The 288,358-nt window shown below is 40.7% G+C and overlaps 2 protein-coding genes and 1 long non-coding RNA gene across 11 annotated transcripts; 2 read left to right on the top strand and 1 right to left on the bottom strand.

The window, feature by feature from the left end:
- Window positions 1-2,965: 2,965 nt before the first annotated feature.
- PCDH8 (protocadherin 8) lies at window positions 2,966-7,662 on the bottom strand. Of its 2 annotated transcripts, none has more exons than XM_054057043.1 (3): window positions 4,816-7,662; window positions 4,467-4,674; window positions 2,966-4,001 (listed from the first exon to the last, which is right to left on the bottom strand). In XM_054057043.1, exons 1-3 carry the CDS (start codon window positions 7,645-7,647, stop codon window positions 3,628-3,630), a joined length of 3,414 nt encoding a protein of 1,137 aa, XP_053913018.1. In that variant the 5' UTR covers window positions 7,648-7,662; the 3' UTR covers window positions 2,966-3,627. The 2 variants fall into 2 exon arrangements, with proteins under 2 accessions (XP_053913018.1, XP_053913017.1); XM_054057042.1 differs by having other exon boundaries at window positions 4,467-4,677.
- A 1,573-nt stretch (window positions 7,663-9,235) lies between these two features.
- OLFM4 (olfactomedin 4) lies at window positions 9,236-122,058 on the top strand. 7 transcript variants are annotated; one of them, XM_054056300.1, is made up of 7 exons: window positions 9,236-9,341; window positions 10,617-10,895; window positions 79,400-79,491; window positions 103,876-104,028; window positions 110,099-110,311; window positions 111,261-111,414; window positions 119,414-122,058. In XM_054056300.1, exons 2-7 carry the CDS (start codon window positions 10,742-10,744, stop codon window positions 120,205-120,207), a joined length of 1,560 nt encoding a protein of 519 aa, XP_053912275.1. In that variant the 5' UTR covers window positions 9,236-9,341; window positions 10,617-10,741; the 3' UTR covers window positions 120,208-122,058. The 7 variants fall into 7 exon arrangements, with proteins under 7 accessions (XP_053912275.1, XP_053912278.1, XP_053912274.1 ...); XM_054056301.1 differs by lacking the exons at window positions 9,236-9,341; window positions 10,617-10,895; window positions 79,400-79,491 and adding exons at window positions 97,353-97,463; window positions 99,696-99,734; window positions 100,167-100,244 and having other exon boundaries at window positions 119,414-122,053; XM_054056298.1 differs by lacking the exons at window positions 9,236-9,341; window positions 10,617-10,895; window positions 79,400-79,491 and adding exons at window positions 97,367-97,461; window positions 99,655-99,734; window positions 100,167-100,244 and having other exon boundaries at window positions 119,414-122,054.
- A 41,446-nt stretch (window positions 122,059-163,504) lies between these two features.
- Window positions 163,505-220,292, top strand: LOC128851013 (uncharacterized). Of its 2 annotated transcripts, XR_008448302.1 has the most exons (5): window positions 163,505-163,538; window positions 194,374-194,523; window positions 194,807-195,023; window positions 196,651-196,780; window positions 218,616-220,292. It is a non-coding gene; the product is annotated as an uncharacterized LOC128851013 (long non-coding RNA). The 2 variants fall into 2 exon arrangements; XR_008448301.1 differs by lacking the exons at window positions 163,505-163,538; window positions 194,374-194,523 and adding an exon at window positions 194,103-194,327.
- The last annotated feature ends 68,066 nt before the right edge of the window (window positions 220,293-288,358 follow it).

Genomic DNA, 288,358 nt, shown 5'->3' on the forward strand with positions numbered 1-288,358 from the left:
GTAAACTAGCTGGCAGTGTTTGAAAGAACGTGCAGTGAGATTTGTTTCACTAGGTGTTGGATGTCCACAGCGCAAACACCTACAACCATTACGAGGTGCATGTAGGGAGGGATGGGGAATTTCTGAGTACAGTACACCTGACCTATTTTAGCTGACTAGTTCAGGATGAGATGATTCGTGCCTTAGAAGTGCCTATTTCTTTCCACTGACTTTGAAGGGAGCCAAGAGTATTTTGCTCCATTGTAGGTGACTACCAGAGACTTCTGCAGGCACAGGTTCAAGCTCAGTGTTAGGGCTTTTGTGATCTTCAGCCGGTTTCATTCGGCCATGGAATTAATGCTGGCCCAGTGAAACAGTGCTGGCTCCAGTCCTGTGTCCCTGCTGCCCCTCCTCAGCTCTGCCCCCTCGAGCCAGGAAAAGGCTGGCAGGAAAGGGCAGCTGTCTGCAATGGAGAGGTTGTTTGCCACAGAGTCTTGTGCGCCACACATGACACGTGGCTTATACAACACCATCCTTGGAAAATTCATGGAATTTAATTGATAGATCTGCATTGATTTCTGAAGTATGTTTAAAAAAAATCTCAGTTATGTTAATAAAAGAACAAAATAAAAAAACTGGGACATACACAGAGAAATAGCATCAATGAGGAAAACATGTGATTTAAGGGGCCCTGCCCAGGAGCTAAGCCCTGGGCTCCCCTCTCCACTCATCTGCACTTCAGATGATGTGTGCTTTTATCTGATGGAGCTTGGGGATTTATCTCACCTAATTTTAAGTGTCTAAAAGTTAGTCTGGGCTGCTGCTCTTTGTCCTCACAGGAAAAGGAAAGATCAAGAGATTCACTGTGATGCACCTGAGCTGTCCCTATTGTCTGTCTCCAAGACAAGACTCAGAAGACATCCATAACTTTCCACTAACGAGAGAGTCCCTGCAAAGAGGCTGGCTCAGATTTAAACGCTGAACTTCTTATTCTGGTAGATGAATTCCACATTTTGCTAGCAGCACATAGGACCCCAGAACAGACAGGTCCCTGACCCCATTGAGACTGTAGCTGCTTGCTGCTGAAATCTGCTTTAGGAATGGGAACAGGGGACTCCCTCCTACCCCCAGCCTGCCCCATTTCAAGACTGCCTCACATTGGGGTAGTCCAAACTCCTGGTTAGGCAGCAAGGAGCATCGACCCACCCATGAAAGTACACAGGCTCTGTTGTGGCAACGGTGTGAATTCAGCACCTCAACAAAAGACATTGAATTGCCATTCAGCTCTGGTTACCTCCTCCAACCCTCACCAAGGAGAACCTAGGGACCTGCTGCAGAGGTCTTGCAGTACGTAACCCAGACATTCAAACTAGATGAAGAAGAACCAGTTTATCAGACTGCCCTGCTTGTTTTTGACAGAGATGCTCTCTCTCCCTGCATTCAGAGTTATGACTAATTACTTCACATGCAGGCTTGCTGCTCTGCATCACTGATGATGCTCAGCCAGAAGGAAAGCTCCCAGTCTTCCTTCTCAGCATTGACTCTTCAGCCCCAGCCTCAGCACTAAATTTAGCCAAGATAACTCTCTTTAGTTCATTAGATGTGTCATGATTTTTACTCCTAGGTTTAGATGGAGCACCAGAGAAGCTCACCTGTTTTCCTGAGCATAAAAGCTGTATCACAGACATTGCTTCCCTGTGGAGTCTTACATCAGCCTGATTTCAATTCCGTTCGAGTATGTGCACTATAGCACAGCCTCAAAAGCTCGGTGCCCACCACAAATCTTCATGCATGTTTTTATGAAGCCCCTGTTAAAACTCAGCCTGTGTCTGCATGGAATCTTGGTCAGGCTCTGTCATTCTTGTCACATGGTCCTGAGAAAGCTGGAAGATGGGGGAGAAGGGGAATTTCTGTCAGTTAAGGGACATAGAGATGTGGTACTGTTTGTTACTTATATTTTGAAACACAAAGTCTGATAAGGCTTTGTTTTGTTTATATCTAAGAAAGCTTTATATTTTCTTTGTGAGTCATCTTCTATATATATACATGTGTACCATGCTAATTAGACATATAATTGAAGAATTCATGATAAAACCAAAAAGATTTGTCATATGCAAATTTCTGGATTCCTGATTTGTATAAAATGCAAAATTATACAATCCAAGTGAGTTGCAGCCCTTCCTTTTGGAAAAGTTTAATCCAATATTAAAACTCCATTATAAGTATCATCTCTGTTATAAACAGTTTTTTGAACCCAGGAAGAAATGGTCATGCTTAATTTGTTTCATTGCGTGATATTCTATACCCGACTTCAGCAGAAGGATTTGAGATCTGATTTTAAATTGAAACCTGAAGGAGAGGGAATTTCAGAGCTCTCTACGTTTTTTTTTCAGGCCTTTGTCATTTCTAGGAGGAGGTAAAATATGAAGCACAAACAATCTTAATCACCATCTATTCAGTCTCTGTTTTATGCACAAATATAAACCTATCCTTTTTGTGTAGAAATACACGTACAAAAATGCAAATCACTGTCCTTTAGTAAGGCTAGGAATAAATAAGGGACATACCTATACAGCTTGACTCAAATCAATGCCTCAAGCAGATCAGAAAGCAAAGTACTCAAGTGGCTGCTAATGCAAAGGTGTTTGCACAGCATGAACACTTCGGTAGATGGACATTGTTTCTTTTGCTTCACTAAAATCACATTGGTTCCCACCAGTGAAGGATAGGGCTGGAAGAGCTCAGATCAGGCACCGCAAAGCGAAGGCCAGCTCTGTTACACAGACCTCCCACCCTGAAATCCATCATTTAAATCTTTAGAGCTGAGCCTCTAGTGAGGTGTTGCTGGAGATGAAGGATGGGCAAGACTAAAAGTAGCATCATTTGTGCTCCTACCCACTGCTTTTCTCTGCACAAAATACTTTTGTCGACCTGTAAAGACATTTGTGTTCTGAAGTATGAAATCCATAAACAGATCCCTCCGACACATCACAAAACCTTTATTAGTGTATATAAGTGACACAGATTACAGGAATCAAAGGCAATTAAATAACATTTAACTTTAAGTTGACCACAGACTCAAGAAATACAAGTCACATTTGGCAAGGCAAACTTCTCAGTACACTGGGTTGCTTAGGTTATTATAATACCGTGAAAGAGGAATTTCCCTTACAAGGTTCTACATATTCAGGATATTATTATTATTAATTATTATTATTGTGTCTTTAAGACAGCTCCTTTGGCAAGAATTCCCATTTTTTAAGCTTTTATTATATAAAAATATAACCAATTTTCATTATGTACAAACATTACATTACACAATGTACAAGTTAAAAACACTACAAAAAATGGCAGGCTATGAGTGAACTGAAAGCAAAAAAACCCCAAAAAACAATGTAGAAATCGTGAAAAAAAATTTAAATACTGCACATTTCATAAAAATTACATTAACTACAATTTTTTTTTTGTTTGCAAATATCAAACAGTACTGACGTGATAGGAAATCTTTCCCAACAACTTCATTTTTAAGGCACATCTTGCATATTTACATGTATAACACCAGATCTGGTCAATAACTTAAAGGCTCTCGGGAGTGACCTAGTCGTGTGCGCACAGGGACGTTTGTACTTGGGCGGGGAATGTGTTGGGCTACACTTTCTCAGCTGTATCAGTCTGGGGGCCGAGGAATCTAGTCGAGGGAGCTGGGTAAAGGGGCACTCCAATCTCTTGAAGGTCAGGGAGCCGTGCAGGGCGTGGCGGGGAGAGGAGCGTGATCGTCCGGTCAAAGTCCCTGTGCAGCACTTTCTCATAGACACTCTGAAGCCCCACCGTTTTGGGCAGCTGGGCTTGATAAAAGTTATCCCTGCGAAGGGGATCCCTGGGCAAGGACGTGCTCTTGCAGAAGGTGGAGAGAGGTGCCGAAGGATGGGGAGAGGGGTGAGGGTTGGCTCGGCCACAGGAAGGGCTCCAGCAGCGGTCTGAGTGGCCCAAGATCTTGCACTCGGCTGTGCATGCCCACAGACCTGAAGAGAGAGAGGAGAAACCTGTTACTGCAGTAATAAATCCACATCATTCAAAATCCTCAGAGTTATCAGTCATGGGACGATTCAAGACAATGGAGGTGGGAGTGGGGAGGTGATGCTCTATGCCACAACAAAAAAACCTGCTTGGGGAGGTTATGTAGTTTTGCTAAGGACTCTCCTTACAATCCTAACTTTAAGTGAAGCATTTAAGGGAGGAGAAATCCCCCCAATCCTACAGTACTTCCAGCATCTGCTAATTTGTGTGGGGTGTTGAGTGCAGAGAGAGACCAGCATCTTGCAGTCTGCTGTGAAAAGACGGGAAGTTTGATTCATGCAGCATCAGGCTCCCTGCCCCATCTGCCCCGCCTAATCACTGGGCCCCAGGGATGGGTCCCTCTGTCCACCTCCCTGTCTGCCTGTCTGTCTGTCTGGAGGGGTGAGCCCAGAACAGGGGCTGAACCCTACCGTTCTGCATGTGTGTGATGAGATCTTTCTTCAGGGCATCTCCACTGATATCCGAGTCACTGTCGTTGAAATCGCTGTCACCTTTGCCGCTGTCTTTGCCGCTGAACTTCTCTGCTTCTCGGCCAGAGATGGTGTTGAATGAGTGCCCTTTCCAAATGGTCACGGGGGGAGCAGACTCTTTGCCGTAGCTCGGAGTGGCAGCAAAACCCTGCTGGGGTGAGGAGATCAAAAGAAAGATGAGAGAGGGGAGTACTGAAGGGTAAATCAACATCAGAATCGCATCTCTGCAATTCACATCCTCTGACACCTCTTTTGCCTGCCAACCCCCTTCCCCATGATAGAGCCTTACCTCCCCGCTCGGTCCTCTGAGCTTCTTCTGACCCTCGTAGAGGCAAGTGCTGTCGCTGCTGCTCTCAGTGGTGGAGATCTCTTCCGCAGTCGGAGAAGGGTCAGGGCTGGTGAAAGAGGTTTTGCTGGGAAAGGTTCGTACCTCAAACACATTCCCCCTCTGGCTGCCCTCCTCTTGCTGGCCCTTCTCCAGGTGGGAGATATCTATCTGCTCCTTCAAAGAAGTATTGGTTTTGATGTCATTCCCTTTCTTGCGCCTATTGCAGGTGGTGGCGATGGTGATTATAGCCACCAGAAGGAGGGTGCAGCTGCCTGCCAGAACGATGATCACAATCAGAGGGATGTCCCACTGCAAAGCCTTTCCTTCCCAGGAGCTGGGCTTGGCTGTCTCCTGGATACTGGAAGGTGCAGTGGCGGTCACCAGAAAGTTGACTGTGGCAGTGGTGGCCAGGGGGGGTCTGCCATTGTCTGTTACAGTGAGGATGACCTTGAACAGCTGTCCCAGCTCTTCAGAGAGGTCACCCCTTAGCACAATGTCCCCACTACTTGGGTTGATGGTGAAGAGGTCCTGCTGGGGCTCTTCCAGGAAGGCAAAGGTGAGCTCTGCATTGGCGCCATCATCTGCATCTCGAGCTTTGATCTGGGCCACCAAGGAGTCACAGGAGGTCTTGCTGGACACACTGATTTCCACTGTCCCATTGGTGAGCACTGGGTGGATGATGACGGGAGGGTTGTCATTCTGGTCCACCATCCTCACTTTGACAAGGGTGCTGCTGGAGAGTTGTGGGGAGCCTCCATCAGTGGCCTGGATCCTCAGGTCCAGCTGCTTGAGGATCTCATAGTTGAACGTCCTGAGGGCATAGATGGCCCCGGTGGCTGGGTCCACTGAAACATAGGTGGAGATGGGGGCGCCCATGACCTGTGTCTCCAGAAGCCGGTAGGTGACCTTCCCATTGTGGCCAAGATCAGGATCACGGGCCACCACGGTGGTGATGTAGGCACCTGGGGGGTTGTTCTCTGGAACGGCCACCTCGTAGAGGGGTTTGGTGAAGAGTGGTGCATTGTCATTCTCATCGCTCACACGCACTGTATACTGGCGGACAGTCTTGAAGGGTGGTGAGCCAAGGTCCTCAGCCACCACTGTGAGGTTGTATTCAGGGATGCGTTCGCGGTCCAGTGCTGCTGTGGTGACAATCATGTAACTGTCCTCGTAGGCACGCTGCAGGGCAAAGTGGTCGTGGCCACGGAGGCTGCAGCGCACCTGGCCATTGGCACCCGAGTCACGGTCTGAGGCACTGACAAGGGCCACGAAGCTCTCACTGGCCGCTGCCTCGCTGATGTAGGCCACGCTGGTGGCACTGGCAGCACCACGGAGGGCACTGATGCTGATGCGCGGTGCATTGTCATTGACATCAGTGAGACGCACGATGACAGTGCAGGTGGCGGTGCGGGGACTGGCGCCACGGTCCTGGGCACGCACGTCCAGCTCGTAGGTGCGGGTGCGCTCGTAGTCCACAGCGGCCTCCAGTGTGAGGCGGCCTGAGCGTGGGTCGAGGCGAAAGAGTCGCCGTGCCTCAGGGGGCACCTGGCTGCCGAAGGCATAGACTACCTCTCCATTGGGGCCCTCATCGGGGTCAGCGGCATCCAGGTCTAGCAGCAGGGAGCCGGGTGGTGCGTCCTCGGGCAGCTCCACCGTGACCGAGCCCTGGGCGAAGGCAGGACTGTTGTCATTTGCATCGAGGACACGGACGTGCACAGTGGCTGTGCCTGAGCGTGCCGGGCTGCCACCGTCCTTGGCCACCAGCTCCAGCGTGTAGGAGGGCTGGCGTTCACGGTCCAGCTCCTGGAGAAGCACCAGGTCGGCGCAGCGTGCTCCGTCTGCCCTGGTCTGTGCCTCCACACCAAAGTGGCTGTTGAGGGACACCTGGAAGCTCTGGATGGAGTTCGAGCCCACATCCTCGTCCACGGCCACTTCCAGAGGGAGGCGGGTGCCGGGTGCGGCGCTCTCCGACACCTCCAGCGTCATTTGGGCTCGTGGGAAGCGTGGTGCGTTGTCGTTGATGTCGCGTACCTCCAGCTCCACGTGCACCAGGCGGTAGCGCTCCCGCCAGCAGCTCACCACGTCGAAGGCCAGCACGCACTGGGGAGCCTGCCCGCACAGCTGCTCCCGGTCCAGCCCCGCTTCGCCGATGCTCAGCTGCCCGTCCTCCTCCCGCACTCGCACCAGCGAGCTGTTGCTGAACTGCCGCATCAGACGGAAGCTCATCTCCCCCGGCGCCTTCACCGGCATCTCGTCGGCCAGCGTGCCGATCACCGTGCCCGGCGCTCCCTCCTCGTCGGTGCGGTACCTCACCGTCTTGCCCTGGGACAAGGACAGCAGGCAGGCGAAGGCCAGCAGCTGTGAGGGGGTCATGGCACCGGGCGCGGGGCTCAGCCCGACGGGGCGGTGATGAGCGGTGCCCGGGATGCGCGGTACCCGGGACGCAGGGGGCGATGCGCGGTAGCCGGGATGCAGGAGGTGATGCGCGGTGCTCTGGGCGCAGGAGCGATGCTCAGTACCCGGGATGCAGGGGGTGATGCGCGGTGCCCGGGATGCAGGGGGTGATGCGCGGTACCCGGGATGCAGGGGGCGATGCGCGGTGCCCGGGATGCAGGGGGCGATGCGCGGTGCCCGGGATGCAGGGGGCGATGCGCGGTGCTCTGGGCGCAGGGGGCGATGATGCCCAGTTCCCGGGATGCGGGGGGGGGGGGAGCGATGCGCGGTACTCGGGACACAGCTCCGCGCCCCCTCCACCGCCGTCTGCGCCCCTCCGCGCCTCCACACGGCTTTCATAGACGGCGCTATGCAAATGAGAGCGCGGCGGAGCCAATGGGAGTCGGCGGGGCGCGGGCGGCCCCCGGCGCTCCCTTAGCCGGGCGGCTCCGGCAGCCGGCGGAGCGGGGGCGCGGGGCGCTCGCCTTTGTTTTCTTTAACTCTCCGGCGTTTGGGTTTTTTCCTTTTCCCCCGTCTTTATTCCTCCCCTCCCCTTTACTTATTTCTTTTTCCCCTTCTTTCCTCCCCCCCATCTCCCGTATTTTCTCTCTCCGGAGCTGGCGCAGGGGGAGCACGGAGTAAAACGCGCGGCGGGGTTTGTTAATTGCGCCACAGGTCGGGCAGGTGCCATGCCGTGGCATGTCGTGTCGTGGCATGTCGCGGCGCGGGTGGGTGCGCGGATTAGCGGGATGCAGGATGCAGGGTGCGCGGAGCAGGGGGAAAGAGGGGGGCTGGCGGCATTCAGCCGAGCGCCCGGAGTGGTGTGTTACTCGCGTGAGAGCCTGTGATCAGCGCCGTAAGTCGCCTTTCAGGAGGTGTCCCCTCATGCTTTAGTATGCATGTCACCGCCCGGGTTTCTTAAGCCTGGGGCACTAGCAGGCGAGGAGGAAAAAAAAAGAAAGAAAGAAAGAAAAAAAAGTTCCAAATAGGATTTAGCATAAGCTTGAGGAGATTTGGAAAGGTTTCAAAGATCAGGCTGTATCAAAGGCTTATGAAGCCCTCGTTAGCTGTAGAAATATAATAGCATGGCAGGCTATCCCATTCGAGGAACCAATGTCTGTATTATTTCACTATGACAGGCTAAAGGGAGAGAAAGTTGAACAGTTTCCACAGAGGAGTTGGACTAAGTTGAATATAATGAGCAAACGCCACATGTATCCATTATGTCCCTCTATTCATTCCCAATCACTGCCATAACTCTTTGACTAAACGATGATGAGCGCTGAATTACACACAATGCCCCGCTCATATTAAAATACATTTAAGACCTATCCCTCCTGGTGCCCTGTTACGCCTATTCACAGGATTTTCTTTTTGTCCTAATAGGGCCTCTCTGGGAAGCAACACCAGTCTCGTTCCAGAAGAACAAAATAACAGCATGAGGCTGAAACCTGGCACGAACCGGGGGGAACGAAACCATCTGCCCCGCAAGGCACCGAGGCCCCGCGCCGAGCCCTGCGCAGCCCCCGGCCCGCAGTGCCGCGGGGAGCGGAGACCCAGCGGGGAGGGAAGCTGCGGGCCGAGGGGCATCCACTGTCCGGGAAACTGCATGCCCTTCCTTCCTTTCTTCACTCTTCCTTTCCTCTTTCTCTTCTTCCTTCTCCTTCTTCCTTTCCTTTTTCCCCCCTTCCCTTCCCTTCCCTTCCCTTCCCTTCCCTTCCCTTCCCTTCCCTTCCCTTCCCTTCCCTTCCCTTCCCTTCCCTTCCCTTCCCTTCCCTTCCCTTCCCTTCCCTTCCCTTCCCTTCCCTTCCCTTCCCTTCCCTTCCCTTCCCTTCCCTTCCCTTCCCTTCCCTTCCCTTCCCTTCCCTTCCCTTCCCTTCCCTTCCCTTCCCTTCCCTTCCCTTCCCTTCCCTTCCCTTCCCTTCCCTTCCCTTCCCTTCCCTTCCCTTCCCTCCTCTCCTTCCTCCCCCCCATTCCGTGTGTCATTGGGTGCAGGCGCTGCGCACCCGAAGCGATGCGGCACCCCGGGAGGCTCCATCCCCGGCTCCGTGCGGGTACCCGGCTGGTTGCGCGGGTCGCTGCGCGGGTCGCTGCGCGGGTCGCTGCGCGGGTCGGCACGCGAGCGGGGGGGGGGGGGGGGGGGGGGGGGGGGGGGGGGGGGGGGGGGGGGGGGGGAGGGGGGGTGTCAGCGGGCTGCCCGCAGCGCCGGCTTATGGAAATGGGATTTAAATCGCGCCTGATCGCGGGAAGGGAGGCACGCTCAGCAGCCAACAAAAGCTTCCCCCGAACGCCTGGTTTCCATACGAAAAGCCTGCGCGCATCTCTTTTCTCCTGCGCGCATCTCCTTCTCCTGCGCGCCGGGGCCCCGCAGCCGCTGTCTGCCGAGGCGGGCAACAACGGGATCGGGACGGGGTCCCAACCGGGCCGGGGAGTCGGGGCCTGGGGTCCAGGGTCTGACTGCGCGCCTGGGAGCAGGCAGCGGGCAGCGGGGAGGCCCCTCGTGTGTAACAGGATTATCTTTGCCATTTCAAGTTCCATACAGCATGTAATTTATTTTTAATTAGGATTAGATTGAGCAGGGAAGGAGACCAGACCTTTCTCCCCCCCCCAAATCTCCCCCCTGCAAAGGAACAGCTATTCCATGAGTAGCTCTTACTCTTTATAAAAAATCAATCAATCGATAAACCAGGAACTGTTTTCACCTCCCACACACTTTGCAAGAGGAAAGGGTGCAAAGGGCTTTATTTTCAATGTGTGCTTAAGAATCTGCATCAGGAGAGGCTTGGAAATCTTTCCCCTTTCCCACCCACCCAGTCCTCATCTCATGCACTTTCGATCCAAACCCATTCGTAAGAGGGTCCCGGTGGGGTCTTGCTCCTCTTGCCTTTTTTTTTTAGAGGGCAAAATGAACTTTCTTCCTTGCCTGGGTTATTATTCTTTTCTTCTTTTTTCCCCCACAGTCGTGACTTTGATTTAAAAAAAAACCCTCAACATATTAGTTGCTCCGCTGGAGCAGAGCCTTCTCCTCGATAGTTTGGATAGAGTCCATTACAGAAATGTTCTGAAAGGCTAGTGAAGAATCCCATCTTACAGCTCAAAAATAAACATACGGATCAGCTGCATTAAAAGCACTTCTTTGAAATATTGTGGTTAAACAGCCCAGATTGGTTGATTGCTCCATGCGAGGACATATGTTCTTGCAAACTGTGCGTATTGCTACTAATGGGGATTCTCACACTACAGCCTTTGCTTTGAATGTGAGGCACTGGTGGTTTCTCGTGAGCTGTTGCAAGGTTGTTTTAATAATTTACCAGCTTTCTTGCACTTAGTGTTGTTGCAGAGACTCAGCCTGCTAAGAAGGAGGTGTTTCACGGTGTCCGGAGGTCTGATCTCTGCTGCCAAGCTCCTTTGCGTACCTCTTAGACATGGATATCAAAGCTGCTCTTAGAGGTGGATGTCAGGAAAAGGAAAAAGCAAGTCTCCTCCACTCATCCCTATGAACCTGAATTCCTGGGTAATGTGCTACTCCTGCGGAGTGAAAGCATTTCTAGACCACCAGCCTCATGCCACCAGCAACCAGGTCAATGATGGCCAGCAAATCACTCCAGGTAGTTTCTTTTTAGCTTTAAATTTACGTCTCACCTGAATCTGATCCAGGTTTTAAAAATAAAACTTGTGTGTCCTCTTCCCTTCTCCAAGATAGTTATTGGTTTACCAAGGGCTACAAAAAAACAGGATCTCCCCCTCTTTCCTATCCTCCTACGGCTCGGGCCCTTTTCACCATCACCTTCATTCAGCACAATGAGGTTGCCTGCCTCCTAAAGCATCAGTGTCCCAGGTGTGATTGGGTAAGACTTTGCTCCTTTCAGCAGGTGGCTGGGATTCTCTCCAGGGATCTCTGCTGGTGGAGCTAAGCTGGGAGGTGTTACATTTTGGGGCTGTAAGAGAAACTGACTCCCATAAAGATCCAGCGCACTACCTCAGGACCACATAGACCTTGAGGGAGGATGTACAGCTTAATGCATGCACAAGGCAATGGAGTGGTTGTGTTATACACACTTCCCCTTTCCCAGGAGATCTTAGGGGTACCAATCCATGGCTATTGGAAGTCCCCCTCTCCCATTGCCCCAGTTCCCCTAAACATATTCCGTGTGGTTACTACTTGCCCTCAGGGCAGTGGGGTGGGATCTCTTTGTAGCAGAAGCCCTAGGGCAGTGCTGGGGCTTTGCTGAGCTTCACAGGGAGAAGCCAGGCTATCTGGGAATGGTCTCCAGCTGGTCCTGCTCACCCACATACGCAGAGGGTCCGGCTGACTTCTCTCCAGTGGTACAGTTGGGATGCAATATGTTCCCCCACCCCCTGTCTCTGAGCCTCCAGAGGGGTGGCACGAACTCCCTCCCTGGAAACCTGTCTCTGCACTCAGCCCGTGCCTCTTTCTTCTTGGGCATCCTGGTGGGCTCGGCTGCCTTGGAGTGATATACAAAAACAAAGGAATTCCTTCTGCTTCGTGGCCTAAACAATCCCCCCCTGTTTAATCATTTCTGTGGCAACCAAGGAAATGTGGGTTAACCTGTCAAGCTCCACAAGGCTGGGCTGACCAAAACCCTGGAAAACAAAAGAGTGGAACGAAGCGGCAAAGGGTTTTGTTGCTCTATGACTGTTTGTGTTAGAGGGTAGCATGCAGCATTGTGCTTCTGTCTCTGGCCTTGCAGGCTATAGAAGACAGAATCTGCAATCTTTCCTGTGAGCTGCGGGATGGTACCAGGGTTATAAATCATCCCAATCATTTGTTTATTATATTTGCTCCAAATGCCTCCCTCTCTCGATCTCCCCTCTGTGAAATGTGAGTTAGAAGAAAGAGTTTGTTTTGCAGAAGAAAGATATTGCATGCCCATACCCCCTACCCGGCAAGCAGTTTTGATTCCACAGGGAATTTATTTTTTAATTGGATTAATTTCTAGCCTCTCCCGGAGTAGCAGCTGGGGTCTTTGATTCAAGAGGTTAAAACAAAGGGGCGTGAAACAAAAGACCAGTTCTTCGCATTCCCCACACAGCGTGGGCCTCGTGCATGCTGCCTGGAGGTGTCCCTGGAGCAGTGCATTCCTAAAGGCCCCCCCATGTGGTCCTCAGCTGTGGTCTACTGTGGGCTTTTTGGGGTGCTCCCTTGTGTGGCTTGCCTGCAAAGTGGCTAGGTATGAGTTTTTCCCTCCTACCCCACAACACAACTTGTGGTTCTACATAACCTTGCCTCCCAGTGTCCATCCCTTCTTCTGTCCTCCCTTTTCCAGCTCTCTTTACCCTCTACCTTTTCTTCCCCAGAACAGATAGATAAGGCTTTTCATCTGTTAAACTGCTAGGCAGGTACCTGGGTTCAGTTCTCTGCTCTGTGATCTGAAGCAAGCTAATGATGCTCAGCCCCATTAAGATCTGCGGTATTTAGGTACTCAACTGCCACTGAATGTCGTGGGAGTTGTACATATTTTAGCCTGGATGCGGGCTTGAGGCTCTCTCATACTTGGCCCCTCACATCCACAGAACACTTCTGTACCTCATAAGAATGTTATGAAGAAAAACACACTGGAGGCTGTGGGTGTATCAGACAGGTAACAGCCCGAATCCTTTTCTTCACCCACCAGCAGAACTGATAGGAGATCAGAAATGCCCTTAGAAGGAACAACCTTTGTTGTGCAGGTCCTTTATGGCTATTTTGCTTCAGTGCCTTGGTTTTAGGGGTGCAGGTAACAGAGTAGTTATTCACACCTGGGTGATGTAGACCTCTAGAAGAAATGCCTACCCTCTCCATAGCTTGGGGCTTGGTCAGACCGCTGGGATGTTAAAGAGGGGAGCTACATGGCTTCTTGGCTGTTGTGAATTGGTGCTCCCCCTCCATGGCTGCTGCTGTACACCTGGCTGGGATGTCTTTCATACCACTTTGAAGGTGTCTGGGCTGGTCTATTTGGCTTTCCTCCAGCAGTTCCTTGTTTCCTCCTGGGTCTCGTTCACACTCTCCTCCTTGAAGGACTGTTTGGGATTTTAGGCCCTTACGAATGATGAATGGGTGGAAAAAATCCGCCTCTCAGCTACTAGGAAGATGTACAGTCCTCTGCGAATACTTACGTGTGGCGATTGTGATGGGCTCCACTGATTTCTCTGAGAGGCAGCTCCCTTGCTATTTGGCATGCAAGGTCCCTTTCTCAGTGTCCTTCTGCTGGTCCTGGGAACTCAATGCCACCCACCCAGTGCTATCCACCCAGTGCCACACTGAATAAGCACAGCTGTATCACTCCTTGGGGTCTGCCTCCTTCCTAGCATTTATGTACGTCCCAGTAAGATCATATTCATACATAAGCACAAGGATATCTGCATACATGCCAATATATCGTTACTATGCCAATAGAAATATCCTCCCCATTTCTCTGCTGTCTATATTTTCAGTCTTACCCTGCATATGTGACTTCTTGTTCCCCCCACGATATATCCACAGGACAGGAGGGAACAGACATTGGGAAGCAATACTTGTTGAGGTTCTGGAAATGGAGACGTTGCAATAGCATAATGCCATGCCTGAACTAATTAGCCCAGTGTCACAGCAGGGTTAATGAGCTCGGGCAGAGTGCCACAGCTTCTGATTCCTGGGCTTGGGGTGCTTTGCAGGTTTGTGTCCTGGTCTCCTCCTGGTTGTTTCCCGGAGGATTACAGTGAAGAGTGGCATGGGGGAAAAATGTGATGGAGAGGCAGGGATTCAGCCTTGTGCTGTGAGTCCCTTTCTCCATCTCGCCTCTCCTTCTCCCCCTTCTTTCCCCCCTCATCCTCCATCTTAATCGCGCCTCAGCTTGCAAAGTCAGAGCCCCCCAGCTGTGAAGGACTAAGTCTCTTCTTCTCCCAATCTCCTGAGCGGCAGCAGGCTGCGAGCAAGAGTGTGCCTTGTGTCACTTCTGTTGAAGAGGCTGTGAGAGCAGGGGAAGAGCCCAGACACAGGCGGCTGCCACGCTTGGCCACCTGCCAGGGCAGGAGTGCTGCTTACTGCTGGGGAGCAGGCAAGCATCCTCCCTCAGCCAGCCGCCTCCAGGGGCCAGAAATCTGCCCAGCCCAAGGTTTTATTTTGGCATGTTGAAGAGCCCCCCCCCCCAGGACTGAAGGCAGGTGGTAAATTCGATCAGGCCACTTTCCTTCATCCTGAGTTTGGGATCATCTCCCTTTTCTATCTGCAGGTGGGGCTCAGAGTTAAACCTCCCTCTCGGTCTCCACCTTTAATGGGTTTCTTATAAGGACCGATTTTAGCTTTGATAATTACCAGCACATTGCTGCCTGACGTGCAGCCAGCTCTGGGCAGAGCAAGAGAAGGAAATGGCACATGACAGTATAAAGGAGGATGGAGAGCAAACACATCCCTTTAGAAGAAATTTAGCATTTCAGATATTCATACAGAGTCAACGAGAAGTAAACTTCAGAAACTTAGGAACCCGTGGAAATCTGGTTCGTAGATCATTTAGGTACTCTCAGGTATTTTACCCAGGATTTTTTGCTTTAAGTTTTTCTACTGCTGCATTTTGCTGCATTTTGTGAGTTTAGGGTGTTGCTCAGGATTAGATCAGACTGCTTTATGAGGCCACAGGAAGACTTTTCTCTTTAGTTTTTTTTTGTTCAAATATGCCATTCTTTGACCTCCACAGGACTTTGACCTCCAGAGCTACAAAGCATTCCTGTACTCACTGCCCATCTTTCATGCATGGCGTTTGCTCATTCTCCACATACGCTTTGCTGAAGGGGTCTAGCTGAGGAGGCACAATGCTGCCTCTGGGTGACATGACCCTAGACCAGAGCTGGTGGTAGAGTGGAGAGGAGCAGAGCTGTTTCCAGTGGTTGAAGGACTTACCTGCACTGTAGCCCAGAGAGCCTGTCTTTAGGAGATAGCCAGTCAGTCCTTAAATGTCACCCGTCCTTCCTGCACCTATAAATGTGCACCACAGCAGGATGAGGAGGCAATCTGGAAACCATTTCAGTCTCTAGGGCTGCATCTGTAACACAGAATAAAATGTGTCATATTCTGGCTCTGCTTAGTTTACTTCTGCAGATGTAGCCTGTGATGATACGGCCCTTTTCCGGTTTGGGGAGGAATTACCTGTTTGCCTTTTCAAGTTTAACCACCTGGTACATTCACTTATTTAATTCCCTTTAAAAAGAGGTGCACAATTTCAGATGCCACCCAGGGTCTGTGGTTTTTACATCTGGGAATACAGACACCAGCACATCTTTCACACATGATCCCCAGGAAAAAAAGAATCATCTGGCCCTGAAGTCTGCAAAATTCTGTTCTGAAAAATTAAATAAATTGTTGCCTTTTAAGTGCTGTAATAAATGCGTGGAATGATCTTGCAAAAGAAAAAAAAAAGGCAAAACAAAAAAAAAAAAAGCTTGAGGCTTAGAGAATAGGTGCTAAAGAAATGCAACAAATTATACCAAAAAAGAGGCATAAAATCTATGTTATCCCAAAAAATAAGCAACTTTCTGTTTGTTGCTGTACTAAACATCAAATTTTTGTTTCTGCCTAAAAAATTTGCATCGCTGCTGTGACTAGATCTGAAGGCTTTGTTTTGTGGGAGAGGTATGCAGTGGTGGGTGAGAAGTAGAAAATGATGCTATTGGGCACGGTTTTTAAGTGAAGGGTCACAAATAGGTGAAGTCTCACAGAAGTTAAAAGATAAGCAAGTATTCAGAGATGCTCCTGGAGCATCCCAAACACCTAAAAGTGGAGAGGTTTGAGTTTGCCTCAGTAGCATTATGTATGTATATGTCTATGTGATATATTATAATGAATATGATAATTGTAGGAGATAATTTATAGTATATGAGTATTATATATGAGTGCCTTCTCAGTAGGCTAAAACAATGCCATGAGAGTCTAAAGAAATGTGAAATCTAATTACTGTAGCTGTGTAAGTGAAGTAATGAGGAACTTGAGAGTGTGACTGATAAGCAATTAGATAATAGACTAATGAGCAAGCTGGCTACAGTCCATCAAAAGAGTAAGGAGGCTTGTGCAAGACAACCGTGGCATTGCAAAGAGGAAGAAATACTGCATCCAAATGCAGCTTTCCAAGACACATAACGTGACATGAACACCTGATGCTCACTGCTGACTGGAGAATGTGTGGTCAGCTCAGGGATAAAGTCATTAACCCTCCCAAAAACCTGTGGCAGACCTACAGGAGATAAGGACAGCAAAAAGTGCAAACTATAAGAAACTGCAAATACGTATAGTGGAGCTACAGGTTGTGTGGATGGCAATGAGTCTGGTCCTGGCAGGGCTGGGCTGGGAAGGGGTAGAGGAGGGGCAGACAAAGGGAGAAGGGGCAGAGGTAGTGAATGGTTCCATTGGGGTAAGGCACACAGGGCTCTCTGTGTCCTATAAGGAGTCCTGTAATAACAATACTTACATTGTATAGACGACTGTCTTCAGGAGCTTTTTCTTCAGCAAGTATTAACTGTTTAACTTTCTAAGAGAAAATTTCAGCTGAAGCAGTTCAGTTATCTCTAGAAAGGGGGCTAGGATAAAATTATCCCATGCTATTTTTTTATGGTTGGTGTGCCTATGGGATAAATATCCAGGATCTCCTCTTATTCTTTTCTGTTTTTTTTTTTTTTAAATTTTTTAACCATGGAGTTTTTATGATTTCATTTGAGGACTTGAAATTTTGCAAGAAGATGCCCTGCTAAAGCAGACAAGTAACTTGTGCTATTTTTGTGAGCATTCAACCAAACTGGGCTGTATATTTTAAACACTGTAGCCTGCATCCATTAAGCAGAGCAGAGATGGAGCGGTAGAGATTAAGCATTAGAGAGTAAACCCCCAGGTACTGCCTGCAGTTGAGTACACCATGACCTTAGCTGGGACTGGCTTTCATTTTAAGTACAAGCGAGGCAGATCCAGAAGCCTGAAAGCAGTCTGCACCTCTCTGTGGTCTCAGGCAGGTGAAGAATGAAACAGCTGAGTTTGAGTGAAGCAGGGATGAAGGTCTGGGGAGAGAAAAGTCAGAAGACTCTGTTCTGCTCATAGCACCATTTTTCCTAGTCTGCCACAAACTTGGGTTGTTATTCCAGGTATCTGTGAGACAGAGCCAACTATCCCTCTTCTATCAGGGAACAGTCATGAAAACTCACTTGCAAAATATCCCTTACCCTCTTGGTTTCAAGAAAAGTTAGCTATGATACCTCAGTGCTGGTCTTGCCTCTGTGTCTCCTCAAATGGCACATGGTCTGTGTGAGAAACCTAAGGCTTGCAGCCCTGGGGATGACTGCCGGAGGGCTGGAGGTGGAGTTATGCTTTTCCAGCATCTGTTCCTTAAAGTCTAGGGAGACACACATAGAGCATTGTGGAGTTTGCACTGTCAGGCCCTCCAAAGTGAGGAGAAAGCAGTCCTTGAGTGTTTCAGCTTAGGTGTGCACAGTTAGTCGATATTAATCTATTAACCTGCATCTCTTTGTGCCTGAGCTCACCAGCTGTAATATGGAGTTAATGATACAGTCTCTTTCCACAGGTTCATTATGGAAATGAGATAATTAACATCTCTGAATTACTCCACTTTAAGAGTGGGGAAGGCCAAAGAAAAGTCTATGAGAAAATTATTGCTTCTATCTCGAGCAGGACTTGAGTAATGTGAGGAAACTGCAGCATGGAGCAAGGAGCCAGGCACGCCACTGAAGGGTACGAAGGCTCTTAGGTCTGTGGAGCAGAGCAGGACGCCAGTGGGGAAATAACACTTCACTGTACAAATAAGGATTGTATCACAGTGTGTCTGGGGCTGCAAAGACTACCTTAGGCCCCATATTTCCTAGTCTGAGTGCCTGACTTTGCAGTCTTACTAACGTACTTCCAGTGCAACTCTCTTGGGTGTCACAGCCGTTGAAATATATAGGTCTGTCCTGTACATCCTGTAATCATGCAAACTGCCTGTGGCGTGATGGGGATTTTGATCAGCGATTGCTCATTAAGCCACAAACTTTGGCTGCCCAGGTGATGACTTCTTAATTCACTGTCTTCGAGGTACAGACTGACCTTCTCAGCTTCATTTTCCCTGCAGCCATAAACCTTCTCTACTCTTCTCAACGAGGAAGGAACCACTGCATGGGGCTCCTTCATTTTGCTGCCTAAGGAACACAGTGTTTGAGAATAAATAGCACTGAAGCATTATAGAAGGACTGTAGCTTTTTGAGGAGGAAAATGAACTTCTAAGGCAGTCAAAGGCTGAATACTCAGGTGAGCCTTGAGCCTGTGAGGAACTCATTTTGGGCAGCAAAAAATGATGCTCAGGCACAATCTGTTTAAGGTGTACCACGTCATTTTGAAGATCTAGGTTACGCTGCCATGCCATGGCTTCTCTCTGTGTTCTTCGGTGAGGCAATTCCTTGTCTTACAGTTGAAATAATACTCCACAGAGGGCAGTATATGGTTAGATCCCTTAGAAATGCTGCAGTGAAAAAAAAAAAATTAAAACTACTGATTTTATTTTTCTAAAACACTTCCAGATACCCAAAGTCTCAGTGAGGTCTCTGTTGATGGGAATTTCATAGAATAATAGAATCATAGAATCACTAGGTTGGGAAGGACCAACTCTTTTGGAGAGGATGTGGAATGGGGGCTGTGGGGTTTCTAACTGTGGGAGAAGCTGAAGGTCTGTCCGTGTGTGACATGAGGGCTGTCAGTGGCATGGCAGATAGGAGCGTTACAGGTGGAGGCAGCTGGGACTGTCTGTGTAGGGAGAGCATATCGGGGAGACAGTGGGATGACAGAGCTTCGGGTGAGTGAGCAAAGGTGGGCGAGGGGGATGGGACTGGGTGGTGAAGGGAGTTGGTGGGAGGATTTGAAAGGGAAAGAGTTAGGGGGAAATTTTGCTAGACCATAGAGGGGGAAACTGGGGTTGTGAGATGGGGTTTAGATGTGGAGTTGGAGAGTGTTAGGGGGTTGGAGGAAGGTAGAAGAGCTAAAGACTTGTGGGGGAGAGGTGATGAGGGGGACATGGTGGGAATCCTGGAGTCCCAGAGGCTTTGGGGCCAGCAGCTGGAGTTGAGGAGGCTGTGAGATGTGATCTGGGAGTAGCTGGGGAATTTTAACTCTGAGATGGTTTGATCGATCTGAGTCAACAGGGATTGGGTACGGGTACTCTGTGGGAAGCTGAGGGTTCTGGAGCAGGAAGGGCTGAAGGAAAGCAGCTAGGCTTTTAGGGGACAGCAAGGGTATATGTAGGACTAAGTTTCTGGAGGAGGAGGGATTTTGGGATGGCCATCAATAGGTACCATATTGTCCTGGGGTGCAGGCAAGGTCATGAGCTGAGACTGCTCCCAGAAGGCTATTGCATGCCTTTGTGCTGACAAAAATATAGCAATACCGAGCATGCTGGGAGCTTCATCTTAGCATGCACCATGCAGCTGGACTCTCATGTTTGCTATATCACCTGCACAAACCAATTACCATTAAGTGGGGAACAGACCTATCTGGATGTGTCCATGCCTTGAGTGAGTCACCAGGCGATCCTATTAATATAACAAATTCTCACCTTTTCTCTCTGCTCCCCCTTCTGTAGCTTATCCCACTTTCTTTTCACCTCTGAGGCAGTGCACTTCTGTCTCTCCAGTTGTTCTGTGATGTGTCTAGCTTGGTCTCAGAGAGAAATTCTGGAAAAAGCAATAGATACCCTTAGAAACAAACATGTACCGCAGTACACAGCATTTAATGGAGAGCTCTCTTATGCTACATGATGTGGTGTTTGGGGGCATGCTGTCAGGACATGGGGAATGGTTTAGGACAACTCTCAAAAGCATTTAGAGCTGCACATATGCAAGCTCAAACCGTGCATAGCACATTGAAGCACAATGTCCGACTAAATGACGGTAACATAAGCTGTCTTCCTAGCCTGTCCATTTCAATTTACGATATTCCACCTGAAATCCCTCTTTAATCATAAGCAGATAGGAAATTACTTATTACTGAGTGCCATAGGTGCACACGGTGCTTTACAAACATATGAGGAGACAGATTGTTGCCCTGAAGAACTTACAACTGGATTTAGACAAATACAATAAGAAAGAAAAAAAACTATGGGGGTTGAAACTTTGAGCAGACAAATAAACGCCTGTATACAATTGCATCAGTCACAGTATGTGGAAATATTCCTTTTTTTTTTGATTCAAGTGTTCAGCTGTGTCACATCTACTGCTGAAGCTGACAGACTGTTAGTTCCTTGGTTAGAAAATGCTTATTTTTTAATGCTTGTTGTGTCATGAATTATTAAACCAATTTAAATGTAAAAATCAACTGAAAGGACAGACTTATGTTTAAGGATAACCTGCAGCATCTAAAATGGAGACGCTGACCAAACTGGTAGAAGCAAGGTCAGATTTTGTTTAGTTCAGATAATTTATGCCCAAACTGTAATGTTGATGTAATTTATGTTGCATTTAGTGATTTGTTTCCTATGAAATTTGGTGGTGCAACAATGTGATAAGAGTAATAGTTTAAGACAGGATTTTTATAGATGATGCTTGTGGCTATTATAATATACTCAGGGCTTTCACTTGTCTTTCTTGTGAAAGGAAGAAAAGGAAGAAGAAGGAGGAAGGAAGAAAAAAGCACAAGGCAATAGACATGCAAGATTCCATCCTTTACATCAGGGATAACATTTTGCTCACTATTTTTTTTTTGGTGGGTTTTTCCTGAAAAAAAAAAAGCAAATATACTTTGGGAATTATAGATTGGCTAACATAGCCTTAATATCCAGACAAGTCCTGAGGTAGTCCTCCTGTTCACTGCTCTGTGCCTTTTTTTCAGGCTTTTTATTTATCCATCAGCGAGAAAACCCAGCTCTTGTGCTACAAATCAGCTGGAAAAGATCCTGCTCGTGTGCTGTGAAAAAGTGCTGCTGAAGTGTGCCCTGTAAAGCAAAGGGAATGGTCCTTAAAGGCAGTACATAGATTTACAAAGTATGACAGCAGAAATAAGACACGTTGGCTATCTTTTACGGGCAGTCATTAAGAAAAGCCCTTATTTATCAAAACTGAGACAATGGTCATATAATGAGTTTCTCGGATTCAAGGTGAATCAAAGGCAAATTGAGTCCAGGAGGACAGGGATGCTCAGCCAGTACCACTATGGCCACATGACATACCCAGCGGCAGGCACGGGGCTGTGAGTACAGCTGCCCACAGACTCTGCCAAGGAGCCAGATGATGCTGGAAGAATATCTTTCACAGCTCTGGATCTAGCTATTCTCGGCTTGTTCTCTGGCTGCAGGAGCTGGAGCTCATTGCTGGGCAGATAAACAGAGAGACTAATAAAAGAGATGAAGAGCTGTTGATCGTTTGAGCAAATCGGAGATGAACTATTAAGCAGAGGAGTGTGGCAATACCTATGAAAAATCACCTGGTGGTTGACATTCCATCCTGGATGAAAGTGCGCATGTAACTCTTGGAATAAAACTCTCCCCAGAAGCAGTCCCTCTCCTCAAATGACTAAATCCTATGCATAATTACAAAAGTGTAAAAAACCCTACCTCTTTCAGACACTGATTTTTTTCTAATTCCCATAATTGGCAAGAGGGTACACATGGGGGAAAAAAGGGGAGAAAGCTTTGATTTTTTTCCAAGCTGAAAACGTGCAAGCCCTGTGTGGGTTAGGTCCTTTAGATATTTAAAAAGATTGAAGCAACTTCAAAGGAGACGTTCTGTTCTATCAGGTTCAGTATATTTTAATATTAGTGAGTCTCTTTTTTTTTTTTTTTTTTGAGAAAAGAGATCCGTTCTCTTGAGGAAATAAAACATTCTCAAAAACATTCTCAAAGATTTTATCCAGAATTGTTTTTCATTGTTTTTAAAGAGACAACACCGTATTTCAAGCATACTGAAGCTGGTAAATGTCCCAATTTCTGCTTATCAGTGTTGGCTGCTCCGTGCTATCAGTTTGATATCAGTTGCTGGTTATGTAAATCAAAATTTTCTATTAAGAGACTGCTGTTCTTTGGAAATGAGAAGGGAGAAGCATTTGGCAATAACGTTTTTATTTACCCGTTACGGATGCCAGCACGTTGTGGATGAACAGGGTGTGGAGAGTGCCAGCCGTTCAGTTCAGAGACACGAGGGACTTCTTCTGAGGAGGATTTACTGAATTCCCTTCATGTGGCCCAGAATATGATGGATTACCAGAAGACAGAGCTATTCTTTTGCCAATGCAGGTGTCTATTTGAGGCCCTGCCTGGTGGAGTAAGTGCATTTCTCATGAGGAGCGCACTTGAAATACAAATTAGGAATGCATGTTGGACAAAACGGAAGGACAAGATTTAATAGAAGGAGGATGAAAAATCTTTGGAGCGGGGTCATTGTGACAACTTGAAGCAGAGGTGTAGGAAGTAGGAAGTTTTGAGATGCTGATGGGGATGGGGGCAGGCAAGGTGCTGCAGCTTTTCAGGGCAATGGTAATGCAAGGTATGGGCTCCATGGCCCCACAGCTTGTGGTCCTCATGGGACTGCCACTCCAGGTCCACTTGCAAGAGCTGGTGCAGATGGCAAAGGTTTTCTCCAAACCCTGAGAGAACTGGTAACAGCAGGGACATGGGACTCCTTAGAGTAGTACCCTGGGTGGTGTCTGCTATGGTGAATTTTCTGCTGCAGATCATTTGGTCTGTTTTGGCAAGGAGGGGGAAAGCTAGAAGCCATGTCTCCATCTCCTGTTGTCAGCCCTCCTGCCTTTGGCAGCAAAACCTCTGTGTGGGGTTTGTAGCCAGCTGGTTTAAGATTCGGGCAAGGGGTTTGCCTCTACCTTCTTTTTTTCTCTTTTCATTGTAATCCAGATAATGAAAGCAATAAGCAGCTGATCTGCCCCTTGTGAACCTCGAGGAGATCCAGCTGACAGCTTCTGAATATTCTAGTTATTTTAGATTAACTTGCTGGCCTGTGTGCCTTTTGGGGTCTCCAGCCAGAAATGAAGCAGTGAGATTGTGCAGTGCTTGAACAGGTTTCTTTTTTTCCGTTTCACCTGGTTCAGACTTCACATATTCAAGCTGGGATGCTTTAGTCTAGGAGAAAGTCAGGAGGAAGTCAGGAGAAAGTCTCCTTGCCAGGCCCTCACAGCTTGTGGAGCTAGGGACTAGGATCATGGGTCAGAGGGCTGCTCCAAAGGGTTTCTTCTGTGCTCCTGGGTACAGCTGTTCAGGGAACATGAGATGGTGGAAGGGGTGACTGCTCTGTCTCTGGGTGTCCTCCCTCAAATCGTGGGAGGGCAAGCTGGCTTAGGGGGGTTGCCTGCCAGTATCAACACAGCCAGGACAGAGCATCCTGTCTTGTTAGATCCTGTCATTACCAGCAGTGGTTAAACACGAGTTTTAGTGTGTAATGTAGTCTTGTCTGTTCTCAGTTATCCAGAATCTTGTAGCTGAAAAAATATCTTGTTGTCTATTAATATCCCTGTTGTCTATTAATTACTCTGAAAATTCCCTCTATATTTAGTGCCCACCTTGTCATTCAGATCATTGGCAGAGAGACTTTATTTTTTGCCATTGGCGTGATTTTAGGCTACTATGGTCCTGAATGAAGTCTTGATAGGGCAAAATAAAAAAGAAAAAAAAATAGCAGTTTCCTAGCTACTGCATTGCTCATGTGCATCTTATGATCTCTGCATGAAAAGTCTTAATGGTGCACAGCGATGAGCAGAGTACATATGCTCGACAAAACAGACGTTAGACATGTTTCCTTAAATAGATCTTCTGCTATTTCAGCTCAGTATTTGCTTTCTGCTTGCCCTGGGTGCCTGGTCTGTAATTCCCCTGCTAAAGAACTTGCTGGGGATGTTACAACCTGGCCCAGAACCGTGACCAGGGACTTTAGCTTCCCTCACGAACAGCTGAAAAGGAAGGCCTCCAAGAAGTAGACTATCTTTAAGTGACTGCAGATAGCCTCAAGCCATCATTTTAGTTTAAAGGGATTTGAAAGGCTTCATTCACACACTGGATCAATACAGCAACTGAAAGCTAACATTTCACATAGCAAAAATGTCTCTTTTTGGTGCTTACTTCTTAGCAGAGACATCCAGGTAGTACCAAATTTACTCTATTCTTTCCTGAATACCATATTTTCCCACAGGAAGGTGCATAGGCAATTCTAGTGACGCAGACACCCTGCACAAAAATTTATGGCTCATTCTGTTCTAGAAATGGTCTGATATATAAAATATGTAAAATGATTTAAAAAATCAGATAAATAACAGAGCGCGTGCTCTCATTATTCATCCTCATGTTTAATTTAACAACATCCTTCATTTTTGTAATGAATGTGATGTTGCTACAGAATTTCCAGCCCTGGGCACTGCAGTGCACCAAAACCAGAAGTTCCCAAATCCATGTGCTCTGCTGCCAGGCTTTCACTTGCCCAGCCAGAGCTTTCAAATGGCTCTGGGCTTGGCTTCTCAGAGGGACATCAATGGCATGGTGGGCTGACCAGACCTATGAGTTAGGAATGGGTGGCAGAAGACTGAAATCCCTCCAACCTGCAGCCCCAAGGTGCCCAACTCCTGGCTGTAGTGAGGAGCATCCATCACCTCACAGCAAAGTCTTTTGAAATGTTAATTTAAATTTTTCTTAAAGGATGGAACAAGAGTCACTCTTTTGCTGCAAGAGACATCTGGAACACAATGAAGAGTCTGTCTGTTGCACGGTAGCCTCCTAATTATGGCTGTTATCCAAGCAGTTGGAGACCCAGGCTTGTTTTCTGCTCTGCTGGAGAGGGTTTGAATCTACTGATCACAGAAGACGCAACTACCAGGTTATGGGCTTATGAGGTGGGGAGAGACACTGTGCAGGAAAAAATACCTTATACGTGATTCCAGGGAGAAGGGACGGAAGAAGGAACAGAAATGTAAGAGGCAAGATAATTGTGTGAACCTCTATAAAAACCTCTTCAGGCTGTTTTACAGAAGAAGTGTACCTTTGGCATCTTATTTTCCAGGTCCTTTTAAAAGTAAGAGGCCTCAGGGTGCATTTCGTGAGGACTTGAATCACATCAGTGTTAGGTGTGCTCTGAGAATATCCTGGAGAGGGCTGCATGGTCAACCTAGTTTTTCGTATATTTTTCTCTGCATCCTGACAGTCTTGAGGGTGAGCACTCTGCCCAGAGCAGATCTAGGCTTGCCAGAAGCTTTGGAATGGGGATAGATGGGGATAGATTGGAATGGGGATAGATCGCATTGCAGATACCCAAGCCCCTAAGAAAATTACTACAACATTGACAGAGTTCTCTGGTCCTTGTGTAAATACTGCCAGTACAAGGAGAGAGACTCATTGAACACAGTTCTCTTGCAACGTAATGTGAGTCCTGGTATCTCTCTTTAAAAAATGCAGCTGAGGGTAAGCCAGGTTATTGCATGAATAAAACCAACTCAAAACAATAAAACTGCAGACAGTGGAGGCTGGCACCTTGAAATCCTCTGTTGTCCTACCAAGCTGGTAACACGCCAAAATATGGATGGATGAGTACACCAAGAGACTAAACCAGCAAAGTACTCATAGTGGGAAGTGAGCTACCCCAGCAAGCAAACAGCAGTTTCGTGACTAGTCTAGATATACAAGCTTCTTACCAATATGTAACTTTTTTTTCAGCTTGAGTAGCTGGAATGGAAATATTTGTTTTCTAATGTGGCTGTATTCAGTTAAGATTTTCTGTTAACATAACGATGGACAACATGCCTCTGTGAGCATCAATGGAACACAATTGTGACTCTCCTCTCTATTACTGGACAGCCTTTGTAGTACCATGTGAGAGACAGTTTGCTCAGAGTAGATCTGGAGCATTAATTGTTTTTTGATGGTCTTGTCTTGCTAAGATGTAAGGCTGAATATGCAAGCAGTTAAGCAGTTGCTATATTGGAATATTGTTCCCAGTCCTGATGGTGAGGATTTTAGGGATGACCCAAATATCTCAAGATTTCTTTTTCAATTACAATGGAAGACTTCAGGAAATGTAGATTGATGTTTTGGGGCTGGGGAAGGGGGGTGTTGATCTTTTTCTTGTCTTTTTTGGGCTATGAGAAGGTAAGTTCAGGGCTGCTTGGCGAGAACTGAACTCCTGTATTCCAGTGACCTGGTAAGGATTTAGTGTACCAGTTGGCCATTGCCAGTAAAATAGAAAGATTTGCAGAGAGAACAAGATCTTAGTAGTGGGTAATGGAGCTGGAAGTCCTGATAGCAGGCTGCATTAACCTCATTTATTTCTGGAAGATTCATCAGGAGAGAAGCCTAAATGAGCAAACCTGGGAAAATGTTTTAAAATAAATCATTGAAAAGATAACTTCTGACTTACCGTTTCAGGCTTACTGTTTCACGGAACAGAACATAAAAATTAATTTCCAAAAAAGTGTGTTCACAAAGCAGGGCTATGTGCGTATGTTATGATTCCAACTTTTTTTTTTTTCCCCAGCCTTTGAATTAATTAGCTACCATGTTGAATTCTAAGTGCAATAATTAAGCAAATTAATGCTGCAGTGAAGTTATTAGTGAGGAAAAATATGCTAATACGCTTTTGATAAAGAACTCCCATTTTCTGTCTTACCAAGAAACTAGAAAAGCTCTTTTATTTCAGGCCAGAGCCTTATCTGTAGTTCTTAGAGAGAAGGTTCTCAGTGGTATGCTAGTAAGCAGGTGTTAATATCTGCATTTTAGACATATGCAAAACCTTGCATAAATGTTGTGGTGACAATGAAGTTATTAGCCTGGTTTCTAGCAGCATCAATAATGAGGAAAGGAAGGTGTTAGGTGACCTGTGCTTCCATTATGGGAGAGGATAATACCTATTAAAGGATTGCTATTTTTATGATGATATTTTAAATATTCAATTCATATAAAGCAGTGAAGGCAATTATTGCCGTAACATAATAAAAAATACATTTCTCTATTCGGTGTGTCTGGTGCCATTATGTTTTCAGATTGTAAAGAAATATTCTACATTGAAACACGATGGTAATTATTTAGTAGCTTGGAAATATGTGCATGTAGCAATAATAATAACTAATAACTGGCTTCTGCAAACTTTGCCTAAGCATTTGGTGTTAAAGATATGTAAAACATGATGGAAAAATAACAATAAAAGACTGTTCCTTGAACTGCTAAGAGTATCCATCTGTGAAGGAAATCAGCCATGTGATAACTTGGAGATTTCTTGTATGGATCCTGCTGTCTCTGGTTCTGCCTAACAACCACTTCTTTTAATCCCTGACAACCCAAAGGACACTGCACTTTCCCGAAATACCTTCTTGTTTATAAGCAGCAGCTATGACTTTTAGGTATTGCTTCTCTGTGAAATCATTTCAGCCTCTTCTTATTCACTCTTTACCTATTGCTTGCTATACTTTATGCTTGTGGCTATTTACATCAGTTTGGTCAGATTTCCAAATGCTGAAGGGTTTCTAACTGGTTCAAAAAGGCCCTTGAGTCAAGCCAGGCAGCTGTGTTCATTAGTTTCTTGCTTTTGTGTTTCATTCTTTTTTGTAATTTTATTTTTATGTTCAGCAGTATACGTGCCTTGGAGATTTTCTTATCTATTCCATGAATAGATGTATTTTTGCTGCCTCTCAGGATTTCATTTCCTTCCTTTAAACCTTAAGGATATTTTCCTGCTCATTTGCTGACATGTCCTTTGTTTTTCTAATGTGGTGTTAGCTGGTCCCTTTTTGGTACTCGGCTAACCCCTTGGACATATTTTAGTTGTTTTGCAGTCAGTAGAAGTGATTCAGGTAACATATCTACTGTTTTTTAACTCGATGCCAAGAATAATCTCTCCTCTTTATATGTTTATTTCCAGGAAACACTGATTTTGGAGCATTAAAGCGGTGAGAAATAATTTCTCTAAATTTTCTCCCCACGGGCAGTTTGACTGGTTTACTGGACAGTAGCTGATGTTCTCTGTTAAAAAAAAAAATGTTTGGAGTTTGCTGCTGCTTTGATCTGTAACTGTGGCATCTACTTCTTCCCTTTTTCTTGATCCGAGGCTGACAGTTCATCCATATATTTATAGCCTTATGGGCTAGGATCTGTATCAGATGGTCTCTGCCGTTTGGATCTCACTGCCTGACATTTTTCCATCACTGAGGGTGCTAGATTCCTTTACTAACAGCACTACTCACCCATGTCTTCAGCCTCACCTGCCCTCATGATGCATGCTGACTCAGGCATTGTGGATCTCCACTCTTCCTTCTTGCCATTTCTGCAGTGCCTTCTTCTTCAGGTCTTCATCCAAGACAAAACTTTTTGCCGATGTTTTGCTTTTGGATTGTATTCATTCACGTTTTGGTATTGCCAAGATTCATCCCTGACGTAGAGCTAACTCCAGTGACGGATATGTGTGTTTACTTGTTAGGAGGCACATTGCTGTTTGGCTCCCAACAGTACAGCCAAGAGGTTCCTATGCTAAAAGGAGAGACTCCTTCTGCAGGCTGGAGCTATGGACTGAATAGCCCTGTGTATTGGGCCCTCAAGAACTTAAAACGAACGTATTGAGGGCTGAAATCTGATCTCAGGGAGTTGACAGAGGTTGAACTCATTCGTGCTGTCCTATATTTGGGTGTCTAAACATCAATTGTGGGTCTAAAAGCCTCACAAGCAGGGATGACTGATACATCTTCTGTATTGAAAAAGAGGACAGTATGGATAATTTTAATAAATTATCTTTCAGTGGAGTTTTTTAGAGTACAATGAGGTTGATGAAACCTGAGTAGGAGGACAGGGAAGGGTGTAAAAAAGCCGAGGGAATCTCTGGTGACTGATAAACTGGTAAATTGAAAAAGGCCAGAATTTGTCTTCCTTATGGTTTGAGTCTGAAAGCATTATTTATGCCCTTATATAGTATTGTGCATGTGACTGGAAGGAGAAGACAGTGAAAATAGGGTCTGGTGGAGGTAATCAATGCTTACAGCTTCTGCAATTGCAGCAAATTCTGCAGTTTCTAAAAGCCATCTAGAAGTCACTTTGCAGGGAGATTCACTTCAAGAAGAGCACTCAGCTACAGCATTTGGTGTTAGTTTCACTATAGTCATACCCTGATTGAATTTAGACTGTTGCTATTTGTTTGTGTTCCTGAGTACCTAGGAGTCTTTGGCACCGATCTGGATGTTGCTGTGCTTCCACTGCAGGAGTCACCTCTGCATTAAGGTTCACACTGTATGGAGCTGAAGTTTGCACATATCACCCCCTTCCTCCTGAAGACTGTTCTCTTGGTTAAACATGAGAGCTCTGATATCAAAGACTGAGGGTCTTTCAATTCAAAGGCCGGGAGGTTTTGCTATAAAGTAAATATCACCAGTGCTTAAAGAGGGTCTAAATGACTTAGGAGGAAATAAGCCAAGAATGACTGCAGCCCTTTGTATATTAGTTTGCTTTTCTGTATGATTTCCTTTGATCCAAAATGTGTTGCTGCTTCATTTATTGTGAAGGTTCTCACATGATTTCCTTAGTCAACAGCAGAACTCCATCAGGAATTCATTAGACAGTGTTTGTACAGATGTAAAGCTCTGCCTAAGTGATCCTATTATTATTTATATTGGGCCTGATCCTGCAAATCCTTAGTTGCATAAATATTTCCCAAGAAGGCAGTCAACTAATGTGACGGAGAGGACTGTAGCAGTGAATATAAATCTGCAATGCCAAGGCAGCAGTAAAATCTTTTCCTTGGTACATATGAGTTTTGTTATTCATTTTAATTTTTGTTTCTCCCTAATTTTTATTTCTTATAATGAACTGCACCTCTATATTATGCGCTATGCACTTTTGAATAAAATACTTTAAGATAAGTAAGGAACACCTTACTTTTCATATTCCAGGAATTGACTATTATAAACCTTCATCTCTGCTTCATTTTACGTTGTTAGCAATAATTCCTTTCTGTAGCCTCAAAAGATACAGTATCACGGCCATCTATATATACAGATGCCATCTATCTGGATTCTGTAAAGCTTTTCATGTGATCCCTCACAACTTAGTTCTCTTTACATTGGAGATACATGGATTTGATGGCTGGACTGTTTGGTGGATGAGGAATTGACTGGATGATCATATCCAGAGGGTAGTGGTCAGCAGCTCAACATCCAGATGGAGATCAGTGATGAGTGGAGTACCTCTGGGGTTCCTATTGGTACCAGTGCTGTTTAATATCTTCATCAATGCCACAGACAGTGAGATTGAGCGTACTGTCAGCAAATTTGCAAATAACACAAAGCTGAGTGGAGTGGTTGACACATCTGAGGGATGAGATGCCATCCAGAGGGACCCAGACAAGATGGAGAAGTAGGCCTGTGTGAACCTCATGAAGTTCAACAGGGCCAAGTGCAAGGTCTTGTACTTAGGACAAGGGCAACCCTCTGTATCCATACAGGCTGGGGAATGAAGGGATTGAGAGTAGCCTGCAGAGAAATACTTGGGGGTACTGGTGGATGAAAAGACAGTTATGAGCCAGCATCGTATCCTTGGCTGCATCAAAAGAGGCGTGACCAGCAGGCCAAGCAAGATGATACTGCCCCTCTACTCCTTTCTGGTGAGACCTCCACCTGGAGTACTGCATGTAGCTCTGGAGTCCTCAGCACAAGAAAGACATGGACTTGCAGAGTGTCCAGAGGGGTGCCATGAACATGATCGGGGGATGGAACACCAATCCTAGGAATAAAGACTGAGACAGTTAGGTTTGTTCAGCCTGGAGAAGAAAAGGCTCTGGGGAGACCTAGTTGTGGTCTTTCAATATGGTGTCTCTCCGCATGGCAGGAGGATTGGAACTAGGTGATCTTTAAGGCCCCTTCCAACCCAAAACATTCTAGGAATATTTAAAGGAGGCCTACAAGAAAGATGAGGACAAACTTTTTAGTAGGGTCTGTAATGATAGGACAAGGGCTAATGGTTTGAACTAAAGTAGTAGATCTAGACTAGATAATAGGATATAAGGATTTATTACATAAGGATATAAGTAATTTTTACAATGAGGGTGGTGAAACATTGGAACAGGTTGCCTAGAGGCGTGGTAGATGCCCCATCCCTGGAAACATTCAAGGTCAGGTTGGATGGGGCTCTGAGCAACCTGATCTCATTGAAGATGTCTCTGCTCTTTGCATGGTGGGGTGGACTAGATGACCTTTAAAGATCCCTTGCTACTCAAACTATTCTATGATTCCATGGTCAGTGACAGTCCAACACAAAAGTCAACCTTATGTGATGCTGTGGCATTTTGGGTCATTTCAGCAGAATATAGCATTTCTGAGGTCATGGTACCCAACTGTTTGTCTGACAATGCAATGACAGCGAAAATGTACTACAAATTGAGTATGAAAAAAAAAAAAAAGCAATTTTTTTATCTTCATAGAGCATAGATGTAGACACTTTGAGGTGGTGGAGTCAGAACAAATCCTTTCAGTTGAAATGGAGTTGATGGCTCTTCATCTCCATCACAGGTGAAACAGTCTAGTTGCAGTGAAGGTTCAAGTTGGTGATTGTTTTCAACATTAAGCTCTGACATTTTGTTTGGATAAGGTGACCCCACAAGTCTTGTCCAGCCTAAGCCTATGATTCTGGGGGGATTTAATGCTAAATCAAGGTTGGTAACAACATTACAGGTTTCTATGGCTTAAAAAATTATTGTCACTGTTGCATATGCATGGGTGCACATGAGTTAAAATCGAAACACTCTTCCTACTGCAACTAGTGAATGTTTTGGCTCTGATTACACGAGGCACCATGACACTCAGAGTGGATAAAGCTTGCTTCAGGGTATGTACCAAATCCTTGTTGGCTGCAAAGTCTTTCCAGTGAGGAGAGTATGGTATGACCAATGAAGATTATTTCTGTTCTTGAGAACATACAGTTCATCTTACAATATTCAGTTGGAGGCAGATGGCATAACAGATTCACAATGCTACTGTCTCACAGCAATGTTGAGCTGAAAGCTTTGTCAAGCACTAGAGAATTACCACTTCAGAGGAGGAAAGCTAATGTGCAATAATTATGATGAAGGCGACTCACTAGGGCTAGAGAAGGACCTGGCTTCCATATGTCTTCATAAACCCAATTGAAAATGGTCCTCTCAGTTCTGAGTTCCCGTAAAACTGTAGTCCTCACATGAATGTAATGAAAAAAAAATCATCTATCAGTCTGCAGACACTGAGTAGCACAGAGAAGAGGTGAAACATTACGTCTTAGAAATGCACATCTTGCTGAGAAGCCCCTGGGAAGCTTGGTCCGTACATCAATGCTGAGTACAGTTGGCATCTGAGACCATAACAGTGATTTCCCATCCCAAATACCACACATCTTTTGCCCGTCTGGAGCACAGTATGGTTAAACTTATGGTGGCTGAAGGACCTGTGAATGAATTTAGGTACACTTACTGAAGGTTCCTCCTCTGACAGCTATTTGCCTCCCACTATCAGGATCCTTCAAGCAAGTGACTGATGTCACTCTGGCAATGACAAACTGCTGCAGTGATGAAGCTGCACATTGCATGTGGACTGTGCCTGGCTGTGCCCTCTTTAATCTGATTATTTCATACAGCATGAGTTCTTGCAGACTGGTGCTTTTGTTTTAGCACAGGCTGGTCTGCATTGGGCCTACTGCATTTGTCTTGTTGCCTGTCTCCAGTACAGTCCAGAGCATCTTAGGAGGAATATCTGTTTGTGTTCCAACTGGCTGAGACATAGACTTCAATTTTGTGTGCTCCTTTGCATCTAGGCAATAAATCTTGTAATAGCTTAACTTTTTATATGAATGCTGCCTCAGGCAAGGACTGTGTGGCCTAGAAAGCAGGAGGTTTAATATTTTATAAAATTTCCAAATGCTGTTTTGCTGCTAACTCTCCTTGAGTGAAAGGAAGCCACAGTGGTTTGATAGACCTCCAGACACTGAGCTGCATCAGGGAGCAGAAATAACCATGGACCTTCTCAGTTAACCGCCATTACACAGAAGTCAAGCACTGGGGAAAAATGGTTTGAGTGGAAGCATTTGAAGAAATCATTATCCAGTTGGTTAATACGCAAAATTTTAAAAAAAAATCTCTCATTTTAGGCATCAGCTGTGGTTGAGGAAGAATCCAGTGGTGTGGAATCTGAATGCATTTAATCCCTTCAGGTTTATTTCAGTTTAAACAGTTGTTGTTCTCACCATATTTTCAACCAGAGCCATGTGACAGTGGGATAAAATGAACAGAATAATTTCTTGGAATTTGGCATTTCTGGGCAGTATTACTTATCAGTGGAGAAAGAAAGGAGATGTGATAATTTGAATTGATTTTTCTCATGAATTTGCAAGCTGGGGAAAAGATAAATGACAGCTCTTGAACATGCTTCGCTTATTCACCCATAACAACTGAATGAGCTAAACTTTGGAAGTGAGCTGGTGGGGGCTGGAAGTGGGACTAAGGTCTTTTTCAAAGGCTGTGGTAGGGCACCTGTGGGAAGACATTTCACCCTTTGCATGGCTGAGCAGTTCAAAGTGCTAGGGCTCCGAACTCTTTTTTTTCCCCCCCAGTTCCTTTCAACCTTGTGTTCCCATTTTGTATTTTCATACTAGTGCAGCTGCTCAGCTTGTTTCAGTGTGGCCTTCGCTTTTTGCATGTGTTTCCTGCCCTTCATTCCTGCACAGGTCTCTCACTCCTGGCTGTTCTGCTTCCCTCTGACATTCACCTCTTGTAACAGAGACCTGAGAATACCTATAGGGCATCCTTCACAGGGTTTGCTGCCTATGTGCAGAGGGTAGTGGCCAGGGGATTGCAAACAGTGCTGGAGAGAAATCTCAGACTATTAACAATGCAAAAAATAGTCAACCTGGACCCTGTCTAGTCTCTCTCTCTTCCCTGCCCCCTCCTTCTCCCTCCCTGCTTCTTTCTTGGGGACTTTGTCTTCTTTCTGGAGCTGTGCTTGGCATGTTGATGCAGGTCCAGTGTGTGAAAAAACAGGCTGGGTCTGGGTCTGCATTTAAGAGGGATTTCTTTAGAGCCATCTGCCATCTCGAAAATTAAAGCAGGGAAAGGTCAGTGGGATAAACCGATTTGCTAAACAAAATGGTTAACAACTCATGAATAAAAAAAAAGAATATCCTGAGGGGAGGGGTAAACTTTATAACCAGAAATGAACCCACCCCAACAAACACAGCCTGCCCGTGCTGAGCTCCACCCACCCCTTTCCAGCTAATTTCCACCCTTTTGGGGAAGGCGCTGCTCCCCCTCCTTCCTTCCGAAGCACCCCTCTCTTTCCTTGATGAGCCCCCCATGGCCTTATGTAATGTCTTGAGAGAGGAGGACTTGCAGTCTGTGCCGGGGATGTGGCTGTGAGCTTCTCAATGATTATCCAGTGGCAATGCACAGGGGTCTCTGTGCCTCCTCTTAGCAACTCCTGCAGCAGCAGCAGTAGCAACCAAGGCACTTTTGTCCCTTGCTTTCTCTAAGTGATGCCTCCTCCTCCCTTTTGCTGGGTTTCTTGCAGGTCACACACAGGAGTCAGTGAGCTCGCCCCTGTGCAGACAAGAGAGAAAACAGCCCTGCACAGGCACAAACCCCAGCGAAAGCCAACTCCTCCCCCTCCCCCATGTCAGCTCTAAAGAATAATCAGGATTATAGAGGAAGCTGACTGTTGGAATATGGCACTGGCCACAGCCACCACACTGCTTATCTGGGCTAACCCTGACAGGGGAGCAAGATACCCAAGATGGAGAAGAGGCAAGGAAAGCTCACCACTTACCTATCTCCTGCTTTTGTTCCTCTCCCCCAAATAAGTTCTCTGTATTCCCTGACTGAGATCTTAGCACAAAACCAAACAGTAGATGGTTTTGATGTTTGCTTTCTCCTCTACAGGGCCTGCCCTGAGCAGCAGTTCTAAGGGGTCCCCTAATGGAAGAAATACTTAAGAAGGCTGCAGTCTGTGACCTGCTGGAGGCTATGGGGCTCCTCTTGGATATGGCTGAAGAGAGCCCCTAAAAACCTGAATAAAATTCTTGTGCAGAGCACTGTGAGACTGTTCAAAAGGAAGCACAGCAGCCTTTGAGGGTGAGTGCCACATTGCCTGTCTACTGACAGCCTTGCGCTGGCTCCTCACTCTGTCCTACCCGGTGAACTGTCAGGGCTATGCTACAGCCCACGTCATCTTCCCCTTTAGGACTGCAGGAATGATGGGAACCGCTCCTAAGCATAAGAAAAGCAGCTTAAACCATCTCATGTCTCAGGGTTGCAAGCTTACATTTTTACTGGAGATGAGGGTGCAGAGAAGCTGTGTTTGGCTTTCTTCCATTGTGTTGTTTTCTCACCCACAAGTTTCTGATCTGGGAAGATCTCCCTCGTGCTCTAGTACTTGACAGGGAAACTCTGACATCATTTCGTTTGGTCAGTGATGCTTTCCATAAAGTGCAAGAGATGTAGGAAATCAGGCAGGGAAGGGAAGAGACCAGTGTGGCTGAGTTGAGACCTGCTGGTCGAGCTGTATAGGGACACTACCCAGTTGCAGGGATGGGGTCAGGAAAGCCAAGGTGCATCTGGAGCCGAACTTGGCAAAGGAAGTGATGACTAACAAGAAAGGCTTCTACGGGTATGTCAATTAGAAAAGGAGGGTTAAGGAAAGCATCCCGCAACTGATGGATGAAAATGGTGACCTTGTATCAACAGATGAGGAGAAGGCTGAGGTACTCAACAAATTTTTGCCTCAGTCGTCACTGACTACTGCTCTCCTTACCCTTCCTGGGTCAACGGACAACAAAAAGGGGACCGGGGGGGGCATAGATCCTCCCACTGTAGGGGAGAATCGGGTTTGTGATCACCTGAGGAACCTGTATATGTATAAGTCTAAGGGACCTGAGAAGATGCATCCCAGAGTCCTGAGGGAATTGGCTGATATGGTTTCCAAGCCACTCTCCATGATATCTAAAAAATCATGGCAATCGGGAGAAGCCCTTGGTGACTGGAAGAAGGGTTATATTGTGCCCATTTTTAAAAAGGGTAGAAAAGATGACCCTGGGAACTACCGACCTGTCAGCCTCACCTCTGTGCCTGGGAAGATCATGGAACAGATCCTCCTAGAAGCTGTGCTAAAGCACATGGAGGACCGAGAGGTGCTTTGAGACAGCCAGCATGGCTTCACCAGGGGCAAGTCCTGCCTGACCTAACTAATGGCTTTCTATGATGGGGTAACCGCAGCAGTGGACACGGGAAAACCAACGGATGTGATCTATCTGGACTTCTGTAGGACTGGGGGGAATGGCTATATATTGGAGGGAGGAAGATTTAAACTAGGCGGAATTAGGAGGAAATTCTTTGCAATGAAGGTGGTGAGGCACTGGCACAGGTTGCCCAGGGAAGTTGTAGATGCCCCATCCCTGGAAGTGTTGTAGGCCAGGTTGGATGGGGCCTTAGGCAACCTGATCTAGTGGGAGGTGTCTCTGCCCATGGCAGGGGTTTGGAATTAGATGATCTTTAAGGTCCCTTCCAACTGAAACCATTCTATGATTCTATGATTTTGTCCACTTGGAGACAAAAAAACTGTAAAGGTTTTCAGGCGAGAGCTCTGGAGTCATCTTCTTGCTTAGACACAACAGACCATGCTGAGAGCTTCTGGTAAGCAACTTTAAGGACTTATTGCTCCCCAAAACCTTGTGAGGACAAAGCTATGTGCCTACCAAGGCTGTGGAGACATGGTCTGAGAGCCCGAGGGCAAGGAAATGAGAAGCTAAGGGATCAGAAGATGAAGACAATGGGATTATGGTGTGTAATCAGGCCTGGATCCCATCCGAATCACACAGTTATGTCATGGGTAAAAACCTCTGGCCCTGCTCCTATGATCCAGCTGTGTGCTTGTGGCTCGCCAAAGAGCAGTTTGAGGTGGAGAGTGCTGCTTTGCCTGAGCTGCTGAAGGAAATCCATATAGGCCTATTATGTAAGCCCTTTCAAAAGCTACTTTTTTGTTGGTATTTTGGGAAAAGTAAGAGCACGTTAACGTAATTTCTCTTTTATTTAACTAAAGTCCACTGACATCAAATGAAAGACATCCATCCAGCCAGTTCTTTTATAATGGCTTTTAGTGCGTGCTCTTTTTCCTTTCTCCGTTTTATTTAGTTTTAGAATGGTTAAAAAGAACAATATTAGGGGAGAATGGAAGTACTTGGCTGAAGAGAAATAATTAATATTGTTGTAGCTATTGCTGTAGCAGAGTTCAACTATTCTGCTGGTCTTGCAAGTAAAAGCACTGAACTGCCGGAGCAGCTAAGGAGGGTCCATGCAGCTGGCTTTGTCATCAAACTCAAGTGGACAGAAAGGCATTTTCTGTACTTATGTTTAATTTTCCGGCTTAAATGAAGTTGGCCTACATTGCTGATATACACCTATATCAAACTCACACTTGACTTTATGAATTGTTTATGGAATTCACACTATGAATTTTGCATAAAATAGTTGCAGAAGAATTGTGCCTGGGCTACATTCGCTTTTCCATGAGTAAGGTGGTGAGTACTTAATGTTTAATTGATTAACAAGTAAGATTGTCCAATATATTTCCTTTCTAAAATGCGTAATGCAAAACCAAGAATTTTTAACAGCTATGGTCAAAACACTGTCAAGAGAAAAATCTCAGGAAGCTTGAACTGCAGAAACATTTATAAGGAGCAAACTTCAAAACAGGTAGTGGAATTAACAAAGCTATCTCTGGATTAATTATTACTCTTATTATTTCTTGTTTTTCTTTAATTCTTCTTACAAAAGAGTATATAGCTGGTGACTGCTGTTTGTATGTCCAGGTGATTTTTCATTTGGTGTAGGGAAGTAGAATATGCATTTAATATCTTGCTTACTTGCTTTGATCTTTGATGGTCATTAATGCAATTTTAATTTTTGGCCTTCCTTGCTTATCTTTAGAGTTTTAACCCTGAAATATTGTTCTTCTCCAGGGAAATGATTGTTCACAACTTGGTCTGTTTAGAGTTAGAAAGAGTCAGAGAGCCCTACAGGGTTGTAGCAAAGCACTCGAGATAAGTGTTTCCCCCCCCATGTATTACTTATTTATTAAAGCTGGTGGAGCATAACTAAAAGGGAGAAAAAAAGACCAAAGAAATACAGAATACAATGGCCTTCAGATTTTAATGGGAGATATGGCTGGAAGCAATTTCTAAATTATTAAATAAATCGATTTTATTCTTGCAGTCACCCTCCAAGGTGTATTTGTCAGCCTTATTATATTCATCTTCAGTGGTATTCAAAACCACTTACAGAGAAACATGTTTTTCCTGGCCACAGTTCTTCAGCTCTCCTAATTAAACATGAAATTTACATTATAGGTTCATCATTCTTTCTGTTTCTTTCTTTTTTTCAGCCTTCATTATTTTTTTCCTCAGTGACTTTCCCCTATGTTCGGTTTGGAGCCCAAAGACAAGGAGACGTCAGACTGACAAACCTGCAAGTAGTTCTGTTCTCATTTAAAATGCAAGACCTGTTGGCTACAAAAGAGTTTTAAGATAATGTGTGCATTTTGGTCCTGATTTTTCTGTTCACAGATAATGACAGGGCACAAAGTGTTAAACAGTGTGTTTGTTTCAGCAGAGTTGTAGATAAAAGGTTATTGCATGAAGAAAAATACTTAAAAAAAATGTTGGTTCAATATTTAAGTGATTCTGTGCTCTCTCACTTTCTCTCTGCACAGACATACAATACACAAAATCCATTTGCTCAGCTTTTCCCATGAGTAATACAACCGCAGTGGTTTGGAGCAAAAATCTGAAGAAGCAATTGAAAAAATTCCGGTATTGAAAGTTATTATTAAATGCCCATCGATAAACCAAATGTGTTGGCATGCTGAGAGTGGGAGAGGAAAGTAGTAAAGTATTTATTTCCTAAGAACAACTTTACAGTCTCCTGCAATTAAAAATGGATAAAGGCAGTGCATTCCTTCTCCCCCTCACCATAACTGTCAATAGTGCCTGTGCCTGTACTCAGCGCGCTGAAGTGTGGAAGGAAATAGGGAGCAATTTTTGCTGCTGCCTTTATAGAGGAGCGGGAAGATGCTCTGCTGAGGATGAATGCTTCAGAGCAGTGGCATAGGGTTTAGTTATTGTGGCCATTCCCTCAACTAGCATCTCCACTTGAACACAAGTTGGGAGAGGTCTCTAAATTATGAGTGTGTGGGGCTCAGAGGTGAGGTACTTCACGTCATGTGCCTGGGGGTTGTGGTTTTAAACAGGGTCTCTTTGTATGTTCAAAAACATCACTAGCATTCTGCTGCTTCTTTGTGGATTTACCACAGTGAAACAGAGCACAATGGTACTTAAAATAGATGACTACCTCTCTAGAAAAATATATGCCCGCTGTGTAGTGTTCTTCCAGCTGACTTTTTGCTCATTGTTTTTGCCAAGATATGTAATTTTTATTATTACACATTGTACCCATAAATAATATGCAACTTGAGAAAGAATGAAAAACATTCCTCAGCTCAATTAAAAAGCAGGTTATCTCAAGGCTAGAGCCGTTGCCAAGTACCTAATGGCTGTTTCACTTTACTGCCACAATGACTTTATTGCCAGAGCCAGGCTCATTACTTTGGGCTAGCTTGCATCTGAAGGCTTTGCTCTGAGCGATGCAGAAGCCAGATAGCTGCTTCGTCTAAGGAACTGCTCTGGGAGACACCATGCCTCTCACACACCTCTCTGCTTCTTCTTTGCTGCAGGGGACAGTAATTTACCATTAACCTATGGGCAGTAAATTACAGCACGCCTTGCTGCACTGAGTAAGGTGTTTGGGAAAAGAGCCCATTCCCCACTTCTCTTTATGCTCTCCCTGCTGTTTCCCTGTCCTTATTGCCCCTGGCTCTCTGAGTTGACAGATGGGCCCATGCCCACCATTTTTCATCTCATTGCATGCACAGTGTGATGAGCCTGGGAGTTCCTCTTCTCTTCTATGGTCCATTGGCTTAAGTCACAGTTGGATCCTCTGTCCTAGGGGCACTCGGTGGGGTGGCAAGAGGAACAGACCTACACCACTCGACGACATACCATTTAAAACTTACTTAGCAAGGTGGGTTAGTGGGTGAGTAGTGATTTTTTATTCCAAGATTTCCATTCTGTCGCGCATAGATGCACAAAACAGGTGCATAAGAGCCTCAGCCCCATCTTAGTTTAGACCAGCACCCTGGATGCCATGGGTGGATGCTTACTCTGGTAGAGGGACATGTTGGGTCCTTGATGGCAGCTTGGCCCCTACACAGGTTCCTTCTTGGAAAATAGCTGCTTCACCATGTCAGCTGTCCTTGTATGTATGTGCTCCTGTCCCCAAGAGACTGCTGTTTTAACTATTTATTACTTTCTAAATTAGACTGTTGGCATAAGCTGCCCATGACTTTGCTAATTACATTGCCCCAGGCCAATGTCTTTGACTTACTCCTTACTAAGGCCAATTAGCAGTTGCCAGAGTGGTTTCTGTCACCCGCTGGCCTGTCGCCCCAAATGTGAGTTCAGCAACAGTTACATAACCAAGTTGCCTAATGCTTTGTTTTCTGGCTTGTTCTGAATTAATACAGTCAGTTTAGAGTCAGGCAGATGCAGTCAAGGTCTTATCTGGTGCTTCTGGATAGGCTGTAGCCTACCTAGTGGCCCATGGCCTTCTTAATAGAGATGGTTTGAGTTGGAAGGGACCTTAAAGACCATCTAGTTCAAGATCTCACCCATATTACTGAAAGACAAGCCCAGAACTCAACTTCGTCCAGTTTTATCATATCAGCCTTCTCATGACTTCTTTTGAAATATGCTTTGAAGCTAGCTTGAAAGCAGACACAGGATGAACTCCATATTCCCTGGGCATGGGAATGTAACCACTTGTCTGTAATTCATAAGGTCACAATGCATATATTGCTCTTGGTGGTAGTAGCAGAGAAGGTGCTGGTTCTCCATGTAAGTCTGTACAGGAGTAAGGAGATGCATGAAGATAAGGCACTGGCATGGAGCAGGAGAGGGAAAATGTGTTTGCACCCTCTTCTTGCAGTCCTTTAATAATACCATGTCCCTGTTCAGAGCTGTAATGACTGGTGACATGGACAGGGAACACATTAATCAGCCTCACTTTTCAGTGGGGCGCTCCACCAGAAAGCCACAGCAGCTCTGTGAGGTTGCTGCAGAGACCTTGTGTAACTCAAACTCAGTGAAGAGACTCTCTAGTCTAGTTGGTAGATTGAATGGTGCTGTTTTTTTAACCTTGTTCTGTTGTTAAGCTCATTTAAATTATGCCTTTGCAAAGGCCTTTGTGGGCCAATTAGTCAAACATTGCTGTTGATTTTAATCATGGAAATTATACAAGGCTGAAGCTTTTCTCCTTTAGCTGCACTCCACTGCAGAGTGTGATTGGACTGCTTATGTTTATGATATCAATGCCAGAGGTAGATAAAAGCTAGCCCATCTGGGTACTGCTAGCGGCGCAACAATAGCGACAACAACTTTGTCTAGTGTTTGCATGACCCTCACTGTAACACTACAGACTCAGGATTTACTTCCATTCTTATTTACCAGCCAGTCGGGGTGAGAAAGGAGGCGTGGTCAAGACCGGGGAAGGAGGCAGCTGGCAAGGATGCCCCTTTTGCCCTAAATATAGGGAAAAAAGATAAAGGTGGGAATAAGGAAGGGAGTTGCTCTAGAGTAATATGGCTTTTACCTGAGAGGGTGGCAGTGGCAAAATGGAGACAGTTTATTGAACTTATCAGGTGGCTGGTAGCTAGGCGTGATTTCAACAAATGATTCGACAGAACCTATCCAAAGAGCTCTGTTGCACTCATGCCTCTGGACTGCAGTTTTTGCTTACTAGCAGACAATTAGGTCTAACGATATATAGCCTAGTCTCACCAGACCTTTCCCAGCTGGAGAAACAAAGTGACTACTTGAGATATATAATATATTCATTCCTTTGGGACTGCAGTGCTGGTAACTAGTCCCCAGAGGTTCACTTCACCTTATTGTTTCACGCAGCTGTTTGTGCAGGCCCCTTTAAAATATTTGCATATGCCTTTGAAGGTAATTTACAGTGAGCACTATAGTGTTTGCTAAATATTCTTGCTGCTAAATTCTTTGCAGAGAATCATTTGAAAATTATGATATCCTTATCCACTTTCAAAGGCAAAATTTGAGACATTTTTAATGATAGTCGCTGTCTATGCATTTTATGTATTTTGGCTGAGATTTTCAAAGCATATAGGTAATGAGGACATCCAATTCCCATTAATTTTAAGGGCACCTTAAAAGGCTTTATAAATCTCAGCCTTTATGCTCTAGCCAAGAAGAAGGAAAGATTGATTTCCATACTGAGAAAGATTTTAGCAAAGTACTGATAACGCTCTATAATAATTTCCATGATAGCTCACAGAAAAATTAACCTCATTATCTGCACTACGTATGAATTTCTCTTCTTAGTGGCTTACCTTGCATATCAAGGTAGTTGAAGGTTATGATTGATGGTGTGGTCAATGTTACATTAAGACTGAGACTGCTAAGTATTTATCTCTCCTTCTGCTCTTCTCCTAGTCTCGTGAAGTTGCTTAGATTGCTTTGCATGGCAGAGTTACTCGGGTTGGACTAAATTTTGTCTAGAGAACAGCTTCCTATTACTAAGGCTTCCAGACATCTTTTGTAGGAGCTGGGGTATTTTTGGCCTGATTTTTTCAGTTCAGATTGGTTGAGCTTTGTTCACTTTTGACCACTTTTTTCTCGTTTCTTCTAGATTTTTCTTTGCTCCCCTTTCAATTGAATGGAATTTGTGCTTTCTTCTGTAAGAAAGACGGGAGACTGTATATATTCCTGTGAATTACAAGCTTATATGTATAAGCTAATATATTTCAGCCCTTGTGTTTCTCACAAGCTGTTTTCCAGTTTTGAGTTTGAGCTGCATTGGTTGTACAAGAGTGGTAAAATGATGTCTTTGCTAAAGCCAGTCATGTGGGAGAGAGACACAGTACTCTTGATTCACTTGGATGTCTTTGTGTACAATGTGCAAATTTGTTTTTAATTCAGAAATTGCATGCTATAAGTTGCAACTGATATACATACCTATATCTGTAGAAACAGTGCAGCTCTCACAGCTGGTGTGTCTCAGTACCCGTGGCTTCACCCCAAGAATTCCGAGTGCTTCTTTCTTTATATATAGAGTCTCATGTGGGCAAAATGAGGCCCATGCAGTGCCATCTAGATTGAATGACACTTTTTGCAGGCACTGTATATTATGGTAGGTGAGGCACTTGACATGCAATGACTGTCAAATGGTGGGTCCTAATAGTTCTTCCTGGCTTCTGGGTCTGGTCACACAGCATGGCTGTGTCCTGTCTGCTGGCATGGAGACCGAGTGTGGAGCAGCCCCTTCTGTGTCTTGATTTCTGTGTAATGCTTGCCTCCCCCTTGCCTTCTGCACCTGCCTAGAAAAAGAGAAAAGAGCTACCACGGACAGTATATGTAATGTACTTAACACCTATACCTCTCAGTTGGGTAGTATTCAGGTGACCCACCTTTAGTACCAGGTTTGTGCTGAGTATCTGAGCTCCTGTTATTGCCATATATATATATAATAGTTCTACAGAATACACTGACCAGATCGTGATAAGGTATGATATCAGATGATAAGGGGAACCACAGCACATAGCCGTGGCACACGCACTTAGCTCATACTTGTATCATAGATAGCTCATGGCAGGGAAAACTAAACCCAGCCCTAGAGACTATATAGTGCTTATCACCGTGTACGTGTATTGAACGACTATCCTTACAGTTCAGGAGACAAGCTGTATAAACTCAGAAATTTTATATGGAGAAGGTTTATGGGATATGTGATGGTGTACTGCGAGCAAACATGTACTCAGAGCAGAGCCATGCATCCAGCTCTTTCTGCAAAAGTTTGCATGGGAATGAAAATGTGAATGATGTGGTTTGGGTCAATTCCTTATTATGTGGCTTACTGAAAAATGTATTGGTTTCTTACAGGCAAAGCTATTCCCATGAATGCACAACATTAAATTCATCCTTGCTATATGCCCAGCGAGTTAGTGAGTTACACTTGGGATGAGTTTGGTCCAGAATCTTTATAGGTATCAGAATTACATAAAGCTATAATTATTAAATGCTTCGTTTTTTTAGAGCTGTGATATATAATTGTCATGTAGGTTGCTGTGGTTTATGCCTTTAGTTATATTGCCAAGGTACTTAATGTTTAATAAAATCCTTTCATAACCCTTTGTCATTAATATGTAACTTGAAAAGAGCTGGGACAACAGTCATGGAATCTAAATGAAGCAGTAAGTTAGGCACTTGTAGTCTCCCTCATTATCTGTCTTTCAAAATAGGCTAGAGCTGAAACAAAGAGACTTCCTGGAAAGTATTATTAAGACATATAAGACTAGTGCTAATGGAAGGACCCCTGCACAAGAATTTTATTTGGGGTAGTTTTGTTGGTATTATTTATTTTTCTGAAAAAAACCTGAAAACATTTCTTGATAGAACAAAATGCTCATGTAAGAGTTTTTTTTTTTTTTTTTTTTTTTATTTTGTAAAGCTACTCCATATGCTTAATAAAGTTCCTTTATTGAGCAATTATGGCATTTTGTTCATTATGCATTGCACCTTGTCACATTCGATGAAGGAAGCAGCAAACTCTTTCTGTCCTTGAAAACCAAAAATGTAAATAGTGGCATTACTCCCGAGGGAAGAGCTGTGTTAATAGTGGAGCACTGCGTAAGAAATCCTGGATATTCTATGTCTTCATTGTTTAGTTAGCATGGGTTGGTTACTGTGGGATTTAAACCATATGTCGCTTGAATTCCAGAATCGGTTCTTTCAGTCAGCTATGCTCTATCATTCGCTATTGATCACAGATAATATGCTTTGCAAATTAGGGGTGGTTACAGTGCCTTTGTCCATAATAGATGTTGTCATTCATGTAGAATAGCCTGAAAGTGAAGAACATTTTAAATGGGGTTAAAGCTTCTATAGTCATCATTAATGAATTTCCTAATGCCGTCTGGATTCCATAATCGTGTGAAGATCAATAGCTATTACAGTATAATGTAAACAAACAGAGAATCCATTAGGAACAGAGGGGTTGTGCACAGGCATTTTACTTCTTGCCTGCAATGGCATATTAGTTATTATCAGGGCAAAACTGAATAATAAAGTGTATAAAATATAGTCTGAATGAGATGGTGATTAGCAAAAGCGAGGCAGTGCTGAAAGAAGACAGTTTTAGTATGTTTTGTAAGTGAAATGAATTTCAACAATGACAGAATCCCATTTAGCTATTGCTGTGGTACACAAGAATACTTATGAGCTGAATGTTTGAAAACAGTGAAATAACAAGATGGTTTTGTTGTCTCGCACAAACACTTACGCTATGAGAGTGCATAGATGCTCCACTGGGGTGGGAGCTGCATTGCCACAGGCACAGGAGAAATACAGAAAAAATAGCAGTTCTTGTCTCTGAAGGGCACAGTCTGAAATATAAGTCATAAGAATAAGAAACAAAGAAAGAGGTGAAGAGATGACAGACAGAGAGGCTGGTGTTGAGCTTCTCTCAGCATATTTTAGCATAGTCTGGCTAGCTGTGAATCTTTCATCCAGCTGGCGATAGCAGCCTCCCCTTAAGTCCATCACTGAGCTGTAGCATTGTAAGCATTTGATGTTGCGGAATGACTGAATGTTGAACCCAGATGCCAATGCAAGAAAATCTGCTACACTGGATTGTGATTAAGTACATTTCTTTTGCACAATCCTGATACTGCATAGTATGTGCAATTTTATTAATGCTTTATTAGCTTGATTGAAATGACAAATTCAGACATACTTATTGTCCTTATTTGCAAGGAGCTGCGTATTTCTTATGACTGTTGCATGCCATTTAGTGCAGCTCTCCTTAGCAGATAACAGGGGAGCTTTGACCTGGCAACTTCACAGTGCTTTACAGGCCTGCATCTCTAGAGTCCTGTTGATGCTCTTGTACAGCACTTGTATTGAGGCTGTGACAGTTTATTTGCACAGATGGAGTATAGCTGCCTAAGACTGAAACGTGTTTCACTCTCTACCTGCTAGCTTTCAGTGGGGAATGCCACCTGGAATATCTACTGTGTTGCAGAAACTGCTCCAGCAGTAGTCACCATTCCATATCACTGTTTAAATAGTCTGCTTCACTAGAAAGAAAGCCCAAACCTCATCTGGTAAAAGATCATCTGTTTTTATCTCTCCCTGGTGCAATGGACAACCTGCCTAATTCCTTGTTTGCTTTACTTACATTACAAGAAAAATGAGAGTTACTTGAGCACGAGGCGTAACAGCCCTGTTATTGTTTTGTCATTAGCTGACTTTTTAACAGGGACAGTGGTATGACACCAGAGGATCCACATGAGAGAGACTTGCCCGCAGTAAAGTTTCTTAAGCATCCATCACAGTGCAAACTCCAATGTGAATTTGTGATTTGGACATTCATAAACCCACATGCCCTTTTAGATTAACTGGAATCTGATGAGAGTAGACCTCACTCAGCAGTCTTTTCTTCCATGGTGTATCTAAGAGGCCACCTTTTTTCATATTTCTGGGAACTTTGAGACTCTGTGTCATATGAAACAGCTTGGAGAGAAGATGTATGGAGTTAACAAACAGTGATTGCATCTCCATAAGAACCTAAGGAAGAGAAAAGGGACATAAGACTTCCATCTCAAGGAATTTTCAACTCCATATCACACCACAACCAAAATACAACACAGCATGTCACTCACATGCATGTGAGGCTGCATTCCCCAGAAAAACAGGGGCTACTTACCCCGGCCTAATTTTCTCTTAAACTTCTCTCTAGTGGTGTTCCTCATGGTACTCCAGCAAAGGAGTGTTCAGCCCAGATGGGCAGCTGACACTCCAGATGCCACGACTGCCTCTGTGCTGATTTGGACAGGGCGCTGAGGCACAAGACATGCAAGTCCAGAACTCCTACTCTTGCTCCTGGCAGTGGCACTGTGTGACAGGCAGCAAAAGAAAGTGGAACAAATTCAAGTATTGCCTGGGCGTGGAGAAAGTCATGGGGGTTGCTTGAGAGCTTTCAAAGGCACATTAAGCAACTGGGAACTGAGTATGTAAACACCTTAGTACAGCATAGGTGGATTTGAAGCAGGTAAGCCCTTAAAAACAACATCCAAATTACCATGCATATCTGAATAACTTAGTGTCTAAGAAGCCACAGGACGTGTGGATTTTATGCAGGAAGTTTTCATGGTTACTTGGACTTGGGCCGTTTTACGCAATCAAGGGATGCTCTCACCTTGGCTGTACTGAGCCTTCATCGGGGAGGTGCTTCTCATTTACCAGCACCCGTAGGCTCAGAGGAGCTCAGTCAGTTAGGAACATTTACTGGGGAGTTTTCTCTATTCTGTCCTGAAGCTGTGATACCCTACACTGTACCAGTCGTGTCACAGCTTCCATTTCTACAGCAAGGCACAGAAGAGCATTTGGTTTAATCTTTTCTGAGCTGACAGTTTGCTATTTGTGGCATTTTCTCGGATTACATACTCAGTGTAGCTGACAGTAGCTTGTGATTTTCAGCAAGGAGAATGCAAGGGAATGACACGCATCCCTGGCAGTGTGGTAACACATCCACAGTAGGCTATTCCCAGTGCCCAAAACATCAAGCTTGTGTGAGCAAATGGCCTGGAGAGGCTGCCTCCTTGGGTGCCTCCAGCCAGGCTCAAATGTGCCTGGATTCACTATCCAGCTTCTCAAAATATTACTTCATTTTTGTCTGAGTGCAGATTTACAGGACGAAACCCAAAGAACTCATCATATTTCAAGCCTGAATTTTCTTTTTCTGTGCATCAGAAATAGCCAAACTTAAATTACCCTGGTTTAAAATCCAACAGAGAGGAAAAAAGGGCCAATGCCTTTTGCTATATTCTGCTGGTTTTGATTTCTGAGATCTTTCTGAAGCCTTCAAATTTTGTGCAGCTATCGCATGTCTCAGAAAATTTTCCTGTCAGTCTGAATTGTCTTGCATTTTCTCTAAGCTCTTAAGGCTAATTGCTGCATAGTGGTAGACTTAGCCCTCAGCTACCCATGTCTTCGGGCTGTGGACTGATCACACATGGGTGCAGATCCACCGTGGTTGACTCTGAATATAAGTGGTTTGTCCTAGCTGAGCTTATTCTTTCAGACAAAGCACTGGGAGAGCAAGGCTATAGTTTCCTGGCCCAGCAGGGCTAGGAAAATATTTTAGCCATTTTTGCACAGCCCAGGATATGCGTATACCCTGAAGGCTTTTTAGACAGGCCCATGGGCTGTGAGTGTCCATGACCCAGTAATGCCAGGAATGTGTGTTTGGCTCTGCATGGAGCTAAACACCTTACAAAATGGGTCAGTCCACCTCTGCTATTAAATAAGGCAGACTCCAAAGACTGAACGCTGGCTCTGAGGCGAAGTAGCACAGCCTGGCTTGCGTCCAGGTACCTCTTTTCTCCAAAACAAAGCAGCCTCATGCAAACTGCCTGTTTAGGAAGGAATACAGGTCTGTGCTAATCTCTTCAGAGTGCCCAGGCATTTTGTGGGAGGCAGTTAGTTGTTGCGCGGCAAAACCTTACCAAGTAGTATGCTGAGAATTAACCAGTATGGATAATTACAGATCAAGACTCAAATCCTCACACTGGTCTTGGTTTATTTTCATGTACAGTCTGCTGGAACCAGGTTGGCTCCTGCAAAGCCCCTGGGTTTGTTTGTACTCTTACAGATGTGAGCTCACACCTGGCATGGCTTTGCAATGAAGTGGATGGCCTGAATTTTGAGTGGACCTGGTCTCATTCTGCTTCCACTGAGAGCTGAAAGCAAGACTTGTGAGCTTATTAGCTCACTGCTTTGACTGAATAAATCCTGCTGAGCTCCAGAGTTTATTAGTTTTGGCTCAGGCCTTGGCAAAGCTGTTATCAAAGCTTCATTTTGGCCATGAGTAAACTTGGTGCTACATCCAATACCTGGAGTCAAAGTGCCACAGGAAGTACATACCGTATCTCCCAGTGCACCAATTTGCTGAGATGTTGAAGCCCACCTCAGTTAATAAACTATCCAGAAATCCTGCACCTTGAGGAAGGATGTAGGGACATGCCCCAGGAATTTTGCCTGAGTCAGGCTGAAAGTGTTGGGGCTCACTAGCTCTGGGTCTGTGCCAGGTCCTGTTTTCCCAGGGAATGACACGAGGTGCCTCCATGTTTTCTTCCTCAGTAGCTATATTTTCTGTTTTTTTCCATGGCCTCAGGTATTTTAAATTCTGATTACTCTCAAGAGAAAATTAACTAGGTCTCTTTATCTGATAGTATATGACAGTCACATTACTCTCATTCGGGATCTGAAAATCCTCGGTATCCTGCACAGATGTGGACAGGACTGTAGCTTTTGAGAGAGAAGTTTCTCAGAAAGTGCAGTTGGGTACACTTATTTTCAGTAAGCTTCATGTTGAATGCGCTTCAGGTTGATGTCAGAACACCTTGGAACTCCAAGATACAATATGTTACTGTACAACATAACTTTACATTTCATATCTGGTTTTTGGGATTTTCTTTTTAAACCATGTTTTACAGTGTTTCTAGTTATGATCTTTAAAAGTAAATTAGAGTGAGGTCTGAGAAGGGAAAGCTACGGGTATCGATTTGTATCTGTAGTGCGGGTTTGGCTTTGCCTGGAACGGCAGCACATGGAACCAGGACTACATGAATATGTACTGAAGTGAAAACATGCAAACTGTTCACATGCTGCTCTGACCTTGGATTTGCTTGGGAATCCAAACCTCTTTTGTTTAAAATAGACTATGCTGCTTTTAGGGAAGCTTCTAATTGAAATAAATTTCTGCATCACGACTGATATACAATAAAAAAAGACAAAATTCTTCAAAAGAGATTTTGAAAGAAAAAAGGAAATAAAAGGGTGTCCCTTAATTTCTGGGATATGAAGATATAAGTTCTTTCAGAAGTGAGAGAGTGAATGAGGGAAGTTGTAACCACTGTGCTGCTGGGTGTAATTAGTTTCCAAATAATATCGCTTTTGATAATTAGATCTACATGAAACCTCCAGTGAAAGACTTCACAAGCATTTCTCGTATGTCAGCCTGGATATATAAAAGTTGGAGTGATAGATCTACTGGATAGATCTAGGCTAGTAGATGCTTTGGGAAACACCTTCATCTTTCTTTCAAGCTGGCAGATGGTTTAAGTCCAGGCTGGACTGCCTGCTGTTGTTTTCAATGAAGGAGTGTTACCTTCTTGGATTCATGAAAGGCTCTCAATCAAAGTTAAAATGGCAGGCCAGTGCGGTGAATCAATAAAATCTCTACTTTCAGCTGGAGTGTCGGATAGTAATTCTTCTCGTGTCACTGCCTGGTTAAACAGTCATACTCCTGCTAAAAGCCCTGTAAGACATAATAGATTCATGTGGCGTTAGTCTATTGTACTGCGTTTACCCAGAAAAAGGGAGAGGGGTTACTGTTTCACTAAAACAAACCAGACACTGATGCATTGTGTATCAAAATGTATTCACCCATTTCGCTCTGCCTCATTAGAGCAGGGGAAGCTTGTTTTCTATACCGCTTGTGGAGCAGTGTTAAGACATCTGACATATTCATTGCAAATCCTAGTTTAATGATGACTTAGACATCAAATCCCAAATGATTTTACAGGCTGCCTTTCTGGTTTCCCATTACAGCACATATCCATGTGCTTTCTGTTTATTAAACTACAATAAAGATATACAAACTGGATGCGTTAGGACATTTTCCAAGAAGCTTTAGAATAAATCAGTTGGCCCTGTGGAGCAATTATCCAACTGTATCATTTCTAATTGCAGCAATTTAACTTAGTGCATCTGATTTGATGTACCAAATTTCCTTGCATGTAAAAAATGGTTATAGGACAAAGAGGTTTTCATTCAAAATTAATCTGAAAGTCCTTAGGTGTTAAATATCAAGGCTCAAAGCATGCAAGAAGGAATGGTTGCTTTGTGCCCTGCAGCTGGAAGCTGATGGCCCAAACCAGACTTATTTGTATGCAGACCTGTTCCCTAGCCCTTGGAGATTCCCTGGTTGCATGGGTCAGCCATGGATACCCTTCTCCTACTCACTCCTTGAGACTGATCTTGTATGAGAGGGCTAGATTAGCAAAACGTATGCAAGAGATCTGAGTTAAAACTCTGTTTGGAGTCCTCCTCTCATGAACTACATCACAGTCTTCTGAGACAGTCAGACGTTACATTCCAGGTTTAACCCAGAGAGCCAAAGACAAAACAGTGTCCTAGAGGGGGAAGGTTTGTGTTCTGAACTGTATTTACCTTCCTTGTAGAAAAGACCCATTTAAGCAGTGAGAGTTTTATTTCCTGGTACTCGCACATCTGCCTTATCTGTCTGCCTACCTGCCTATCTGCCTACCTACTACCTACTTATTTTCATGCCTATTACTTGTGGGAATCTGATTATTTTGAAGAAAATCCTTAAGTGAGTCTTTTCATGCTTTATTTTAGAAAAAGTCAGATTAGCCTTCCTAGTATACTTAGCAGCGCAGCTTGCTAACATTGTAATTCAGAGGTGATTTTTATATTTAATGAGACCCACATACCACATTATCTCACCATCTGTGTAGATCCGGAAATGGCTGTAGAAAGTTCCCATTAGTCATATTAACATCCATCATGTCTTCAGCTCACTGTGAGAATACAACCATGGAAGTGTTTCTTTCACCATGGAGGTTATTTTCCTTTAAATATCCACTGAACTTTGCATCTTAGACAAACTTCAATATCCCTCTTTCCTACTACACCAGGTATGACCCTGACTAATAAACAAGGGCAAACTGCAAAATACCAAGGGTCCCCTCCTCCACTCTCTGAAGCAAACCCCAGCAGATGTAGACAAGATTTTAATAGCTACAGAAAGAGAAATGCATGACAACCTCATTAAGGGAACTATAATAGGTTGTCAGAATATCTCCAAGAGGACAATATATCAATGTCTAGTTTGTTGCAGCATTGCTAACTATGGTAGTTTGCCCCTCTCATAATCTTTCATTCATCTTCTATTGGTCTGATTTCCAATAATACTTCACCACCACATGCATCCACTCTCCCTTTCAGCTGCCTCACAATTGCTGACATAACACTTCAAGTACACAAGAATTGGGTCTGGTAAGTGACAGTAATAAAAAAGCAGTTAGTGGTCCACCCCACTGCTAGCCCTGATACGGTATATTAGAAGGGTTTTCATTTTCTTCCCCTTTCTACCATCCTGAAGACCATTTTGTCCCATCCCAACATCTGCAGGAGGTCAAGGTCCAAAGAGCCCAGGGATTTTACACCATCTGCCACAAAAAAAAAGAAAAAAAAAAAAAGAAGGAGGAAAAGGAAGGTCCTAAACATTGCTCTAAAGAGCTACTTAAAGTTATTTATCACTGTAATGGCAAACCAATCATTATTAATTGTACCCACCTATTGTCTTTCATGTACACTGCAAGGCCATGAGACATTATTAAAATAGATTTAAACCACTGCAGCTGGAGTTCTGCCCCCTTCCCCTTTCACCCTCCCCGACCCTTTGGGAAGATGAAACAGATTCAAGCGATTTTTTTCTTTTTCTTTCATGGTGAAGCTGGCTCCCCTGTTCCGTTAGGGATCCAGCATTCCTCTGTACTAGAAACGGTTCGTAATAGTTGCAAGCCATCTCACAGGAGAATGCAACAGCTGCTGAAACTGCTTCTGAAGCTGGGCTCGAAACACAAGCAGAAACTCACACCAGAGACTCCATAAGATTGCTTCCTGCATATTTAAAGATTTTCTTTCCCCACCTGCCTAGGAAACATCAGTCCTAGTCAAAAGGCAAGAAAACAACAGCGGACTTCCAGGCTTTTCTGTTCACGCGTCAGTAAACAGCACTTTTGCTGAACCTGATTTTGCACATCTGAGGCAGTGGTGGTTGCAATAATATGTCTTGAATGAAATGTGCCAATTGAAGGAAAGTGTCAACTCATTATTGTGTACTAACAACTGAGACATGAATGTTTTGGTCAGAGCAGGAGGTTTACAAATAACAAGGACTATTCCTGTGGGGGACTTTTATGGTTTAAATCAGTATAAAGTAGACCTGAAATAATTGTAGTGACAAAGGGTAAAGCTCTGCTCCAGCTGGAGCTGATGACAACCCTCCACCTATTTCTATAGGGTCAGGATCATGCCCTTTGGGGAAACACACCTAGCACTGGTCTACGCTTTACAGTATTGTGCGCATGTGCCCAGGTAAAACCTGGAATTCAGGTCAACCAATTTAAACTAGCTGATTAGATGGTCCAACATCAGTGTGGACGCTGCATTCCCTCTTCTGGTCCAAACACGCTTCCAGCAACAACCACTCTACTGTTTCCTGGCTGTGACAGCTCTGTGCACACCATTAAACTCTGCTGCCCAGTAATCCCAGGGACCACATGCTGTCTGACCTACTTTTAAACTTTTCAGCGTTGTTTTGGAGATGCCCCTTCCCTCGGCTTTGCTGTTATTTGTGAGCACATGTTCATGGCTCCCCACAAAGCTACTCTGACACTCATGTCCTTGTGGAGGAAGAGGAGACTGGGCTGTGTTTAACTAAGAGGGCAAGGATGAAAATGAGAGGAGTGGGACCATGACAGCTTCGGGTTACTGTGAGGCTGAAAATGCCTGTGGGGTTATGGCAGATACGACAAGCTGAGAAAGGCCGGACAGACGAAAGAGTGGTGGCAGTCTGAGAACAGAGAAGGCCATCAGAGAGTCTAGTGCTGTCTGCATGCTGTTTAACACAATTAAAGGAACATTAATCTTTATTTTCTAAAGGTTTATATTCTCCTTGATGTGGCATACAGCTGAAAAGCATTGGTTGAGAATAGGAACAAACAGCAGTGTGGAATTAGTAAGGGGCACAGTGTTGTACGCAGAGACTCCATGTCAGGCTGCAAAGTAGTGGACACTTGGAAGAAGGGCTTTTCAAAGCAAGAATCTTGCTGGTACTAGAAAGGGAGCGGAAATTAGTCAGAGGCTGGAATGGTCTTTACAGTTCAGCCGGAGAAACAAAATCCTGACCAAAAAAAAAAAAATCTTCATCCAAAGCCCCTCTCCCTCTGTTCAGCCTTTCTTAAGAGAGTGGCTGTATATGTAATGATGAGGTAAGGAAGTTGGAAGATACCTGTTTTATGATGAAATCATGGACTTTCTGTCACAAAAAAAAGAAAAAAAGAGTGGAACGAGCAACCTGAAGTCACTAGAAAGAACAAACTTCCAAGTAGTGAAGGCAAAAAACGAATTTCTAGTTGCCAGTCTCCATGAATAACAATCAGGAAGTACTTTGTGCTAAGACTGATGCTTCAGCATTTGTCCATAGCCTATGAACAGTTTAAAATAATCTTGGCCAGCAACCCATTGACTGGTCATTTGTATTCCATGAGTTGTGGAAGCGTCCCAAAAGTAAACAGGTAAATGCTAGATGCTTTGTTTTTTTCTTGTCCAAGCCCAGAACAGATTATTTGCACATTGGGAAGTCTGCAGCTGCAAAGTAAGTCATGTTTCATTGTTTGAATGCACAGGTTCCTCTGCCCAGTTGTGCAACTCCAACCTGTACTGCTGCTCAGAGAATGCATTCAGCCCTGACAGCTTTCAGGCACCCCTGCTCTGTCATCTGCTTTTTACTGCATCATTATCAGGTGCAGCTGGAGATGCTGAAGCTCCTCAAAGGCTGGAGAACTGTCCCTGTCACCAGGGACAGTCCATTAATACATGTGGCCTCCAAGTCTCTGATAGAGAGTTGGCAGAGGCATTGAATTCTGGCAGCTGAACAAACAGATTCTGGGATTACCTGGGTTGGAAGGATAGTGATTGTGGGATGGAAGAGAAGGAACTGTGGGAAGTTGTTCTTGTGGTTTCCCAGTTCCCAGAGAGCAAGGCTGGTCTCCAACAAAGTAGACAGCACAGTCCCACAAAACAGCAAACATGTCAGGGAGTGACTTAACACGGATCAATGCATTCTTTTCTGGCAGAACTCAAACTGAGGTCACAAACTCTGATAAAGACTGCATGTGCCTTTTCTAGTGAAACGGCAATTTCAACTAGTCTGCATCAGCAGAAATACTTCTGCTCTCTGAGGTAGGAATGAAAGAACAATATTTCCCGTGGCATGCCTAAGGGAAGACAGATTTGGGATTACAGCCATCCTATTAAGAAAAAATTGGCGCCCTTCCCTGCACTGCCTTCTTTTTCCCTGTATAGATGGCTTTGTCCTTCACCTCACTTTTCTGCACCCACTCTCCCCTTTTAGTGATTCTCTTGCCTCAGAAAATCTTGCCCCTGCTATGGGTTATCTTCAAGCTGTTTACAAAGACACAGAGGCTGTGGTGTCCTGTAACATACATTGTGGTCATACAGCAGCCTGCTGTCACCAAAGCATTTCTTTTGCTCTTCTACCCTCTCTTGCCTCGTTCCATTCTGTGTACTCCTGTTTGTCAGATCCTTCCCATAGCCAATTAAAATTACTAAAACTAATGAATTTTGGATTTGTTTTCTGCTATTTTCATGAGTTAGTTCAGCTTCTGCAGAGATGCTTTAAGTGACAAGCCAGATGATTGAACAGGGACCTTTTATAGAGGGCTGAGCAGCCACATTGACAGGCTCAGCCTTCTGAAAAATTATTTTGAAACAAAATACTCAAAAACTCATTCGACAAGATGCTAAGCAACTGCCATCCTGTGCTGAAGCCACTTCTGTTCTGTTGCTGGTGCTACGGGAGATGCTCAATGTGGCACTGAGGGCAGGCAGTTTTACTCACACCATTTACAGGGATCACAAAATGAAAGGCATCAGCAGAGATGACTGTTCCATTCATAGATCTATATGCACACCTGGACACATGATGGCTTAGTGAATGGCTGATAAAAGATTTATGAAATAAAATGGAGATGAGTGTTTTCAGCTGAAGCACCTGGCAGAAATAATGTGTGTGATGTGGGAAATAAACATCAGCCCCTCAAATCATGTGCAGTAGAGGTGGCCATGAACTCAACATTTGTTTTCATCCACAAACAGAGTAAAAGAAATTGGGATGAAAACCTTGACACTTAGCCTGTAAAAAATCTGATCTGTCTCTTCAGGAAAGGATCCCTCTCTATAGTGTGTACATATGCAGACAAACACAGCAGCTCCTCCTTTGCAGCATGAACATGAAAAGATCTTAGGTATTTAAAGGGCTGTTCATACCAGTTTTTCCCAACCTAAATTACAACCTACATTCATTCCTTTTGGGCAATTCAGTATACCCGATTCCTTCATGTGTGCATCTAGTTCAAATAAACCTAGACAGCAATATCTTTGAAATCACAAACAGGGACCTATATCTGGGATGAGATTGCACCTTGTTGCTTCCTGAAGAACCCAAGCAGGTGTTTCCTTTCATGGCAGTCTGAGGAAGATGCTCTGACAGAGATAAGGCTCTCTACATCATGCTATGGGTCTTCTCAAAGAGCTAGAGCTTCAAAAAGGCATAAATACAGTTTGTAGCCCTATTCTGCCCCATGTTGTTTGCCTCATTCGTCTGAAAGACAGCACAAACGCTTATTTTTAGATAGATATAAATGCTGCATTTTTAAAAATAATTTCATTCTATTTGATCTGTCATTTTAAAGATGAAACTGAGTTTTTCCAATTCAGGAACATTTCATTCTGTTTTTAAGCTCAGTGTTTTACTAGAAGTGTTTGAGAAGACACACCAAAGAGAGATCCGCAGACCTGAGAGGAGGTTTTTCATGTGAAGTCATTAATATTGATTTTACCGGATACACCTGCAGTAAGTGAACAAAATTGTTCTGGTTATATACAAGCAATCTCTATTGAAATCAGTCTCCTGGCCTGAACTGAACAACTACTAATCTAAAACAGAATAACTTTCATTCTTCTGGTGGTTTTGCCGATCAGCTGCATCACTTTATTTGGCATTTGTTTTTTCAACTATAATGCTTCTATAGATAGAATGGGCCTCTCTCATTTGACATTGCATGCAGGGTATTAATTTTTTTCAACATGTAGATAATCACCATTAGGAAAGCTTGTGGCTAATATATTTATTGCTCTTCACTAAAGACGTAGTGTAATAAAGAAACCTATTTCTTCAGATACTGATTAGACAGGTACATAATTAAACATTTTAAATAATGAAATAGATGCTCTGTAAAAGGCTAAAAATATTTGGCCATAAATTAGTCATTCAGCCTTTATTAATAAATAAGTCCTGGATGTCAGCTCACAAAAATTTTCATTCTGTAATTTGACCACCAGTATGCACATTGCTAACACATCAGATTCCCCATCTAGACACTGCTCAATTACATTTCTGGGAGCTACTGAATAACGTGTGAAAGACAACAAAGCCATTGGTCCCAGCCAGCACGAATTTATAAAGAGAAGGTCCTGCCTGACAAACTTAATTTCCTTCTGTGACAAGGTTACCCACGTTGGTGACAAAGCAAAACCAGTTGATGTAGTCTGTCTGAATTTCAGCAAGGCCTTTGATACTGTCTTTCACAATATCCTCCTAAACAAAATGTCCAGCGTACAGCTGGATAAACACATAGTGCAGTTGGTGAACAATCAGATGATGAATCAGGCTTAAAGGGCCATAGTGGATGGGGTTACATCGAGCTGGTGACCAGTCACTAGTGGGGTTCCACAGGGATCCATCTTAGGACCAGTACTCTTTAATACCTTCATAAATGACTTGTATATAGGACTTGAAGGTTTACTAACTAAGTTTGTTGATGACATGAAACTCGGGGGAGCTTTGACTCTCTTGAGGGAAAAAAAAACCTGCAGAGGGTTCTAGGTGAATCGGAGAGTTGGGCAATTGCCAACCACTTGAAGTTTAACAAGGGCAAGTCTTGAGTTTAGCACCTGGGACATGGCAACCCTGGATATACATACAGACTGGGGAGTGAGAAGCTGGAGAGCAACCCTGCGGAAAGAGATCTGGAGGTGCTGATTGACGGCAAGTTGAACATGAGCAGCAGTGTGCCCTGGCAGCCAAGAGGGCCAACCGTGTCCTGGGGTGCATCAAGCACGGCATTGCTAGCCGGTCGAGAGAGGTGATTGTTCCACTCTGCTCCTCACTGGTGTGGCCCCATCTTGAGTATGATGTGTAGTTTTGGGCACCACAGTATAAAAAGCTGTATAAAAAGGGCCACAAAGTTGATGAAGGATCTAGAGGGGAAGTCGTATGAGGAGCAGCCTGAGTCACTTGGTCTTTTCTGCCAGGAGAAGAAGAGACTGAGGGGGAACCTCATAGCAGTTTACTGCTTTCTCACAATGGAAGAAGGAGGAAGAGCAGGTGCTGATCTCTTCTTTCTGGTGACCAGTGATAGAACCTGAGGGAATGACAGAAAGATGTGCCAGGGGAGGTTTAGGATGGATATTAGGAAAAGGTTCTTCACTCAGAGGGTCGTGGAGCACCGGAGCAGGCTCCCCATGGAAGCAGTCAAAGTGCCAAGCCTAACAATATTCAAGAGACATTTGGACAATGCACTCAGACACTTGGTGTAAATTTTGGGGTTGTCCTATGCAGGGATAGGAGTTAGACTCAATGATCCTTGTGGGTCCCTTTACTGTTGTACTTCCTTTAGCAACTAATGAAATGGTCATTCAAATTTGATGCAACAGTAAAGGCTCTAGGACATTGCAATCCTGTAAGTCTTGTAAAAACAGGCAGGCAAACAGAGGAAAGGCAATCAGATTTGTGCTGCCACCAATGGAAAACCGGCAATAAAAGTCCAGCCAAGTAGCAGGCACTAGAGGATCCACATAAGAAACATTATGGCTACTAGGAAAGCTGCAAACAAAGCTCATGGTTTATAAAATGAAGAAGTAATGCAAACTGTGTAAACACCCTGGCACCAGAATGTACTTGTTTGATTAACTTAAACTATAGGGAAAGGACAAATAGATTTTGGAAGACAAAAACTACTCTACTGGCCTTTTGCCCTTTTCTAAAGCCCTGCTCAAACTAAATCTTTGTGAAGGTTCTGAAATATTTAGTTACTGCCTTTCATATTCTTCGCATTTTTTTTTCTTGCGTATTTCTGGACTGTGGCCAGAATGGGAAACAGATTGCTGAATACAGCAAAAAAAGCTGTTCTCAAGGTACTTCCATACCATCTGAAAGCTAGAAATGCTGTAAATCTTGAGCTAACCTGCTCTCGAAACCTTGAAACTTGCTGATGGTGCACTTCCTTAGACTGTGCTATCAGGTATAGCCACTGACTGTTCTTGTATTAGCAGGTCTCACCTTACCAGGGCTGGCCTGCAGGTACCAAGGTAACACTGCTGTTCTGTATGGTGCCAGGCAACTATGAGAGAATTTAGTGCTGCTGCTTTGCAAAGCACAGTCCTAACATCACCCAGGCTCTCTGCTATGCAGTCAGTGCTCTGCCATTGCCTCTATTTTATCACTGGTGTCCTTCGTAGAGCTGAAATGGCACTTGCCTACACACTCTCATAAATACAGCTTTGGGGACAGGAGATGGACTTTTCCTCCTACTTCTCTGCGCAGTGTTTCAGAACAAGGAGGTGCAGAAGAGCAGAGCTGCTGCATAACTGAACCCAGTATAGGACTATGCCTGTGTTAGGGGTTTACTTGAAAGAGGGTTTTACAGTCCCACAGAGAGGCATGGAGGCTTTTGCAGTGCTACTGTCTGTTGCAAACCCCATCACCGTGTCCTAGGGACAGGTCTTTCCTTCCATCAGACAGCAGGATCAGGTGAGTTGAGGTTGAAAGGACTGTTCATCTTGTAATGCTCATCCCCTCAAACTCTCCTAATCTTGCCAATTCCCGCAATGTGTCACGGTTTTATTACATGACAATACTTGCTGATATTGTATTGCTTTTTTATCAGTGATACGAAACTTCCAAATAGTACTTCCTAAAGAGTCCTGTTCATTTTCCTTCTGGTTGTTTGGTAGATCTTTATCTTACTTAGATTTAAATGTTCAAGGTACAAGCTCTGTGTTTGCTAGGTTATTGCGATCCTCAGAATGACATATCTGTGATGACTGGCGGGCTCTCAAGGATCTGCTGTAACACAGATAATGAAAAATGTTTTTATTAAAAACCCTCGCAGAATTTGTGGGCAACTTTCCAGATCATGTCTAAAGGTAGTTTAGATAAAGTCTCAGAAAGTCACAGTTTCCTCATACCCAAAATGGACATAGTTTCCATGAATAATGTAAATTGGATTACTGATTTCTGTTTTTCAGAGACTACAACCAAACCTAAGAAATGGAAAAGATGAATGTTTTTGCATCCATTTAATGAAAAAAAGTGAATTTTTACAGAGTGCAAATTGATTCCAACCATGTTTGCTGTGAAAAATTCTATTCTCTTCTTCTGAATTTTATTCTTCTGGACAGTCAGCCTCATAAAAGATAAGCTCTGCAATATTTTACCTGCATAGATAAGCTTGTTTTCACATGAGAGCTCTGCTAATTTCCTGGACAACAGCCTAGAGAAGTAAGTCCTGCCACTTCTGCTGAGCACTTAGCAGGTGTGTAGGTGACAACAAACATAAATAAGTTATGCATCACTCAGGTATGTACTGTGTATTCATTTGGAGTGCCACTTGTTGAGGTGAGGGCATCAGCTGATCTTGGAGCAGTGTACGTGCAAGAACGATTACTCTGCAACAGGAAAACAGCTCTGAAAAAAATTCCACAGGAAACTAGTGAGAACCATCGTGAAGGAGGTGAACCCCATTTATTACATGTGGTGACTGGCAGAGAGAGTGAAAAGAAAGGGCTGTTTGGGCACCATGAAATAGTCACACATGAGAAGTTGGGGTTTCCTTTTTCCGTCATAGGTTGATTGATACATGTATCCTCACTGAGCCTGGTGTACTTTCTTTATGCCCACAGGCCCTTCATAGGCTGACTAAACTATTTATATTCTAGTATTTGACTAATTCTGTAACTATGATTCTTAAGATTGATGCCCTGTTAATGAGGTACCCTGCATGTGACACTTCCTATCCCAACTAGTTATCTTTTCAGAGAAGCAGAAAAAACACAGGATAGGAGCACTTTATTTTCCCCACTATAGAGATGAGGAATTGGATATAAGAGAGATTAATTGGCTTTCCAAAGGTTACCAAGGAAGCCAGGAACTAGTTTCATGTTTCCTGGTTTCCAAACTACAGCTTTAACTATACTTTTCTCTCAACTAAATGGAAACATTTATGAATCAGTGATGCCAGTGAGGTCATACAGTGATGGAACATGCTCCAGTGAGTGAATGTGGATTTGTAGGTGGGACATAAACCTAAACTGTACATATAACTGTATAACCCCAACCATAAATCAAAATTGCTTTCTTTCTGCCAATGAAAGATGTATGCCTGCTTTTTTTCTGTACAGTATTTTAGTAAACTTGACTTGAAAGGTTACTTCTCACTTGCAAAGTATATGTGTTAATATCTACAATCCAGTTCTGTATCCCTTTGTATTGAAATAAAGCTGGGGGAATTCAGGTGAATGCACAAGCTCATGAAAGTAAAATTTGCTATTCACTGTTGCCTGTCCCTGAACTTTCAGAGGAGAAACTTTCCAGGGGAGGGAGAAGACAATGGAGATATTCTCATCACATAATTTTCAGAGACTGGACAGAAAAAAAAGAAAAAGAGTGTACTTGTGCCAAACATACTGCAAATTTTCACATAATTTCTGTAAATGAGTTGCATTAGGAGACTCAACCATTTTAAGCTATGCAAAATCAATATGCTTTCATCCGTGCATATAAGCACGTCTCAAGGACAGTTTCATTTCCACAGAGAGGGGTGATGGTTATAGGGAAATGCATGTTGAGAGTTGGAATTAACCCAGAAGAGCCCATTGCGCGTATGAATAGAACAGAAGCCCCGCAGATGAATGACTTAGGGGTAAACAAATCTAGGAGAACTAAGGGTTTACCTTGATAGCCATGAATCTTCATATGGATTTTTTTTTTGTCCTTCCAACAGAATAGAATCACACAGTTCAGTGACCCTCACAAACATAATTGCTTTTACTGAGTTTTGGTGTGAAGCTTTGGGCTTTGGTCTATTTCTTCCTACAATCTCATTGCACTTGAATTCATTGTCATGTGCAAATATGATTTCCAAATGTTATACTGTCCTCTGTATGGCAGGACCATCCTGATCTGGTGGTTTTGTCTAAAAAGCACAATGCAGTCAGAGGAACTGAATTCTCGTAGGCACGGCATTACTAGCAGTCGCGGCTGGCTCGTCCTCTGTGTGTCACTGTTCCTTGTTGCTAACAGGGCAACACACGTTCTTACAAACAATGTTGTTGAAACTTGCTCACCATTTGCATTTCCAGCCAGTGGAACAACACCTTTTTGAATCTCAAAGTGAAACCAGTCTATATTTTGACATGTCATTTCCTTTTACATGTGCAAAGCCTTTTTTTCTTTCTCCTGAAAAAACCCACCCCAGCAATGCTTGCTTGAAAATATCTTAAATAACATTGGGTTTGCTTACTGGAATGTTATGTGGGAGCATTGAGATTTACTTCAGTTTTGCTCCTGTCATTTCTTAAAAGAAAACAAGGGAAACAGAAAACATGACTTTGGAGCATATGAGATTCTGGCAGCTTGGTATCTCTCTCATACTCTTATGGAAAGCAAGTACGATACCAAATATTTTCTGCTTTGTCTGAACCACATGCTTACAAAGCAGAGGTAAAAAAAGATATTGAATGGAAATGGTAAGATTGGTTTATGATGGAAACAAATTTAGTACGTTCTTAAGTTCGAGTAAGTTTGCATGAAAGAACCTGGAGTTTGCATGTCAGGCATCTGTAGGAAACAGGAAAGAAAATTGCAATGATGCCCTTGATTACTTTTCCACATCTGGTCCACTAAGACTGTTTTTCAAGGGAAATGAGGACCCAACATACACTAGTAAATCTTTGATCTCATTGAATCAGCTTTGTGAAAATGGGGTGGATGCATTTTGTACAGCGATGATGCTGTTGCTCATCACTCCCTTACTGCATATTTTTATGTTTTCTTCACAAAAGTCAAATCAATGGGGGAGGTCAGCTTTGTCCCACAAAACTGCCATGTTAAACTATGATGATGGTAGTCAGTGGGTGGACTCCTCCTTCCATTTTGTGTAAATTCTAATCAGTTGCCCTTTAATGTGCATTGGATTTTTGTTTTTATATATAGATTTGTAGCTTTTTGTGCATAGCAGCTTTGCATGCTGTGGCCACAGGTTGAAGTCACCCTCTTGCTGCCTTTCCCCTTCTTCAAATCATAACAGATTTTCACCCAAGGCAGGATGCAGCACCACCAGTCCACTTTCACACCCACTGACTGATTCGCTGTGTTAAAGCTCAGATAATTTGCATTTGCATCCACTTCTTGCATGATGCTTTGCCCTCTTTTCTAGGGCTCTGCCCATTGCCTTGGTGCAGACTGGGGTTATGCATACCTTCTGATGCTGTGGGTGTCAGAGTAGCCCTCCTATTTAGCAAGAGTTCGATATCTTTGCTTTTCATCCATTTTTTCTTTTTTTTTAACACAATATAAAGCTGAGGGAGATCCAAGCCTGCTACAGATTGGTGATTGCTGATTCAGAATCATAGAATCATAGAATCACCAGGTTGGAAAGGACCCACTGGATCATCGAGTCCAACCATTCCTAACACTCCCTTAAACCATGTCCCTAAGCACTTCATCAACCCATTCCTTAAACACCTCCAGGGAAGGTGGCTCAACCACCTCCCTGGGCAGCCTGTTCCAGTGCCCGATGACTCTTTCTGTGAAGAATGGACAAGGTTGAACCTGAAGTTCAGACCCTGAAGTCTAGGTGATAAAATAATCAATAACCAAGCCCTGCAGCACTTGAGAGAGGTTCAATTTCCAACGAGGACATACAGAGGAGTGAGTGAAAGTAGTCATTCCTCAGGTCCACGTGTGTGGTTCACAGAAGCACCATACAATCTTTCAGAGATGAGCAGAATCACAAGTAGAAACTTCCAGTCCAGGTCAGCAGTCCAGCTATACCCACATGCATTTCTGGTCAGTGGTTAGTACTACCATTGTTGGTGCTAGATAGTGCTGGGATGGTCTTCCATAGAAAAAATCCCCTTGCTCATAGGGGAAATGCCTTGTTACTTCTACCCCTATCAGTAAATTTCTAACCTGTGTCCTGAACCAAGAGTGATTTTCTTCCTCTTTCTTAATTCTATCTACTATAATTGGAAAAGCTGGTACTATTCAGACAGGTCTTGGATCTTTTAAAGATCAGTAAACTGCTGCCCTCTGAGATATGTTTGACAGATATCTTCTAATACACAGTGCCTGGTTTTGTTATGGTGAATATTAATGCACAATTTCTATTTCCTATATCCTTTGCAATTGTATATTTTTATATGGTGTTGTTTCTTATTAATTATTTTCTACCTGCTTTATACAGCTTTTTCTCCATTTTAAATAGCCTTACTGATACAGCAAGACACTGACAACGTTTTACAAGACTCCTGTGAGACCTCATCTGTAGTACCTTGTGTAACTTCTGATTGGGAAATGACAGACTCTTGCATAGGTGACTGGGGAAAAGGAAGATTATCATGTGAGAGAAAAATAGAAGATCCTGCCTTGCTTAGCTCCACAAACTGAAGGCTGAGAGGGGATGTAACTGTTCTCTGTGTATCAGGGACTTAAAGACCAGCAAGGAAAAAAGAACTTTCTATGTAAAGGCTCATGTTGACATAAAAACCACATCGGTACAGACTTGCTATGGATGTATCAAGCCTTAGGGTTATGAGAAAGTCCCTAATGGTTACAGCACTGAGATTCTGCAATAGTTTTCCCATCAGAGTGAGAAAAGACTAACTGCTTCTGGGATGGAACATGACAGCTTTATGGAGGAAGAAAGCATGACGTGGTGCATGAGATAGTAAAGGAGTAAGTTAGTGAACTCAGAGGTTAATTCCAATTTCTCTGTCTGGAGAACCCAGGTCCAGAATGCAAGTTTAGATTTCTGGAAGAGACTTAACTGTTTTGTCTCCCGTTACATATCACACAGAACGGAGAAAAATACAGCTTAGCCAAAACTAGATACCAGCATATGATCAGTCTCCACTAACTGTAATGAATAGACATCTACATTTAGACATCTCAATTTAGATGTTATCACTGGAATACCATTGTACTCTGAGTTAATTAATTGCATAGGCCACAAGGGTTTGACTCAGTTGGCGGAAAAAGCGTGCCTTGTGCCATCTGAGAGGCCTTAGGTCCTGTGAGAAATCTGCAGGGGCAGGCAGATATGGCATAGGACGTGCAGAAGAGCTGCTCTCTTCTGAAGGAGTAGCTGGGGGTTCAGCAGATGTGAGGGCATCTTAGAAAGCAGCACAAGATACCTACCTTTAAACAACTGAATTGGACCTCGGATGGGGGGCTATGATGACTTGGTAGTCACAACCTTGACAGCATTTTCTCCTCTGCTTGCCTCCTCTCTCCTTTTTTTTTCTGATTTTCTGTTGTATTTGTTTTACTTGGCTACAGCAGTTACCTACTTCAGAATAGACTCCAGAATCCTGAGAAACAAACAGAATTATGCATATTTAAACAAAAAAGAAATCAACTAAGAGTGTAACTTCCCTTCCCAAGTAAAGGCTTCCATGTACACCGGCCATGTATATTCCCTCTGTAAACCCACTGATACTTCTGCTGAATTTCCACTAATGCTCTCATCACAATGCACTGAGCGTTTTAAGTTTTACTACAGGCTTCTCAATGACACCAGCTAGATTCTTCTTAGCCAGCCTAAGTCTTTTTTATAATGTAGGGCAAGAAAGAACTTTAAGGAAGGGCAAACAGCACCAAAAGGTAAAGTGCTGGTTTGCCGCAGGGTGCCAGTTGCCAACAATTATTAATATGCTCATTTCAGGATTTGTCTTTGGGGCTTTCCTTACACAGTGACGTTAAAAGTCTTGGCAGATGTTAAAAGTAAACACATTCAGCAGTGTTCATTTCCTCTCTGTAGGAAGGAAGGTGTGACTGATCACTGCCTTGCAACGCCTTGATAAAAACAATCAGTGTTACTGAGGCACGTGGAAGAAAGGAAACCCAAGCCAGACTGTACTGAGGGCTTCTTGAGAGAGTAAGAAGGGATGGAGAATAAGACAGAAGATTTGAGAAGAGACAAGAGATTATGCAAATATGAGCTGTGAATAGCATCCTGGCAGTACAACCCCTCCAGAGATAACTTGCCACCTGCGTTTCTCCAACAGGCAGCTCGAAGTCAATGAGAAAAATGGAGCAGCTCTGAACAAAAAGGGAAGGGGAAGAAAGAAAAATCAGACTAAGTGCTCTTTAATTCTAGCCACGTTACACTCTAAATGCTGCCAAAAATCTGGTAATAAAATTTAATTCTTTCTGAGGACATGACGATCAGTCATCCGACCAAGAATCAAAGTCTCCTGGGAGTGTTTCTTCCATTGTGGGGCTTGAGTAGACTTGACCCTCTCGGCATTTCATATTTCATAATTGAACTCAATGTCCCTCACACTTTTAACATCTACCTAGATTAAAAGAGAGTATTAATCACTCTCACCTTAGAGCAGTGCTGAAGGGGGAAGTAGAACACCAGACACAATTCAGACAGTCTGGGAGAGAAAGTTGATCAGTATTGTCATGTGTGTGTTAGTACGTGTTTGTGTCTGTATCACAAACAAACTCCCAGCAGTCGTGTAACAGACCCCAATATATTGCTCCAGTATATATGATCTTCCACCACCTTAGTAGCCGCACTCTGAAGATGGTGGCATACAATTGAGCACCTTACTTCTGCTGCTTATCTCTGGAGAAGTGAAAAAAAAAAGAAGCCCTTTTTAACTGAGTGCTTTGTTATGATTTATACATTTCTTTCTTGAATAGCTGAGGTTTATCTTCTTCAGCTGCAGGAACTTAGAGCAAACGATAAATGAAAACATCAACTCAGAGCCTGCACTAATGCCTGACACAAACATGTCACTAGATATTTAAGTATTTATTTATTCATTTGTGTTTTTGTAGTCTCTTCTTAGACGCAGAACCTTTGTATTTATTATAATAACGGTGACAAAATGTGAGAACAGGAAGCGGGAGGAAAGAACGAAGATAAATGCATGTATGCAAAAAAACCCAAACCACTGACTCCAGAGATGGAGGAATCGTCCTTGGGAGGTGGGGTAGTTGCTCCTTTGTTTTTGATTTAACTGAAGAAAACCCAGCTAGGGAGAAGGCTGCTCCTCAGATCTGAGACTAGCAAGGCTTGCAAGACCAAGGCTTGCTTTCTGAGGCCAGACCAGGAGACTGAAGGAGAATAGGGCCAGAGGCATCCAAGGGGCCCTGGGGCAGCCAGAGTTGTCTGAGGGGAGCACGGTCACCCACAGGGAAGAAAAGGTCCAGGCAGGACTTGGCTCACTGTGGAGTTGCCCCAGACCTGGTGGTGGGGTGGTCCTGCCACCAGCACGGCTACAAATTGCTGTGGCTGTGGGCCTGGTGGAGAGTGGGGAGGTATTGGAAGAGGGGATTGCCTTCTGCTTGCTTGATCCACTGCAAGAGCGCTGAGCCAAAAGTGGAGCGAGAAGGGGACAAAGGCTGCAGCCGGAGCTGTCTGCTGGAGAGAGGTGCCTGGCTGAAATCCTTCACAGAGCCAGGACACAAACTCTTAAATCTTCATCAGAAAGTCATTAGAAATCTGTTGGAGGACCTGAGCGCAGATTGCCAGAGGAGGGGACTCAAAAGCCCCTGCGGGCTCCACAATACCTGAAATGAACTGGAAGGGATAGGGTGGGTCTGGGAAGCAGGTTTCCTGCCATAACTAAAGCCCCCTTTCAGCCTGCTTTGCAACAGTTTTACGATGTGTTAGAATTTACATTCACGTGTTGTTAACCATTCTTTGGTGCAATGAAACGTTTTATCTGTCTGACCTCAACCTTTGCCATATGCTGGTGCAAAGTACTCAACTTAAGCCCCGAGGAGTTTAAGAAAAGAAGGAAAAGAAAGAAGGGGGAGAGAAAAAGAGTCTGAAAAGCGCATTGGTGGGTAGGCTCTGTTTTTGCTTGTGATAGCTGCCTTCCTCTCCATTTTCCATGGAAACGTTTTGAAAGCCAATTCCAAAAAAAGACAAAAAAAAAAAAAAAAGAAAAGAAAAAGAACCATGCCGATAAATGAATAGTGGTTCAGAACATGCCAGCTCTTCACTAATTGTCCACTTTACATATGCTCCTTCATGTCTGGTGATTCCTTTTATATTGTGGAGAGACAGCAATGAAACTTCATTATACTGCTTTAAGGAGAGGCGTCTGGAATGCATTTGAAATTGATCGGAATAAGGTTTATAAGATTTTTATTTATCTTATTCTAATTTCCTTATTGCTTTCTCAACCCAGTTTGTTTGAAAGAATAAGAGATGGGAATTATGGAAGGAAGGTGATAATTTTGTGAGATAGCCTGGTCATTCATAATGAAAAAAAATCATCTTGTGCTTTTGAAGATGAGCCTCGTTAACTTGCAAATTTTGCCCTGTTTCTCTTAGTGACCTGCGCTGTGGCATTACCCTAGCCTGGCTATTCGATTCCTCCGAAACTATGGATATGGACTTGTCTCTCCATTTTGCCTTTGGTGTCTAGATGTGGTTAGGTGTTTCTTACAAAGTGTTTTGAGTGGACTAAGCAATCCATAGTACACTTCCTAGTCTCTTGCGTGATGAATTTTCACGGAAATGTGGTTATTTCTGTACTGAAAAACATCAGTTTTGCTTCATACCACAGATGCCTCTGGAATCTAGTAAGGACGGCGGCACTGAGGGAGGAAACCTGGCTTCAACTCCAACATCCATGCCTGAAGAAGATGCTTTAGCACATGCATGGAGTTGTTTTTGAGAAGGCTTTGAATGCTCAAGAGTATTAGATTATTCAGGAGTTATTATTGATAAGTCCTTGGTAAATCCACTGGCAGCACTTAGGTTACTGGAGGGCCCCCAACTCCCTTTGTAATTCTCACTGTTGCTTTGTGAGCCTCTGTCTGTAAAGCCACAGTGGCCCTGGGGAGCATTCAGGTAACAAAACCCTCATGGAAAGGTAAGGCTCGTATACTTACTGTAATAATGAATCCCCAAATGAAGAACCTAATTATGTATGCTAGAGTTATGAGCTGATACAGCCCATCAGTAGTCCCTGTGCTGGACTAATCACTGCTGCAGCCTCTTGCAATATATATTGCTGCATTTCATGTTATGCAGCATGTCTCTTGGGGAAATAAAAGTCATTGTTGCTTTCTGTGAAACTCTGCCAGCCCATCTCACATTTTTTAAGTAATTTCCATCCTGCTATGGTCTATTACACATGATGTTTTGAAGGAACGAGAAAGAGTTAAGCAAAATGAAGACCATTATCAATATTTTATTTGTCACAGCTGAAAAACTACAGTTGTAGGTCAGTTCATTCCAATCCATTCATTGATTTTAGTGCTCAAAGCCCTTCAGGGAGTGTCTAAAATCCTCTGATGTTTCTGAGCGCTAAGTTTTGTGTTTGGATTTCTGATAAAACTGAAGTATGAGTCAAAACCGTGTAACAGACTCTGGTTCTGATTTACCACTGTGTGCTTTCACTCTCTGCTGGTGCTAACTCCAGTGATTTCATTAGAGTGGAGCTGCATAGTATTGATTTAATTCTTATGTCGATGTGACCCTCTAGAGACATACTTCCCTGCTCTTATTCCCACTGACTTCAGTTCAGGAAAATAATCAGGATTGTAATTAGGAATGATGACCTGATTCAGTCAGGCATAGAAACACAAGCCAGCCTTTAAGTTTTTCAGTAATGCTACTGATTGTAGTGGGGCTACTTCCTTCCTTAAAGGAAAGTATGTGCTTACAATCCTCACAAATGGTAACCCATGTTTTTAGGTTTGCTCTTGAATTTTGTGAAACTGGGAACCTTTTGAGTGGTTATAACAAGCTTTGGATGAGGATCAGAAATATAGGAAACTTGGTAAAAGATTTAAGAAGGCTCAGGAGATAAACTGCAGCTTCTCCTTCATCCCTGTCTATACAATCCCATTTACTTCAATTAGCTTTTATGTTTGCGACTGGAATGGATGGAATTTGAGCAAAGTTGGTTTCAGAGTACAGTCATGGTATTGTCTACAAACCTATTACTTTCAGAAAGCAAGATAGGATAATGCGCTTCTTTCTGCAGATTGTGTTGTCTGTACTAGCTGTCACTTAAATACCTGATGCCTCAAAAAGCGCACCCAGCAGGGTTCAAATGGTTTTGTTTATGTGCATTTTTCAGGCAAAAACTTGCCAAACTCCAGCATTGGCAATGGGCTTCTAGGGAGAGAACTTGGCTTGGAATTAAATACCCTGGAAATGGATTGGATCCAAGAATGAGTAAATCTGTAGCAGAGGTGAAAACATCTAATTATATCCATTATCCAAAAATTCAATGTAAAAATAATAAGGTAAAAATTACTCATCACATTAAAGGGTGAATTTTTCTAATGGCATTAAGAGATTTTAAACCCAGCCAACATATCAAAAGTTGAGTAATCAAAGTATTCATGATCAATATTTATATTCAGGTCAAAGTGAAGGGAACTGAGACAATGAAATTTAGAAATGCATGTATTGCAATTTGATTTGAACAGTCAACATTGGCAAAAAGCCTGTTTGCTCTACGATTACTTTCTGATTAAGTATTACCACACAGAGCTACATCTGTTACTCTTCATTTGAATACAAAACTTACCTCTAATCTAATTAAAATAAACAATAAAAGCAGGAACGTGATGTCCTTTTGAAGCCCTCAAACTTATTAAAGCTAAAAGTAATCCAATAGATTTAAAGAAGTAATTGTATTAATTAATCAGGGGATAGATTCTGGGTGGTAAACTCTAGCTGTGAAGGTAAACACGACGAATAAGAATTCTAACGCAATACCAACAGTGTTCTTATTGCTTGGTGGCATTTAATAAGTACCTGTGATATACCTAAGTTACCTTGAAAACAGCTAATGTGACCTACATTGCCTTTGAAACTGATAGCTGCTGCAGCACTGGGCTCAGTGTGGGTTGATTCATCGTTTTTATACTGCAGGGGACTAACTTCTGCAGTTAGACAGCTAGCAATTCAGACTATCTTAGATTCACAGATACTCTCTCTTAGGAATAAGAGGGTAGGCGACAAGAAGAGAATGCAAATTCAGGTAGGTGATTTATGTCTTGCTTGGTCTCACCTTCCTTCACTTGTAGGTCTTTAAACTGTGATCTGAAAACGACTTGCATCAGAATTTCCCTACAAAATAGTAAAAGCGTTATTTCTCTTAAGTATAGTAGATTGCCTGTAATGCATCCAACATCCTTGAAATAACTTGCTTGTTTGGTTGGTTTTGTTTGTGTAGTGATCCTTTGCTTGGAAAAGCCTTAACTCCACAAAGGTGGTCCTGAAGTATTTTTGTCCCTGAAAGCCTATGAAAACACATACAGGCATTTGCCAAAGAACAGAGTGAGAGTTTTTGAGTGCTACATCTTATGATAAGTGGCTAATTAAAATAGGTAGAAAATTAGTAGTCTTCAGTATTTATGTGACATTTTATGTTCTTATTGAAAGTATCCACTTCCTATAACTAAGAGAGGACATTTGTTTGCCTTTTTATTGTGGAGATAAGGGAACACAGAATAATAAATACCATATTTGCTTCTGGTCTTGTAGTAAATCTTGCTGAATTGCTTTGCAAATTTCAGGTGGGATTCACCTCAGCTTTAGCTGTTCAAAAAAAACCCCAAAAGGCAGCTAGTATAAGATAGCCATGTAGGCCTCCCTTTTAGTCAATCAAGAACAATAGAATTCTCCAATTTGTGGTATGTTCTGTCCTGGTGGAAATATATAAGAGAAGATCAATAGCCTTTGGTGAACACCAAGGAATGTCTCTCTTCAGTGAATGCGGAGGGAGAAAGCCCAGGGCACAGCTGGCTTATGTCTAGTTCTTTGGCAGCTAGTTAGTGGAACTATCTAGTTAGCTCTCCCACTGTGGTACTGCTGCATGTCTGTGAAAGTATGAGGTGCTCTGATGTGATGGAGATTTTAGTAGATCAGATGTAGATGGTCAAATGTAGATTTGGAAATGCGAATGTTTATTGCAATGTCTCTGGCATTTCTGAAGGAAAACTTTCATTTCTTACTGCTTTTGTAGGAAACGTTTGTAGAGCATTACAGCAACTTTTCATTCAGAGATAACGTATCATGTTTGGATGCCGTATCAGAAGTGGGCTCAGTGGTTGGTTTTAAGTATAGTCTTGGATGTGCCTAAGGCACTCTACTGCCACAAGCAAGGAAGTGTGGTGTGCAGTCCTGAATGCCAAAGATAAATGCTTGCAGGATCTCCAGGAGAAGTCATTTGGATAGGAGTGAGCTGGGAAATACTGTAGGTCATAGAATCATAGAATGTTTGGAGTTTGAAAGGACCTTAAAAATCGTCTAGTTGCAGTCCCCTGCCATGGGCAGGAATACCTTCCACTAGATGCGGCTGCCCCGCAAACCTCTTCCATTTCAAAAATGTTGAGCACCTTGACATATTTCCCTATTGGACAATATTACATTGTCCTTTTGGAAAGAGTCAAAGCAGACAGGTTTGATATTAGAGGGGCAGCTTTCAAGGAACTCAGGTCCAATTGTTTAAATATATGGGATAGAATTCATCTTACCTGCCTCTAGAAATCTGCAGTTTAAATGATGTCTGTTTCTGAGGTAGTCACATTTAGCTCCTTTAATAGTCAGCAGAAAGAAACTGGCACTGCCAAAGGGCATGTCTTAGACACCTGCTGTATGGGAGAAGACTCACCCAACTGGAAATGCTTAACTCTTCCCACTTGGCTAGCCTGGAGCAATGAGCTCAGACTAGACACCTTGGTTTTAGGCATTCAGCATTAAGTGGGTTGAATCCTGTTCTTAGCAGGTAGGTACTGCAGTTTAAAAATTACAGATAATATTAATGGAAAAGTTACTGCTGATTTGCATGAGAAATATGATCTTCCAACCTCATGGGTCTACTCGCATGAGTAAAAAGCATGTGAATGTTTCACCCTCACACTACTAAGCCACACTTCTGCTGCTTTAATTAAAGATAAAAGGTTCTATTGATTTTAACTTGATCTTGTTAGAATCTCACTATAGATCCTTCTTCAGTATAATATATACCAGGATGAGTTTTCTAGTTTGTCATTATTGCTTTCCATGTCAGAGCACATAATGGAAGCTCTAGAAGTCTACACTGCAGCTGTGGAGTGCAGCTTTAGAGAGAGGTATCTTCACACTGACTATAAGATATACTGTGGAACGTACACTGTGTGTAGCTGCTATAGGCTTCTGTCACTGAAATGTGAGTTCTGCTTCAGTTCACAGGATGTCGTTCCTCACTTGCACATCTTGCAGCGTACAGATGCCACTGTCCTATCACTGCCTGCTCCTGTCTCTCTCTCCAGCAGTTCCCTTGGCTCCTGATTCCATGCAGACAGCAGGCTGGGGTATCAGATGTGGCTTCAGGTGCTGAGGGATATAGTATATGTATGGTGAAGAAATGGTGAGAACTGTCTGTCCAAAACAGCCTGTCTCTTGTCCTTGATACTCTTTCTTGGGTTCCAGTTGCTTCTGCTGCTGCTTGGGGTTGAGCTGCCACCAGTGGTTACTCCAAGCAGCCGGAGGAACATGCAAGAAGCTGGGGCAGAGAAGGATACAGAAAGATAGGAGAAAAAGACTAGAAGGCTTGTTACTGATCCACAACACACCTTCTACTTACAGTTGCAGTATAGTTATCTACCTCTTGCTGCCTTTGCTTTACCTGTTCTCATGTCTTTCATGAGGAATGGCAGAATACAGTACAGAAGGGAAATGTTTTTGCCATTTTGGGAATTTTGGCATATGTCTTTCTACTTTCACCTCCTGATGTCCTTCAGGGAGTGTTGGGAAATTAACCCCATACACAATGTGACTGCTTGTAATTATAATTCTCATTGACTCTTAATTGCCACTGCTATCCATCAAAGGCTTGATTTTCAGGTCTGTTGCATAGTGCAGTGAATAGGAAAAAAGCTGGAGGTGCAACTCATATCGGCAGAATATAAGCGGAATGGGAGGAGCTGCTGTTTTGACTCTGAGAGCAGGCTTGAGAAGTCTCAGCTATACTTGTCATGCCCCAGTGTGCTGTGTGGTCTTGAGAAGCTGGTCAGAGGAGTGAGACTGGGGCTTTAAAGAGCATTTTACTGGGCACTAGGGGCAGACCAGGAATGGGTTTATAATCTGTTGTCATGGTTCAGCTGACAGATGGCAACTAGGGAGCTGTGGTATCTTGAATGCTTCAAGGGAGTGAATCCTGAGCTAACTACTACAACCTGATGTTAAGCTGATGAAAGTGTCCCTGTGCAGAGAAGCTGTGTTAGCTAAAGGCTGAATCAATTTAAAAACCAATTTTAATTATACTAGTGCAAACTTTGCAAGCAAGCACACAGTCTCCTTGGCAGTAAGGAGAGATATGCCGTTAGTAGTATGTAAGACTGGTCCATGCTCTCTGGAGCAGGCTAGCATATACTGAAAAGAATATCAGAGACAAGGTAATTGCCATAACATAAAGGTGAAAAGTCCCTTTATATTATGATGTTACATGTTAAGCTGTCCCTTGTTAACAAGATCTGATGATCAAGCTGTAATTCAGACCTCAAAACCTGGAAAGCTACACATAAAAGAGCTCTATAAGGCACAGGAGCAGTGGATTAAAAAAAAGGGTACAAGGAAGCCTGCCAGATTTCAGTGGGATCCTAAGCTCTACCATCCTGTTTGGCCGTCTTCTCACTGCAGTGCAACAAGTGCCACTGTCACGAGCTTGGCTGTACACTGACACATTGGATCTGTGACCCCAGATTTCAGCCCTGCGCTGGTGTGGTGGCTGAACTGACCCCTGCAGCCAGGGGTCAGATGGAAAGCCATTAGGGGTGATTCCTCACCAGCACAACGTCCAGACTCCCGTTACGGCTGCTTCGAGTCATCCTGGGAGCAATCATCCATGAATTGATTTTATGGCAGTGCTGACACTTGCCTTCATTCTTTCGGAGCCGGAGAGAATTGCTCTTAACCATGCCCCCTGCTGCCTCGGGATATAATCTCAGGAGCATAGTTTAGGGGCACAGCCAGCTTCAAGGAGCATTACTTTGCTTCAGTGCATTTTTATGTGTTTTCTTTTCCCTGCAGGCTTTTTTTTTTCGGCTCCGAGGGATATTTGAACCAGTGAATGCACTTTTTTATTTCTTCTTCTTCTTCTTACTAAAAAAGCAGTCCAAAAGTCTATGTCTGTTTGCTGTTGTCAAACATACGAGCGTTTGTCCAGTTTGCTGTTGGGTAGCATCACAGGCTTATGTTTTAGCTGCTAGCTTGGTGATAATATTCACCCTTAACAGAGGATTTTAAAACAAATGCACTTATCAAAATCAGTTCATCAATACAACTGCAGTTTGAACCCCACATTTGGCAAATCCACAATCCTGGGAATACTTTTTAAGAATAAAGCTTCAGTGAGACTATTTATGCAAAGAAAATGTTTTAATTTTTTTTTTTTTTTTTTTTTTTTTTAGCATCAGGACCAAAATAAGATTTATTTTTCATAGGTCAGAAATCTTTTGAAGGGCTTTCATTCTTTTTTCTCCATTTTCCTCCCTGTAATTCTTATTAGCTTAATTAATTGTTGCTCTCTTTTGAAATTAAAGAGAACAAATTGTTCTCCTGGTACTGAAAGGCACAGGAAAATAATTGCAAACAGTATATTTGTACCTGAGTTTTTGTTATATTTCTGTTGACTGAAATCTCAGGAAAAAGGAAGGCAAATTGTTCACAGACAGTCCCTCCCCTGTTAAAGCCAGAAATTTATTTACGTGGATGCGTATAGCATTGTAATGTTCTGGTAATGGAAACAATTTGTTTTAGAAATAGTATAAAGGTTGCTAATTTCCAAATAATGGGAACCGGTCTGCTTGACAGGTTTTTCTTTTTGCTATTTATACTGCATATAGAGTAGCAGAGGCAAAGCTGGGCAGGCAGAGCAGCTCTCTGGCAGCTGCTGCGACCCCTGCTGTGCTGCTGCCATCTCCAGTGCCACGGGACAGCAACACGAACACCAGTTTTTGGGGATCCCCTTACCTATTAGCCATCCCTCCTTGAGGGAGAAAAGGAGAGGAATTTTTTTTTTTTTTAAGACAAAAATGAAGGCAACAACTACATGGGCTGAAGTGGGTGCGTTTTCTGTATTTTTCTATTCAATGAATAATTATCTCTGAAAAACAAGCACGATTTGGAAAGGTAACCTGGCTGGGGAGCTTGCAGAGCTACATTTCTGCCAGACTGTTTTTCATTTTCCTATTACATTTCATGCATTTGAAAAATGAGGAGAGAACATGTGCTTACTTTTTGCTGTTGTATAAGGCAAACCGGGTTGGAGCTTTGTGGATTAATAGGATGGGAGGTGGCTTCCTGCCTTCTTTTGGTGGAAGATGAAGGTGCCTTCTCACCTCACAGGTCTTTTTCAAACAGCCCATCAAGTTAAGTATTAGAAGAAAGAGTCGGTGAAGTAAGTGTGGAGAAGGGAGTTTCTGGAGCAGAGTGCATACAGGCTACTAACTGACTGTTGATCTTGTGAGCCTATTAGTAATATTGCTCTGACAATATTTAGGATTAAGCACAGTGGTGGACTGTTTAGGCAGGTGGAGCTAATTTTTGGGATGAGTGGTTAGCCTGGATCCTGTATAGATGAAGAATGACCTCATATTGGGATGGGAAGCATGAAGGCAGATACCCATGCGTAACCCTTTTACAAGATATGAAGGTTCAAGAAAGGCTGTTCTATCTCCTGCATTTGCCGGCTCTTTTCTTCCCCTGTCTACATGGGAGAGCAGTTAGGAGGCAAAGAAGGACATAGTTGATACACATCTTGAATACATGATGCTTGATCCGTATTAAGAATATGTAATGGCAGTATGAGTCACAGAAAAACTTCATAGATTTTGATAGAAGATGAGCCGTACTGTGATAATCTCTAAAGACAAGGTCATGCTTTCAGTCTTTTGAGTTTTCTACTAAATTCCTTAGCAGTAACGTGTTTTTCTAAAATCTTTCAGAAAGGTTAGCACAGTCTCTTAATGATCTTATAAACTTCTAGACTGATAACAACAGAAGATCTTCAAATTTACCACCTTTTGGGATTTTATACTCACTAAATCCTACAAGGCTTCATGTGTGGCTAAAACTGCAAAGATGTAGAAAGCAAAGTCTGGGACTCGCAAGCCCAAAGGATGTGGATAACAGGAACATGCAAAACTTCCATCAATGAGCTAGCTGAATACCATCTGCTCAAGGAAGGCTAGAAAGCTACACAGTCAGGGAATGCCGTGATGAAGGGTTGAAGAGCAATAAAAAAAGGTTAAAGGAGAATTAAAAAATGTCTATGAGAAAAGGAAGAGATCTGAGACTCTCATGAAGTACTGCACAGGTTCCTTTCTTGTTTGACTTCTGCATCGTGTCATCCCATAAAATCCCAAAAATGGGATTTTAGGCTCTGTGAAGCAAAGGCCAAGAACCTTACATACGGTTCACAAGGAATGATATACCGTCTTGTACATGCAGATGTACATAATGAATCTTTCTATCATTCCTGAGAAGATTATTTTGATTATTCAGTGTATCATGGATGAGAATGAGTAATTAAAATAATATTTAAATGTAGATTTTATTTGCACAGACCAAAAAATATCTCTCTTTAGCAAAGCCTTTTGCTATTGCTCTTGGTACCCTGGGGAGACTTCAGATGCCTGATCATTTCCCTTGGCCCCTCAGCTCTGGGGAAATGATATATTTTTGTTGGTTCCCTTGGCTTCCCAGGCAATGCAAAGAGCTGGCTCAAAGTGGGACCTAAATGACAATTCATTGCCAGGAGGGAAGTAATTTTCAGGCCTCCTCCTCTTCTTCTTGCCATGAATATAATAATACACTTTGGAAACATTACTGGGGTAATCTGAAAACAGCAATGCTGTCAGAAATCAGAAAATGCCTGATAGAACTGGTTCTCCACATAGGTTAGCTGTGTTATTTAGAAGCACTGTTCATCATATTTCACTCTTCACTGACATCCTGCTAGATTTTTCCCCAGTGAGAAGTCATCTTTGCACTAAACCACTGTAAGAGCACTATAGGTTGAATATTGTTATTTTTTTCTTCTTTCTCCCTGTCAGCCCCCCTTCTCTCCCCTTGTGGTGGGTTTTTTTTGGTTTTTTTTTTTGTTTTTTGTTTTTTTTTTTTTTCCCAGAAAGCTACTTCATGTTGCAAAGATCATCAGATGAAATGAATGCAGCCCAGCTGGGATTTGCTGGAAATGCATTCAGCTTGGCAACACCTCTCACAGTGGCTGGGTCCCTGAAAGCTTTGTTTAAAATGATGAAATGAAAACAAAGGAGACATAATTAGCTGGTGTATAATAATAGAAAAGGCTTGTATCCAACTACTGTAAAAGTCATTTAATGAAGGGTAATCTGGACATAAGCCCGCACACTATAGTTGTAAAATATTTAAGCTTTTTAATGAGAGAGAAAATGGAGAGAAGGGTCTGCTAACATGATTAGGAAAAATGCCTTTCATAACTGCTTTTACAGGGGCTTGCAATTCCTAAACTGAGGTTTGTAGCTTTCTTTAAGCCAAAGCAGCAATAAAACTTTTATACCACACCAACATTTAAAAGCTACATACATCACATATTGGTTTTATATGTCTGGGTGGAAACATCAGCGTACTGTTTTTTATGTCTGCAGAGGGCTACACCAGCTATTGAGTAGCATCTCCATTTTTTTTCACTTACCCCAGATTGTAGAGTGCTTGTGGATGATCATTAATCTTAAACTGAACTAAAAGTTGCTTTCAGTGATGTTCTTTCTCATGTCCCTCTCCTTGTTCTGATTTTCCTCTCCTCCCTTTCTTTCTTCTTCCTAGAAAACTCCCTTTTGTCATACTCCCCGTACCTGCCACTGTTGGGACCAAAACAGATGCTGCTTGGTCTGAGGGAGACTCGTCGCTTAGATGGGGTGAATACATACCATTATTTTTAGTTCATTCACAGGCTACTGGGCAAAATGCAGGAATCAGCTAGGGATTTTCCACAATGGGACAATCATAAATGATGTAATAAAACATTATTGTACCCCTGTGAAATTTTTAGATGTGGGATCCAGTATGATTACTGTATTTACCTAACCTGAGTGCAAAAGTTTTTATTACCTGTGCCTGGGAGGGCACTGGTAGAGACTTCCCTGCAGTCCTCTGGGCCAGTGACTAAGGGGAAGCAGGGCTTGGTGAAGGGGAAAAGCTGCTGGATGGCGGTTGGGTATTTTGCCACTGAAAGTTTTCAGGGTGAAAGGAAGAAAGTCCTGCGTGTTCATGTGTCCCTATAGTGCCAAAACATTGCCCAAGCAATGCTTGCCTAGCTGGCTCATGTGCGCTGTCATTGTTCAGCTTCAGCTGCGCTCTTCCCCTTGTTTCCTAGCTGCCTGTTTTCAAGGGCTTTGTGGATTGCACTCATTGTCAGTACAGCCAATTAGGGTAATTGTTGCCATTATTTCAGTGATATCTCACAGAAATAACATGCTCATAGACATGGCTTTCTCACTCCTTCAAAGTCATCACTGTGCCATCAGAATTTTAGCTTAAAGGTTTTTCTTAAGCATATAAATGATATTTGTAGGCCTGTCTATCACTTTCTTGCAAATTCTTCATTTAAGCTTCCATGTAGGAATGGAGATAATAAATATTCATGCATTTCTTCCTACCTTGATGTGCTAATTCTTGTATAGTGGTAATCAAGAAGCAACTGAAAAAGATGACTTGATTCTGGTATTATTTATGAGTATTGCACTGAAGTGTTGGGCTAGGGGTGTGTGACAAGGCCAGTTAAGAGTGCTTTAATGTGAATTGCTCTCTGGAGATATCTTCTTTGCTTTATTCATTGTATAAAGTCATTTAAGATTACTGAATTCCCTATTTATTACCTCAGTGAGTTATCTCAAATTAGGTGAAATTGGTTCTTTCTTTCCCATCTCTTTCCCAGCCTTCTAAATAAGGTCCTGAACTCAAGTGCTTTGAGTTGTGTACCTAATAGTCTGATTGACTTCAGTGAGTTAGTTAAACAAAGCCTTAATGTTTGTAAGAGTGAAGGATCTTTCACAGTTACCAACTTTATAGTATAAACTGAGATGGCCTACATTTTTAATGAGTATGAAATGGTGTTTGTCATATGACAGATCTTGACTGCTGAAAGATCAAATGACCTTTGAATGTAAAGAGTTAAAAATACCAGATGCTCAAAATTGAGTTAATTTTAGATTCAAAGTGCGTAAAGTTAAAAGCTGAAAGACTGAGAGTTGTCTTTTCTCATTTGATGTTGCAGGTCACCAGGTTTACATGCTCTAACTACGTGGAGGCCCTAGAAACATGAAAACTTCTCTTTCATCTAGCGGCTTGGTAACAAGTAACTCATTATTGTTATAAACAACAATTTTCTTTTCAAATGTCTGGAAAGACAAGAAGGGCTAAATTTAAAACTGATTCAAATATGCCCAGTTTTAAGCTCTTTAACATGAGAACTGTGGGGATTGTATTTAACTGGTGGTAGATGGCACTCAAATAATATCAGTTTGGCTCACGAGTTGCAGCATCACCAGATACACTCACATGAAATGAGAAAAGTTAGTAAAAATGGTGTAAAACATATAAAATAATTAAATACAACTTCTACACTCTCCCTAATAGTCTTACTGCAAGCATATCATTACAGCTTTCAGAAAATATTTTCTGTTTGTGAGATGAGTTGTTTATCTGATTGATTTTATCATGGGGTGTTTGTGTGTGTGTGTGTGTGTGTGATCGGCCAAATTTGACACATGATATTTGTTCTGGGCCTAGATTAGCTGGACCCAAACATGAGGATGATGGAAGCTGCAAGATGAATCCCTATTTTTGTGCTTGCCTTTAAGCGGTATCAAGGAATGTGATATTCACTGCATCAAAGATTTATTCAATCTCATTATTGCTATTTCATCCCACTACAAGGAAGGCTTGAGTGGGGAGGTCTTTGAGACTGTGAGAGTTTAATATTTCTTGTTAAGGGTGTGCAGAGACAATAGAAGGAAGAGTGGGACTTCTGCCAGAGGTGTCGAGGGGAGAAAGAAGGTCATTGATGCCTTCAGTCAAAATGACAGCTCCCAGTAGGAATTCCTCATCAGGGACTGCTTGGGAGCAGTGGAAAGGTAGTCAGGTTTGTTGGCTATGGGAGTGATCAGGAGCTGGACTTGTACCCACTGCACCCTCCCCCAACTGTACTGCTGTGTGACCTGCTGGTGGGAAACACTGCATGAAACAGAGACACCACTGGCGTGGTAGGAGTCCTGCAGAAGTTTAGAGATCTCAGGAAAACAGACAGCCCGTGCATTTCAGATTTGATACCAGCTGATGCATGGCTTGTTTAGCTGTGCTATAAGGGTTACAAGACTTTACATGCTGTTTTGGGGTGGTGAAGCTACTTAAATACATACTTCTCATGTGTTGGTTTGCCTTGCTACTGAAGTAGTTTGCCTGTGTTTTTATCACTCTTCTTGTTTCAAGAGAAGATAGTAAGAATTACTTCTGTTTCAGCAAAACACATCTCTCTCAAACTTAAAGATGCTATTTTGCTCTGGCTGGACCTAAGATCCAGGTGGAAATCACATATGTTCCTGGTTGACTACCGTTTAGGGAACTTACTGTGTTCTTATGGACTAAGGGTGAAGGGCTTACCACAGCAGAACCAGGAAGAGGAATCTATGGATGAGTCAGCAAAGAACTAAGTTACTTCCACATACTAAACTTCATTTAACCTTTCAGCACATCATTTAGATCTTGGTGTTTCAGAATTATTTCCTGCTGTAGGCTATTCCCTGCATTGGTCTTACCTAAATGTAACTGTCTAAAAGCTAGGTGTCTAGCCTAAAGTAGTTAGACAACTTGCTTCTCTACTGTAATGCTAGTGGGGAGAGGTTACCCATCTAGACCTGTATTTTATCAACACGCCTGACCCTCTCAGTTCCACCCCATGCTTCTGTTGTTTATGAAAGAATTTGGTGGCTACACCATTTGTAGTTACCAGAACCTGAGCCTCAGCTGTGCCATCTTTGTTGATCAGTCTAAAAAGATGTCCTGTCCAACACTGAAACACTCCAAAAATATTCAAGTGTCACTGATGAAAAAGGACTTAAGAGGTGGTTTGCTGCCATTTTCATGTCAGGGAGTAGAAGCACAGATAGGATTTAATCTATAAACATTTTTTCTTAAATGTAATCCAGGATTAAAGTGCTTTCCAGATTCTGGCCTCGTTGCTGTCTTCATGTGAAATTTTTACACTAAAGCTGTTTTCTCCCTAGACACAGGAGGAATGGTTTCTCTGTAACATATCATGACACATTTTGCTAGAGGGACAGAAATGAGTGCTTTACTGAAAAAAAACACTGTTAAACAACACACATCTTCCTCTTTGCAAAATGGTCAATTATTATGAAGTTATTTCTGTAAATGCCCCTGCTATGAAGTATTTTCTTTTGCATTTAAACTTGATCAGTAGCTCTTCATTAGTGCTGTTGGAACCTTAGGAAGAGCAATTCATTGTACTAACTGGTTGGGATGCCAGATACATAAGCTGGCAGAGAATGAAACTCAGATGGTCACTATCTGCTTACTACACAGCCTGCCAGGAGTTGGATTCATCAGGAATATATGAATTGTTTAATACATGTTATGAAGGAGGATATCTTTTCTCCATGTTCGTACCTGTTCCCCTCTGTTCAAATGAACACTTTTCACTTTGCCAAGAGTGTGATTACTCTCTTTGCAAAAGTTTTTTCGTCCTTTTAACGTCTCTGCTAAAATATCTTATTCTTGGTCATGAGGATTCATGCATTGTTATACCCTTTATTTAGTGTGTTGCCCTGTTCTCTGTTTTTACATTGAATTATTCTTGATACACGCAAGGGATTTTAGAAAAGCCATGGGATTTTTGGGTACTGAATATTCCTAGATTTCAGCACCTACTAATGCCAGAATTTTTGAAAGCTTCAATACAAAAGAAATATGGAAACACAACTTTGATGTAGGCACCAAGAAGTGGATTTATTTCACCTGTAAAAATTGGATGTCCAGTTGAAACTATATGTCTTTCTTCCTCTCTTATTAGCAGAAAGAGAATCCTAGAACAAATCTTTATAAGACATGCCTTCATGTCATGTTAGTCTCTCTTCAGAATTATCTTTCTCACTACCAATTAGAGAGATAAATCCCACTTCTGCTTCCCGTTGTTTTCCCTTTCGTGTCAGTGGGAAGTTGGATGTTGATATAGAAGTTAAGCATCTAAATATCTTTATGGATATCTAAGCTGGAAAATTTTGTTTGATGATGTTTCTGTCTTCTGTGTTCACAAATATTGTCTTACCTTTTATTTTCACAGGGCAGAGGAGAAAAATCTCTGCATAAATCCTTTCCTCAGAAAACACCACAATCAGCTGAACACTAGTAATTGTGTTCTAAAACTTTATAGCTTCAGTTTTAGCCTTTAAAGTATATTTAGAATAGCATATTTAGCTGTATTTCTTCTCTTGCCTTTAGAATGCCAGGCACACCAATAGAACTATATGAATAATAAATTATAATACTGTTTATCATCTAAATTGTTATCGTTTAGAGTTTTTCTCTCAAGTGTTTCTTCTAGAAATGTATTCAACCCTCCCTGATGACACATTTGGATGAACATTTTTCTACTGTGAATGCCTAAAGTTAGTCATTTAGACCTATATTTAGGCACAAAAATGAATGACCTGATTTTCAGACTTGCTGATTACTTATTTTGACGCATTAATATGAATTTAATAGCTTAGCTGTAGGTGCCAAAGTCTTAAGAATGTTATTTTTTACCCTGTGCACAACTTGTCTATCAAACTGCAGAACACATGCAGAATTAAATTACTAATGAATGATGACAATATGCCTTGAAAAAGCAATGTTAAGTTGATTCATTTATTTGTTTACATGGTTGGGCAAGCTAATTTTATGCACAAAGTCCATGATGAAATATAATTTATAGTGATTTGAGCAGAAAAGTATATATTTCTCTCATTGTATATCAAGACAATGGTGAAATGTCTGCAATGAAAGCACATCCTTTGGTTGTTCTTTGTTGAATGCCAAAGAGAAACATAATGTGAAGACATTTTGCTCATTCTGTCAGAAAGGCAAACTTAATTTTTTCTGTTGACTTTCATTATGTTAAATATTGAGAAAAACTGGGTACTGCACAAAAAATCGACACGTATTGTGAAACAAAAGCCTTTCAGAAAACATTAAGAGCCATATGTTCATTTTAGAGATACATGGTTCTACTGTGAAATATGGCTTCCTTGTTGTTTAAAGACCCAGTTCATCAAAGCACTTGGCTACTTACTTTAAGGGGTCATAAGCACTTGCTTAAGGGCATTGCCGAACAGAGTCCTAATAGCCTGATTTTCTATACCTTGTCTGTCTGAGTTTGAGAAGATCCCTAAACTACTTTGAGGTTGCCCAGTACTACCTAGAGAATAAGAACTGTTGAACTGTAGTGTGAATGGCGGCATCTAGACTTTAAAGACTAGGGTAATAAATACACTTTATTTACTGTATTGCCCTGTTCTCTATTTACATTGAATTATTCTTGATACACACAAGGGATTTTTGAAAAGAAAGGGATGAAATAAGGATCAGCTCCTAGGTTTCCTCATCCTTAAGAGTTAGATTCTGGGCCCTGATCCAACAGTGGGGAGATTCCTACCAGCCAGAGAAACAGTGGGTGCAGGATCCCACCTGCTCCACTTAATTTGCTGCAATAACCTTAAGGAGAACAGCTTGAATAAAAGTAAGCTGAGTGAGAACTGCACAGCTCCACCTGACATTACATTGACAGCAGGTGGTAAATGTGGATGGAAGTGCCTGACTATCATTGAATAAAGCACGCAGGCCCTTCAGCATCAGCAGCTGTGTGATCACTAGGGAGTTGTTTGGTTACATGTATTTTTTTCACATCTGTCATTTTAACTAAATTGGTGGTCTAAATGAATAGTGTCACGCACAGGAACATTACATGAATATATGACAGCTGAAATGTATAGCACCTAGAGGATCTGGGGTCTGTGAAACAGTGAATGGATTTCAGAAAGGCATGATTTTCATCTGTGGTAGATAAAAGCTTGATCCATTATTCATCATGCTATGCAAAAGAGAATTGCACATTGGGTTCACAGGGCAGTCTTCTGGCATTTCGGAAAGATGAAAAAGGAATTTAAGAGAAAGATTTATATGTTTATGTTGCCTCTGTTTATGATGTGAGCAAAAGAAGCACAATTTCCTCCTAATTAGATTATAACAGGTGCAAGCAAATCCAACAGAAGGGAAGCTATTTGTATTATATCTATACAGCATTTGGTGTGAGCGTAACAGGGAAATGGGAAGCATCTCTCAGCAGTACTTTCCCCCTTTTATGGTCTAATGCTTGCCATGTGCTCTGCCACTGGAGAGCAATGTTACTGGGCTGGGTGAGGTGGCTTCACCTTGGCTCAGCTAGTGCAGCTGAGTTCAGCTGGACCAGCTGGAGAAATGACTCCCCTTCTAAGACTAATTTCCCACAGCTCCTGGATCTTCTGAGAGCTGTGGTGCCTCAGGTGCTCCAATTCCCCCTCTCACACACCCTGTTTCACAGAAACTTGGGTCCATGGCTGTCACCTATGCGAGAGGCATTGCAGTCCTTGACACTTCCTCACTGCTGGTGATGCCTCATGTTCTTCTCTGGCCAAAATGTTCCTCTCTGGCCAAAAAGGCAGCAAACAAAGGGAAAGGTAGCACATCTTGCATGCAGATATTGCCTCCTAGACCCATTTAAGCTGAGATGCTGAGGTGTGACCAGAGAAAGCTTAAAGAGTGTCACACATTCTGCTGTGTTACCATATGGCATTGCCAGCAGGACGATGTGATGGACAGCTGGAGACAGAAACCTCTGGAAGTATCATGCCAAGAACTGCCAGAACTTGCCTGTCAGTGATTTGAGGTTGTCTTGGTATGTACAGATGGTGAGGGTTATTCTCCTGTCTCCTCAGATTTGCACAGGTGAACCTGTATTTATGTCTCTCTGATAATGAGAGCAGAGTCCAGATCGGTAGATACTGAACAAAGAGTGTTCTTAAGAAACCTAGGGAGCAATGTTACTTCAATTAAAATAAAAACTAAAGAGCTGAGAAACTTCCATTGCACTTTAAAGGAGAGGCAGACTTTCTAGTTTAATTTTGAGTTTATAACCTAGTATGTAAGAAAGGTGAAGAGTTAGTTTTTAATTAAACAACTAAAGATATCAGACATGAGATCCTGTTTGTCTAGGATGTTAATGCTGTTCTTTAAAAACGGTTGCCGAAATAGAAAATATAGGGGATTCTTTTATGATCATTATAAAGAAATTTACAGAATAATTTATAATGGTGGACTTAATTTTCTTGTGGGCAAAATGAACTATTCAGATGGTATATAGTGTATTTGTGAGAAAACAAGGTCTATTTTTGTGCAAATACATTTTACCTTTGCTGCAGACTCCTAGTACGATCATAATGATAAAGCAGCACAAATACTGTCCCAGTAAAACTAGCAGAAACCAGCCTGGCACAAAATTCCAAATTCAATGGCAAATTTCCACAGGCTATTGGAAATTAGCTTCTATTCCACTAACGTGGTGATTGGGAGTATGTCTTATGAGAAGAGGACTGAGTTTTTAATACGTAGATGTGCAGATGGATCCTTGTCAAGTTTATGGCGTGAAACTCATTTACCTCTGGGGAGAAGCTGAAATCCAAACTGTAAAGAAGAAACAGGTTCCACAGGCAGGATCTGTGAAAAAACATATTTTTTTTTGCAGATACTGCTCTTGACTATTCAGAAAGGCATGTGAAGTGCATTCATAGCAACTAATGGCCATCTAAGTGAACATTATAATTCTGGAGTTTCGTACAACCTGGATTTTCACTCTGCTTCTCTTTCCTTTTTACCATAATTTCCTCTGGTGCTACATTCTCAACTGTTTCTGATATGTGTTTTGAGATATTGCTCCAGACTTGCCGATGTAGAGATCTATTAATAGCTATTCATTCTCTAGGCAGGTGCTCTAATTCCGTTGATAGCGTGTCTTTCTTTGAATTAACTTAGCTTAAATCAGAGTAGACTAAACTGATTCAGACTAAGTCACTTCTGTTTTGAAATAAGAAAGCCTATCAGTAAATTGATTGAGGAAAGACTTATTTTTCTTTGAAATTGACACTATTTCAGTCTAAATACACTTTGTCATGTAAACAAGCCTTTGGGAGCATGCCATGTGTTCTGAATGACATTTGCAATCTTTTGTGAGTACTCCAACTCGTTTTCATGTGCAATTCAACATACAGCAATTCAAGGTGTTATCACTTACCCACGTCCTCTGCTATTTACACAGCGGTTCTTTCAGAAGTTCCTGCCAGAGCGGCAGACAACAGACTGGAGCATGGGCTCATTCAAGTATTGCAGCTCCAGTTCAAAGGATACCGTTGTAGCACAGACTTGGTTTCACCCATGAGGTAAACTGTACTGTGAACTGGAATGTGGATGAGGACACATCTTCTGTTCCTTTTACTCTGTTTTAGGGGTGCTAAACTGTTATGGGGGGCAGCTGGATGCAGCACCATCTTTCACTGCTGCAGTGAGATTAAACAGGCACAGAGATTTGTCAGAAGATGCGTGAGAATTGGTGCGATTCAATAGCTTACACTGGGGCCCGGATGTTATAGACTCATCTTCTTTCCTCCATCATTGTTTGAGTGACCTTGCATAGTATCTCTGATATTTTTCTATAAAAGATGAATTTATAACTTGACCAAATTGGATTGGATTTTTCTTGAGATCAACAAGAGAGCTTTTTGAGTCCCTGAATTAGGTTCATTTGAATGTCAGCTTACTCTGAAAGCCAGTGAGGTTGTTCAGAATTCTGCGGAGAAATAGCGTTCAGGAGAACTGTCTATTCTCCTTTAACCTTGTTCTCAAAGCAGCTCAGGTCCTTCTGAGCCTTAAAAAAGCATTAAGGCAAGCACTGAGCTCAGACTCTTGATATCTGGCTGTATTACAAAGAACTAGAAATGAGGCATTTGCCCTGGTAAATGCCTTAATAGAGGGGTCATTACCCGTGCTCTCTCTATGATTGTATTAAGCCCACTGCAACTGAGGATGGATTGGGCTAATAAACTCTGGAGCCTGTAGAAAGCTTGCAGTAGTCAACAGTAAAGAAAGCAATCAGCATGCATGTTATAGTGTGAGCAGTACCGTAGGAAATCTTTCCTTGCTCGAGGGTCCCCAGGGCAGAGAGAGGGTTGGCTGCTTGGGCCACTCTATTTTCTTCAGACTCTTTTGCTTCAGTTGTCTCAAAAGTTGAAAGCAGGTATGTTAATCTGTTCTGAGAAGCAGGCTGAGTTCTATAATAGCCACTGCAGGTGATGCAGAACCTATCCCATCCTGAGATTTGCAGAAATCTGACTTGCCGATATGGTTACAGTGCAAGTCAGTCAACTGCAGAGTATCTCTCTGAGCACGAGTCTCTTTTGTTCTGCCCAATATGCACATTGTACTGTGGTCCACCTATTTAGTTCCTAGGAGAGCAGGGCTGCCTTGGCAATGCTTGCAGTTACCATTTAGCAAAGCCTGTATGTGCTTACAATGGATTACTGTGTCCACTGCAAAGCCCAGAGCATGTGTGTCCACGTCTATAGGTACAGCAAAATAGAACATATGAATAGTTTATTAAACCAATTATAATTTTCTTTTCTAGGGTTGTGTTATCTAGGTATGAGTTTTCTTTTCATTGATCCCTAAGTGATGACTATAGCTCAAGAGAAGGGACTACTCATGAACAGTTCCTCATCAATCTGTTTGATCATAGTCAGTCCCTATATAGCCTATCTCACATATGAATGCAGCGTGACTGCACTGCACAATGTTGAAGATATAATGGCCACACCTTGATCCTGGATATGTTAATGCTCCTATGCTGCAATGCTTCAGGGAGACTGAGTAAGTGTAGGGTTGGTTTAACTCTGTGCGCATGCTGCAGGAAAGGCATGAGAATATTCTCCTTGCCTGACAGAAATAAGGCCTTAGACATACATGTTATTAGATATCCCTCCTTTGGGATATCCAATATTAATGTGAAAATATTCACACTGCTAATGGCTAAATAAAGCTGCATCTGTATCCAGATGATAGCCTATACGTTTCCTCAGCTCCTAGTCCAACTCCGGTATTTTTCATGTCCTCTTTATTGCAATATCGGATGGAAGATGAAGACCTGAAGGAGGATCTTTTTGCTAACAAGCCAAGCCCAGAAGATTTTGCTATTTGAAGAGCAAGTGGTCATTAAGTTTTCTGGTGTGATTGAACATATTGCACTTTACATCACTGGGACCATACAGAGGGAATAGGTTCTCTTTGTATCTATGAGAAGGAAAGTATTAGTAGAACTGCTGTGAAAACCTCTTTCTCTCATCAAGAAAGTGCTCAATGCTTAGGCTGCTCAAGGCAACCCTGGGCTGAGATTCAAAACAAGTAGGAAGAATAAAAAGCAGAGGATGACATCATTCAGATGCGGGTTTATTCGTGTGGGAGAATATTTTTCTTTCTTGTCCCTTAACTCTGCACAATGAAGTGCGTACATGTTTAGTCAAGTGGTCACTAAATGCTTGCCACCTCCTGGCTGGTCTAGCCACATTTCTTGTTCATGGAGCAGCTGGGGCTGTCAGTGCATAAGGCTGGTGCTGCTCTGTGAGTTGATGGAGACAGCAGTTTGCCTGGATCGTGCAGAGCCATAAAAGCAGCTGGGAGCATTCTCCCTCTGGCCAAGTGGCTGTATTTATATTTACCAAACAGAGGCATGTGCAGACAGTAGAGAAAGGCCTTTTGTTTTTTTTTTAATAAAGGTCTTATTGTTGTTGGGACCTCTGTTATGGTGGTATGTGGAGCAGATGTTCCAAGGACCTTTCTGTATTAAGTCTTTACTATAAGATGCCTGTAAGTGTTGGGATTGGTATTAATGACTCAGATCATGCCCAGACTATGTTTCTCTGTTCTCTGGGACTGGGGACATATGTATGAAGGAGAAGTCTTTTTGAGGGAGTAGTTATTCTCATAATTGGATGTGCTTTTAGGGGATGAGACAGGAACTAAATGAAAGACAGAGTTTTGACTGCAGTGTACTGAAGCGCTAAACAAATAGCTTCTCAGATTAGAAGACAACCATTGTTAGGTTGGGGTCTTTCCTAATTGTGTGTCAACTTTTACTTTTGAAAATCAATTTGTCCACAATATAATGCCAAAGTAAATAATTTTTTTCAGTGTTATATTGGCTCTGTTTCCAAGATGCCTTTTGAAGAAGAAGTTATCTGTTGTCAGCAATAATATGACCCCTGTCTTGTCATTGCTCCAGGCTATTGAAAAATTATTCTTTCTTCTTTAGAAGCATTTGCATATATGTTTCTCCTGCCTTTGTATGTGTGGCTAGCTGTCCATGTAAATCTCTGATAATCCAAATGCGATTGTACACCTCTTTCCTAGACCAACTGCCCTCTGACACTTCTTCTCCCAGATGTTTTCTTCTGCCTTTCTTTGCCATGCTGTTCGAATATACCCTACTCTTTGTTTTTGTTCTTGTTTCTTTTAATGAAGCAGTTATTGTTTTTCCTTAAGTGTCTCTGTAATGGGATTTCATTCTTCCCCACCACCCCAGCATATTATGATACTGCTGTCCATGTTTCATGTATGTTTCATGGCTGATCATTTCTCATCCTTCTGTCTCATGTGTAGCTCACCTGCAGTCTTCTTCTTATGTCTTTCTTTGTAAAGGTCTTTCTTTGACATTATGGGTATTTTTTTTTCCTTTGCATCTCAGTTTGTTTTGGTGGCATTTTTAAAGATGTAAAGGAAATGTTGCCATGTCTGCAAATAGTACTCAGTTTTTCATTCCGGTGCATGAAGACATCTCTTTCATACAGTCTCAGAAAACTGAGGCTAACCTTTACTAACACCTTTTTCTAAACCAGGTATTAATATTTCTCATACACTTTCTTATTTTGGACATGACCCAGAGGGATGGATTTTAAAACACTAACCTGACATACTACTGATAAAGGGATTAAATGAAAGTATTTGCATAATGTCTTCCAAAAAGATGGGCATTATGATAGATGACACCAAAATATATTGCATAAGAATGTGAATCACTCCGGGGGGAAAAAGTGCAAGTAATTTATAAAGAGATTAGCAGAGCAGAACAGACCTATGTTGGACATTGATATTGTGAAACAGTAGGATTTCCTGATGTCAGTTGTTGTACCGCGTCTTACCTAAGAGAACTGCCCAACCTAACTTCCTTGTTTAACTACTGGATGATTCTAAACCCAAAGAATCCCAGACTGGTTAGTTTTGGGAAGAATCGTTTTGCAGCCATCTTTGGGAGAAAAAGGAATATTTAGCTGTTCTGTTCTTGTATCACAGGATGAATTTGCATTAATATTTTCTCCATCTTTTTGGCTTTACTTCAGAAATACATAGTTTGGTGGGAGGTGGGATTTAAAAAGCTTTAGGCAAGCTTTGCTAAATCCACAGTATACAAGGTACTGGACGACATGCACTGGAATGCTGATTCCACAAGGCTCAGAGTCTTATCGCGTCTGCAGGCAAAGAGTAGAAACGTTTTTACATTAGACTTGCAAAATGTAATGTGCAGTGTAGTACTTTCTGCCTGAACCATTCTGTCAAGCTAGCACGATTAGATGATACACCCCATTTTAGATATTCTTCTTTTTTTTTTCTCTTTTTCTCTCTTTTTTTTTTGTTTGTTTTTGTTTTAAGAAAGGGTAAGCCATACACTTGTTTGGGAACATCCAGAAGAGTTCAGAGAGAATTTGGAAATGTCACATCAGCTAGAACAAATATTTTAGTTGATGATTATTTGATAAATACAACAAAGATACATAACTAGCATTCAAATCTTCATACCATCATTTTCCTACTAAGCTGAGACAAGTTACATCCTTTCTTTTGTCTTTGTTTCTACATGCTTAATGTGATACCTCTTCCTGATATAGTTGAGTGCCTGTTACTCTTGTTAATGCATCTAATCTCAAAACATGCCTCTGAGACAGGGAAATACTGTGTTTTCCAAATATAGATGGGAGATGTAGAGGGCTATGTTCAGACCATCAGGCATGATAAAATAATACTTGATTCCAATAAATTTGGATAGAACCAGCAACTTTAGAGAGCAGATGATCTGAATCACCTCTCCTTCTGTTGAATAATAGTCACAATAATCTCTGCTTTAATAAACACATTGGCTAAGTTAGGTTGGGTTTTAGAAGGGCTCTGCTAAACAGACCTTTGAGGAACAAAGAGTTTTTTTGCAAAGATATTTGGACGTATAAGTCTCACTGAAATTAAAGAGAAGGTCTGTACCCCAGGGATTTTGCCCTGGATTGCCCAATAGGTCTATTGCACAACAAGGAAGTATTAATGGGTACAGATCTACAAACAGAAAAGCCTTGTATTTTGTTCTTTTCCTAAATGGAAATTCCTAAATAATTACAGCCTTCTTCTATGATATATAATTAAAGTTTCTCTCCTCTAAAATGCAGACAGTGAGTCCAACTTTTCAAAAGAAGGACTCTACATATACCTAAAGAAGATGTGTTTATTTAGTAATGATTCTGCTTTGAATTGGAATAAAGATGTAGGTCCCCATTGTCTCTGGGAGGTCATGTGCAAACAGAAATACAGGAAAAACTGCCAAAGCAACTGATTAACTATCATTACTTAGCTAATATTTACTTCCTATCTTGGAATTGGCTTTTAAGCATAAAAGAAAAACTGTTGAGAAACTATTGTGCTTTGTTAGTGATTATCAGTACCAGGCTCTGGCAGGTGTAAAACTTTTTTCTCCTGATTAGAGATCTGGGCTCCAAACACAGAGGCTGCCTATACTGATTCCACAAAACTGCATTTGCTTGCTATGCACTGGAGCCTGTGAGTGCGGCCACGTGTGCTGCTAGGTTGCTCTCTCTGTAGCCAGCAAGACTCCAGGTGCCCTAGCAGGGCCAGTGGGCTTCTACATATCATAGCCGAGTGCCTTCAGGAAGTTTGCAGGCTGCTAAGGTGTTGCTGCATGGACGCAGAGTTTGGGGTCTCAATACATACAGATGCATCTGTACTGTCAGATCGGTTTCCATAATTCTCTGTGCAAAGTTTTCCATTGAGACTGTGTCTGTTATGCTAAATGTACCCACCCCTGGGAACGGTGCCTGATTCACAGGAAAAGAAATGGCCTGTTTGCACCCTGCTCAGAGCTGGCTCCTTTACAGCAGGCTGGCGGTTTCCCTTGTATCCACAAGATGAAACACTTGCCCACTTGCCCTTGGATCCGTTCTGGGCCCTTTGGCTCTCAGGTTGCCTTTTTTTTTTTTTAATTTTTTTATTTTTTAATGTTTTTTTTGTGCCAGGAGCGCTTATGGCAGTTCTTTTTCAGTATAAGACCTAGTATAGGACTAGTTAGGAAGAGGCAGGGTTGATAAGGAGTGATCTGTTTCCAAGACTTCCCTTGGTTTTGTATGGAGAAAATCAGTTGGTTCACTCTGAAAAAGAGGATGGGAAAAGCAGGCTTTTTTGGTTGATGAGGGAAAGGCTATGGGTGTTATTTACCTGGACTCTAGTAAAGCCTTTGTCAGTGTCTCCCACAGAATTCTTGTAGAGAATCTGACGGCCCATGGCTTATGTATGTGTACTCTTTGCTGGGTAAAAAAATGGCTGGCTCGCTGAACCCAGAGAGTCGTGGTGAATGGAGATAAATCCGCTTTGGGGCTGATCACAAGTGGTGTTCCTTAGGGCTCAGTTTTGGGTTCAGTCTTGTTTAGTGTCTCTATAATTGATCTGGCTGAGGGGATTGAGTGCTCTCTCAGTAAGATTGCAGATGACACCAAATTGGGCAAGAGTGTCAATCTGCTCGAGGGCAGGAAGGCTTTGCAGAGGAACCTGGGCAAGCTGGATCGGTGGGCCAAGGCCAGTTGTGTGAGGTTTAACAAGGCCAAGTGCTGGGTCCTGCACTTCAGTAACAACAACCCCATGCAATGCTACAGGCCTGGGGAAGAATGGCTGGAAAGCCGCCCAGTGGGAAAACGTCCTGGTGTTGCTGGTAAACAGCCAGCTGAACATGAACCAGCAGTGTGGCCAAGAAGGCCAACGGCATCCTGGCTTGTATTAGAAATGGCGTGGCCGGCAGGAACAGGAAGGTGATTTTGCCCCTGTGTTTCGCACTGGTGAAGCTGCACCTTAAATACTGTGTTCAGGTTTTGGCCCCTCAAATGCGAGAAGGACATTGAGGTGCTGGAGTCTCTCTAGAGGAGGGCTATGAAGCTGGTGAAGGGTTTGGAGAAAAAGTCTTATGAGGGGTACCTGAGGGAACTGAGATTGTTTAATCTAGGGAAGAGGAAGCTGAGGGGAGACCTTATTACCAGCGATAAGATGAGAGGAAAAGGCCTCAAATTGCATCAAGATAGGTTTAGATTGGATATTAGGAAAAAACTCTTTTCTAAAAGAGTGGCTAAGCATTGGAACAGGCTTCCTAAGGGAATGGTGGATTTGCCATCCCTGGGGCTGTTCAAAAAACGTGTAGGCATGTCATTTGGGGATGTGGTTTAGTAGGCATGGTGGTGTTGGTCTGATGATTTTACTTGATGATCTTAGACATCTTTTCCAACCTTAATGATTCTATGATTCTCTGGAAGGAAGTGGTAATTATGCAACATCACAAGTTGAAAGAAAAATGGAGAGTTAACTTGATGGGCACCTTAGGCTTGCCAGTTACCTGCAATATGTATGTGCTGATTTGCATCTGAATTCTGCTCTGGAGTGGCCAAAGTGATTTTCTTACAGTTCAGAGAATAGCTGATAGCCTATAGCGGCTCTAATGCGTGCCAGTCTGCTCTTCTTGGACTAGAACTCAGGGCTTGAGCCCTTACAAAGATACTGTAATTACAGCTCCAGCCTCTCAATTCCCTTGAAAGTACTGTGATTTATCCCAGGAAAGTAGACTGCTATAACCTGGAAGGAAGACACTTGCATTCGTTTTCTTGCTCTACCACCATGGCTCTGGTTCCTTTTGCTTAGACATTATCACATACCTTCCAAGGCTTGTCTATCTTTAGTTGAATTATTGGCCATTAAGTCCTCCAGTGGAGATGTAGCTTCTACTCTGAAAAAAAAGAGTGGTTTTGCAAGAACATATAATATCCGTTCCCTACAAAATGAGTTACTCTTCAAAAAGTATGCTGCTGCCGGCCTTATGAATCTGTCAGGAGGCTTATGCTTATGTGAAGCTGTGGTAAAAACGCGTCACCCCAATGGATTTCACTGCTCTGAAGAGTTTTCTAGTATGGATTTGCCCTAGGCCTCAGCTTTCCAGTTTGCTACCTGGAATTCACAGTGCTATGGGAACACAAGAAAGCCTTCTGAGTTCTTCAGCTGAGAGACTGGTTTTGTATGAGGCAGTACTGCTGTTCATAAGTGCTGCTCCTCAGAATTACTGCTGTTCCTGCTCTTACCTCTGCCCTAAAACACTGGAGGGGAATAAGGGTTTCCACTTTCTCCACTTACACATAACTGCAGCCATTTGCTGCTGAGCCAGTAGAAGAAATAAGTCTGACAAAATGATGAAGGAAAGGGCAAAAGCTGTATTGTTGATATAGAGACAGGAAGGGACCAGAGGTGAAATATTTTGCTCTAGGGACTTCTGGACTTCTTTCACAAGTGCACAGACATGGCCATCCCCTTAGTCCCAGCTAGAACTTTCCTCCCAAACGTCAAGCTCATTTTCCCAGTGATCCACAAAAGCCTGGAGAGAAATTTTAATTTCTCTTCCTCCAAGTGGACGCTTGTAGCTGGCTCCACCAAGGTGGTGGCTTGTTGAAAGTGTGGAGCTCCTGTGGAGGAGTTCCTTGGGAACTGGACACAAATCACTGCCTGTCACACCAAAGTGTGGTACAGCTGGAGAGTGTGAGGGTCACACTAGATATTGCCTCTGACCTTTTTTTATCTCTCTCTGGATCTGTGCGATAGAGGCAGGATGGTGAATCATTGTGGTCAGGTGGCATCTAGTTCCATGAAAAGAGAGCAAGTGAGTAAGCATTGATGGGTACACAGTGTTAATGCACGAGTAAGCATTAATGGGTACATAATGTTAATGTACAAGACATAAGCTTACTGGAAGGGAAATGGGGTGAGATGGTCTGTGTCCCACCTGTTCTATTTGAGAGCTGAGGGAACTGAAAAGCTGAAGAGAGGTCTACTTATGTCAAAGGTCTGTTAGCCCTTTGAAATAAGGGGAGGAAGTTTCTTGTGTGTGACCTGCTTGCCTCTGTTCCTATAAGAAGTAGTAAATGCTACATAAACCTGTAGTGTCTGCATAACTTAAAAGGGTTCTATAAAAAATGTTGTAGTTAAATTACAGTAGGAGGAAATGTTTACCTACCTGTCCTAGCAAATAAGCACACAACGTTCCACATAACAAGACTTAGATAAGATAATGCACCATAAGGGAAAACGTTCCCGTTAGGAAATTGGGTATAGTTAATTTCTGATGGTGAGTAACTTGTATGTTCTTTGCATGTTATTATTTGGCACCTATTATTATATGACTTCATGACATCACTTCTCCAAAACCTTAAAAAAATATCGTGCAAGTTCCTTAAGATCTGGTTAGGGAAATCCCCAGACTTGACTATAAAAGATCTCCCTTATTCCTATGCTGTCACATCTGCTGACAGAGAAGATGAAGCACACACAGGTGGCTGTGCTGCTCCTCATGCAAAGCATGACTGCTCTGACTGGAACAATGGCAACAACAGAAGTGGTAAGATGGGGGTCTCATAACCTGAACTTTGGTGCCTTCTTATCTCCTCATGTAACTTAGATTGCTGAAAAATCTTTTAAGGTTACTGGAAAATTATTTGACAGATGTTGAGATCTCTGCATGGAGAAGGTTTAAAGTATTCCTCCATCCTCCCCTCAACTAATGTATAGAGACAGAGTAATAAATATAAAAGTGAGGCACAGGTTTAAAATCAGATTCTGCCTTTGGTTAATGAGTGCAACTCCCAGTGAGAATCTGAGTGGATGTTAAATACTCTGTGTAACTTCTAATTAGTTAGCAAGGGCTTATACCAGGAGAAGAACCACATCTTTGATGTAGATGGAGTTGGAAGATGGGGGCTTTCCCAGCTGCATGATTGTTGTCATATTCTTTGACCAGGCATATGAAAGCCATGATGAGTGTTTTTTTGGGGGGGCACTCCTCTTTTCCCCATGAAACTGTATCTATTTGGACAAGAGATTAGTTTGAATCAAAGCTATTAATCAATAAAAAAAAACAAAAACAAAAAACCCAAACCAACAAATCCAGGATGGGGGAAAAGAAAACTTGGAGAAAAAAAAAGTACAAATCATGTTAATGAAAGACTTGTTTTGATTTTGTATTGCCTCATTCTTTTCAAATTTTAAATTGTGCTTAAGTTATCAGAAGAAAAAGAGCTTAAAAGCTCTTCAAAATGAAACAAAGTATTTTGATTTTATTTGAACAAAAGTGACTGCCTTTTGGTATTTTTTATTTTGGTATTTTTATTTAAAGTATGGGAAAAGACCCCACGCATTTTGGCTCCTAATGACTCTTCCTGATTTGTATGATTTAGTCACCAACCAGAAAAATCCTGTGCACCCCTAGTTATATTTTTTGAATTTTGGGAGCGCTATGGATTCAGGCAGTGAAGTTAACATCTCTTGGGATGGTGCATTTATCTGCTCAAGCAGCGGAAAGCTGCAAAAGTCAAGACGGAGTTGTAAATATATGTTAATAAGCTGAGAGTAGAAATCTTAATACAGGAGACATTTCTCCTCAGCCTGCTTAGTTTCAAGCTAGTCCCCAGTTTGTGTATTTACACCATTTGTGATGCTTTCTGCCCTAATACTGTTAATTGCTTCTAGCTGCTCCCCTGCCCTCCGTGTTCCATGTAATCATGTAAGCACACAAATGCTTGTTCAGATGGGTTTATTTGACAAAATGTCCCACAAAAGCTTGTTTACTCTGTGCCTTTAAACAGACCTGCCCTTTGCTGACCATTTGGATTTCCACACCATTCCCTGCCTCGGGAATAGGTTCTGCTTGGCATTTGATAAATGTAGAAAGACCCAGGGGTAGGGGTCCTGTTGTGGGGGAAGATCATTAGATGCTCTGTTACGCCATTTGACATTGAAGGTGTCTTGCTTCAGTTCCAATTTTGGCACAGGTTTTGGTGAGATGGAGAGCTGTATCACGGCGATGCATTGTGCTCTCCACACCGCATGGAGACACAGTAGACCTTTAGGACACAGAGTACAGTGTCAGGGTGACACCGATTCTCCATGCAGTGACAGGAAGGCAGGTTCCAGCCAGAGATAAAAGTTAAAGGGGATATATATTTTTACAACATTAAAGACTCCCAAGGTGGACCTGGCTATATCCCTGGCAGCGTGGCATCTCCCGCAAGTGCTCCCTCCCACGGAAGGAGGCTTCCCCTGTCCCGTAGTGTTAGTAGCAGAGCAGGATGCGTGCTCCAGCCATCACAGCCTGACAGCTTGGCGTGAAAGGGGCAGCGAGTCTGGTGTCGAGAGGAGTGGTAAAGAGCGGATGTCCCTGCCAGGAGGAGAGTAGTCTCCAGATTTAGGGCAGGGGAGCACGGTACTGTCATTTTAGACTGCCATGCAATCTGCCAGGGCTGCGTGTCAGAGGACCAGTTCACACCTCCTGGGCAAGCTGAGCATCCCCTGCCTTGAACTGGTCACGCAGAGCCTTTCTTCAGGAACAGATGCCTATGAAGTGACACTGTGCCCAGGGAAACTTAGTTGCCTCAGCAGCAGATCAGAAAAGCCAATTAATTTTACAGTTGCTAAGGATGGCTCCCATAATAAAATCAAAGTGCTTTGAAGCTGCAGGATGGGGGCTAACTGGTGGGAAAGGGACGGGGCCACATGCAGAAATTCACACTGATAAAGACTTTCCTTTGCTTTTTTGGTCCCTCATCTCAATGCCGCACTTCCATCTCTGATTCAGCCTGGCAGCACAAATGGTTTCCTGCATGGTTCTCCAGAGGTATGACCAATACTGTTCTTCAGTAAAGTCCAGAAATAAACAAAATTAGGAACTTGTGTCCCACTTTTTGGATGTTAAACAGTCACTCAGATTTAACCTTGCTACACGTTCATCAGTTAGGCTGTCTGGGAAAAAGCTGCTTGTCAGAGCTGTAGTTCACATATCCCAGATAGGCTGAGCAACCCCTGCCTTGAACTGGTCATGCAGAGCCTTTCTTCAGGGAGAGATGTCTATGAAGTGACACTGCGCCTGGGGAAACTGAGTTGCCTCAGCTGCAGATCAGAAAAGCCAGTTAATTTTACCATTGCTAGGGATGGCTTCCATAATAAAATCAAAGTGCTTTGAAGCTGTAGGAAGGGAGCTACCTGGTGGGAAAAGGACAGTACCACATGTAGAAATTTACTCCAAAAAAGACTTTCCTTTGCTTTTTAGATTCCTCATCTTGGTGCCACACTTCCATCTCTGATTCAGCCTGGCAACACAGCTGGTGGCCTGCATGGTTCTCCAGAGGTATGACCAATACTGTTCTTCAGTAAAGTCCAGAAATAAACAAAATTAGGAACTTGTGTCCCACTTTTTGGATGTTAAACAGTGACTCAGATTTAACCTTGCTACACGTTCATCAGTTAGGCTGTCCAGGAAAAGCTGTTAAAGTGATGTGTATCTGGTATTTTAGGCAGCAGCAAATTCCCCAAATCACCAGTGCTGCTGCCATGTCCTTCACATCCAGAGCTCTGTAATTGCTCTTGTGACTACTGAACTGGACTCCAGACATGAAATAGCAATCTACCAAACAGTTTGGTGGTTACACCCTTGCTGTAGGAAGGGGAAGGCTTCTTTTAAGCTCTGTCTTCCCACGTAAACCAAAGCGTGGTCTTGAAACTATATTCTGAGAAGTGCCCACTTGTCATTGCTGGGGGTGAGCAAATCTTGATTCTTCCTATACTACTTAGCTCAAATTTTATTACACTATTTGCAGATTGAAGGACTTGAATCTGGTTTCCATGCCTTCTGGTACAATGCTCAAGTCCATGGTCTGGAGATTTCAGGATCTGGTTTCATTTCCTTTTTCTATTAGTGACTGCTTAATAATACATTTGCTTTGGAGCAGATGCAATGGGATACACTTGTTCTGAATGGTCCTGTAACCTAAATATAAAGAACAGAGTTTGTCTGAAACAGCTCCCGATCAGGTCAGAGATGGTAGACAGCTTGATGGCAAGTCTTTGGTGTCCAGGCTGGCCCAGTGTAGCACATGGGGTGTGTGGAGGGATGTCTTCTGAAAGAGAGTCAAGCCTCTGACTCTAGTTGAAAATTTAGAAAGTTAAATGCAGTTACGTTTACCTCTCTAAGTCTCAGCAGCAGTAGCAGGACCCAATTCTCATCAATATCCTTGCCCAGCTGATGTAGACTCTGTCCCTGCCATGTAATTTAAATGGCTAGGCTGTTTTGAGGATGTAACATTAAGTCCACATTTAGGCAGCTGAATCTATTTCCTGGTTTTCAGAAAATCAAGTACCTGCTGGCTTCTACTTCCTTTCTTAAACTGAAGGGATATGGAAAAGGAATATTTCTCATAGCATGTCACAGCTTAATTTCATGGAGAGAAATGTTACTGTCAAGTCCTTGCTGTAGGCCTGGACCGTTTGCTCTCTTTCAAGCATTCAGTGTAAATTATTAAACTTTAAAAACATACAACTCTATCAAAAGTAATAGATTGTCTTGTGCATTTCTGTACAGGACAAGGGAAGATATTTTTGTTATATGGTTATCATTTCATTGGTATAACATCTTGATTGAAACACTTACTGGCCCAAGGGACTTTTAACTAAGCAACGCTTCTTGGTCTCATGAACATCACGATCCAAATGTTTCTAATGTTAATGGAAGAATGGAAGCAGCTCTGTCCGCTCAGGCTATTTGCTCCTTTGGGGAAACTGTTTCTTGGCTTAGATATAAGCCGCACTTACTGCAATGAAGCTCTGCCTTCAATTAAAGGCTCTCTCATAACAAAAATGTTAAAATATAATGATTGTTTAAAATAGGGAGTTTAAATGCACAACTTGGATTTTTTTTGGGAGATCATCTGAATATATTCATGAATGGTTTATTTAGCACATGGAGTAAGCATGGTCCCTCTAGACAAACTGATGGCTGTATATAGTCAGGATTGTAGTTTATAGCAGAGTATACAGAGTGTAATTTGCACTATACTATGTATGGAAACATATGTATGTACAGTACATATTATGCTACACTATGTATATTATACTGTCTCTTGGTATACATATACATATGTATATTATATTTGTGTTATACACAGAAGGCGTAGAATACAATATCTTCTACACAAAAATTAGCATGCCAGTGCACAACAGTCTTATCAAAAGTCCCATGTGCTCACTAAGCCAGCTTCGTTTCTTCTATTTTTTTGTTTCCCGGTCTGTTTTCTTTGTTATTGCCAAGTAACTTTCCATCCCAGTCACGCCCACATGCAGAGGACTCAGAGGTGCAGAAACATCCAAGTGACTTAGGAACCTATTTCTCGTAGTAGTTCAGATACCAACAAGTATATCTTCAACAGTACATGGAAACTTGCAGCATATTCTCAGTGGGATATTCAGAAGTGCTTTGGTAACCTACCTAGCAGGAAAATCAATGGATATTAAGTGCTGGGACATTCTGGAATACCATGAGATACTTCTCTACTTCTTTTCATGTTAAATGTCTTCAGCAGTCTGTTTATAAGTGAAATTTTAAGGCCCATGGTGCTTGAATAACACAGATAAAATGTTTTTTTAATGCTCTTTCAAAATGAAGTGTGTGCTGTTTTTTATGGCTGTGTTAAAGAGGTTACCAGAAGTGTGAACTGGGATCATTTTGGCTCTCTGCTGTTCTTTTCTTGGGCTTGTAGATCACAACAGCTTTGCTACTGGCCATGTCTACATGTTCTGGGCTGGTTTACCACTAAGGAATTTAGTTGAAATCACTGTGAAAATGTGAGGGAAGAAGTACTGAAATGTCAGTTTTCAGTAGATAGTAGTGTTGTTTCCTTGTTTGTTTTTAAGAGGGAGAGAGAAAGAGAAAATGCATGAATAACTGGCATTCCTGCAAGGCAGGAGGAGACATTATAGAAAAAAAGAATGTTTAAAGAGCAAGCTTCTAGTTTTAAAATATGCAGCAGCATAGAAGTGTGTGCCAGAATATTTTAAAGCAACTTCAAATTTCTTTATTAATAAATTTGCGATAGTTTTATGAACTGGGAAATGTTTTATGTACAAACAAAAAAGAACTTCTTCAAAGACGCTCAGTATTCAGCCCAGTGTTTATAGAAAACGATGTGCTTTGTCTGTAAATTATGACAAGGTCATGAATTGCCAGCCCTGACCTTTCCATATACCATATATATTGCTCTGATGGTGATGGTTTAAACATGCAGATAGCCAGGGCAGGGTGATTCATACTAATGACATGGGCAACAGGTTTGCAGACTACCCACAAACATAACAGGCTGTGATGTGCTGGTGTTGGTGCAATATTTTGTAGCAAAATTACTATTTCTACTTTAGGCTCAGCCTGTGTATTTAATTTGTCATCTTTCAGTGGTGTATGATTAAATGCATATGTCTATTTGTTGGGGCTGACTGAGGAACCAGAAATGAAACATTTTTCTTTTCAAAACTTCCCCTGTTACTTGTTCTGTTTTGGTGGTTTCATCTCTATGGATGGGAATGAGTAGATGATCTGATCAATTCAATTCAGATTAACGGAATAGTAACTCTAAGACCTAACTTACAAAGTTATTTTCCTGCTGTTGTGCTTTTCCATCTGCTGGAACAGTTATTTCATTATCTTAGGAATATTGCCCACAGGACCGGGAAAGTAAGTACTATTATATGCCTCTGTTTCTTCCAATGGTAAAACCTTTACAGCAATATTTAGCTATTTTCAGAAAGATTTGTAGCGTTGAGTCATAAAACTTATTAGACATTTTGAGTTCTTTGGAAGAAAAAGGTGAAAGTTATCTAGTAATGAAGTTGTTGATCTCATGATTGTTACAGCTTTTATTTTCATCAGGCTTTAACTACTAATTCCAGAGAAGAATATTGACACTTTTTTTCTCACTGATTTGTTATTGCAGCTCTTTGCCAATGCGTCCGGCTCTGTGGATGACAAAGGAGCTTGTCAGTGCTTTGTGTACTTGCCAGATACCACCTTTCCAGTGCAGAAGGCTGAGAAATTGGAAATTATAGCCACAACACTCGTGGAGAAATTCGAGAGAGAGCTTTCTCAAGTAAGGTGTTCTTTTCTCATAAATACAGTTGTTGTATCTTTGCCAAAAATGGTTGCCCATGAAAAACTACAGCAGTCAGGGCATTTCTGTAACCTGTCTTTCAAACAGCAGGAAATAGGGCTCTGAAAGAACAAGGAGAAGGGTGATTAAATCTCAAATCTTAGACATTGCAGCATGTCACATATTTGAATATCCTTAGGTCTCTTTTCTAGGCCTTTACAGCTAGAGACATATGGTATTTTTGGAAGAATGGTTATATTTTTTCTCTTTCAGCTCAGTTTTATTGCTTTGTGATTGATACACAGAGCTATAGGAAGCCAGCCAGATTGCAAGAAAAATGAAGGGAAAGAGGAGAAAGGTCACAGCAGCCCAGAGTGAAGAACTAGGTGAATATTTGTCCCTTCACTTCTGCTAGCAGAGATTTTATAAAAAAAAAAAGTCAAATATCTTCCTTGTCAACATCTGAAGCCGTGGCAGTGAGACTGCTGAATTATGCATTGTTGTTGAAGTCAAACACACCTTACACTACTTTGGTTGCTTGTTGCATGAATTCAGATCCGTTTTTTGAGGAACTAAAGCAAACCCACACATACTGCTGTGCACTGGGTGAAGCTGCCTGTGAAGACAGAAATCTGTATTTGACTTTTGATAATGGATAAATATTCAGGAGTCAGATTAGGTGTCCAGCAGAAAGTGTTTTCTTCAGGAACCAAGCATCTTAAGAAATGAAGTGTCCTTGAATTAATCAGCAGAAAAGGCACAGCATTAAATTATAAATTCTAACCATAAATATTCATAACCCTCCTCTGGTATAATCAAGAACAGATAAGAAGTTGTGCATAAAAAACACAACAACAGGCAGCAGATCCTGTGGTAAGATCTTTTAGTTCAAATAATTTGTTTTGAAAGAACTGGAGCTAACAATGAAACACAGTCAGCTGTCAGCAGGGACGTGAAGGACAAGCTGACAGAAGGCCCACTGCCTCCAATCACAGGAGTTGCCTGATCCCTTGCAGAATGGAGGTGTAGCTCAGAGCTAATGATCCATGAAAATCACAGAGATTTCAGGTCCCCATACTGTTCCACTGTGGTCAGTGCCAGCATTTTAAGCTAATTGCTCTGGGACAGGATCACGGGCATGATTCCTGCCCCCAAAAGTTGCTGTGATTCTTCAAGGTGTTTGTGTACCCCCTTTTGAAGTCATTTGCCCTACTATAACCAGACTGCTTACTGGTAATGTTCCTCAGAATGGTGTGTGTTTCCTTTAGGATGTGTGACCTATCTGCTAATCCCGTTCAGATCTGCAAAGCATCTTAAATGCTGCTTGACCTCTCTGTGTGGACAACCTCAAATCTACATTGAATTCAGGCATTTTGCTCGTATAAAGACACAGGTTACTTTAGATACCTAATATTAAGTGCCCAGAGTTATATCTGATACTCACCCCTAAAGTCAGGGCAAGCAGAATCCCCACTGTGGACTTTATTGTCTAGGTTGCCAGCTGGTGTCAACTGGTGTAACTGTGTTGTCATCCTTCGGTGCCCAGCAGAGTATTACAGTTTAGACACTGACCTCGGTTTTCAGTTCTTGCTGCGGACAGTGAAAATTCTTGACCTAACTTAGGCTTCACTGAATTTCATCCTGTCGAGGCCAATCAGCCAAGCAGTGTTACAATGCATCTAGTTAGATAAAGTTTGACATGTACTTTGGTGTGACATAGACAAAGAGACAGTCTGGGTCAGAAATGAAAATGAACAGATCGCATTTTCCTGCAACACCATGTGTGCAAGATTTCTCAGTTATGTTGATTTTCTGTAGAAAGAAGAAAGCTGTAGAGCATTGCCCTATTGATATCTGAATTTAAGTAATCTCAGATCTTGTCATGCGTCAGTCTCCATGCACAAAAATTCTTCACCTTTCCGATTGTGGAAAAAACCCACTCCTTAAGCAATCCCATACATAGCTTTAGTCGTTATAATCCTCATAGAAATAAGGAAATAATGAAATGGAGAAAAGCTCAGTTTTCATTGTTGATCATTCTTAGAAATGATCCTGAGCAAAATCCTGGGGAATTATGCTAAAACATAACTTGATCTCACCATTGGGTGTGAAATTTCTATGGAATGCTTGCTTTTTTTGACTCTGAGAACCCATGCTTTAGTTACTCTTCTTAAACACCCTTTGAAACTCATGAGAGCTTTTCCTGAGTAAGAGTTTCAGGATTGGACCCTCTTAAGGATGCTTTCCATGTGTTAGAAGTTCCAGATAAACAACCTGATTGAATCGTTAACCTTTTGCCTGATTGTAAGCTAATTCAAAAAGCAAGGGGTTTCTTTTATAGAATCAGCAGGCAAGGAAGCTCACAGATAAAGAGATGCTCTCATGTGCCAAATGAGTACAAACCGTAGGCTGAAAATACCAGATTAATTTTTCCTCTGTCACATTTGCCAGCATAATGATGATTACAGAAGAAAATTAACCTTTCAAAGCAAAGCGGGAATTAGCTGCTCCTCTTAATAGGAAAAGGGAGAGGACACCTCTGTTAAAGGGATGCATTGGCACTTCATTCCGAGGAGAGAAAGTGCCTTTCAGAACTTGGCTCATAACAGCCACAATATCCTCATGTAAGAAAAGCAGGAGAGAAAAAAGGCATCTTTACTCTCTGCCAAGAACAGCTGTTTTCAAAGTAGGTTAACCTGCAGTGGAATTCTTAGTGTTGGCTTGCGGATTGCTTGCCAATTGTTCTCCTTCTGGGTTTGTAGAGGTCAGGCCTGCCCAAAGCCAGTGTCCTGGACCAAGTGACTTTATCAGTTGCTGGTTTTGTCACTTCTTTCTTTCCTTCTCTCTGTCCTCCCAATTTTTTACTTTCATGTCTCTACCTTGCACCTTTGATCCCTCTTCCCCACTCTCCAAATGCATACTGGAGAAGTGTCTGTTTGCATGCTGCAAAACCTGTGTTGATAAATACCAGTTGCAGGTAAACGACACAGTAAATGAGCATTGCAGATTTTTCCTGCCCTTTTCATTCCATGAGGGTGACAATGCTTGGAAAGGAGGGAAAACTGAAACTGAGGAATGATTTTCCTACATATGCCTCACGTGGCTCCATTCTCTTCCTATAAAGGGCTGATACAGGCCTTGTGCGCTCATCATACCGTACTTCAGACTTTTATAACAAATGGGGCAGCAATCAGTACCATTTATTGGTCTGTATCCCTGAATATGGGATATGCACAGAATTTCTGTGCCAATCTTTCAAGAGACAACAGCCAGTACCTAGCAGGTAGATGCAGTAGAAGAAGAAGGATTACTATCTACCAAGAAACAGAGCAACATCATGCTACTTTTTCAAGTAATATTTCAAAATTACAGAAACTCCTGAGCCAGATATGAGCAGGCAGGAATGTCCACACAGGACTTTGCAATGCTTGACATACATGCTGGATTTGTCTGCAAAAGTAGTACAATCCAAAAGAACAGCACTGCTGAGAAAATTACATTTGTCCAAACAGTTCACCAGGAGAGCTATCGTCTTAAGTTCATTGCGATGCTGGTGTGGCTGTATAGAACACTGCAAAGTGCTGGGGCTAGTTCAGGCTCAACTTGTGTGGATATCTCTCATCTATACACTACTGGATGTTGTTGGCATGTCCTTAAATGACCTAGATGGTTGACTGAGTGAAAACCCTCTGATATGGGAGGAGAACTTTAGGTTTGTTTCCTGTAGCACTCTGCAATCAGGGCTGAAATAACTATGTATGCCTTCTTCCAGCCCTTGACATTTTGTCCGGGCTCTAAGGACCCTGGAGAAAATCTGGATTCATAGGTTCCTCACTAATGAGTAGCCATGACTAATTCCAGAAGTCTGATCATTTTAGTAGTTTGTAGATTTGGTCTGTATTGCAGCATTATGATTCTATGACTATTGTTAGTAATATCAGTGTTAGTGTTAGCATTAGTATTACTGTGAGAAAGTTTATTAATACCTAGATAGATTTGCAAATACCTCTGTGATCTATATAGCTATACACAGCAGTGCAATTTTGTTCAGATATGAGCTTACTTTATATCTCTCAGGCTGTAATCATATACACCTGGATTTTGTTGCATAAACTCTAGGCACACTGTTTAAATGCTGACCTTTGGAGAATTTTTTCCAAAGATTTTTTTGAGCATATCTTCCAACTTCAAACTGATTGGATGATCAGTGAAAGTGTGAGGTCCACCTGCATCTGGCTCTTCCAAGAACGTTGTCCAGTTCTTCCTGTCATTCCATCCTGAAGAGATGATGGTGACAGCTAGGACTAGGGATTCTAGCTGACTCTTGTATCAGCCAGATACAGGGATCTATGTTGGAGTTTTATATGCCATTAAGTTCTTTTATTCTTAATTGTGATAAATAGCTTAGTTATTCCTATGTCTGAAGTTACCCAGGCTGGACTTGAGAGGTCTAGAGGTCCAGGTCATATCAGTGTTATGAGTCAAGGTGCTTCTGCTACATCTTATGGAGACATGCCAGTTTATGTCAGAGAAACTTCAGTCGTGCTGCACACATTTAGAGCAGAATATCTGTTTCAAACTCCAATTTAAATGAGAGGGATTGAGAAGCTTGTTTTTGGTGTATGTTATGTAAGAGCATGCAGAGATTTGGTCATGAGTTCTTTCAGATATTTGGTGTATTTAGGCTACTACTGAAAATTATGTTTTTGAAAAGAGGGTCTCTCACTTATGGTTCTCCTTAATCCACATCACTGAATATCCTATGATCTTAAAGGATCCTTTCTGTCCTTCATGAAATTCAATCGCATATCCTCCCATACCTTCTCTTTGGAACACAATGCATTCAATCAAAAATAAAAGGAATTACATGATAAGAGTTTTTTTCGGGGATCCTTGTCCCAGGTGCTGCTGTCAGAAAAGAAGAGGGAGTTCGTGGTCTTCACAGCATGACAGGATTTTAAAGGACATCCCAGTGACAATGGGGAAAGATGCCGACTTTCATTTTATGTTAAGATAATGCAAGAATGGTGGAGATGGTGTAGACTAAAAATATTTCGGTTAAAGAAGTAAAAGTTATGTAAACAATAGTGCTGTAGAGAGAGGGACTTATACTACAAATACCATCTGAGAGTATAAATATGGAGTTGCTGGTACAATAAACTAATTATATGTATTCTTAATTCTTAGATTTTGTGATATAATTATATTGATTTAGGAGAAAACAGACATGACTTTTATGAAGCATACAGGAAATTATGTATCATTCCCAAAGTGTTAAATTACAAGGAACTAACATTTTCCAAGCAAAGTTCTGAATTCATATAATATTCTTAACATTCCGCATCACAATGCTTATGCCGTGACCTTTACCTCAGCAGATACATGTGTGAAAATATATTTATCAGGACAACTGTTTAATGATTCAAAGGCTGAAAAGGCTACTATGTAAATTACTGTAGCAAAAGCCTGCAATAAATTTTTCACTTTAATTTAAAAGAGATTTGATTTTTAACACCGTGTTTAAACATTTCCCCTTTCCCAAAGACCAACACAAAACCCTTTCTTCCAAATTTTGACCCAACTCAAACGTACATAGGGTGAGATCCTATTCGGATTCAGAGTTAATAGGAAATTAAGTTGAAAAACTTGGAAATCCTTTATCTTTTGCAGCCTCTTTGGGTTGCTTTTGTGACATAATACACTGCAGATTTCCTAACAAAATTTTCACCAATGTAAGTTCTTGGCATACTGAGGATAAAATTATCTCACAGAGACAATATTGGCAGAGAATTAAAAAAAAGGAAGACTACGAGTAAAATTCTGCCTTCAGTTATCCCCAGGCATTCCTGAGGGGACTTTGTGGAACTGCCAGCTATAAATGAGGGTTAAACTTAACATTTGTTATGTATGTGAAGAGAATTCCATTTATGTAGTTTATGTGAAGCATATATATGTCAAGTATGTGGAAGTTATGCATGGGTGCTCAAAAATATAATAAAGATGTCAAACAGCTTGGGTTTTTTTGCTAACCTGGGCTTGAATGCATACCTTTTTTTTTTTTTCCTTTAAGGTCAGAAAGTACTCAAAGCTGATTGTACAATATCAGCAGCAAATCCATAATCTAACCGTCAGAGTGGAATATATGGAGAAGAGCAGTGTATCTTTCACAGAGCTGGACTTCGAGTTACTGAGAGTGGAAATCCTTGAACTGGAGAGACTGGTCACTCAGCTGAAATCCAGTCTTGTTGGAAGCAATGTCATCGTTGAACAAATATATTTGGAGGTACTGCTTGAGTTTTAATTAGCCACAGATAGTTAAAATATACAGCTAGTTTATTCTTTCTTTAGTGTCAAGGTTTAGGAAATATAGCCGGACTCTACTGCAGCCAGGGGAATTATTTTAACATTTTGTCTGCATAAATGAAAAGAAAGCTTGACCTTAAGGGTATTAACATCTTTTTTTCCTGATATAGGACACAGAAAAGCAAAGAAACATGAAAACAAATGGGAAATTCTTTATTTTTGCCAACTATCTGTCAGAAAGTTAACAGTTTTGCATAGTGTTAATCACATGAGCTGATTAAATTATTATAATAAATATTAATTTATAGACCCCGATGCTTGAAAGCCTCTGTACTTTAACTTAGATAATTAAAAAATTCACTTCTGGTTGCTAGGGCAGTGGCCCAATCAATATGAAATAAAGAAATGAGAAAGACTATCACCTTCCCTGCAGACTATAAATCACATCTTCAAAACTGTAATTAATCACTCACCTAGAGAGAATAATTACTTCAGATGGAAAGTGAAATATCATTTTTTCCGTTGTCCTGTAGATCATCAAGTAGGTGATAGAGAACATTATTTATCTTTGCAAATAAAATTTTGCAAATAAAATTATTCCAACCTTTTGTAAGGTTGGAATAAGTACTTTTTATGTATAATAGGTAGTACTTACCTAAGACATACTGGATAGTTTTGTACTATTTATAAAATAATGCTATATTTTTGCATTATGAAATACAACTGAGTGTTAAAGAATTTCCTTGTGGTCACATAGCTCTGCTGGAAATGTAAAGTTCAGGCTAGCAGGGTAAGGTCTATTCTTGGGGATATTTCTTCAAGCCGGTTCCGTAGCTTCTCCTATGCATGATCAACCCTGCCTACAAATATCTCTAAAAAAAGTCGATAGAAATTTAAACTTGCTCTGTCTCTTTTTTTTTCCCCTCTAGATCACAAATCTGACTCTACTGGTAAATCAACTAGAGTCACTGGACAAAAACAATGTCCTTGCAATTCGTAAACAAATTGTATCTCTGCAGACGAGATTGAAAGAGTGTGAAGAGAGTGCAAACAAAACTACAGAACCTCCTTATTTCCCCCCTGGTAAGCATTTCTCTTGTAAATCAGCTAGGAAACAACACGATACATGCATAGAACAGCAAATGCACAGATTTCTCTTTGTTAAAATTACAAATACAATTGTCATACTACTACTACTTAGCTCTTGAAAAACTGAGCAGACAGCTCCTAATGTTTTGTCAATGGGTTCAAAAGGAAAATGAGAGCAGGAGACAAACTCTTCCAGAAATAGTAGCTGTTTTCAGCTGAAAAAAGTTGTAATCTTTCTCTCACCTGCAGTGTGAAAAGAGAATCTCTATCCTCTTTTTCTTTTTCAAAACCATTTTTGAAGAACAGTTAACTTTTTTTTTTTTTTTGGTGGGAAACTGCTTTTTTCTGACCAGTTTTGATTTTTAGTAGTTCCCGTGAAAGTAACCTCTGTCATGGTAATTTTGCTCTAATGCTGCTTAGGAAATATATGAACAACAGCTGATGTGCTAAAGCTTTCAGTATGCAAGGTCCAGAAGGTAGCTTTGCATGAAGATTGCTTTTGCTTCATAGGCAAAAGATTCTTCAGAATCAGAAAGTCAAGAATCTTGGGGGAAATTCTGGTCTCAAGGAAATAAGTGGGAGCTTTATTACTGATTTCAGCAGAACTACCATTTTACCATTTTATTAACTAGGAAAGGTTACATTCTGGGGGTTAGATCACTGGTTCCCAGAGTGCAATACATATAAAAGTATCAACAGTCACATGGCATGTGGTAATTAGTTTACAACTGGAATAATTTTTGTGTTGACAGTGTGTTCAGTTAAAAAAAAAATCACACTGTTAGTGAACCACAGTTTGAGAAATGCTGAGAGTCAGATGTGACACAGTGAAGCAGCCCATTTAGGAAACTTTAGTTTAGGTATGCCTTGCTAACAGACATGAGATTTTATAAAACTCTGTTGATCCCTAAGTGTTTTATACACAAGGGGTTCCTTTTGACAGAGTATTGTAAGAGAGAAAGTGCTCTGTTGTATACAGTTCCCAAGGGAAGGATCCTGCTTTTTCAGGTAAGCTGGTTAGCTGTCATCCAGAGTAGCCCATAAAACAGGAGGAGCACGGTCCTGCTTTCAAGAATTGTGGATTTGTATCTACCAGCATTTACCTCTCATCACCTTGGGGTGGGCTAGGTCAAATGTCTCTGGAAAGGTGAGAGGCAGGAACAGAAGATTCTCTTGCGGCAGTAGCCTTTCATATTGCTGTCTGCTTTCGGCTTCATGGTGGTGCAGGCAGCTACTGCACTTCTCTGACAAGATGCACAAACACCTTATCTGGGGAATCACGCAGGAGAGAAATCTGAAACAAAAACCTGCACTGCATATCTCAAGGTCCTTCTCTGCTCCTTAAGGATGCGTTTATAAAGTTTCAATAAAAAAAAAGCTAGGTTTTATAAGTATTCGAAGGGCATTTCACTGATTTATTGAGAGTGATGGTGTGTGGAAAGAAACAGCCTCTTTCTCTTCAAGCCTTCAGCAAGCCTTTGTTTGGTGAAGAAATACTGAGCTCTGTAGCAAGAATATTGTGTCCTTTTGTGAGTGATGGAGGAAGGGGCTGCTTTCGTGTCTGAGTGGTTGGGGTGAGCGTCTGTAGGGTGTTTCACAGAGTCGAAAAGAGAGGTCTGTGCTTCACAGTGCAGCTCCGTGCAGAATTAGGCAAATCATGCCTAGAGCAGGGTGATAGCTCTGGGATGTATAAATGTAACTGAGAAGGACTGTGACTGCAATAGAGTTCTTTAGCATTGCTTCTCAGTGGATGATGGGAATTATAGAGTTTATCTGGGACCAAAACGGTATTACTCTAGTGTCGCCTTATTCCTCACTGGTGTGCCAGCTGCCTCGGGCACCTTTGAATGTCACTGCATTGTGTGGGAACCACAAAGCAGAAAATAACCTAGAAGGCCAAAACCCCAGATGGTATGAACAACGGTAGCTTTATTGACTTCCAGAGAATTACCACCACTGACATCAGCTGAGAACATCCTCTGGTTTTATCTGTGAGTTTATCTCCTGCATACAGCAACAAGAATGCTGGAGGGGTTGGAGGATGTGTGTGGTTGCATTGTCATGGACACATTTAGGTCGAGGGTTGTTGCTGAGGCTGGCACAAAAGAATGGCAGAGCAACTGCAGAGAGCCAGCAAGTTTCCTGCCTGTTGGGAGAAGCCAGCTACACAGATAACCCAGGTGTTGTGTAGGCTCAGATTCCTGCTAATCCATGCAGGACTGGCATATCCTGACTTTGTATGCCTGGCAGGGAGCAAATATTCTGTGGGCAGAGAACTTTGTAGAGTAATTACATGTCCTGCAGATTGCATCTGAAAACAAACAATAGTAGGAAGATATTATTGCTTACGGAGATGGAGTAAGTATCTGAGAGAGCTGCATTTTCTAGATGGTCATTTTGGAGGCTTTGCATGGATGCTCATATCTAGGACTCTGAAGCACTCTAGTAGTCATTTACACATTTGAACACAATTTCCATATGTTTTCTCTGCAAGCTTGAATGCCTTGAATTCTTGCCAAACCATTTGGCCTTGCCCCGCTTTTAGTTCATATTATATTTATAATGTTTGTATTAAACTGACTCTTTGTCCTGTTTTCAAATCGAGTTTTCTTTCTCCCTTCATCCTCTCTCTTGCATATTTTGGGTAGGCAGTATGAACTAGAGAGAGCTTGGCTAATCCCCAAGCTGTCTAAGACCATGAGTCTAAAGGCAAGTTTAATTAAAGATTCTTGCTTCTCAGTGCTGTAGTACACAGCCCCTCTGACTCTGTTTCCCAAGGCTTTTGCTGCTGTGTTTCTCAGAGTGAGCAGTCCTGTTCTCAAACAACATAGTAGAAAGAAAATCTGGATTCCATTTGCCTTTCTTTCTGACTGGAGAGGTGAGTGCCTGAGTATCTGATGATGGGGCATAGTAAATATATGGTTAATAATCCTCCTCATAGTCACTGGATTTTATGTCTGCAATAGTTCCTGGCATTTCTTTCCTCACCACTCCAGTGGGAAGAAATATTTACCCATTCATTTTTCTTTTGTGCTGATCTCATCTGCCTGCATCAGGGCAGGTATAGAGAGAAAAGACTGCAGAATGGTTCTTTGAGAACTCTGCAGCAGATTCTTTGTCACATCTCACTGAAATGATCTAAGAGAGGCAGCAGGGAGAAGTAAGTCAGATGAAACTCTCAAAGGCAAAAAAGTAAAGAAAGGAAAAACTGAGGAGAGATTTTTTTTTTCTGTCTTTTACACATTTAGAAATTAAGGATTTCAAGTTACTAGTGAACAGGTCTCAGCAGGAGGAAGACCCGATGTAGCCCAATGCTGAAACTCAGCCAATCCTGTTGGAGTCTTACAGTCATTTTGCTTTTATCTTCTATTTTATCTCCTATGTACCCAAAATGTCTGTGCTTTTTAAGTGTTTTGGGTTGTGTTTTGAAATGAGTATGTCCATACATAACAAGAGAGACATACCTACATGCACCTGAAAAGAGCTAGCCAGTGCCTCCTCTTCAGGACTGCCTGAACTGCCCCTGGAGACAAATGCTTTTCTCCATTGGCAATGGAGGAAGCTTAGGTGAGGCACTGGAATTTTTAGTTGCCTGAAGGTAGATCAGATCAACTTTGGCCCTCCACCTCACCCCTTTTTAGGTGCTGACAACATAAGTCTTCTCTGATGCAGCTGTCAGCCTGTGTCTGTGCTCCATGATACTGGTGAAAACTGAGGTGTGTGTGTATCTTTCTATGTCAGTGAGACAGTAGGAGCCAAGATGAGGCTTTCCCTGAGCAGCTCTGTCTCTTGTGTCTCAAGCTATAGAAAGGCTCACACACCTAGATGCAGTGGTTCATCTAATGGGAGATGAGGGTGCGCATCTGGTGCTTTGGAGCATGGCATGTGAGCACAGCACTAGCCTGCTCCTGATCTCTGTGCACCTCATGAGAATTCCTTTAAATGTGGGTCCCGCCCTGTCTCGTGATCTTCAGCTGCATAGACGAGCTGTGGTCCCTTCTTTCCTGCAATCAGATACAGCTCTTTAGTGGGGGGAGGCTGCTGGAATTGTTTTGGCACCCACATTTTTGGAGCGAGATGCTGATGTGCTCTGTGAGCGTTTCAGAGCAAAGTGGGTGAAGTGAGACCCAACAAGATGCATCTCATCCTCAGTTCTGTAGCCTATTAGCCAAGTAAGTCAGGGTCCCTTTAGTCCTGGCAGCTAAGTGCCAGCTCCTTTACTAATGAATCAGAAGGGTTAGTAAACAGCTGAGCTGAGATATTGGTTCTTTATGTAGGGAGAAGGAGAAGTATGTGTGTATGTACCTATGTTAGTCCTCCTCTCGCCTATTTGCTACATAAGCATGAAACAAAGGAAGGCAAAAATACCAGGACATCATTTATCAGTGCCCCAAAACAATGGAGAAAGGAGTTAAAAACTTGAAAGTCTGAATAATGCATATGGATTTATTTCAAGTACCTTCTAATATTTACAAAATTACATGACACTTTGTTTCCTTTGTGCATTTTTTTCCCACAAGATCCAGACAGAGAGGCAAGTTTAGATTAAATAAACAACAATGAATTCTTCTGAACCTGTGCAGAAGACAGATCACCCCCTGACTACCACAAAGTTTTTTTGGTAAAAAAAAAAAAAAAAAGTAATTCTGGGAGAGTTTTCAAGGAAATCAAAATCAAGCACATAAGAAAACTCAGACAATTTTTGATGTCATTAAAACAGAACATGCTTCTAACTTTATTTTAATAATTCATTGTTTCATAAATAAAAACCAAACAAGTGTTCAGCAGAGAGATCTCTTTAAGGGAAGAAATAATAATTTATTATTTCTTTTGTTAAAAAAGGTCTCTCTGCTGAACACACGTTTGTTTTTTATTTATGAAACAATGTATGAATTATTAAAATAAATCTGGAATTGTGTTCTGCTTAATGACATGAAAAATTATTTGAGGTCGCATATAGATGAGCTTAGTAGTGCTTCACTACCTGCAAGCTTCAGTGCTGTGTTTTTCTATACAAATCAAGAGTTTTAGAGCATTTAATAACCATTTAATTCTGAGATAAGTTTATTGTGATTTAAGTACAGTAATATATTCAATATGTCACCAGCTTGAAAGAAGCCCTGATGCTGGAGGTAACAATACATAATGGAGATATAAGAAAAAACGCAGTTCAAACTGATTTATGGAGTCGCCCGGCTGCAAGCCATTTTGCACTCTCTGCATTAGCTTTCTTCCTTTGCATGAGCTGAGGTCTAAACACCTCCAAACATAGGTATCTGTGCCAAGTGCTGAGGCCATGTTACTAGCCACGCTACATGTCCTTTCCAGGGATGCATCTTGGCTAGCCATACAGCAAGCCTTCCTTGTATGCTATATTTGGAAATGAGGTTTCTGCTCCAGGGCCTTGTCCTTTGTAAAGCACTTAAGTGCATGCTTAAATGCTTTTCTGCTCTGAGCCAGGAATGCTGATTTGTTGTGATCCTTGGTGGCACAGAGGGAAGAAACGTTCAACCAGGGTCATTCTATGTTTCAGCCACGAGAATCCCAGGATACAAAAGGAACTGGGAGATGATGTGGAGTTTCTTACAGCTTGTGTTATCATATCTGCCATCAGCTCAGTGATGCAGAGCTGCTCCCATGGGCAATATTACCCCAAGGAATTTGGTAACGTGGCCTGGGGACACGAAGATGTAGTTCAGCATAGTGATTTATATTTAATATAGAGCTGCTCCCAACCTTCCTCGCAGATGTTGAGGTGAGGCTGCAAGAAAATCACATGTCCCTAAAGTAAGTAACATGAGACAGCACAAGACTGTGAGGGGTGAAGGTGTTATGTAGTGAAAGGAGAGAAATACTACATTTTGAGAAAGGAAGAGAAATGTAGAGCTTCACCACCCAAATTGACTTTACACATTGGCACAGATGTTACCTTCTTGCTTGGACATTTCTAACATTCAGGACACAAGTTTCCTTCTCCCAGAGGCAGAGCACATCCCATCCCACCCCCACCCCACTCCCGCCTCACCAGCAAAGCAGATCAGAAGTTTTCTCTGCATTTGCAGCAGTCCATTTTCACTAAATACCTTCTTGCCAAGTCTTTTTCCAGGTAGAGTACTTCAGATTGGTCTGTCTCCACACTTCCCACTATCTGTGGGCTAGACTAGGACACCTTTGAGCATAAGATACCTCCTAGGCTTTTCCTGTCAGTGGCTTTAGTAGTTTTCAATTCAGCTCTGAAAGTATTTTCTGGCCTTTCTTAGGGATGGCCAGTTTTAAGGGCCAAAGGTCAATTCTCTCTCTGTATTTCTCTTCTCTTCTTTTAGCTAAGACAAACATTATTCATATGCAGGACTTCCCTTCATATGACTGACCTTATGAACAGCTATTCTTTTCATATAGGCTCTAAGCAATCAGGACGTGATACCCATGCAAAATATTAAAACCTCAAAAGATAAATTTGACTTTCCCCATCGATGCCATAGCTGGTGGTGCATGGAGTTCCCATGCTAAGGGAGGTATTATTAACATCAAAAAATCGTGGCCACTAATTTATCCATTAATTGTCATATGACACGTGTATATTCATATTATACTCTGTATTTAATAAGGAAAGCTGTCTAGTGGCTAGAACATCTCACTGAATTGGAAAATATTGGAGTACCACTAAGCTTGTGAGCTGTTGCCAGTCACTTGATATCTGTCTCCATTACCTCAGGTGAACATATCCTTACAATGAAAAGTCTCAGACGCTTTTGTGGCAGTAACACAAAAAGCTAATTTTTAGACTTGGAAAAGTTTTACTGTTTTTTGCCAGTGGCAGCTTCCAACATCAGAGGCCCAAGGACATTTATGAATGGAGGATTTTTTCCACTGGTGACTTACAAAGTTGAGAAATTATCAGAAAACAGGAATGTCACTACAATTCAACATGAGTAAAGGAAAAGTATTTCTTGTGTCTAAATTAATTTGGATTTTTTTTGTTCCAAAGAGTGTACATCATAATTGAATGTTCATTTTGCTTCATTATTTGTTCCTAGTAAGTGTGGAAAAATTCTACTCAGCCTAGCAGTATATCTTAAAAAATGTTCTGTAGGTGCAAAAGGACAAAGATTTTGGGTAGCAACATAAAAAAAAAAAATTAAGATTTTTTTCCATGGTCCTGAAAACGGCTTCATAGTTGATATGTGGAAATGGAAACACAGTGGTTCTGGTTCAACCTGTAGTCATATTCTCTTTGAGTGGCCTCACATGAAAACTTGGAATAATACCTGTCAACATTTCCTAGACTGTGATTGTTGCTGTCTGCAGATTTCTTTGAGGGCCTGAGGCAGAAGGCACCATGTGGCTGTGACACACTGTTGTAAAGCTGTGATTCTGACAGCAGAATGCTAATCTGAAATGTGACTCCGGAATTACTGCTGCTGCTCCTTCCTTCCCTTCCTCAGTGAAATACACAGACATCAGATGCTTCTCTTTCTTTTCTCCCCATCTCCCATGATTGCAGTTCCAGGGAGGTAGAAAATAACCTAAAATGCTTCTAAAATTGTATTTTCCAAGGGATTTCCTGATGCGTCAGGCTGGCATGCATCAGACAGGTAGGAACAGAAACCTGTCCCTTGTCTGGAACAGCACAGTGAGCATTTATTTTCTGTGAATTAGTCCTGAGTAAGGATGGATGTGCCTATCTTTTCTTCACCCTAACCCCTCCCCCCAAATATATATATATGTATAATAATGTAATAGAATATGTATAATATTATAATAGTATGTGCTCTTTTTTTTTTTTTTAAACTAACTTTCTGAGTCAAATTGGAACCCTTAGTGACTCCAGTTACTGACCTTGTCCCAAAACGAGCCTTTTACACATGAAACTATATCTGCGCTTTGCCACAAAGCTAATCTTAGTAAGCAGACTCTAGAGACTACGGTATGCTAAAACCTCTACAATAATGATGACATTTTAAAAAACTGGTTTTTTTCTCTTTAATTGCAGGTAGCTGCGTTCACCGTGGACTGCTGAATGTTAGCCAGCCCTATGTTGTAAAGCTGAACTGGAAAGGATTTTCCTACAAATATGGTTCCTGGGGTAGAGATTACTCTCCCTCTAACCCAGAGGCGGAAGTGTATTGGGTTGCACCATTGAACACAGATGGGAGATACTTGGAATACTACAGAATCTATAGTTCCTTTGATAATTTGCTGCTTTTTAAACCCACGTATGAAAGAAGAATAACATATGGGGAAGGCAGTGGTGCTGCCCTTTACAATAATTCTTTGTACTATCATGCGTACGGTTCAGGATATATGGTGAAGCATGATATAAAAACAAACACCATGATTTTGAGGAAAATTCTTCCAGGTGCTGCTACCGGTAACCGTTTCTCTTACGCAGGTGTAGCATGGCAAGATATAGATTTTGCCGTGGATGAAAGTGGATTGTGGGTAATATATTCCACAGAAAATAACATGGGCAACATTGTGATTAGCAAACTCAATGAGACCACACTTGATGTGCTAAATACTTGGCAGACAAGACAGTACAAGCCATCTGTTTCCAACGCTTTCATGTTATGTGGTGTTCTGTATGCCACAAGGCCAGTAAGCACTAGAGAAGAGGAAATTTTCTACATGTATGACACGAGTACTGGCCAAGAAGGTAGAATTAGTGTGATTATGGATAAAAAGTTAGATACAATCCAGAGTATTGATTACAGTCCTGCAGATCAGAAATTGTATGTTTACAATGATGGTTACCTTCTAAGATACGATGTGGCCCTTCAGTCTTAGTATCACAGTCTCATAAACGTGTGATAAAACTGGCAGCAACTAAAATGAGAGATATGATATGCCTTTAGACAATGCTCACTGCCTGTTTAGAGTTCATTTGGTCTGATGTACTGTATCTGTGGGTGCCATATATATTACTTTTACTCTTTAAAGAAATTGCTCACTCTGGTCAGCAGTATTGCTGGCAGCAGTGTCTGGCAGTACTAGGTTCTTTAGGTTTTTATTTGTGTTTATTAGTTTTTAGTGCTTTACAATTGCCCTGCCTCTAAGAGGAGATGTATTGCGTAGATTTAGAGCATTCTGTTCACAAAAATTGATGGTCATAGGCTAATCTACTCACTGAGAAGCTAATTACCCACCAATGAACATTTGTCAATGTAACACAGGCAAGTCACCCAGAAGCTAAGAATGAATTTCCACTGGTCTTCATCAAAATGTACTGAGGTCTCAGAGAAATTATTCAAAGGATTAAAATAGTATAGGAGGTAGATTTGGTCAGAGGGTAGCAACCCATTTTTTAGGTGGAAGCATTTATATCTGGCTCAAGACTTCAGGAGAGAGAGTAGAAATACACTTTGCTCTTTGCTCTTTGAAGTTTTACCACAAGTAAGGCAGAGCTGGCATTGGAGCAGGGACGGAGCTCACTGCTCTTGCCAACATTCATGCATCAGGACAGCTGTCTCTGGAGCCCCACTTGTAGCTGTGCCCCCTCAGCTCAGCCCTCTTCCAAGCTGCCCCAGCACAAAGAGTGACTTTGAGGGCAAAGATGGGCAGAAGGGTTCTCACCAATTTCCTTTCTGCCTCTCTCTGCTGCCATTAGCATCTCCTTCTGCCTAGAACTGGACTTACAAAAGGTCCTCTGGCAATCTAGTCATATTTTGTGGTCACCATGGCTCCATTTCCCTGGCAGCACAGTGCAAAACCCACTGTTTTCCTTTACGCTTTTGTAAGCTGTTGCAAATCCTCCCATTGACTTTATTGGCCACAGATGGCTTTTAAGTATATATCATGCATTGCCATAGAATGACAGCCATGTTATTTAATGTGCCTTTATTCAGCATTTTTGCCATTCTGTAATTAGATTCCTGAGTGCCTTGTTAGTGTAGGGTTCAATTTCTTCCCTGGGTAATTCTGTCTTACAGCAGATCTTGTGGAAAACAGAAGTCTCGTTATACTAGCTGGATACACACGATTTTTTTTAATGGATATCATGTAATAGCTTTTAAGTGTGTGCACTGTATCAATGTCACAATGTACCTTCATCACATCAGCAGGCTGAAATACTGTAATTTGGAGCTCTACAGTGATGAAGAAATCTGTTCATGTGGTTCATTTTCTTCTGTTACCTACACAATCCTGTCTGTGTCCACTGATAATCAAAATCAATACATACACAAATGATTGCTTTTGTTTTAATAAAAACAAAATTTCAAAGAATCGCTGTTGTGTTGTAGAACCTTGCAAAGCTGCTTGTGATGAATAGGTAACCTTAGGGATGCAACAGGAAGCCATGGCACCAAGTGTTTGAAACAGGGTCATTGCACTCACTTGGGCTCCACGTGCTTAAACATCTTCAGGAACAACGCAAAGGTGTGAACCAGTACGACAAAAAACACATGAGAGGAGCTGTACTTCCCCATACAGAAATATGTCAGCTGGTGAGGATAACATTTCTCCACCAAGCTGAGATGTTACTCGAGATATCGAAGGCTGATGAACTGATGACACATTTTGAAGCCAGGTGTTTCCACTTATCAGGTATCAGCATCTGTTTCTTGGAAACCTGTGAAATGATTTTGAAAGCCGTGGAGGCATTGCTGCAGTAATGTGATCAGTCAGCACATGTGGTATTGCTGTGTGAATAACCCATAGCAGCCCAAGTAAGGTTTTGGCTGAGAAAGGAAGAAGAAAATACTGCAAAATAAATTTTTCCCCTCTACATCTGTGTGTGTATCATGGAAGGTGAGCAGCTTTCCACTTGTTATCGAGAAATGCCATCAGCATGGACCCTGAGGCTCCTCATCTCCCCAGTATTTAGGATGGGACTTGATGTTAGCATGTATGTGATCAATTCTGGTGAATTGACTGTGATTCTCAAGTCCTTTCTAGGGACAAGTTCTCGTGGTCTAGATTTCTCCCCTTTGTAAACAGCAGTCAGCCCGGACTGAAGGTTTCTACTGCAGTGGTGGAGGTGGGGATGCCATGGTTGCCCACCGCGCTCAGCTGTGATGTGGCCCAGACCCTGTGTGACATGACACTGGGCTCCAGCTGGACCTCACTAGAAGTGGCCCAGAGGTGGGAAAATAGTGGCAGCGGACGTCCCTTCAGGGTGCTAGGTGATGTTGCTGCAGTGGAGATAAAACATGAACACATTAGACCTTGCTAGCTTAGTACCAGAAGGAAAGTAGAAATGTCCCTGCACCTATAAAACCTCAAAATATGTCATGTAGAGAGGCTGGGTCATGATGCTTCAATCCTGGGCAAGGATGAGCTCGTCCTTTGATTTTTGTTCTGTGTTAATATTTCTGGGTAGCTGGTGCTGGGGTACAGCAAGGGCTCCCCTGGGGTCTGTCAAGGCAGGGACTGGCAGCCTCTCCCATCCAGAAGCAGAGTGGTTGGGAGGCACCAGAGCAGTCCCAGTCCTGGGCACTGGGGCACCTCCCAGAGGACAAGGACATGTCAAAGCTGGGCTGGGACATGGGCCTGTGGGAAAACCTGGCTTGGCAGGGCCCAGGACCAGGCAGGGCAGGCCCAAAGGATGCTGGAGTCCAGCCCTGCAGCAGCCTCGCTGGGGCAGGAGCTGGCAGCCCTGTGACTTGACATGGGGTTCTGGGCAGCCCCGTTGCCACTGGGGCCTTGACAGCTGGCAATGTTTCTGTCAATGTTGTAAAAGGCTTTGCAGAGTTGTAGAAATCCCTTTGTCCTTTTAAAAACAGGAAAAAAAAAGCATAAAGTGACTATATTTCAGCTTCTGGCCTATCGATTTGGCATCTCCCTGTGGAGGTTTTGCAGTATATAAACAATATTGAACATAAATAGTACCTGCCGCAGAGCCCGAAGGAGAGGACATCTGTCAGTGTGGTGACACAGGGAACTGCAGTACAGGGACTTCGATGCAATTTTGTTGATGAGTGGATTTCACACCACCTAATTCGAGACACCTGAAGTGGGAAAGTCAACTTTCGACTGTGCAATGACTGCACAAGGGGAGAGTGGGACTTTCTGCAAAGGAGCACTTCCTGAAGAAGGAGCAATATGTCTTTTCACTTCTCCCCTTAGACATGTCCTTCTGAGCCTTGGATGAACGTGGTTTAGTAGAGCTGGCTGTTAAAATCAAAGCATATTCTTGAGCTGGTCATTGCACACAATCTTGGGCAGGCTTCAATTTTTGTCTCCATTGCTCCCTCTCCTCTAGCTGGTTCTACCTCTGCTTACTTTGGAGGGCATTTCCTTCTCTCCTTCCTCCTTGGACATGGAGAAGCTTTCACTCCCATGCTTTCCAGCATGGGCTGTTACTGTTTTGGTTGCTACACACCATTTCTTAGATGTAGCTTTTGCCTACAGACATAATTTTCAGTCTTATCTTTTACACCTAGGTTTTCCTGACATGCACTGACCTTGTTTGCCCCAAAGTGCAGAGAAAAATTCATCCTCCCTCGCCTTTTGCAGTGCCTCTTGGTGCCATCCTCTCTTTAACAAGGTAGATACAAGACATTTTTCATTTGTTCCAGGGCTTTCACATCCTTCCCTCTCAGCAACCCTGCTACTTGAGCCTGCCTGCTTTGCTGCCTAAGTGATGCCAGCCTCCTTCATCCTCCTGTTCCCTTGTCCCACACTTCCCCTTCTCCCATGTGACACTTTTCTCTAGGATGCCCTCTCCAAACAGATCTATCTGCTTCCCTAAGTAGCTCCAAATTTCTCACAAAGGCCAAATCCTTCTGCGAAGCTCCTGATAAATTGCCACTGACTACAGCTAACTTGTTGCCTTCGGTAGGAGACTGGTATTTATTTTCACCATGTATTCAATTAGCTGGCACGTGAGAGCATAAAGCTGGCATGCATAAACTCTCTTATTATTCATTCCCGTATGTCACACTCTCATTTTCTATTACATTCACTTGTTGTATCTTGTCTTAAGCAGAGGTTGTGGGCTCCTCAAGGGAAAAATCTGTCTTTTAGCTTGGGATAGTACAGTGCCTAACACAATGGACCGCCACCTTCCTCGTCTCTCCTAGGTACTTCTGAACAACAAGCAATAACAAGAAGCAAGATCTGGCCTGGGATTGTTGCATGCATCTGTGTTTTTGTCTGAATTTTCATGCGTGCTGCTATGTGTGCTGCATATAAATTGGCTTTGAAAAGTAGGCAAACAATGTGCTTTCAGACAACTGTGTAAACATTCTGTTGGAAACTGTTTCAGTAGCTATGTGCACATAATGTAGCTACAATGCATCCCTAAATTTGTTCCATGTGGTGTAGGATCACTCTTCTTCCTGTAAATATTTGATTTCTTTCCTTTCTTCCTTTGCGTTTTGTGACTGCACAACAGTTGCTCCCTGAAAGCCAGAGACCAACAGCACAACTGTGCACCTTGCTCAGAGCCCGTGGCTGTGATTTCATACTGCCAAATAACCTGTGATTTTGCAGGACTAGGAGTTCTCCTTCTAATAGGATAAAATGCTTGCTTTGTAGCTGAGCTGGGTTTGAAGAGATGAGAATTAAGGAACTGCCACGTTATGGTTTGTAAAAGTGAGCACGTGTGAGGGCGAACGTGTGTGTCTAGCAGGAATCCTTTATTCCCCTCTGCTTGCTGGTTTGTTGCCAGTTTGCAAGCTGTTAGCCATGTACGGGAAAGCAAATGAAGTGAGGCAAGCTGCATGGGCAATCATTCTTGTGAGTCTTCAGGGAATGGCTCCTGCCACTAGCCTGCATTCTCTGGGCCAGTTGGGCTGTACTTGGCCTTGGACCATGGGTGAGAGAAAATTCCGCTTTAAACCATTGCTCTTCCTCAGCAATGAGTGTGGAAATTGGTGGCCCAGTCCCTAACTCAGCAACTCAGAAACTTCTTTATCTTCTGCCTGCTACATGTGATTTCTAGGGATTAACAGGACACAACCTTATGCCACATACATCTCTCCGCCTTTGGTGCATATATTATGCTTGAGAGAGAAAGGGCTGGGCAATACTGCTATACAGCTAGTGGATCTACCAATGGCAGAAGGTACACTGGAGGAAGACATCGGAGTGCATTGCTTTTCACTGCAAAAGAGTGGCAGAATCTTAGACAGAGATCCCAGGAGACCTCCTTGTCCAACCTTCTGCTTGAAAACAGGATCACAGATGTTTGAGCTGCCCTTGACAGCTGTTTGTGTAATCTCTTCTTTAAAACCTCTAATGATGGAGATTTCACAGTCTCCCTAGGTGGCCTCTTTGGGCACTTAACTACCCCCAAAATCAGGAAATTTTTCATAAGTCTTCTCTGCTGCAAATTAAGTGGACTTAAGAAGGTTAGCTGTGTTGCTGAGACCAAAGGCTCAGTTGCCCCCGTATTCTGTAACAATGGCCAATAGCAGAGGCTTCATTAAAAGGTGTAGGAGCAGAGGAAAGAACAGTGATAATCCTGCCACTGGACTTTCTTAATCTTATGTTTGTGAATATTTTCTTGGTCTGTCTGCAACAGATTCAAAGCACATTTAACTCTCCTCTATGTAAGAGCAATTTAAGTAGTAGAAAATCCTTTTCATATATATATGATATAATGATTTTCTAGATAAAGAAAGCTCAGTTTCCCTAGTTCCTCCTAGGTCATGTTTTCTAAACCTTGTAAAATTTATATTGATCTCTCCTTTCAGCTGACCTACATCTCTTCTCATTATTATTGAGGAGAATGTACCAGTTAGTTACCACTAAATCTCACGTTTAACGCTTTGAACTGGCACCATCTTTTCTATTGCTGATGGGTTTGAGCTCCATCTGATTAGAAAGGAACACACTAAGCAGCAGGGAAGAGAGGAAACAAGGAGTAACACCTTGGGCCAAGCAATTCTCTGGACATGGAGACTCCCAAGGTCTGCCTCTTATACCCGTGTTCTTGAATGGCGTGTATGAGATATACATAAGCTGCCTATGGTACATGAGCCAGTCCTGGGAATCCTTCATCAGAGAGACACAGAAGACCAGGGCTGTCTTTATCCCTCCAGGGATATTTCATTCTTGCCTGCATGGTAAAACAGTTTTCAGAGTAGGGATGGAAAATTTGTGCTCACTGCCACCCCACCCTTGACCCTGAAGCCTTGTATCATTCCCTGCTGGTGCTGTAATGAGAGCTGAGGACTATATGGATTTGTGCAAAATTTGGCTCTGACTCCAAGTGTTGCAACGGCAACTAACTAGGAGATTTCAGTCTTTGGGATTTCCTCTGTCTGGCTCAGAGTCTTGGTTGTTCTACATCCTCCTCTTAGAAGATCAGGTCTCTCACCGGATTGCATGGAGAACCAAAGATATGTCTGTGCCCTGCAGAGCAACTCCTTACAATGACACTTGAGTGCTGGCCCTAGGCCTAGATGATGTAAAGCCGCCAGTGCTTCTTGGACCAAGGACAGAAATCTCTTTGGCATTTTTCATTTGGCAGTATGGACACCTTCTTTAAGCTGAAAAACAGGATAGCTGTTTTAACACGAGGCTAACATGAGCACTTGGCTAGCAGGCAATGCTAACGTGACTAACTTCCTTCCAGAGTGCGAGCACCGTGCCATAGAATCCAGCTTATTTAGAAATACCTGACAAATGCCTCTGTGTAGTGTGGTAAGGGTACATAGGCAGTTTTCTTAGTGATGGGCACTCCACAACTGAATGTGGGAATGTCTTTTGTGCCTTTACCTAGTAAGTCATAGCTTTGTTAACCTACTGAGTTCTTGGCTAATTTTACATACATCTATGCAACTCCATTAATTAGCTCCTGATCTGTAATCAGGATAGGCCACAGGCAGCTCTGGAAAGACTGAGGTGATGGAAGATTGTTGCCATTGCCTGTGCAACGGAAGATCAGTGTTTGAAAGACTGGCATAAAAGACCGCAGGTTCTTGATGTTTTATGTGGGAAGCACATATATGAGCTGCACAAATTATTACCATCTGTATTTTGAACAGACCCCAGAGCATTAACCTGTTCTATTAGTTGCCTATGCTGGAAATAGTGTTTATGTTAGCAAAGCTGAAGTACAAATCCTTCTTATGCATAATGCAGGACATTTTATACATTTGACAGGAAAGCAATTTGGAAACATTTTGAATGGAAACATTCTCTGCTGAATCATTTTTTATTATGATGAAAAATACCCCCAAGAAACAGTGACGTTAAAGATGCTGGGTCTTTGGAACTCAGGAAAGTTTGGAGTGATCAAATGCAGCTTGATTTATCATTTTCTTCATCTCCCTTTTTGGTGTACTTTAATGGAGGAGAGAGATTTGTTTGGCTTTTAAATGGGAATAATAATGCTCTTCGTATAGTGTCTTTTATCTGTGGGGCTCTGAGTCTTTCACGAAGAGTAATTTAGCATGGAAATCTCAATGGAAGAAAGGAAAGATATAATGATACTCCTCATATTCATGGTAAAATCTAAGCCTTTGTAAATGAGGAAAGAGAAAAAGTCAGCTGGATGTTGTGAAAGACGTCTTTATCTGTAAAGCATTTCTTTTACAGCTTCCCTCTCCTCGAGGAATGAGTAGCCTTACAGAATGGGGGACAGTCAGGTTTCTGTAGATCAAACAAAGTGCATGCATCTGGACCTTGATCTCTGTTCTGAGTACTGGGAGTCTTTTCCCTTTAAACAGCCTGACTCCCTTAAAAACTTTGCGGTGCAGTCTATGAATTTTCTCACTACACCCTGCCACACGGCAGGAACTGGGAAGCGGATTGGTACAGCTTCTGGCATTGACAGTTTCTGCAGGGATTTCTTAGTGCAAATCTTGGGGAACCAGATTATGTTTCGGAAGTGATTCTTTGATGTCTTCCTATTGAGAGCCTGGGGGTTTTAACTACGTGTCTGTTCTCTGTGGGAGATGGGAACTGTTTTCTCTTTTCCCTAGCTCAGACTAATTTCTGCTTTTCCCTTTGTATTGGCAGTAAAGAAATGGCCCAGAGAGATTCAGAGGTGTGTCTGCAGTCACAGAATCAGGCTCAAGGAGGACAGCAATTATTTTTCTTATTCTGATCTTCTGAAGTGATGTCTAGAAACTGCTGTGATGGTCCCAGCATAAGAGCTTCAAGACAAAGAATGATTTTCTGTTGATTTTGAGTTTTATCCAGAGTTAACTCTTCATGTTTCCATATGAAGAAATATGAATGAGGAATGTCATTGCAAAGAAACTTCTCTAAAAGCATTTAAATATAGGTAGATTCATAAATCTTTAGGTGCAGCTATTCATCTCCTGGAAACGGAATTGTGGATTCATAAGCAGATCACAAAAATGCATTTCTGCAACCCTCAGAAAAATAACTGTCACTGTCTATATTGTAATTGAAATAATTCTGAGTCCAGGTGGCACAGATTGACACTAGTCCATACTGGTGCTCATTCCCTGTTCTTTCATAGCCAAGACTTGAAGAAATCTAGTTAGAGAGGTTCAAAGCAGAGATGAGGATTAAAGAAACACCATGTGGATGATCAGCAGTCCAGTCTGGTTCCTCATCCACTGTTATTTAGTAGTATGTATCTTATTTTAGTGAACAGCTAGAGCAGTATGTTGGTTTCTATGACTCACAGGCAGGTCACGGATATACCTTTTCACAGCTCAAGAAACTGGGTTCCATGCGAAATATATTGGGAAAACATCAGCTAGAAGTTTTTCCACTGCCAGTCTATGGTGGGGTTTAAGACAAGAAGTTGATGTCCTAAGTGGTGTGCCTAAGGTAGTCTGAAGATGGTATTAACAGGATAAAAGTTAAGGCTGTAAATGCAGGGATGTTACCAAAACATAAAGAAGGGGTTTGAATGGTTTGGCTTTGAAAAGATTCTGGGGTGAACAAATAACAAGGATGGACCCCAGAGTTTCTGAACTCACAGTCTTCAAGAGAAATAGTGCTTTACCAAAATTTCCTTACACTTAAATACTTTATTAGGTAAGATTTTAGCATATTTTTCCTTTAAATACATAGTATGCATTTACAGGTTGTAAAATAAGCTCAAAATGAACTTTTGGCCAATAATTATTTAGTACTCATAAACCACACAAGTCTATTTCATAGAGTGAAAAATGTTGTTAACTGAACAATGCACTGGAGTGGGTTTAGCAGTAGCACCTGTGGAGCATTCCCAGGAGTTAATCCTTCTTGTATCTTGGTGTGGAATTACTAGCAGTCTGTAATAGGAGGAAAAACATCTTGTGTTAGCCCATATCGTAAAAAAGCTTCTACTTTTGGGAACAAAATGCAAGATAAGTGGTACCATAGGTATTAGTGACTGGATTGACAAGGTCTCAGTTTTACTGCTGAAATAGGGTGCTCCAAAGAGCACCGTTTAGACATTGCAGACACAATCAGCAGAAAAGTGGTTAATGTGCTGAGAGGTGGAAAAGACGTGATGGTTAAATAGAGCAAAAATTGCCATTTTGTACCTGAATCTTCACAATCTTGCCTTCGTCTGCAGCTGTATTCTGTCATCAAACCATGTGCAATCCATGGGGTTTCAGCTGCATCACTTCCATTAACTTTAATCAGAGTCAGGAGAATTATCTGCTGAGCAAAGCACTCTGAAAATGCACCCCTCCATTCTTAACAATTACATTACTCTTCTTTGTGTGGTGGGGAATCTTTAGGAGGCAGAGCTGAATGCTCCATCATTTCAATACCTGCTCTTTGTGCATAATGAAATCAGCACTGTTTTCAGCCTTCTTCCTCCTATGGTCAACAACTGATTTCACTACAGAAATGACTGAATGATTTGCTTCAGCATTTCTCTACAAGAAACAGGTAAAAATCTTTCTGGGAGATATCAATCATGTTCTGTGCTTGTGAGTGAAGACATAGTGAGCAGAAAGGCTGTTTAGAAAAATTCAGTGTTCTCAGCCCTTAACAATAATTGTTGCCAGGATACTGTCAAGTCCTACAGGATAACTGCGACTATGGAAATTTTAATGTTAACGAGATAACCAAATATCAGCAGTCAGAGCCAGTACCTTATATTTACGGCTAGAACTGGGGTCCGGGTTCAATGTGATACACCCCCACTACCGTATATCCATTAACTATAGCAAGCACGCAGACCCCAGGATTGTCCATGCAAATAGCCATACAGCAGGCATGCTTGTGAGATGCTGAAAATCTTCATCCCTCATTAATATAATCAGTGGATATAGCTGCTGAGAAACCCAGATAGGCAGTGAGCACGTAGAGCTCTTGCTAAATATGTGCTTCCTGGGTTTTATGCCCAGGCTCAATTGTTCTGAGTAAATAATCACTCTCGTTTATGAATCTGCATTCTGAATAATTTCTTCAGCATTCAAACACGCCCCAACCTTTTACATGACCCTCAAAGTACAGATAAAACCACTGAGATTTCCTGTGGGAACTTTAAAAAAACAATAACTGCAAACTCCTCTGAAGGACAGATAAAAATGTGGTGAAAGTTTCACTAGCAACAAACTCTAGCCCTTTTAGATGCACTAGCAGCCATATTTTTTGTTTAGTGGGACAGTTTTTGCACAGATGTCAAGTTTTGCTACTTGAGGAATGTGAAAATGAGAACAGAGTTTTCAATGCATTCGGATCAGTAGGCATAATCAGGTCTCAAGACTACCCTTCCTTATCCAGATAAACAGTAATTCTTTACAATGATTTCTGAAGTGTACCATGTTCCCATTTACTTAGACACGCAGTGCTTATAGTGGGAACCATTGAAAAGCGTTGTCCTGCATTATCTGAGGGATTTTGAAGGAAATGAAGCAAATCTGCTTTACAATACATTGTTCCTGCAAGGAAGGATCTCACAGAATCTAATCTTTTTTTCATTCATTTTTTCGTATAGCCTGCACAACAGAGGCAGCTCTTCAGCATCATTTGTATGATAATAGCATTATTTTGTCCCAAATATGGTGCACATCTCAAGGACCTCCACAGTGACATCAAGGGGATTGTTCAGTCCAGACAAGGGGGAGGCAACTGTGGGAGGAATGACTCCAAACACAGTGAAATGAAGTGAATTTCAAATATTACCGTTAAATCGTTACATTACTTTTTTCAGCTGCACCAAAAAGCCTTTTCAGCAATAGGGATGTTTGGCTTCCCATGGAATTTCTGCCAGACCAGAATAAACTGAGCTTTTCCAAAAGACTTAGTCTCTTAAACGTCACCTGTCTGCCTAATCCTGGATTGCAATAGAGCTTTAGGCAGTCAATAAATGCTTAGCCTCAAAACAGAGGTCCTTTTCAGTGTGCATGGATAAATAAAGATAGACTTCTGGGAATTTTGAGGAAGTCACTTAGACTTAGACCTCAATGTAATTTAGGTCTAGAGCTGTCTAAGGTGTATAATAGTACTGTGCATGAGTCCACAGAGGGGTCTCAGCTTCCTATTGGATAGCCATGATACCCAAGGGTATCTCATATTGTCCTAAATACCCACACTAGAGCAACTGAAAGTGAATTTATTGACAATTTTAAGGATCTTCAGGGCTGGTAGGGCTCTAAAGTCTGCAGAATGTGCTGCTCTCTCAGATTTAGGGAAACTACTTCCTTTTATTCTTTCTCTGTGGATTATGCAGGGAGCTCAGGGAAATTGGCCTCCTAATTCAGGCACTTTGTTAGTATGTCTGAAGCTGGCAATGTGAATCCCCCAGATGCCAGTTAGAACACTGCCTGGGCTTCCACAAGTGAAACTAAGTGCTATCTATGACACTATAACAAGTAGTTTTAGTTTATCAGAGCAAATGATTTGGCATGGATGTTCTAATTATAGCGCTGAACCCATTTTTTCTTTTTGAAAAATGTTAGAAAATAGCTTATGGAGTACTTGTTGTGACAGACTGTTTCATTCGTGGTCCTCTCAATGTGATGAGTTTGCTGTGGATATTTGAAGCCCACAATTACTATTACACTGCAAAGTCAGAGCAATCAGATGGAGAGGAATTTATTTTATGCATCTTTATCAATCTACGAGATGTATTTACTCTAAGCTAGTTGTATATGTATTATCCATAGAAAGAGTTAGGTACTGTCCATCTGTGATTCACCCTGTTCTTAAGGAAAAACATGTAATAACAGAAATAGATAGGCTGGATAATATCCTGAATTACTGCAGCATGTTAATTGGATTAGATTAAATATGTGGGATTCTGTGGCCCACTCTGATAATTTTTAGGGCCATTTGGTCTACTGAGGCACATTTCTAGTAGCCACTGTGTCATATGCGTACCTCTTCTAGAGCATCTCAAACAGCCCTAGGTGATAACAGTGTGAGAAGTTGAATCCCTGAACCTGTGTCCCTTGGTCATCATGGTCAACAAAACTAGAGATTTCTTTATGTGATCAGATGCATGTGTTTCTCTAGGTTGTGCTCAGGACCTTTCTAGACTCTGCTGGCTGTATTCATTTTGCCTCTTGGAGGAAGCTCACTTTGTGTGTAGAGACCTGCATCCTGAACATCTATGTATGTTTGAATTCCACCATTGCATTTGAGGGTAATTCAGTTGGATGAGATGAAGGTGACCAAAGGGTTTTGTTTCTAATGAGAAAATAACAAGCTCACAACTTGAAAGCTGAGCCAAAACAAAAAAAAATTATGAAGAAAGAAACCAGCTCAGCTCACATAAAACTGGAGCATTTCTCCTTTTTTTTTTTTTGGGATGGGGGAAATGCAGGGACCCAAAAATAACACATTTTGCTTCATACTGGCATAACTAAAATGTGTTGTCAATTAAGACCACATGTTCCACATATGGTTGAATCCCCTTATTTTTAAATTAGGTCAATTTTGATATGAAAAATCCATTTCAAAATAAAAAATGCAAAGGGTTCCTTTTGAAAATGTTGAAATGAAATGTTATGCCATTTTGAAAGTTTTATTCCTGTTTCTTCAGATGAAATGTCAAATAAACGCAAATCAAATTTACACAGTTTCTATCATGTGAAAACAACATATTTTATCAAATCTATTATTCACCTATATTTTCAGGATAGCTCTGTTTCTGATGAGTGAGCAGACAACTTATAAAACTAGCACAGCGTGAACTCAGAAGAAGATGACAATTCATTCTCTGCAACTCTCAGCATTAAAAATAATGGCTGAAAATTCAGTTCACACAATATTTGTTTTAAAAAAGTTGCCTATATAATGATTTTTACTGAATAGACTATGAGTGGAAACTAATTTTGACTTAAATAAATAATTTTGGACTATGTTTTTGCTTGAATTGAAAAAAAAAGAAACCAAATGTGACATATAAGATAAAGGTAAGGTCTGGTCCTTCTTATGTATTTAAATTCAGCTTAAATTTTAAGCTGCTTGTTAAAGTATCGTCCCACAGTAATTACCTAAGTTTTTATATGGGTGCCCTCTGTGTAGATATCTGGGAATCATAAGTGTTCCCAAAAAAACTCTGAAAGGTCACATAGTCCCTCTACATTTGGTCACTTGAGTAGGACAGGTCATCTTCATTCACTTTTTTATATTTGCTGTGTAGGGCCTGAAACACTTCATTTAAGAGAACTGCTTCACCATAAGCCTGATATTTAAAGCTTAAATTAGGGGCTAAGATGAGTAAGATGGATTCTAATCTAACAGCTTAATGACACTGTTTCCAGCCAGTTGGTAAGCGTTAGGGTAGAAGGACTATAGACGACTACCTGTACCATGCATGGTCCTATAATGATAGAGTCTTCCATAGTTCATGTAGACACTTTTTCTCCTTGCTCTAAAAGAACCCCAAACCCAGTGGAAATGCAGCATTCATTTGTGGGACCTTTTGTATGGGAGCATTTGCAGGGTGCAGGTGACTTGTTTGCGTTATGTGATGTTGCTGAGATCGGGGAAAAGAAACTGAAATGAAAAGTTTCTGTTGATACGTACGCTACTTCCTTAACTGTGTCCTGAAACTTCTGTGGACAGGGAACTGTGCAGGAATTAGGTGCTTATTTTTCGGCAGTGCTGTCTTAACCTGGCACCCTAAGGCTCAGGTTCTCAGCCTTTCCTTTAAAAGCAGCCCTGCAGCCAAACAGGTGAGACTTTCTGGGCAGTGTTCCTGTGAGTCTGGAGACTCAGATGTGCAACTCGCTTTGTTCAGAAGCTGGTCTTACTGCATTTACAGAGAGTCTCTGCTGCACGTGCTCACACCACCCATGGCCTCCAGCATCGTTAAGACACCACTAATTTGTGGAGTGAATTTCCTATATGACTTTGGACAAGTCATGCTTCAGTTTCCTCATCTGTACACTGGGGATTGTATTGCTGGAATGAATGGAGGCTAAAATCACTGATGTTTGTAATTTGTGTTGATATTCTCTGAGGGGAGGCAAGCACAATAGAAGTGCAAGTAAATTGTTGTGACTGTGTAGTATTTCAGTAAATGGAAAAGCTCTTCAAAGCGGAGTTCAGAACAAGTACAATAGAGTGGAAAATTACATGTGCAGAGCTAAGAAAGACGATGGAAAGACGTGAGGAAACAATTTCATTGCAGTCATTCTAGCAATCAATGAGTTGTGTACATTTATTTGCAAGTATGGGTCATAATATTAGCAATAAATCTCTCAAGAACAATATTGTATTTCGGCAGGCAAGGCAAATTTGAAACACCAGAAAAGTGCTGGTCCAAGTTTGGTTACAGAAGTCCAAACTGGTTTCCACTTCCTGCTTCGTGCATGTTCTTTGTAGTCAGAAAGCGGAGCAACATATTTGTTAGAGGAAGGACAGCTGAGGAGCCTTATGGCTTTAAGATGGACCCACACTTTCCTCATGGATCTGCCTGCAGTGGGGCCAGGCATTTAACAGCTCAGAGCAACAGAGGATGGTTGGAATTTGGTACTGGCAAGGCACAGGTTGGACATGCTAAGCTGAGACCACCTTTATGAGTGTGGATGGAAGACAGGTTTTGTGGAGATTTCCATGACTGTTTCAGGTCTGCCCACCCCAGGGGAGCAAGCATGGCCTTTATAGACAGTGAAGAGGTGGGCATAGCTCTGCTGAGGAGAAGAGAGGAGCCAGCTCTTTCTTGGGCCTTGAGGTAAAAAGTCATTGACACAAGGTGAGGAAGGACTTCTCCAGGGAGTATGCATGAGGTGTGTCCTGGGAGTGAATTATGGGAACCAATTCCTTGTTGGCAAGTTATTTGCATTTATTGTCATTGTTATTCCTCTTAAAACAGGGACAGTATTTGTAATTCAAGGATGAGCAGGGTGTTTGTAAGTGCGTTTTGAATATGAAAGCCTCAATATACATCCCCTGGGCTGTGATTCTGGAAATGGCCATTTGGCAGCTTATGGGAAATGAATTCTGTTTTAGCATAGCTTTTAGAGGAACAGTTATCCCTGTATCAGCATTGTTTGTCACAGCAGCAAAGATGTCACCACAGAGTGAATGTGTATCGTTCCTATGGACATGTTCTCTCAAACTCAGCACTGATGCGTACCATGAAATGAAGTCCTTGTCATGTTCCTACTTATGCTATGTCATTTCTGTCCCTGAGCAAGTCTCCTGAATTCCCAGACTGTCATTGTCACACTTCTAACAAGCAGTTAATTCCCTTACAGAGAGAAATAGATTTGAACCAGACTCCAGATATAGAGTATCGTCCGTTCTGGGAGGTGGAAAGGAGTGTAAGCAATGATGAACCTAGAGGCTGCAACTGGTTTTATATAACTGGCAAGCTCTCCTTCTTCTGTCCAAATGCTCCGGAACTTTGATCTGCTAGGAGTATTGGTTAGAAGCATTAACCGAAACTTAAGTCTCTCCTATAGAAAATGTTTCCATATAGGACAATATTTTGAACTGGTGTAGGTTGTATAATTTCTATTGCAGTGGAAGGATGATGGTACATGACAGTTTATGATATGCACTAATTTTTAATATCTATGTATCACGTAAATGATAGGAAAGAGAGAAGCCCTGGGAGGAGGAAAAATGTGAAGAGGTAAAGAATGGAAAGGATAAAGTGAATCCTAAAGCCATAAAAGGCTCAAATCTGAAAGCTGTATGAAATGTGAGAGGAGATTAGCTGTCCTGAAGAATGAGCACAAAAATAATCTGAGCTGTGATAATACAATATTACTTCATTTAAATGATCTGTTTAATTCTTTTTATTTTGTGAGATCTTTTTCTTGGAACCCAGGGTCCTTTTGACGTTGAAGGAGTGTTAGTCCTCCTTAAAAAGCTGACCCTTCTACAAAAGGAACTGTTAAGAAAAATTGAAAACAGCCCCTTAACAATGGATGCTTCAGTTATACTGCGCAAGTGTTGGAAAAGCATGTCTCAGGACTTCCAGAGGGCTGCTGCATAGAGCTGAAAAGCGATTAAGGCTGGCAAATCACTGTATAGTTTTACACTGCCAGTCTTGAGACTGCCTCAGTAATAGTGTGACTTACTCAATTCAATATAGCCTTGAAAAGAGACCTCTTCAGCTCTGAAATGCTGTTGTGTAGACCACTCATTTGCCTCGAGGGGATTGTCACAACATTTCCATGGCAATTGCTCTTGTAAGCTGAGAAACGTTCAGGAGGCTGCCATAATATAGACCCTAGATAGTATGTACTGATTTGTGTGTGTATGTATGCATGTGAGAGAGAAAGATTGTGTAATGGAAGATCTGTCTGACCTACTAATGTAGCTGAACAAGGTGAGGTGTTTCTCTCAGTGCTGTAAAGATCTGTTTTTAGAACAATTTCCGAGCTTCAAGTGGATACATTTGCAGAAATCAGGATTGTTTTGTGAATTATTTGTCAGCAGAAAGAGAGGGATAAATGCATGAGATAATGTATTCATAATGCATAATTTGACTATTTTAGAAGCAATTTCACTTTTGAAACCATCAGCATAAGCTTAATGTATACAAAATGAAGCTCTTAGTACCACCCCCAGCTGAAGCTCTCTTCCTTTCCTCTGCCAGAGTATCATATAACTTTTTTTTTTTAATCACCTGAATCCTTTCTCCAAACCCCAATATACAGGTTTGTTAAAATCTTTCTGCTTCATCCCATGTAATATCAATAATACTAGTACATCCCCTATTTCCCCCAGTTACATCCCATCTAGGACCTTATCACCTCTCATTTCACAAACCATCACTGTGTTTAATAGCTTCAGGAAGATTATTGAAAAATTAGTGTAAAAGAGGTGCTGGTTGGAATCTGGGGCCAAAATTTGGCAAAATGTTATCCATACTTGCAGTTTCCTGCTGTGCAGGTAAAATAGCATACTGTAACGTTGTAGGACTTGGCTTCTGCCAACTAACTGACCTTAATTGGAACCATTAACTGCTTGGTGTTGAAGAGAGAGGAGGAAGCGTGGACATTGCTACATCCTGAATATACCAACAAGGTCCTTGGGGCAGGCTCTTGCATCAATACAAATGGAGCCTGATCGAATTCATTGCTGTGGCTTAGTTAAAAAGGCAGGGAAAAGAGCGAAGTCTTGGCCGGTGGTATTGTCTGTTTCTATGGTGCTCTGTATATACAATATATTTAAAATCATAGAACAACAGAATCATAGAATGATAGAATAGTTTGGGTTGGAAGCGATGTTAAAGATCATCTAATTCCACCCCCCCTGCCATGAACAGAGACACGTCCCACTAGATTAGGCTGCCCGAGGCCTGATCCTGCCTGGCCTTGAACACTTCCAGGGATCCATCCACAACTTCCCTTGGCAACATGTGCCTGTGTCTCACCACTCTCATGGTGAAGAAATTCTTCTTAATGTCTAGCTTAAGTCTGCCTCTCTCCAGTTTATACCCATTGCCCCTAGACCTGTCACCACAAGCTTTTATGAATAGTCCCTCTCCAGCTTTCCTGTAGGCCCCCTTCAGGTACTGAAAGGTGGCTATAAGACCTCCTCTGAGCCTTCTCTTCTCTGGGCTGAACAAGTCCAACTCTCTCAGCCTGTCCTTGTATGGAAGGCACTCCAGCCCTTTGATCATCTTTGTAGCCCTCCTCTGGACCCATTCGAACAGCTCCATATCCTTCTTATGTTGAGGATTCCAGAACTGGATGCAGTATTCCAGATGAGGTCTCACAAGACAGGAATGCAGAGGCAGAATCACTTCCCTCGCCCTGCTGGCCACACTTCTTTTCATGCAGCCCAAGATACAGTTGGCCTTCTGGGCTGTGAGCGCATGTTGTCGGCTCATGTCGAGCTTCTCATCAACCAGCACCCTCAAGTCCTTCTCTGCAGGGCTGCTTTCAATCACATCACCTCCCATTGTGTACTGAAAACAGGGATTGCCCCGACCCACGTGTAGGACCTTACACTTGGCCTTGTTGAATCTCATGACGTTCTCACTGGCCCACTTTTCCAGTCTGTCCAGGTCCATCTGGATGACATCCCATCCTTCTGGTGTGGCAACTACACCACCTTATTGATATTATTTGCCATGTGCAAAGGCTATTGTCACCCAGACAGGATTTGTGGTATATCACCTGCCTTTTCTTTTGATCTGGTGACCTGTTGTATATGTGGCAAGGAACAAATAGCTGGGATGTTTGGCTATCTTTGAGAAACTTCTCTGCTTTTATTTTCTTAGCCCTGTGCTGGGTGCTTCTTCCCATGTCACCATGCACAACTGTTAGTCACCATGACGCACCTGGCCACTTTCAATATGTCTTAACTGCGAAAATGAGTGAAAAATCTCCAATTGCATCAGTTTTTTTTCCTTTCTTGTGATGGATGGTGCTGAGAAGACTGAGGGGAGAAATAAATGTCTCAGCTGGGAAAGGAATGGACTATTTTACATGTTTTCAGGAGATAGGACAAGGAGTGATAGGCTTAAGTTACAGCAAGAGAGCAGTATGATCAAGATTTGAAAAAAAATTCTAGCTGGAAGGACAGTTAAACATGTAAGAGACTGACTAGAAATGTTAGAGTGTCTTGAAGGTTATTAAGGCTGGAGGAATACCCATGAAGAATAACAAAAAGTTGGTTGATAATGTTGTGGTGCTGTGTTTAGCCTAGACAGCCTCTAGTGATGTTGGAGATCCTGTTCAGGTCCTGTTTGTAAGACTGTCTCCTGTCTGATAGCTCATTTTTCCTGTTCTGACTTAGATCCATGACTAAATTCTGGAAGTAGACTTGATACTTTTCTCCAGCTTCACTCCTAATTTTGCTTGTGGCCACTTAACCTCTTGCTATGCATGTTCATGAGGCATCTTCCTTTGTTTTTTTTTTTTCCCCCCTATAAGTTTATACCTCACAAGGGTCTAAGCAGTAGCAGCCTGACTAGTTAGGATACTTATTTACAGTAAACTGCCCTGATTTTCTGTATTTGTGACTTTGAAAATTTAATCTGTCCCAATTACATTTACAGATGGTTTCCGGAGGCTTTGGCGAATATTTCAGAATTGACTCAAGCAATCAGATCTATCACATAGAGCTCAGATTGTTAACGGCACATTGAGAACTGAAAAATATCTAATCTCTCCTTGATGACTGCAAAGAAGATTCTTCAGAAAAGGAGTCCTGATATATTTGTAATGCTCTCTAGGAAAGCAGTGTGTTGCTGCTATTCAACCAATCACTGGCAGATGACCACATCTTATTCTAGATTAGAGAGCACTGTAGAATTTCTGCCTCCTCTGCTGACAACTGCAGAGGCTCATCAAAGGTATTTAGAAGGAAGCCTTCTCATATCTAGTCTCTCGGTCCATCTATTCTGGATTTGCATGGTGTTTCAGGATATGTTGACTCTTTACAGTGACATCCAAAGCACCTTATGAGTCATCAGCTGATTTATTTTCTTTTAGTGGCTCAGACAGAGTCATTATATTCAAACCCTGAATATCACTGTACCATACAGAATATTATCAGTTAAAAAGTCTTTTGATCATTCTGATTGAAAGATGCAGTCTGGCAATCCCGACGCTTCTCAGCACTTTTCCTGAGATCTGTTATCTTGCTCTTTTTATATACCTTGTAGGGACCACAGTCTTGTGACCTCTGAAAGAACAATTTCATATGTTTCCGTATTTCCTCTACAGATTTTAAAAGTGTGCACATCTTTTATATGTGTGTGTACATATGAATGCATATGTATATTTATTTCCAACTAGGGTCAAGATTGTATAACAAACGGGAATCTTACACAACAAACCTTTGGTTGCCAGTAAATGAACACAAAATCAAATAAAAAACTTGAATACTAGAACACAGCATTAGGAACAATTTGACATTTATTGAACAACAGATGGTGGTTAAAAGCAGAAAACCTTGATTGTTTTGCTACGAGTCAAATCTCATAGTTCTGTCTAAGGAATGTGTAACATTTCCAACAAAGCACTTAAGACATCAATGAAATCATAGGAAGATCTCTCTCAAAGGGGTTCTTATATATCTTCTTATCAGAAGTGGAGTTAAGAATTTCCCATTTAAAAGTATCACTTTTTTAGCTTGGCAGTTTTCTGGAAATAAATAGTCACAGATAGCAAACACTTAACAGAGACAGCATGCACAATAAATTAATTTTATTAAATGGGAAGGAACTGAATACTCTCTATCCCTTCTGCCCTGTTCTTTGAATGTAACCCAGCTTTCAGTCAGTTGTATAAGGATGCAGAATACCATCCTGTCCTTCCGAATGTGAACCCCATGGCAGTGAGGAAGTGCCCAAGTTGATCACAGTGGAGTGAGCATAGGGGCAAAAAAAGACCATACAATTTTTCGGTAGTCTGTCTTGTCCTCTTTATGTGCATCATGCAATTAGATACTACTCTCCATGAGATGCCTGTGAGCCACCTAATAAAAGTGTTCTCTCTAATCAGTAGCTTTGAGTTACAAATCCCTAAAAGTCTGTATCCTGCAAGTAAAAGAATTTAAGAAAGATAAGTAACAGTCTATTGTTAGCAGATTTATAGAATCATAAAATGATTTGGGTTGGAAGGGACCTTAAAGATCATCTAATCCCATTTATATTCACTTTCTTGTAGAAACAGAGAGAATGCACATCATACTGTTTAGTGGCCTTGGGCAAGTGGTCCCATTTTTACCTTCAACCAGTGCATCTTGCCTGCCTGACTGCACTCAGACATTACCTGCTTTGAACGCACTTTCTGGCTTTGTCTGCTGGTGGACACTGACCAAGATATGCTGAATTTATATTTATAGGATCAGTTATTAACAGTTTTGCCTTGTCTCTTTCCCTTTATTCTAAACGTTTTATCACATCTTTGTGTGTGATCACTGTGGTGACCTTAAGAATGACATACTGGTAACTAGCAGCAACTGATGGACATACTCAGCTTAACTGTTTCGTTGTTCTGACTATCATCTTTCTCTCCATGAGTAGTTGTCATGTGATCCACTGATGGACGAGGATTTTTTTCTCTCTGAATCTAAAGGCACTCTGCACACCTCATACTTGTTTGTTGTCATGTCTTTTAGACCATTTCTTCTCTTCATTGGCCATTCTTATTGTTCTCCACCATTTTCACCTTTCCTTTTCCTCCTGGCTTGGCCTTGCTTCTGTCCTTTCTATGTTTCATGGACTGTGCATAATGAATTTTCAGTCTTCATCCACACAATTTTGCTCTGCCAAGCTTGTTTCACAGATTGTATTTGCAGTTTCTAGGAACAATAGGAACAACAGTGTGGTCCTAGAGACTTGGTGATACCACATATTTCCAGTTAGAATTATCCTCTAAAGCTCATTGGAAGTGAGGTCTTAAAGAGGATGGAAATTTCCATGTCTGGAGACAGGGAGAGAGAAGCACCTGCAGTAGGTAGCTCATCTTATGACAGGCATCATTGTAAGATGGCTGAATCTCTCTATAAGGCAATTACACCTTTCTACTAACTATCAAGGTTGACTAAATGACTGCCTTAGTAGTCATTTAGAGTAGATATTTGCTAATGAGAAGTAGATTATGGACATGAACTGGAGCATGAGACATCTGATTTTTAATATCTGTGTGCCAGCATCTCTGTGTTTCATTAAAATATTCAGCTTTTTGGTTAATATTATCCAAAGTTATTTTGATTTTTTGGCCGGAAGGTTTGTGGTTGCCTCCCCTCCCTCACCCACCCTACAATTGCAGGCATTTTAACTCAAGGTCTAGTTAGAAATTTAACTTTAAAAATAAGGCATTAGAAAGTTAAAGCACGGGTGCTCTGACTTTGATATAAATGGTGTGAAAAATGTCAAGAAACTATTACTTCTAGTCAAGGAAATTGAAATTGGTATCTAGTTATTAGTTATACAACCAGTAGTTTTTACATCAATAAATAGCATAATTTTTTTTCACTGCTGTTGAGTGCACAAAGACTTTCCGCTGTTGTCTTGTAAAATTTCATACTGAAGAAATAGACTAAGGAAATCCTCTTCTTGACACATTATTGCATTAATAGAAAGTGGTAAAAGAATGTAGAGAGAAAAAAAAAGGAAAATATATTTTTTTGCTGATGCTTGTGGTAGCTAATGACTGTATCAGCAAGTAAGAACCTATTAAGCTACTTCAAATTAGTATCTGATCTACTTTAAAAAGACACTCATTATCAGTTAATTCATTAAGGGTATTTGTTGAGGTTTAAGACATATGAAACCAAAATACCTCATTTGCAAGTAATTAATACAGAATTACTTAAGCAATACAGTTTCACAAATGAAATACTTATATTTGAATTCCTTTTAATCCACTTGAAAGAAACACTTAGATCTTTAATCATCAGATAAATTATATATGTTTTGTTAATTACCTATCAATCAATATTTCAGTTCAGTATCTACATTGCTGAAGAGAAGGGCACACAGTTGAGACAGGAGGCTTTTTCATTAGGCATTCTTCCTTATTTATTTTCTTTGTGCAGCTGGCACTGAGGGTATTAACCAATTCAATTGTTCAATAATTCAAGGGAGAATTAGTGTGTTTTTTAATTTATTTTTTGCTGTGTAGTGAATAAATCTCCCAGGAGCTTTGATCATGTATTCCTGTGCAGTCAAAAGACATGCTTGAGTTAAATAGTTTGCCTTTTTTTGTCAAGAAGAGAAGAGTAAGTGCAGTTTTATTTAAAAACATTATCACAAAGACACAATTGCATTTAATCTCTGATTTCAAGCCTGAATTGACTGGACCATGCTGGCTGTTGTGCAGACCTATTAATTTTGTAAACTGAGCTCCCTGTCCATGGAAGGTACACTATTGTGTTTGAGTGGTCCAATAGATCCTCAGGTTGTGTGAGGTAGAAGCACTCAGCACCTGCAAAGGTCAGACTTTATCATTCATTAGTTTTCTGACACATTTTAGAGGAGGACTGCAAATAAGAGGTTCTGCAAGAAGAAGGTAACATCACCAGGAGAAATTGCCCAGGCTGCAGTTTAAGATCCAGCACTCAGTAGAAATCCTGCTATGTTTCCCCGTTCAGGAGCAAAAATGTATCTATCTTCAGAAAAAAAGTAGGCCAGACTAAATCTTTAAAAAAATTATTCCAAATGATTCACACCTAAGTTGAAAATATCTACCATATTAAAGCCAGGGATGAGAATTGTTTTAATGTCTGATTTGATAAACACCGAAAAACTAGAATTAATAATGAAATGCTGACACGACTTTATCTATGGCCTTTGTAGCAGAGCAGTTATAATATGAAAAAGTAAGGTTCAATAAAATGCAAGGCAGAAATAGCAAATTATATTAAATGTGACATATTAGCCATAAGGCCTTTTCTAAACTACAGTGAAAAAATTAGGACAAGGGTATGGTACTATATTTCTCCCTGCAGTGTGAGAAAGGCTTAGCCCCTAGAGCGTTCCCTCTGAGCTTGTATTCTATTTCTAGCATGTGTTTTATTAACTTTTATTTTTGTTTTTCAGGCTAGACACACACCACCAACCTTAATGTCAAATTAGATAATGAAAAGCAATAGCCATCTTAAGAAAAATAATTCAAATAACTGTCATGTTGCATTATAGTTTTTGCTGCTAGCAAAAGCCTTAATTAAGTCTGCAGAATGGTTTCTTTTCTCATCTTCTGATTTCAGATGCTCTGAACTTCCTAAGCATTTTTCTATTAGAGTTGTATTTTCATGCTCTTATAGAAATCATCCTATGTATGGTGTAGAGCATTATCTAAAAAGAAAAAAAAAAAGTAGGAGGGGAGAGTTTCACATAGAGTTGTGCCATTTATCACACTGTAGGAAAAAAGTGAAGGCTAGAACTTTGAGTGTTGGCAGATTTCATCTGCGATAATGAACACAAGCCTAACGATTGCTGCTGATGTATCGTGATTAACAAATCAGAACGACATATTGGTACACTAACCTGGAAATATGCTATGGAGCTGATCCTGTCTTCCTTATGCTGCAGTGAGGTTATGCAAGCTGGGAGCAGAACAAACTTAACCCCAAAAAATTCTCATAAAGGAAAGAACATTGGTGGATCACTGCTGCTTTGAGCAATCTCTGACTGAAGCAGTAATTTGCAACGGGGAATCTAATTAAGACAAAAGCCGAAATGGTAAGTACAGAGTCCAGAAAGTGCAAGGAAAATTGAGCTGTCCTTGGATGCTGAATCAAGCAGAGCACAGCCAGATTTGGAGGAACAGGCCTGATGAATGCATGCATAATAAATTGCAATTAATACCACCAAAGGAACCATTGTTGTGATAGGCATTACCTACTATAAGTGCATTATTGGAATTAGTAAGTTGGATGTGTTTCTACTGCTTATGAACCTCCAAGGAGTCTCCTTAACCTTAAAAACAGACTCTCATCCATTTGCTGTGCTTTGATTTATGATCATGAAGTGGTAACAGCATTCAGGAGCTAGAGTTTTTCTGGTTGAAACTAAAATGGAAGTGATGGCTGAGGAGCTCACCTATTGCACTCAAGCTGCAGCTAGGCATTCAGTCCATGGGACCAAACTACAACTATTTCAAAATGAAATACTCCAAAACATTTTTATTAAGATGCTAAAATCTCTGCATCAACCCCAGAGGTCTGTACATCCATTTTTATTGGTCCAAACTGCTTGCTAAAGCAGTTGCGGAGATCCTCTGGCTCCAAAGACAAACTTTGGCCATGAGGGAACCGCATGCTCTTCTGCCTGGCATTTACATAATGTGAGTGCGATATGTTTCCAGATGAGAATAGTCCACTGTTGCACGTCCCTATTTCCACAATGTCCTTTAGAAATGAAAGTTATTACATAAGGCAGCAAGCAATAGTGAGCCAAGCTCTGTTTTTCACTGAGTCTCCAGATTGAGTTTCCCTTAACTTTATTAATTTCTGAATTCAGTTGGGCCCATTGCTCATTGCACTAGTGAAATCAACAGATGCCTCTAAGATGGCCTTAATTATTAGTCTAAATTCTCCTTCTGAAAATTTGAAAGTTTAGAATTATGTTTCCTCTGTACTTTGCCCTCTCTTTCTCAGTGGTAAGCACCTTAACATAAGAATGTAAAACTATTGGAACAGTCCATCCTTTCGAGATCATGTGTACCAGGGAAATAGCATAGTCTGGGAATACATCCAGACTTTGACAGGATGCTTGGCTATCTTAATACATAGACAGGAAAATCTACCTGAAAGCAGATTTCTTGAAAGAAACTTCCCACAGAAAATGAAAATGTCGTCAAATACAGAAAGAAACAAGACAAGTAAAGCAAGGAAACAAAATGTTTTTAAGAATTCTTCATGATATCTTTCTAACTTCCATGTCATCAAAATTTACCTTTCTTTTCACCAGGTCCACAAAGTCACTGTAGAGTTGATAGGAGCAAGAGAGGTTCAAGACACGTTGAACATTAACGGGAGTATACGTCCCCTAAATGTACTCATGCTTGCTGCATCCAATAAATGGTTCATTCAAAAAGACCTGTGGCTAGTATTGTCTAGTTTTTCTTCAGATTTACGACTTGTTTGCATGGCAAGAATGTGCCCGATTTAAAAGCTTTCGAGACGCACAGGTATGTCTGCAAATTCCTGCCTTCTTCCATTCTTTCCTTCCTCCCAGAGCCCAATCAAACCAAAATGATTCCCTTTACATAGACAAGTTACAGCATTCTCTGCCAACTTAAACAGCAATAAAAGACTTGGTAACTTATCACTGCATACATATAATAAGTGACTAGGCCACCTCTATATTTTACAGTGCTGTTTAAAATAATTTGTTTCTAGAAAGTAGGCATTGACTTCTAACCTTGAAATGAGAAAGGAAGGAAAGCAATATGAGGATGATTTATACAGTGAACTAAAGGAAAAACTTTGTTAAGCAGGGTTGTTTTGTGTTTTCCTTTGTTTTGGTATTTTTTTTTATTTATTTTGTTCTGATTTTTAGTTTAGTTTGTTTACAGGTTCTACAAAATCCATCAGATTAGAATATCAGAAAATCCCCCGGAATCAGGCTGAAAGTGAACAAGTATTTAATCTTCATCACTGTCAACAGAAAATCTTTCCTCCTGATAAGTATAAGTAGATGCTGCTTCTACTTCTTTTTTGATGCTGGTGATCTCAATCCAATAGTGCAGAAGAAAGTAGAAGATTATGATGTATAGTAAAGCTGGATTGCAAGATTATTGCAATAAAATGGAAAATCTGTCAGTCAAATATTGCCTTAAGAAGGAATTTCACAATGCTTTTGTGGTTAGGAAAGGTTAAACTCTTCCAAGAATATCTTTCTTACTGATAGATTTTTCCCAGAGAAGACCTTGTAGTCAATTAAGTCCTTAGTGACCTGACTGTAAGTCTGATGATATCAAAAGCACAGAAATAAACTGACTTGCTTAAGGATCTTCAACTGAAATTATACTTGCTGTGAGTTGCATAAAAGAGGAAATTAGAATCTATCTAAAAATTAGAGTTGATGGCGTTTTCTATGCTAAAAACATAATTTTAATAATGTTCAATTAACTAGCTGGTGAGAGTTACTGAATAACTTGATCTACATTTTAACCAAGGATCCTTAGCCAACTGTGTGTGAGTTGAACAGTAACTTAAGACCAAGGAGAAGCCACTTGAATGTGACCAAGGTTATTTTGACTGGTCATAATTGCTCCTGATATTTTAGCAAGGTCCAAAAATTATCTGGAACCTTCTCCTTAAAAAAAATAATACAGTTTTGAAATGGTAAAGTTAAAAGCAGCATACAAAGAGCCTGGGGTCATGCTAGCACTCAGATTGTCAGAGGAAGAGAGAGTGGGATGTGATCGCTGTAGCAGAGAATTTTGTGCAGAGGAAACCTGTGTTATCTGCTGAAGGCGTGAAGTTGCCTTTACAGAGGCACAGGGTCTGAAAATGTGATGCTTGCACAGGCAAATCTTATCTCCACGGCAGAATTTAAACACAGCCCTTTCCCAGCACAGGTTGCTAATGCAGAAGCCTTACAATAACATCAGGCATCTCCATGTTTTTTCACATAGCCTCTGCATGGATGATTTGTATTGTGAAAAGGTCTGGGCAGAGTATCACTCCCATTCTACCACCCTTTGACACCGAGCTGAAAATATTTAAGCCTGCAGGGAGATTGATGAATGACCCTTTTAAATATGTTTTCATCTAAATCATTAGGCACGTAGGTAGTGAGTCCTGACAATGTTGCATGGCATATGTCTTAACATTTCTTAACTACAGAGAAAGAAGTGACCAAAGAAAAAGTTGGTCTAAGGGCCCAGTATGTCAAAGCATTTCCAAAATGCTGTGCTCCCTATTTACACCCTTCTATTTGCATGTGAAAAGCCTGTATTTGCAGATGTCAGGATTTCACTAAGGGTCAGACTGAGCTGAAACCCTGAGAGTCAAGCATTTCAGAAGGCCTGAGAAGGCTTGTTTTCACGGCTCTGGTTTATGTCATTGTTGGATATAAGAAAGTGCGATGGTTCAGTGCAGAAATAAATCCCTCCAAGGTTGGTGTGTACTTTGGTTTTGGCCACTTCTGTCAAATGGCATTGTCTGGTTGTCTTACTTGACTGGTAAAGCTTCATATTTACACACTTTGTTCTCATGTGAAGTGGAGCTTACTCTACTCTTCATGAAGATACCTCAGTTTGCTGGAGAGCTGTCCTACTAATACACTCTGGGGCACTTCTTGGCACAATCAGCCGCTCCCGGGAGTGGGATGGCAGCTGATAATGCTAGGAAGGCAAGGGAAAACATGAGAAAGATGTTCTTGGTGCCATAGGGGCCACTGCACTTCTGGACTCAGCTTACGCTGGCTTGTCCAAGTCAGGACAAATTGCTCCCGTGGGCATAGTCCTTCCAGAGTTACTGGGGATGTCATGACTGGTGGACCTCCAAGTTCCCACCAATGTGCAGACATGATCTTACAGCTTTCATAGCCATTCTGACTATCAGCCCTCCGCTGCATCAGCTGCTTTGCTTCTGCCTGCAGCAGGAGCGGAGCACCAAGAGCTACTGCAAAACTGCATTTCCTCTATCCAGTAGTGAGACTGCAAGAATTTGTCCTCATTCCTCAGACAGTAAAATTTTATTTTGTCTGCGCTGCTGTGAATCCTTGATCTTTCCCTGAGGACTGTTCTTTCAGAGCTCAGAATGAAACTATTATTATATTACCATTCATTGGCCTGCCAATATAATTATTTTCTATTAGAAGTGCCTGCATCATTGCAATTTCAGAATATTGAATTTGCATTACAGAAAACTACAGGTCAAGATCTTAGTTGATGTTACCCTTATAACTTTGCTTAAAATAATGGCACTCCAAGAATTTGTAGGAGGTATGGACCTGGCTACCTACATGTACATATCTGTATATACAGATACGACACAGAAATTTTATAAAATACCTAAAATTTGTAGGAAAAATCCTGCCTTATATTCCGTTTGATGCTTCTATGATAAGGATTACACATGGAGGACAAGTTTGATTTTTCAGATAAAGAATGAAAATTGGTCAGTTTTTCCTTTTAGTAGAAATAAACTTTCAATTATGTATCATAAGTCTTCAAAAAAATACTGCAATTGCCTATGTGTTTACTTTTCTGTTGAGAAACTTGACATCTATGCAGAATGGGAAGGAAAATAATGATCAGATTTAAGTGAAACTAAAAGGTGTTTTCTCAGCAGGAAGTTATAAAAAAAAGTGATTCTGTAAATGCAGAATTTTGTGAGAAGCCCTTGATGATGTCTGGAACAACATAACACACAGCGTAACATAATAAGGAAAAGAGAAAATGAAAAAAAACCCCACAATCCCTGCTTTAAACTTAGTTGATTTAATGCATGTACATTTTTCATTTTGGTATCGTTTCTGTTCCTTGCAAAATGTATTTTAAAGATGATTTAAATGTTTAACTGCATTGAGATCGTGCATTATACTCTTTGTCCTTTACAAAAGAGAGCATACCTGCCAGAGGCACATAATTTAATAAAGGAAATATCATTATAACTAGATTTTGGTGACCCTGTAATCAGGAAACTCAGGCTAGGGGTCAGCCAGCCAGATTGTTTCTACTGAGTATTTGAGTACTGTGGGCTGCTGTTATTTCCAGCTACACCATAATTTTATTTTATTGTGGAGAATAAATCAAAGCTTTAAAGGGAGGCTATATTTTTTTCTTTTAATATCTAAAAGCTACAGATGTTGGTGTAAGAATTGCTTGTTGCCAAAACTAACTGTAAATATATTTAATCCAAGAGAAAATGATCAGGTTGATACTCAGAGGTCAAAACCCCCCACCCTTATGACAGTTATTCTCCATTTACCATGAGCGCAGGTTCTTCCATGCTGTTCTGAACTCGGTCCTTCATTCTCCTTTATATTATTTTCTTGTTATTGTGTCTTTTAGCAAATGGTCTTTACGGGCTGTTCAGTCTCTGAATGGGTTCAATCCTCTGCTTCCGCAGATTGCTGAGAAGGGTGTCACTTGTGAAGGCAGTTTTGTGAAGAGACAACTCACTAATAAGACCCATACTCAGACAACCAGCCTGCTCTGTGCAGGCCTCCAAGCAGCTATCAGAAGCTAATTGTAATGCTTATTAAAGACAGCTTAGCAGGGATGTGAAAATGGCAGGCAAAGCTTTACTATTCTCTACACCAGCTCTCAGCCCTCTTACTCAGCAGCTCTGCTCCCTGGGTCTATTCAGGGACCGAGATGCTGCTTTTCTAAAAGACGAAAAAAAAAAGATCCCAAACCAATATAAATCGGCAGTTCTGAAAAACATCCCAGCCTGGGAATGCTCTTTAGATTTTGTTTGCATCATGCCGGTTTTTTGATGAAATGCTGTCTGCAGGACCACTAAGGAGATTGTACTTTCTTTGCAGTCAGCAGGTGAGTGTGACATAGGTGTTTCTGAGGAAAACTGAGATACACAGATGTGCGTAAGATCCCTTCTTAGTCGTGATTAAAAAGAAAATAGAGACCCAGAAAAGTGCTGCTTGACTTAAGTATCCAAGTTAAGCTTTTCGCTGTCATCTCTTATCCTTTGCAATGTCTCCTTCCCACCTCCTCCCACCTCCTTCATTCTTTTTCCTGTGAAAACTAAGCAAATACGGTATGAAAATCAGGGACACAACGAATGTCGAACTCAACATGCCATATTCTTAAACTCCCTGTCAGAGTGAAAATACAGTCTGGGGCTTTGCATCCTGTTATTCCTCATGAAAACTGCCGCTGCAGACAAGCAGTTTGCCTGTGGTAAATGCTCTTGTTCAGAGCAGATGTTTCCCTCAATTAGCATTTTTCAACTATTTAGCAAGTATATTCTATTAAAATATTTTAATTTATGCAGAAATTATGTTATTAAATTTACAAATTCTTTTTATAAGACACATCCTGTAGTTTCAAGCTAATAATTTTCTGTCAGTAACTGTTATCATGGGCCAGAGAGCATTCCTTTAAAAGAAAATCTTTACAGTATTTTTTTCCAACGGTGAGGCACTTGCTTCTTTCATGTATTCCTCATAGCATGACAATTGCAATTTTATGTCCTCCACATTAACATACTTAACACTTAAGGCACACAACAGGTTTTTGAAAATATGGGGATACAGATTTTAGATTTAAAAGTTCTGCACAAATGTAACAACTCTTTTGTTCTTGTTCTATTAACTTTCCTCCTTCCAAAGCCACAGACAGACAAGACAGTCGTTTTCTCCGTATCTTTCTGTCTGTTCAGACCATTTTCACACACTCTGCCAATGTAATACTGCCCTAATGTTACTTTTCCCCTGAATACTGATTTAAGTGCATAGCGTATCTTAAGAGATCCATATATAGGTCAGCATTATTTCTGAAAACATTTTCATCTATCAATTGAAATTAGCCGTAGCAAAGCCTAGTACAGTTTTCTCCTGGGAGGCTGCAGTTGATAATGAAACACGGAGTTTTTTGCATCTAGGTTGCAGGCAGGCATCCAGCTTGGGTTACTAGTGACCGACAGCTGCTACCATCTACTGGTTGTTTGTATCCTCTGTGAAACAACGGGGCACCTCAGTTCCTTCACATTGCGGAAAGATGGGTTCTCTTTTTTTTTTGTGAATCTGACTAAAAGCGTGTTGGAGTTGGCAGCTGACAAGAGGGATAGCACTTTCACAAGTCTTTTTAGCGGGTCTTCAGCTCCAATATAATTTAAGGGTGTTTTTGCCTCTGCTCTATAATGCAATCCTAGTTGTTTACTTTAAACAATGACTACTGTATTTAGGAGCATGGTGGCTAATTGCTGCTGAACAGTGATTTTAGGCAAAGCAGTCCTTGTCTACCTTGGACATTAACAGACAGTGTCACATTAGATTACCTGCGTTTACCTCTATATTTGTAATGCTTTTTGCAGTTTTGGCACAAGGCTTAAAGGACTACTGGATAAAAAAAACAGCATCTTTCATCAAGGTTAGACAAGAAAGACACTGAATTAGAGGTGAAATTCCTAAAGTGCCTAGTCAGTAAGGCAGTCTCCTCATAAGTGATAAATACATAAACTTTACTGTGAACACAGAGTAAAAAGGTTTACTGCCATGGGACTATGTGTGTTTCAGGGTTTTCAGAAGATTCAACACAATTTAATTGATTTTTTTTTTTTAGTACCTTTGTAGCAATATGCAAAGCTTAACTATTTTAAGAAAGATTGATCTAATCTGGATATAGGCACATTTAGTCTTCCTGCTTTTGGTTATAGGATAAACATTGGTGATTAATAATAACACCTCAAATAGTTTACTGCACTAACTCCAGCTGTTCGTTCTTTCTTGCTTTCCTCTTTCTTATTACAGAGGAACTGAGGAGAACAACACAATTTGGCCTTTCCTTTCACGTCTCCTATGCATAGCCTTCCTAGTCCCCAAGTGGAATGAACAGCTTTGACTAGTTGCCCAGTCTTTGTCAGCTACTGTTGAAAGAGAGGTTGCTAAAGCAGACTAGCAAATGACAGTACACTGGCAGTGCATTTGCAGAACGTAATAGAGTATAGATCTATCCATCACCTAAAGGGAAGGCACAGAGGCAGCAATGACAGAATGACAGTAGAGTTCGCAGAAGCCAACATTGCACATAGCAGTGAAACATTTAATGTTCCCAAGAGTAGCAAATTCCAGCAAGACGGAAAGTAAACTCAGACTTCTTGTAAATTTAGGTCACAAACAGAAACAACACAAGACACTTAAATAACCTGAGTCTACTGTTTATTTGATGTTATCAATGATGATACTCCCCTGTGTCTACCTGGCCATGGGCAGTTGTATTAATAATGTAGGAAGTCTACTGCAGCTGTAATGGTCTTCTACCCAAAACACTGGTAATATTTACTGCCAAAGCAGAAGAATTGATCTCTTTCTGACAAACAGTATCAGGTGTTCTCTGGCTTCTCCTTTGCAAGATGTCAGTCTAACTACTTGATATCTTTTCATTTGACCCAAATCTCCATGGAATCTACAGAAACAAAGCAGACATAATATCTTTCGTCAATAGACTGTTCCCTGTCTCCCTGTCTCCAAGCTTAAATGAACACATACAGGTCACAGCTGGAACTGTTGTAGAGTTGAGGTATTTGTTGCCCATATAGCGACTTCCAATTTATGACTTCTTTTTGGTAAAATGAAGTAATTAAAATAAGTATTAAATAAAGTATTAAAATAAAATCTTCCCTATACTTGTCACTATACAACTCTGACAGAGCTGGCCCTGGAGGTGTATCCTCCCATCTTCCCCTTTACAAGGACACCTTACAATCCGGCTGTCCAAGTGTGCTGAGTGGTGTAGTAACCCAGAATTTTTCCTGCCATGGTGGACTACAACTTGCAGACTCATTGTTAAACAGTGGTCGGATTTGATCTTATGCACGCCTTGACTGCATCTGTCTGTAAGATGGGGTTCAGCTCCAGGTAAAGACCTAAATATGATTGTCTAAATGAAGGTAACTGCTATAATATTTTTAACCTCTATTGCAGGTTTTCAGCACTATCCGAGTAATTTTCTAGGCACCATTTAAAGTACTGACTGGCAACTGAATTCAATTGCCCACACATAGACTTAGTGATGCGTTAGATTCCCTGAAGTATCCTCCCTGGTTTCCACTTGTCCCTATGGAAAGTTACTACTCTGTTGTAGGTCTTCTGTCACACCTATAATCTCTACACAAATGTCTTCCACACTATAGGGAAGCTTATATGTGTATGTCTGTGCAACCAAATTGAGTCAAGATCTCCTCTGACTATAATGACAGATTATACTACAGGTTACATAGAGATATCTGAGGTACTGAAATATTAGAGTTTTCTGCCATTAGATATACCTTAGGATGCTTCACTTGACTGCCCTGGATACTGTAGGCTGCCTGATTGTTTAGTCAACCAAATCCTGCTCCTAAATTTTGATATCTTGGTCTCAGATTGAATCTTACCCCAGGGTAAGATACAGGTGCCTTAAAGAACAGGTTTTCTTGTGTATTAGATATCCAAAAGTACCCCTGACATCTGCAGGGGTATAACAGATATGCCACAGAATTTGTAGACCTGACTGGCTTTGGAGTGGGAGCTGGAGAGATACCGTCAGTATCTCATGGAGAATAAGGACAGCCATAGGCTGCTGGTTGCTGTCACAATAGCTTCCAAGCAGGTTGAGTTAGATATGCATCCTGCTCATGTCCCAGGCAAAGTCAGGGTGGCTGAAGTCCCATGAAAGTCTGCCACTGCAGACTATGTAGATGTGCATATGTGCATACACTGATATTTTATCTGGGTCACCTGCTTCACTTCAAAGGGAATATTTTGTTACTTAGGCTCTTGGAGGTCAGATGTGTTTCATTCCTTTCCGAGACTAACCTGGTCCACCAGCAGTGAACCATCAGGGATGCCAGCACTGCTAATGGAAATGCTGCTTTATTTTTTTATTTCCTTGATGTACTTCATTTTTCCTGAGCATGGCTGACTGGGATGAGCAAATTAGGTAAGATAGAAATAGTTGTGGAACTATCAGGGGAGCTGGATAATAACAGTGCCTGAATCATCTGTTGGAGGCATTTTCTTCCTATTTACTGTATGGTCATCTGTTAAAAGCCATACTTGACTTGTCACTCTGTCCATTTCCAGACAAAACTGGTAGCTCATTGTATCTCTTGTAATCTATTTGGACAGGGGACTGAAACATTTTTTTCTTTGATGAGAAGCTTGTCACACTTACTCACGTCTTTGTTGTTCCAAGCATGGTTTCCGCAACATGTTCTGCTTTAAAGGGATTTATAAATGTCTGCTAGAAAGAAAAGTCAACCTGTCCTCTTTTTGGAGTGGTCACTAAATACCATTCCAACTCTGCTCTCTCTGCATTTCACTCTCCCTTCCGGTCTGCTGCCCTGTGAAAGTCAGAGAGTTAGTTATGACCTTGCAAGCCCCATGGAGACAACAAATGCTTGAGAGAGAAGTCTTTTTCTTAAGAAAAATCCTGATGGAACAGAAAGGAACCTGTTTATTTGTGAGGAGGTAAAATGGAAGATTTTGATTTTGTTTTCCTGATGAAAATTGTGGTTTTGGCAGGATATGTGTGTGTGTGTAAACCAAGGATGTTTTCCCATAGAAATAAGTTTTGTGACAAAGGGGTCATTCTAACTATGTAGAAATGCTACATGTAGGGAATTTGCTATGCTGGTGCGTTCAGCTACAAAATATATTTTGAGGATGTGCTTTTGTTCTCTCATGTGCTTTGCTTTCAGTATTAGAATTAAATCCTTAGCTGGTGATAGGAAAATTTCTTGCACCTAGTGTATGAGTAACAACAGAACTATATAAACTTGAATGGCTGCCAGTAAAGGCAGGGCGTCACTTGACACAGAAATTTTTCAATTCCGCACTTCAAGGAGAAGTAACCAAGTGAAGTATTACTTGGTAGAAAGTGGTATTCGCCTGAGAAAATTCAGGGGGAAATTTTCCAACACAGTTGAAGTCAGAAGAACTGATAGGCAAAACAAATCTTGTGAAGGGATAGAGGAAGTGGGGAGACATGCTTCATAGCAGAGGTGCCAGGGACGTAGTTTGTGAAGGCTGTGAAAGTCAAGGTGCGATTCTGAGCAACTCTACCTATGAGAGAGAAAAGTGCAATTCTGAACAGGTGTGAATCTGATCAGCCAAAGTCAGGACTGTTGAGGCAGAAAAATACTTATAGGTAGGTTTTCTTTTGTCTGTAATTAGCCAAAGCACCCTTTTTCTTCAGAAAATCATGTCAATGGGAATTTTTCAACAGGTGCTGCCTGACTAATTGAAGAGAGAGGAACACTGGCACCTTCTGTGTCTATTATTATGACCAGTCTTCTTCCACTTTAGATGATGATGACAGAGATTGCTCAGAAATATGTGAATTGTTTTCCTCCATAATTCTTGACTATGAATGATACATTTGAAATGAATTTTACTGCAATATCTTTGGCAGAAATTACTCTCTTCTGACACAGATATCATCTGCCCAGTCCAGGGTATTATGTAAAAGATACTTGTATGCAGTATCCAGTCTTTAAAATACTGCTCTTGCAGTTATCACTCTCCATAAACGATTTTATATGCTCCCCCATTGCAGCAATATTATGTTCAGATAGTACGGCGCTGAGTGTCAAGTTAAAACATACAAATAAGCAAATTAATTATCCTTGGTTATTATAAAATTCTGCCTTTAGTTCTCCATCAGGGAAAAAAAAAACAGTTCACAGAGTTCTTTAGAGAGTGAAAAATGCACGTACATTTTATGAGAAAACATTTTCCACTTTGAAAACATTAAAAAAATAAACACTTGCATTAAACCTGGCTTAAGGTTTATAACATATGACAGTCTTTAAAAGAGGAATATATCTGGAGGTTTTCATGACTTCATAAAAATACCTAAGTTACACATGCTGAAAGTGCTGCACATTAGATACTCTTGTCTTGGAATGTAATTGCCTTAAAGGTAAAAAGGAAGCTGAGTTTAATAATTCCCCCAGCGTGTCTATTCTCCATTTTTGTTCCACAGAGGAAGCTAGAAGGATGTGGTATCATCAAAGAAGCATGTGTTGGGAGAGGGGAGAGCTAATCCTTAAATAGTTGTGCCCTGCATCTCAACGAAGGAATGAAAATCTTGCGAAAGGATTTCCTGAAGTCTTACATACAGTATATCCCTTAACCTATTAAATGCTGTAATTGTTGCACTAAGATAAGAGGTGCTTCCAAAGTAATCCATGCTGGGTGGCCCTAGGTAAAAACCTATTTATTAATATCCCAGAGTTGTGCCATGCAGTGATAGTGATGGAAATTTGGCAAACCAATCCTACTTCTGTCAGATGAGTGAAACAGCCACTTCACTCAAGACTGGATGACAGATAGATGTAGAGATCATTGTACTAGGGAAATCTGAAGGGATGGCTTATGATTAGGATAGTGACTGAGAGAGATGACAAGAAAAAGAGAAGAGTATAGAGAGTACTTTCTCATCCTGACAGTTTCAGAGACAGAAATAAGTCTGAAACCTCTTTCCCTTGCAACCCATATTGCCAATATGGATTGGCTGCAAAATATTGTTAATTTAGATTATTAACATTTGGCACACATTTTGAATTCACGCAAATGATTTGGGGTGGTGGACTGGTTTCAAAGAATCTTGGCAGTCTGTTTTACATGGACTGGTACAATATTCCGTGCTGTATAAATGGGAAAAGTGTGAGATGGAACTGAAATAACTTGCTTAAGTGGAATGAGTGAAAAATGTAGGTGATAACTTTTCTTTGGAAATTATAGTCTTAGTTGTCCTAAAACTAGTCATAAATTTTGGTTAACACTGAAAATCTGGCAGAATATCTTAGAAGAATAACAACTTTTACTCAGTGGTATACATGGGTGCAGCTTTTGCTCAGTTTCTGGGAGATTTAGGACTGATTACCACAGCTGATCAGCTGATCCACACAGGGAAAGTCTTTCCTGTTAAGCTACTTGGGGCTGGATAGTTCTCATCTGCTGTGGATGATGTCTCATTTTTATATTTAAACTCATGCATTCAAGTGCTTCAGCTGCTAGGATGGAGGTTGTTTCCTCTTGCAGCTTGGACGAGTACCATGCAGGAGGGTCTAACTCTTGGTGATTGAGTTGTTCAGTGAAGACATAGAGAGTCTTGCAACATTTGCCTGTGATATATCCATCTGGAAGTGGCATGCTGATTAGACAGCACTGAGGAACAGAGTTTGGGAGAGGTATGTGCTGTTGAGTTTCCTTCCTAGAGCTGTTCCACTTTATGAAGCAGGCATTAAGATGGTGCTCTGCTAACAACACATGAAGCAAAGCTGCAAAGGGAGCTCTCAACCCCAGCCTGGCCCAGGCTGTGGATCTGGGAGATGTGCGTTCAAGGATCATGAGAAGAGCAGACTCTTAAATCCAGGACAGCCAAATCCTGGGTCTTGGGCTTTGTGTTATTAAGTTAAGACAGTAAAACCCATGTCACTTAGAAATTTTGTGGATTTGTCTTTCCCCCTTCAGTGGGAGAGGGGTTGTTTGCTCTTTTTTTGGTGTTCAAAACACATTTATTCTCTGTTGAGTGGAATATTATCATGGTGGAATATGATATTAAGCATGGAAAACATAGCTTTAACATATTTTTTTCTTGATTTAGAGATCAGGAGCTGAAAGACATTCCAAACAGTCTGAAATGAGGCTTATTTTCCTCTTTTTTCTTTGTTGGTTGACCTGGGAAAACTATTACTCACACTGCCGGCTTGTGGGGGCTGCCTCAGCTCTGGGCATTGCAGGGACATAACTGAAGGTCCTACTGAAGAAAAGTCACTGGCATCCTAGTGCGTATCAACTGCTGGGAAAATCCCACCATGCTTGAGATCAGTGACATCGCTGTACTTCTGTCATGAAGCATTTCTTCATACACTTTCAGGGCACTATAGCTTCTTGGATCCATACTGAGTTTTACTAAGAGAAAATAGATCACAGGATCTAAATATTATGTAACACGCCACTGCGCAAAGGCTGCATCAATGTCTTGGTCTTCGGGCATGGACAGGGCTGTTCAGCAGGAGAAAGGGGTGGAGAGTGGTGGCAAGGCAGGCAGAAGCAGTGTCCTTTTCTTTAAGAGCACTATCCCATCATGCCCCAGCAAGGTCAGGAGAGCACAGACAGTAACTGAAGGTTTCCCAGGATTGCAGTGACCACCAGACATGTCCACAGTGATAATGCAGGTCTGAGGTCAAGCTGGTTGGCTCAGGGCAGTTCAGGCCCACTGGTGCACTCAGGGTCCTGATAATTGCATCTACTCCATACCAGACCTCGTTCTTGTGAACGAAACTTAAGACCATCAAAACATTGAGCTGAGTCCCTAAAATGGCCAGTTTACAAAATGTAAAAATACATATGAACCAAGTTAGTGAGAGAAAACATTTAAGTATAAAGGTGTATATGAGAACTAGATTTTTTTTATGAGTGATTTTGTAGATATTCTTCTCCTCTCCATTCTCCCCAAAATCAAGGAACTCTGCCAAACAGAAAAAGAAGACATCAAAATATTTTATATATTATCAAAATGAATGAGAAAAAGAGAAGTTCGTAGCCACTTATATAAATTAGCAAAGGGAACATTCAGCCAAATGACAAAGTTAAGGGTGTTTGTGAACGATCTAGAAGTACACCACCAATGAAATAAAAATAGTAGCATTACTAATCGCAATTGAAAAAGCAGACATATATATCATAGTTCTTTTTCAGACAGTCTAGATGACGAGTTAGTATCAGATGGTGAAAGACTATGGCTAAACAGGAGAAATGAATTGTTACTAGCTATTAAGTGTTTGGCCTTCATTTTGTACTCCACGATCCCTATGTGTACAAATAAACTCCCTTCTCTGTGTGTGAGGGAAACAAAATGCCTCGAGCTGTAATCAAAACCCACCCATGGACTGACCAACTAGGGGAACATCAAGTGAATGAACTCCTGAACCTGTGGTCATGCAACAGAACCACAGATTTCAGGGGATTTTTCTGTACTCACTTTGAAGTGAACTGAGCTGGAATCCCTGCAGCTGTAAAAATCTTATGCTTGTGTTAGGAGGAAAAAAATCCCCACTGTCAAAAAATATACCATCTCTGCCAGTTTTCTACATAATAATGCAGTGGTTTGAGCACTCACTTTGTGAAGAGTTACCTGAGCTGGTGAATTACTTCCAATAATGTTTGTGAATTCGCACTCAGTGAAGAAACGCCATTTAAACACACTCTGAGTGTAAATGAAGAAGGAGGCTACAACCCAGACCTCCCTTCAAATGCAGATGAGCTGCCTACAAGCAGGTTTGCTAAGTTCATATCGTGTTTTCTTCCCTCTTCTTCTCCTCTGCCTTCCATGAAAGTTTCACTTCTTTCTGAACCCTGCAAGGCGAAGAAAACCTGTTTCCTTGCATGCCCACCTTGCATCCTGATGTATTCTGGAGTTAGGACATTTTAAATATGGTGGGACATGTCCCGTTGATGTTAATAAATAAGTTCATGCTTAATTATTTACCTGTATGAAATTCTCAGGGGGATTGTTTCCAAGGTGTTTGGAAGCAGTACCTTCTCAAGTACCCAAGATTGCACTAGAGTACAGCAGAGTATACAAGTAGATCATGCTCCAGGAATCAGTCTTCCTCTTGCTCTCCATCCCAATGATGATGTGGGTCTCACAAGAGATACAATGAGAGTGGCATGAGCAAGTTATCACTCTCTGAGAAGGAGGAGAGACAAACCTCTACTCGCACTTGCTGCTTTTGTGGCTGCCCACACAGCGAGTGAATGTCTTTATCGTTCCCCTCTTTCCCTCAGTCTTGCTAATTCCTCAGTGCTGATCAGTGCAGACCCAGCTGCCTCATGGTGCTGGCAGCAGGGTTGAAGGAGGTGGTAAGGATCTCTGGGGCTGTGCAGAGAACCACTGTGCCTGCTGATGATTAAAGGAGGCTACGAATGAGTGATGGTCTCCATGAGCTGCATGGAGTCACTGTCGTAACCCCAGGCACTCAGTAAGTGTAAGCAGCCAATTTTGCTTATTTTTCTGACTGCGATTTTCATGTAGATACTCTGGATGTGCATAAACCATTATTTGTGCCCAGAAATATTTTCTGTTCTTCCAGTAACTAAGAACGGGGCACAGGAAGGATTAGAGTGACAGACTCAGAACAACCTCAAGGTTCTCAGCATGGCCGCAGATGGGGAGAAACAAAGATAAATTAGAGCTACTGTTTGCTAGGCTGCTTCTCCTATCATCTACTTGTTTTGTACTGGTTCCAGCTGGCTCTCTTGTGCTTCAAATATCCAGGGACTCCACAACAACTGAGGCTTTTTATAATAAAAATTCTTGCCCACTGGCCACACTCGCCGGCTCAAGCTCAGTATTTCCTGCAGAGACCGTGAAGACTCTGGCACAGCTTGACTTAGCACTGGAGGGAGTAATGCAGGTTCCTTTATTTAGCCCATGAAGCAACAAGAAAACATAGCGCTGTCTGCTCCTGGTGAAGCAGCACACAGTGGAAGTCACAGCACATATCCAAAGAGTCAGATATGACTCACCTTTCTACACAAGTAATTACATCATTATACATTGTGTCATGTGTTCTTCTAATGATCTTCTGTCATGCCTCTATCGTGTAATTGGTTCATTATTTTAGCCTTGTGCCCAGCATGCACCCAAACGCCAATCTTTACCAGCACCATGTGTTCAGTTCGAACTATATATCTCTGAGTACTATATTTAGTTGCTTTCTGGTCCCTATGCACAATGTGTTCAATACCACATATGTTTTTTTGAGCCCTCTGAAGAAATGCAAACATACTGCTTGTTAAGCTATTGTTTAGTTGCTAATCAGTCGGAATTCTCAGATGCCCTTTAGTGGCAGAGTTGCAATAATTGGGCTTCATGGTTTTCAGAACTATATAGTCTGTGATTTTACCCTTCAATGAGGCTGACCCTTGGCCTGCTGAGGGAATCTGGGCCCATGAATGAAAAATAGGGTGAAGATGCAATAGAGTGTTTAATGATTGTAAAGTTCAATAAGGGTTTTATGAATTAACTAGTGCTTTACAAGCACACAGTAAGTGTTCTAATGAATCAAAACCAAATATTTATGGAAGACAAGTAATTAGATGCGAGTGAATAAAATAGCCTATTAAACCATCTGGACAGTTCAAAGGATTGGTAATTTTCAAATAAAACATTGAAGAGTTAAGGACACCAGTTAAAATCTGACCCTTGTTAAAGGTAATTAGATATTCCTACCACCTGATTGCTATCTAGGAGACTTAGGTGAAATGAATTAGGGATTTTTTTTGTGTTTATGGCCAATTTTGGAGAAGAGATTGTCAGATTCTTGTAATCTTTCCAACAGGTACCCAGCAGAAAGATGAAAATTTAGATTATTTTTGTCTCCATCAACGTTAATTTAAATTGGGATGTGTTAGATGAAGGAAAGCTTGTGTTTCTATGAAAACTTATATGTGTGTTTCAATGATTAAAAGGGAAGTTGTGATTCCATAATGGATAATTTTAGGGGAAAGGGAAAAAAATCCCATGAAAAATATCTGAAATCCACAAGAATGTCTTATATGGAGCATAAATATTATAAAAAGAACAGAGCACTAACTGAAACCTACTTATAAGAAACCTTTGGCAGCAGAAGAAAATGACTTGAAGTATTTGAACCCTTAGTAATTAAGAAGCCCTCAAACAACTACAAAACTGTGAAAGAGGTAGGCATTACATAATCAAGTTTTATCTGAATTAGAAAGAAATTAAATTAAAGTAGGTGGAGGTTCACTACAAAAACAGATGCTTACTGTTGTCATAGCTTAGAACAAATTTCAAAGTCAAAGACAGCTGCATTCAACTACAGCCAGTCTAACAAGCTGCTAATATATCTCCCAGATAAAAAGTTACCTAAGTCAAGAGATTCCAAATGTTTCTGAAAGGTTTTCTCCCTCCTCCTTTTGACAATGCTACTGATTCATCACGGTTGTGTTTAAGCAAAGGAGGAAAGTAGCATTGGGATGCCTGTGTCTACATTGGTTTCTTACCTTATGAAAAGAGAAGTAGGTTTCCACCTCCAGCTCCTGTCTATGTTATGAGGCTGTCTAACACGTCAAAATGCTTGTTTGTCAAATATATCATGTAGAAAAGGGTGCTGAGCTGCTTCAAGCAGAGCTTTTGTGCCATATGTAGCAGTATAATACAACGTGTACTGAATACTGAGAAAGGCGGGGCTAAAGGAGAATTGGCCTATTTTAGGCTCCTTAGGGACTAGGATGTGCTCAGAACCCTTATCGGGACTGACCTTGGATCTTTTTTTGGCTTACAGCCTTACATACTGGGCACAAGTAGAAGGCATGGAGAGAACGGAATGCCTAAGAAAGGCCTGAAGAAGCCAGAAAGTTTGGCAAGAAAGTGCCTGAGTGAGACATGAGGAATTGCTTTAAACTGAAGGAAAGCCAGCTTTTCACTCCATCATATAGTGGTAAGCCACCTTCTGTAGTTAAGTGCCTTCTCCACAGTAGCCTATAGTTGGAAAAGCCAGCAGCAGTCTGATATGTGATTGTTAACCATCTGAAGGTCTGGGGTTAGTTTCTGTCTGACTAGGAAGGTCTTCAACACAAGTTTTCTGTTTTTCTGATAAATGCTATATCCAGGAGTCTGCAGGTGCCAGCAGGTTAGTGTCTCATCTTGAAGCTGTTCTGTTTGTTACAGGCTATTTAAATATTCATTGGAGCAGAAACTGCATCAGAGCAAGTCTCCCAGGTGAGTCTTCCAACCATCAAACTACAGCATTTCTCTCTCTCTGGCCTAATGAATATTTAAGATATGATGGGGATGTCAGCCATAGAAAAGCCCATGATAAAATTAATTCGATCCTCATAGCAGGGTTTGAATAGTTTGCTGTAAATAAAGCATTGGGGCTATGCAATGAATGTGAAGGATAAAAGAAAATGTTGAATAGCTTACTCATTAAGTGGGCACCATCCAGTACAGAAAAAGGAAAGAACTGTGTGGAAAAAATAGTATGTCATCAAGTAATTAAAGACTGTGGCACAGTGCATAAGTGACTGAATTAACGTTTTTGAGAAATCTTAATTTTGGCATTTACTAGCACTGAAGTGTTTGACTTTGCAATCTGAGCAATATTCTTTTTGTGTATCCTTTTTGTGCAGATAAGCTTGACAAAAAGCGAACTAAGGAAACCTCACAAAGCCTTAAAAAGCCTTTTCCTCTTTCCTCTACCACAATTGCCTCTGAATGAGAAATTATGGTAGTTGGCTGAGAATCACAATCAAACAGTGAAAACTTAATGTAGTTGATAATTATTACCATTGCATTTTCTCGGTAGGAATTGATTTTCCTACTTCCTTTCTGAGCATACTCTACTTCACAACTTCTCAGACTAACGTACAATGAATGCTACTAACAGGAGGTTTTTACAAAAAACCTCTACTGCTACAGCTGAAGTTAAAGAGGGAGGGGGCGGAGGCATTTAAAGGGTGAGGTTTTGAAGAGACAGAATATATGGCTAAATAATAGAAAGTAATCAAGATGGCAATTTTTTCCTGCTGTTCTGCTGATGAATTTGCCCATGAGCAGATTGGAATATTTAAAAAACATATTCGTTATTCAAAATCATTTGTCAAGGGTCAAATTCTTTCCTGGTTACTCATACTGAAGCAAAAAAGACCTGTCTCTGGAACAAGCTGCTACTGTGTGTGAATAGACATGAGGAAATCTGTTCCCAATTAATTTATGGAAATAATTCTCCATTTCATAAGCAACTCTTTGTGTGTGTTTGTTATTCAGAATGTGAATGGTTTTGACTGATCTTTTAAGTAATGTGGCATGTTACAATGTGTCACAACACATTGAACTGGGTTTCTAGTACAAATATTTGGCTATAATCTGCTATAATTTAATTTCTGTGGTTGTTTTCTGATATTCATAGATAGTTGTCCTTCTCAACAGTTCTCCTACTTCCTCTGGAAATATTTTTCTTTAATAATCAGAGAAAGTAAACAGAATAAGAGCTGGAGTGAATTCATTTTACCATGTACAAGAACATGTGTGATTTTTATTCCGGGGGTGGGCAGATTAGCCTGGTACTAGTGATTTATGTCCGAGGGAAGGATTATATTTAGTAAAACACATGAGAATAGTCAGACAAGATAACACACATGATATTGCTGCTTCTCTAATGGTTTCATAGCAAAAAGATAATGGACATTTTAGAACTGTGTCTTGTAGATAGCTAAACCACATACTACGCCTTATAAAACTCTTCTTATATTGATTTGTTGGAAGCCTTTTATATTTCAGAAGCTTGTCAAAGAGTCATTGTGGCACGATATTTCTTCCGATCTGTAATATACACTTGTTTCCACTTTAGCAAAAGTACTTTTAAGTGTAATACTTGGGTGAATTGAGACACCCAACCAAATATCATTAAGAATTTTTGCTGTACTGCAGGAGTTCCAAGAGTCCCCAGAGCCTTTTCAAAATAGAAGAACAACATACGCTTGTTTTATCTAACTCACACTGAAATGACTAGCTCTAAAAGAGTGGAGATGTGTTTACAGCCTATTCGAAGCATAGAGCCTACAAAGAACCTGTAGACATATTTTGATTATTAGCTAAGTTGAGTACTAGGTTTCTCCTTCTTTTTTTTCTAGGCTGACTTTGTAAAGGGAGTTGCCCACTCAGCCATAACTAGAAGGGAGTTGGTGAGACCCAGTTTGCATAGTTACGGGTCAGTGTGGGTTTAGTAGTTGTGTCAGCTTCATGAGGATGTTTTTCTTGCTAAAGTGTAGAATGGATTTTTAGTCACTTTGGAATTTCAGAATAAAGTATTCTGCATGTCTGGCTTTACCATTAGCAGAGTAAAAGGCAGCAAAGCCCTTTGCTTCCAGATCTGTCAGGGCAGGCTCAGAGGTGTGGACTTTGGATGCTTTTGAGCAGAACTCCAGAACAGTGACAGCAACAATCCTGCTGAGTGCATCTACAGGCTCTTGCAGGCTCTTCAGGCCATTGTCCGCTGCACTTAAGGAAGAAATAAGTATTTCTAAAACACAACATATTCACAATTAGCCTCCAGAATGTCATATCCTAAACATCTTTCTGGGACTTATTTGCCATAATTATGTCTTTGAAATGGACAGACAGATATAATATATGTATGTAAATTAGCTGACATATTAAGCTTGGCACAGCTGAAGCGGAAGACTGGGCATCTGAAAGTTCCTTTTTTGTTCAATTTGGACCCACCTGGTTTAATTTAGAGCATCTTCTGCATCAAGCTGGTGGCTGTTGTGTTTTAACAGGAAATAAAGATGCTGTTTTTTCATCCATTAGGGCCACTTATGACTGTGTTCACTTTGCCAGTTTGCTATAGGGAGACAGCCAGAGGTCAGTCCATGATCCAATATTTGCACGGGACAAAGTGGCTCATGTTCACATGGGGTGAGGGCTAGGTTCTCTGTAGTAGATTTGCTTTTGGAAATGACCAAGAACCAAGCCAGGCTGCATTGAAAAGCCAGAGTCCTCTACTCACTCTTTCTTTCTCTAGTGCCAGAGGTATGGATGTGTATATTTTAGGACTTAAATAGTAGTTGGCAATAGAGTACATTGTACATACTGTACACGGTACAGTAATACATGGATTCTTCTTGTAAAGGCTGAGCCAGGCAGCAGGTTTTGAGTGTTGTCTCTCAACTCCTTGCACAAACAAGGTTAAAGAAACAGGCCTATTACTTTTATGTTCCTGAGGAGTATAGTTTAAGACTTCAGTATTGAGTCACAAATATGCTGAATAAAATAATGAACAGTAGCATGAAATACAGAATATTCTTCTTTATTGTCATGACTGGTTCCAGCAGAAACTGAAACTCGTCTTTCTTCAGAGAGCAGGTGGAGTACAATCAAAGGAAATTCAATTTTCTCCTACAATAATGGCAGCCTAACAAAAGGAGAGTACCTTTGATATGAAAAGATATGGCAGAATCACAAAGTGGCTGAGGTTAGAAAAGACCTCTAGAGGTCATTGTATCCATCCTCCTGCTCAAGCAGGACCACCTAGATCCATTTGCCTAGGACCATATTCAGAAAGCTCGTGAATACCTCCCAGGGAGGAGACTGCACAACTTCCCTGGGCACCCTGCGCCAGTGTTCATTCACCCTCTCAGTGAAAAAGTGTTTCCTGATGTTTATGAGGAACCTCCTGTGTTTCAGTTTGTGCACCTTACCTCTTCTTGTCTCTGAGCACCACTGAGGAGAACTTGGCTCCATCCTCTTTGCACCCTCCTTTCAGATATCAGTGCTCTTTGATAAGATCCCCCTGAACCTTCTCTTCTCCATGCAGCACAGTCCCATTTCTTTCAGTGTCTCTTCATATGTGAGCTGCTCCGGTCTGTTAATCATCCTTGTGGCTCTTTGCTGAGCTGTGGTCAGCAGTCTGTGAATGCCTCTCTTGTACCAAGGAGCCCAGAGCTGACACAAGTATTCCAGGTATTCAGTAGAGGGGAAGTATCATCTCCCTCCACCTGCTGGCAATACCTTTTGTAATGCAGCCCAGGACACCATTAGCCAAAGTCACATTGATGGCTCGTGTTCAACTTGGTGTCCATCAGGACCTCCAGGGATTTTCATGCAAATGTGCTTTCCAGCTGAGTGGTCCCCAAGACATACTCATTCCTGGGGTTGTTCCTCTCCAGATGCAGAACTTTGTGCTTCTTGTTGAACTGCATAAGGTTCCACCCCACCCATTTCTCCAGCCTGTTGAGCACTTTCTAGATGGCAGCATGACACTCTGGCACATTGGCCACTCTTCCTGGCGTTATGTCATCAGGAAACTTGCTGAGGGCATACCCTGCCCAGTCATCCCAATCACTGATGAGGATGTTGAACAGGATCAGAATCAGTACTGACCCCCACGGTACACAGCTCGTTAATGGCTAAACTGATTAGATATTGTGCCATCGATAACTGTGCTCTGGGCCTGGCCATTAAGTGAGTTTTCAACCCACCTCAGTCTCTGCTTATCCATCCCATACTTCATCAGATCTTCTATGAGGATCTTGGGGGAGACAACTGAAAGCCTTACTGAATCCAAGCGGACAATATCCACTGCTGTCCCCTCATCTACCAGTCATATAATCATGGGAGTTTATCAGGTTGGTCAAAACCAACTTTCCCTTGGTGAATCCATGCTGATTAACTTTGATGATTTTCTTGTCCTAAATGTGCCTGGAAATGATTTCCAGGATTAGCTGCTCCATCACCTAACCAGGGATCAAGGTGAGGTGACTGGCCTGTAGATCTCTGGATACTCCTTCTCATCTTTCTTGAAGAAAGGAGTGATGTTTGCTTTCCTCCATTCCCGAGACATCTCTCAAAATTGTCATGATTATTTGAAGGTAATTGAGCAGCCTCATAATGACATTGGCTGGATCCTTCAGAACTTGTATGTGCATCCCACCACATGGGATGCATGGACTTTGTCTAATTTGCTTAAGCATTTTCTAACCTGATCCTCTTCCAGCAAGGGTACCTCTTCCTTATTTCAGCCTTTCTCCTAGGCCTCTGGGATTCCCGATGGCTGGTCCTCCTAGTAAAGGTGGAAGCAAAGAAGGCATTTAGTACCTTGCCCTGTTCCATGTCCTGTGTCACTAGAGCCCCTGCACCATTCATCAGTGGGTCCATACTTCCCCTGTTACTTGTGTACTTACAGAAGCCCTTCTTGTCCTTGACATCTCTGGCCAGATTCAATTACATTTGGGCTTTGGCTTTCCTAACTACACCTCTGCATGCTCAGAGAGCATCTCTGTATTTCAAAAGGGTTACGTGTTCTTGCTCCCACCTTATATATACATAATTTTTGTGTTTGATTTTTTTGCCAGGATTTCCCTGGTCATCTGCACAGGACTTGTGGGGATGGACTGCCCTTGACATTGGAGGAGGCAATCCCTGAATTTCAATTGGTTTTCTTGGATCCCTTTTCCCTCCAGGGCCTTATCCTGTGGGAGATTTTTAAGCAGATCCCTGAATATTCTTTGCTAGTATACATGCAGGGACTAACCTTTCTTCTAAATCATGCTTATTTTACCAAATATGGGGATTTTAAAACATGCAAATGTGGCTTTAGTAGGACAAAAGTGGAGTATTTTGTGCTGGCTGCTGAACAGTCATTTGCCACAGTGTTTCTCAGCTTCCTTCACTCAAAAACCAGATGTCCTAGGAGTAAAAATATCTCTAACACAGGCTGATTTGCTACCTCTGCATCTGTAAATGGAACAGAGTGGTGATCATCCTTCGGCCCTGCAAATGTAATGGTTCACACCCATGCAGATAAAATTATCCCCCAAACCACGCTGGCCATGCCGAGCTATCTGTTGGGAATGGCCTCAAAGTGGTGCTAATTTCTTAACAGTACTGTGAAAGGAAAGATGCTGTGAGCCACAGGTGTGCCAGAGAAACTACTTACAATTTAATATGCTTGGGCCCATGGCCCCGTCCTCTTTCTTTCACTGATGTTGATGTATCTATGTAGTTTGAGCCAGTTGCTTTCCCCAGGGAAGAGTTTCACGTAACTTGCTGCTACATTAATTTGTCTTTTTGCCTCTGGCTTTATAAAAGCACCTAGAACTTACAACAGGGCACAGCAGTCAGCCAGCCCAGACAGCCATCATTTGAAAACTTAGTGTCCCACTGCCCCCGAGTCTGTAAAAGCTGGAAGCTGGTCCGGGAATGGAGACTGTTGATATTTTTTAATAGATCAGGAACAACTGTACTTAACTTCTAATTTATAAAAGAATTGACTGTTTGCTCAAGAAGAGCTTTGAAGACTTCTCTGCGTTTTTTTAAGTTTTTTCATTTTATTTCATATAAAGGCAAGCCAAGCTGTTGTTCTTAAGCACAGTAGTTTTACAAGAAAGCTCTCACTGGAATGAAGAGTTACTCCCCAATGCTTAAGCATTATTCTGTATAATTATGGATATTTTTCCCTTCCAAAAATATTTTTTTTGAGAAGCTGACATTTCAAAGGCTTTCAATTCTGTGTGTCACTATCAAATAATCTTTTTTGTACTTGGCTGTTTATTATTGGATTGCAACAACGATAAAGCTCTAGGGGTTTTGTCTCCTTTGGTATGTTAATTAGCTATTTTCCCTTTGATCTTTTTCTTACTGAAAAGAGTGAAAAGCTATCTCGGTGGGGAATCTTACTGATGTACATTCATCCCCTCATCTCCATAATCTGAGGATCAGAGGGAGACAACAAATTTCACTGCTGAGTGAGGTTGCTATAGGCCTTAGTTATAATGTACTCTGCTTCTAAATAATCCCACCACCATTTATATTTGGAATATTGAAGAGGAACCTCTGAGAAAAAGAAATGCAAAAATAATTAATTTTAAACTGTGAACTACCTTCATTAATGTAACTTTTTCTTGAAGTTTTAAGCTCATGCATATGCCACAAGCTCTTTCTTTCTTGTATGTCTCTACAAATTTTTCCTGGTTTTTTTTTCCCCTCCTTCTTTTTTTACTGTTGGCTTTTGATACATTTTCATTTCTTGCAGAAATGATATATAGGCTAGGTACAGAGTAACTATTGAGTGAACTTTTAAATATTAAGTGTTACAGTAGCTTTCATCTGGAAGTGATGAAAGTCCTGTAACTTGGGACAGTTGAAAGTGGTGGGGCAGGACTGTGGAGTGGTGGGGAATACACGTAAAAAAGCTTACAAATATACACATACACATATGTGTGTAATTCTGTCTCTCAAAATCCTTCATCAAAACCAGTCATCCTTGTACTGCATTTCTTGAAAAACTTGAAATAAAAACGCCTCAGTGACAGGCAGAGGCAGATAGACCGCCTTCATGGGATAGTTCAGCATCTGTGGAAATGTAGGCAAGATTATTTACTAAAGACTTTCCAAACAGGGTATCTTTGATCCATTTTATTAATTTCCACAGGAGATAGACAATGCACTATGCAACTCTGCTGCTGAGGTTCTTAAACAGTGTCCTGCAGTATGGAATGTGATCAGATCTTGGTGTTCACAGCGGAGACATTTACATTTCAGCTGGTTGTGTAGACTGCCTTGGCAGTCATCAATGAGAAGCTGGCAGTTACAGAGCAAGAACGGTGGCATTTTAAATTAGATATTTAATGTAGGTCAGGTGAACTGTGCCCTAACAGTACTCATTTCTCTCTAGCAGCAAGTTCATAGCTGTGTCAAATCAATACTGGTATTTTCTGAAATGGGATGGGACAAGTTCTTCCTCTCCTATGTTACCTTGCATGTGGAAGGGTGAACAGGACCTAGCACAGAGGACTTGAGATACTCTTGCCAGTGTACAACCATTGCTGCTGTGGCTGCAAACTCTAGTAACGGCACATCTGCGTGCACGCGTGTGTGGGGGTGACAGGCTGTTCACGTAGTGTAGGTACACCACTTGGTCAGGGATATAAAACAGTGTTGGCATTCTCCTGGTGTGAACGCTGGGGTTGGAACCTACCCTATAAACTTGCAAAAAGTTCAGCCTGGCTATTAAAATAGTGGTGGCTAATGCAATCTGAGATGCCCAAAGAAATTTCAAACAGCCATATGGGGATAAGTGGGTGCATAACTTTCAAAAGTTGCATGTTCTTGTGGAGCAGCTGGAAGTCCTATGGTGTCTTTTATGGAATTTAGGCAGGTGAATGCCACTCTAAGAGTGGGATTTAATGCCACATTCAGAAATTTATATGAAATTTATATGTCTGCACGCAAGTGAGGTGTCTAAGCTTCCATTACAGTTGAAGATCTGGTCGATGCTGTAGAGTCTAGAGAGCCAATAGTCTTGTTCTAAAACAAACCTCTAGATGTGACCCACTGATTTCAACTGTGTAATATGCTTCTATGCTCTGGACCTTAGTTCCATGCCTGCTATGTAAAAGTCAAATTCCTGTGCCTACATTAATGTGATACCTGTCATAGTTTGAGATGCTCTTTTTCTCCCACTTTGCTACTAGCTCTTATTTCTGGGAGGCACAGGTACTTTGTCATATCTGACAACCCCATGTAAATACTACTGGCACTTTAAGACACCTGAAAGCCTGCTAGACGCTGCTATGTGTGCAATTGTCGAGCATTTTTTGTGAGCTCGGAAGTTCACATGAAAATATTTCTTTCTCTTCATTGACTACAAAGTAGTCTAGTTCAGATGTTGAGACATCTGTGGTAGATCTCTAGATGTGATCAAGTGAAACCCTTTTCTGGTCTCCTGGGCACATGCATTTCAAAGACTCATGGGAATCCAGTTGTTTGCAAGGTAGCAGTACAGTGTTTCCCTAGAGCACCTGCCTGATATAATCTCTGTGTTGGTATTTCTGACACAGAAAAAAAAAAAAATGAGTGAAAATCATGTTGGAGATCCTCTGGAGTGATTTTAATACTTATGCCTTCCTACATGCTCTACAACCACCGGATGCCACATGTGACTGATGTAAGTAGGTACTATGATATGAAGAACCAGATGTATTTTCTTTTTCACATAGTTGGGTCTGTGTTGTTAATTTTCTAAATGTGCTGCTTACATGACAACTTCTTACCTCAAACTTTTCTCCACTATTATTAAGACTTAACCATTTAAAACAATGTCAGTCACCAAAGACAAGGAGAAAAAGTAGGAAGGAGGATTTAGATCTTATTACAGACTTATGCAATAAAAATCTTGGTCCCATGAGTTTCAGATGTTCTGAGCAAGATTCAGGTGAGATCCCCAATGGTCCATGTAATTACAGAAGGAAGGATTACTGCTTTCTGCCCCGAGTTAGACAACTAAGTCTGAGCTAGACACAAGATCTTCCCTTCATTGAAACTGAAGAGAGAAATTGGACTTCTCAGATGAGATTCAGCATTTAAGACTGTTCTAATAAATCACTCTCTTGATGCGCTTACTTCTGTCTACGGACTGTAAAAGGAGCCTCAAATGATGATATCTCCCAAACTTAGACATTTATAAAGTCAATGAAATAAAAATGGATTCTATGGATCTGGGACCAGTGGAGAATTTGCCCCTGGTCCTTCAGATGAAATTCTGAATTCTGAATATTCTGTCAGCCTTTACATGAATATATCGAATTGTATGTACAAGACCATAATTTTTATGTTCATAATTTTTTTACTGTTATGCTGCTTTTTCAATATTCAAAGGTGACCTATAAATGAAAGTCACCAATGTTTTCAGAAAAACTTAATAAATTATGCTTGGAAATCACATCTATCCTTAAGCCTTTGTGACAGTCAAATACGCACTGAATTAAGGCTTGCTGAATCAGGTATGGTACAACACCTCTGGACACGGTCAGTGGGTTTCTGTGTCCTGGCTGATTATCTCTTCAAGCACATGTTCTGCTTCTTTATTTCTGACCTATTCACTCAGGTTTGGCTGTGAAAAGCACTTTCTGCTTTTTCCTTTACCTATCTTGGTTTTAGCTTGTTTTCCTCCTTTGCTTGTCATTAGATTGTCAGTCAATTCCTGAATTCTCCAAGCTGGGGATCATCTGCAGAACATACTCAGAGTTCCTTGATCCATGTGGCTCATTTGTACCACACTTCTGCAGTGAGGTTTACTAGTGCACTGTCCCAAGGCCTGACCTGTAAAACATCTAGAGAACGTGATGGATTCCTCCAGTCTGCAAATGACACCAGACTGGGAACACCGGCCAATAAACTCAAGGGCGAAGCTGCCAGACAGTTAGACCTGTTGTATACAGGCTGGAAGAATGAGCTGACAAGAACCTGCAGTCCCTTCCAAACTGAATTTTCCTGTGATTCTATGACATAAGCTCAGTCCTTGCTATATATCCTTGACTTTGCTACACTGTAGTCCCTATATTTTGCTGATCCTGACCATGCTTTGCTTATTTGACTTTCTGGCTTGACTTTGGCTTCAGTGTTATGGGCTTGATGTGAAACCACCAAACCTTTGATGGAACCAGTTACTGCTGCCAACTCTGCTCTTCTTGACAAAACCAGCTGCTAGGAACATCATTCCTTCTTAGCCTGCATGAACTCATCATAAAAAGTTCACTTTAAGGCTCTAAAAAATCTCCATGAAGTTTTCCTCTTAGACCCCAGATCCTGAAATCTAGTTATTATCAACCTTTTTTATGGTCTCCTTTTGCAGGGGAGGGAAGAATTCTTTTGTTCTTCAAAACAAGAAGGTATTCCACACACTCCATTTTTTCATATCTCCATTTTGCAGTGTATCTTTGTTCTTTCATCTTCCTAAGAATGGTATTTAGATCAGCCTGTCACCACAGTGGCTGAAATGTAGGCAGGAGCTTGTGGCATAATGGTTGCAGTAGAAGCATTTATTTTTATTTATAACATCTTGGAAAGTATAGAGAAACTGCGCCACCATTTCTGGATATAGCAAAGCCGTCAGTATATATTTATGTGCTTTGAGGAAAAATAATTAGTCTACCTTAGGGTCCTGTTGAAGAAATATGGGGAAAGAGGTATTCCTGAGGAATCACACCATGGGAGGAGAGAGTAAGAAGCTAGAGGGCATATAGGATTTGCAAGGAAGGTATAGATGTAGGTGGTAGGGTTGTTGTAGGGAAATACTTTGGCTCTTTAAATAAGAAGGAAAAAAGGTGGTTCATTTACTCCTGTAGTTTATGTAAGCAACGATCTATGGCTATTAAATTCTAAATCCACTGTACACCTTGAAGACTTGTTGCAGGATTATCCAGCTTCTCATGTTATTGCTGGAGACAGAAGGCATGTAGTCTGGGTGTTCTTCTCACCTTAGCCAGTGTCTGTCTATGTAAATACTAAAATATTCCAATATGAAATTTTCTTTGCAGTTCAAGGTCAACATCCTAGCAACAGTGCTCATCCTTGAGTATGCTGTGACAAACAAGACCAAGCATATCTACAGTCTGCTGACTGCAGTTGCTTCCACATCCTTCTGTAATAAGAAGCTGCAAGTTTTTATGGTGGTGATGGTAAGAAATTCATGAGGGAGATGGAGGCTTTCTATGTGACCAAATATTTTGGTATGGCTGTGCTGGATTTATTCTATGTACTATTTGGGATGCTGATGTAAAATTATCTGGTGAAAGTTAACAATAGATTTTGTAATCGGAAAAGCTGTCCTAAACTGTCGTGGATGTAATGCTTCGTGACTAGCTGACCAGCTACAACTGGTCTTCAGATTAAACCTCCAAGTCTCAGAGCATCATGGATAAGCCGTCCCCATATGTTATTCTTCCATCTCCTGACAGTATAGACTTCTCACAAACTGCCTTGCCACAAGCATATCCTGTTCCCTACTCGCTACCTTCTACTCTCTGCTTGTCCTTGTTAAACAGATCTGTCCATCCTACTTCCCTGCAGAGCCACAGCCTCTGAGTTTTATGTGGGCTTGGAAGGAAAGTGGGCTGTTGTTGTTTCTGACATCCCCTGAGGGTTTGGAGACATTCATTAGAAATTTCTCCTCCTTGCACTGACGTTGCGTGGGAGATAGTTGTTTTATTTTAGTGGTGACTTTGAATTCGGTTGGTTTCTGTTCTCAAATGTGCTGTGGAATGAGGAGTGGGTGGTGTCACAGCTGAAACTTCATGCTAAATTCATCAGGATCAGCTAAACAGACAAAACTCACAAATAGGAAGATGATAAAATGATAGACATGTTTAGCTGGAAAGGTCGTCAAGAGATTGCTTATTGCTGCTTTGCAGTAAGGCAGGATCAGTTGTACCTAAACCTTTGGTAATGGAGAATCGTCTACTCAGCTGTTACAAACCATTAGTTGCTCAGCCATTATAAACCTGAGATTTCACAACCACCCCACACATCAAACTCTGATGTGCAACTACTCTTTCATTTGCAATGCCTTCTTGAATGTGAATTTTAATCATCTTTGCTGCAAATTAAATCTTTTTTTTCTTTCCTTAGTGGACAAGGAGAACAGCTGATTTCTGTAATAAGCAGCAGAAAGAACGAACTGTTGGAACAGGGCAGTCTGCCTCCAGAGGTTTTAATTTTATAGGGTTCACTGTACATTTCTCATTTTCCATGTCTGAAGGACAGCACTGAGTAGACTCTAGATCTCTGCCACCCATCTATGGTAGCTGATAAAAAGCATCAGCAGAAGACAGGAAGTTTCCCTAGAATTGCAGTGAGATTGAACCAATATTTTTTGAGTGTCGGAAATGACAGACTTGTAAAATCAAACATCTGGTGTTGCAGACAATGTCCAGATCATGGCAGTGTGAAAGAATGGGATACTGCAGAGAGGAGCTGATTATGGCTGTTGTATTCACACAGATGCCCTGGTCCAGTGTCAACATATAAACTGAGCTGGTGGTGTGGAGGAAGACAGTTTTGAGCCTTTATGTGAAGGTGATAATGCAGACACCTCCCCCAGCTGCTCCGTGTCAACTTCACTCCCACCAAATGCCCTTCCGTTTGCTCAGAGGCAAACAGACAGGAGGAAGCCAAATGCTGCATAAGCTTCATGAGGTTGCTAATTATGATGGCTGCTTGGAGTCAATGTGGTAATTAGAAATACCACAGCTGAGTCCAAATGGACATGCTGGTGTTTGTTTTTACCTTGCAGAAACAAACTGAACATGAGGGCTTGATAACCTCTCATCCAAACCCTTGGAGCATACCCCAGCATAAGGTAGCCTAAGTGATGACAGGGATGTCACAGGGACCATTTGGATGAAGAAAGTGAGCCAAACTCTCACACAGATCACATTTAGAAGATTTTGGATCTATACATAGATAAATAACACAGCTGAACATTTTTCTATGTATCACGTTGCTGCCAGTGACCTCTTATTTCCAATCTATCTCAAAAGATACTTATTCTAGAAACGTGGTAAGTACATTTGCATAAACACAGAAAGTGATTCTGCTTATATTTAACATACACACTTAAAGAACAATAAGATTGCAAGGTCAGGATCTAAGAATAACCACAGTTATTATTAAGCTTATTCATGTAATATCACTTCTGCCCCTTTACATATATTTGGTATTTATAGCTATATTTACCCCTAGTTACAGTCTGTTCACAATTGAGTAGAATCCAACATATTCTGATGCAATGGAAGATTATATCCTAATAGTGCTAGAAAGTCAGAGGAGGAATTTTAGAGCTGGTATTCTCTAAATTTACACTGTCACTTCTTTTTATACAAACTTGTTTTCTGCTCATTTGTTTGTGTGTGCTTGTGAGATATATATGCAGTTTATTCTGTACATATTTGTGTCCACATCCTCTTACTTTTTATTTCTTTCCATTATAAAAAAATAATAAAGGATATATTTCATTTTTAGTATATCCATGCTAGAGTGCAGGAAAATCAAATAGCTTTAGTCACTTCAGTTCTTTTTCTATAAAATCAGGATTTACAATTCAGGTCTTTGCAGTCTTTCTATGGAAGAAATGTATTGCCTAGCATCTGGATGTTATTATTATTGCTATGTACTCTCTGTTATCTGTTGAAAAGATTAATATTTTTTTTTCCCCAGATATTTTTAAGCTGGGACCATGGAAACTAGCTAAGATACAGAGGCCTATTGCCCCATGTGTAGTACTGGGTATGTGTGAATACACTGCATACAGGGTCCATGTGGACTCTGGTATTTCACCTTCATGTGTAAGTTCTTTTGGGAAACGTACACTGGAGACACTTCAGCAAGGCACTAGCATCTGATATGCCATATGGCACTATGAGGTGCAGCATCATTTTTGGGAGGGTGGTTAGCTGTGATGGAGACTTCAAGCATGAGTAGAGAGCTCTAACCCCTCTTACGGTGCTGCAGTATCCAGCTAATATTGCCCAGGGGCATCTGTACTGCGGCAAGTGTATATTGCTGTTCCAAAATGGCAAACAGCAAAGCTATAGCATGCATTTTGCACTGCATTCTTGATGAAATGGGGTTGTCTGTGTGCTGAGCCTCTTTGTTTTGTGGTCAGGGCATGGAAACCATTTAATGTAGGTCAGAATGTGCTACAACGCAAATAAAACAAAATCTAGAGTGACTGCACACTAACACATACATTCTTACACACTGTCTTAAGTCATGACTTGGAGACTGCTTATTTACAAAAATAATTTCCTCTCTGAGTATCTGCAAGGGAGACGGCTTCTGTGCTATTTTGGTGCTGTAGGATGCACCAAAATGACATCTCTTTTCTTTCTGACTTCACAGCCTACCTTTTTATCAGGAGTCCTACTGTGAAATATAGCCTATATAGATATATTATTTTTTTTTTTAAAAAAAAACATACCCCCTCCACTATCCTCCTTCTGATTTTCAAAGAAAACCTTTTTATGAGTGCTTTCCTGAATTGTAGGCATGGCTTCTTTCCTCTTTTTTTGTGCCAAATAATGGGTGTTTTGAAAAGAAACATGGAATGCATAAGCAAATCTATTTAAGTACCTGCTTCTTGAAAGAGAGGAAGACAGAGAAGAGGGTAAATGGCAGAGGCACTGCATGGTTACTAGAAACAGCTCTTTTCACATCCATGCTTTTTCAGAGTAATCTTTTCTCTTCTAGTGGTAAAGGGCTTTTTTCTGTTTTCATAGCTGTTTTTAAAATTTTGCTTTTACAAACAGAAATTAGTTTAACCTTGTGGCATCGTTGTGAGATAAATAATATGATATGGTCCAGTTTGGCCTCATAGAGTTGTTTGTATACAGAGTTACAAAAATGCCCACTAGTAAAATCTTAAAGGTTAGGTTCTGTGCCAGGAAAAGGAATGTACACAGGGGTCTGAGGTCCATCCAGGAGATTGATGATGTAAGCTGCATGAGCTTACACCAGCTCCTGGGCAGATAGATAGCCTCTCCATTCTGTGGAACTTGGACCTGATGAAGTATCTTATGGCATTTCTGCCTTTCTCGGTTTCTGTATTTTTTTTTCCCGTCTGCATTGGAGAGATAATGAAAGGCAAGGGAGATCAGAAAGCTTCAGTGGAACCTGGATCCATCTGTGAGATGGCTCCAGACCCTGACAGATAACCTGGGAGCCAAATGGCATTTAGGTCTGTAATGGTAGAACAACTGACCATGTTGGTTCTTCAGGGATAGGGAGGACAGCTCTGACACATTCCATCAAACAAGAATTTAGAGGAAACTTCATGTCTGTCCTTCTCACCTGTTCCATGTTGTTAGTTTTCCTGTGGGAATGGTTAACCTTACTCATAGAGTCATAGAATAGTTTGTGTTGGAAGGGACCTTTAAAGGTTGTGTAGTCCAACCCTTCTGCAGGACCAGAGATATTTCCAACTAGGCCAGGTTGCTCAGAACCCTGTTCAATCTTATCCTGAAAGTTTGCAGGGATGGGGCATGTACCACCTCTTTTCGCAATCTGTTTCAATGTTTTACCACCATCGTTGTGAAAATTGTCCCAATATCTAGCCTAAATCTATCCTCTTTCCGTTTAAAGTTGTTGTTCCTTGTCTTATTGCAACAGGCCCTGCTAAAAAGTTTGTCTCAATCTTTCTTATAATCCTCTTTTAAGTACCCAAAGGCCACAATAAGGTCCCTCCAGAGCCTTCTCTTCTCCATGCTGAACTCCAGCTATCTTAGTCTTTGCCTCATAGGAGAGGGTACCGGTCCTTTGATAATTTTTGTGGCCCTCCTCTGGACCACTTCCAACAGGTCCATGCCTTTCCTGTTCTGAGAGCTCCAGAGGTGGAAGCAGTACTCCAGGTGGGGTCTCACTAGATCAGAGTAGAAGGGCAGAAACACCTTGCTTGATCTGCTGGCCACGCTGCTTTTGATGCAGCCCAGGATTTGGTTAGCACAACTATATGCTACCATAGCAGTAGTGGAACATGTCTAGTACATCGTAATGTCCTTTACAACCTGGTTTGGGTGAGTCTTGGAGTCCAGACAGAGTAAATATAATCCTAACTGTACTGCTGACATAGTATTCAGTTCTGGCTCTGTGGCTGTCATGGCAGCAGTGCTCCTCTCCTTAACAAAGGAGTGATACTTCTTACTTTCCTAAACAATATATTTAGATTTCTGTGACAAACAGCCACATCTAAATTCAAAGTATCATTATAAAATCTTAGCACCAGTAATAAAGAAAAGCACTGCACCCAGCTGAAACTGTAAAGATAATGTAGACAGTGTTGCAATTATCTCATTTGTAAATTTAGCAGGGCACGACTGGTAGGAAATTTTATGGAAAGTGTTGTAGGATTTTTAAATGACCATAAGTAGTCAGGGCATTTGCTCTGAGTGTATTGTGCATGATGGAATAAATGGTGGAACGATTTTGGCTTTTAAAACCACGCTGAATAAAATACTACAAGATATCCTGCATGGGTGGGCTCACTCTGACAGGCAGATGCGTTCAGTAACATAACGTGTCTTGTGTGGCTCTGATTTATATGACTTTGTGAAGCTGCCTAAGGGCTGGTTTACACACAAGCTCGCACTGTTTTAATTAAACCTGTTTTATTATTATCTAGGATTTTCAGTTCAGAATAAAAGTTACTGTCGCCAAGAGAGCTAAAAAATGTCAATCTCTGCTTTACGCATCCCAAAGTAGGTGTCTAAGTAAATGAAGTGGCATAACGGTACAGGTATTGCACATATGCAAAATACAGAGCTAGGCACTTCCAGAGCAGATGTCCTGAATTCCCTTGGGATGGGGCTTCATTTCCTCCACTGACTCCAGGGCATGAGGAAGTGAAGTCCATAGCTTAGACAACTGGAATGAGAGGCCCAGAGTAGATGATGTAGTATCTTCTCTCATTTGTGTAATTTTCTTTTTTTTTCTTGTCTCTGATGGTTCTTTCAGTGTTTATACCCAAATTGCCACTGTTGGGGTGGAAATCAGAACCGCGAATGCAAATGTTCTCAAAAAAGACATGCAGAACAGCCTGGATTAGAAATGAGGAGTAATAATAGCTTACTAAAATATTTGTAGGGGTATTCAAGAAAAAGTGGGGGGAAAAAAGAAAATAGAACAATGAAAAGTTGAAGGTAATGACTTCAGGAAAACGTGGTTGGAGGTCTTGTGAATTGAATAGAGAGGGTTTTATTGACCACATTTGTTGGCCGGGTCTTGAGTTTTCAAACAAGTCAAAGGTAGTGAGGCGGCCAGCTTTAAGGATTTGGCATGTAATTTTCTCTTGAAAATCTTTCCTCAGATACCAAAGTGAGAAAGTATATTCTATTTGTGTATGTATATATTAATGTATATAAGCAGATAAACCACATGCATATATGCATACACATGTATATTTTTACATCTATATACACCACATGCTCACAAATATAAAAATAAAAAAGAAAGTATGTTCAAGAGGTTTACCTCTACAGTAACTGAGTACGCATGTGCATATATACTTCTCTCTACTTTATATTAGAACAACCTCAAATTGATTAGAAATTCTAAGAAAAAGAAATAAATAGCAGTTAGATACCAGAAATACCGCTTAGACTATCAGCACTGAAGCCTTTAAAGAGGGATTCAACTGTCCCTCAGTCGTCTTCTCTGACTTTGATTGTTTCTCTGAGAAGCTGTGAGCTCCCCTGTTTTCCTCAGTAATTTAAATTCTGCTTGTGCAGCTGCCCAAAGGCTCTGGGTGCCCATCTCCTGCCTCAGTTTATCTAGGATTTGTAAATGAAGTTGCATCTGTGTCTGGTCTGGTGGATATCATCTAAGCCACCCAGCTGTCAGGATGGGCTTCACGCAAAATACTGAGCTCAGAAAAGTAGGAATAACTTTGAGATCAGAGCGCTAATCTCAGAATCATTAGACTTAGATTCAATCTTGTCTTTCAGAGACTCGTATCTATGTTGCCTAATAGGAAAAAGCAGTAGCCAGCACTCCCAGAGGGCTCTTTCTGCTCCTGAACCAAGGCCAGAGCAGCGTCCACATACAGGAGTACTTGTGGTGAAAGCCAGTGTCAGTGTCTTGCACTCATACTGCTCAGGGCAAAGATCCACTGTGTTGGCTTTCAGGCTCCTTTGGACTCATTGTAGCACTAGTATTTGAAGTATCTGAAATAAAGAGCTGGAGACAGCTGGGGCTATGGGCACCTGGGGACTGAAATTGATGTTTTCTGACCCATGCCACTACTGAGGTCTTAACTAGGAGGCTTAAAAGTAGGAGGAAACAAATTTAGCAAAAATAAGTTGTTTCACTCTGAAGAAGGATCCCAGGCATAACTACAAGCCTCGGAGAGAAATCAAGAGGTAAATCCTTTGGCATTTATAGCATTTGTGTCTAAGAGCTATGGGACTAGACAGAGAGTAGAAAAGAGAGCCTGAGTTTGCAGCTTAATTGGTAGGATTCTTGATTGTGAGAATTCAGTTACAGATAAATCTCAGATAGTTCTCTTCCCTCATGAATAATGTTTATCATCATCCCTAGATACAAAAGGCAGAAAATATTCACTGGGGTGATCAACAGTAGCCAAAAATTTGGCCAAGCTATTTTGTAGAATGAGATGCTGCAGTCTGTCGGGGGACTGACAGCAGGGAAATGGGTAGCAAAAGTACAAAAAAAAGAACAGAGTAGAAAAAGTGAATAGACAATAATTACTTAGTGTAACACCCAGCGATGTCTGGGGAACTTAACAAATTCAATATTATCACATTGTTAAATTATAGAACTCACTGTCATAGGGTCCGGAAGGTCCCAGGCTTAAATACGGTTGGGAGGGCAGATTCATGGAGGAAATATCTCTTGCAGCCTACTCAAGCTGTAATAGAAAGGTCTATTAAACATGAATCTGATATAACCTGTGGCTGAGGTAGAGCCTAAGGTGCTGATAGACAGAAGCAGGGAAGGTTTGCTATTGCTGTACTGTTTCTCTCTTCCTCTGTTTCTTTCTCTCTCTTTCTTTCTCTCTTTCTTTCTCTCTCTCGTTTTCTCTTTCTCTTTCTTTCTCTCTTTCTCTTTCTCTTTCTCTTTCTCTTTCTCTTTCTCTTTCTCTTTCTCTCTCTTTCTCTCTCCTTTTCTCTCTCTTTCTCTTTCTCTTTCTCTTTCTCTTTCTCTTTCTCTTTCTCTTTCTCTTTCTCTCTTTCTCTCTATCTCTTTCTCTCTATCTCTCTCCTTCTCTCTCTCCTTCTCTCTCTCCTTCTCTCTCTCCTTCTCTCTCTCCTTCTCTCTCTCTTTCTTTCTTTCTTTCTTTCTTTCTTTCTCTCTCTCTGTCTTTCTCTCTTTCTCTTTCTGTCTCTTTCACAAAGCCTCTTCTATTGATTGTCGACAGAAACAAGAACTAGGTTAAACATGCCTTTGGTCTAACTCAGTGATGCTCCTCTTATGTTCTCGTAAATGAAATCACAGATAATCCCGAGCACTGTTACTTTTAATGCTAGAAAGGGAATTTTTCACGTATTTTTTCAGTTGCCTGGATAGGGCAGCACACTGGCATGCACGAAGCGTGCCATTAATCCCATTTAACTCTCCTTATTCCACAGAGGATTCAAATTCAAGACAACAGCTCCAGGCACTTATAATATCATGTAGAAAGTCCAAATAAAGGACAGTGAGCTCAGAAAAAGCTGCTTGGGCTCAATAAAATGTTCCTGCTTATGTCCCAGAGTGTTGCTGATACTTTGTAACAAACTCCCTTGGTGCCTGCCTCTTAGGATAGTGGTTATAATTGTTTGTCTATAGCAAATGACACGCTAAAAGCAATTTAAGCTAATCTGAGTGACACAAGAGGAAGTCTGTTCATAGTCCTTTCCCCTCCAATCCTGGGCACGTGGTCCCAGAACATCTCTGTACAAGCACAAGCATTTCTGTGGCTTTACAGTCTGCTCTATCAGCAAGATGATAACCAAATGGTTACCTGAATGTTAATAAGTAGAAAAGTGGGGCAAAGTCTAAAATCACTATTTTTTGAGAGCAATGAGGCTTTATATTGGTTTAGACCACTTGTGAAAGCATGTACATCATCTTTCATAAAATCTAATTACTAAGCACGTTTGGTCCAAGATGAAGTTGTTTGGATGACACTAATGTCAGCTAAGAACGTTTAGAGTTAATGATCATTTATACAGTACTTCCTGTGTGGAGTATTTTGTCAGGAAGTGGAAGACCAAGGTTTTAAATTAAAATTCACATTGTTCAGATTAAGATGGAGGATTGTACATCTGAGAAGGATACCCTTGCTGTAAGTCAAAGACGTATTCTTAAGAAGATCCCCTACATCCTTCCTGTTTAAAGCAAGAGTGAAAGATTACAGGGTAAGAAGAGGTGAGCCAGAATGAATTTGCAGCTTATACATGAGGGGCCTCCATGGGGGATGGAAAAACTTCTTACTTTTCTCTGGATGATTTGTTCCCTTCTAGTGCTGATGTAGGGTATGATGTGCACAGAGTATTTCATAACTGCAGCAGGTTACACTGTTGTCCCTATCTACAGGTGCAAAATCAGGATACGTTATGCTTCTTCCTTTGGGTGCCATGAATTCTGCACACCTGGCTGCACAAAATTTCAGCCTGAGCAGATGTGGAGGCATCTTTCTATCCAGGTGAGCATTCAGATGGCAGTTCATGCACCCTCTAGTACTTAAGGGAGATATAAATTCAAATCCTGTTAGTTTGAGGAAGACACTGAACTGAGCTTTACCATTTCCTGGATAAGATAGTTGTGTGAAAGAGAGCTGTTGAGGAGGCGTTCTCCTCAAGGGAAATCCTTTTAAGCCAGAATCAAGTTTCAGGCTCTGAATTGTGTGCTGAGAGCTATGTCTGAGATAAGTGGTCTAGTCTAAGTAAGGGGCAATATTTAAAATACGTCCTTCCCTTTGGCTTTGTTTGTTATCACAGACTGCAGTGTAGGAACCAAATAATCTCGTGTTTTACTTAAAGGGAACCTAAGTGCCTGATGCATCTCAATGGAGCAAAGCACCTGGGCATGCCACTGCTGAGTCTTGCACTATGAAACTGCCCGAGCAGAATGTACACAAGTATGGGTTGCCAGTATGAGCCCGCTGCTTGCACAGGAGGCATAGAAGAATTTTATTTAGCCAGATTCCAGTCACTGTAATACCCAAATCCAGATTTTAATTTGGTCTTGAGTGTGTCCCCTTGAGCGCTGAAGGCTACAGCCTGCTCCGGAAAGCCCCGTGACTGTCACTCAAGTAGGAAGAAGACCTTGGCTGTATTAGTACCTGCTGTACATCTTCCCAGTAGTGAAATGGACCTGTGACTGAGCTTCCAAAGAAGCTTAATTGCATGTAAGGCTACATATTTACACAGAAAATTAATATAAAGATAAAGAAATTTGAAAAGAACTATATATATTTATGTTGGGAAAAAAGCCAAGTTCAGCTGTGTAGTGAAGATATTCCTGTAACACACTTATGGGAGTTTTAACAAAAAAGGGATGTATATTTGGTGAATATGTATATATTTTTGAACTAATGGTGATTAAAACAGTAAGAAAAGAGGTGGTGGGAGGACATCATCTACCTCCTCCTATTCTTTGGATGAAAATCACAAGCTTTAAATACTATCATCAAAGATAAAAGGCTTGTTGTGCTGGCAACTTTACAGTCACTTTTCAAGCCTGTCAGATAGTCATGCTGTGGCATCAGCCATTGTTCTTCTGAAGGCCTCCTTCTCTGCCTTGATGGGAAAGGGTCTGTCATCTTTTAAACGATATTCCCTTCCCGAATTAAAAGGAGGGCAAGAATTGGCAGATCCCTCTTTAGGTGAGAGAAACTGTCTATTATTTATATATCTCTTTTAAACCTGCTGCTGTTACATCTGATTGCAGAAAACCCCTACAAGATGTCACCCACCATTAAAAAAAGAAACCACAAAAAACATACTGAAATTGCTGCTTTGTATAGAATTAAAATATCAGAAATGCAAAGCTCTACCTTGATGTTGGGATCAAGGGAGATGCATTTGTGTTGCTGCAGTCATGAGACAGAACACATTCTTTTCAAAGTAATTGGCTGCCTGCTGTCAGAAGTCCTGAGAAAAGTTTGGCGTGTTTGTGCAGAGATGCATTGTCTTGCTGTATTTCTTTAGAATAGGATGCTGCCTATTGCTGGACCCCTTCAATTGAAAGTAAAGTCTACCCACCACCCAGTTACAGAGTTTTGAGTATGTACACGTGTGCTTACTTATACTGTGCAACGTGTTTTCTCTGTTTTTGTCTTTAAGCTGTTTTGCTTGGGAAGACAATTAAAGAACTCCTCTGCAAAAGTGGAACAAACTGAAATCTAAAAGATTTCCACTTCAAAATCTACAAGAGACTTCTGAAATCCTTGTTCAGAACAGTTTCGGAGAAGAGATGTGGCCTCAAAGCGGCTCAAATGCCTTGTCTCTTTCTAAAAGCTCAGAAATAAATCTCACACACCATATGGCAGGGAAAAGTAGCAGACTTAGACCGTGGAGAGGAAATGAGCCATTGACCAAATGTTTCTCACTTACATATCATTCAATGGACATTTGCCCCCTTCTCACTATGTGAGCTCAGATTACCCAGTGAACCTCTTTGCCACAGTACAAAATGTGTGTGTATTTAAGATGCAAACTCTGAAACAAAGTTATTGGTAGCTGATAGTTAAAAAGAAAAAAATCCCCAAACAACACAGCAAAACATTTAGCTAGTTCCAGGAAAACTTATATGATGAACAATACAGACGAGAGCTGAAATTTTGCATGAAATCACGAAGCAATTATAATCAAAAGAAGCTTGAAGAGATATGATATGAAATCCTGGCATTCCCCTGGGATAAAAAAGTCCTGCAGGGCTCTTCCTGTCTTATTAGTCTGTAGTGAATTGAAGGAGGAAAATAGGACGTATCAGCTGATAAAACAGATAAAGAAGTAATAAATTCTTAGTATTATAGACCAACTTCCTCCTGCTGTAAATGTGTTTCTCATATTGAAGGGGCATATTCTGCCCTCATCTCCACTGTGAATCATTGGAGTTTTGAAATGTAGCCTAAAAGTAAAATGAAAACCAAAGACTACGTCTGGTATTATTAGGATCCTACTAGATTTATCTAGATTTATTTTTCATGGTGAGAAAAATGAGACTAGCAGTATTGTTATTCTTTTGTGCATACACAGTTTTTTTTTTTTTATATATTATGAAAAGAGTTATTGAATGTTGGGCTCTAGAAATTCAGGAAAAATATATTTATCCAATTTCTGCATATGACAAAATTTCTCTCATCCACCAGGTACTCTGTAGCTTTCTTTAATTTAGATGTCTAAAAATATACTCTGAACTAGGCTAATAATCTAGATATTTTCTCTATTAAATGGAGGGAAATAGGCATCTCCAACATACAACACATCTCATACTATGCTGACGTGGCTGGGAGACTCATTCCCTGTCATACCCTTCTTGGTACATATACTTTCTAGGAACTGGATGGAGACCACTAAACACTGAAGGCTGCAGAGCAAACATAATATTTGGTTCTAATTCAGGTCACTACTATGAACCTAGTCAAGATCCAATTAGTGACCTGCTATAGAGGTGAAAGCCTGAGTAGCCCATTGGTAATTCCCTCAGTTATTTGGTCTCCCAAAGCAATTTTGTTTAGCTTGAAGCCTGTTCTTCCAAACTACTGATTTATATTTTAGCTAGGTACCAGCAGGATTTTAATCATTAAATGTAATAACAGCATTTGTTCTTATGGGGTAAAATCAGCTCAATCCATATCCAGTAAAGAAGTCTGAATATAATAGAAGCACACTACTCCATTACTTCAAGTGTGTAATAATAATAGCTAATAGTAAAAGATGATAGATCTCATCTCCTTAGAGACACTTGAGTAATTTGTAGGCCAACAAAAAGATCATCTACAGCAGGAATTCAAAATGGGCAAGACAGTTTCTGTCTATTTGTATCTCTTGATTTATGAATGGATTGTATTACTAATCTCTATACTGGGGGTAGCTTTTCACAGGATATCTGTAACTAGACAAATTACACATACGTGCTCACACACTCACTTGCACCCATACTCACTAATATGCTCTTCCTCTCATAAAGGCCATATTTTTTGCAGTAATAATCTGAACTCCATAGAACAGAACATGTCAGAACCAGGGTGTTTATTTAAAATGTCTGAATTTCAATGTGTTGCGTCACTTTTTTTGCTTTTGCAGTCGTAAATGCATCAAAGCAAATGTACTTGTGAAAAGAAAAAAACTACAAATCCGGTACCTGCTGCTGACAGGCTCTAACTACTTGATCTGTGGTGAAAATAATGAAACCAATGTATTAAGAGAAATAAATCACCTAGATGGTAACAGCCCCCACTACATAAGAATAAGCTTTGTTGGATGCAGCTGAAAGGTGTAACAGTTTGCTCAATTCAGACAGTGATTCACACAGAATCTTTAGGTGATTATTTCATTCCTGGTGCAGCACGTTTCTAAAGAGTGCTGTGTATTCCAGGGGCAGAGGTAGATGACCCTGAAGGTTTCAGGGGCAGAACAATTCCAGCCAGCTGAATTGTTTGTTCTTAGGAAAGCAGGTTTCTCCCTCAAGAGGTCTCAACTGGCACCTACCTCTCTCCAGGGAATGCAGAAACTAGACAGATCACTCTCTATCTTGAAATCAAAATACTCATGTGAGCTCTTGACTTGCTGTAGAACCTTGGCTCTTCTGTGGATCCATACAAGCAAAAGTATTTCCTTTTGCCAACTAGATTATGAAAGCTTTTGGAAGATTTCTATTTCAGAGACATGCACCATATGTCATCTGGTTCATCGTTACCCATACTCCTAGCTAACAGAGTAATTAGTTTTCTAAGAGACCACATAAACATCTTGTTTCCACAGTACCTTGTTATGCCAGTATGGGAAGAGCAGCATGCTTAGGCTGCATGTGGATAGAGGAAAAAAAAAAACAGCTCTGAGAGTGCAGGCATATAGTCAAGGAAAAGATATAAGATATAAAAAGAATAAGGAGTGATTTGTTTAGGGAAAAATAAAAAAGCATGTGCTCAGTGCTGGGTCCAGGGAGGTTATTCTCCCTCTTACTTGGCACTGGTGAGACCGCACCTCAAATACTGTGTTCAGTTCTGGGCCCCTCCCCACAAGAAGGATGTTGAGGCTCTGAAGCGTGTCCAGGGAAGAGCAATGAAGCTGGTGAAGGGGCTGGAGAACAAGTCTTATGAGGAGCAGCTGAGGGAACTGGGGTTGTTTAGCCTTGAGGAGTCTGAGAGGAGACCTCATTGCTGTCTACAACTACCTGAAAGGAGGTTGTAGAGAGGAGGGTGCTGGCCTCTTTCCCAAGTGATAGGGGACAGGACAAGGGGGAATGTCCTCAAGCTCCACCAGGGGAGGTTCAGGCTGGACATCAGAAAAAAAAAAATCACAGAAAGAGTCATTGGGCACTGGCAGAGGCTGCCTAGGGAGGTGGTGGAATCACCATCTCTGGAGGTATTTAAAAGACGGGTGGATGAGATCCTCAGGGGCATGGTTTAGTGGTTGATAGAAATGGTTGGACTTGATGATCCTGGAGGTCTTTTCCAACCTAGTGATTCCATGATTCTGTGATTTGTCATCACCATCTGAGAATCTCAGGTATTTTAGGGCAACTCAAATTGCACAGAAGATGGCAAAATATAGATCACTGAATCCTACTCAAAACATATTTAATATTGGTGGAACCAAGTATACTGAATGAATACAGGCCAGAGAGTCTGCATAAAGGAGTCCATCTGCCACCCTATGACTATGAGAGAAAGATGGAATGGTATGAGGAGCAATGAAATAGTTAAGAAAGAGAAAATTCTGACAAAACTTTCTGAAGAGGGAATGTTATTAGGATTATGGAACAGTCTTGCTGGGGAAATCACATCAGTGCTTTAAAATTTCGATAGCATAAAGCAATAGCAAAAGTGATTTTCAACCATTTGCGCTGTTGATAACTCACTTTATATAAAGGTCTTCTGCTTACCCCTCTGATAACTGTATTTGTCCAAATTATTTATTGCAAATTAAATATGAGATGAATTCAACTATTTTTCCCTGTTTATAAATAATTTCAAGCTCATCTTAATTTGTATGGAAGTATTCATTGCGCGCAAGTATTTGCCAGCTAGCTTATGAGGATAAATTACAGATGACAACTTGTTCGTGAACACTTATTTCTACTCTTTATTACTCCTGAGCTGTGATTAGTCATCCATATCACATGGTATTGAACTGACTGTTACTTTCTAATCAAGAAAACAAGGATTAATGATGGCAATTAACTGATAATTAGAAACAAGAATAATGTGAAGTTCAGGACTCACAAACATTTTTAAATAAACCAGCAAGCATTCGAAGGTACACAGGCAACCAATGCTAGTTTCCAATGAGTATGAGCATGACTATCTTAATATGTGCATTGATGAAATATGCATCTCCTCCAGGTATTATTCTTAAAAATTCATACTGCCATTGCTACATCCAAATGTAATTTTGAGACGGTGCTTAAGTAGTTTGTTGATCCATGTTGTATTTACTCACTTGCCAGTTGCAGGATTTTATGAAAATGTTTCCCCATATGGCCTACAATACTTTTTGATGTAGTCTTTTGGGGTCTTTCTGAAGTCTAGTCCAGCACAATATGTGTTAGTCCCTAGTTTTGATTCTGATTGGAGCTATACAAAAAAAGAAAAAAATTATCAACAAAAAAAGACAGGAAGCAGCTGTGTGGGTTGCAGACAAATACCAGTTATTTTGATTTTACTTGGTTGAAATAGCCACTAGGAACCCTGGAAGAACTTTGTTCTCGGCTATAAAGAGCAGAAGGTGTCACTGCTCAAAGAGTGACTGATGCTTCATGGTTGTGACAGAAACAGCTCCAAGCACCGTCGTTTGAGTACCACTGCACTAGCAAATATGTGGTAGAAATAAACTTGCCTTGGCAGCAAAATGGATGAGAGTACTTTGCGTATCTTTTAACAGCTCTTCTTCCTGTTTTCAGAAAGAAACAATACATAAAACAATTAAATCTGTGAGATTTCTGTTAATGGTGCTCTCTTGATGAAGAGAACTTTGACCTTTTTTCCAAATTAGTTTAGAGGTAAAGCAGAGCAGAATATCCATTTACAGTCACTGCAGTCTCTATTTACAAACATAAAATCTTGTTTGATCAGCTAAGCTATGGAGAAGCCACAACTTAATTACTCTTGCTGGATGACAAAAATCCAAAAGAATACGGAGCCACCAGAGAAGCAGTGGAGCAATTGGCACTGGGGAAGCAGGATGAAGTCCTTCTCTCTCACTCTCCCACTGCCCAGTATTTTGGGACAAAAGCCTGTGAGCATTGACAGATGAGCAGTTTGGATCATGAGTCCATTGCAGCTGGTGGAGTTAAGCTAATCACACTAACCTAGGTCTGTCTTAGTAAGCTGGAAAGGCAAACTTTTGACTGTTGTCTGGCAGCTTCAAAGAATGATCGGTAATTTGGGCAACTTCATGAGCAGCAAGGTGAATGAAGCTTGTCTTCTTACGGATTCATTCCATGAACTTGGATCCCCTGCGGTCTAATAAGGAGTGACCACCAGTTCAAACTTCTTCAGTAGCTAAGGCATTCATAGCAGCTGTCTCCGAGATTGATTCTCTAGTGTGTGGTACTGTATGTGCCCATGCTGCAGCCTTTTCCCTGCTTTCAAGTTCTCCTTCCAGTCTCTATTTATTGTAAGAATATAATGCTTTGGGATTTCTACTTGACTGTCAGATGTAGTTGTAACTGATGAATGGATTTGGAAGGGACCAGGAAGGGGCAAAAGAGCACATACACACCAAAAATATAGACAAAATAAATGCAGGAAGACAGCCTGACACTATGATCCATTTACATATATTTTCATGTGCAGGTAGTATTGTGCAATCACAACTATAAAAATACTTGATTTAATTAGGTAAAAAAAGAGATACATACATTTTTTCTCTGTGGCTAGATCAACAATTTGCAGTTTGTCTGTGAAATTTCTGTCAACCCAGGCAGAGAGAACTGCCTTAAACACAACACCTCCCCCCCTAAAACACCCCTGCCCTCAAAAACAACCCAGACAAACCAGAAGCACATTCAATACCACTACAGTGGATATGCTCTCTTATAAGTGTTCATATGGGCAGAAGTAACCCATATGAAGCACCTGAGTGCTTTCTTTACTTGCTGATAAATTTACCATGACATCCTCATACTATACTTGGTATAGTACATGAAATGCCACAAAGAAAAAGATTGAAGCTCAGCTGCAGAGGAAGTATTTCTGAAGCATCTCTGCTTAAGACAAGCTAAGGAGTCAAGCACAATAGACCATGAGCCATGAGTCAGACAAGCAGGTGTTCATAACCACATTTAAGCTATGCAAAGGACATACACCTGACTGTACGCTGTCATGGCTCTGCCTGCTGGATCAAACCAGTTCAGTAGTGTGCTGGTGAGAGTGGCTGATGCTGGAAACCCAGGAGAGATAATAAAATTGGGATAGGTATGTAACTAATATTCCTGAATGAATTCACTCAGGCTTCACCAAGTCAATGTGCCAGGTCTTCCTCCACTGAAGATGGGAGTGCTGTGTTTAACAGCTCTTGGTAGCTTTTTGTTCCATGGATTTTGTCTGTCAGTTTTTGAAGCTTAGTGAACTTTCAACATTTGTATTATTATGTGACAAGGGATTCCTCATTTTACCTATGTATGGTGCAAAGAGGTATTTGTCAAGGCCACCAGAACTTCTTTCCTGGCTATGGCTTGCTGTCTTGACTTCCCTCAAGATCTGCTTCATCACTGCAAACCTGTCTGGTAGTCACTGAGTGATCCTTGGTCCCCAGGCCTGCTCTGCTTGGGTATCAAGGGACTGTGCCCCCATCAGCAAGGACACTACCCCTGCCTGGCTTGCTGCTACCCTCTACTTCTGGCTCCCCTTCCCTCGTGGAACAGCCCTGTCTGCACCCTGGCAGTGTCCTGCTTGGTGTGTTTTGGACCTCTTATATGCCAGTTTCACTGGATGACCTTCAACTGTCATTTTGGAAAGGAGAGGGATCAGTCAATTCCTCTTCATCTTCACAGGATTTTACAGACTTGTTTTCTATGTGTACCCCCATATAAACTAGGAATAAAGTAATTGGTTTCCTCCGTAAGATCATTTATGAACTAAAGATGAAAAGTATTATGTAGAAGCCACCTAGACCTAGATCTCAAGGTATCTCCCACTGGAACCAGTGGCAGTAGAGACCAGTGTACTTGTATGGAACTGGCTTCTACTATTGATATGTTATCATGATGGGGGGTTAAATTTCCCTAGATTTCAGTAGTCGAAATAACAGGCATTTAATATAAATTAGTCAACTGAGACACATGAGTAGTTTCAGGTCACCTTATAATCCTCATGGTGTCCACAAAGAGAACCTGGATTAATTACCTAGATGGCCAGACCTAACTTGTTGTTTTATGCTAGGTGTCAGAAAGTTAATGGCTAATTTACTTGTGTCCAGACTGATGGATCCAGCATTAGCTTTTGCTAATAAGCAAAGTATTTGGTTATAAATCATTAGAATAACAAATATTGTACTGCTGCAACCTTATATTGCTGCCAGTTTAGTATGTGTCTGAAAATGTGCTTTGGGTAAAATGGCTTAAAAGATTAGAGATAAGATGGAAGTAATGTAATTCAAGAAATCATCTTCTACATCTAGTCCATGTATCAATTAATTCTGATTCTTCCTTAATTTCCACCAGGTTGAAGAAAAGACAGCTTTGAATTGATAAAGATGATTTGTTCTTACTCTGCTGTGCTGTAGTTATCTCAATGATATTTTAACCTGCCATGAGGGTACTAAATATATAGCATATTTAGCTCTGTGTGAACCTGAATTATCTTTTCCAATGTGCTTTATTAGTAAGATGAGTATTTTTACTAATATCTTTCTTTTAGAAGGCTGAACCCTCTGGCCCTAATCAAAAAAGAATGTAATATCTAAGATTTTAATAAAAATATGAGATAACACGACATTGAGATATACCTCATTTGTGTGCTTTTAGTATAGATTATTAACCCTGGTTCTGTTTCAAGGAATGATTATAAAATTAGAACAAAACCTCACAAACTCTACCCTTCAGATTTATTTCTCAGATATATCAGTTCTTCTTAATGGTTTCAGTTCCTGATGTTTAAATCTTGAAGTTATTGCACATGATAGCATACATAAATTCTACGAAACACACTGACAGTTAAGAAATGCAAATTGCTTTCAGGTTTTACAGGAATTTGCACCAAGGATAAAAATCAGAGATTGTTTACCTCATAGGGAAAACAAAGGAATAAAAGAGCAGAAGTTTCCAAGGTCTTGCAGAAGTTTATGCCCCCATTAGAAGCAGCCTTCTCACGGCTCACTGCGTTACACTTGGGGAGTCTGAAGCAGCCTCCCTGCAGTTTTATTTTGCTCACAAAACGCGTTAATGACGGTTTCACCATCAGAGCTAGCGAATATGAAACGAGTAGAATGAGCTTTGGAGAAGACTCGAGGAGGCAACTAAAGCAGTGTTGTATAATTGCGTATTCGCATCTCTCTCCTCCTTCTGGTAAGGTCTACCCGGGGGTCTTGCGCTATTGTTTTTTTCTCTACAGAGAGAGGGAGGGAGGCTCAGTTCGCACCCAGGTGGGTCCACCCCCGCCGGGACCGGTGCGGAGCCTCCGCGCTTCCAAAGCAGAGCCCCGGGCTCCCTCTGTAGTTCAAGCGGGGAATGATACACCTCCAGGAGCCGAAAAAAAGGGAAGGTGAGCCGTGTGTGTCTGTGTTGCAAGCAGGGCAACAGCCTGGGGAGAGTCTCGGAGGGTCTCTGGGCTGCCAGATGTGGAGAGGCAGCAGGTCTGTCTTCTCCGGGACTCTGATCCATCCCGGAGACTAAAGCAGGCTTGGCAAGATGTAGGGTACGTGACCCGCATCAAGTCAATGTCTGATGCCCAAAGGGACACATTACAGTGTCTGCTCTGGCCTGCCTGTCACTTCACGGGTGTAGCTTTGATCTTGCCTCAGAAAATGCCTTTCTTTAAACTCCAGATGTCCTTCATTAGCACACTCTGCTTTGTTTGGAGATGGTCAGTCACAGCACATGCAAGAAAATGACAGGATGATCACGCACCTATGGCAGTCAGCCTGCAGCGACAAGATGCCCAGAGCAAGCGTGGTCCTGGAGAGAATCAAAGAAAGTCCCAGAAGAGCCAACAAAAAACGTTGCTACTTCAGGCTTGATGATGAAAAAAAGTAAGACCAAGAGGTAAGTCATGCACTGTTGGCCTCTAATTGCTAAAACATCATTGTCAAAAGCATATCTTGAAATGCTACAGTAGCTGTCAGCCCTGATGGGCTGAAGGAACCCTTCTGCCTCTATCAAGTAAAAAAGACATATTGGAAAATCAAATCATTCACAGATGGGAGATTTTCTGTATAGAGCTTATAGGATAAAGACATATTTATGGTTCCTATAAAAAGGATTTGTTCAAAGATAAATTTGCCACTGTTGCTAGGACCAGAGATTGATAAGTGGAACACAGCAACTGCTTCCCAGTAAGTGCACTAGTGTAAAGTCAGACTGACTCAGAAACAGTCAGAAAAATACAGAGGGGCTGTAGAACTCCTTTGAGCATCACTTCATAAAACTAAGTTTCTGCCTCTTTCTGGCTGTGACCAATCTCTTCGGTCCCATTAGTCATCAGTCACTTATGTTTCATTACATGCAGGAAAGTCCTCGCTGAAATCAGAGTAGGCTAAATCTTCTTTGTAGTCTTTGTGCTTTTCCCATGGACCTTATTTTTTGTCACTTTCTAAAAAGAAGGTTAAATAGGGTGAATTACTTTGCATCACATTGTGTGCTCACTGCAAGTTAAAGGCCCTCATAACATAGTTTTGACCCCTCCTCCTTGACATCTCTGAAAATCTCTTCCAATTGTGTCCTTAGCTGGCAGTACTGTTGCTAATTGATGTCTTTTAACCTTGTAAGATTTGCCCAAGAGATTCTTGCTGATCAGTCCAGCTGAGGGGGGAGAGACTGGCCGCTTTTGCCCTCTTTCCTTGAACACTCTACTGGCATAGTCTTCCCTGGGTATGACAGAAGTAGCTAAGTGTGCCCCACAAGGGACTGCTCCTGCTTGGTCAACCTTGGGCCATGCCTTCTGTTTCTCTGCCTCATCGCTGTCCTGTGTGGCCTTTAACAGCCATTCAGCATGGAGATGTAGAGCTGCATTGTGCTAACCTGGTGCTCCTCCAGCAGCTGGATCATGAGTGCCAGTCTGCCTGCTCACTGGAGACGCTGGCCAAGGATGGCCACCGTGCACACCCCCATCCTTGACACCAATGACAGAAAACCTGCCTTCACCTAGCGCTCAGTCGTGGTGGAGGATGAGCTACCGAGCTCCCTGTTGCTCAACCCAGACACTGCTGATCCCAAGAAGGGCCCCAAGAGCAAAGCTGCCAAGTGTCCAAATGACTGAGTCTTCTGTCTTCAGCTTTTCTACCTGTAAACTGAAAAAAACATATTTATTCATCCTGTAGATATGCATATTACACTGCAGCTCAGTATTATGCAGATGTTTGTGTCATGCTTATGTTTACTTACCAAACTTTTACTTGGTTCTTGCACATCAGCTGTTTTTTTTTTAAATCTGAAACACTTGTTTGTGCCACACTAATATTTAAATCTATACAAAGGAGTAAGGAAAGATATTTTTCTCCTCTAGGAAAGTCAAGTTTTTGTTTCCTTTCATCCTTATCTCTTCAACTGGAGGAAAATTCTGCTTCTAATTTAAGGAAAATATGTCTATTTCTTCAAACAGTTGGCAATTTTGTACTTCGTATACTTGTGGTGGCTGGAAAAGAAAGTTTTAATTATTTTCTTTTGTTTTTAGTGCCCATTCGGCTCCAGATCAATTGAGTGTGAAGGACAGTGGGAAAAGAGACAGTGAATTTAATGACAGTTCACACCAATATAAGTGGAGAAAGGCTAAAGGACCACCTTTAGAGACGATGGAAAAACAGGTTGGAAAGTATAAAACTTAACATTTCAGTTTTGGAGTGAAACAAACTGAAACAATTCTTACTGTTCTTCTTTCCAAAGCCCCTAGATAAAAAAAAAAGGAGGAATAGATTTAAAAGTTGGGTAGTCTACCCTCTGGTCATCAGTGTCCCGACTCACCAATGAAACATCTCAGTGATGTTACACCGACAGGATGAAACCATGGAAGAGGCTCAGTTAAACACTGTGAAACCCCAAAGTGACCTGCTTCTGAGTGTTTCGGTTTTGAGTGCTCAGTTTGGCATGCTGGAGAGAGGCTTGAGAGTGAACAAATGCTGAGCTTTCCTTTGTTAAGGTTTCTTGAAACTGAGTAGTGGAAAATGCAGACATTAAAATCATCAGGTATTCCTGAAATTCTTTGGCCTATGTCTGCCCATGCGTGTTGCGAAGTGCACACCATATGTGCGTACCGTAAGAAAACAGAAAAGAAATATATCAGCAATTGAACTGCTGAGTGTTGAATCCCATGTATAATAGGTACATTTTTATTACAGCTCACTTCATAGAGGTGGTTTTAGGATACTATTATAATATTTAGGATCCTGGCATGATTTTAGTATATATCTTATCTTCTACAAAATCAACACAAATAAATGTAGATATACTTATTTGTGAATATAATAAATAGCTTTTTTTTTGGTAGAGTGAGAACACCTAAGATCTTCCTATTGTGTGATATTAGTGATCCAAGCACAGGATTGCTAAAAATCAGCTGTAGCTATGAGAATGTTATTTGTAATTTAGTAAAGCATATCAGACTGTTCAATCCTAGAAAAACACCTGATATTAATTTGAAGAACTTAAAAATACTGCTTCTTTTCCAGGTACTGTATCCTCTGCAGACGAAAAGTTGCATAAGCATGCAGAGAGCTATCACAGTTCTTATGCCCAACAGCTAAAACCAAGGAAAACACTTTTCATTATGAAAATGATTGCACGACCTCATATTCTACAATGCCAATTTATCAGCACACATCTCAGTTTGGAAATTATAATTTTCATCCCCAGCAGTCAAAGCTGAAAGAATGTTATTATCGAGCGAAAATTTCTAAACCTGAAAAGTGCAGAGTGTCTGTAAAAGATTTCCTAAATCACGGGCAGACCAGCCCAGGAACAGGCCCGTCAAGAAAACATAGATGATTAAACACCCTTCACAGACCACTTTATCCCTAAGTGCCTCTGAAATAGCAAATTCATTATGAAAGAACAATGAAAAGATAACACAGAGTATCATAAAATATACTGGTTATTTTTGTCCATGGTTATGAGAAAGTGCTGCCAAGTGAGATGTGTAAATAAAATCCCAGCAAGATAAAACATTGCCTTAAATTATGCCAAAACCAATCAGTATCTAGACAAATAATGTTTTTAAAAACATCCTCTATACCTTGTCAAAGAATCTAAGTGAAAACTATGCAAAGGCATGTAATTAATGAAACCACCCTAGCACTTTAGCTCTGTGCTATTGTATTAGTAAAGGCTCCTGCACACAGGAAGAAAATCTAAGAAAATGATAAAACAGCTATGCTGGAGGAGTGAGAAATGTAGGTTAATTAAGAAACTATGGTGCACTATGTGTTTATATACATGCATCTCTCTCTATATATATAGTTATAAATTTTCAGTATTTCTTTTATTGACTGTATGGAGTCTGGCTGGGATGGAGTTAAAATTCTTCACAGGTGTTGTGTTCTGGATTTGTGGGTAAAACAGAGTTGATAATTCAGCGATGTTTTGTCTGTTGCTGAACAGTGTTTTCACTGGCTCAGAGCTTTCTCTTTTTTGTCACTCTGTCCCCAAAGCTGATGGTGAGCAGGAAGCTGAGAGGGGACACAGCCAGGACAGCTGACTTGAACTTCCCAAAGGGATATTCTGTATCACAGAACATCAGTCTGACCTGAAAATGTTTGTTCTCGGAAAATGTTGAAGGACTAATTTAGTGCCCAGTTGTGGTAATTTCAGATAAGGTTAACTCAATTTCCAATGAAAAGCAAACTATGAGACCTGTTTAATATGGATTTTACTTAAAGAAGATTAATTAAAATTGGGTACTGAGCAACAAACTGCTGTTATTGGATCAGCTGACTGAGGGGAAGATAATTTGAGAACAGGTTTCGGATCTCTACATTTGAGCTAAATAATGAAGGAACAGAACAAGGATTTTCTGTTTGAAAATGCACATCTCCTGGTTGTTTCTTGGATCATTTTATAAAGAATTGCTTTTCAGAGTGAACAGACACAATTCAAGTGCTTCACAAAGAGAAAAATATCCTAGGTAATATAAATGATCATTGATCTGGGACCAGTAAGTTATTTTAGTGGATGAGTTAGGATGCTTTTTTATGCACGACTTGGATAGCTTAAAGCACTCCAGGAGGTAGCTACATTTCATCTGCATATTCCTCTAAATGATATTCTTTTATAGCTTTTAGTTACATTATGTATACTTACTTACAATAGGCACTTTAGAGCTGCTTTTTTGAAAATTGAGATGATTCTTGAGTTAAAACCATGGAGTTAAATGCTGGCTCTTCACATCAGATCTGCTTAGTGGGGCAATGTGCAGTTTCAGAAATTCTGAAATTCAGCTCCTAATCAAAATTTCTCCCAATGAATACTAAGGTAGTTTGAAGTCTGCTTCTCAGGAAAAATATATACATACCTGAATCTTAGTCTACAGCCAGAAGTTTGGTCCATGCCCCTCTCTAAAATTTCAGCCACTGCGAAAATTATATTGCTGTTAAATGGGCTGTTTTTTTAGTGTTTTCAGTCTTCTTCCTGCTGTGTGTAGATGAACACCCTTAGATAAGTCATGTGAATGTTAGCAACCTCTATGGTACAACAGAGACCAGGGCAAGGAAAATGCAGCTTGATTGATATGTATGTTCTACCACAATATCAATATTAAATAAGATTCAATTGTTGCAGGTGTCAGCCTAGTTTATTAAAGGAAGCCAGTTTACCTGAACAAGCCTGTGAAGTATGACAGTTTAGTTGCTGCCTCATTTGCAGTTGCAGTGTCCCAGCTGAGACATTCATATGTTGAGAAAAGGGTGGGATGAATATAGAATTAAGAGCCGCTACAGTCTCCCAGGGGAAGCAGCTGTCACTCTGGAACAGAACTTGGGGCTTGTTTGAAGCATATATACAACATTTACTTTAGGCTGCTGTGGTGATTTATCTTAGCTACAATTTAGAGACCAAAGGTAATAAGTAAGGCTGGCAATTTTCACGTACAGCCAATGACAAGAACTAAGATCCTCCAGGGAGCAGTTCAGAGCATGCAAGTTAGATACTAAAGTAGCTGAAAATGGATGATGTAGTTACCTCCTTCTGTACCTCATTTTCTTTGTCCATTAAGGAGGAATAATAGCATTTCTTCACTTTTCTCCTTCTTCTCGCACTCTTTTCTTACAAATGAATGGTTTTTCAGGTACAGCTTTGTCCAGTTGCACGAAGGCAATTTAAAATCCTACATTTCCCCTAGGTACTTTATGTTCTAGGAGCCAACACATCCTGTGAACAATGTATGCTAAGAAGGAATGCTGCTCTAGTATATGCACGTCTTTGTATATCTTAGTATAGCTAGCAGGGAATAGAAAATAATTTTCCACTGTCTATTGTATTGATATGGTAGCTATCCTGCTTGACCTTTGATGGTTAAACTGAATTGAATTGATCTCTCTTGAGGAACAGTTAATTTCTGAGATTTTTTGAATATGCATACAAGCCATAAAGATCTGGAAGGAGAATTTGTGGTTCAAATCCACTCCGTAAAGCTCATATCATTGGCCTCAGCATAAAGGTGAAGGAATCCATTCTTAACCAACATGACCAGTGCATGAAGGTTCAGAGCTGGAATGCTAGGTACTATGGCAACAATATAATAAAAGCTGGGAATCAGCTGTTGCCTAGCCTGTCAGATGGTTTGAATAAAAGACACTAATTGCTAACTGTCTGTGCCTTCACCAGATGCTCAAGGGCTCATTAACCTCGATAGAATAGCAGACTCATTAGCAAGCTTGTCTATGGATTAACCATTCAAGGCTGATAGAGACCTGCGTTTACTTAGAGACCTGCATTTACTCAGGGTAGGATAAATTAACTCCATACCTTCACATTAGTTTCATATTTTATAGAATCTGAATGATATTTGGAAATACATTTCTGTAATTTGTTTCTATCACAGCTCAACCAGGTTTTAGGAGGCCAGCAGGGCGTTTTAATGGGGCCTAATTAGTGTGTCAAAACTGGCATCAAAGTGATTTTTTCCCTAGAAATAATCAGGGATGCAAGATCTGCTTTGGTTGTTTTGTTCTTTTGTTCATCTACCTTAAATACTGGTGGAAAATCCAATGGCAGTCTGGAAACATGTCTAAGATGATTGGTCTTCTGCAATTTCTCAGATGGAGCTGGGTTCTGGCAGTTACTCTAGAGAAAACCCTGAGGCATCCTTGTCTTTGAGACGCTTAGAAAAGAAGCTCACACTGAAGGCAAGGTTGAAAAGAAACTAAAACCAATTACCTTAAAATCATGGTGATAACCCTACCTCACTGTGAATTTGACCTCTTCACTGGCCTTTCTTGATTCTTTTCCTCCCAAAGGATGCTAAGAGGAACCAAGTATATCATTCTTGGATGTAAGAATAACTGTACTGTGTGGAATGGGAAAGAAAATACTGATATATTTGCAGATATAGGCCTGAGGCTGAAGCTTCCTTTAAATCGTTGAACTTGATGCAAGTATGAGAAATGAGCAGAAGCCAATTCATTATATAAATGAGGTTTGTTTGGAATAAATCGATAGGTTCTTATCACTTGTCAAAAGTGATCATCAAAATAAAGATTAAAATAAAACTTGTATGAATTTATATTTTTTTCTCTTTGGTATTTAGAAAGAACTCTTTGATTCAATGAGATTTTTATTGCCTTTATTCTTGCTTTACATAGAACTAGGTGGTGAAGAGTCAAGCCTGACAACCAGTGCAGGTGCAAATTCAGCATCTCTTTTGGGCGGAGTAGAATCTCTACCTTGATACTAAATTCACACATACACTTTGGTTACCTCAAAAATCAGTTTTCCTAAGTTCTTTATCTCATGGAAGAAGGCAGCTGTCTTTTAGAGGTTTACTGAAAGATCCTGCCTGTCTAATTTTTGACACCTCAATCAGCCAGGTAGGCTCTCCGGAGACCTTTAAAGGTACCTGCTAGTCCCTGTTGACTATGCAGGGAATTTAGGCATGTACTTTAGAAGCACTCCTTCGCTAAGTATCTGGAGCTTAGGTGTAAGATGGCCAGATTGACAGTCATCTTTTGGGACACTAGGATAACACTAGCAGTAATTATTGAAGACTGAAGTTGGATTGCAATGCAAAACTAAATTTATGTATTCAAATGTACCTCATTCCATTGCACTTTTCCACTCTGTTTTAATATCAATAAATACAGCACAAGTAATAGACACAGAGCCCTGCCAAAGAATTAATAGCAAATGGTATTTCCTGCAGAAAGTTGACCTCAGGGGTTTAAAGTGGATGCTTTGTAACTGAAGGGGAGCTCTTTAGAAAAGCAAGCTGAAATCTGTACTGGGTTTTAGGACGAAAGTTTGCTACATCTTTACAGCTCAACAAGGTGGTGTCAGAGTGTTTTCCTGGGCTTGGCTTTCCACTATCTGTGTTGTCAGAGTGATCCCCAGTACAGTTTTGGCCTAGGCTCAGTAGGAACCTTTCACATAATTCCTGGACAGTGTCTGGGAATTAACAAACACCAGAGGTATTCCCAAGAGGCAGACTGTGTGTGACCAGCCTGCTTTAGAGAGCTGAACTCCCTGTGGATGTAGGCCCTTTTGCACCAGCTGGCTGCAGTGCCTAAGATCAGCCCCAGACATTTTTAGTTTATTGAGGTGGGCGCAGGACCTTGCTGACCACAGGTTTAGATCCTGAACTGTTCAGCTATCTCTGAAATGATGCTCTGCTTTAGTGCAAAGGACTGCACTGATCTGAAAGTGACCCACAACCTTTCGCTATTGGTTTCAAAGACTTCAACTTTAACACTTGGTGGGTTTGTACACCTCTGCTTCTGCACTCATATGCCAACAGAGCATTAGCTGTAAAGTCACCTTTTACTGTCCTCTGATTTGAGTGGACATTTTCAGCAAAGAAATCGCAGGCTAACTAAAGGCACAGGCAGGAGTTTTAAAAGGGGGTAACAAGTAGTTGTTTTGCAAACTTTGAAGTGGCTTACAAGCAAACCCATCACTCGTGAATAGCAGAGACTCAGCTTTCTTATTACAAGTTTTGGATAACATTTGACAAAGTTGGTCTTTCAAAAAAGCAGTTATATATTTCTTACAGTAGGATATTTGTTTCCTAGTAGCAAAGCTAATGAGGAATTTCTTTCTCATTCTTGTGCAGAAGCAAATGTATGTAGGTAAGATTGACCTTCATTCACTATACAGGAACAACCTCACGTCTTAGGAAATGGCTCTGAAGTATTTTCAAAAGTGTAAACAGCGAATGTGCGTTACCCATCTAAGGAGATGGCTTCTGTCAAGTCATTGATTTCTCTCAGCATTTTGAATGATGGCTTGAGAATTTTTGCTGTGTTATAATTACCAGGGAAGGAGCAAACAACTTTCAGAGTTAGCCCATACAAGCATTTGCTATTTGTGATATGCATGAAAATTAATTACAGTTTGAATTTACTCAACAGAGAAAAGCTAGTGAATCACAATTTGCAGTTCATTGAATAACTGTCAGTTATTGATTTCTGTGGTTGAGTGCTAGTGAGGTAATGCCATGTTTGCTACTCATTAGAGGTGGCACAGCAAAATATATCATAAAATGTAATTAGGGGAACATCAATCATTTAAAATATGTGGCTAAGATTAAATATATTGCTATGCATGGAGAAATGAAAGGGCTCATTAACAACATACTGTAATGTGACAGCAAGAGAGAGCTTGATTTTCAAAAAAGGAGTCTTCCACTGTGTTGAGGATCATGACAAGCTTCTTCTTCATGTTTTAATTAAGGTTTTAATCTGATTTTGCTTCTCCTGCTAGAACAGATGAACTTTAATGTATGCCATTTTGTCAAAAATATTTATGATAATGTTCATTAACTGTTGATCAGTAGAACTTTTCATTAAGGCTCTTTTAAGACTGGTCAAATGTCTTTTTGAATGGGGTATTCTGTTCATCTTTGCCAAGATCTGAAATGCAGTTGTTTGATCACAAATTACTCCAACAAATCTTCATGATTTTTTGATATCTGACTTGTGTGGAGAGACAGTGAGTCAGAACAATGAGAGGCAGGGAGGGAGTGACAAGTCAAAGCTTTACCTTGCTGTGAAGGAACTTCTTCAAGGTGCTAGCAGGGAAAAAAACAGCAGAGGAAAAGCAAGTATCCTAACACCCTTCTACTTCTTTCTTTAGCAAGGCAAGTGGTTCTTGCAGCTCTGTAAAGCATGATTTTAGTCTGTGAGCTGTTACAAACGCTGGAAACGTTGAAGGCCTGTAGAGAGGCTAATTTTAGCTCCCTATGTAGTGGAGGGATCCAATTCTTGTGAATGGTGTGAAAATGATCTTTCTACCCCTGCCTGCAGAGTCCCTCATCTGTTCTGTCCTAGGCTGTTCTTTCATCTGGGCTGCCAGGCTGAAGCAACAGCTGAGAAGCAAAGTCTCCTAGGAGGAGAAGCACTACCAAATAGCGTTGCTAATTCTGCCACTTGAAAAGCTTTAAAATTTTCCTTACCTGAGGGAGCAATGGATTTTATAAGTAATCTAGTTTTAGGAAGTGTGGCTCTGTGAGCAAGACTCTCATTATGAAACGTGCTGAATAGGAGGCAAAGATGTTCTCTAGCAGAGACTTTCTTTGTTTTAAATGATGCTTTTGTATTCAGACCCAGAGTGTTATCCTAATATGAAACAAATTGCACTAAAATTTCCATTCACACTGGAAGTTGTTTGTTTTCAGATATACTTACTTAATCCTCTCCCTTTCTACTTTTAATACAAAAGAGAAGAAATATACAATAGAATGGCTAAAATACGAATTTAATTGCACATCTAGAATCATAGCATAGTTAGGGTTGGAACGGAGCTTAATGATCATCTAGTTCCAACCCCCATCTAGTTCCATCTCACTCTAAATCAGGCCGTCCAAGGCCCCATCCAACCCAGCCTTGAACATCTCCAGGGATGGGGCATCCACAACCTCCCTGGGCAACCTGTGCCAGTGCCTCACTACTCTCATGGTGAAGAAATTCTTCCAAATTCCCAGTCTAAATCTGCCCCTCTCCAGTTTATACCTATTCCCCCTCATCCTATCAACACAAGCCTTTATGAATAGCCCCTCCCCAGCTTTCCTGTAGGCCCCTTTCAGGTACTGGAAGGTCGCTGTAAGATCTCCTCTGAGCCTTCTCTTCTCCAGGCTGAACAAGCCCAACTCTCTCAGCCTGTCCTCGTATGAAAGGTGCTTCAGCCCTCTGATCATCTTTGTAGCCCTCCTCCAGACCCATTCCAACAGCTCCATATCCTTCTTATGTTGAGGATTCCAGAACTGGACACACTATTTCAGATGAGATCTCACAAGAGAGGAATAGAGGGACAGAATCACTTCCCTCGACCTGCTGGCCACACTGGACACTGGAACAGGTTGCTCAGGGAAGTAGTGCATGCTTCCTCCCTGGAAGCGTTCAAAGCCAAGCTGATGGGACCTTGAGCAGCTTGGTCTGGTGGGAAGTGTCCCTGCCTATGGCAGGTGGAGTGGAACTGGTTGATCTTTAAGGTCCCTTCCAATCCAAACCATTCTATGAATATAAAACAAAGAAGCTCTTTGAGTTTTGAAAAACCCTTTTAGTGTGTCCTCACTGCATACCAGCCAGAACAGCCTGAAAAAGAACGGTGTCCTTTATCTGCAATTCATTCTCTGCATTATAGCTTGTCCCCTTCCTAATGTCTGTGGCTTTACATCTGCCAGATGTTTTCTTAAACAGATACAGAAATGCCAAAAATCAGTAGATACGTAAGGCCCAGACACTGTGGATTTTTTAATTCAGTCCAAACATGGAGCTAGACCTGAATTAAAAATGTACCTTTGCACCTAGAGTAAGAAGTTGGTTGAGTTTTTCTTATTCCTTCCTTTTGTTTCTGGCCAGAGCTTAATCCTATCGTGTTCTTGGGTTGCCTATATAGAAGGATCTTGGCTGGAAGCATATGATGAACATTGGATGGTAGTGGATCTGCTGATAGGAAGAAATTGAATCCACATATCCCACCACCCAGTAAGATGCTTCTAATTCTAATGAAAAATACCCCAAACATTTTAACAGTTAATAATCATTTACAAATAAGCACTTATTGTTTGTAAAAGAGGATAAGAGGGATATGGTCTAGCCTTAAAGTTAGAGGTCTTTGGAGTATGTTGATCAGACTTTTGTTTGGAATAAAAGTCATCTATGGGACATGAATTCTGTGTAGGGTTACTTGAGGAAGAACACATCCCAGCACCTTCATGCAGCAAAAAGTAGAAATAAGAAATGCCACTGGGTCAGATCCTAGGGCAGACCATTGAATTTTGTAGTGCATTGAGGAACACTGGCTGTTACTGTGGTCTTTATGTACCTTTGTGATAGCATTGAGACTTTGCATATTTAAAGGGTTATAACTTGAAAAGGAAAGCTAGAGAAATCTCCATATCTCGGATATAATCTAAGATTAAAATAGTATCCTAGTAACTCTTGTTAGAACAGTAGGTCTGTCCTGGGAACACAAAAAAACACTGATTTTCCCCTATTTTTATTCTAAGCCTTTTTTTGTCAGATTTTTTTTTTTTTTAATATTTGATGCTAAGACAGTAGAGAAAATTTTAAACAATTTCTTTCAAGTTTAATTAAGTAATTTTTTAATATTAGAAAATCTTGTGCAAGCAGAATAGGAAATGCTGCAAGCTCTGTCTTTAGTATATCTGTGATAGTGTTTTACATGTATGTGTAATGCACATCTGTGGTGTACTGATCCATAATGGTGCAGAAAAAACTAAGTGAATTGATTGCCTTTATAAATTCAGACCCAAGACAGTAATTGCATAATTAATGTGTATTGCACAGCTTTAGCTGAAAACTTACAAATCTCATCTACTTAGCAATATACATTTAAATAATGTTTCAGAATTCCAGGGAGACAGTGTGGTGTATGAATAAAATAGCATTAATCCATGCCTAGTTGAGTTGAAAGCACAGCCTGAATATATGAATTTATTTAAAGCAATCCACAAATGTGCCCCAGTGCTTTCTTACAAAGTTAGCCATGTAGAGAACCTTTGTTAGATTCCTTTTTATCTTTATTTTCAAATGAAAAGAACAATTAAAGAAAGCATTTAGTTAAATAAAGAAGGAAAGGCAAGGTGAAAAAGAAGATTGCGAGTCAGCCAGTCTTTCTATATCATTCAACAGGCAGCAGACAGAAACTGGCAGCAGGCCATCTTTCTCCATAGGTGAAGGCAGCAGACTGAGCTCCACTGAACAATGTCTTTTCCTAATGCATCAAAATTACAGTGACAACTGCGCTAAATAACTTTCTCTTGGAAGGGTGTGGAAAACCTTTCGCAATTGTTCATTTGGTGAGGTAGTCTACTGGTGGCATATTGAGCTGCAGTACAGTGAACATGAATGCAGTTGGTCACGGATCTGAAAGAGAGTTTTAAATACATAATAAGATTTTTTGAAGGTTTAGTAATTCTTAATGTCTGATCTCTGTACTGATAAATAGGTGAACTTTAAAACATTCATTCCTCTAGTAGACATAGAACCAAAAAGGGAGAGGTGCCAAAGTCACAGGATTTTAAGTGTGGTATTAACTTTGGCCAAGAGCTTGAAATTTGCTAATGTCATAAAAGCACAGAATTATTGGATAATTCAGCTTGAGAGGGACTTTGGGACATCTCTAGTTCAACACCCTGTGGTTGGTGAGGCTGAACTGCACAATCTTTAAAGTTAGAGCCACTCCTAGTTGTACTCAATCAAAACACGCATACTTTTCATATTCTAGTGATTTTAACTGTTACTACTGTTTTCTATACAGGCTGCAGAAATTTACACCTCTTTAACATTCCAGGCTTTCCAAAGGCTGAGAGAAACTTTTCATATGCACAAAGGTACCCTAACAAACATCTTCGTATGACTTCATAAAAGGATAAATACCTTTTAAAGGTAGGGAAGACATAATTCCACCTTCTACCTTAGGGTGAGTTGCCAGTTCTCTGGGCTCCACTGGATACTGATTACTTCCCATTGCCTCTAATGGAAGCTTAGGTACCTAACTCACATTAAGCGTAGTGATCTTGAACAAAATCTAGCTCTTGATTCAAGCACTGAATTGTGGGCGGCTAGTGCCACTTCTTGATACTGCATATCCTGTGTGTCATCTAGATTCCTGTGTTGACAACTGAGGGTCTCCTACAAGGATGCTGTGTATGTGCTGCTAAAGCCTCTCAGATGACACCAGTTCCTACATTCAGGCACCTAAATCAAGATGTTGGTGCTTACAAACAAGCCAGATGGCCAGCAGTCTCCATGTGTGAGTACAGAAAGCTGCCAGATTAATTTTTCCGGCTGTGTGGCAAGTATCAGAAAACATTCTGAGGTAGTATAAGCCTGCAGTTGGGACTTACTCTGTGCTTCATAAACAGTAAGGGGTGTCCCATGCTCAGCAGCTGCCACTTGCACTGCAGCTTCAACCAGTGTGTATCTGTAGGCCTGACTGAGAACAGAGGCTACCCTCTTTGTATCTGCCATGGATAAAATGATTAAAGGATCAGCATGAAAGATCATGTGTACCTATGGCTAGAGACTTGTGATGAAGTTCAGACTATATAATTTCTTACTTACTAGCAAAGTACACCCAACTGCATAACCTCGACTTGCTTTTAAAACACCCAGTACTGCATTGTTTAAAGAGAGAAACTAGGTATAAGAGATTTAATAGGTTTTGGGCAAATTTTCTTATGTACACAGTGATTAGTTTCAGGTAACATTAGTCACCTTATGGTTAGCTTAATTTCAGTTGTTCACTCATGTTCCGTCTTGAGGGAGCAGAAATACTTTAAGAGAATGACACGTAAATATTGACTGCAAATGAGACAAATGTTCTAGATCCTCAACTGATGAAACCTAGGCAGCTATCTGAGACTAGATTTTAGAGAGCCAAAGTCAGGTGAAGTGAGTCCCATGTTAACCTTCGTTAGTGTAAGTGAATGGACTCCTTCTGTGTCAGCTTATTAGGCTGGATAGAAATCAGATTAAGTAATAAATAAGAAGAATTATTGACAATAAAGTTGATGGTGTTTGATTATTTAGTGTCTGATAACTAAACATAATTTTCTTGGTCATAGTCTGAAAGTATTTTTGAGGCTGCCGTTCTACGGGGCATTAATTAGAAAATTACATTCATGTGGCGACTAGGTATTAACTTGTGGTATTCAGTTTTAATTGCCATTATTCTCAGGCAGAAGCAGAGCAAAGAGTAGTCAGGCAGCTACTCTTTGCAGAGGACAGAATGCAGAGCTGAAAGAAAAATTATTATTTTCCTTACTGTCAGGTTTTAGATCAGCCAGAGATGAGAGACAAATCAATAAGTCTCACAATCGCAGTTTACAGTCTCCCTCCTATTATGTTCCTTAGAATGGATTTGGCACCAGACATACAAGCCTGAAATGTGCTAAAAAAAAGGACATGGTCTCTAGAAATGGTAATCTATGTATTTTCTTCATTTTTAGGGCACCAGTGCAAGGGAGTATTTCATTTGAGCTGGAACTGCAGATATGAGCTTACAAGCTTACATGATCATATGTCAAATTTGCTGAGTCCCATGCTGAGATGTGGATAGCTTTCTCTGTTACATGATGGAAATCAGAGAGCCAGGAGCAGAGAGAGTTTAGGTCTTGCTCATTGATATTTTGCAATTTGAGTTCAGTGACAGCCAAGAAATATTTTGCATAGCTTCCTTCTCAGCGTGTGGATTTTCCTCTTTTTGTTTTTGCTTGCTTTTGGTTTCATTTTTCCTTCCTGTTTCTCAACAATTGCAAGTAACATATTGCTTTATTTAAACTGAATGATAGTTTACTATTAAAGGTTTCAGTATTACCAGCCTCAAAAATTAAGAGTATTCTGAAAGTTGGATTTAAAAAGTCACAGAATTCACTAACGTAAAAGTCTTCTATTGTATTTTTACCATATTTTGTTGCATTCTATTATACTCTTGAATTTTAATTCTCAGAGAATGAATGCCACGCAGTTATTTAGGTTTTTGTTTAAATAACTGGGAAATGTACAAACATGGCTCCAAACATGAACTTGGCAGGTACTCTCAACTGCTGGCAAGGGAAATGTAAAATAGCATCTCCCTAAATCCCTAAATTGTGTGAAATTCAAATCCTGAGGAGAAAATCAGAAGCCTGATGGTTAAATGTAAGAGCTGTCATTGCTGCATTATATTAAAATAACTTGCCTCTAGTAAACTACACACTATTTCTTCCTTTAAATCTGTCACTATTCAGGAGCCTTTCAGTTACTCCAGCTGGCTGCATCAGTAGTTTTGGAGCTATGTAAGTTTTATGGTGAAGAGGGCACTTCTAGAAATACTTTTCAAGAACAGTGGGGGATCCATTAACCACTGAATAGCCACTGTGATGTGCAAGCTGTATTTTCCTGTGGTGTAGTGGGACTCAGCACAATCAGAAACTTAAAGAAGAAATGGTCCTCAGATGCATTTTTAAGCCACAGCAAGGCTCCAGGCAAAATGAAATTTATTTGTTTATGGATTGCTGTCATTAATAAGAAGATCAGAGACTTATTACTGCCTCAAGCCATAGCATTTTTAATGATGTCCAAAGCAGATAGCTGTGGAAGCTGTGAACAATTGTACGATGGAGCTGGCCTGAATGAGGAGAGGGAAGAGAAATAGCACATCAATGGCAAAGTCTGGCATATGGAGAAGGAGCAGAGGTTTCTCACTATAAAGACTGCTCTTTCCTTATACTCTTTGTCTTTTTGAAGCAGACTCTGGTGTCGTCCAGTAAGTCTCCATTAAGTTTGAGGTTTTTTTCTTGAAGCTAGAGGCATGTTCTCTTCTACTTAGTTTCTGGGATTTTTTTCCTTACTCCACAAAGGGCAGCTTCAATACATCTTTTTGAAAAGCGATTTTCCTGTCCCATGACTTTTTGTGCCGTAAAAAATTAACAGAATTCTGTTTTCCTTGTGCAACAATTTTTTTCTGTTTTTCACATCCCAGAGATGTGACTGGACAATGGGGCTACTAAATAATTTAGAGATAAATACCTACACCTTTATTTATATGGGTGTGTTACATACATTTAATTTTCTTTTGTGCTCAGTGAAAATGCTCCTAAAAATTATAGAAATAATTAGCTTTTTTTCTAGTAGAACAGTGAAGCTGATTCAGTTGTCAGACTTATTTAGGGATCAAGGGGATTCAGATTCAAGACTCTTGTCATTGAATATTCAGTTTCTGTTGAGCGGTATGAAGAACAACACAAGCACCCACTGCACAGACTCTCTCCTTTTCCAGAAATTTCTTGTATTTCATCCTCAGAAACAGCCTGTCCCCAGACATTAGTGTCCTACCTCTATCTTCTGCTCATATTTCCCATTGAACTGGTAGATGTACAAGGAGCACGCCCCTCCTTCCAAGCGTGCAGATTTCCTCACAGCCTGGAGCTGGCTGAGAGGCTGTGAAAACTGTGCAGGTAAAATTTAGTCAATGTGGAAATTATTTGCAAATATTTTCAGGGCATTTACATGCTTAACGTGTGTTTGCCCTTGTGCCAATGTTTGTCGCGTGGATAGGCATGTCATATTCATTTCAATAGCTCTTCTTTTGGAGGCAGCTGTGAAATTAAGTGCCTTTAGAGTTCATCAGGCTGGCTAGGAATGGACAAGAGGAGGTATATGCAGGAAAAGAGAATTTGAAAGAGGAATAAAAGTATCTCTAACATGTGTAGCATTGTATGGTGATGAATAAAGATTGTGCAACTTTATGACAGGTAAGGAGCCAGGAGGGCAAGGTGTCAAGAGTCAGGGTAAGAGAATCGGTGAATTTATCTTATTGTAACAGAAATCATTTGAAGACCCTAATGAAGAAGAAGCTATGCCTCCTTTTTATGGCCTCCCCAGGTAAGACAGGGCACAAATAGGACATGGAGCCACAGGAAACACCTGGAGGTGTTTAAGGGATGGGTGGACGAGGTGCTGAGGGGCATGGTTTAGGGAGCGTTAGGAATGGTTGGACTTGATGACCCGGTGGGTCCCTTCCAACCTAGTGATTCTATGATTCTATGATTCTACAAAAGTCTGAATCATCGGCCAGCCACTGTTTTTCCCAGAAGCCCTTGTAAGTGTACTCTACTCTGATGGGAAAAGGTGACTGACAAGTCTGAACAGGGAAAAGCAGGAAATGCAGTTACTGAGGGTATTGTGAGAAAGGGCAGATTATCCCATGACTAGTTTTTCTGCCTTCAACAGGAGTCCTTGTTCCTTCCAGATACTGTTTCCTCTATTGCCAGGAATGGGCCACTGCTGATCTCTTCTTTCGCATTGACATCAAGGGACTTTGCTTTAAGACTTTTTACAAGTCTGCGAAGGACCATGATTTGTCTCACAGAAAAGAAGTAAAGGTTTGAAGAAGTATGAGGTACCAACTCACACCTCATATAAGCTCTAAATGGAGCTCACAAGACCAATTTAAAAATTCTGGTTTTTTTTAATGCCAATGTTTATGAAAAATATTTATGTTAATGAAATTCCTTCTAAAATTATAGAATCATCGAATGGTTTGCATTGGAAGGGACCTTAAAGATCATCTAGTTTCACCCCCTCTACCATGGGCAGGGACACCTTCCACTAGGTCAGGTTGCTCAAAGCCTTATCCAGCCTGGTCTTCAACACCACCAGGAATGGGGTATCTACTACTTCTCTGGTTAACCTGTTCAAGTGCCTCACCACCCCAACAGGAAAAAAAATTCTTCCTTATATCTAATATAAATCTCCACCCTTTTAGCTTAAAAACATTACCCCTAGCCCTGTCACTGCACTCCCTTATTAAAAGCCTCTCCCCAGCTTTCTTGTAGCCTCTTCAGGTACTGGAAGGTCGCTATAAGGTCTCCCTAGAGCCTTCTCTTTTCCAAGTTGAATAAGTCCATATGTCTCAGGCTGTCCTCTATGATGTTAATGTTAAAATATTACCTTTAAATTAAAATGAAGTAAATGTTTTTTTTTTAAAAGGTGATTTTTTTTTTAAAATTTATTTTAAAATTAATATAATGTATGCATGGGAGCTTGGGATGCTTCCCACATATCTTAAAGAACCCTCAAAACACACCGGCAGAAATAGATGTACCCATAAAACCATACTCTGGTAGTGTGTTTCTCTTGGAAAGTATAAGTATCCCCAGCCATACACAATGCCTGAATAGCAGACTGTGCCTAAATCCTGGATAAATAGCTGTTAGCTGAGGACTTATGGGTGGGTGCAAAATGGGAATGAATTGACAAACTCTACCATTGTTGAGGAATGAAAAGAATTGGAGAAAGGAGGGGAGAAAAGGAAACATTCCAGGAAATGCTAAACTATGGATACAGTTCCACATGTCTTAAAATTTTATTTTGTATATGCAAAATATATATGGTACTTCTACTATATCTTGAAAAAAAACCCTCACAGCTTGTGAGTTTTCTTGTTACACTTGATCTTATTAACTGTTTGAAAGTGTTTCAGTTTTCTACTGCAAACAAAACAAAATTATGTCATTACACAGTACACACTTTAGCCCATGTCACAGAGCTTGCTATGAAATGGTAGTGGTGGCTGTAACTAATTAATGTGTCTGTGTGGTATTTTCTATAAAATTATATCAATCTGTGTAGATGATTTCAGTGAGTTTTCACAGGGTCTCTGTAAGATGTTATTACTTCTGTCATGCAGAGACAACTATATAACGATTTGCATAATTATAGACGGAGGGAAATGTTAGCCTCCATATTTAAAACTGTTATATACATTTCCACCTCATTAAAGAAAATCACTGAAGCTAGCTAGCATACTCAGGTTGGAGATCAGGTGGCAAAGTATATAGATTACACAATCTAATTTTCCAGTGCTAAGGAGTTCCAGCTGAACAAAGCCAATAGAACTGACCTTGCTAGTTGAAAAAGTTACAACAAAAAACTCATTTAAAGAGTCATTCTGTAAAAACACACATATCCCTCTCTGTCATTTTAAGTCTAACCTTGAGGATCAGTCACTTTGGATGTGCTAAAGAGATGCTTTCATGAATAAGTGATGATAGGCTTTAATATAATTACAGATCTTAATAGGCAAAGCGAGAAGAAGGTTAAAGTATTTGCAATATGAAAGAGCAGGGACAGATTCACAGAGGGGACACATGCACTCAAATCTGCAATTTAGATATTTTCTTCTTCTCCCTAGATCTGGTATTGTGTAAATTTTTGCTGTTGAACATCTATGGATTTACTCTAGCCTTAATAGTTCTTGATGTCTCAGCACATATTACACACCATGTCCCCAACAGGACCTGCAAGGAAGCAGATTCTGTTAATCTCAAACTTGACATCTAGCCCTGATTTTGTGAGTGCTTCAAAATACTTCTGAAGATGGTCCTGCATGTGAAAAAACACACGCACTTCTGGTGTCATTCAAATTGAGTGAGTATGAATGTAACTTGGCCCTGAAATGAATTTGGGTAACGTGCTTATCCTTTCTCCATGTTTGATGATAAAAGCACAAGAACAACTTTTCAGAGTGGATCTAAACTGGTATTAAAAAGAGTGCCTGAGAGAGTGCCTGAGAACAAATTAAGGAAGTGGACCTTGGTTATCCACATTAATTAGCTTACTTCTTGGCTCTGTTTTGGATTGCTCCGGTCAGTTCTCTGCAGGACAGATTTGTAAGAGACTAATCCAAAGCAGTGTGAACTTCATTCTTTGTCTTGGAATCAGGAGTGCTTCCTTTTTCTTTTCAGTTTGCTATTACAGACATAATTTAGAGTTCTTAGCAAATTCTAGCAGAGCAAAGATTCTTACAAGCACTGGGAGAAATGGCCTGTTCATCCTCAGAAAGCGGTGTGCTCTGGCTCCCTGCCAAGGAGCAGTCTGAGCTGTGTGATGTCCTCTGTGACATGTCTGGCAAAGTTCTGATTTAGATAGAATTGTCCAAATTATGCAAGAGGCTTTTCCAGTTCTCACGACAATTTTAGCACTAGATCAGGAAGATGCAAAAGATATCTAGAAGCAGAGATCTCCAGGATAACTTTGAATGGCCCGGTGTACCTGACGGCTAGGAATCAGCACTGGACAAACACTCAAGACTCAGAAGCTGTACATGTTCCTGAGGGTGATTGTCTAGGCTTTCAGTTCCATGTACTATATAAGCTAGGAAAGTCTATCACTAGCAGCTGAAGGCACTGGTTTTCTGTTTGGAGCCTCCATTATCTGCTTGCCAGACCACCACAAAGGTGTGAGAAGGTGACTGCAGTTTCCTGCCTCTTCTGAATATGACAGAGAACCTGGCTGAAGATGGTTAAAAAGCACATCCAAGTCCATAATCTCAATTTCCAGTACAATAGAGATCCTTCAGTAGTTTCACCATTAATTTTGCATTGAGATTGAAAAATATAACAGGAGTTCTATATTTTTTGTTTCTGGAAGGAATATTATAATCCAAATTTAAAGGAAGCATACTTTCAATGTGCTGTGACTTAACCAAGAATGTAAAAGGCACTATTTTAATTAAGAAACGTTTGTAAAAGACTGTCAGCTTTTTGGTAGGGAAAGCAGAGTAAATAAATTCCATATTTTTCTCTAGACTGGAATGCAAAATTTTGAAGTAGTCTGGGCTATATATCTTCACCTACTGTAAATTTTGGCAAAATTAAAATTCATTTAATCTTAAACTACTATTTTGTGATCACTAGTTCTCATAAATATTTCTATTAGGCTGCCATGCTCTTCATGCAGTCCTACTTACATCAGATGAATTTGATAAAAAATGAGTGTGACAACAAATATTTTTGAAATTTGCAGGTTTTAGTGTAAGGATGGAAATGTTATTCAAATAAGTAGTGCTATGCAAATGGATATTATACAAGCTCAGTGAATCATGGAAAGTGATGAATTGTACAACACCTAACTCATTACATCAGGGCAATAAAAAATAACCAGTTAAAAATATTTGACATGGCAAATTTATTTCAAAACATCCAGTTGCATTTACTATCCATCTAGTATGTTTTGTACATGTATTATTTGAGTATTCCCTCATGTTTTAATACGTTCTTCAGGTAAGAAAGCAGGAAAAGGAGGATTTTACAGTAACTATTGTCACAAGCAAAGTAGCAACAGTGCAACATGTTGACATAGGAAAACAAAAGATTGGGTCACACTGAATTAGTCATAGTTCTTTTTGTTTGTCAGCACTACTATTCCTGGTGATTCTAGCAGAGGCTTTGAAAAAATCCTAAGTCACTGCAAAGCAGTGGTAATTTTGTCACCGATTCAGCACCGTATTTTCTCCATGATACTTATCATTAGATAAAAGCACTGAGTAGAGTGCAAACTGATTGATCAAGGTCATTGTAGAAGTATTTTTTGAAATGCAGGCAGTAATGTCCTAAAATGGCAAGCAAGTTCTAGTTCTGTCATTTAGATGCATGAGCAAAGCTTCAATAAACAGAAGGAACAGTGAACATTTATAAAACTCCTGCCCTGGGTCTGCTGGTGTTAGACTCATTTTTCAATACAGAGTCCTGAAAACTCAATGCTAAGATGCTTCCAAATGAATTTTGATTCTGCAAGGAGCTATTCACCACAGGAATGATTTGTCTTTATTCTGACTTGCTCAGCTTTATAATGCTTCACCTTTTTATTTTGTAAGCTGGCCCCAAGCAAAATTGTGTAGAGTCCATTCCTGATCCTATCCATTTCATGCAAAACTACTTTGAACACAAGAGAGATGATAACATTAATTTTTGAAAGAATGCTATCTGCATCTTTGGTTGTGTGCCAGCCTTCTTTTCTTTTCAGAGTATTCAGCAGATATGGATGAACTTGATGTTTCCATAATGTTCAGAATGACAATTTTATGTCTACTGATTCATGAAATGCTCCTGTTCTGGGCGCTCTGCTCAGGAAGCTGGATTCACACATACTGCCTGCAATACAAACAGAGCAGACAGACAGTGCTCCCCCAGACACTCTTCTATCTTAAAAGGAGAAAAAGGTAGATAAATTCAAGCGGGAAGTACAATGGGCAGATGAGATAAGCTTGAAGATGAACTGCAAAGAGGCCTTGAGAAAGTTTATGGGAATAATTTCACAGTCATGGTGGAGGCACAGCTGGAAGTGTGACAGCTGATGCTTGAAAATGCAGTAAATCTGTGGTGGAAGCTCAGAGACTGAACATCAGAGGGGATGGTGGTGATGGCATCTAAGAAAGGAAGTACCAAAGGATGAAAAACATCGTTTTACTCACGTTATGCTTCCTCTCAAATGACATTCAGGCTCTTCGTTGCTTGTTCTCCTTTTGGTCTGAAGACAGAATTCACCCAGTACTGAAACTTCAATGACAATTCGGGAGGCCTGAGCACAACACCCCTGTGCTCAGCTCTCACTGCTGGACAGTTTGCAGTGCCTGGATGCCCTCTGAGGATTAGGATTTATGATCCTCTCGGCTGAGACTGTTTTCACTCCAAAATCACATAGACCTGCTTCCATTGGCACATTGGTTTTAAGAAAGTGCCAGTCCCAGACGGTCACTGAAGAAAGGCTGGAAGACAGCTGCATTGCCTTGGCTACATGAAGAGAAGGGTGTCTTGTACTGTTCACAGCAGCAAGTGAGCATTTTGGAATGGCTGTGGCTCTGGTCAGACCTCCCTTATACACCAGGGCTGAGCACCTGGTGTTGGACACAACCATAACTCACTCGAATGTCTAACTTAGTGTCATGTGTTCTGGACCAAAACTTTCTTATGGAACATTGTGTGAGTACTTGAAGAATGTAGACCATGAATGTTTTTTTCTTCACATTTTTGGTGTCACATACTATTACATGTACAAATACCCTTCCTCCTCCAAGTATGAACTGCTGATGCAGATGACCTTTCATATTTCTTAACTGGTACATTCCACCAGTTCATTCTGAATCGCTTTTTTGCCCATGGACTGTGCCTTTGTGAGACCACCTTTTAAATGGCTCTGATGCTATTATTACTGATGTCAACAAATGCATGATAAAATTCAAGAGTTTATCTTTTGCTGAGGGTGAAAGTATTTCCTGGGATGGGACTGGTGAGATGAATGAAGAGAGTCCTTACCCCCGACATAATGCAGCTGTGTTAGTCTGCCTGCCTAGTGTGAGCTCTGTGCAGAACTGTTTTGTACCAAGATCATCTTTGGAAGTTGTCCTTTTCTGCCTTGAAGCAGAGCAAACTAATTTCTTTGCATACGCGGCTCAGATTCTGCAAATACTGATGGCCTTATCCATAGGAGTGAAAGTAGCAGATCACATAATTTTTTGCCCCACATACCCTGCTCCATATTACAAGGCATTGCACTTGTTAAAATGGCATACACCCTTGTTAGGTCACACGAGTTTGTAATATCTTTCTTTATAATGATGGATTTAAAGATGCACTTTTGCTTTACGTTGCGTGAAAGTTATTTTTAATGGTAAGACAAAAATGCCTTTTTTTTTTGTTTTGTTTTGTAGGTCACTGACTTTCCCAATGAACTCCAAGCGACATTCAACATGTTGGGTGATTCCTGTTGAGGGACCTATCATGTTTTATATCTTCTGTATCCAGATTAACTGATTCCCACATTACAGACTACAGATTTTCTGTCTAGCATCTAACAAACTAGAGCGTTTGTCTCAATGTAATTATTCCCAGGAACATTAGTTCCCTACTTAAAACATGAAAGATTTTGGAAGGCAGTGGAACTAGCCCAGACTAACACTGAAAACTTGTTAAGAGCAAAATTAATATTGATATTGCCCGAAAATAGTTAGATCTATGCCCAACTCTACCCAGAAACAAAGTTTCACCTGATCAGTTGTGACTGTCTAGAGATGTTCACCTCTCAGTGACCACCTCTATGGTCTCTTGTAGTTGACAGGAGGTAGTAAGCACTTTTGTGGCTAAATTCACTTTACCTTGAAGGAGAGGATAACCAAATTTTGAAAAGAAAAATGCCTCAAACTCACCTGTTTGTTTCCTTAACTATTGGAAAAACCCTCAGGTGGTCAGATCAGATGTGAGCATCTGGCTCTTTGCAAACCTAAATCTAAGGCAGATGAACCCAGTGAAGACAGGTCCTCTCTTTTATTAAATGTAATATAGAGCTCACATCATCCTTTTTTGAGCAATGCGCTTCTCTTGCTGATCAGAGTCATGCTGCAGAATAATGTGAATTCTTCATATGCCTCTAAATCATCACTTGTATAGAAGGCTGTCTTCAAATTTGATTCCAGAGGAAGCACTGCCAAAGTACATTTAAAAGACCTGTATTATCAGACCTGAATCTGAATTTGTTTGCCCTTAAGCAAGATGGCCTAAATGTTAAAAGCAATTTTGAAGGTAAGTATCTGAAAATCCCAGTGACTGACTAGCTGATTCTTCAGGTACTTAGGCACGGAGTCCCAGAGGCAGTCCTTGTCTATGGCAGTGGCTTTTTTCCCCTGTTTTTAACAACGCACCTGAAAGCGTGGGGATTCTAAATAAAAATTGCTTTCTTCATGTTTAATCAACTCCACAGGACGAATTTGAGCAAAGCTGTAAATACTTTTTATCTTTTTGTCTTTTGTTTGGTTTTTTTGTCATATCACAAAGCACAGGACATTTGGCTTCACAAATTATATTTGGTTTTGTAAGAAAGAACTAGAGCTCCCTTCTTTTGAAACAAGCTTTAAATAATCAGTATTTTTTTAGCCTTTCAAAATCTCTGAAAGTTTAAATGATCCAATAAGGGAGAGATGAAAGTAGAAATAAACCAAATGCATAGAAAAGCAAGAATGAAGGGTGCATTTAGCCTGAAAAGCAATTTACACAGTGTCTTGTTCCTGTTAAAACAAACTATGAATGAATATACAGATTTATACACCTCAGAGGATAGTTGCAAAGATTTTTATGGAGTCGCAGGACACTAAGCCTATTGAATCCATTCAAAAATGGTTCGGTAGCTTGTTGTGCAGCCAGCAGCAAGAGATATTTTGATAAATATGTCTTTCTTTTTGCCTGCGTAGTCTTGCAAATAACCACTAGATGGCACTGGTTTTGCATGGCTGGAAATTAAGCACGCTTTTTCCAGAGGAAAATAGGAATGGCTGGTTCCATTAAATTCTACGTTATATCAGTAGGTGGCAGATTTGGGCTATTTACGGGAAAAAAAAAAACACCGAAGGCTTTAATGTTCTGTGTTGCTTCTTGCAAAACTATTTTAATTTATTTTTTCTTCAGCCTTCTAGATGTAAAACATAATACAAAAATAAAAATTATTAGCTGAATAAAAAAAGACTTTTATTTAAAATCTTTGTTTCACCTTTTCAAATTACAAGCAGAAATATACTAGAAAGTAGTAAAGCCATTAATAAAAAGGGAATCAAAACACAAATGAGTAAGAACACCATTCTGAAAACAATTTCCAGTCAGAGTTTCAAGGGTAATATAAAAAATATTCTAACGTATAAGGATACTTAAAAGGCAGAAACAAAGAAATGCGTTTTGATTTAAAAAATATATGCCAGGGACACTTTTCACTTTAGTGATATTTGTGGTCTAAGATCGCAAACCCATCAGTTATTTGGTCTCTGTGACCCGTTTTAAATACATTTACAGAGGTGACTAAAAAGGAATGCAAAGAAAATTACCACCTTGTAACACTGATTTTGCATGCTTGTGCTCTCTCGAGTGCAAGAAATCAGGAAAGAAGGCTTGGCTCCCTTGAAATAAATGAAAATTGCTTTTTAATGGAGCAAAAGTTTTCAGGTTTGCTGTCTTGAAGACAATGACACTCCAAACTTATTTGCCAGGATGGAGCATGTATGCATGCTGCAGGCTTAGGTCCAGCTAGAGAGACCTGGGCGAGCTCCAAAGCAGCAGCAGGGTGGCCACAGTTCATGGGATGCTTTGTCTGTGTAAATTAGCTTCCAAGGGGTTGCTCCCAGGACCTGAGCTATTATCTCTGCAAGCAGTGCACTAAGAACGAGCCAAGAGAGACAGTCTGAGGGCAGGTATCAATCTTCTCCCCTCTGATGTGCTACTATGCACCAGGTGCCTCTACCATTTTGGAACCCAGAACTTAATATTTTACTCTCAGAGTGTTTTTACTTTTGTTTCCCGAAGTGGTGTTCAAGTCTGTTGAAACTGTGCCACCCTCTTAGGTTAGGGCCCAGTGCAGTCACACAACAAGCCACAGCCCACGCTTAGCTCCTGCCTTTCCCTGGGGAGACTGCAATCCACATATCACCGCCCCACGGAGGTACTTTAAACACCTGACAGTGGGGTTCTGGAGTGTGGGAGATCTCTTTTCGTTTGCTCTGGGGATGGTGCACAGACGAGACATCGCTGGGGTCAGAGCAGAAACATAAATACACTCCATGAGGGGTGTGGGTTCCGGTGCTTTTCTAAGTGGGTGCATGGCAGGCTGCTTCTTGCTCGGTCTCTCTTTCTTTCTCTTCCTGGCAAGCACAAAGTTAACTATTTCCTGTGCAGTGGAAAACCTTCCTTAACAGGTTGGGGATATAAGCAGCCATCCGCCTGCATATAAAAGCCTATTTTTTTCAGACTGTCCTTTGGGAGTTGATTGTAATCTTGAATCCCCTCAGGCAGTGGTGGGGACAGAGTGTAGGTCTCCCCTGTGCTCTAGGCCCGGGTAAGTACTGTGCAAAGGAAGGGACAGAAACCTCTTCTAAACTGCCTTTTCAAAGCAAGCAGTGACAACCAGAGTTTGATAAAGGCCCTGATTTTGTAGGTGTGTTAGGTGAAAAACATGAAACTGAAGGGGAGTTAGAGTGGGTTTCTGCATGCTAATTGGGCTTAGGCGTGAGATGGAGCTCATCAGTGCTGTCAGAAATGAAGGTTTATCTGTGCGCAGCCAGAAGATCTTCAGGCACTGAGGGAGGTTTAATGTAAAAATGTATGTGGGTACTTTTGGGACCGGGAGCATCTTTGCACCCTACAGCCCACGTTCTGCTTCATGCATATGCCCAACAGCTTTCTTTTGCCCTGGTTCTAAATGGTCAGCATAAGAGCTCAAGGAGAAATTGATTTATATGCTTAAACAGAACAGAGGAGACATAATTCATTCTCTCCTTTACCTCTGGAAGCTCACAAAGCTGCAGGAGACTGCAGTGGGGCCCGAGTCACATAGTCGAGCAGAAGGATAGCAGAGATTAGACTGGCATATTACACTAGAACAGAAAAATTCCCTAATGGATGTGCATGTAGGATGGACTGGGGAAACCTAGATGAGAAACATACAATGCACAATAACTCCAGGCACATTACACTGATGCCTGCTGCTTGGGCAGGATAAACACAATTAGTTATACCTGCTGTGCTAATCCTACAAATCCCATCCCAGCCAATTCACTGAAATTGCATTCTCCAGCTCTCCCTTACCTTGTTGCACAGATGTTCCTATGCCTAATTCTTGGAGCTTAACCAGGGCGTTGCTCTGCACGCAGTTGTTGGAGGGGATCATAGCAGGAGTCATGCCCTCACATGTTCTGCTTTTTAAACTCCTAGCAAATACTGTTCATCCCAGAGTGGCTCTGAGCTCCCGCAATTCCTGTCAAAGCCAGTTCAGTACCCTGATTAAATACAAGTATGAGATTAGCCAGCATCCTCTTCAGACTTGGGATAGGACTAATTTCTTTCAGCTTTAGCTGTCTAAAAAGTATATGCTCAAGCTATTCCTCTGAGTAATAACTCTCTCTAAACAAGGAGACATTGTCACTCCCAAAGTGATGGTGCCTAGCCATTTCCCTATTTCTGATGCTCACACCCTTGACTATGAAGGGAGTTGACAGACCTGGCTGAGACTGAAAGTCTAACTTTGAGTGTTCCACTGCTAAATGAGGTAAATCCCATGCTGTCTTTGTGAAGGAAACTGAAAAAAACATCCGCTACCTGATAGCTCTACTCTGGGGCTATTTGCTGTTCTGTGGTGCTGCCTTCTGCTTCTTTGATTATGAAAAAATATAGTTCTGGAATATCAGATTGAGATGGACCTCAGAAGGTCTCTAGCTCAACATGCTGCTGAAAGCAGGGCCAGCTGTGGAGTCGAAGTAGGTTGTACAGGGCTTTATCCAGTTGGGTTTTGAAAACCTGCAGTCAACCTGATCCACTGTTTAATATGCCTGAGAGTATAAAAAGGTTTTCCTCATGTCTGCTTAGAAATTCTTGCTCTCCTGTCATGCACTGCTGTGAACAACCTGTCTCCGTCTTCTTGATGACCTACTTGAAGGTGCTGGGTTCTGCTGTATGGTCCTCCTCATGCTGTCTCTGCTCCAGGCTGAACAAGCCCTGCTCACTTGATCTCCTCTTGCAAGGCAAGTGCTCCAGCCTCAACTGTTGTGATGGCCTTTGCTGAACTTGCTGTACCAGAGTGGGAGCGAGTTAGTGGTTTGCTTGCCCAACCTGCAAGACGTGACTCTTACACCTTGTTAGGAACTTCCTCAAGCCTGGACTCCCAGTAACACCACCCAGGCTGCTGTAAGGACCACAGATTTCCCCCTTGGTTTCATAGAGAAGCCATGAAAGAACAGAAGCTGACAGTCAAGTCTCTCCATATTAGTAATACTTTTAAGTTTCCTTCCTCTAATATTCAGGCATGGAAAACAAAGCCAGCTGCTCTTCCTGTGCTGTGTGCCCCAGTTGTGGGGAATCATAACTTTGCCCTTGAGCAAGATCAAGCTTTGGGATTGTTCTAGTGTCAGCCCCCTAAAACGTTTAAGAAACTGAAAAAAAAAGGCAGAAATGTACCTTGTGAGTTTTTCAAGAGACATCAATGCCTCATCCATGTCTGTTATAACTCTGCTGACTCCTAACTCCATTCTTCAACAAGCTGTACACCCATATACAAGCTGCCCTATTCTTTTGTTGGCTTTGGACAGCCTCAGGTACTCAGAAACTGTTATTTCTAGCAGGGTTCAACATGCATGGCATTTCTCCTGTGTTTCAGCAAGGCTGATGTTTCTTCCAGCAACTGGTCTCATTACAGTGAACGAGAGTATTTTTTTCTCTCCTTTTGTATTCTGTACAAAGCAGAGTGGTTCTGACATGACTGTGTTTAAAATGAAGCAAGCCTTAGCATCTGCATTTATGAAAGAAGCTGCAGTTTGCTCTTGCCTCTGGATCTATATTCAGCCTGAAGAGCTGATTGTAGGCAGACTGCAAACAAGATACCTGCACTGGTATTATTTCAATTTAGAGGCTACCTTATTTTTTTCTGGTCATAGTAAAAACAGCTCAAGTGTCACACCTATGTCGGCAGCCTCTCTGTACAGAATTACTAGGAAAAGGTCACAGTCACACTATCCTCCTTGCTGTTGTGCTCTAGAGCATCCTATCTCCACCCTTGGTAACAAATTTGCGTGGTTGCTTTAAGCTATATGAGAGATATTTCTGTCTGCTGCATACATCTGTGTATATCTCATCCTAGCCATGGCAAAGAGGCAACAAGGAATCTGTCTCCCCTGCTTGTCTCCACAAGCCCCTTAACAGCAGAGGAAAAAATCTTCCCCTCCTCCCCTTCATTTGCTATTTAAGCAGACCCAGCCTAGGATGTTAACAAGAATTGGATTTCATCTCAGTTTACTTCTTTGACAAATGTGGGATTCCACTACTGCCTTGGCATTAAGCATTTTTTAAAATGTAAATTTCTCAGCTGCAAGGAATCACATTAAAAAAAAAATATTCAAAAAGCAACTGTCTAAATCAAAGACTAATTGGCTGCCAAATTATGGGTTTATGCAACTCCCTCGTTGCAGCTTGTTTTGCCTTTTTGCCAGAGGTAAGTAAAAAAGCATCAGAAAACACACAAAAAATATTTTTGTTTCCCTTTCATAATAAAACATGTGATGTCAACCCATTTACTTTGGAAACTCTTGCTGCCTACAGTGAAAATTCTGTCCACCTGAAACTGCCTGTCCAGCCTAGGATTTCTTCCACGGGGAAATGGAAACCACTCCTGTGTTCAAATCATGACTAAGGGGAAACTGAGGCAACACGGTGATCAGTAAACTATTGGATGACTCAGGAATGGCGGTAGGTTCCTCAAAAACCTGGCCATCATACCTTCCTGCAGAGGGTTCAAAGAAGCAGCACTAGGATTTTCTTCCTCTGTGTGTCAAGGAGCATGAAGCATTTTTGGCGAATGCCCTCTGGGAGCAGGGTGATCAGGGGACCTAATATATAACTGAAAACTCTTGAAATCAAAGTGTAGCAGTTGGTTAACTTTATTGCTGAGGTCTACATGGTGGCCTCAATCTCACACCCAGGGAATGTAATGGGAAGAAGTAATTGCTTCCTTGACAGATGTTCACAATCACACAGGTGAAATACTCTGAACTACAACCCACGAGGCACTGGGGTTAATGCTAGACCTGAGAAAGATTATTCAGGGTCGGTTTCTTTGTGGCTGACCCAGGCCCGGTGTGGATTTTGGAGACAATCTCCCGGGGATGTAACAGGAGCCAGATCATATTTTCCTTTCTTCCTTCTTTCTCTCTGTGACAGTTCCTCATCCTGCCTCAAGCTCTGTTCTTGCCAGCCTCTCAAAAACATCATATGCAGCAGACTACCTGGATGAAGCGATCTTCTCTGTATGACCTTGCAGAGATGCTATTCTTCTCCAACTCTGTGCAGGAGTTTTATCTTAATCCTTTGTTGCAACCTTAGTTTGTGAATTCACACTTGCAATGAAGAACAAGTATTTCAGGTGAATTGCAGTGGAACAATGAGAGTTTCTGGTAAAGATCTTGCCTTATTTCTTCAGCTTTAATGGTTACTTTTTCTTCTAAGTTTTCCCAGTGATTTGTGTTTAGTGGGGTAACAAATCCTTTGCTGTTGGGGAACAGTACACTCGCCACTATGCTACAAACCAATTACTCAGGAATTCCCATAAACAGTGGAGTAAGAAATTTAATTCTCCTGCTTCAGCTACACCATACCTTATTAGAGGGTTGGGGAGTGGGGAACATAGTGTCCCTATTTTAAAAATATATGGCCTTTGTGAAGCAATGAGGATTTTATCTAGTAAAGGTTTGTGGTGTGTTTGTACATATACTAACCAGTCTGGGAACTTACCTTCACCTTTGAAATATGCTCTCTGGTAAGCAACAACTTAGAAAGAGAAGGGTACAAATACTATTCCAAGAGCTTTTCCAACCGTACTGCATCTTTGCTATGTCAAAAAACCCCTGCAAAATGAAAAGATGAGGAATGAGCCTACCATTTTGCGTCCTCACCTCTTAAAATAAAAGAGTAGTTTTAAAACACATAAAAATGTTCTGCCATGATAAATTACACATTTATAACCCTATTTAGTGAAGTATTTTACCTACGTAATTTTAAAACTGTCATTTTGACAAAAAATATAGATGAGCAAGTTGGCCTTTCACATTTAATATCTTCGTTCTTATTTGCAATTCACTAGGTTCAGCTTTGATTAAAGAAGTGGTATAAATGGAATGCATAATGGTCAGGACTTGAAGAACATATTACTCTAACACTGCAGGATAAGACTTTTTTCTTTGTATAAGCAAATTTGGTTTCTTCACCTGAGAAACTTCTTGAGCCTGGGCCGAAATTATTACATCCGAAATGCATCTTGCCTTCTACTCCAAATTTGCATAGGAAAAGATGCTTGATTTAAAGAGGAAGAGACAAAAGTCAGTGGACAGATATATTTATAAACCTACGCTTTCTTTTAACAGACTTTCAGTGAATGAATCATCCTGTGCAATCTGACTGTAAGCCCAAGATGAAGTGTGACTGCTGCAAAAGGTCTTAGGGCCAGTGCTAACTGGTGATTAGAAAGTGTTCTGCCCTGGATGCGACATCTCCTGTAATAGGGGGTTAGCTCCACTGCAACTGCTGTGGGCACTTGGCATAATGTAACCCTGAACTATTTCAGAGCAAATATTCCTTCTCTATAACTTGTTGGAGAGACATTTTTGTATGTTCAACCCATTTTCTCTAGGAGTCTCAGTTCTTCCAGGCTAAGACAAAATTTGTGAAAAAAAAACCCAAAGCCCAAAACAACTAACAAATTACTAGAAAAGCTTTCTTTTAAAATACTTATTCAGATATATTAGCATCTGCTGTTTTGGTAAAGACATGTTAAACACAAATTCTTTCCTCCCTGACTTTCTCTAATTATTATGCATTGCATTCAAACTTCACACCCAAAATATTTTGTTGTTTTCCCAGTGGGACCTCTCTGTATCAGTATTTACCAGCTAAGGACAGTAAATCCAGGTGATCCTTTTGGAAAGACCTTAGCTATGTAAATCAAATATTGACAATTAAGGTATGTACCTCAGGAGTGAAGTAGGCAACCATTTAATGGCTAATAACAATGTCATGCAATTATTTATTTGTCCATTACTGTCTTGGCAAACTGCTGGCCTTACTCTTTGTAAGAGTAAGGTTTGTACTTTTTGTTTAGTTCTGTTTGATTAAATGGACCCCCACCTCTCAAGGGTCAGTGACAGCAGAGTTCGTTTACCATCTTGGATAAGCAGAATAAAAATAAATAAATAAGTAAAGAAGAAGACAGATATGAGAAACAAAAGAGATAACAGAATTCAATTACACTATTTGGAGATGGTCCTGACAGAAGGCGTGAAACATCTACATATCTAGAAAGGCCAATTTTAGGAATGAGAGTAGTGGCACACTGAAGCAGTCATTCTTCTTTTTTAATTTCCATCTTTGGATGTCAGTTTGCAGCAGACCATTCGGCAGCGTCTTTGAGCCAGCAAATGATCTGACACCTGTCTTCCAGCCCTGTTCCAGGGAATTTCATAAGCAGTTTATGTAAAGCCAAACAGTACCAAGAAGAGATATCGAGCTCATAATTTGAGATAATTTACCCTGTGCTGTTTAGGAACCTTCATTTAGAAGTAGAAGCTGGAGGGCCGAGTGGATTTTAAGAACTCCACATTTTCTGTATCTGAGTTGGTGACAATTGGAGGAAAGAAGTGGCTCTTTCAGGTCTAGTTTATGCCAGTCTAGGTTTGTGAAAGCCTTCCCAGCTGAAACTATTTGTCTAATTAATGTTGAATTCATAAATTGTTTTGGAATGGATGAAATAGCTTTTTGGGCATATGAATAGTTCATTCAGAGGAAGAAAAATGTGTCCAGCTTCAGCAGATTATATTGACAGAGATGGACCCAAATATTGCTAGAAATTACTTCCAGGCTTAGGAAGGGTGACAAATCACACATTTAACCTTAAATGCACTTAAAAGCTTTCCTGAATGCAAAGTATACTCTTGTTACTGGAAGTGATGGACCAAATTCTGCACTGCTTTATGTGCTCATATACATCTGGGTGGTCTAAATGCAAAAAAAAAAAAAAAATGATACGCAATGTGTTTGAAACAGTGTTTGCCACATCTCCACCATTTTTTTTACAGAAATGTTTATGCTTGTGCAGGTTTCTTTGACAGCAGAGAAGTGGATCAAGCTTTATAAAAGACCGCATTTTTTATATCACCCACCTCTTTTCGTTTTCCTGCAGAGATTGTTAAACAGAAAGCCTCTAATGAGTTAAATGAAATATTTTGCCAACTGTCCCTTTCCACATCAGGGCAATGAAGGTATTTAAGTCAAATATGACTCTTCCAGGCTGAGCATGACACATTTGCTACACCTTTTCTTCCTTCATTGCCACTTATCCTGCTTTACAGTGGCTTGATTAGCTGGCTAAGTGGAAATGCTGAACTGTAGCTGAAATTGTCTCCTTCCCTATCAGTTCTTGAAAGGCCAAAATGATAAATGAGATTCAGATCTCAGAGCCTCACTTGTATTACAAAATGTCAAACCAACCACTTTGTCTGGGTTCAGTGTTTCTTAACATTGACTCCCGGCTTGCTGTGTCTATCTTCCTGTGTCTGTGTATGTGCATGAGACAGTGCACATGTGTGTACCTAAGGGCAAGGCTTTGGTTGTCTTGAGCTGTAGGTATGGGGAACATGGAAGATTTTAATACACAACTTCATCCTCTCTTACTTATTAGTATCCAGTGATACAAAGATCTGATGCATGGAAGTAAGAGAATTAAAGGAAGGAAAATGAAAGGGAAGTGTTTTGAAACTCCAGAACTAACTATACCAGAGATATGTAGAAGGGCCAGAAGGACATCAACACCATTTAAATCTCCTATCTACCATAGCCAAAAAAACATTTCCATAATGAAATACCCACTGTACTCATTTCCATAGCAAATGGTTGAACTATAATAAAAGATAAAAAGATCTTAAATGGTATTATATAAGCAAGGAAGATTATGCTGAAATTCCTTAAGATCCTTTCTGATCCCAGGAAGCACAACTTTTATCACCATAATGAGAAAGGTAAGGAGCCTTAAACAGCTCCAGTCTATGAGATTCAGATTGAAGTACCTAACTGCCCCTGAATCTGTGTTTGTTTGCCGTGTGAATATGTGAGCAAGACACAGTTGCACAGTAAGATAAATTAGGGTCGCAAGGAGCACTGCAAGCTGTGTGGATTAGGAACAAGGAGCACCTCTCTGTAACCGCAAAATCTACTCTCCTGGACATTACAATGCCACTGTATCCTACAATCACAATTTTATGACCTTGTGTGCTGCGCACCTGTGACTTTTCAGGTCTAATTGTACAAAGCTCATTCAGGTGAAAGGATCATAAGCATTTTCAAGTACTTTATAATGAGGATGTCATTGCTTTTCATAGTTGTAACAAGATTACCATCATGTGTTCATGAATACTTAAGCACATTCAATAAAAAGGATAGGACGTGAAGAGGATGAGCTATTGCAACTCTGAGATTGTTAATCAAGGTTGTAAATTATCCATATCCTTTAAATTCATGGTGGGACAGCAACATCAGAGCACTGTTTCTCCAACTGGCTGCAGTAAGAAAACAAACTTTTTTTTATTTCTTAGTGACATCACCATATTCTGTGAGCTTTTAAGGCAGAAAAGTCAGCTCAGGGTCCCAAAGTGCATGTGGTCATGAGCTATTTCTGCATTTGCTTGCTTATGTCAGTTGATTACTCAGTGATCAGAGCTAGAAGCACTTTATTCTTTGTATTGGATCTGAGGGAGGGTGTGAGAGAGGTCTGATGCTTTACAATGTAGGCCATCAAACGCACAGCTTTGTTTTCAGGCAGCTCCATTTATTTACTTACTGATTTTTGTATTGAACCTCCTTCTGCCACCTAATTTATTCTTGTTACTTCTCTGAAGTTGGCTCATTCACGCTCACTCACTCACCTGGAAAATTCCCATCACTGCACTACTCCAGGGACACAGGACCCTGTTCTCACAATCAGTGATGGATACTTCTTGGGTACATTAACAGGCACAAGAGAGGACCAGGAACTGACTTCGGCCTAGAAGTCAGCTGTCACTCACCAGTTACTGTCAATGTTACTTTGGACTAACACCCTTCTTGGAGCTAGTTGTCATGGTGCAGAGCCAAGGAGCAAGTAACTGCTAAGTAATGTGGACAGTAAAGTGGACATTCAGGACCAGTCCTCTTTTTCTCTGTAGACAAAGACTTAGAATAAGAAAGAGTGATGTTTCTGGCTGCCTGCTTGGGTCCCTACCATGGACTGTCTGTGAAAGTCTTTAAGAGTACAGTGCCTTCTAGTGAAATGTTCAGTTCTGAGGACTATTAAAATCCTCACTTGTTCTTTACCTTTTTTGTTCATAAAAATCACTTGAAAATATTTTTCTGTCCCATTTAAACCCAAAATGCATTGCTGTGTAATGAATTATTATTGCTGTGGTATTGTGATAATTGCTAAAGGCCCAGTTGTTATCTGGGTCCTGGGATCTTGCTAGTATTCAAATGTCTGCTTAAGCGTTTTAAATATGGAGGGGAAGTCCTAAGTTATGGGCTCTGCTGAAAAATTTGGTATTTTATTTAATATGGCACATTAAAGGAAGCAGAGATGAGGAGTTTTTATCTATTGCATGTCTCTAGCCTCTATACTAGAGTTTCCATCTCCTTTTATGTTTTACTCCATTTAGATCTCTGGAATTCTTCTTAGGTACATGGTGGGTCATTGAGGGCAATGCTGAGAAGCAACCCTTCTCAGCTTGCTCTGTCACTCGGTAGTTAGAACATTCTTGCAGAAGGTAGAAGAAAGAGGTGACTCAGAATCTCCTCTGGATGAGCAGCAAACTAAAACTAGGCTTCTGCATGATTGCTAAAATGATCAGATTATTGAATGAAAGGTTGCCACAGAACTGATGATGTTTGTTCAATGCTGTCAGAGAGTGTTGGGTATGTTCTGTCTAAATATGCTTGATTTGCTGTTGAGCAGCATGTTGGAAGGCATATTGACCTTGTTGCACCCTGATGTACTGTCTTGAATTTAAACCTATGTAAGACTTGATTAATATAAGCTTATTTGTAACCATCTGAGAGACAAGTCTTTCATATGAGACTGCTTGGTACAGGGGAATATCATTTCTAAACCACTTACCTGCTCTCTTAGTCAGGTTGGTGTCAATGTGAAGGGGCCACACGAGGACAACCTGTCTCCTGAGCTTCTGAATTTAGTCCCTAAAGAGATGCTTCCAGTGTTTAGACTGACCCCAACAATAATAAAACCCTTGTACCTTTGGGAAGCTCCCATTGAGGCTAGTTGCCACTAATTTCGATGGCCAGCTGTTGGCCTAAAGAAGACAACTTGTCAGATGGTGGTACTATGGCAGCAGGATTCTCCTTGTTTGCCTTCCAAGAGCAGAATAAAACAATAGAGGAGGCAATCTTTGCAATTAATGTGATTGAGTTATACAATGTAAAGCTTTGACAAATTAAAACACACTCTCTTACTAACAGGCTTTGTACATAATTTCTCCTCAAGTTGACATGAAAATACAGTTTTAATCAGAAAGCTATAGAACAAAATTCTTTCATGTTATTATTGCACTATGTCTTTTTTATCTTTTTTTATCCTTTTTTTTCTTCATTGTTAAGCCTCTAGTATCATAATTGAATTGAATAGATATTTTCCATTAAACACCATGCATCTTTTCTGTATCCCTCCTCAGATCCCTCTGAAAGTCCCAGAAGTAGCAATCTGATTTTCTTCATATTCAAAGCTTCCTTCTTGACAGGACAGTAGAAATATGTATGATTGCTTTAAATCTTAGTTGAGGTAAATGCAGTGTTCAATAACTTCATCAAATAAAGCTTGAATTTTACGGTGCAAATGCCAGTCTTCATGGTTCAGTGAACTTTTTCAAATAGTACACAGCCTGTCTATATCAAATTTGTAGAAAGGGATTGATTTTGTTTTTGTTGGAATAGGGCTATTTCAGACTTGTTTCATACTTTCCTGAAATAATAATGTTATTAAAAGATAAATGATAAACAGATTACTGTTTTTAAGGATTATTCAGAATGTTAACAACAAATATGACAGACTTTCTGCTGTAAACTTAAATGGCAAGCCCCAACCTGATTATTAAAGTTCTGTTTTCCATAGTTCTGTAAGATTATAGGGCAAGCATTTTTGCCTGCTAGACAAAAGCATTATGCTTTCAACTATAACCATAGAACTTTGTGATTATTTTTTCCGCATCTATTTCCTTAGTTTTGTGGTGGTATCGATGATAGCTATGAGAGATGGTAAAATGTTTCCTCTGAGTAGCTAAAGTTACCAGCTGTGATAAAGGTAGAATATTCGATGAAAGCAGACACATTTAGAACATTATCCATTTCCACACTGATAGTCAGTGACAGGAAAAGTAGTAGCTGTTTAAAGAATTATTTTGAAACCTAGGTAGTGCAATGGATTCCCCTCGGATTTTTCTGTCCATGTTTTCCAAGGCCATTTATATACAGCTATTTTTTTCCCTGTATTTGTTTGCTTTTATCTGTAGTTGGGTGATGAAAGGACTGCCTTTAGCATACACAGGCAGCAGCACTTTAAAAAGCATCTAAGGTGCAAATATACGTAAAATTTGGATTAAGAAGTATGTAGTAGCAGCTCTTTGACTGGTGTCTGTGAACATAACTCCATAAAAGCCACTGGCATAGTACTAATGCATCCAAGCTGAGCCCATATCTGTCCTTAGGTCCCTATCAAAGCAATAAATGATCAAAGCTTTCTCTTTTCTTTCTCCCAAATAATCTGCAATCTGTCATTCAGCTCTAATTGGTTTATCCTAATTTCCTTTTTGTCAGTTCCTTTTTGTGGCACTGGTAATTTTAAATGACATGCATCTTAGGATTTCACAGGCAAAATTTATGCCAATAATAATTAGATCTCACTGAGGCCTAGAACTTAGAGAGGAATAGGTCTACCTACTGAAGATAAAAGCAATATTAGCTGAACTTATCAGTATTGTCTGAACCCTGATGACGTGGTATCAAGTAGTTTTTGGTGTGCAGTTATCTAAACAGTACCGAACAAATGAAAATTTATTTGCATTAACACAAAAAAGAGGTAAACCCAAACAGACCCAATTTAACTCTGTAAGACAATAGAATAAAAATTTACACAATAGCAGTCATCCAGTAATCTGCAATTTTGGAAAGTTTATACAAAAGTGTTTTTGTTACTTTTTACCTGAAGGAAGCAACTTTGGGCTGCAACTTCTGGGTACAGTGGGGAATGGGTATGTATTTTGCGGAGAAAAATATAATGGGCATTTTTTTCACCTCCTTATCCTTAATTTTTGTTCTTAAACAGATCATTTTTTCTGTTTCCCACTAAGACCTAGAACATTGAGGCTCTGATCCTCACGAATTTCCACTTCGATGGCACAAGAAATCAGTAAAGCAAGGTCAGTTGAGAAAGAGGTATTGTGCAACAACCACTAGAGAAATTCAGGTAGCTGAACTCATGCTTCAAGATTGGGATAGGTTTTTAAACAGGTTAATCCACTGAATCCTGCTGCATATCTAGCTGATATGAGAACTTAATGCCCTTAGACTTCTTTGATAAGTCTGCTGGTAGAGGATGCTTAGTGTAGTGAAAATGTGATTTCTTCAGTGAAAATTTCTATTAAGTCCTTGTAACCTTGTTATGCTAGTCCTGACAGGTAATTGGTGCTGACCTGTTCAGAAAGTAACCTGAATGTGGAACCAAGTCAGTAGTAGATACAAGATGTCAAGAAATAAGTAGATAAATATTAGGGAGTTAGAGAAAATGCTTCATTAAAAACACAGTATTCAGGCAAGGTTAGAAGTGAATTACAGATTCAGCCTGCCTCTAGGTTTGTTGGGACCAAGGGCTTATGTGCTGAAATCTCTTGGGTATGGTTGTCATCAGCTATAAACCAAAATGTATGACCAAGGACTTTTGTGCAGTTTCTTTTTTTTTGCTGAACATGGAGGATAGGAAAAAAACACAGTAAAACTTTAAAAAATAAACAGAATAAGGCAATAAAACCCAGTAAATACTGGTTAAAACAGTAGGAAAATAAACTCTGACCCAGGTGGAAGGTTGACGAGGTTAAGTTGGCATTGCACATTAGAGTGTTTAACATATTTTTCTGTGCATCAACATTTTGATCTCATATTCGTTTGATAAATAATGCAGTGAGAACAGGAAAAGGTAGATACGAACCTTCTCTGACATTGCTTGTAGCAGTGGAAAGGAATAGACTCAGTGCCTGGAATGTCAGTTGCCACACATCCTAACAATCATATAGAAAAAACTCTCAGACAGCAAAATGCAAAATTATACTCTTACAAGTTAACCTGCTGCTGTAACGGAAAGAAATAAACTTGCATTCCATTTGCACTGGCTGCAAAGTGAGAACTGTATCTCTGGTCTATTTATTTTGTGTGGCAATGGAATTGGACATTTTCAAACATAAAGGAAATGAAGGATGACCCTCAAACTGAGACAGAATTTGGGTTCCTTATGCGTATACATGGACACAAGCGTGTGAATATATCTATCTCTTTATTTATACACATACATATATTGCATGCAGCAGCTGACTTCATGTCCCTGGAGGAATGAAGGGACACATGCAGTCCCATCTACAAGAACAAATTGAGAGCACCTTCCCTGACCCCAAGTCCTCTTTCTGAATGCCTTTACTCCTTCCTTTTGGGTGTGTTTTGCAGCTTATTTTCCGAGTGAAAGCATCCAGTATTATGACAGGCCAAAGAAGTGCATGCACAATCAATATAGGGATAAAGCCATCTTTAAAGTATAAAAATCCTCCACCCTTAGGAATAAGAAAGGAATAAGGTTAAGTTACATCCAGTTTAATCAAAAGCATTTATCATGTTGTCTTCATAATGTATGTCCGTAATACGAGTTAGAAACAGTTAATGGTGTTTCCTCTTTTATGAAGTAATGAGGGTAACTGTTACTTTTGGGTTTTATCGTGACTGTCAATCTGATTCAATAAGCAATCACATCTAGCATACATAATTTTATTATTTATTGCTTTGTTCACTATTCACTTTACAATTTGGCTTTAGATGAGTATCATTTCAAATAATTTGGTTCAGTGCTGCAATTAGACATTCAGTAGTTGGTCCTAAGTAATCCTTTCTTCTGGCATGTGGTAATACTTGAAGAATAATTCCATTTGCCCCATCAAGACAAAGCTGCTGAGAATTGTGCATTCAATTTTCTCCTACTCCACATTGGCTATTTGAGTTACTGCAGCTCCTGAACTTATGCAGTTTCAGCTGCTTACTCACCTGCAATAAAACTGTTAGAACTAAGTAGGCTCTGAAAGCTCTTTTGATTAACAGGCTCAGTGCCTTGTGGAGTGCGTTACTGCTATGATGAGAACTGTATGGGAATAAGTTAGCCTCGTAGCCTTAGTGTCCCAGCAATATGAAGGAGATGAAAACAAAAAAAACTTTAGTTAATTTGGTTCATTTGTGCTTAAATGGGATCTGGGACAACACATTGAATTTTTTCTCTGTGTTGGCTCTATCAGGTATCCCTGCTGTGGAACAAAGATGAAGATTTGCCAGGTGATTAAAGATCCAGGTTGTTTAAAGGTTTTTACATAAGACACAATAACTATAAAACTATTATATAATATATATAAAACTATCTGTTCTATAATTCTATGATTCTATAAAACAAAAAGCCAATATTCATATGATGTTAGCTGACTGCCTGTTCCCATTTTTGCTACAGTCTTTGTCTTAAATTTGGGAAAAAGTGTTGTCAGATTTTATTTTTGTTACAATTTTTTTCTCTGTAATGAAATATCAACATTTTCATGCTTTGTACACTACCTGAAATATAATATTTTGCTAGAATCCTTTGACCTTTTCAAAAACCTGTATTTTGATTGTCTGGCAATTCTCCTGTTTCCCTGCAGGTTAGAGAGGAAAACTATGTTTTGTGGAGAAGGTGAATTTACAACGGCATTGTACTGGGCTCTGTGGCAGGTATTCAGAAACAGACTGGATAGTCACTTGCATGGGGGGGGCGGTTATGTGTGTGTGATTTGTAATGATTAGTCCTGCAAAATGCAGTGACCTGGACAGATTTTTTTTTTTTACATGAGAGCCATTGTAATAGGATCGGCTCTGATGAAATGGGGAAAAAAAAAATCTTCAGAAAATGTCCAATTACCCGAAATGAAAATCAAACCAGGCCTCCAGGAATAATACTCGATTCTGTCTTGCACCTGAAACCATCTTCTTTTTTCACAACAACACTGATAAACAGCACTTTTCTCTCCGGCACAGAGCCTCCGGGCAGACGAATATTCCTTGTGTACTGTTTTGTGAAAAATGTCAAGGGTTTGAAATTTTTTTCTTTTTGTATCAGAATGTAAACCTGGCTTTTCAAAATATTTTTTGAGGAAGAAAAAGACTGATTTCTTATCCTCTACAGTGGTATGAAATAAATATGTAAGAGACATATATGCAAGGCAGAGAGAAACAGAAGTAAACCTGAGCCATGTTCTTTCTTGGACCAAGTGAGAAGGCTGAATAGGAGCATAAGGCAGCTGGTAGGGTCTTACCTGACCAGGACTGCCCTTGGAGGATAGGAGATGGCTTTTACAGACTGATACAATAACCAGAAAGGTAAAAGTGCCTAACTTAAAATATCTTCCCAATCCTACCCACAGCTGGAATGGTTCTTGGAGTGCCAGATCTGCCAAGTCAAAGCACTCCTATCTCTTTTTGTTCCTGAGTACCTGTAGCTCCTGCTCTGGTCTGCAGCAAAGCCCTGATCATGATGGGCAGTCCAATATTTCCATTTTCCTTTGCAGCTTCTTCATTCCAGATGTTTCAGTCTGGCCTGGTGACACAACATAATTAGCTTTTCCTCTTGGGTATTACATGCTTCTTATGCACCTGGCTGAGGTCTTTGGTTTCCCTTGTACTTTGCTCTTCTCATCCCTCCTCAATCCAAATTCTTTTATGTCTTTTACTAATCTGAAGAATCTCTCTTCACAAGGCCAGTGTCCTCTTTTAAATTTCTCTGCCAAGGTAGCTTATTTTCCTTTTCAAGTTCGTACATATTGCACACTCGTGTCAAACTGCCTAAAGTCCTGCCTTACGTCCATGAACAGTCTTCTTTTGCATGTGGGCCTTTGACTGAAGTCCCAAAGGGCTTTATTGGCCTTTAGGTAGGGTGTGATGTGAACAACAGCAGAAATTAAATATTCACAGCATTCTGGAAGTACAAATAGTAGGGCTGTTCTTCAAATATCTATAAGTTGCAGGAGACAGGAAAATATTTGTGCAACCTTTATGTATCTCATCTCCAGAAGTAACACAGTTTTCAAACCTTTAATGTTGGTGGTGGCAACATAGACACAACCTACTGAGGATGAATTTCTTCTTAACTACTGTATGTGATTTAATCTGTCATCACACAATTTTTGAATAATAATTTTCCTGCCTAGTTATTTTCACATTTGACATTCACTTAAACATTTCTTACATTGTAAAGTAAATAGCTTTGATTTAGGCAGTTATAGTGTAATTTAATATTTGTGTCTTCATTACTTGGGCATTTTAGTTGCATAACACATCTTGCTTATCCACCTGATCCCTCCTTCCCACCCATTGGATCACAGTAAATCTATCAGTATGAGTGAAAGTTTCAGTTATTCTAGTAATGGCAAAGTAGAAGATTTTCAGGATAACATGTTCTGTTACAAAAAAAGAAATAAACTCTTTTGATGACTATATTAGACGTAAGAAAGTGACAGATCTTAGATATTTGTAACAAAAATATCCTTTGTTACATCAGGTCTTTTGTTAGGTTTGATAATATATTATTGCAGGGCAAAAAGGCAATCTTTTGCATAGATAGTTTTTTCTAGCAATATTTGTGAAATATGTGTCTAGAACTTCAGTTCTAGACTTATTTGACATTCTCTAAGGTAAAATCCAGTATCTGGTTTAGATCTCCCAGAAGATGCTTATTTAAATTATGATTTCTTAAACAAGATATTCAAGATTTGAATTTACACAGTGCAAAAATACAGTTTGAATCTTGTACAGATGAACTGCATTGACCCAGTCCTTCACAGAACAAGGGCATGTGTTACAGTATAAAAGCTGTTAAGATTTCATCGTATATTGCTTTTACATGATTTGTTATAACCCTTTTCTTGTATAAAAACACATTACTGAATGTTGATCATGTAATGAACATTCTGGATTTTCTTTCAGGAGTTAATTGTTGGATCATATTACATGGGATTCTGAAACAAGAAGAATGTTTCCTCTTTCTCCCTCTGGGAAAAGCAGAGGATGCAAATTTCTCTTCCTAGGTTGTGCTGCATCAGAACCCGGTATTCACATGAAAAATATTCTTCTAAGCTTTGCTATTACTGCCTGTCCTCTTTCTAACATTTGTGGAAGCATTGTAAAAGAAAGAAATGCAATAGGTATAGCCAATAAAAGAGAAATAAAATCTGCCATGAGAAACTGCATAGCAAGCTAGTGCTTCCAGAACTTTGGCTTAGATGCCGTTGCATGGACAACGGCAAACAAGCTCCATTGCTCTAGTAACTTTCTAAAGCTTATCTGCACAATTATGAATACTAGCTTTAAAGGGAACGAAGTAAACCCTTCCTTTTGTAACTTCACTGAAGTGTTTTTCAATTAACAAATATGTAAGAGATCCAATATCTACAAGGCTTTTTTTTTAAAAAAATAAAATGTTCTATACACAATTCTATGAACTTTAATATTGAATTGTTAATTGGAATGGATACATAAATGAATTTTAGTACTGATTCTGTTATGATATTTCTGCAGACATCAGAACCTTTTTACAAGTTCAGGTTTCTTGAACACATACCTTGGCACCATTGAATCTTTGCTTTACTGAATATTTCACAGATTTATTTTCTTTATTTTCCTGGAGATTAATTTTCAGGTCTTTATACTCTTAAAACTCCTGTCACCGTTAATAGAGATTTTCCCAGTGCTGCAACTGACTGCAACTTTAGGATTACACCTACGGTGTGTTTAATTGTTACAAGTCAAATTGCTACAAGACTCAAAATGGAGATGTAGTTAAATGTCTTCCTCCCTGTTTTATTTCTTATTTTTAAACCTATTTTCAAGAAACACTTGTGCAAGTCTGATCACATGTGAGGGACAGCTGAGGCTGGAAGGATGAGATAATAGAGAACAGCAACATCAGAAAATTCCCCTCCAGAACCGACTCTGCCTGTTCAATTTCTATTCTGTCCAGAGAAGCTATAAAACTGGAGAAAGGTGAGTAATAGATTTGAGAGTCTTCAGAAATATAAATTATAGCTAGACATTTCCTATCAGAATCCCACGCAGTTAATGATAAACAGTCAATGAGATGCATGCACTTCTAGCATTTTTATAATGAATCTATTGCTTCTATGACAGCTTACTGTCAAACATTATGCTTTGGAATTTATAACATTTGATACCATTATAATAGATAGTCTAGATGTGCTAAAATCTATTCTTTTTCTTTTCAGGAGCATGACACTTTTGCCTAATGAACCTAATGAACGTATCTAGTGAAGTCCAAATGGCTTTGCAAACACATGCTTGTACAAACAAAGAGGATTTTATTGCTTCCTTCTTTGTCTGTTTCTCCCTTTCTCACTCTTTCTCTCTCTTTCCTTCCTTCCTTCGTTTCTTCCTTTTAAATGATTGCCAATCAGAAGAGAACAAACAGTATTCTTAGAAACTAACAGTTCAGCGACTCAGAGGAAATGAAAAAAAATACAAACAGGATTATTTAAAATCTGTAATTGCATAAAAAATATCACTTCTGTACTTAGCACACGATTTATTATTGATCTTCCTAATAGTTCTTTGCCTGTTTACAATATTGTGTGCTTGAGGTCCTCAAAAGCATTGAAATGATGGTTCTACAAGCCTTGTTCCTCTTTGCATCATTCCAGCACATTTTGCCCAGGAATAAATGATCAGATGTGATTCAAAAGGCAGAAAAATGGAAACTCAGATTCCTGTTACCAGGAAAGTAAGTTTCACCCTTGAAACTATGCTCAAACATCAACTTTATGACTTGTCGGTGGTTTATTCTGATTGTTTGTGGAAGAAATATTTGATTAAAACTCTCCTGCCCTTTGCACGCATCCTAGCCCTAAGGATGCCATGATTTCAGATGACAAGAAATGTATCAGCTTTCATCAGGTTGAACAGGATTTTATTTCTGCTACAAAGGTCTGATTCTCCCCGTGCTACTTTTATGCCAGTTTAACTCTACCGATTTTATTAGCTGCCAGGGTAGGTGAGCTGTTCATGAAACATTTTCCTCTCCCCGCGTGCTAGGCAGTCACAGGTTCCTTGCCCTCAGACTTTGCAGTCATGGCTTTCAATGGTGGTGGTTCAGACTCCTTACCCAGCTTCATTGCTGGCCTCTTTCTTTCTCCCAGGCTCTTCTTCTTTTTTTGTTACCATGGGAGGGAAGAGGCTTCCCTTGTAGCAAAGAAGTTTTGCAAAGAATAGTTGACATATTCAAGTCATGTCTGGAGGTGAGTTGCTTATTGCAAGACAAATATCACTAAAGATCAAAATATATGAAAATGGCAGGCTGGGGCTTTTGTTTATTTTCATACCTTATAATTTGAATATTAATCCCTTCATTTAGAAGAGTATTACATGCTCACATGTATTTTTATAAATACAGGGAGAGCGTTTTTACATACTGTCTTATAACAGAAGCCTACGCAGTTGGTAATAAGCCTGGTGGTTTTTAAATAAATACATGCCAAAGTTGAAAAACACCAACTTTCTTTTATCTTCCAATAAAAAGCTGACAATTTGGTAGCATCTTGTAATGTATGCAGGCTTCGAGTATATTCATTACCTAGAGTCTAGGAACTGCTGCCTAATTGCATAATTACACTAGCAGTTAGAGAGGAACTGGTAGCTAATATAGCTGATATCTAGCCCCTTGGCTACATATGAAGGTTGCATATAAATATGATAGCGGTATGTGTGGCTATCCTGCTTATTAAAGTTAGGATGGGAATAAATGAAAACATGAAGGGAGGGCTCCACCAAAATGGGTGAAGAGGAGGATAATGGACAAGTTAAACAGTAGAGGTGGTGATATTGCAGATTAAAGGCAGGCGAGAGGGATGACAAGAAGAATTTATAATGAATGTTGTGGACTCTATAATCAGATTTTCAGATGTTATAGGACACTTGGAGCAGGGATGTGAACAACTAACAGTGGCTGTCAGCAAGTAAGGACGGAGAGTTCCACTAGGATAGGGGGGCTGCAAGACAGGCTAATTTTCCAGAAGATAAAGCTGTTGCTAGCTGTCTTAGGGACTAATATAGGCAAGATGGTTGTGAATGGATAGGTTGAAGAGGAAGTTGATAATGAAGCCAGAAGTATGGATAAGAGAGACCACAAAAGAGAGAAAAGATAAAATGGGGAAGACTGTGGTAGCTGTTCTGGAGAGGGATGGGGAAGTGAATAGAGGACCAGAGGATTTGCTGCATAACCCCACATTACAGGAAGAGAACGGACCTCAATACAGTACCATATAAAGCACTTTTCCCCCCTAATTTACTCACAGGGACAACTACAGGCTGAAATATCTAATCTGGTCTTTTGCGATATTGTCTTGAAGCAAATTATTTTAAAGTCTTCTTTCTAGTGAGTATCTGAGCAGTTCATAACAAATCATCCCTTCCAGGAGATCACTCATTATTAGACATATTGATGGCATGTTTGAATCTCTAAAGTGGTAATTTATGCTATTAGCTGAGTTGTCTTGATGACCTTCACTACACTAGTATTTTACTCATTCTTTCATATTCTTGTACTTCATACATACCAGAGAATAATTCATATCCTTGGTAACCTTTGCAAATGATTTCCCCAGAGGTTTTTCTTCATCAATACTAGAGAAAACTAACCCATTGTCATCATCCTCTAAAAAGTAATTAGCCATGAATAATTGCTTCTTCCTGACATCTTTCTAACTTTACGCTGAATTGATTTTTTTTTTTAAGTAGATCTATTAATTGTGGAAGCATTAGGCTGCCTTCTCACTTTTATTCTCCCATTCCTTATTCTGTGCTTTTGTTACAAGTGTTCTGGATTACATTTTGCTTGTCTTGTTTAATGTTGCTTGCACAGTTTCCTAGCTTTATGATACTTTGAATTCCAGACTGATAGAATAGATTTTTTTCTATGCAGTGTTATTAGATTCGATTTTAGAATACTTTTACTCAGTGAGTTATTTTCATGGAAGTCTTATGCTACTTTTGTGGGATATTTTTTCTCTTACTTGCCCAGCAGGATTCCCAATGTGTCTAAGCCAAACAAGATCTAGGGAAGAAATATTCATCACAGTTGTTGTCCCCTATCTTTTCTTAACTGAGCCTTGCTTGATGTATCTGTCATGGTTTGTGGTTTTTTTGGGTCTTCTGGGTTTAACTAAACTACTTTCTAGGGCTTGGGGCTATGGTTTACCTGTGATACACTTCTGTTTCACCCTAAAACCCTTAAAAAACAATGTCTGAAAAATAAAAGATAGGAAGAGAGACATGAATTTGCATCCATTCTCAAGGTATTTTCCTGAATGGAGAACCTCTTTTCATCAGTTATGACTAATTTTCTCCACTTTCCATGGAGGTGTTTTCATAATGATAGGTTATGCTGGAAATGGTTTGTCAACGGATTGAGGGAGAAATGTGTTTTCCTTCAACATAAGTAACCTTTCAACCATACAGCTAAACAGGGAGTAAAACTGTTGTTTCAAACTGCTGTGGCTCCATTGACCTTAATAGAGCCATGAGTTTTTTTAATAACGAATGATGATGCAGGCAATATAGCGTTTTGTGTTCCACATGTCTACTCCCATGCTTCTTTATATGAGTAGAAAATCACCCTATTTTTCCTTACTGGCCAGTCTGAAACCTTCCTAGTTTTGTCTGAGACTTGAAGCACCCCAAATCCTCTTTCATGTAGTGCAGTGGTGCTCAAAGAATCCTTTAGAATGCTTTTGATAATTAGATCCATTTTGATAATTAAACTATCACTTTATTTTAATTTCTAAAGAAATATCTTCTTAGAGATTTTTGCAGATTTATTCTTTGGCTTTCTGTATTTGTGGGCCTCTTTCTCTGTAGTATATCACCCCCCTCTCTCAATGTATTTTTAAAGGTCTTTTTAATTTTTTTTCTGATCTATTCTGCTATTTTACTTCTCTTGGTTTTTATTCTACATAATTATTCGACAAATGACTATATTTTTGTTGTTTTCCTTTCCTGTCTCTTAAATAATAGATTTTCTTTTAATCTTCTGTAATTGCTTGGCCCATCTAACAGTTTATTATCCATATTCCTTCTTTTTTTTGTGTAAATCTAGACAATGTTAATCACAAGGGAGTTGGAAAATGTGGTGGATTTCAATGCTTTCTTCAATTATTTCCTGGTAGCTTCTTGTTTTTGTAAGCCTACATGCCAGTTCCTCCTTGATTTCCATTAAATTTCTACCTTTAGGACTCAACTGTTGTTTACTTAATTTCTCCAATAGTGCCTTTCCAGAACTGAAAACCTTTACACTGCTTTATTACATGAAATCATTCTTTACTCTGTTGGATACAAGAATCCAGTAGTCACTATTTTCAGGTTTCTTTCTTTTTCCCTTTTTTAAAATCCTTTTCCATCTGTAAACATTACTGCAGACTGAGGACATCTTAGCTGCTGACTTTGGTAGTGGGTCAGTGAATCCTAAAGTTAACTTCAAAAGAATTTAGGTATTTGTTTCTGTATCTGTATCAGTGGAAATCCCCCCTGAAATATAGCAACCTAGCATGTTAGCCCAAGGATACTTCATACTTTTCCCTTTGTATATTTTGAGTATGCCTTCCTCTTCTGTCTTTGAATCCCAACATGTATCTTCAGTGTAGACCTATAGCTTGTCAGGATACTGAATATTTTCCTGGACCATAACATTACATCACTCGTCCTTGTTTTTCTGTCTCAGCCTCAGAATGCAGCACTTAGATTGAAATGATGACTGCTTGGAAGGGAGATTAAAGGACTACCAGGGAGATATCCAGGGACAGAAAATCTGTGTTCTTATACAGAGAAATTCTAATTACAGTTACAGATTCTGGATATATAGTTGCCATCCTAACAGGATTTCTTCATATTCACTAGTGAAAATTTATCATGTTTATCTACATATCTATTCTTGAGTAGGACCAGTTGAAAATGGAGAATGTTACTGTATGTGTACAGTAGGGAATAGAACTTGTCTCAAAGAATTTAAAAATTAAATATGTTTTTCACTTCTTTTAACTTATTCTTGTAAAAATATACTGGACTGTATTAATAATGGACTCAAATACTACAGCAGCATCTTCATTGATATATATCCCTCTGGCATAGCTTGATCTACAAGATGTCAACAAACAGAATGTAAATTTTCTCCCAAATGCAAGATCCTTTCATACCACCACAGACTCTGAGAGGCTCCTTATTATTACTTTTGATCTCTGTAGGTCTCAATATTATGAAATCTTTCCGTAAACTCAGCTGCATGCACATTTCATCTTACCAAAAACACATTACAATTTTTTCCATCTTCAGAATTCTTTATTCCTGTCCGTGCAATGTTAAATTTCTCAGGGGAAGAGGGATTGAAGCCTCAGTAGAAGAGCAAATTGTCAGGAAAATCCCTTATTGACTACTGGGTATCAAAAGTATTCACAGGCATCTAACTGGGGGTGTTATTTAACCTGAAATGCTTCTGTGCTGCCTTATATATAATCTGATATTTTTCATTTAGAATCCAAGTAGATCTGATTATTTTTACAGAAATGTAAAATACATGTGCATATAAATTATAGATTAGTCATGAGTATGCCCTGGTAAGTAATTCCGTAAGTAAGTTCACCTACCTATTTTTTTCCTCTTACATTATTGGTTTAAGTTTGAAGGGATGTAACCCTTTTTTAAACTTCTAGAATTGCTTGCATTATTCCTTATTTGCTCCTCATGAAGCCTCCATATAAGAAAGCTCATTTATTGTGGCACTAGCACTTACTAAAGCTTAATAGGAAAAATTCTTGTAAGCATCACCATGGTATCTGTCACAGTCACAAGTAATAATTTTGTTTCCAAAATCTGTCAATTCCTTCCTTTTTTTTCAGAAAAGATACCCTGCTGATATGAAAATTGCCTGTGGTCTACTCATACGGACAGCGAAAAAACACACAGGACCAAGATTTTTCATAGATGTGCCTTGTGAAATTCCTTATCCAGGTGAATTTTCACCTTATTCAAGCAAAGTTACTTATGTCAGCAATTAATTTGGTCCCAGATTGTTATAGAAGGCATTTCAAAAGTTAACAATGTGAGTCTTACCATACCTAGAAATAGTGCTGACTTTTCCATGTCACTTCTGGGTCACAGTGTTGTCAGCTCCTGCTTTTAATGGAGTCTCATGATATTTGTTGTTTTTTTTCTTGAAGTCCCAGATTTTGGGGGCATATCTCATTTTTTATTTTTGAAAGCACAAGTTTATAGTTCTCATGGTGCCCTCAGAAACCCTGGATAACTTGACCTGAGTGCACTGTACGGTCTTGGAAACTCGGAGTTGAATAAAAAGAAACAAGGATTCACAAGACAAAATTTCAGAGTTTGCTTTTGGCAAGTACTACTCCTTGCAAACTGTAGCAGAGAAAACTCATGATTTTGAATGCATGCAGTTAGCGGTGCAGAGACATTGACAGGAAAGAATAGTTTTCCTTCATTTGCAGTAAAGCATGCCTCCAATGGGTTTGTGCTCAAAGCTCAGCAAATCTCCAGTTTACATACTCTGATTAGTGGCTTTTCTGCAGAGGTGATACTTGGGCCATCTAACCATGCTCAAATGACTGACTGAGGTTCAAACTACAGATATATTCTTCAGGTTGTGTCTGTAACTAAGGGCAACCCATGTGTGACTTCAGCTCTGTGACAACGGGATGCGGCTAATATTATTTTGCCCTTTGCAAAGCTGTTTTGAGCATTGGCTCATTAAAGTTTGAAGCATATTCGGCTACTGTGAATGGGAGGGGGAAGTGGCAGGTTGAAGTTAGTGGGCAGAGCATGTACTGAGGCAGAACAAAATATCATTACTTACCTTTGATAAAATTTTGGGTAAAATGATCCTTTTATTTCTACTTCCAGCTACACAGGAATAAAAATATAATATATATATGTATTTATATATAACCATATGTATTTGCAAAAAATTTCTTTGTAGTTAGCTGAATTTTTCAGCTGTTTTCCCCTGAGGCGTGCCCTGGCACAGTGTACTGAAGGTTGCTACAAACACTGTTCTTGCCCTGAGGTGACAGAAGTCTGGGTGACCAGAGGAATATGCTGCAGCACAGTGGTGATAGGGACCTGCTGGTGGCTTGTCTGGAGGTTTGCACCCCTCCTATAACTCTGGAGCACCTCCCATCATACTGCGACTGTGCATGACAGGGAGCAGTGCCATAGCTAGAGTAAGGACTGATGGCTAAGCTAGCCTTTGGCTGCAGGAGTAGGTAAGTCAATGAAGATAGAAGGTAACATAAAGGAAATAGGATTTTAAAGCAATGAAAGACAATTTGCATGTCTATCTTACTTGGATTACTGCCAAATTCTGACAGAACTACTAAATAGGCTTCCTGTTCACTGTCAGCCTTAATGGCTGTGGTTAGTCCTATAACCTCTGTCTGTCTGTCTCCCTTACGTGCCTACAAAAATGCCTACTCCCTTCTGCAGAAAGAGTCATATTTTACTGCAGAAATCTTTTGTCGTCTCTCCTTCCTGCTTCTGTAATCCCCCCTGTATTTGCTGAGAGATGTCTTGTCTGAGGTTGTTTCTTGGCTTCCCTCTTGGTTTCCCAATTTCCGTGTTGATTTTACAAAACAGCTTTTTCCAGTAAGCCATGCAGTTACTGGGTCAAAACTTGGTATTTGAGAATAAACTGAGAGCCACCCTATTTCTGCCATTTCAGGTGCTACAAATAGTCCCTGGGTTTGTGGTGGATATTCACTCCATTTTTTATGGAATCTGGTGAAAAAAAGAGCTGCTTTAACAATCAAGATATTATTTTATGGTAACTAAAATAGCATTTCACAAAATAAAGACAAGATTGCTAAAAGCTTTGAAAAATAATTTTTGCACCTCTTCAAAATGCATGATTCCTTTTCTTATACTGTGAAATATTTGGACAAGTATTTTACTGCAGTGTTTCCCACTCGGTAGTTTTGTGAGGCTGTGATAGTGCAGGAATCAGAAGCAGGTATGATGTGGCATATGCTAGTTTGGTTAGAGTGTTGGCGTGGACTTAATTTAAGCCAGGGCTTTGCCTGAAGCTTCTGCACAGCAGAAAGCCTGCTACAGGCAGAAAGAAGAGGATTCTGATGTAGCCTCCTTTCAACCAGGGCTGGAAGTCAGCACAAATAACTTAAGCTGCCTGCAAGTCCGGTATCTAGTATAAACCAGTTTTCCAGGCTACCCTTATAATTAACGAGAGCTGATAAGCTCCAGAGGGCAATTCATGCTGCTTTCCTAAGACACCTGCTTTGGCACTGGATCAATCAGTCTCTTCAGTGTTTTTCTTTCTTCGCTGACTATAGGTGGATGCCAGACAACTAGCTCAGACCAGACATTTCCAGTTAGGAAGGTGAACAGGATGCTTGCTATCTGCATGGTGTCATGCCTGTGGAGTATAAGTACAAACTCCTGGAGGATGCCTGCTCTCTTGCTACTTGTGATTAAAAAAGGTATTGATGTTTGGAAGTGAATTTGCCCCTTACTGTTTGCAAAATACTGCCTTTAACTGCGTAGCGGTAACGGCAGGCTTGGTGAGGAGTAGGACACAAATTAGAGTAGAATGTAGGCGTAAACCCACAGATGCAACAGCTGGCTCTTTTTTCTGTAAGCCAAGCAGTCCCCATGCATTACCTCATGCTGTTGCACTGGCATTTGTAGACATTCATTGCTCCACACCTTACTATTTATGGCAGAAGAACTAAGTAAGTCTTGCAATAGCTGTCTAAACCCTTGTAAATGGCAAGGGGGCAGAGACAGAGTCTGCAAACGGCAGAGAGAGAGAGAGAGACAGTCCTCGAGTTTGACAGGCTAAAGTAAAGTTAAAAAATAACCAAACAACGAAGCCTCTAAGTAGTGTTTGTCTAACTATTTTCAAAGATGGCATTTTGAGCTTTATGTTGTTTTAGTCAGTGATGTGTTTTAGCAGAGAAACAACAGGAATCGCATTGAGCTCATCTCAAACACACATAAAATATTTTAGTATCTTTTCTTTTATCTCCCCTTTCAGATCCAGCTCAGGAGAAATATGTTCCAAGTGACAGTTTCTTTGACAACCTGTACTTTTTGTTCTACCTTTTGTTCTTTTTCTTGTGAAAAGCCACGTGATGTGTGATGAAGATTGCTGGAGAACATTTAAACTGTCCCTACTTATGTAGGAAGAAAAAAGTAACCATAGACTACCTACAGGGTCAGATTGAGCCTTTGACTGCAACACCAAGTGAAGGGTTCTGTACCTCTGAAGCAGCCTGGGGCAGATTGCGTCCTTGCCAGTATGTATCAAAACAAAGCAGGAGAGCATTGAACAGGATTTCTCACTCTAGTGTTAACAAAATTCCTCACAATAAACTTAAAAATTCTATGCGGCACCATGGAAATGCCATAGACTGAGGTTTCTGAACGTATTTTTTCCTTTTGTGCGTGTGAATGCTGCTGTGATGTACAGAGAGAGGCAGATTCTGAAAATGTATGCAATGCTTCTTAACCTCAAAGTTACTAATTTATTGAATTGTAACATTATCTTTTCATTTTAAGAATTTCAGACTTTGAATTTTGCCTTAATTGCACCTGTCTTGACCTAGGTCCAAAGCCAGCAAGCACTTATGAATGTATTTAACTTTACTCATGTGACCAAAGATAAGCCCAAACACAACCAGTTTTTGTGAGGCTTTTGCACAACCCTTATCTCTGGTAGTAGAGGCTCTCACAAGAATAATGAATTTTCTTCACAGAATCCCAGTGAGATAAAGCAATGTTATTATCCCATTGTACAGCTAGGAGAAATGATGACACAGAAATTAAGTGCTTTTTTAAAGTCCTATTTTCATTTAAAAAAGGGGTTACTACTCAAAAAAAATTTGTTGTATTATTTTAAGTTAATTGATCTTGCTATCCCAAGGAGTTTTTCTGTGTATCCATACACAGAGTAAGTGGTGCACTTAAGTGCTAGCAATCATTTATGATGACAGAACTTCTCTGGAAAATGAATAAAAACTGTCTTATAATGTGACCCTGCGTGTCTGTATGTGCATGTGTGCCTGCTTGCACATTTTGGAGTTTATAGCTACTAAAGTTTAGATTCTCCAGGTCTCCCAGCAGGGCAGAGGTTTCCAAGAATGCTGAACACAGTATAAATCAGCAGAGATCATAGACAAGCAGTGAAGAAACACACTGCATATTTTCACAGCAAGGTCATTGTTCATTAATATTGCTATGGAGAGCTCAGCTACACACTGAGGTCTTCACAAGCTTTACTTATCAAACTGCTTCTTCCTTCAAATCATTGCTGGCTTGTAGAGCAGCATGACTAGTCACGCACTTACAGAGGTGGTAGGGCTGGGTGAGGTTGTGAGGACTTGCCTGCAGCTTGATGTTGTTTTTCTTTTTGGAAGTAACCTGACACTCTTCGGGAGTTGTATCCCACTGACCGCAAAATCTCAGGAATGAGCTTTCTGGTGCATATGAAGCAGAATTCAATTGATTTTGATGACAGAAAACAGGATGAGAGGCACACTATGCACCTAGCATCAGCTGTGTAAATCCACCCAATATTATCAAACTTATCAAGAACTATTATCAAAGTTCTCTCCAGATGACAAGGCAAGTCTGTGAAGAAGTATCTTCTTACATAAAAGAAAGGTCATTCCCAACCAATTTTCAAAACTCTGCTGTCCTCATAGGCAGGAAAGGGATAATAAGGGATGTTGACATAGGTGGAAATTAGAAGCATGTGGAATGTAGAGGGCAGTATGATCTCTGATGTACTGAAAGCAGAGTAATGAAGAGACACATAGAGACACCAGAATTGGGGAAGATGGAGAAGGTGGATAAGGACATGTGAGGAAGATGGGAAATATTGGTGCAGAATAGTGGATGTGGAAACAGAAGCCATTACTTACTAGAAGGAAAGAAGGAATCACAGATCCTCGATATACAGGAAGGTAGACTGCTACAAGTTCTTAAAACAAAGTATATAGGGAAAATAGCACACATAAACATTCTTGAGAGGTAAAGGAATCAAAGACTGCTAGTGCCTATGGTAAATCTAGGCTGCAGAAGCAACAAAGTGTTTACCGGCTTATGAAGAAGAATATTCTTGAATGTTCCTGTTCAATTTCTAATCTGGCCTTGTTCCCATACTTCCAGAGGATGGGACAAGGACCTTCTCAGCTGAGCCTCCTCTCCTACATGGCTGTGGACACTGAATAGGTCTGAGTCTTGATATCTTCACCGGGAGGAGCCTTTAAGGTTGCTCTGCAGGTCAAATTTGGTGTTAAGTATTGACAGTGGTTCTTACAGACAGGAAAGTACAGTATTTCTATGTCCGTTCCCAGGAGTGATCACTGTGTAGTACCACAGTTAGGTGGAGAAGTGAGCATGACAGTTAAAACTGAAGAGATAGTCAAGATCTGAAGACAGTAAAAATTTGTACTGGGAGAAAACTATAGAAACAAATGCTATGCTACCAATATTGCAAGATATTTGTTTATTCACAAACAAGAGCCCGCTTGCATGAATTGCACAAGTCCTTTCTCTCTATTCACTTAAATTTAATACCTGAGGTTTCCCAACTACAGGGGTTTCATTTCCTTTCATTACCACTTTTTGGTTCTTCTGCAGAACAGACAAGAGCCCATGATATGTCACTAGTCTGCAAAAACTGTTCAGGTGTATTTTTCTCTCTTCAGCTGAAACCTCATATATGGAAACCGTGAGAAGGTGAGAAAGCAGATAAAGGTAGTGTGTACAGCTCAGGAAGGCCAAGGAAGATGTTTTTTTCTTGGTGTTTTGAGCTTATTTTAAAATACCGTTCCCAGCTACAAGAGAAAAAAAGAGATACAGACCATTAAGCTTTAATGGAGACACATCTCAGATCTCTTTGAAGTATAAGAGAAGGTATGTGTAAAAGCAATTGTTAAAGTGTTTTGTATCAGAGGTCGTCGTCAAAGAGCTTTGAAGAAACAGACCACTCAGACTCTCTGCAATGTGTGAATGAGCTGTTGTTTCCATTTTACAGAAGATTGAGTCCTAAAGAGATTTATAGGATTCATAGGAGGTAAAATAAATGGGAAACCAGTGGCAGATTTTAATATATCATTCTGTTCCCAGGCCTGTGCTCAAAATGCATGGTTCTCTTTGTGTTTACCTGCAGCAAAACAGAGGTTTATAATAATAGGCAACTTACATGTACATACGTATTAAAATTATTTTATGATTATGGTTTTGTAATTAAAATTCTCCATATGTACAAAAATTATTTTCAAATTATATTTACTCATATATTAATGAGAAAATTCTACTTTGAATACTTCTATCTAGTTCACAGACACAGACAAAGAAGGGATAGTATTTACAGGCATGTTCTTAAAAGAAAACATTGTGTAGCAGGAAAGTTTGTTTTCTGTGTGTTAGAGTTGCTGTAATCTTCAGAACACCCACTACAACAGTCTGCTTGGTAGCCTCAAAACTCTCATTTTTCTCTTTTTTTGCTGCTACTGCACATGTCACGGATCCTATGATTTGCCCAGCTTTTAATAAAACTAGGTGGCATGTGGATTAGGAGGCTCTGAGCCAAAAGAATTTCATGTGTTTACAGCTGGGCTGATTTTTGGCCTGGATGACACTTTGACCACATTACAACAGGAAAAATAATCATAAGGACATGCAGCTGCTGCATAAAGGCCAGGGGAAATTAAAATGTTTCCCATAAGGAAACAAATGAACAAAATACATATGCGGCTTGATCAGAATTTGCATTGTAACATCATTAATTACTAAAAAGCCACAGGTGGGAATGACATGAGGCATGAAAATATGATTATGAAGGGGGAAATGATGATTCTGTCTCAATAGCACAGTCCTTACAAAGGGACATTAAACTGGTGAGTGGCTAAGGCTATCAGAGCATCTTAGCAGATGAAATATTTCATAAGAAGTAAGCACAAAACAAGAGAAAGTTTGCAATGCTTCACGTTTTTCAGTCCTTCATAAATATAACTTAATTATTTTTTTCAACAGAAAAGTGTGTAAACACTTATCAAGCTACTGGCTTTCTGTAGACAATAACTAATCCTGACAGATTATAGTTTTACAGTTAAGGAAATGAAGGAGATCGATGCTCAGAGTGAGACAATGAGTTCGTAGTAAAACTGAGATTAGTAAACCCTGCGTTTGATTAACAGCACAAGGATGTTCTGGGCACTCTGGTTGTGATTTGTCTTGTTCTACCCTTCCCTCTCTCTCTGGTAATTCTGTCTAGATGCTTCTGTCTGGAAGCTTTGCTGTAGTTCTCTGTCACTGGCATACTCCAGGCTTTAAAAAATTGTTGCAGAATTTATAGAAACGTCTGTAGCTTTCACTTTGGTTTTTTTTTTTAATTGAACTAGTGAATTGAAATAATGATGAAGAACACCAGGAACAGATCCAACTCATTATGTTTACAATTATTTTACTGCACAAAATTTTAAACTAATTTTAGTGGACATGAAGTTATGTAGGTAAAGCTAGTTTAGGTAACATTTATAAATGTGGGAGAAGCTGCCAACCAGAAACTAAGTTGTTCTTTTGTGCTAATATTTGCTTGCCACAAATTGCAAAAGTAATGGAACAATACTTTGGAAGATTTTTTTCTAAGCTCCTGAAGACCAGAATCTGTCCCCTTTCAAAGAATTCAATAGTGAAAATGTTAAATGAATTAAAAGTTCCTTCAAATGCTGAGAAGCATGTATTGATGCCTATGATGTTAGCAAGAGTAGTATTCAAAAAAAGAAACCTTGCCCCCTTTGAGGATGTGTTGAAAATCTCCTCAAAGAACAGATTTGACAGAGAGAATAATTTTAGACAAAAAGCTCAACAAATGTTCTTAAGGTTGGGCTATGGCCACCAGGCCAGAGCACCATGATTATACAGTTTCCTCTTTCATTCCTCACCTGCTTGCAATATATGAAGTGCAAATCCAGGAATTTGTGGATAGGGCAACTTAGGTACCTGACTTCAGTGAACACGCCACTGTGTTTCTATTCCTGCTGGATGGCTTATATTAACTTTGTGATGGAAAGCAGCTTAGTCTGGAACAGCTATAGATATATCTATGGAATTGATTTGGAACATAAATTCCTATATGGGATGAATCAAGAGCAGGAACACAAGGTGAAATGAGAGTCATCATCAGCAGCATATGACTGTTGAGAAATACAAGTCCTTACATGTAAACAGCACCACTGATGAGAATGCAGCCTCTGAAGGCTGAATAAACAGTCAGTATGAGTCTCGGCCTATCTGCAGTGTGCTGAAGTCTTTTCCCTCCTTTCCCTTTGAAGTAGAGTGCAAATTTTTTTTCACCCTTTTTCATATTTTCTACAAGAAGATACCCACTGTGCTCAAAACAAACCAGTAAAAAGTAAAAGAAACAATTTTAAAACAAAACCCAACAACTTTTGTTGTTATATGATGGTTTTCTATCTGAAGTGAAGCAATAGAAATATTGATTGGAGGAGGAAAGCCTAAAAATAAAAATGATTTGTCTCAGTAGTAGTCTCTAGAAGAATGAGCTCCTTAGCTGCTGTAAATTGGTCTGCTTCTATGGACTTAGGTTTTAGTGCAATTGTCGCCTGTGTGTGAAATGTCACAAGAGCTATGGAGCATTAGATATTAGATGGTAAAAATAAATAGATACTAACAAGGTTTGCTTTCTTACTCAAGCCCTTCAGTCATTCTACAGGTATGTCAATCAGAAAAGGAAGGTTAAATAAAGTGTACCCCCGCTGAGGGATGAAAATGGTGACTTCATATCAACAGACCAGGAGAAGGCTGAGGTACTTAACAACTGTTTTGCCTTAGTCTTCACTGACAACTGCTCTTCTCATCCCTCCTGGGTCAAAGGACAACAAGATGGGGATCAGGGAAGTAAAGCCTCTCCCACTGTAGCTGAAGATCAGGTTTGTGACCACTTGAGGAACCTGAACATATGTAAGTCTATGGGACCTGACGAGATGCATCCCAGAGTCCTGAGGGAATTGGCAGATGTGGTTGCCAACCCACTCTCCATGATATTTGAAAAGTCATGGCAATCGGAAGAAGCCCCTGATGACTGGAAGAAAACTAACACCGTCCCCATTTTTAAAAAGGGCAGATAAGATGACGCTGGGAACTACTGACCTGTCAGACTCACCTCTGTGTCTGGAAAGATCATGGAACAGACTCTCCTAGAAGCTGTGCTAAAGCACATGGAGGACATGGAGGTGATTAGTGGGGGCCAGCACAACTTATCCAATAGCAGGTACTGTCTGAACAACAAAGTGGCTTTCTATGATGAAGTAACCACACCAGTGGACACAGGTAAACCAACAGGTGTGATCTATCTGAACTCCTGTAAAGCCTTTGACATGGTCGCCCACAACATCCTTCTCTCCAAATTGGAGAGATATGGATTTGATGGATAGACAGTTCAGTGGATAAGAAACTGGTTGAACAGTGGTATTCAGAGAGTAGTGGTCAGTGGCTTGAAGTCCAGATGGAGGTCTGTGACAAGTAGTGTTCCTCAGGGGACTGTTCTGGGACCAGTTCTGTTTAATACCTTCATCAATGACATAGACAGTGAGATTGAGTGCACCCTCAGCAAATTTGCAGATTTCACTAAGCTGAGAGGTGCAGTCGCCACACTGGAAGGTTGGAATGTCATCCAGAGGGACCTGCGCAGGCTGGAGAAGTGGGCCACATGGGAATCTCATGAGGTTCAACAAGGCCACATGCAGCATTCTATACCTGGGTCAGGGCAATCCACAGTTTTAATACATGATGGAGGATGAACATGAGCCAGCAATGTGTCCAGGTAGCCAAGAAGGCCAATGGCATCTTGGCTTGTATCAGAAATGGCGTGACCAGCAGGTTCAGGGAGGTTATTCTGCCCCTGTACTCAGCGCTGGTGAGACCGCACCTTGAATACTGTGTTCAGTTCTGGACCCCTTGCTCCAAGAAGGATGTTGAGGCTCTGAAGCGTGTCCAGAGAAGAGCGATGAAGCTGGTAAAGGGGCTGGAGAACAAGTTTTATGAGGAGCAGCTGAGGGAACTGAGGTTATTTAGCCTTGAGAAGAGGAGGCTGAGGGGAGATCTTATTGCTCTCTACAACTACTTAAAAGGAGATTGTAGAGAGGAGGGAGCTGACTTCTTCTCCCAAGTGACAGGGGACAGGACAAGGAGGAATGGCCTCAAACTGCACCAGGGGAGGTTCAGGCTGAACATCAGAAAAAGAATTTTCACAGAAAGGGTCGTTGGGCACTGGCAGAGGCTGCCCAGGGAGGTGGTGGAGGCACCATCCCTGGAGGTATTTAAAAGACGAGTAGATGAGGTGTTCAGGGACATGGTTTAGTGGTTAATAGAAATGGTTGGACTCGATGATCCAAGAGGTCTTTCCTAACCTAGGGATTTTATGATTCTATGATTCTATGATTCTGTGATTCTATGATGTGGTTGAGAGTAGCCCTGCAGAGAAGGACTTGGGGTTGCTGGTTGATGAAAAGCTGGGCATGAGTCAGCAATGCACGCTTGTAGTCCAGAAGGCCAACAGCATCCTGGGCTGCATCAAAAGAAGCGTGGCCAGCAGGTCGAGGGAGGTGATTCTGCCCCTCTATTACTCTCTTGTGAGACCCCACCCAGAGTTTTGTGTCCAGTTCTGGAATCTTCAACATATGAAGCATATGGAGCTGTTGGAATGGGTCCAGAGGAGGTCTACAAAGATGATCAGAATGCCACTTCTGCTATGAGGACAGACTGAGAGAGTTGGAGTTGTTCAGCCTGGAGAAGAGAAAGCTTCGAGGAATCCTTATAGCGACCTTCCAATATCTGAAGGGGCTACAAGAAAGCTGGGGAGGGACTTTTTCAAAGACGTGTAGTGATAGGACGAGGGGGAATCACTATAAATTGGAGGGGGAAAGATTTATACTAGATATTGGGAGGAAATTCTGCACAATGAGGGTGGTGAGGCACTACAAGCTGTTGCCCAAGGAAGTGTGGATACCCGATCACTAGCAGTGTTCAAGGCCAGGCTGGATGGCACGTTGGGCAGCCTGATCTAGTGGGAAGTGTCCCTGCCCATGGCAAGTAGGTTGGAACTGAATGATTTTTAAGGTCCCTTCCAACTCAAACCAATCTATGATTCTATGATTCTATTGATTTTCTGTTTTGCTTTTTCTACCATCAATAAAACCAAAGGACTTCACTTTATTCCTGCTGCCACAACTCAGTGATAGCTTGTAGCCATGGAATGATTTTGTCCCTGAAGCTCCCCTCCATCACCACTTGAATCCCAATCAATGGACCGTATACAGCATGAGCCTCACCATGTTATTAACAATAACAATCGGTTTTCTCTGCCTGCTATGAGACTGTGCCTTCTGAAGGAGTACTATTACCAGGTATCCCCAAATCCATTTTAAGTGAGACTAGAGAGTTGTCTGTAAGCCTTGTCAGTGACATGCATGCTCCACACAAATTGTAACCCTCTTTGAAGAAAAGGTATATGCACAGAATTTGATTTTTCTGAGAGACATAAGGAACCATGGCACTGCTGCCACGCTTACGCTTTGGAGACTTGGGTCACCAGAGGCCACTTGAGATGGCTGACTGGGACCCTGCCTTTGAATGTACCACATGGTACTGCAGAAATGCAGCTACTCATGTCAGTTCCTCATCCTCAGGTAACCTTGTCCATCGTGGACTTTCTGTCTTACAACATTTTTCACTTATACCATTTTCCCTTCTGCCTTCATATATATCCACTAGTTATTTTTTGTGCTCTTTCTGTGTTGCGAGTCCTCTGTTTTCCACTGTTGCTGCTTTAGCATTCTGAATCCAGACTCAGTAAGCTTTGCCTGTGGTCTAATCATTGTGCCAGCTATGTCTTGCTATTAGAATTTGCCCTCTGTCTTCTCATCTGTTTCAGTAATTGACCTCTTTATTTGTTAGTTTAACATTTTCATTCCTTGCTCTAGTTATTGTCATTATTCTACTTATATGGACTCACTAATGTTTAACTCCATAATCATTATATGGAGAGACAAGCTGCAAGCAATTTGGAACAGTAAGTCCCTCTAAAAAGAGAAAATGCTTTAGAACAGTTATACCCCCTCTCCAAAGAACTGTTTTTCAAAGCTAATCAACTAATACACCAGAATAAACTCTGTCTAAAGAGTCAACACATGGCCCTCTGTCCAGTAAACAGGAATGAAACAATAACCCATAAATGCATGAAGGAGAATGGGATTTTCTGCATCTTCCACACTCAGAACAGAGATAGCGGCCAAATTATTTACTGTTGATAGTCATTAAAGTTCCACTTGAAGGCTGAAGTAGACAAGTTGTTTTAGCATGGACCAAATCTCCAAATATAGTTTCCTATTCATGCTGCTCATGCAGTTTTAATTAGAGAAGTTGTTTACCTCCTTCAATTTTGCTGTATAATTTTAAAATACATAGATTGTATTTCACTTCAGAGGCAGCAGCTTGACTCATAACTCTAGGCTCGAACAATCTAAACAGGCAGTTTCAGCCATTCTCAACCTCAAGAGAGTCAGCTATGAGGAAACACTTCTGTTTCCTGTATTCCTTTTAAAAAGTCTAGTGGAGAGAGTCTGTCACATACCTCATGTAATCCTTAATATTAGGAAGGGTTTCCTAATGTCTGGTCTACATCTTCCTTGAAACAGTTTAAACTTATAAAGTCTTATCTCACCTGTAATGAACATAGAGATCAATTTGCCTCCTTCCTTTTTGCAGCAAACTTTCACATATACAAAAATAGTAGCCCTTTAGCCCTTATGAGTTAATGGACCCAGTCCTTCCCATCTTTCCTGCTGTACTATGCTATTTATACCTCTGGTGCTTTTTATTTTCCTCTGGAGTCTCTCATGTTAGTCAAGCATTGTCTTGAACTATGAATGTCCAGTGATTGACATGACATCAGGTTGGGGCTTTCTTTACTAGGTGCTAAGTATGAGTTTTATATATAACTCAGCTATTCATAGGTTCCAGTATGACACTTGCTTCTTTAAAAATTGGTTGGATAGAATTATTCCTTTACAGCAGCACTGGCAAAAATGTGGGTCGCTAGCTGAGGTACCAAGGAACCTGCAAAATGCTGGAAAACATGTATTTTAATGCTTGTACTTCATTCCTCTTCCACACCCACTGTACAGTTGCTGCAGAGTCTTTGACTAGTACAAGACTTTGAGAACTAATAAGCTGTTTAATACAAGTGAGTTTTTAAAAAAAGAGTTTCTCTTTGCAGAAGCAAGTGGCAGTGTTGATCCCTCTAAAACTTGCTTTCCATGTACAAGATTACTCTCCCCTTCCTCTGCCTCTTACAGAGGAGAGGGCTGATTCTTTCTTAGCAATCCTAAAAGCCTTTTGCAAAGATGCAGCTACTTTCAGAAGATGGTAAAGCATTATATAATACCAAGTTTCATTAAAGATGTACTTTACCTCCAAAGCGTGTGAGCTAATGCAGCATAAAGAAGGACGGTGCAGGGTAATACTGATCAATGGTATTTTTCTTTGTATATGCCTTTTTTGTACTCAAGACACTTACTGAGTTATCCCAGCCCTAATCTTTCTGGCATGCTGAAGTTAACAGGAGCACTGCATGCAAACTTCCAAGTTCAAGCCCTCTCTCACAAGCAATGTCTCCTACACTTGCAGATTCTGTGATACCGTGAATGCTTTACTGTGCGGTTGCTTTCCTCTTGTAAACAGGATCAAAGGCAGCATGTCATTTTTTAAACTTTATTTTATTTTGGTCTGCTGTCTGCTTGCTGTCATATCTTTTTATTCTAACTCATCGTGTATTGCACCTTGAACATTAGATCTCACAGCACTTCACAGTTTGGTTCCACCTTTCTGTGTGGTACATGACACATTTGAGTACTTTTTCCTATCAGTATGGCATTTTGTATGATATATGCTACTCTGCTAAGCTAATTGTGATAAGTCAGGCTGCTAGATCCAGTACAAATGTCCCTTTTTCGAGGTTTCTCTTATGCTTACATATCCTTCACTTTCTAAGCATGCAAGTTTTGTTTTCATAATTGATGTATTTGAATAACAATTTGATAATGTAAGACTATGTTGCCACTTTCCTAGGACACAAAAATGCAGGCTTTTCTATACGATATCGATAACAGCCTTGAATATCTACCACATGCATGATGTAAATTGTCTAGGTCATAAGTGTCCTACATGTCTTGGCATTGCAATTCAAGTATTCAAACAATATTTTTTTCCCTGAGCCCTTAGTTGTAACCCTTTGGCAACACTAAGCAGCTGAAGAGAAGGCAAACTTCTGAGCTAAAGAACCACTCTCAAATCCCAAATTACACTAACCAAGGTAATTTCTGCAGTTCTCAGCAACACCAGGAAGGTAATTGCAATCTTTCACTCAGAAAGAAATCCTCAAAGCCATTTTCCTTGCTTCTTTCACATCTGCATTTAGACTTCTTCCTTTCAGAAAGCAGGCAAAGCCTATCAGATGAAACAGTAGCTCCTGAAAAAAATATTATTTTGGGGGTACATGAGCATAAGTTGTCAGAGGCGGGTGCTACTGTGAATAATCACAGAATACCATGCAGTACTGTGGGGAGATAAAGATGGGTTTGCATGTGTAAAAAGGAATAACTCAGCAGAGCCGGTGAAACGACATTTCCTCTGTATACCACGTTGTTACTGGTACTAGAAAAAGATGTCCTCAGCTCAAGTAGAATGTGGAAAATCTAACAGGGATAACAGCAGGACTTACACTCTTCTATTTACTGAAAAAATGGTTGAGAGGCAATCACTGGATTTATTTACTTTTCGATGGATTTAGGTATTTCTCTACAGAAAGGAGTTTCGGCACTGGTGAGACCGCACCTCGAATATTGTGTTCAGTTCTGGACCCCTCACCACAAGAAGGATGTTGAGGCTCTGGAGCGTGTCCAGAGAAGAGCAACGAAGCTGGTGAAGGGGCTGGAGAACAAGTCTTACGAGGAGCGGCTGAGAGAGCTGGGATTGTTTAGCCTGGAGAAGAGGAGGCTGAGGGGAGACCTTATAACTCTCTACAACTACCTGAAAGGAGGTTGTGGAGAGGAGGGAGCTGGGTTCTTCTCCCAAATGACAGGGGACAGGACAAGAGGGAATGGCCTGAAGCTCCGCCAGGGGAGGTTCAGGTTGGATATCAGAAAAAAATTCTTCACAGTAAGAGTCATCGGGCACTGGAACAGGCTGCCCAGGGAGGTGGTCGAGTCGCCTTCCCTGGAGGTGTTTAAGGAATGGGTGGATGGAGTGCTTAGGGACATGGTTTAGGGAGTGTTAGGAATGGTTGGACTCGATGATCCAATGGGTCCTTTCCAACCTGGTGATTCTGTGATTCTGTGATTCAATAGCTTGGTGGGGGTGATAGAGAGGGGCTTAGTCTTGTTGACCCAAAGCAAATGAAGCATCGCATCTGAATGCCAAAGTTAGAAGAGCTTATCAATAACTAACAAAACATAACTTTGTAGCAATGAGTTTTAAATAAGATTAGTGCAATTTCTAACCACATTCAACATATCAAGAGTACTGGAGTCTCTCCACATATTTCTAATACATGGGGAGAACACCAAGCTAGACAAATACCACAAAGCATTTACAAATTCACCAGTCATTCCATCTCTGCTGAAGCCACAGGAAGAAGCTGGGGGCTTCCACTAACACTTGCAGCCCTATTTTAAAATAAATATGACAAGCAAACAGGCTTTTGTCTTCTGGATCAGGAAAACTTTCCTGCAAGACTGGATGATATGCTATGTGGTAAAGATAACCCTCATGGTTTGTTCCTTGCCCACTATGCCATATTCACATGTTCAGAGGCAAAAGTGACTTCTCCCTAATGCAGAGCATCAGGAACTCTGTTTTTTTACAGCTACACAAGAATACTGCATCTCTTTGTTATGCAAAGACTGTGGCCACACTGTTTCAGCTGATCTCTGTCCGAAACACTACAGTTAGGTCTGAAAGGGGCTGAAATGTTTTAATTTGAATAAAGTTAACAGGTTTAATTACGGGGGATAAATGTAACATCCTGTAATACAAAACAGGTGAGCTTCAGCTCTGATTTTAAATCTTGTTATAAATTCTTACATATAGATATTGCTGAATGAAAATTTTGGCACGATATGGATTTAATTTAAGAGTCTTGTTTATTTGAATTTTGCAGAGGTGTTCAAGCATGTATGGAGAGTTAAATTCAGAGAAAGTAATTTTAACCAAAGATCAAGATGAAAAGCCAAGTTACATTATAAAGATACTTAAGCAAATGTACCATATTTAATCTACTCTTATCTTAAAGCAACTTCCAATTTTCACTTTCACTTACATTTCTAATGCAGTGGTATTTTTTACCTACTGCCTACCTTACCAAATGAGCAACAATCTCTAGAGATATCTTCTCTCTGATTAGAAAACTCTCACTGAAAAATAATAGGTATATGAAATATACATGAAGAAACTTTTATTAAAATTACATTAATAGCCAGATTCTGCACACAATTACACTTGGCCATCATGAAATCAATGAATTACACCAGGATAATAGAGAGCAGAATCTGCCCTAGCCTAATAATTTTAGCTGATTAGAAACAATGAAATGAGATATTAGTATTGACACTCCCTGTTTGAAATAACCTCTTTCTGTGGAGCTAGAATTGATGATTTAGGGCTTTGAGTGGAAGAACAAAGCCATTCCACCAGCCAGTCCTAACAGCAAGACCATATATACTCAGACAAATGGTCTCATACATAACTCTACTTCTGGGAGGTTTAAAGGAGGAGAATCTTACTCTCTCCTTCTCTGCACCAGGACACAATTAATATTCCCCCACAGTAGCTCAGTAAATACCGGAGCTTTAAACTCACTGGTTTAGGTATTGAGAGCAATGGAGCTCCAGCAGCATAGGGTTCAACAGAGGCTAAGCACCCAAATATTTACTCAGTCTGTTCTGTCACTAGCGAGCTTTGGTACCTCTTTTAGGTTAGCTACAATATGAGACTGGCTGCAGTCCAGACAGTGGGTTTATTACCTCCAATGCAAAGCCAGGTTTATTAGCCTGGGTATAGCACTGTGCTAATGTAATATATATGATACCGTATAGATAGGGCAGTAAAGTGGTTTTAATTCTTCTGGTCTGCAAGCTAGCTCATGGCTCTGCATTTTGTTTTATGCTCCAAGAGAATTATATTCCTCATCTGAGGGAACACCTGACCTGGGGAAAAGAAATTCTGGGGCCAGTGACTATGCTGAATGGTTTGGACATTTAAATTAGGGCTATGTTGCCAGTGTTCAGATTTTCAGACAGAGGAGCAAAACGGTGCCTACAAGAGAGGCAAACTTAGAGAAGGACTCAGAAAACATGGACTATTTGGGAATTCACTGCTACTAAATGAGCCTTGGTGACTGACAAGTGCTCTACCCTCTCACTGTCCCAGGTGGAGCAAAAGTGGGCTCAGCGCTCTGTTTCCCTTCTCTTTTGAACTCCCTTTCTCTTTTGAACTCCTCTTCTCTTTTACCTCTTACTGCCGTGAGATTCCAATGTCTTTGGAGGTGCCTGGAGATGGGTTTTGCACAGCTGCTTTGGATAGCTTACTTACAACCGCAAACAACCAGACCTCAGCAGGCTTTTCTCTGCCTGACTTCTGCCTCAGAATCCTTAAGTGTTCCTGTACCAGTACCAGTGACTACGTACAGTACAAAGATCACTATAATTACGAGATGTAATGACAATGTTTAAAAAGCTCTATTGTTTGCAGCTTCAAAGGTGTTAAATGTCTGTTTCCAAATCTTAGAATTTTAGAATTGTAAAATCAGAGAATCAGAATCATAGAATTGTTTGGGAGGGAACTTCAAAGGTCATCTACTCCCCTCTTCCCTGCCCCCCTTCACACAGTAAGCAGGGACATCTTCAATGAGATCAGATTCATCAGAGCCCAATCTAACATGATCTTGAATTTTTCTAAGGATGGGGCATCTACCACCTCTCTGGGCAACTTGTGCTAGTGTTTCACCACCCTAATTGCAAAAGATGGCTTCCTTATATCTAGTTTGAATCTATCCTCTTTTAGTTTAAAGCCATTACCCTTTGTCCTATCCTACTGAAGGATAAATACAACAATAAGAAAGGGCTAAACCCTGAAAACTTCTAAGAAGAATGAAAAGAGTTTGTGTACACTGACAAGCTGTGTAGATCCACACAGAAACAATGTAGGCTGGTCATCATGACTGAGATGTTGGGGACCTGGAGAGAGGAAGGAACTGCAATGAGGCACACCTCTACTCTTTTTCTCTTCAGTTTTATGCCCTATTCCCAACAATTTTGTTTGGGTGGAGATAAAAACTGTGTCTTTCCAGGAAGAATCTGATTGTTGAGCCACTTGATTTGGCTCTGGTCATAGGACCTAAGTCAGAACATTTGTACAGTGAAAATGAGAGTTGGGGCTACAGTGGCCAGAGCCTGCCTTGGGAGAAGCTGAGCTGAGGAGTTCAGTCCCTCTGAGCCGGACCCCTACCAGAGGTGCCACTGCAGATACCTGGAAACTGAACACTTGCCTTTGTGATACTTTGGCACTTTGAATGTGTGACTCAGAGCGGCAGGAATGGGCTGGGGAACAGGACCCCTGCATCCCTCTTATTGTGTATGCTGAAAGAAGCAGCTGGATTAAGATGCCTCCTTCCCTCTGCAACTCTTCTTATCCACACTGAAATCACCTAGGCAATAATATGTTGGATGTCTGAGGACTTCAGAATGGATGCTCTATTATTTCTCTCTTTTGTTTTGTTATAATACATGTGACCTTCAACTGCTTTCACACACTTTTCACTCTGTAGAGAAAATACCATGCTGAATGGCTTAACTGTGATTTCAATACAAAACCTACCAACAAAAAGAGCATTTGGGACAAAAGCAACAATGCGGGCAGCGACATTCAGAAGTGTTAGAAGTAAATCTAACTGCACACAAAGCACAGTTCAGCTAAGTGTCACTGCCAAAACACATCTTCTGTTCTCTACAAAATGAAGCTGGAAAAGAGCTAAATTGAGTATTGAAAGTCACTGGCTGCATAAAAAAAAACATTGTGAGAAAGGGGATGTACCTGCTCTGGTGGACTACAGACACCTGTTTTGCATCTATGCTTATCTGGCAGATGGGTTACAGGAGGACCAGTTTTTCAGCTAATGTAAAACCATAGAGAGATCTGCCTATGCAGAGGATCTGTTCCATGTCCTGTTCTCGGTTCTCCCAGGCAATACTTCAGGAAATAACCAGGTAGTCCTTCCTATCACTCATTGTTAGGCCACACCTGGGAATGTTGTGTTCAGTTTTGGTCCCCAATATGCAAAAAAAAGATGTAGAAAGGCTGAGAAGGGTCCAGAAAAGAGCCACAAAGATAATCATAGTCTGAGAAGCCTGACATATGGGAGAAGGCTGAAAGAATGGATTTGTTCAGCCTTGAGAAGAGAAGGCTTAGGGGAGACCTTATCACCACATTCCAGTGTTTAAAGGGTGGCTACAGAGAAGGTGGAGACTCTCTTTTTTACAGGGAGTCACAAAGAAAAGATGAGGGGTAATAGTTACTAGTTACTCCTGGGGAGATACTGATTGGAAAATGCTTCACAGGGAGAATAGTCAGCCTTTATAATAATCTTTCCAAGGAAATAGTGGGTTCCTCAGCATTGCATAATTTTAAGATTCACCTGGACAGGGTGCTGGGCCATCTTGCCTAGCCCGTAGTTTTGCAAAGAAAGGTTGGACCTTCTAACCTGGTATTCTATGATTCTATGATCTGATTTTGAGTGTATTTCTCGAGGGAAATACTGTAATTCCTCCTTTTTGAAACACATATCAATAAAAACCCCATCTATTTTCACTTGCTTCTTTATCATCACCTGCTCTTTTGTCTCAGTTTTAGCTCTGTTTGGATAAGGTTTAGTCCTTCAGATAAGGGATGGAAAAATGCTGCTTGGCTGTGCTGAAGGAATAGGGGAACACCCTCCATTTTTCTGAATGAGGTTATGCTGCCGCACAGAAGTTGCTTTAAGATGCAAGAGGTGATGCATAAACCAATGCTTCATTTGCATGCTAAGGAAGGTCTGAAAGCCTGCTCATTCTCCGCTTGGATCACAGTAATATGCATGAGTGAGAAAGGAGGATAATAACCAGTAGAAGGAGTTGCTTTTATTAACATGTAAATGGTTTTGCATTTTTTCTTTAGATGAAAAATTTGGAGAAAATACGTGCTTCCTTTGTTTAAGTGTAAGAAAACATGCTTATTTTCTGTGTTTCAAATATTAAAAATAGGGGGAAAATGTTTCAATTTTGATTTTTTAATTAGATAGAACCGAAAAATGTCCATGTGGATTTGATAGGAGGCATAAAGTGGTCCCACAGAAAATAATGTTTTCCTGCCAGGTGCAGCCAACAGAGACCTTGATATTTACCTCAAATTGATACAGTGGCTTGTGCTTAGAGGTTAGCCTTATGTTTGGTTATACGCTCTCTGCTCAGGCTTGCCTTTGAGTACATCAACCTTACTGAACTCTGCTGTGTATGCTATCAAGCATCAATACTGCAGCACCCTGTGCCACATTTCAGGTGAGATCTCAGAGAGCAATTTAGGTTGGAAAAGACCTTTAAGATCATCAGGTCCAATTGTAAACTTAACGCTGCCAAGTCCACTACTAAACCATGTCCCTAAGACAGTCAGCCAGTCACACTCCCCTGCCCACTCCACTCACTTAAAGAAACTGATGCTTGTCTGGTGAGACCGTCGCATTCTCATCAACCTTCATATATGGGGCACAGGAGAATGGTGGTCACTTTTCTGTTCAGGCTTCCCGTTGCATGTTTTTCTTCCTGAAATCCAGGTTATACAGAGTAAAGTAGATATTTTATTTTATAGAGAAGACACGGGATCAAGGAGCAACAGATGGGAGAAGTAGCAAACGTTCCAAAATAAGTGCTCAAGAATCAGAAGGAATTATAATACCTTGTTCGTCTATAGTTTGCAGCAGGAAATGAATATTTATGTCTCAAATGTTATGTTAAAACATTCTTCCTTAATATGTATTTATATACAACCTTCCACAAAAAGTCTGCCTTCAAAAGCAGCAGGCACTGACATCCTGTCTTGCCAAAAACACAACAACTCATCAGATGCTCAGAAAGAATTTATATGAGACTTTGTGAAGTGCCTAACAAATAGCAGACATTCTACTGAAGAAAGCATCGGCATTTCAAGATGAAAAAGTAAATCTGTTCAGTGCTTTAGGAGTTTGAAGCGACTTTAGGAGTTTAAAGTGACTTCTTTAAAAAATGTAGACTCCCAGCCTAATGCTTCCCCTGGACCCCTCTGGCTAACAAATCACTTGTTTATAAGGTTTCTAAATATAGATCCAGGTAACTCAGATTAAATTTCATTCAAACTCCACTTTATTTCTAAGCAAAAAAAAATAAAGATCCTATTGTTCTTTGTTATATTTCTTTGAAAATAAAACCACTGAAGAATTCCTTATTAAAGGGAACACACTCCTCATTATTATGTAATCCGAATATATATTTTTTTCCAAATAAACAATAGATTTATTTTTTTGAACATTTTTGTCTTTTCTGCATTATTATTGATAGTTCTGACTTATTCATTTGGGAAAAAACCCACACCTTGGACTGGATTCCTTACATTTGCTTTTTTTTATTACCTACAACTGTAGCACCGCTTGCTTTTTACTTGATTCTTTCTTTCTTTCTTTCCTTAATCAGTTTCTCAGACTTTCTAGCTTCTAAATTTATAACCATTTCTGTCATGTTGCCCTTTTTTTCATTTCCACCCTCACCTACTGGTGCGCACAGAGATCACAAATATATTTTAGCTTTTGTAGAAGCTTTTGTTCTCTCCGCTAAAGTCAAGTTATTTTATAACTAATGTCACCTAATTTTTCAGTGTGGGATGGTAGCTTTTTGGCCATCAAATAAAATATTTAATCAGTTCTTCCAAATTATTCATAGCTTTTTTCACTTCTATCAGCCTATAGTTGTTTTCAGCTTTATGAACCTGTCTCTTTCAAATCACCAACCATGTTTATCACTGTTTAAGCTTTTTTTTCTGTCTGCACATAATGCATGTAATTAAGTCATGATAACTTGCTCCTAAAGCATCTTTGTTTGCACTTCTTAGATCAGTGCCCTTTTATCTGCCAGGATGAAATCAAATTTATCTTTCCATGACACTATTTTTTGAATTAGGAAATTGTTAGGGATTTTTTTGGTTTTGGGTTTGGTTTTTTTTCAGAAATTCCTAAGTAGTTTTTGTACTGACATCCCTCTGATACATATCACTCACATGAAGATGTCAGCTTCTCAGATTTTTTCCCTTGTACAGGACAGGCAGGTTTTTTACGGAGATATCATTGATGTTTTTCTAAAATGTGATAGGATTGTGGGAGCTGCTTGTGCCCCATCTTGTACCATATTGACTAGAAAAATGATTCATAAACCTTGCACAGAGCTTTGTCAGTGGCTCAGACATAAATATTTCATGGAATTTGAGTAAGAGTATAAAATGGTACCCTTATCCCTTGTGCTACAGACCCTGATCTGTCATATAGCTTGTTCCTTACTGATGGGTCCCTGCTGCCTTGAATCTGCAGTAGTGATGTTTTCCAGATGTGTTTTTTCCAAATATCCCTCCTGTATGTTATGTAAAGTCCCTGTCTTTCCATTCTTCCTTCATCTGTCTGGTTCCAAAGCATGCCAGGCAAATGATTTATAGATAAATTCTAACTGTAGAGTCTCATTCCCTTACTAGTCTGGGAGGGATTAGCCACTTGATGATTTCAAGCACTGATTCTGATCAAAGAACTGCCAATGACGACCAGATGGGTCTCTCAGAAGCACTGACAAGCCAATGAGTAGGCCTGATAGAAGACTGAGAGACTATCTGCACAACCTTCCCAAAGGACAAAACTTGAATAGATACTGCAAGTGGGCACACACACACATGCACATGTGCACAAATGCTCTCTCAACTCGTGTCCTGCAACTGTGCTACTTTTGAGCACCGGGTCTGCAGACAGCCCATCAGAAACTCCCATGTTAGCTGCTCTGTTTACTGGGCTCAGCTGTTTCATTCAGCTTTTTGATTCTGAGCAAAGTTATTTCAGTGGCTAAACAGAAGGAATGGTGTGTGCAGTACCCCTCTGGATTATCCCAATTTATGAACTGCGAGTGATGGTGCAAGCACGTACACATGTATCACGCTGAAGTGAAAGATGGTCCCAGTAATCATAACAGAGAGGCAGAGGATAAACAATCACCAGAAGTAGCCGTGCTGGCTGAAAGAAATATCTGATTTCTACTAAAGCCAAAAATACTAAAAAACATTTTCAAGTTTTCTGAAAGACAGACGGAAATGTCTCAGGGAACCTGACGCAAAGCAATTATGGATGCTCAAACACAACAAAGATTTTGAACATAAAAAGAGAGTACTAAAAGGATTTTTATACTTGACAGTTCATTTCATTGTATTCTCTTTTTATATTAAATTATTAAACAGAGATATATCAATGTGTGTATTTTTGGTCCCTTTTTGCTAGTTTAGCTTATTGGAAAAGTTTAACATTTTCCAGCAAAATATCTTCATAATATTTCAATTTGCCAATTTTTTCCCTGAGTAAATTATTATTTGTCCTAGCCTTTGATGGGCTACTCTTCTCTCAAGTGAAAATTTCTTCTTAGTTTACTGACATTGGGATACTGATAAGAGAAGTTGCTAATAATCTTTGAAATATTATTGAACCCTCACTTGCATTATACCACTGAATTCAACAGTACCATGATTTTCAGAGCTTTAATTATATATTAAAATACACATCTAATTCCAGTACCAATGATTCTTTCCTGCTACTGAAGGCAGTTAGAAACGTGTTGGAACTTTAGGGATCACAAATAAAGTTTTACACTGCTTAATGATTACCACATTTTTAAATTCTTATGGATCTTTTTGTGCAATATAATGCATATATGCCACAGGCATATTTTCTGAGCTATTCACATAGGCCACTGCTATAATGAACTGACAGGGACCACTTGAGAAAAAGCAAATCATCCCACCTCAAGATAAGTGTCTAAGTTAAGAACAACAATATTTACCTGAAAATATCCATCTCTTGCCATTGAGTGTAGAAGCAGCTTGGAGACTAGCTCAGCCAAGAACTAAACATTTGGATTGGTAAAATTAGGTGAGATAAATCCCACTGCAGTAGCTCAGATTTGCTGCACAGTCAGTGAAGAGGCAGGAGACAAGAGCCTGAGTTAGGACGTGGTGTCTCTCCACCAGCTCGGTAGAGCCTTCACAAGTCTCTCTTAAGCATCTGCATGAGTTAGTGTAATTTAAATGCCCAGAGTGGGATATCTACGTGATCAAAGCACTTATGTGCTCTACAAGGACTCATAAAGAGGCTTAAAATGGCATGTTGTGCTGAAGTTATCCAGTTCTCCAGGAATTTGTGTTTGCAATGTGCTTACAAGGCAGGTTTGCTATATATATGTACACAGCCACAAGACCTAAAATCAGCTCAAGTTGTCATGTGATAATATTGGGGGAACTATTATCGGCTCCTCTCCACTCTATATTATTTTGTGCCTAAATGCAGATTACGTGCAGGAACCAGAACTTTTATTTGACTCAGAGGTGCTGTGTACTTTCCTTGCACTATGATAATATGCAATGACTTGCATGCAGCCAAAATATGTTGGTACTGCTAACAAATACTTGAAAGTCTCTGTAGGAAGTCTGCATATAGCTTCTTCTCATGGACTTTCCTATCCCTGTCACACAGATCTTTGCTGTAAACACAGGTCTAAGTAAGAACAGAGAAAGACCTTGTTTTAAATTTACATTTTCTTGTAGCATCCTGGCCAGATGCAGCTTCAGTTTACTGCTTGACAAACCCTTGGAGTACTGGAGGAGCTGCTGAGCTATCAGCAAAAGCTGGAAAAGCTGGACATTACTGTAACTCATAACTCCCTGTGGGTGGCTGCTCACTAAAGAAATTTTGGGTGGGATGTGTACTATTTGCAGAAACCATATCATCAGGGAACAAAAAGGAAGTTCATAAGATGTGAGTTAAATTCTCTCTGACTGCCTTCCCAAAGGTGTTTTGATAGCCTCACTAGAAATTAATTGCACGACTAAAGTGAGCAGGATCTGGGATTTTTTTTTTGTTCTTACGTATGTAAACCATTTTCAAATGACTATCAGTTATGGGTGCTACCTTTGCAGTGAAGAGAAATACTGAAGCAACATACATGAAATTGTCTTATCTATAAATGATCTTTCTTCAGCATTCAAATAGGCTATTGGAAGGGTAATATGTGATGCGTACTATTGTTGATCTTGGATTCTGTCACCATTCTTTGCCCATAATGGTCTGTAGCACTGATCAAAATAAGGAGAAACAAGGGAAGAGAGGCAGAGTTCAGAAATGTCTACTCTTGGAGAGTGAATTGCAGGTAGAATCACACCCTCTGTTGCTGTCACTTTGGTAATCTTTCACAAAGCATTTAACTTTTCTAAAACTAAATGTTTGAATTCTTATACAGTATCACAGCTAACTCATGGGTAAGCTGTTGCCACCTCTTTCTTTTCCTTTTCTGAAGATGGAGATTCCACAACCTCTCTGGGCACCCTGTGCCCAGTATTTGACTCTACTCACAACAGAAGAGTGTTTTCTTGTCTTCAGATGGACTTTCTGGTATTTCAGTTTGTGCTCATTGCCTTTGCGCCTGTCATTGGGCACCATTGAAAAGAGCCTGACTCCATCTTCTTTACCACTTCCCTTCAGGTATTGATATTCACTAATAAGATCCCCCCAGAGCCTTCTCTTCTCCAGGCTGAACAATCCTAGCTCTGTCATCCTTCCTTTGTATCAGAGATGCTCCAGGACTTTAGTCACATTTGTGACTCTTTGCCGGACGTTTTCTAGTATGCCCATGTCTGTCATGTACTAGGGAGCCCAGGGATGGATCCAGCACTTCAGACATGTCTCACCAATGCTGTGTAAAGGGGAAAGATCACCCCCATTGACTCGTTGGCAACACTTTTCCTCAAGTAGCCCAGGTTGATACTGTACTTTGTTGCAAGGGCACATTGATGGCTCGTGATCCACTTGTTGTACTTTCTTTGTAGAACCGCTTTCCAACAAGTCATGTCACAGTGCATGGAGTTACTCCATCCTAGGTGCAAGACTTGGCAGTTTTCTTTACTGAACTTCACAAGTTTTTTGCTGGCCCATTTATCTAGCTAATTCAAGTGTCTCTAGTTGACAGCACAGCCATCTAATGCACCAACCACTCCTCTTCATTTTGCATCCTCTGCAGTCTTGCTGAGGGTTTGCTCTGAACCATTGTCCAGGTCATTAATGAAGATACTGCACATCAGTATTGGAATCGGTATTGACCCCTAGAACACACTGCTATTGACTGGCCTCCAGATGGACTTTGTGCCAATCATCACAGCACTTTGAGGTAGGTAATTCAGCCAGTTATAAGTCTGCCTCCCTACCCTTTTTTCTAGGTTGTGCTCCATCAGTTTGTCCATGATGATATCGTAGAATCAGAGAATCATAGAATATTTTGGGTTGGAAGGGACCTTAAAGATGATCTAGTTCCAACACCTTGGTCATGGGCAGGGATACCTTCCACTAGACTAGGTTTCTTAAAGCCTCATCCAACCTGACATTGAAGGAAAGACAGGGTTGAATGCCTCATTAAAATCGAGATAGACAGCAACTTCTGCTCTCCCCTCATCCACAAAATTAGTCATTTATTTGTAGAAAGCTATCAGCTTGCTGAAACGTGAATTTCTCTTCATAAATATGTGCTGATTGCTCCAAATCACCTTAATAGTTTGGGAAATGGTTTCTGAGTTTATTTACTCCATCACCTTCCCAAGAACTGAGGTGAAGCTGATTGGCCTGGAACTCTCTCAATACTCCTTTTGCCCTTCTTGAAATCACCTTGACTTTCTACCAGCCTCAGGAACTTCCCCCAGTTTCCATGACCTTTGAGAGATATTTCAGAGTAGCCTCACAGCGAGATAGCCAAGTCAGCTCCCTCAGCACTTGTGGGTGTGTCTCATCAGGTTCCACAGATTTGTGTATGTCCACTTGTTTGAAAATTCCCCAGTATTATTCTACATCAAGGGTAAGTTTACCTTGCTCCTGACTTTCCTACTGGTCACAAGTGCTTTGAATTGCTGAGAGTGAATCCTATCACTAAAGGCTGAGACAAAAAAAGACACTGAACACCTTTTCCTTTTCTGTGTTGTCACCAGATGACTTGCCCCATTCAACAGCACAGCCAATACTTTCTCTACTCTTTCTTTTGCTGCTGATATATCTGCAGAAGCCCTTCTTGTTGCGCTTCTTGGCCCTTGCCAGATTCAAATCCAGGTTGACTTTGGCATTCATAACCTTATCTCCGTATGATTAGACAGTGTCTCTGAGTACCTTTTGAGCCACCTACCTTTGCTTCCACTTCTTTTGTATTTCCTCTGTATGTGTGAATTTTCATTCGTGCAGGACTCTTATTTCCTTTACTTGCTTGTATGCTCATCAATACTGATCCTTGTGCTTGGAGGAAGAGATACTTGAAAATCAAGCAGTTCTCTTGGGCACTTCTCCCCAGGATGGTCTCCCATGGGATTCTTCCTAGCAGATCTCTGAACAGGCCAAATTGGAATTCAGGATTATGATACTGCTATTTGTCTTGCTTTCTCCTTTCAGGGTTATCATCTTATGGTCACTGCAGCCAAAGCTGCTCTTGACCTTCACATCACCAACCACTCCCCCCTTGTTTGTAATATCAGGTCCAGCAGAACTTTCTGTCATCTTGGTCTATTCCCTTCTGTTCCCTGATGCAGAGCTGCTGTGTTTAATCCAATGTTGAACACTGTTTTGTTATTTTGCTTATATTATTATTTTTTCTAAATTAAATGAATGGTGGAGTTATTTGGTCCAAGGAATTTTCCACGTGAGCCCTTCCTAAACAGTGTTGAATACCAGGGGCTATGAACATAGACTTTTTATGGACTGATAATCCATATTTACTATAATTACTTTATGAATTTTGAAATCTGTAGTCATATCTCATTCAGATAGACCTTCAATTGAAGTGAATGGAAGTTTAGCCTGTGTAACAAATGGGTAATAAATGAATAAGACCTTCAGGATCTGACTTGCTCATGATTATAATTTAACACTACTATAGTTCTCCCATCTTCAAAGTGCTTCACGAACATTAACCATTCTAATTAATTTAATTTAGAGATGTTCCTACTGTATCTTTTTCTCTGCTGAATGCTGTAGTAGACTTACTGCTGTGTTGTAATTCAAAGGTTGTTATGGTAAAGATTTTGACAAGAACAGAGAATCCCTTGTGAAAATTTGCAATTGTGCTAATTACATCAGCGATCAGATGTCAAGATTATCCTTGTAAAGGATCCTAGTACATACCATAGGTGTACCAAGTCTCTCAGTAGAAGAGGTAGTCTGGGTCAGTTTCACCACTTCCTCTGGCATGAGCCTGCTGTAGGAGTAAACAGATTTAATAACTTGCAAAATTGATTGAAAGCCACGTTAATGTTCAATGTCAGGCTGAGAAAATGCAGATGAGGAAACAAAGAACCCATGAAACTATCCTACCATCACCAGTCAACTTGTCAAAAGCAGATAAAGCAGGACAGAAGAGTGACATATTATTGTAAGAAAGTGAGGCATCTGTGTTTCATAATTTTCCTACCCTGAGATGCATTATGCAAAGTATTATCTTGTTAGTCTATCTTACTGGAAGTTACAAAATACAGTTTAATAGATGTGCATCAGTCATTTGATGGATCAGTTCAACTTCCTCACCATGGGGAACTGGCTGTCAATTTTGGGACATCTCTTTGCAGGCCTCTTGCGCATGGTGGGGATAGACTGTGAGTATAACACAGGCCACTCAAGGGTACAACAGGAGATGGTCTTTTGCTGAATGTCACTCGTTGTCTGAACACCTCTTCTTCTTGTTGTTTTCTCAGGCAAATCTGTAAGTAATCACCTCTTGGAACCCGGGCAGCCAGCATATTGACATTGTAAGTGGCTGTGCTAGAACACTATGAGAGTATTCATGGGGAGGTACCCATCAGCCTTGGAGTAATCATGTAAACACCTTGTGTGTGGAAAACGTCATTTGAATATCTAACAAGAACACCTAGAGGGGTCAGTACAGTTTTGCAGGAACAGCTAGTGAAAGTGAATCAAAATACACTGTTTCTTGTGTGTATTGAGGAGAATATGACAAGAAGTTAAACACGCCCAGTCCATGTGAGATATCTAGAAAACTCACTAATAAGTAAGGACTCTTGGTCTACAACAACATTACTGGTTGAAGGAAGTCTGGACCTCCAAGGCCAACTTACACCAACTGCTTCTGTGTCACACTGCTTAGCACAAAACCCCTTCATAGGCTCCTTGGAAAGTCCTGGTTAGAGGGCTAGGAAATGGAGAAAAGGGATGAGCTTGGGGGTGTGATCACAGAGCTGGCACTCAGCCTCCGTCCCAAACCTGGTTTTTGAAAAAGTTTCAGCTGAACCCTACTGAATTACCCTATCTGTTTCTAGGAAGTCCAAATGTTTCCCTGGAAATTGAGAATAACATCACAAGTTGGAGGATGACTTCACCATTTGAGAGAAATTAATCACTGCTCTGGCCTACAGTGGTTTATATCAACACTGCATCATGCAGACATTTGTTTCTATGGTAGTGAACTGGCACATATCTGGAGTGACCAAATGCAAAATCGTCTGATTAAGTTTTATTTTGTACCAATGGATATCTGATGTTTGGTATCATACAGCTGTAGTTCACCCTTTTTTTCCAAGGTGCTCTGTCACATTTAAAGACCAAATGACAGTATGGAGAGTAATCTTTAATCACAGATATATGCACTTTTAGGAGTAACAGGACTTCCCTGCTTCATGGGAACAATGAAGTGGGCTGTGACAAATGCAGTTTGGGTTAATGCAGTGGCCTCAGACATCCAGAGCATGGTCCTGGAGCCAAGCCATGGGTTCTCTAGGGTTCTATAGAAGTCTCTCAGGTTCTTTTTCCTGGCTTGCCTCTGGAGTCTCTGCCTCTGGAATCTGTTTTCTCTGTAAATTCTTTATTTTCCCTAGTTACAGGATTGGGCAGGAACTACAACCCTGGTGACTCATCCCTAAAAATCCTGCTGTCCTTTTCAGATTTAGTGTAGACACTGTTTGCACTCTCAATCAGCTCTTGTTGGTACTTATGCAGGACGTGACTGGACAAGTTTGAACCTTCTTGATTATCAATGAGTTGTTTGAGCAGCTCAGCTTTTTATTTTCCTTGAGCACACAAAAAATGTTCAAGATTCTTTTTGGGTTTTTTTTGGAAGAAGGGTATTTTTCTGAAACAGAAACTCAGTTAAAGTTCATAGGCATATGCTAACATCTCTGCTAACTAGCCCCAACTCATGCTAACTGCTGCAAGCCCTCAGAACAAAACTTGCTGTTGCCAACAAATTGCTGACAAGTGGCATGGCTTGCCTGATGCCACAGGATAAAAAGACAATAGAAAGCTTGAACTCAGGATTGATGTCCTGCAGTTGAGTAAGTAGAAATAGAGAAAAAGGTTCAAAAAGCTAAAATCCACTTTCATGCTCTGTGGATCCCATGATACTTGGAGAATTAGTGCTGTGGTATGAAGTAGAGTGATCAGATTCCATACTGTTGTGCAGAGTGACTTTAAAACAATGAATTTGATCTATTTTAGTATTTTTCACACTCCGCTCAATTTGCTTGTGCTAAGATAACCTCTGCTCCTTACGAGTTCTTCTCAAGCCCTTCAGAACATCTTGAGCAAAGGAAGCAGCATCCCCAGAGATCAATCAGTCCAGCTTCACTAGCACTAACCACACTTCCCACTCTTGCTGCATCAGGATTCTCAGATGACTGGCATTTTAATGTTTCACCCCGATTCCTCGGAAGCTGTGATTGAGCGTGTAGAAAATATAGTGCAAAATTATGTTAAAACTGTAATAAAGGCTGTTTACTGTACTTAATTGTCATAAGTAATTATATTAAACCATTGAGGAATACTAAAAAGGGATATGATAATACCATTATATAAAATTCATATACATTTTTTAGCAATTGAGAATATAATTATTTAATAACTTTTCAGCTGCTTGTATTTGATAATTAACTGCTGTGGGTAAGAAACCATGCTGTTATTTCAACTATCCAGAATAGACAGTAAAGCTTCAGTTTAAACTGACAATTACCCATTAAAATGATCAGGTTGCAAAAAAGTATTTTCTTTTTTTTCAAAACAAACATAAAACAAAAGTAATCAACACCTTCCAAATGAGCTTCTTTATTTGGCCTCCACAAACATATGTATTAGATCACTGAAATACTCTATACTGTGGGACTGCATCTAAAAAAATAAGCCTAAAGAGATTTCATAATCCTCATTACCTGCCACTTAATTTTAAGTTTTGTGTAGAAGTGGATGGACAAGTATTGTTCATGACATAGGCATCACATTTGCTAAAGTATTTAGACAGGTGCTTAGGTGTGAGATCCCACCACAGCCAGTGAAGCTCCCTGTTTTTATATCACACAAATAAAAAAGACAATGGTATCTCCAAGGAGAACTGGTGAGAATTTGGACTTAAAAATGTGCAACCTCAAAATCCCTGCTCTGCTCTCATCCAAATCTTGAAAAGCCTCACAAGCTGCCTCTCGATGTGCCTCAGTTTTTAACCTTTAAAATCCCTGAGAATCTAATGTTCTGCTTCTGTGTCTGTCCATAAATGATCAGCCTGGAGAGGATAGATGAAAAGTGCTTAGTTCTCATCTAAGTCCACACAGACTGTCACCACAGCCAAGGGGGTCTGCCTGATCAGACATTCTTAGAAACTGCTTATGGCACACCAAACAGATATCTATGACAAAAGTACAGCAGTGGCTGCTGCTTTCTTTGAAAATGTGCACAGAATAGTCTCACAGCAGAATATTCATCCAGCTACAGGAGACGTAGATTCAACTTTCTCAGTTGAAGCAGTTGAAGCCAACTTTCTTCCCCCTACCTCTGAAAGAATTACAGAAGTTCTTGGTATCGCCTTACCTCTAGCACTCGGATATGACCGAAAGCCCATTTAAGACACCAAATTCTCATTCTTAGTTTAGGGCTGAAAATTGAAATCAATGATAAATAAAGGTAGAGGGATGTTTGGCAATCACATGGGCTGTTTACTTGCATTTTAGTGCCTAATTAATTTTGACAGCCTATTTAAAACAGTTGAAAAACTGCTTGTAGGGAAGATAATTCCTCTTGCACTGCCATCTTATTGCAGGTGCTTTTGACTTCAAGTTCTCTCTGTCAAGTTAAAGGAGACTTTCTAGAGTGCATATTTCAGTCATGGGCTCTTGGATCTGTCTGTATGCATCGGAAAGGCTAATGTTCAGAACGTAAAACCACTTTGGGCTGACAAGTATGAGTATGCGTTTTGGGGAAGTAAGGGCTCTTTAGGGTTGATGGGCTCGCTGCTTACTTTTTATCATGAAAGTTAATGCATAGTGGCTGGACAAGATGGAAGCTGTGTTTCCCCTTGTCTGTGGTTTGTATTTTTTCACTCATTGTGAAGGTCTCCTTGTATGAAATGTTGTCTATTTTAGCCTGATATTTGGTCTCAAGTAATTAAATAAAATAAAATAAGCAGTACCAAGTTACAGAATAAAAATGTGAAAGTAAACAGCCTAAACCCCTGCTTTATCTCTTTATACTTGGCCCTGCCACCAGCTATACCTTTCAATGGATCAAGTTTCTAACAATATGGACTACTCATTCTTGTTTTCAGGTTTTTTTTCTGAAAAAGACTAAATTTTGCCTTCAACTTGCTACCTGATCAAAGCCAGCAGAGAACCTAAAGAAAGAACTTGACCAAAGAAGTAAAAATTAAGAAAGAAAGACATGGGGCTAAAGTCATCCATCAGCCACCACCATCAGTGACATTCCTTTACATGACACTTTTCTGTGTGACCATTTCTAAAGCTGATCTTAGCCCTGTCTCCTCTGGCTGCCTGCCAGCTTAGCTGTGATTCAGCCCTGTAAATCAAACCTGAGACTTTAAAGCAGCTGATAGAGCCCTTTGTAACAGGAGAGGGAGCTCTCACAACATCAATGGAGAATTTTTGAGGATGCTATTTAACCAAATCAAGCAGAGGACAGAAACCTGTCTTTGTTTTTATCAAGGATGAAGAAAGTGCATGCTCATGTCCCTATATTAGGTCGTGAGAGGTCCTGGTAGTTTAGGTTGCCTACACTACAAAAAATACTGGGCATTTGAATGTACTTGGGAACTACAGGTATCCACATAAACAAAACCTTCAAATTTATTTGCCCTTGTCTTTGTTGTAACTCATGGAAAAGTGTCCACATATGAAAGGAGAAAAGCTGTGACCTTCTTCCTGTTACTAGCCAAGCTGCTTCTATGCTGCTGGTCATGTCAGCACATTGTGACACTCAGCACATGGGTGACCCAGGTGAGGTACAAGAGACCAGTAAGACACAAATGAACCTCTTTGCTTACTAGCCTTGGTTTGGGAAATCTTACTGAGGAGATATTAGCAGAACTGTCACTTGTTTCCCTTCATGCCCTCATTTCTTCCAAAGACCCCACCAAAATCATAGAATCATAGAAAGATTTTGTTGGAAAAGACCTTTGAGATCATTGAGCCATATCTCTGAGTACCTCATCTATCCATTTTTTAGGTACCTCCAGGTATGGTGACTCAAACAATTCCCTAGGCAGCATGTTCCAGAGCCTGATGTTCATTTTGCCTTTTCAGAATTTGTTGTGTGTGCCTACATATGCAGGCTTTTAATTTACATAGTTAATGATGTTTCCGACAAATTAACATATTCAAATATACCCCCCTTTTAAGGAAAAATGAAGAAATAGATTTTTTTATTTAGTAAAAATAACTCATCTTCTCAAAGATTTTATTCCTAGAAATTTCCAAGAAAACAATAGTGCACTTTGTGCTTTCAGCCACTAACAGAATCTTCACTGCAATGAGAAAACTCTTTGTCTTTTAAATATGCGTCAGTTGTGACATACCTGTAGACTGTAATTATTGCAGTACATTTGATTTATTAAGGAACAGCATTTTTATCACTGTTAAATATTTTTGAGAGTAAACACCAGTTGGAACTAACATCTAGCTTTTCTTAGAAATTGTCAATCTTTCTATAAAAGCTTTATTTATTTTCCGGAGATGTGTGTTAAAGCCCCTAGGTGCTCAACCTGCAAGAAAACAGAGGTGAACCTTTTCCCTTTTCTTTGCCTACATCCCTTCTATGGAAATGGTCTTGCACACTATAGACATTATTTCTTTTTGCTTTTTATTTGTGTGCTCAAACGAAAAAGACAGTGGCAGCACAGCTACAAGGAAATTAAAACATAAAAATGTGTAAGAACTGCTTCTGCTCTTACTTCTGTTGACGTAAATACTGAGTTTCTCCATTTGCTGCAGTGAGCATGTTAGTGACTTAAGCCATAAACTTGTACCAAAATCAGTGCGAAATGAAGACTGTGCCAAAGGACATCATTATTAGTTACAACAAGGCTCTTTTTGAATATTAAGCCTTTGTCATGGGGAATCTCAGTATAATTTCCAGAGGCCAAGGATTGTGTCACTAGAAAAAGAATGGAGCTGAAAGACTCCAAATGCTAATTTGAAACTAACCCTTTTCACTTGTCTTCCTAGATGACAGGAAAAGCAGTGAGTCATAATCTATCATAAATTTGAGGAATGTCGAGTGAAGTCAAGAGATATTCTTCAAATGAATATCAATAGCAGAAACTTTTTATGGGTTTACAAAGCACACAGAATGTGATGAAAATGCTATATGACCTGATGAGGCAAAGAAACATTTTTAAACAGGAACCTGAAGCAACAGATCATCACTGTCATGAATAATCCTAATTGTCAGATAGATTTGACTGGGTCACCACTTTTCCAGCAGACAGAAAATTCACTAAGAGATGTGGTTTTCATTGCCCTGATGACATGGCCAACTTGTGAAACTGCTTTGGCTTTGGAAAATTTTGGAACATTACAAATGTATTATTCTCATCTACCAGTAGTGCAGAAGTTGGAGCAGTTGGTTGAAATGTGGAAGAAAGTGTTATCAGTTCCTCTTTCTATCTGAATTGTCTGAATCCTTATCAGAAGTTCCTAGCTGTTACTCCAGTAGGGATTTCCTGATGCTGTTTCATCCCATAAAAATAACTAAATACAGGCTGAATGGAGAAGGGATAGGGATCAGAGAGTAGTACTGGTGAGCTGCTCTCTGGCTGCTTTTCTCTTTCTTTCTGTAAGTATTTACATGTGGTATCTAAAATAGAAGAGTATTAATAAGAGGGAAAGAGGAAACCTTGTTTCAAAGAACACTTTATCCTAGCAGTCAAGGACTTCCCTGTAGAAAAATCTGGTCTAGCTCTTCTCCCTATTTACTGCAGGAAGTGGTTCTGAATCAAGGAGAGATCTTCACTGCTGGATACTGAGATATTTCCTGACCATCTTCTAAATGTAGGTCATCATTACCTTTGTTTCTTACAAGATCTGGGAATGAATGGCTTGTTGTCAATGAAATGACAATTTGGCAAGAAAACACAAAACAATTAAAATCTGTTTCTTCTGGAATATTCTTTCTAATTCTTCAGCTTGCCATCCAGATATAAAAAGCAGTGCTTCCTATGGTTGTATTTTGGATTAGGTCTTACAATTCTTCCACACAGACTCCCTTAGAAAAGGGATTTTAGCCTGTCACCTTGTCGTAAAACTAATGTTTGATCTTAAAGTACAGAAAAGAGTGACAAAATTGATTGAGGAACTGAGAAAGTAAAATGTAGATCACGCTAAAGATCAGAATTTATGTAGGCTTAAAACTGATTGTTAAGAGGGAATTTATTGAACCTTATAAAATCCTCAATTGCATGCATAATGTACCTGTAGTTTACCATTTCCTTTAATATAAAATAAAGAACTACAAATATGGAACAGATGGTAAGAAACATATTTTCTATACTGAGAATCATAAGTGCATCTTCCTGCAGAAAGGTTTTTGGAACAGTTTCTAGAGGGAGTAAAAAATTCTAACCTGTGTTTTATCTGTCTGAAAAACACAGGTGGGAAGTTTTGACCACTGAAGTTTGTATTAATTTCTGGACAGCAAAACCCACTTCTACTAGATCACTTGGTGAGGTAAAGGTATTGAGTTCTGAAATAATAAGTGGTTGTTCTAGAATTACTGCAGAACTGGACTGTGGGGAATGCTGAATCATGTCTGGTCCCTGCAAAGTCAGGAGAAAAGGAAAAGTTGCTTAGCAGAATCCAATCTGGAATATTATGAAAGTTAGTCTTTTTGGTTTCTCTTTTCATATTTTTTTTACATTTGTAATTTCTCTTCTAGTGTGTCTGAAGCACCTTTCTGACTATCCCCTATGACCTGTGCATTTGCAGATCCTTTTAGTATTCCTGAGATGGCATTTTCTACACGTGGAAGGCCATCTCTGAACTGCCTACCTATACTGCTCATTCAAAAATCTTGTTCAGAACTATTTCTGGGGGAATTTGCTGAAGAATTCTGCTGACTGATGAGCTCTATCGTGGGGTCATAGAGTATGAAAAGAAGAAGAACTTTTAGGAAAGGTCTAACTAAAGGTCTGCAAGATGGAAATGAAGTTACTCCCAAACAACTGTGTAGCATCCGAAGGTAGGTAAATATCTCTTAATGTTTATTTAGTTCATTTTGGTGTTAAATTCTTCTCCAGAGCTATCATCTTTCTGTCTCCTTTTACTATCTTGTAGCCTCATGGCACAAAAACTTGTTAAAAAGCCAGACACTGAGCTCATTTCCCATGAAATTATTTCAGGTTTATGTAACTGTAACCAAAAAGTGAAATGGTGATAATCAGTACAGTATTTCCAAAATAAATCTCAATATAACTCTGCTTCTGTTATGGTGGGGTAAAACAGGAGGTTTTTGATAGTGATTTTGGTGGCATCACTAAGTATATCTAATGATTAAATTGAGATTAATTTGAGCCTATATGTCAGAAACGGGTGTTGTATGTGTATTTTAAATGAAGAAGGATGAAGTATATCTCAAAGTCATATCCATGTTGAGGATTGAATGACCATATAATTAGACTTAGATATCACACTTTACTTTGCTTAAACCATTTCTTTACTGACTAATTTATTCTTTATTGTTACTAGCATTGGATTATTCCCCAGTAGTTTTCTTTATAGACTGGTATGCCCACTGCTAGACAGTCTACAAGCACAGAAAAGATCTCCTGCTGTGAAAAATATGTGGCTTAAGACAAAAAATATGTACAATCTATATTTCTGTAGCTGTTAGATGCAGGTAGACAGGAACAGGTAGTTAGACATGTATGAAGAAAGGCTGAGAGAGATGGGGTTGTTCAGCCTGAAGACTTTGTTGTGGCCTTTCAGGGGAGCCTTGCTTGAAGAAGGCCTATGAGAAAGATGGGAACAGACTTTTTAGCAAGGCCTGTTTTGATAGGACAAGGGGAAACAGTTTTAAACTAAAATAGGGTAGATTCAGACTATAGATATAAGGAAGAAATTTTTTTATTATGTGGGTGGTGAAACCGTGGCACAAGTTATCCAGAGAGGTGGTAATTTCCCCACCCGGTGGAAACCCTTAAGGTCAGGTTGGGCTGGACTCTGAGCAACTTGATCTCATTGAAAATGTCTCTGCTCATTGTAGGGGGTTTGGACTGGATGACCTTCAATATTTCCTTCCAACTTAAACTATTCTCAGATTCTCTGATTCTCTCATTCTCTGAATATCTTTTCATCCTTTGAACTGGTTTAGTGTAATACTGTCTCAGTTCAGAAATACATAACAATGCTAAAATGAAGCTGTGCCTGTGGGTATATTGATGAAGCATAGTCATCTGGACACATTGCAGTTCTAACATACTTATATCTCTTAAGGCATCCCACCAGTTTGGAGTATAGGCAAAAGACAATGGATCTATGTACCCGTCAATAAGAAGCATGCATAATAAGACAAAAGCACTCAGCATGAAAGCCAAGAGATGCTTTCCACCTCTGTGAGATTATGGGAGAAAAGGATCATGCTGGCAGGGAAGGAAGAATGAGTGGTGTCATTATGGACTGTCTCAGACAGAATGACCTATAAAATAAAGTTGAAAAGCAAAATTCCTTATTTTTATCTACTTCCATCTACAGCAATTCCTTACTGTTCTCCCTTAATGCAAGTGCCATTTGCTTCCCTGATATATTCCTCTTTTTAGTCCTACTCCCTGTATTTATTAACCAGATAATCCATCTTTACCATACAAACAGTGCCATGACTGCAAATCCTACAGGTTCTCAAAGTGGCTATAAAGTAAAACTCTTTTAAGAGCCTCAGGATGGTGACTGGCTGCATAAAGCAGATTATTCCTGTCTGGGGTTTCCAGGAAATTGTTGTATTCTGCTTATTACCTGTCTTTGAAATGAAAACATCAAGATAGTTTATCTCTGAAATGCTACACTCCACAGTATACGAGACCAAAAACTTAATAGCATCATGAATTTCATATAAAATAACAATACATTTATCCAAGATAGCTTTCTTCCTATTCCACATCATGAAATCATAGTCAATAAACTCATACACCATTGCACCATATAAATGTGTTAAAATCCTTAATTGACTGAACTAATCTTTTTTTTTCCAAAACAGGCTGTAAATAAATAAGCATGGTGCAGGATACAAAACCTTGGCTATATGTTTCTCAAGAAGAGGCAAGTCCAGTCAGGTTCTGACATTCAAGAACAGTATAAATGAAATGCAAAGCACAAGTAATCCAAAGAGTCCTTAATGGTCTTCCTGTCTATTGACTATCTTTTGCTGTCACTTAGGTCTTAGCAATTAGTTGGTCTGCAGCAGAGCTGCAGGGAGGCATAGATTTAAATTATACATAGACATTGAGTCATTCTACTCAATCTAGGTAACTTGTTGAGATGCTGGAGTTAGGAATCTGGTCACCCTAAATGCCATAGTCAAAGGAGAAAGGCAGAAATCTGCAGAGGTCAATCAGTTCTTAGGAGGGAATGAAGGCAGAATTACTGTCTGGAGGTGACTGTCTCCCTATATTTACTGCGGGGAGTACCTTAGGCAAAGCTACTTTTCACTCAGTGAGGCTCAGTTAGGTCGGACTAATCCAGAGACTGTATTTGTCTCAATTAGTGAAATGGTTAAGTTAACTGAAGTTGATGAGTCTGCATGAGTTAAAATACTTACGGATAAGAGAAAACTAGTTCCATCTATTTTCAGAAGTGGTTATAACCATTAAGAAGTTGTTCTTTTAGCTGCTCGGGGCTGAGCACAGGGGAAAAATTACATAATAAGTTGAGTATTCCACTAATTAACTGCCAAATACTTCTTAATTCTTATCTTAACAGCCTTGCAAAAAGTCCATTTTTGCCAAAGCGTTATGCCCATGACCCAAGTGCCATGATGTTTTGTCTTATTTCACTGACCTTTAACTAAGCTGATGCTGCAATAGCATCTCAAGATTGAATTGAACCCCCTAGCCGGCCCCTGAATCAGCAAGAACAACGCTCTCTGTGAAGTGAAACTAAGCAGCAAACCTCTGAGCCTGTGGGCTCAACAGCAAAGTATCCTCAGACACCCCTGAGCCCAGAGTTTTTTTTAGTGACCTTCCAAGCGGCATAATCACTGCTGTCATTTTGTCTCTCTCCCATACTCGTTTGTCTGTAATGCTGTTTGTAATTTTCATGTTTTGGTTTTTAAACATTTCATGTAGGGATCCTGCCTGAATATGTCTGTAAATCACCTATCACACAGCTGGTGCAGTAATACAATAATAATAATTAATTAATAATGGGCCTGTTCCTTAGAAGTGTCAAGAACTGACAGCTAACATTGATGTCAACCCCTCTCAGAGGAATCAAATCATTAATAATAAATAATAGTAGGAAAATAATAATATTACATTCTGTTTTTTCTCTCTACTGTGATGATCAAATCTTTCTTTCCATTTGCTAACTATTTGCGTATAGATCGAGTTACATATAGGACATATATCTATACTCATACTAGCTAACTGACCTACACATGCTCTGGGCTCTTTTCAGATATTTAGCAACTTAATGAAACTTACCAATTCTCCAGAGTCTGAAAACAATGTATTTGAAGGACTAGAACTCCAAGTGTCCTGCAAAATAATGAAGTGAAGGTGGATTAACACATAGTAAGTTATATAGGGCCATTTTAAACTTGTTTAATTTAAACCCCAAATAAGGTAATACCCCTACTACTATTGTCTTCTCTCTCTTACTAGAGTTTAGATACTTTCTCATCGTTGAACTTCCCCCTGAAAACACGTGCATCCAGCCTGCCTACAGATAACCTTGTAACCCAATCTAAGACACCAGGGACACACTCCTAGCCACAATGAAATTTCTCTCACAGAGGACTTCATTTGAGGCTGCCAATCAATCATCTTTCAAGCTTAAAAATCACAAAAATAAGGGGTTATTGTTCACATGATTCTCTGCTTTTCTTAACTGCTGTTTATCTGAGTCCCTCATGTGAAGTTATTACATCAAAACTGATTGAAAGCAGTTAAATGGTAAGCAATTGATTTTTAACATTGCTAGAATCTCAAAGGATTGTGTTACTTGTAATTAGAGTATTTTTCTTCACTTCCCTTTGATTCTTAGGATACAATTCTTTCACCAATGTTCCTGGTTAATCTGCTTTTAAAATAGCTTCATTTTTTTTCAGCTCATCAATTTTTGTAATGTTAGCCAATAAAACACAAAACAGGCAAACCACACAATGGTTCCTCTGCTATTAGGCAAAATATATATATAAAAAATATATTTGTACTGTCAAGACTGACTAGGGGATTTCTGCATCTTTGTTTACAAAGGCACGTACGAAGGAAGTCTGCATTGGTGGAATTTTTAGAAAAACTGGCATTCATATACCATAAAGTTAACGAGCAGAATTATGAAAAGAAAAAAGAAAGGGAGCAAAAGAGAATGCCATATATATTAGGAAGAACAGATTGCAGTTATGGATACTGCATTAAATTTTTGGTTAGGATGTTTTACACTGCTTTTCTTGCATTCTATTGTGTTGCAAGATCTAGCATTCAGAAGAGAAGAAAGGAAGGCACAGCGGTACCAAGTCACACAGAGAAGGGTGAAGGTGATGAGAGCCATAGTTATTTGTGGTTGCAATACACAAATCAATCCAAATGCACTTTTAGAGTTAGATTGCTGCATCTTTGAAAGAGAAAGATAAAAAAAAGGAACACTTCCTAGGCAGCATTTTTTTTCTTTGGTAGCTAGGCATGGATGCCCAATTCACGTGCCTAAACACAGACATCTAGTATGACTTTAGATATTTCCTGGTCAATTGATGCACTCCCAATGGGCATCGACCTCTGGTAGGTCCCGTGTTACCTCTGCTCATTCCTTGTCATCTTGTTGGTTACAGCAGGCACTTCAAGTGGCATGGCAGCCAATGTCTGGGCAGCCAAGTCCTGTACCACTTTATCTAGAACAGAGTCTCAAGCTTTTTATATGAGACTTCAATCAAGAATTAATGCACTTTCACGATAAATTTTCAAATCTTAGATCAGGGGTATGACTTGTCGTTTTTGGGATGTGTGTAACTCCTGGACAGAGGAGTGACTGTACCAGGGCTTAGAGTTTTTATGAAGTCTCATGTGTTTTGTGGCCATTTTTAACATTGAGATTTTATATCTTTGCAGATCGAGCTTGTACTAAACTGAAAACTCCATTGCAGAAATGGAGCTGAGGGTACACATGCAGATATCTCATTTAAAACAGAGTTGTATTTTTTGGTTTTGATATTCCTTAGGATGATGATGCTGAAACATCAAATAATTATGTTAATATCTAAAATAACAACTTTCTTGTAGCACAGGAATGTTGATTTAAAGCTCTTAACTATTTTCTAAAAGCATGAAAGTTCACAGTTCTTGACAGCAATTGTGGGCTAAATATCGATTCATTATATGTACTTGAGAAAACTCATGAGACTTATGTGGGTCTCACATTAACGCTCACAAATTTTTACTGAGCAGAAAAATTAAATTCTTACATAAATTTAGGACTTCATCGGCTAAATCTTTCATGATTTTAATTTGATTATATCTGTTTCCCACTTCATCAAGTTGCTATTGGAGAGTTCTGAGAAGGTGTCACAGAATTCATTACTTTTTTTTTCAGAAATTTTGCT

Source organism: Cuculus canorus, chromosome 1 (genome assembly GCF_017976375.1).
Source record: "Cuculus canorus isolate bCucCan1 chromosome 1, bCucCan1.pri, whole genome shotgun sequence".
Lineage (NCBI taxonomy): Eukaryota > Metazoa > Chordata > Aves > Cuculiformes > Cuculidae > Cuculus > Cuculus canorus.

Excerpts from the sequence above, each read along its gene's own strand:
- PCDH8 (XM_054057042.1), bottom strand. The coding sequence starts at position 7,647 with ATGAAAGCCGTGTGGAGGCGCGGAGGGGCGCAGACGGCGGTGGAGGGG. Across the intron at positions 4,678-4,815 it reads TCAGAGGACCGAGCGGGGAG|CAGGGTTTTGCTGCCACTCC; the intron begins GTAAGGCTCTAT and ends TCCTCACCCCAG. Across the intron at positions 4,002-4,466 it reads CATCACACACATGCAGAACG|GTCTGTGGGCATGCACAGCC; the intron begins GTAGGGTTCAGC and ends CTCTCTCTTCAG.
- OLFM4 (XM_054056300.1), top strand. The coding sequence starts at position 10,742 with ATGTCAGGAAAAGGAAAAAGCAAGTCTCCTCCACTCATCCCTATGAAC. Across the intron at positions 79,492-103,875 it reads AGACTCGTCGCTTAGATGGG|CTCTTTGCCAATGCGTCCGG; the intron begins GTGAATACATAC and ends TTGTTATTGCAG. Across the intron at positions 104,029-110,098 it reads TCGAGAGAGAGCTTTCTCAA|GTCAGAAAGTACTCAAAGCT; the intron begins GTAAGGTGTTCT and ends TTTTCCTTTAAG.